We start from the raw sequence: 245,589 nt of genomic DNA, 5'->3' as shown, positions 1-245,589 counted from the left end.
ATGGACTGCGGAAGGCAGAATACGGTGTAGGCGTAACCGAGGGGGTCGGGGTCGTCAAAGGGCCAGTTTCGGACTATGGCAGTGGAGTCGGCCCTCTCAGTGACGGTAGCGTGCATCCCAGCAGCGCGGGGAATCCACATAGAGACGTTCAGGTCTCGAGTCGACATGGGGATGTCGACGTTCAGCTTTACGGGCACACGGACCAGCAACGGGGTGGGGTGACTAGTAGGGAAGATCATACCGATGTACGACCTCATCGGACCCCTGCGCGACGGTCAGCACTGCCATGGTAGCGCGAACGTCGCCAACCTTGTGAAGTCTTTCGACAGAGCGATTCACGTCGCCCACAGTTTTGCGAGTAAACAGCGGGATCACAGTTTCGTTAGCCATGTAAGGCGAGCTTCAACGACTAAAGATCTCCCTTCGCCCTTCCGCAATAAATAGGCGAAAGGGAGAAAGGGGGCGATTGCAAGAAAGGTGTGACAAAGCTAGGATGACTAACTGAAAGGAAGCCGATCAACGCGCACTCGTCATCGCTCAGCATTTACAGCTGACTACCACGTCCTGAGACTGTTAACTTCCACCAAAGACCTCAACACCCGCTGTCGGACGACCCTCTAGGGTTACACACGGCTTCCTAAGCCATCACTATAGTCGTCAATCTCGATGAACTCTATTTGCTTTATCAGCCACGAAACACTGTCTGTGGAAGGATACCGACTTCAGGAGGAACTTCTTTGGTACGTGGAACCACCAGTTTTACGGTATGAGCGTGGATTGAATAAGTCTGAAAGAGGTCAAGGATGGTTCAGGTTCCGCCGCGCGCAACGCACCCCTTTCAACGCTGATAGTCCCCGATCCCGAAAGCGGTGCCTCTGAGCACCGCAGCTCACATTCCAAGACCACCGTATCACCGTTTGCGAAGGGCACTCTGTAATTTTCTCCGTGCCCGATGAAGGTATAGTAAGTCCAGTCGTTCAGAGGAACGGAGAACTCGGGATTTGAATTCGCCCCCCCTAGGTTCACCATGATACAATTGTTGGTAGCCCAGCTTACGAATGCCATATTCTGTAACACATCCACGCCGGTCAGCGAGTGCTATTTTCGTTCCAGCTGTGCGCCTACCAAAGCGCGGTGACCCAACGCGTCGTCGTGCTCGAAGTTTCAGCACCTTCTTCAAAGTGAGCAGTTGTGATTGCCAAAGATCATCGAACTCCCCGAGCTCCCAACCATGGCGTTTCCACACCGGCTTCAATAAAACGAATTGGACACCCTTGTCGATGGAGACTTCTGCACCCAGACCATCGACTTCTCCGACGACAGCGCAAGTAAAGACGTCTAGCGTCGCCGGTCCTCCCTTGGTGGAAGTGAAGGCTTTCGGGACTCGGTCGGGTTGTTCCGGTGGATGAAAGTCCCCGGCATACTGCGCTTGCCCAAGAAAATTTCCGCTGTGGCCGTGCATTGCAGATATGAGATGAACCGGTTTGAGGGAATAATCGGGAGTAAGGGTACGGCCGAGCCCCGCCTGGCGTCGACGCTCTTCGACGCCCATCAGGGAGCACAGGAATAACACGGAATCGAGCGAGGTGTGCATTGTGGATCCCCGTCAACTAAGAGACCTTCCTTCCTTTTTAACTCGACGCCCTCGTCAACTTGCAATACCTCCGCCCCGTTCTTTTCTATTTCCCGTCGGCACTCAGCTCATCATTATCTCATCCATTTCGCTCCGATCTCCGGGAGATGGAAGCAGCCCTTCGCACGCACACTCTGGCGCAAGCTGCTCGTCTTCTGAGCGACATATGTCAAGTCCCTTACAGTGCTAAACGAACGTGAAAATCTTTGCTGAGTTATTTGGAGAAACTGGACCCGTCCATCCGAGAAGAAATACACGCAAAAAGCCACAACCACCACCGGGAGAAAACGGAAAAGTAGCCACGTGACTGGGTCCGGCGCGCGTGCTGGCAAACGAGTCCGCCACAATGAGGTACCTAACGAAGTATGGCGTGACGTACAGAGCAAGGAGCAAAGTACAGAGGAGTTGATCGCAGGCCGCTTCTTGGCAGTGCAGACCGACACAGTTGTCGAGAAGTGCATTTCCAGGTTTAAACAACTCAAATCACGCGAACTGTTGAGGACTCATACTTTACATAGATTTATCGACGGGACGAGTAATGCTGCTCTCTCCAAGAAGATCTGTGTAGTGTGCGCGCGCCGGATGTTCGCCGATCTCTTTCAGACGATGGGGTTCCACGACATCCCGAACGCGCAAGTCCTCAAGCCTACGCACCCCCACTCTCAGCATCGTCTGGTTGACGGCTCGCTTTTCCACTCCAATGTTCAACCGAATGGTCTCAACGATGTCTGTAATGCCTGTCTACGACAACTCAACAAGTGCAGCCAGCCGAAATTATCACTAGCAAACAACATGTGGCTAGGCGAAATACCGTTTCAACTAGCGATACTCACACTCCCGGAGCAGCTCCTCGTTGCGTTGTACTTCCCTGCGGCGTACATTTTCAAGGTCTATCCAAAGAATGTTAGGCCTCCGGTGGATGCGAACGTCGCTGAAGAAACAATACCCATCACCAACGAAAAACTGAAAGGCAACGTTTCGACTTTCAGTCTTCCAATCTCTAGCATCGCACACATGGCAGCGGGAAATATCGTTCCGCGGCCCTCCCTGTTGCTGGCCGCCGTCATCGGAGTCACTTTTGTAGGAGTGGATCGCACCGCTTTGAAGTTTATGCGAGGAACACTGCGCGTACGACGGCAACGTGTATTCGAGGCCATTCTGTGGTTGAAGGCGAATAACAGATTATACGCGAATGTTAATATCTCAGAAGAGAACTTACGGTCGCTTCCGGAAGACGGGATACCGGACGAGATTTCACTCAACGTAACGTTGTCTGACGACATAAACGCTGTGGGCAGGGAGCACGCTGGGTACGTCCCAGAAACTCACGAACCAGACGACGAGCCAGAAAGTGACGACGAAACGCAACGAATCTCGCTCTGAAATAGAAAACTCAGACGAAGAAGACTCGGACGGGGACGGTGAGGAACCGACGGGCTTAGCAGGCTCAGGCATACCAGGTAAGTAGAGTTATTGGTGTTCACCATATTGAGCTGAACAATACAAAGAAAAATCGCGGGACTCTGACCGTGAGTGTAATTATGGTTTCCTAATGCAAAAAAGCTGACTGTATCCCTTTCAAACCCAGCCGTTTTTCCGCTACAATCTCACGGCGTTCTTGACGTTGGGGGGGCCAACATTCCCGACTCTACGCTGTTCAGTCACGCAGCAGAGAACGTAGTCCCTAGCTTCTATGCGCAAGACTATGGGGTACAAAAGGGACATGCGTTTGTCAACGAATATGCTCGTGTAGATGAGAACAATGAACGTTTCGACGGGGGTGCTGCAGACCCAAACCACCTGCTAGGAGCATTTCCTGCCTTGTTCCCGTATGGACTGGGCGGGTTCGAGGTGGATCGCAGAGACAAAGTCACATACGAGGAGCATGTTCGATGGGCTTTACAGTACGCAGACGGACGATTCCGAAAACACACGCGGTTTGCTTTCCAGGTTTTCGGTGTGCTGCTCAAGCGGCAGGTATGCCGGTCGGCCAGTTTCCAGATCGATCACAATCACTATCTCGCCAACCAGACGGCCTTTAAGCTTCTCAAACCAAGAGATTTCATCAAAGCAAGTGAAGAAGAGATGAGTGGGCGGGCCATATCGAACGCCACTATTCGGTTGTTACGCCGACATATAACGACGGTACGGGCTCGAGTCCAGGGGACCGACGAGAGCCGGGTAGCCATCCGCGCACAAATTTGGGGCATGACCTTGAAGTACAACCCACCCACGCTGTGGGCCACTATCAACCTGTCCGATTCCAATGACCCCATCGCTCAAGTGCTTGCAGGTCAATCGATAGATATGGACAACTTTGTCGCGCGCACTGGGATGAACGCCACAACCAGGGCACAAATTATCGGTGCAGACCCATTTGCCGCCGCAGAATACTTTCATCTTGTCATCCGACTTTTGCTTAGAGAGCTGATTGGTGTCGTTAGCAGTCCAAGAGGTTCGATCACTCGTCAAGAAGGTATCTTCGGCCTTGTAAACGGGTACATCGGTACCGTGGAGGCGCAGGCTCGTGGATCTCTGCACTTGCACGTGTTATTTTGGGTGCGCGACGCTCCGACAAGTTCCGCTATGCAAAAAGCGCTCCAAAGCGAGGAGTTCAGGCATAAAGTCAAGACTTTCATTCGACATAACATTCGAGCAGATGTCTCTGGTCCCCCCCCCCCCTGTACGGAAACGCGATCGCAAGAGTGTTTCGTATTCCAGACCTGTTGATCCGCGCAAAACCCGATTACGCCAACAAAGCTCGTCTAGCGGAAGACCGCTGCGCGGCCGCTCTGCAGACTCACGAGTGTACCCCTTTCTATTGCTTGAAAACTATCAAGGGCCGGTTGGTCTGTAAGCGCGGTTATCCCTGGCCTACCTACTCAGACGATTGGGTGGACGCGGAAGGAAATTGGGGACCGAAAAGGAGATATCCATTCTTTAACACATGGAACCCCCCCATCTCGCAGGTCATCCGCTCGAACATGGATATCAAGCTCCTAACGAACGCATGCGAAACGAAGGACATTGCCTTCTACATCACACTGTACATTGCCAAAAAACAAGTACAGGCAGCTAACGCGTCTGCCGTGCTTGCGAAAAGTCACGCATTCGAAAAGCAACCTGCGGAACGGACCGGCCCCGATAGCGGTTCCAACAACAAATCTTCTGACATACGCAAAGTGAACAAACGCCTACTAGAGCAATGCGCAAATACGCTCAGCAGGCAATATGAGTTGAGCGGTCCCGAGGTCATGAGCTATCTGATGGGGTGGGGCGACCGCTATATTTCTCACACATTTGTCAAGATTTATTGGGATTTGATGGTGTCGGCGCTTCATCGACATTACCCTTTACTCAAAACCACGTAAGTAATCTGTCCCTTTCACTGTTTCATGGGTTTTCAATCCGACTCAAGACATACTGAGAAAGGCAAATCGTTTGCGCCAAGCGCTACCTCAGAGGTGCTCAATCTTTCACTTAGTGCGTAAACACTATTGACATGTCCGCAGCATACGCCGGTCGTGATGGAAAACGGTCAATTTATTCTTCAAGATCAACTTGGGCAGTACGCCGACAGGGGGGAGTACCTCGTCAACATGAGTCTATATGACTTTTTCCTCAGAACTTACCACGTTTCCGCCGATACCCCCCCCCCCCCCTCTGAAGAGCAGGAAGACCATGACATGAAACCTCGGCGTGGTCGTCCCCTCAAACAACGAATACCTTATATGAACGACCGCGAAGGGGCCAGAGTGATTCGTGGCGATAATCAGGAGACGGCGTTGCATCTCATAGGACGGTGGCTCCCACGCGACGATGATTCCAACGTCGAAAACTATGCCGCACAAATCCTGCTTCTCCTTAAGCCTTGGAGAACCCTCGATGATTTGAAGGGTGCTTGCGAGAATTTCGCTAGCGCAAAGAATGCTTTCCTAGCGTCCAGTGGTCCAGACGTCCTACGAACGGTTGAGAATATTCAGTACTATCACGACAGTTCTGCGCAAGCAAGACGCCGGCGCGCTCCTATGGAAGACACGGAAGACACAGAGGGTGCGGTCCCCGAGTCGGAAAGCAACTTACTGGAGCACATGCGAACAGCATACCTCGGACCTGAGAGCATCGAGCAAGCCAGAGAAGAACAAGTTTCAGCAGCGGAACGCAAATACGGCGAAGAAGGGCTAGCTGTAGCCGAACGTGCGCATATATTCGCGACAGACGCTGCACTAGGCGTAGCTCCAACGATGCCGCTCGCCCAAAGGGCCACGGACGAAGAAATATCAATTTTCAAGCAGTGGGAATCAAAAGTCATTGCTATCACACGTTCTCAACGCGGCCCTGTTCTGCGGCTTCCTTTATTCGACAACCCAGACGCTGTCTTCAACATGAACGACACCGTTTTTCAACGCGCTGAAGGGAACGTTATTCTTCTCAAAGGGGATGGGGACCGAACACGAACGGAAGTCCAACAGAAAGCAGTGGATATTCTCAACCGTGAGCAACGTCGGGCGCACGATATCATAGAGCGACATTTGCGCAACACTATAAGCGGCGTTAGGCAAGACCAGCTCTTGATGATCGTTCAAGGCGAAGGAGGGACAGGGAAGACGGTGCTCCTGAAAGCGGTCAGTCACACATTCGATTATATGGACTCGACGGTGCTCTTGGCCAAAACAGGCACTACGGGCATATCTGCGAGCTTGATTGAGGGCCAAACCCTTCATCAGTGGGCCGGGATCCCGATAACTAGCCCGAAAAAAGAGGACTGGGTCGCGGGTAAGTTTCACGCCCCGGTCATTCATATCCACATAACACGACCCACAACAGGTGCCAGTAAGAAGATACAGGAACGTCGTAAAACCAATATCCTTCCCGTCCTATACTTGGTGATAGACGAAGTTCTCGATGTTAACAAAGAGAACTTTAGCCCAACTATCGGAAATTCTTGGCCACGTCAAAGCCACGACGGGCGAAGCCCCGCCCTCCAGACCTTTTGGAAACGTGAACGTTATACTCTTCGGGGATCCTCATCAATTCCCTCCAGTCGGAAACCCACGAGGCGCATTATTCGACACGAGGACCGACTCTACATTACTCTCGCAACTTGGCCTGGCTTTTTATCGACAATTTGACGTCGTCGTAACACTAACTGAGCAAAAACGTGTGCAGGACCCCATATGGAATTCGTTTCTGAAGCGACTCCGACATGGCTTGTGTACGGAAGAGGATATTCGCATGCTGAGGGAGTTACTGGTCACCGACTGCAAGGTACCCACCGATTGGCTCAACGCTCCTTGGAGAGACGCAGTATTAGTTACTCCTCGGCATTCTTGTCGGGTGCTCTGGAATTCTGCGGCACTCCGGCGTCACAAAACAATGTCGGGGAATCACGTATACTTGTCGACAGCAGAAGACACCGTTGGACGCCTGCGACGCCCTCTTACTCTAGCGCAACGCGTGTTAGTCGCCGGTCTCAACGAAGAAGAAAACGGGAAAGCTTCACGAGCGTGTTGAGATCGCAGTTGGGATGCGGGCTATGGTTCTTTGGAACATAGCGACGGAGGCTGATCTAGCTAACGGTACCAGAGGAGTCATAGTAGACCTCAAATTGGACCCACGAGAGAAGCCGACCCTCGTCCAAGACAAGCAAGGCCGTATCATTCTCGACTTTCCCCCCACCGTAGTCTTTATTAAGATCGACCACTTCTCCTTCCCCCCTTTCGAAGGCCTAGAACCCGGCGTACTACCCATCAGCCCCACCGCATCGTCCTTCACGGTCACGACCCATTCGAAGGAAGTTTTGTCATGTCGACGACTTCAATACGCGCTGACGCCGGGTTACGCGTTCACTGACTACAAGTCACAAGGCCAAACAATTCCTTACGTCGTGGTTGACCTCGAAAAACCTCCGCGAGGAGGATTAACCCCCTTCAACGCGTACGTCGCCCTATCGCGGAGCCGGGGCAGGCAATCTATCAGAATCTTGAGGGGCTTCGATCCTAAACTTTTCACCACACATCCATCCGAGGCACTCAGGGAAGAAGACCGGCGTCTAGATCATCTAGCACGACAGACTCGTGAGAGATTTCCGCACCACCAGGGCGATGTCACCGGAGGAAGCGGGGAGACGACGAATGAAAGCTAACAATAGATATGAAATGCGGTGTACGCTCAACTGTAGTTACAGGAAGACTGGCTTAGACGCTTAAATACATAAAGCATCGCCATTGACTAAACCCACAACTGGCATCTAGATGTCGGCCCCGGCCCCTTCGCCTCTTTCTGCGGCCCTGTATACGCGTTGTCACCATTGCGGCAAACTTCGTCCTGCTCGTGTCTGCTCGGCTTGCAAGATCGTACGGTACTGCGGCACCGACTGCCAGAGCAACGACTGGAACGACCATCGAACGGCATGCGCGAAGCTACAATCATCGGGACCGCTTTCAAGCGATCCCAAAGTGGCCAGCATCCTCCAGTTCTTTCTTAAATACGTCGAAGAGTGGCGTGATCCTCTCGCCCAGTGGGCCCTCTTTGCGGTAAACTTCGCTAATCGATCTCCTGATTTCTTGGAGAAACACTTGTGAGTGTTCGGTTAGGAACTCCTGATGAAAAGGGGGAAGACCATACCACAGTTTTGCCGCTGCGTTGACCACGCGCCCTGGTCATGAGGAAGAAAACAACCCTACGCGCCTGTCTGCGTTCAAGGTGCGCCAAAAAAAAAAAGGCCGCGTACGATCCAATAGTTTGCAGATCGACAAAACCGGAATATTCTCAGATGAGGCAGTGCAGGCGGTGCTACTCAACGAGGTACTGCCAGGCCAAACCCAGGCAGAACAAGAAGCGTTTCGAAATGAGTTCGATGCACTTGAAAAAGGGCCACGCATCATTCGCATTGTCGTGTCCACCCAAGTGGTCTGTACCATGTTCACCGTGCCTCTCGATGGCATCCTTCCCGAGAGTATGGCGAGCTGGTTGGGGGAGACAGGTATCTGCGCTTTTTTTAGTCTCGTTTACGAGAAAGAGTTTCAAACAGCTCTGAGCACGGGAAACGGTACGCAACCCCGCAGGTAGCATTGTCTTAACTCGTTCCTCTGACCTCAATACAGTTAAATTGGCGCAAATCCGAGCGACCGAACTTTACATTTTCATGACGACGGGTAGAGTGGTAGACCTGCCTTCGGTGGAAGTAGCGTGAAAGTGTCAAGGAGGCTCGAAATAAGAGAGAGAACGAAAGAAACCGGAGCATGACGTAAAGCGTGACTTGTAACTTTGATACTGAATCATGAGAACTCACATTACGACTATAGACATCTCATTCCTAGGTTCGCACCCAATCGCCCGCGAACAACATAGTCTCTGACCGACACTCTCACTACTCCTCTCGAAAGCACCTGCATCTCACTAGAAGCGCCTCCAGTGCAGTAATTCAAAGTTTACTGCCCTGGGCCATACCACCTTAAAGTTGATGCTCTCCGTCAGTTACACACGAAACAACCACGACCCCAACGAAAGCCTCAATCCTCCAAAGTGCGAATCACAAAATTATGAATGGATTCGTGTTCTTTTTCCCCTAGCCTGCTTGCAAGGGGGCGAAATAGGGCTAAAAGTCGACGACCAGATATGGTTTGCGTTGCCGTTAGTAATAGATGGCACTACTCCCTGCTCGTCCCACTATTCCATCTGCCTCGCCAATTACACACTCCATCAAATTCCTCTGGACGGTGTAACCTACGTGCATCTGCGTCACCCTCCCCCGGAGGAACTCATTGCATGGGAGAAGATTGACGAAAGTTGCATCGCCGACCTCACCTGCTCGACTAATATCCCAATGCTTGTAGCGGGAAATAGAGTCACCATCGCGGGTGGCAAACGAGTCAACGGCTTTGTGACGAGTGCTGACTGTCTAGGAGTGTGTCGGGTCCGCGTCGCAGTCAACGGCCATTCGATAAATTCATTATCTCCTACATTAATAACGGATATCATGTCCCCCATTCGAATACCCGATGATGAAGTCTTGGTCGACAGGGAGTTCCTGCGACCTCACTACATCACAGGGTCTGTCGCAATTCTCACTGGGCACCGGGTTATCATCTTAGAGGGGCCACATCAACTCAAATTTGGGTATGTGGACCGGATACAACAGACGGAACAAATCGCCATTTTAACCATAATGTCGAACGACATTATCATCAACAACATTGCGCTTTGCAATGTAACCCCGCTGTTCCTTCCGGGAGACGCCGTGAAGGTTACCCACGGCTTCTATGCGGGACAAGAAGGGGTTATACTTCGCAACTTCGTTCTCAAACCTTTGCGAAGCCGCACCCTCCAATTTCCCCCCGGCGGCATTCAAATCCTAATGGTAATTAAACCTCCCCGACAGTTCAGCTAACTCAAGACCATCGCCAGGATAAACTGAATTCCCAGGTAACGGACTGAACCTATCTTAAAGTTCCAACCTGAAGAACGTTAGGTGCTCCTGCCAACGCAATTCATAACTTTCGCGGGAGATCCCCGCCACATTCAAACTGGTCCCCGACCGGCGCAAGCAACTGGCAGACATTGGCTTACTCGAGCAAATCTGGCGGGCAAACGGGTGGACGTTCGCGTGAAACGAATGGAACAAGGAAGAATATCCCAAGTGTTACATGCCGCCATCGGAGAGGAAGGTTTCATCGAGCCCGCCATGGCCCTCACAGAAGAAGATTTGCGGTACCACATAACGGTGCAACTAGACAACTCTGGTAGCAAGGTCCGGATACTTCCCAGATGGCTGGAACCCGTGCACGACATCCACCCTGCGCCACTTAACGTAGGCCAAGAGGAGCGCAAGTACGGGGAGAGTCGCGTGGTGTAATTATCGACGCAGACGTGACCGGCCACCTAGACTACTTGGGATACTATGGTTTTGTGCGCGACACGCAGACATCTCAAGTGGTAGACGTCCACCGTGGTTACGCGAGAAGGCTGCCGTCTACTCTCTGCGCGCTTCGACAGGAGAAGTCTCTGCCGGTCTACGAACGCCAGAGGCCTGACTACGTCAGCTACGAAGCCTCAATTTCGCCTAACGGCCTCCACCAGCGTTGGGCAACACGAGAATTTGGACCATCTCAAAGTGTGACCCGAGACGCTACAAAGTACGTAGCCTGTAACTTCTTGCAAAACTCTGGAGAGTACAGAATAGACAGTCTATCGAGGGGGGGGGGTGGTCATAGAACACCATCAGCGGGCTTTAAATAACTCGAACCATCACCCACAACGGGCAACAACAGCCCAAACGGATGGACATCAATTAAGAAAGAAACATCCCGAGACGACTTAAAAGACTGGGAGTCAGGACCCACCCACTCTCACCTGAACCGCTCACTCAGCTCCAATGTCCAACAGAGTAAGTCCCCGCTTCGCACTTCAGCAAACGGTATATGTGGTCGCTTAGATGGCATTTCAGGGAGGAAGTCGTATTGCGCAAGTGAAATGCAGTCTCTGTCCACCAGACAAACCTGCAATGCGCCAGACGGACCTTGACGCGGTAAGCTAAACGTCCACAGCAAGACATGCTCCGCACGAGAACACTGACAAACCACCAGCATTTACTCACCTCGCACTTCACCTGCACCGTATGCAAACCCCGTCAGTTCTTCAACTCCAAATCTTCCCTGGAGGACCATTATCGCGGAAAAGCCATCCATCCTAATTGCGCAAAATGTAATAAAGGATTTCTCAATCAGATAGCGGTCAATGAGGTTTGCCCGTCTCTTAGTGACAAACTTGATTTCACTAACCCTCCCCCCCCTTTCCCCCCCCCAAAAAAAAAGCACTTTGCGGGGACGCACACGCCGATCATCTGTACTTGCGGGCTACATACATACGAAGAAGATATGTCCGAGCACCTACACGCTTCACCTCTACATCCGAGCTGTCAAGGTTGTGAAAAAGGTTTCGCGAACGACGAGGAGCACGCGACCGTATGGCATTTAATATCTAACTAGACGCAACGTACTTAACTTTTGCAGCATTGCTCAGCAACCCACGCGGAGTTCTTTTGTCTTAAGTGCCGATTCCAAACGTTCTCTGCAGAGGACCTTCAAGCTCATTGGAACACCTCCGTGCTCCACCCATCTTGTCAACAATGCGACAAAGGGTTCTCTGACATCACAGTCTTCAATTCTGTACGCGCAAAGACCTTATAATGTCGGGAAACATTAACAGAAAACGACAGCATATTAACACGGAGCATTCGCCTTGGAAACATGACACCCAGGCCGAAACTCGTGGGCACAACCTGTTGCCCACAACGGACCCAACAGGCACGAAACCAGTTGACGAAACTTTGAAAGAGAAATGGCACACTACACCAGTGAGTGAAGGCCAAAGTATACGAGGACACTATATCCATTAGCAGAACGCAACGACAAATCAGCGCTCCAATGCAAAACAAGGGGGCATGTTACCGATCGGAAAACTCATGGTATGTTTTTAGCCGCCTGCATGAAAGGGGACTGACCCTATGCAGCCTTTTGTGCTTTCTACCGACTACGGCAGCACCGCTCCGACCACGTTATACTCCTCTAAGTGCTGGACTCCGCACAATGAAGCCGTCCCGCGGCCCCTTTCGACACAACATCCTCAGAAAGCAACACTCACACCCCCCCAAGATTTGAACGGAAGATCTACTGAACGGTTTTCGACAGGAAATGGCCTTCGTTGGGACCGTCCACATCCTTACCAACGAACTAGCTCACAAGGAGGACGGGAAACGCGAAATACCTCTGCGCCTCAAACGCATTTTGGCACCTCCCCAGTGCCCGCTACTTATCCTCGCAACCGGGCAGACATGAACCCGCACTTTTCCGGCGTCCAACCAACCCAGGCGCAAACGACGCGAGGGACAAATCACACCACCGCTGAGCATGGCAGGTGAGTCAGGCGCGAGCACCACTCAGCAACACGAAACAAATTAACAGGTTCGACCGCCAACAATTTTTTTGCCCGCATTGTAATGCCGCCCTGGTCACTTTAAAGGTACCGACGGAGGGGAAATGAAGAACGAACAGCACAAGGAAGTTGATCGAGGTGATGAAGTGAGACACAAGTGATGTATATCCATGCCTTCCATACTCCTACTCTCTACACAGAAATTATTGCACAACGTAAGCCGCGAGGCAGAGAAGCGAAGGACGACAACAACACAGAAGAAAGTCGAACGGAAGAAAACGTTCACCCCAATAGACCTAACAATCGCTCGTTGAAGTCCTGTAAGGAATGAAAGAAATAATTTACGGCGCAAAAAAAAAGAAGGGGGTGGGGGAGGATATGTGCTTAACGTGGCGAAGCGCCGCACTGGAACTCGGCGACAGCAAGAAGTAATTTACTTCACGTCAGCAGTGTGACATGATGATTAATACGATCACATCACTGTTTATACATATTTGCAAATCACAGAATCAAAAAACATTTTCAGTCTCAGGACCTTGTCTAAAGCAAGGTGATAATCTTTGGGTATGTACATCTGTCTGCCAACAATCATCCTTAATCCAAATCTTAATTGAACGTTCTGGTTCATGTACATACCCATGAGCAAAGCTTTGGCACTTCACTGGCGCTCTCCTCTCCCCATCACAGACACTCATTGACTCACTGGTCGGATGTCCCCCCCAGTACCGTCAGATGTTAAACCGTCTAAGTCCCAATTCACACGCCGGTGGGCTCGAAATCACGACGGTCCTTGCCAGTGCGCGCCAAATCTTATCCCTGAGTATACCACACAACGGGTTGCATCATATCTGGATGAACTTTTGGGTCGTCCTATCCTCAACGACGAAGTCGATTGGCCTGAACATGACTTCGCCAAGCCAGCCGCCCGGGCCGACGATTCCCTCCGAGTTGGACGTTATGTCATACAAGATTCGGGGAAATCCTCAGACCAGACGGTGCGGACCTGGTCGGCAATGAATCTCACGCCTTTTATTCATTCCAGGACTCGTTTTCTCGGACGCCAGCGCCAGCGCCAGACAAGGGCAACCTTCACTGCCGCGGCCGGCAAAAGCCAGGAAAACCAGGATTGATTTCGGCTTATAATTTGTTCGTGCGGCATGTTGCTTGTCAAGACGCTGTCCAAAGACGAAGGGTGTGGGATTCCAAAGGACTGGATGGGCCGGTCCCACAGGGTACGCGGATCATTCATCCCATGACATTTCGGGCCACTTAGAATCTCCCAAATGGTAGCCCCAAAGTCCGACCCTGCACAGCGGGCGCATCGCACCGCCAAACTTTGGCGTAATCTTACTCCAGAAGAGCGGGAGGTAGGAGCCAAATACAGGCTATAGTCCGACCTTGACATATTTAACCAGCCGTTCCAATTGGAAGCCACTCGACAACGCGAGACATACTTCCAGCAGCTGCAAAGCAGACGGGTTCAAGTTTAGTCAGGAAATGTTAGCCATTAGGTAGCCAAAAATTGATATGCACGCATCTACCAGTGGGGAGCAAGGGCGATAAGTTGGGCCGGCCAGTGCGCTGAACCCATGACTGGAAACCAGGACGTTTTCGCGGCCGTATCTGCGTCGGGTAGCGTAATTACTTGGTTGAAGAAGCCGTCAGCGTGCTTGAAACTTGGGAGACATTGCGATATGGAGGGTTGGAGTCAAGTGGAGGAGATATGTATTAGTCGGAACGATACAACTCGAATTGCAGTCGCTCATTATGCTAGGCGACCCTTCACAAATTCCTTTCCTGCTCTGCGTAAGAGGGCGCGTCTGCCCACTCCCCGTAGATCTATATAGACTAAAGCAATGTTCCGCGCTGTCCCCGTCATTAAAACGGAGCTTTCTGCTGCCTCTGTGCCATATCTAGACAAATGAATTAGCGTCTAGGAATTTGTTGTCAGAGGAAGGCCTTACTTGTGGCCCACCACGGTGCCAACATTCTGGGTGCCTGCATCTAATATTCGCTTGACAGAGTGGTCCATCGTCGCAAGAATCAGGTCGGCAGAGAGAAGGATTCGTGTCTTCTTGGTCAATTTTACTGCAGCTTGTTCACTGCCGATGCGAGGCGGGAGAGCTGGCGGTATCGGTGATGGTGAAGGGCTTCGTCTTGGTGGGAGAGGTGGTTTCTCTAACGACGATGCTGAATAAGGCGGCGGCGGCGGGGCCCCATAAGGTCCGAGAGTGGAACCAGAAGGATTTGGAGAGGGAATGAGTCGTACTCTGTCTTTCTTGGTGTTTCCCATAGCACGTTTGATCATCCCATCAATAGCTTCAACGGTTTTTGCACTAAGTTTCACAGCTTGCCCGCTCACAGAGTGAACAGCCGCAAGCCCTTTGCGGGTACGTGCGGAAGATAGGAATGTGACTGCCCGGGGTGGGAGAGGAGGAGGACCAGATGACGAGGCGAGTGGTTGGGAAGCTGGTTTGGAATGACTGGTATAATATGAAGTACCCGCCGATATTGTTGACAGTAGGAGTGTCGTCGAGCCTGATATTACACGACTGAACATCGTCAGAAGACGAAACCACACGTGACACACAGACAACAGACCTCACAAGAGTGGCCCCCTTGGTTATCCAATCCTGTTGGTCTGGGGGAATCGCCCTTGCGAAAAGCTCCATTGCATTCGCATCGGGGTCCCCATTGTCTAGCAGCTCTATCACAACTGGGTCATTCTCCCTCCCTTTCTTACCGAGGTCGGGATCCTCCTTGACAGTGAACTGCTGGTCGAATTCCCCGATTACCTGACCATTGTCTTGATCAACGAGAACCAAATGGCCACGGAGCTCGTCTGCATCGGCCTTGTCGTTTATGTTTGGTAATACTGCCGGTGTTGCTTGTTCAAATGCGCCTTGAAGGTCCGCATATTGGGCAATGATACTCTCGAAGATCTCTATCTCTTCTAGGAAGCTTGAATCGGGGTAGTTTGGGAGCGCGATGGACAGTGCTAGCTCGAGCGGATCTGCCTCCGTTGGGAGGAAAAGGTATTTCCTTGAGCCGGTTTCAGAGTAGACTGTCCGGACCACTCGGTGCGGGGCAACGGGAATCTCCGTGTCGTTTATGCGGAGAACAAGATAAACTTGCTGCTCGCTGACCCCTGGTAGGACCACGGAAGCGCATTCTAGCGAAACAGTGCCAGACTGTTGGATCGTATTGGTAACGAGTGTGCAGTTAGCAAGGTTGAGCAAGAGGAAAGCCTCTGCGTTCATGATGGTGGATTCGCTCCTGAGTCCGATTTCGGAGGCCAGTTGGAAGGCTATGGACCTCAATGATTGATTTGGAGATGGTCGTTCCCAAAGAGAAGAAATAGATTGACGTCACACAAGATACTCCTCCAACTCCCTTCTTTTCTTCTTTGTTGCTTTAACCCCGCTTCCCACATGCTCTGACCACTGGTCTCCTTGTTTGCACCGGGGCGTCTGTCCCCTAGTCGGCTCTACCTCAACAACATCTTTCTCGAGTGTGTAGAAAGCTATAGCGATCTTCGTTACGGTAATTGTAGCAATAAGATCGCCTATTATCACGTTGCAGTCGTATTAATCGTACTGGGAAAGTTGTGTCTTTATTGAAATCCTGGCAAGATCCTAGTACGATGAGAACATCTATTCCCGGAGTTGCCCTGCAGTGAGAAAGCCCAAATGTTGTCACTTCTCACGTACTCACAGTGACAAGTTGGAGATCACCTCTCATTTCCCTTGTATCAAGACGATTTTGGTTGGACAACTCCAAGTCCGGGTCGATTCAAGAGTCAAGACGGTGGATTGTCGATACTGGCCGTTCTCGTAAGACTACTTACGCTTTGGCTCCAAAACCGCATTGAAGAAGCACATGTTTCGCTCAGGATTCGCGTGGCTCAGCTGACCCCTTCTGATCTCCGTCGCGTCCAACAACGACCCAAAAAGCAGTCGTACGACTTTTTTTATCGACTTGCCAGCTTCCCTTTCCCCCGCCTTCCATGGCCTGGCTGGCTTTGCTCGTGTTGCTCGTCGAGCTCGTCAACGCCCAGAACCCCTCTTGTGTAAATGGAGGGGTGCAAAATGGGTCTAGCTGCTCGTGTCCCACGGGTTTTGGCGGTCCAACTTGCGCGATGCCAGCTTGCGGTGGAAATATATTCCAAGGCTCGACTCGTGCCCTAGGAACGACCCCCTCTGGAGCTTCTTTTGCCAACATATCGAGTTGTGCATGCGAGTCAGGGTGGGGAGGTGAGGGCTGCAATGTCTGTTCAGCTCCCGCGGCTTGTCAAAGCGCATTTACTGCCTCCGGTCGAGCACCGACGACCAACCAAACCGTCGCCAACAGCGTTTCTGGCCAGAATGAAACTCTCACTTGCAACTCGAAGCCGCGAGTCTACGCCTCCAGTCAAATGAGCTGCCGAGTTGAGGTGCGTCGTTTTCTTTCCTGCCTCTGATGTTCGCTCAACTTGCGGTTAGAACCCAACTCTGCAAGGCATCTTCCCCCTCAAATCCTATCTCAATATAATGCGTACATTGCACCCTGAATTATCGCCTATTCCGGGTTCGACTTCATTTGGCGCGAATGGCACGGTTTACGCCCAGCTTTTCTACGAAAACGTAGAGCAGTTCTATTGCAGCGCAGATTCTTGTGTGCAAACGCTCAACGGCGACGCATCCAACTGGATCTGCCAGAACCTCGCTTGCTCTTGCTTCAAAGGTTCGACGTTTTGTGGCTCAGGACCCACCGACATCAGCTGTAAGATGGTCTATTCTGATATTTTGTTACTTTTCTCTAAAAGCTTCGTAGTCGCTATTAATGGCCTGAAAGGACAACTTTCCATCGAGTGCTCCAACGCGACTACCTGCGCGTTCAAGCAACAAGACTTGAACAATGTTTTCGGCTCTGGTGGTCTCGGCATGAATGGTTGTAGCTTTGGGGAGTGTGTTGCTCAGCGTGTCATCGACACGACGTCTGACGGCAATTCGACTGACACCACGAATGGGAGCCACAAAGAGCTAAGTGGTGGCGTTATTGGTGGTCTTGCCGCAGTTGGTGCCTTAGTTCTTATCGCCCTCCTCGCTCTCTGCTTCGGATTTGTCAAGCAACGTTCAGCACGCAAAGCCAAAATTGAGGTTGCGGAAGGCAACCGCATTACGGTCGAGTGGTCTGATGTCTCCTACTCCGTCTTGGGCACCAACGGAGGGTCCCTTTTTCGACGTGCGACCAACGACAAGGTCGTTCTCGACTCTGTCAGTGGTGCTGTCTTACCTGGACAAATGATGGCCGTCCTCGGGCCGAGTGGTGCCGGCAAAACTACGCTCGTGGAACTACTTGCCGGCAAAGCCAAGTCTGGGACAACATCAGGTCGTGTTTCATTCCCTTCAGGGAGCAACTCAACCGCCATTCCGCGCATCGGATTCGTCCCTCAACAAGATGTTTTGCCGCCTATGCTCACTGTCTACGAAGCTCTCCTCTTCGCTGCTCGCCTGCGACTACCAGAGAACGTTTCCGATGTAGACAAGCGGACGCGAGTTGAAGGCATAATGGAGACACTTGGTATCGCTGCCCTGCGTGATGTAAGGATTGGTTGGGGAGGCGATGTTGGTGGTGGAAAGGCTAGGGGAATCAGTGGAGGCGAAATGCGCAGGGTTAGTATCGGCCTTGAGCTTATCGCCAGCCCCGATGTGCTTATTTTGGATGAGCCAACTTCGGGTATGTTATGCCTCCCCCCCTGACCTTTCCAACTAATGATTGCCAAGGACTGGACTCCGTTTCTGCCTCTCGGGTGGCCAGCGTCCTGCACAGTATCGCTCATGATCCCGAAAATCCCATTCCAGTCATTGCTTCAATACATCAACCCTCGTAAGCCCTTTTCGTTGCTTGTCACATCCACTCATTATCAATAGATCGCAACTATATCAACAGTTCGACTCCATCTTGTTGATGTCTCACGGTCGTGCTTTGTACTGCGGTCCCGGTGGTTTTGCGCCCTCCGAATACTTTGCGCGCGAGGCTTCTGGCATTGCGCCTGCCTATCAGCAAGGTTACAATGTTGCCGACTATCTTTTGGAAGTCGCTAGTGACCCACCTGTCGCGCTCTTTAAGATTCCTACGGCCAACTCGTCTTCGGATACTGGCAATGATTTCAAGAAGGGATCTGCACCAACAGCCAGCGACGATGCTACGCTCAACGAAAAGGGCGGCAAACCAGCCGCTCGTGGTCAGACTTCTGCGAGACCCGCCAGTTACGCGACGACCTTCTTGACGCAAATTCAGTACCTTTCTGGTCGCGAATGGAAAATCCTGCGCAGGTTGGTGGCTCTCATCCCAGTTCTTGACTTTCGTTTGACCTCCTTCATAGAGACAAGTCTCTGTTCATCACCCATTTTGCTGTTGCTGCTGTTCTGGGAGTATTCTGTGGTGGACTATATTTCCAAACTGGGGTTTCTATTGCTGGCTTCCAGTCTCGTGTTGGCTGTCTCTTCTTCTTGGTTTGTCATTCCGCCACTTCGTTCTCATTCTTATCCCATTCAGGGTGCCTTGATTGCATTCTCGTCTCTCAGCGCTCTATATAACATTGTCCTAAATCGACCACTGTTCTTGCGCGAGAGATCGGGAGCGTATTATAGCCCGACAGCCTGGCTACTCTCTCGAGTTATCTTCGATGTTATACCTTTGCGGATTGTCCCGACAATTGTTGTTGCAACGATGTGAGGCACTTGCATCCGGTCTCCACTCGTGCTCATCTGGTTGACAGCACCTATTGGATGGCGGGTCTGGCTCACGACGCCGCCCATTACTTCAAGTTCCTGTTCATCCTTGTACTCTTCACACTTGCGATGACTCTTTACGTATGTGCCTTGGTTGCTCTGATTAATGATCCTTACTCTGTTCTAGAATTTCCTGCTCGGAACGTTCTTCCACAACGGTGGCATCGCTATCCTCCTCTCCGCGCTTTCAGCGCTCTACCAGATGACATTTGCCGGCTTTTTCGTGCATCTCGAGTCGATACCTCCTGTCTTAAGATGGCTGCAGTGGCTCTGCCCACTGAAGTTCACTTTAGAAGCCCTGGCCGTGAATGAAGTTGGCTCAGGACTGATGATAGAAGATACGCTCTCGGGAGTACCAGTGAACGTCAGTGCCTCACTGATCATGAATCTGCTCGTAAGTCTCCTAGCTGCAAGATTGATCGGTTCTAATTTGCTCAAATAGTTCGGCTTTGGCTCCAACAACTACTACCGAGATGTGTTGGTGTTGTTTGCGTTCATCGCCGGGTTCGCAGTCGCAGTCATCGGGACTGTATGGTGGAAAGTGCGGGAGAGGCGGTGAGGTAAAATGCTTGATGATCTCACGTAGACAGCGACGACAAACATAAAACTTATAACCTAGTACTAGCATCGACATCGTGTATCTGCATGTGTACGACATTACAATTTCTTTTTTTTCTTGGAGGTATAGCGTCAGACAGGAATCGGTTGTTTGGAAGAGCGGAGCGGAAGTGAAAGCTACTAAACCTGACAAGCAAGGAAAACCAAGTTCAGATGTACATTGTTGACGTTGTTCAACAGAGCAGTGACTAGACCCGCAGCCTAGTTGCTGGGGCGAGAGTGGGGGGCCAGACCAGGTGATTGTCACAGCCATAACAGGTGGATGAAAGTTTCCTGTTCGGGAAACGGTCCAGACCAATAATTGTCACGGCCGCGTGATTGAAAATTTCCTTATCGGGAGACGGTCCAGACCGTCGTTCTCGACCGTTGTCGGGCCCAAGAGGAGGCCACAACAGTTATGCGTGGTCTAGACCCCCGAAAACCTCCACAGAAACTCGACCTTTCTCGAGCTGGTGGGTGAGCTACAAGACGCCAAATCACCGGGGGATGGTGGGGAAGAGTCGAAATAGCCTGCTTGCAATATTTCCGCGCAAGTCCGAGAGCGATTGTCCATAAAGTGCCTGTAAATACCTAAACCGAACAGCATGTTTGAGATCATGCGTTTGCTTATAAGAACGCAGAGGGCTGGGCCTTGGGGTACCTTTCGCGCCTATGGACGAACGATATCGAACCCAGCAGCCATTATTGCCTCTGCTTTCCATTGCCGCCTCCCGAGCCCAATACTCCCCAACACAACAGTGGGCAAGCACAAGTGTAAGTGTCATTTGATTTTGCGACGCGTCTCCGGCTTGCTTTACGCGTCCATGTTCTTTCGTTGATGCCCCTTCCTACAGCAAACCCAACTCCCGGTCAAGCGCGAAAACGGCTCTCCTGAACAGATGGAGCGCAAAGAAAGCCATGAGGACTCCATGTCCTCAACCAGCGACTTCGTCAAGAAGCTCTACAAGTCGGTGTCTCAGTTTCTCAGACTTCGCCTTCTTATCTGCTGCAGGATGCTAGAAGACCAAGCATTTTCCAGTGTCGTTTCCTGGGGGCCTCAGGGAGATTGTTTTGTGGTCAAGGTGCGTTGTAAAAGATTTCAAGCAAGACTGTCCAATTGACAAGATGTAGGACATGAACGAATTCACCAAATCAATACTGCCGCGTATGTTCAAGCACTCCAACTTCGCTAGCTTCGTTCGGCAGCTGAACAAATACGATTTCCACAAAGTCAAGAACACGGACGATAACCAGTTCGGGGAGCATGTGCGTCGCGCTGACTTCCTCCTAATTGTTGTTGCTGACACGCTCGTTGAAGAGCTGGACATTCCGTCATCCTGATTTTCGTGCGGATCGTCGCGATGCACTCGAAAACATCAAACGCAAAGTCCCTGCTCAGCGCAAATCCACCAGCTCTGCTGCCTCTTCAATACCTATGCCGTCTACTTCTTCATATCAACCCACACCTGGCTACCCACAACCTGGCCCTTCCAGCTCGTTTGGGGCCAATCCTTACGAACAGAATGCCAAGGTTGATGCGGTTCAGTCTCAAGTAGCCTCGTTACAAGCACAACTGTCTTCGCTCAGTGCCGCCCACGAAGAAGTCCTTTCACATGTGCGCAACCTCGAGCGGAGTTACCAAGAAGTGCTTGTTGAGATGGTCGGTTTTCAACGAGGGATGGCACAGCAGGACGGACTGATGCAGAACCTGATACAATACTTCCTACGAGAGAACAACGGGAATGGCGCCGGTGAGTAACAGGCTCGCCTTGCTGCTCTCCGTAGTCGGACTCCGCGTCTAATTAATGTCATTTTGTTTTCTTTTTGGTGTTCAAGGCAAAATGAAGCAACTCGATACTGGTCTCGACGGCTTGGACGGACTCGGTAACCCGTTTTTGTTCATGCAAACGCCAGAAGCGCAACGAATGCTCGACAAAAGCTATCCGGAAAGCGACGTGGCCCGCGCATCGCTCATGCAAATGAGCGAAATATCAAGACGGGCAGAGGCGGTGGGGATGTCGTTTGGTGGTCAGAGTAGTGTGCCATCAAGCAGCAGTTCGCGGTTAGGGAGTGGTGTCGGTGCGAGTGGGATTGGCGCTGCCATGAGCCGAATGGACATGCTGGCGAGGATAGAAGAATTGCAAGCCCAACGCGGAAAACGAATCAACACGCCCCTGCCAAACTTCAACTCAACGAACAATCCGCCAGAACTGGGAGGAAGCCAAACTGACTCACCAGAATCCGAGGACTTCGAAGAGGAAGTCGTGCAACCAACACCAACGAATCCGCCAAATTTGGACATGTCAATAACGCCGCCCAGTCCGCCAGATCCCTGGGCACTCAGCGCGGGCGACCAACATGCCGGGCTCGAAGTATATACTGTTGGTCACCTGATGCCACGAGGGAGTACTGGCTTTCCTGGGCTGCAGGGCAATTGGGGGTTCGATACAAGTCCGTCAACACCAGAATTAGTCGGGAAACAAGAATCGCAGGCGGGTCCGAGCAACTTCTCAAACTCGGGAAGTGGAAGCCCACCATCACAGAAGCAAACTCTGCGTGTCCGACGGTCTACTTTCGTTCCTGGTTGGGCTGTTCCTCCCCGGGTTCTGCTGGTGGACGACGATGCTGTGAGCCGAAAACTCAGCAGCAAGTTCCTCCAAGTGTTTGGATGCGCTATCGATGTTGCAGTTGATGGTGTTGGGGCGGTAAACAAGATGAATCTGGAGAAATATGACCTGGTTCTAATGGTATTTAACCTCTTTATTTGATTTGACTCCATTCGCTGACTTCGCGCAAGGATATCATTATGCCTAAGCTCGACGGTGTTTCGGCAACGTCTATGATTCGCAAATTCGACCCACAAACGCCCATCATCTCCATGACGAGCAATTCAAGACCGAACGAGATCATGACCTACTACTCGTCAGGCATGAACGATATATTACCCAAACCATTCACGAAAGAGGGTTTGTTCGAGATGCTTGAAGTGAGACTCTATTCGCTTTCTTTCTTAACCATTTACTAACATACTACCGCAGAAACATCTCGTTCACCTCACCGTCATAAAAGAAAAAATGTCCACCTCGGTGAGGATACCTCGACAACCGAGTGGGATTCCTCCTCTCAACGATGCCGGTTTCGAGGGTGCCCTCCAAGCTGGCGCCGCTTCAATGTCCTCGTCGTCCTCTTCGCCCTCCCTGACCAACTATAACTTTGGATTAAGCAGTCCTGAGCTCAACGATGGTCGGATAAACGTGCTCGCCGGGATGGGTCTCTCTGACGAACAGTACAACATTATGCTGGCGGGTATTGTCAACGGAGATGGCATCACCTTCGGGAGCTCAGAAAAGCGCAGTCTCGAGTTGGGTGATGGCGATCCAGACGGGCCGGAAGGCAAACGCAGTCGTTTCGAGGTCGTTGAGTAGGACGCTCGGTTCACTATACTATTCAGCATCTATTTTTTGTTTGGAAGTCTCTCTACATCCATTTTCTTATTCTCTGCAGATTTGTATCAACCACAATGTACCCCAAGTGCTTCACAGTTTCACTCTCAATTCAAAATTGAATCAATACCGGCTATTATACGCCTTGTTGATCGACTAGCTCTAAGCCTCTAACCGCCTAACTCAGACTGCTAATAAGCGGCGTCGTTTGCGTCGCATGTCGTCTTGGCGAATCACCACGGTATAAGAAGGCAAACTAACTCGAGCCAGGCTCCCTCGTCTTCCTCCTACACACGATGAAATTTGTCTCTGCTCTCGTCCTCTTTTTCGTGGTCGCAGTGGCGAGCTTGCAAGCCGAGGTAAACGCTTCAGATTGCCCATCTATCCTCCCATCTATCCTCTCAGCTTCAGAGCTCTGATTCACCTCAATGTAGCGCCAGGATCAAGAAACCAACCCATGCCCGCCTGCGAACTGGTGTGAGCCGGGAAATCAAAACTGAGCAAGGGAATTGGTGCAACCAGAGAATGTAAGGATATGCCCAAGACAGGCCATCGCGGTCCTGATTCGCCGTAGGATTTGCGGAACACACAGCAGATGCGGTCACGTTTTAGCACCATCAGATGATTTTTTCACGCGTCTGGAATTGTTTGGAAATTTATGATTTGAGCCCAAAATATCTCGTCGCGTGGAGCCGTGGATCTACACGCTCGGAAACAAATCGCTCGTGGGGGTGGGGTACTTGCCGGTGTTTTGAGGAAACACATTTTTCAGCGTGCCTCCAAGTTACCTGCCAGCACTCAATGGACCCAGCTGGCAGTGATGGACGGCTCTGTCTACTAATTCTAAGCGGCGTCGCTCACAACATATATAAGAGGGCAGGAAAGTCGAGTGCCTGACTGAGTTCGCCCCACACCATGAAATTTGTCGCTGCCATTCTTCTCCTCTGCATCGTCGCAGTCACGGGCTCGCAACTTGAAACCAAGGTACGCGTGCAGGAATTTATTATTAGAACGCATGCTGATCCGTCGTGATGCGCGACAGGAAGTTCACGATCAGACCACCAATCCATGCCCACCCGCAAAGTGGTGCACACCCGGAAATTGAAGCGCCGCATGAGCGGTCGACTGTCGTGCCTAGCGTCGGACGTTGGCTGGAACCCGATTCATGAGGGACATGTGGCATGGACTTGAAAGATGCGGTCACGTTTTGTCAACCTGCTATCAATTGTAAATTTCCTATGTGAGCGCATGGAGAGTGGATCGTGTATCAGACCAGGCGTCGACTGCCTACTCGGAACTGCCAGTGGTTCAAAGGGAGATCATGTACCTGACCCGAAAGCCTTAAATACGGCTTCAGTCGACGCTGGTAAGATAACAAACTTCCCCCAGCCATGAAGTTCACCAGCATAATCCTCGCTTTGGTCTCCGCAGGTGTCGCATTCGCTCTGCCCCCCGTTCAACGAGAGGCCAACCCAGTGGAGGTTTGTAATGACCCTGACTCGCCAGAATAACCATGTTGATTCCAAACAGGCACGCATCATCGACCCTTGCCCCCCGCATTTGGTTTGTGGTGCGTGACCCAAGTCCTTGGTCGAGCGAGCATTCTCTTAAGCTACCTTCTGGCAGCAGCCCAAGACTAGGAACACAGATTCTGGAAATGAGATGAGATTACTATAAGCGTCGCACGATACACTAGCGTCGAGTTGTCCAAATATCATTATCTATGCAGGCTCCTGCCGGCGTTTTTCCGCTTCTGGCGGAACCCGTGGGGCGGTTTTGACAATCTTGAGGTCGTTGATGAGCAGCGCAGCAAACAACCCCAAGCCAGCAATGGGTACCCCGATTAGAAAGACGGTTTGCAGCGCCTTCGCATAACTCTTTACGACGCCAGCAATCATCTCTGGTGGAATAGCGGTGTAAATCGCGGTGGGACTTTGCTTGACAATAAACACAGGAGCGTCTGGCGCGTATTTGCGCAAGTTCTTCGCCAGTCGTGTTGCAAACACCGGCTCGGCAATACCCAGTCCCAGAGTCGAGCCAAGGAACTGGCCAAATGTCGCCACGGACGTCGCCTGCCCGACAAACTTGGCTGCCTTGTTGTCCCTGAACTCGACCTGCATCGCAAGAAGCGAGTTTTGCAAGGCCATACCCGTGCCGATACCAGCGATGATCTGGAATCCGATGATGTTGGCGCTGGAGGTTGAGACATCGATGGTGTAGAGCAACCCCATGCCAACGGCGAGGAAAACCGGAGAGATGAGCAAGAGAAAGCGGTAGCGGCCGAAGCGTCCGACGATTTGGCCTGCAATGATGAGCGTGAGAACGGTCCCAAACATGAAGGGGAGCAGGTCAATGCCGGAGTGGGTCGGCGTGTGGTGGCGGACAGCCTGGTAGTAGATCGGGATATAATATAGGACGATGAGTTGGGTGAATCGCAAGAGGAAGCAGTAGGCTATGATGGCGTAGATTGAGAGAGACTTGAAAATGGTGGTTGGGACCATAGCGCGTTCGACGCCAATCCAAATCTCCCAAGCCCCCGTTGCAATCGCCAAAACACCCCCCAAAACGAAGCAGATGATGACACTTTTGTCGTCCCACGGTTTCGTGTTGCCGCCCCATTGCAAGGCTATCAACAAGCAGGTCAATGCACCGGAAACTAGCGTTGCCCCAACATAGTCAAGTCGAAAGACTTGATGCCGGAGAGTGCGCCATGTGCGGTCAGTATCACTCGAACCAAGCGGTGGCGATGCTTTGAGGAACACGGCCACAACAACAATCGAGAGGCCGCCCAGAGGAATATTGATGAAGAAACACCACTACAAAGGTCTTATGGATGCGTAGATTTGAAAGATGAGACCATACCCTCCATGTAACCTATGTTATCTTATGAGTGAATTTTTTATGGAGAATGGAAATCGCACGTGATCCGTGAAGGCACTGCCAATTAATGGTCCGATAACACTGGAAAGGCCAAAAATAACGCCAAACAATCCCAAAAGACGAGGCCGGTCTTCGAGTCGGGTTGCTTGAGCTAGTATCTGGATCATAGAGACGTCTATATCTGGACTGAGTCCGACAAAGTCATGCATCACATAGAGACGCACAAATTCCAGCAGCGCCGACACCCGAAACCGCCCTTCCGGCAATGAGTTGGTTGACATTGCTGGCAGCGCCGCAGACAATGCTTCCAGCCTCGAATATTGTTATGGCTGCAATGAGTGTCCACTTCGCGGAGAAAATGCGCAGTAGCTGTCCATAGAAGAGGAGGAAGACGGTCTGGGTCAAGATGAACGAGGTTGCAACCCATCCTTGGAGGTTGAATGCACTGAAATCCGAGGCAATGCGAGGTAGCGCGGTTGATAAAATAGTTTGGTCTAGTGCGATTAGAAAAAGAGCCAGCAGCCTGTGTGGTTTAATGAGACTCCATGATAAAAGAAATGTCCAGGGAGACAAACATAGCACCAAAGACTACAGCGAGGCGCATTCCACTGAGAATAGTATCCTTGTTGGGAACATAATCGACAAGGCTGTTTTCATCGTGTTTCATGTCGTTGTTGAGAGGGATCTCTCTAGACTGGCGAGGAGAGGGCGTCGACATTGTCTGTGAGCCCATATTCGGGACGGGAGCTTGTTTAAGTAGCAATGAGTTCTCGGAGACGCCGCGGTCTATATGCAATTGACCATTCCGAAAAACGTCATCCTGTCAACAGATTCAGCTATAGACATGAAGTCTTTTGTTATATCCAACCATCGGATTGTGAGGCGGAAGCCTGTAGCACGGTGCATAAGTTTGAAAAAACCCTGGTTTCAGCATTAACATTGGAAGTAGGAACTCGACGTTCAACCCGACATTCGGAAAAGAGCCGCACTAAGCGGCGCACGCTTCCGTGGGGGGGCGCCTTTCCGGATGATGTAAGTGAGCTGACGCTGATGATCAGATAAGATATTGCAGTACGCCAAGGTCTTCGGCCAGAGCAGTGCGCATCAGTAGGCTTGAAAGAAGGAACACCATGCACAGCGTGAGGGATTGAATCATAGTGGAACTGGGATCTGTCAGTCTCCCAGTTTTAGCTATCTTGTCGACACAATTCATTTAGGCATCAGAGCAATGATAAATAGTTCTATTCCAGACATTCAGGCCATGCAGGCCATGGCAAAGGAAGGTCGAACGCAAGCACCTGGGTACTGACACCAGGTATCGGCGCACCATTCGCGAAGCGGATTTGCTGAAGCGGCACGTGACCGGCCCGGTCTTGGACCATGTGGTGGAGATCTTCTTCGACGCTTTTGCCAGTGAAGAGGGCGAAGTCCGAAAGCAGGGGCCAGATATATCGGTCGGGGACCCCATCTATGGTCTGCGGGTGCCCCAGACGGAGAAGCAGAGAGCGCGGCCAGCGGTCTAGAACGACGAGGTTGGTGACGGAGGGGAAGATGCTACAGAGCCTGAGGTATGCATCGCCAGCTTTGAAATTGGGGAAACAGATAGCAAGGGTTGTGACAGAGTCGAAAAGCGGCGCGGGGACATGCTCGAAAACGCTAACCAGGTCAGCGTCAACCATGTCATACAGCGTTAACGACTGCACGGATGGGGCCACAATACTGAGAAGAAGGTCTGAAGCTCGATCCCCCAAGAGCCCAGTTCCACGTATTCGGAGCGAGCGTAGATATGGCAGTCTGATTTCAAAGTCGTCGGGTGTTCTTCCGCGAACAACATCTCCATAGACAGAAAGATTCAAAAGCACCACTGGGGAGGTCAAAAGCTCGCTAAGTTGATCCCAGTTTGGACGGGCAGAGCGTCTGAATTTGTGGAGATGGAGAGTAGTCAAGCCGGTTAAGGGAGGCCAATTCGCATAAAGGTATGTCCCTTCGAGCTCCATACTCGTCAAAAGTGGCGCGCCAGCCAAAAAACAATCCTCAGAGTTACGGAAGCCTTGCGATATCATGGGGCTGTTGTCGTAGGTAGCTCGAATGCGAATTTCCTCCAGCAATGGTGCATGGAGGGGCTCCAGATGCGCTAGCGTGTTGTATAGGACCGCGTCGTTGAGGTCAACGGAGATTGTCAAAGAGCGCCATCGGTCGACTGCGGAGATTAACACGTCCCATACTTGCTGCTCAGGCATCCAGATATCTTTCCCGAAACTGAATTTAATTTCAAGTGGACAAGCCTTGGGATTGTTAGCCACATTCAAGTAATTCAAACGACATACTTTGGCACGGGCCATATAAGCCGCCAGCCAAGGCGAAGTAGACTGCTTCGCACTTGAAACGATGAGGATGTTCCACAACGACGGCGTTTCAATAGCCACAACCCTCCAACGCGCAATTACTTGGCTGACGACAATCTCAAACGGAACATCGCCTGGAGCGTTAAGATTCCTTCCAAACTCGAATATCTTGGCCAGAATTTCGTTGGGTAAGATGGACGATATTAGCGCTGTGCGATTCTTCTCGGCGGAATACTCTGCTCGTGCCCGCGAAAGGGAGAGGTTGACTTGGGCCAGACTTGCCACGAGTTCATCCCGGTCTCGCTGGAGAGACACTATCGTGCGTTGCAGTTCGTCGAGTGTGGCCGACGAAGACATGAGTTGTGGTCGCAGTCATCATGACATTGGTGTGACGACCTGTGACGAGAATTGATCTCACGTGTGGTTTGCCTTCCTCAAACCGCACCTAAGCCCAGACAATGGCAGACAGGACAAACAACGTCTGCCAACCCTAGTTACAGCCACCCGACCTTGAACCTGTATCAACCACGTTTAATTCCAATGCTACGCGACTCGTGGCGACGACGAAATTACAGGAAATTACTCAACTAGGACTTCGACTTGAAAATCTTCTCGACTCTGTCAATGGCGTGAGTGCGTTCTGCAAACCTGGCGCTACATCTCTCCAAGCAGCACGCTTGTCGATTGTTGCACAAAACCTCTATATCTATGTGATAATGTGCCACGGCGAAGGTAAGTAATTGAACAATTTGAACATTGAGGCTCGCCTACCAGTGCGCATTGCGCAACATGTACAGCCACCCGACTTGGACCCTACATCTCGCTTAAGCGAGTGCCTTCTCTGAATCATCGACATTGGGAAGGGTGTAACTTTCTTGCTTTGCACCATGCGACCAGGACGGTAATTGGTGGCCACCATGCCACAACTGCGGTTAGTAGCCGGCGCCGTTCCAGCTCGAGAATATATTCACCCCGTCGATACCCTTTCTGGGACGCGAGGCACCCACGGGGTTGCTTCGATCTGCCCGCTGCCCGGTCTCGGGCCGATTATACTTCTCCCGGTAGGCGGGCCCGCCGCCAATCCGGCGACTTGAAGAAAATGAACGGCGACCTAAAGCATGGGTGGCTGTCGGCGGACAAAAGAAGCACAAAAGTTGAATTGCAGTGGTAAAAGTACATTGCGATTTGGTATCCACTAAAAGCGAAGGATATAGAGTAGGATCAATAACATTTGTTATACTTTATAGCGCTAGATTAGTCCGCGCATGAGCAGCCTCTTGCTCTACTTTCATCGCATGGTCGCCTGGGAGAAGCGTGATGAGAGAACGGACAGAGAAGCGAATGATCAATGTACCTGATAACGGGAAAAAGGCGCTCAGTGTCTTCATGGCGTTGAGAATGACCTCAAGCTCCTGTTCTATGACGGAGAGGGAGTACATGACCACCGATTCTATCTGGTGGCCCGCGATTTTCATCATTTGGATGTACGCGCGAGCAGTGGTTGACCAGCATGACTGAACATTGCTCAGTTAACTGTCCGAAAAGGAAGATGGAAACGCACGCTGAGAATTGGATCAAGATACTCGTAGTCCCCGTCATTGAGCTGTCTGATGTAAGACAGGACCAGGTTTCCTGCCTGGAACGTTTCAGGACCGGGGGAGTCCTTATATAGATGCAAAGTTGCCACATGCATCATCGTATGAACCGCAAACAAGTCGACATCGATTAATGGAGCAGTCGTTCGCCACGCTTCGTAGCCGACAAACGCGGGGAGGTTCATCGAGAATCGCTGCAACGCCAGTTCGGCCGAGTGGTGGTCAGCCCAATAGACGTCAGACTTCTTCGAGGCTGCGGCACATTTCAGCTCCCGACCACCAGAACACACACAGGAACGCACCTGAGGCCAGTCGATAGGTCCGTTCATAGAAGGCAGCAGCTTTGGCGCGTAGAGTGGGCATATGTAATGCATCCGACTCCAGCGATATCACCGGCTGATGCTCGAAAAGCTCGCTAACCGTGTTGGCGGCGGCTCCGAAAAGGGTAGTAGGGGGGACTGGGTCGAACGAAGATGATGGCCACGGAGTAGTTATCCGTACTTGCGGGCAGTCGCCATCTGGAAGGGCCACTGGGAGTCCACTCGCGACGCTCCAACACCGGTCCACCATAAATACCTGCCAGAACGCTGATATCCTATCGGCAACTTCGGCCCGGTCACGCGGCGGGGGAATCGGGATTGGCGTGATATCTTCTACGGCTGCTCCGTTCATGTCGTCGAGCGGTAAGAAACGTTTGATTTGGTGCATTCCCAGACCGACGGCGAGTCGGGCAGCGGAGAAGGAATGACAGTAGCCCTCCAACGAGCGGCAGTTGATGTAAAGGTAGACAGCCAATAGACACGACGCCTGAACAACATCGACCAAGCGATCTGAGTTATCGAGGGCGACTGTTATTTCGTGTAGTGTGCGTGAGAAGAACACGGGTTCGATTTCCGTGCAGTATGGCGATCGCGCGAAATGGCAGGCGAGCAAATACACGGCATTCATGAGAGACGGATGTGGTTCAAAGCCGAACTGATGTGCGGTGTTGGAAAGGGAGAAGCGCTCGACAGAGCCGTCGAACCAACATTGGTGGCGGTGGGCCAGAAATATATCCAATCTAGAGCCGGGTAAGTTTTATCTGACATTGGCGGGAAGCACTAACGACGCACAGAATCTTCTTGCTCTCATAGGGTAGTGGTTCCTGAGGGTTCCATCTCGGCATGTAGGGGAATTCAGAGGTTGAGGCAAGGCTGGAGAAAGGTGACATCTCGAGAAATGGGGGAATGGCTTGGTCGGAGTCATCGTCTAACAGTAGAGTGCTCGGGTCGAGCTCCATATTACCAGGCGTACCATAGCCCGAATTATTGCCATATAATGACGATCCGGACGAGCTGGACCAAGCATTATCGAAGAGGTTATCGAAGTTTCCCCCAAGTAAATCTGAGTCGAGGACCGGAAACATGGTCGGCGACAGAGACAAGGCTGCGGGGATTTCTGGCGACGAATTTTGGGTCAGGGGAAGACCCAGCAGCGAGTTGGAGTCTGAGCCCGAGTCAGGCGACATTGCGCCACCATTCTCTGCCTCCAGTTCTCGGAGTCGTTGTTCCAGCATAGAGAGTTTCTCTTTAAGCTTCTGGGTCCGCGATTTCTGTTTCTTATCGTCGTATTCGCACTCGCGAGTCATTTTGGTGCATTGCGTACAGATTGGCCGTGTCCCATCGCATTTTAGTTTGCGGCGACTGAAATGAGATCAAGGACAAGTTAGAGTGGGTCACAATCAGTGTTAACCACACGCACCGACAACTAAGGCACGCTGAGCCGCGCTGGAGAGGAACAGCACTCGTCGGTTTTCTCGACGGCATAATAAGAGACAGAAGAGGATAGGCGCGCTGTGACAGGTTCATTGCTATTTAACGGAGAAACCTTCTCAACGAAGATCTGGCGAAGATCTCGTTTGAGACACTGTTCTCACAAGTTTACATCATCGGCTACCATAATCAGGACGCTAGGAAACAGCTAGGAAACTTCGTTGTGAACTGTACAGCTACACAATTAAAATCTATGGTTTCCCGACGAAAATCTTGCGAAGATTGTCCCAAACAACAGTCGGGGACTGTGCCGCATCAATCCCGTGCCAAATACCCTTTGCCTTATAATAGTCGACGACGGGTCCAGTCTGGGAGTGGAACGTGCCCAACCGCTTTGTCAAGGTGTCTACATTATCGTCCGACCGCTGAACAAGAGGTTCGCCGGTGACATCGTCCGTCATAGGCTTCTTTGGCGGGCTATATTCCATCAGCCAGAGAAAACTACTGGAAGACCGCACGATACTCACTGGAATTCGCGGTGGTACGTTCTCCCACTGGCAGGGTGGATCAGACGACCAGTAATACGCGAAATGAGCAGCTTGTCGTCTATTTGCAACTGGACAACCGAGTTGAGCTTTTCTTTCCGCGCTTCGAGCATGCCGTCGAGCTTCTGGGCCTGAGGAACAGTGCGGGGGAAGCCGTCCAATACAAAGCTGGGAGACATTTAGCTGCGGTCGACGTTTTATATGACGCCAGCAAACTGACCCGTTCTTGCAGTCCTTGTTGTTTTCCAGTTGGTCCTTGATCATGCCGACCATAATCTCGTCGGAAACGAGGCCACCGGCGTCCATGATCTTCTTTGCCGCGAGTCCGAGGGGAGTCTTCTGGGCCACTTGCTCACGAAGCATGTCTCCTGTGGCCAGATGGCAAACACAGAATTCGTCGCGTATCCGGGGAGCCTGAGTACCCTTGCCTGCGCAGCTTTAGCGAAGGAAATATGAACTGGGTATTAAGAATAACGTACCAGCACCAGGGGGACCAACAAGGATAGTGCGGAGTTGCTCAGAGGGGGTGCGGGTGGACGGTGCCTTCGTGGCAGCCTCTATTTGCTTTATTTTGTCTGTCAGCTGAGAGACCAGCGACTTGAGATGTTCTAGCTCTTCAGCAACGCCCATGGTAGCGAGTACGGCCTAGCGCTGGCCCAGCGGAAGATTTTGCGTGGCGGCAGGAAACGGGATTTGTTGCACGTGCTTTATTCGGAGCAGCCGGAAAATGCCCGATCCGGTTCTCCCCGCATCCTCCGTCTCAAACTCCACCGACCACAATAGTTGTCGCTGTCCCCGCTGTCCTGCTCTTAACTCCACCCAACGTTTCTCACTTACCGCCACAACTGTAATGCATATATCGTAATCTTACCCTCTCAAGATGTCCCTGAACACGCCAGATAGCAAGTTGTTCTAACTTGAAGAATCGTCCACGACTGAAGCGGTCGTTCCGTCTCTTCCTTTTGACTTACTTACGGGTCGACCTTCTCAATACGGCAAATCGTTCGGGCTCACTCGCGATCATACTCTTATGGGGACGACAGAGTACATAACGCCGTCAATGAAGACCAACCACGTTCAAGTTGGCTTCTCTGCCGCCGCGGCATTTTCCATTAATATTTCCGTCCTTTGTGGGTCGATGCACGTCGCAAGGCACCATATTTCGCCGAGGGTTCACAGCCAAGCCTTGCTGTCGCCGGCGGTCGATACTAAACGCCGCGATGGCGCATGAGGCGCATTGCTTATCTCCCTCGTCTTGAACGACAGGTGGTCCAACTCTTCGCTTTCCCCTTCTCTCTTTACCCACAAGCCTCGTGCGGACGGAAGGACGGAATGAAACAATCACTTTTCACGTTTCAGTTGCCGAGTGCGGCGAGCACCCACTATTCAAAAGCAGACTTGCTTTACTGCAACAGGCTACATTGTCCCTCATCTTTGGCACCTTAGAAGCCACCCGCAAGGCTGGACTGTACGACACCGTGATCCCCGCCCGATATCTGTTGCCCTTGGGCATCAGAGAACAAACCAACAAAATGCAACTGGCTGTGGTCTTCGATATCAACATTCGGACTCATCGGACGACAATGCATACCAGCCGCCACTCGTTTCTTCTGACAACTGCATATCCCCATCACATGAAACATGGCTCACAGGTTGCCGAGTACCCGGAAGTTAGCGCTGTAGAGCTACACTGCCCTCCGTCTTCTATTGATGAAAGTCCGGTCAATCCACAGCGAAAATCTTCCGCATCCTCGAGGGACAATCTTTGTCGGCATCCGGACACAGCTATCTGACAAACCCCCAAACACACTGGAACGGAAGGATCCAAGGGGTTTATCGTGACGCGACGACTACTACTCCAAGAAAGCACTTGTTACGATGATCATTCTAAGGGAAGTTGTTGTGTCGATACGATAATGGTGCAAAATATACTAAATGCACACCACATTACATCATGGCATACAACACAAACGCAGGACGACTAAACTAAGTAGCCGATGCCTCGGTCGGACTAACTAATCGCTTGAACGAAATTGGCGAGGCAAGGGATCAATCCTACCATTCGTGGCGAGTCTACGAATGGACGAAATTCTACACATGAGCCTCTGTTGTGGAGGATTTTGAGGTGGCTTTGGACGGTTTCGTCAGGATAAGGGTCGCCTTGCCGCTGTCTCGTCCTGAATAGATGTATTCAAATTGTTGCAAGGCCGAGGATGTCCCATGCGCTTCTGTTCACTTGTTGGATATATGTGTGACTGGGAGTAAAGAGACACAATGTCGTTGATCCAATGGTTTATGGTGACTTGTTGGAATCGAAAACATGCATGTGCAGTCGAGGCGAAGGGAATCGGAGGTTCGGAAAAGCCGTCCCAAGTCAGAGAGCTGGTTGAACTGGCGGGCTTCCAATCCAATCTAGCCGGCGCCAAGGTATCAGAGAGAATCCAATACAATAATGCTCTCCCAGACGTTCGTCGGATGATTCACTGAAAGGAAAAAAGTCACGAAAAAGTTTAGAGTGTAGCCACAGTTACATAGGAAATCAATGGCTGCCAGTGTCCCTGAGAATAGTTGCTTCCTCCAAAACGAAAAGGCACACATGCGAGGATTTCACGACATCTCGTCAGAGCCCGGACCGTTTCGTCGAGAAGATACTTGGTTTCTAGAACGGTATCCCACGTGTATTCAAACCGACGGAGGCTTGTCGCCGGCCAATCATCTGCCGTTCGCGCAAACAGAAGAGAGATGATGTTCATGAGCGATGCCTCCTTCGGTGATGTTTGGGAGTGCAAGACAATTGCATGCAGTCGCGGCAGTGGGGTCCCGGTGTCTGAAGTCTGGATTAGCGGCACGATATTGGAGTCCTCATGAAACCAGAATATTTCGAGGTGCTCTAGTAGAGGGAAGAGAGAGTAGTGCAGCATGATCCTATCCCATTCGCTGACGGACGTGTTGGCGGAGATGAGGAGGTGGGTGAGTGAGCATGAAGACCTCGAGAGGAAACGTCGGAAGGCGGGCCACACGATATCGCCTGGGGCATTTTGCGTCTTTGATCCCAAAGCCAATTTTCTGAGGGTGGGGACAGTGAGTAACGACATTACTGGTGCGCATGTGTGCAATGGAAACGAGTCGAGGCGAAGAACTTGAAGTGATGGAGCAACCACATACTCATACGAGTTCCCTTCAATGATATCGTCGAATTCGCATTCGGTAAGGCGCGTGGCCTGGAGCAAAACGAACAAACACTCGTCAGTAGCGAACGGTCGACCGCGGAAGACCGTCAACTGGGCCCAAGGAAGACTAATTCCCTGGACATTAACTGTTTGGTCGGCGTCCAGCGTTATATCGACAGCCCTCAGCTGAGGAGCCGTCATGAAGGTCGTGACTCTGTGGTCCGGAACGTACTGTTCACCTTCATCACGTCCCATCTTGAGCCGTTCTAGCATCACCAGTGCCCCACGATGTTGAATAGGGAGGCGCCAAAGGATCGTGAATGGTATGTTGAGAGTCACATCCTGCCATCGATGGGCGTGTCGGCACAGTTCCTCGTAGAATGCCCATCGTTGCAGGTCAGGCTCGGAGACACTGGAATCTTCAACGTATATCGACAAAGGAAGGTTTTGCGATCGCGAGAGCCACAAGTTCGCATTGTTAGGCGATAAAATCTTCTTGTCGGATACCAACTCGATGGAGAAGGCCGCCCACAGCACTGGGGTAGCAAAGGCAAGATCGCGCCAGAGTCGGCAGACACGCGTCAGAAGCAGCGGCGAGTCATGGATGCTGGCGTTTGAATGTGTTTCTGGCATAGAATGCACGAAAATCTCGGACAGCAGCTCAACTGGCAGACTGGCCATGGTCGTTGTCGTCATGTTGGTTCACGGTCATGTGATACATTTCGTCAGCATTGGCCTGCATTGGGCTCATTTTATTTTTGAGTGTTTGTCGTCTAGCTATAGCAGTAATGTTTCGGTCGATAGGTGCTGAAGCTGCTTTGGCTGTGGACTGCCCCTTGGATAGGACGTGTCTCTGCTCATTGAGTTAATCCCATGAAACGGGGTCGAGCGGGAATTTGCCTGAACAAACATGTGATGTCACGCCGTGACAATCCTCGATCACAGGTATATTTTCATCCGTCATGTCCTCCTCCTCCGCAGCCTCTTCATCCTCGCGCGCGTCATCTGAGGACCTCCCAGAACACCTGCCACTCGCCAAAGGCAACAAGTCTAAAGCTGCACAGAAAGCCAAGCAGGCAGACGCGGGCAGAAACGAAGGCGTCGATGAAAACTGGGCATACAAGCCTCCGCCCGGCGCCGTTTTACTGGACACGTCTGCTGACCTCGGCGAATTTGACTGGGACGCGCTGAATGCGGACGAGGACAACGAGCTGTGGCTGATCCGGATTCCAGACGGGGTGCGTTTTTTGTTCTCTTCTTTGTTTTTCTGACGGGGATCTCAGGTGAAGCCGAAATACTTAGAGAGCGCGGAGCTTCACGTGCCGAAGGAGGCGGGCAAGACGGCGAAGATTGGGACAATACCGCGGAAGCGGATGGCGTACGATGTGTGGACATTGGGCGAGTCGGACGAGACTGAGCTGCCGGTGTGTGGGGAGGAAATCAAGGGTGTCTCGTGTCTGCTGCCGCGAAGGAGCAAGAAGGGGCGGCTGTATGCCGGTGAGTTTTGGCATCAAGCCATCTATCACGCCGAGTTAATTTTCTTCCAGCCCCCAAAGCCATAGCCCGTACCCTTGTGATCGCTGCGCAAGAGGCGACACCGACAGGGAGTATGCCCGTCTACCAGAACCCGCCACGGGAGATGCACCCAAAGGAGTTGCTAAAACACTCATTTGTACCGTATGGTGCGGGCTTTGGCAAGAGGAAGACTGGTGAACAGGAGGAAGTGGAGCAACCAAAAGTAGTGGAGAAGATCAGGTCGAAAAAGCGCAAGGGCGATGAGGGTACTGAAACTCCCAAGAAAAAGAAAAAAACCAAGGCTTCATGACCAGCCACTTCCATAATAATATTCATTCACTGAAGTGATACTTAGACAACAGCTCGATACGCCTCCATTGAACCGATGAAAATGCGCACTCCTTGGTCACGAAGCACAGCGACACGAGCCCAGACCGTTTCGTCGATTGCAACGAGATATTCAGTGTCTAAAGTGATGTCCCACTTGTACTCAAACCGACTCAGTCTTGTCGCTGGCCAGTCCTCCGCCGTTCGCGCAAACAAAAGAGAGATGATGTTCATGAGCGATGCGTCCTTTGGTGACGTCTGGGAGTGTAAGACAACCGTATGCAGTCGCGGCAGTGGGGCCCCGGCGTCCGAAGTTTGGATTAGTGGCGCGAGGTTGGAGTCGTCATGAAACCAGAATATTTCGAGGTGCTCTAGTAGAGGGAAGAGAGAGTGGCGCGACACGAGCTGGTCCCATTCGCTGAACGACGTGTTGGCGGAGATGTGGAGGTGGGTGAGGGCACATGAGGACCGCGAGAGGAAACGACGGAAGACGGGCCACGTGATGTGGTCCGGGGTGGTTTGTGTCTTTGACCCCAAGGCAAATTTCCTGAGGTTGGGGACCGTCACCCACGACATTAAACGCGTGCACTTGTGCAGCCCAGACGCGTCTAACCGAAGTACTTGGAGTGACGGGGCGACTACCCCGTCGCCTGGGACATACCCGCCAACAACATCATTGAATTCGCATTCCGCAAGACACGTGGCCTGCGCCAAAACGTATAGACACTCGTTCCAGTTGAACAGCCGGCCACGGAAGACAGACAACTGGGCCCACGGGAGCGCGAGTCCCTGGGCAGTCATTACCTCGTCTACATCCAGAACGATATCCGCAACGCGCAGTCGAGGAGCTGTCATGAAAGCGGTGATTTGGCGGTCGGAGACTGACTGACCCTCCTCATCGCGCCCCATTTTGAGGCGCTCCAGCATTTCCAAAGGCTGTTGAATAGGAAGACGCCAAAGAAGGGTAAAAGGGATGTTGAGGGTCACATCCTGCCATCGCTGCGCATGGCGACACAACTGCTCATAGAATGCCCAGAGGTGTGGGTCCGGGTCGGTGGACTCGTAGTCGATAGAATCGTCAACGTAGATCGACAGCGGGAGATTTTGCGATCGCGACAGCCACCGTTCTACGATTTCGAGCGGTAAAATGTTCTTGCTGGACGCAAACGTGGTCGAGAAGGTCGCCCACAGCACTGGAGTGGCAAGTGCAACATCGTGCCAGAGCCGACTGACACGTGTCAAGAGCAGCGGAGAGTTGTGTATTCTGGGACTCGAGTGTAGTTCTGGCAAGGAATGCGCGAATATCTCAGCCAGCAGCTCGGCTGGCAGACTGGAGATGGTGGTTGAGGTCATGTTGTCATGTGATACAAAGGTCGCATTTTCAAAATATATCATAATATTTCTTTGAAGAAACAGAGCATCAACTAACAAACAGCCTCCCTACTACCAGTTCGGCGTCTGCCCAGCGGGCGTAAGGAAGGGCGCCGATATCGTCATCCGACGCTGACTCCCCTCGCCCTCCGACGGTGTAGCAGCACGTGACGGAATGCGGAATGCATCCTCCTCTTCTTCCTGCTCCTCCTCCTGCTCCTCTTCCTCTGGCTCGTCATGGTAGTACTTGGAGATGTCTTCCCGCGGCTCCTGCTGATACTCCCCCGCTCAGACTCCGTCATCTCCTGTTCATCCTCCTCCTCTTCTTCTTCCTCGGGATATTCCTCCTCTGAATCTTCCTCTTCCTCTTCCTCCTCCTCTTCCTCCTCCAACTCTCCCAACGGCTCTTCGTGCTGACCAAGCACAATGTCATCCTCATCACTCGGCGGCCGCGGCATACGGATCTCCTCGTCATACGCCGACTCACCATCCGCCTCCTCCTCCTCGTAGTCCGAAGAGTCCGAGTCCGAGTGCCGAACAACCCCCTTCTCCATGTCGTCCAGCTCGTTGTTGAGGTTGCGGCTGACGTCAGACGACGAGTCAAGATTCGCCTTGCTCGCGTTGCGGAACAGCGCCATCCGTTTGCGCGTAAGGCGGAACGCGTCAGAGTCTTCCATCACCGTGGCACTTGGAATAGTCTGTAGAGCTTTTAGATGATTATACAAGCTGCGATGGCACTTACGCGCGTGAACGGACGCGTGAACGGCGTCTGCGACATGATGGGCTCCGGAGCGGGTTCGGGCCGCATGCAGAGGATATGCAGCATAGTGCACGCGTAGACTGGCGCCAGAAGCATGCCGCAGGGGATCCATACTGCTATCGTTAAGTTTCCTAGTCATAATATTAAAACAAACTGACCTCGCCACTCCGAGACAGGGCCGAACGCTGTCGCGAAACCAACAACGACCAGGACAAGCATGAGCGCCCCGGTTTCGATTAGGCCCCGCACAAATCGTTTGGGCCAGCTACAATTCATGTTAACTCGAGCCACACCAAAACAAGGAAACCTACATTGATTGCGGAGACAAGTAGTCGCTCCCTTCTCGTTTGCGATGGATGAACATCAGAAGCGTCGTCAAGAAGGTCTCCAGCGTCGTCCCCACCAGCGCCCCGCCGAAGAAGATGACCGTCAAGTCGTTCGTCTCGAAGTCGGGAAGAATGATAAGCAGGATGCCCGTGGCGATGATGCCCGCGACCGACGCAAGGTAGATGACGAATATGAAGCAGAACACCGAGTAGTGTCTCGTTCTAGGGCATGGGTAAGCTCAGATGAGAGCAAGCAGCGCCATACTCACAAACACAAGTATCGGACAATCATGAACAGCTGCGAGATCGCAACGACCACGCCGGTGGCAAACACCACCACGAAAACGGGCCATTTCCTTTGGGCAAGCTTGTCCTCGTTCCCCTGACCATCTCAGTCTGAGAAGCAAATGGGAAGATGCACGCACCCAATAGGAGACGGTATACAGATATGTCGCCGCACAAGAAGCGGCGGTCCCCGCCAGGTTCGCAAGCAAGTCGATGATGAGGCCGAACTTGAGCAACCAGTGGTCGGACTTCCCGTTCTTCGACGAGAAGTATTTTCCGAGCAGGAAAACCTGCGCGGTGAGAAAGAGGACAGCGAGCCAACTCCCAACAATGAGGGGTCTGTGGAGGAGTCGTTAACCGGAGACTAAACGGGCTATAGACATTAAGTCCTACGTGAGATGGTTTGAGGTGAGGAACGGTGTGTCCATGGTCACGGTCGAATTGGAGCTCATGATGAATGTGCGAAGACAAACGACGAATCAAGCGGTGACGTTAGCCCCCGCTTTATAGCGGCTGGCGGTCTGAAACAGCCCTCTCTTTTCCGCCTGACTTCCGCGAGTCTTGATTCTGAGTTGCATCCGCGGGGTCTTACAACATAGCATTCACCGAAGAGTGTCAGTACAGTGTACAACGAGAAAAAACATACGTTCAACTCCCTCCCCCGCCACAACCGCCTCCTCCACAACCTCCACCTCCGCAACCACCACCTGAAAGAAGCATTAGTCGAACGATATGAGGTTGAGCGGATATGGAAACATACCACAGCCAGCCCCTCCACAACCTCCAGCTATGAAACGTGGCTTCAGCTTGCCAGATCACTCAAAAACGAGGAAATTCACCTGAACCGCAAGCGGCATTACCAGAACTACAAGCTCCCACTCCCTATCGGACCATCAGGGCGAAAGAAAGACTGACAAAAAAAAGGGTACCGCAGCACAAGCTCCCACCCCAATACCTCCATTCACGACACTCCCTCCAAAAGCAGCGCAACCAGCGACACCAGCCCCATAGTAAAGGGGCACTGGGACGAGGAAGGCCGGGTCATGGACGACGTCACGCTTCTTTGTCCCATTCGCCTCATCTCGCTGGGCTCGCTTGGCGATCTTCTCCCGACGCCGCCGTTGTGCCGCTTCGCTTTGCGCCTTGTGATGAAACGCAAATACCGCATTGTGGTCAGAAGGGTGGGTGGCAGCTAGAATATCGTCCCGATTGGGAGGAACAAGATATGATGGATTGGAACCATGTCCAACGAGGCGGGAGAGACGCTGACCAAGCGTCTCTCCGGGAAGTGGACATCCACAATGATGGTAAGAAACGCCGAAACGATTCTTCCAAGCACGGCAGGTAACATCGAAAGATGTTGCTAGGAGTGACTCCTCGACATTGCCGCTGCTACAAGCCAACAAGTGAGCACCTCAAGAATACGATGCGGGATTTCCTTACTGGTCAATAAAGCGACCGACATATTTAGTAGTGTCCTCGGCATACTACATGGTAAACGTCAGTATCTTCACGAGAAAATAGAACAACAAGTCATACAATCCGGGGTTGCAATTGATGAGTATGCCAGGCGAGATCGATGTCGAGAGTTGGGACGAAGAAGGAGGCAGGCGAGGAGGACATGAGGTCAATGAACCTAAGAACCAGATTAGATGACAGGGAAAAAAGGCGGTCATAAAACATACGCATGATATCGAGCAATAGTATGCTGCAACGCGATTTCATCCTCCGCGCTGTCAAAAAAGCCCGGTTGGGTCCACTGGAGATCATACATCTTGCCCACAAAGGAGCCTTGTCGAAGAACGGAGCCAACAAGCTCAACGGAGAAGATCTTATCATCTGAGTAAGCGCTTGAGATTCTGCCAATCCTAAGATTCGTCAGTTTCTAGGGCTTCAATCAAGTAGTAAGAAATTACTTACAGTCGACCACCTTGACCTTTCATCTGCATCGCACACAGAGACTTCAGCCGACTAAGCTGCCAATTGGCCTTTTCCATCAGGAAAAGAGCATATTGCTCGTCCGACATAGGTTCCTTGGTTCCCGTCTTTGTCGGACGCCTCATGCTGTATGCTTGCAACATGGTGGCTTTGACAATGTGTCCTCGACTGAGATCCTTGACATTAGTCGCAGTATGGACAGTCCCGCTGTTAAGCTTTCAATATTCAGTCAGTAGATTGGACAAAACGACTCACGCCATCATACTAGGTGCTTTACCAGTGTCTGGTTTTGCCAAATCGTTGGCAAACTTGCGGAGAGCGAGAGTATCACGTGTTATTTCGCAGGTGCAATTATCTCGAGAACACGCGATACTGAAGCCCTCCTGCAGATACCCGGTTCCCTCTTCCGTCATATACGCTGAAATCAAGGTCAAATAAAGGCTTGGAGACAGACGCTCAACAAACATACGAGCATAAACAACGGCGCGGCATCTTGGGCAAGCAACTTCCTTGGTAACCATTTGGCTAGACGCCTCCAATGGGTCGTAAGGGGTAAGTGTGGCCTTGAGCCAGTGGTCCAGGCGCTGTTGCAGCGGCTCAGTAGAAAGGATTTCGCTCAGTTGACCATCCTAAAAATTGGAATTAATTTTTTTTGGCTCGCAGTTGTGCAATTCAAACTTACCAAAGAAGCGCCAAAAGCAATGCTCGCATTAGCTAGCCCCTTGAGTGCATCATGTCGGAGGACATCCTCATCAAACCAACTGTTGACTAGTTCAAGATATGAAAGAAAGTTAAAATAGCGCCACAAGCCTGGGATTGAGTAGATACGAGTGCCAGACCTACACAGATAAGCAACGGTCAGTAGAAGGAAGCTAGAAGGGTACCATGATAACGTCGACCGGGGGCAGGAGCGTCGCGAGGCCTTTCTCATACTCAGCAGGTTCCAAGGTTTTGCACCATTTCTCGAATCTAGGAAACACCGTAAGCGACAAGAGGGCGGCAAACCCAACGGTGAACGCGAACCTCTCCACAGCCAACCCAACGAAATACGCCCATCGCCTATCTTTATCTGTAGGAAGACGCTGCACCGTTGCCTCTTGGGCGGAAAGACCTTCAACCTTGAGTTTGAGCTCCGCAAATTCGTGCATAAGGGCCAGATGGCCCTTCAGTTGAGAAACATTGACGAATGGCCGCTTTGTTTGCTTGCCGCCGACATTGAATGTGTCTGGAGCAGAATACGCAGGCGGTGCTTCGGAAACGCCTGAAGGAGCATCAGCGCTAGTGCGCTCAGCAGTGTAGACTGGAGGAGCTTGCATGGTCCACGACGTGGAAGAAGAGCGGAAGCCCCCTGGCGCGTTTAAATGTGGTCCCTGGAGGTAGAGCTGTCACGTGTGACCATCCATCAAATACAGCTTTCCACCTGTTGACCGTGGTCCTCAAACTACACATTGCTGCGGCCTTCCCGCTTGTCAGATTTAGCACGCTTTCCCTGATCAATGCCCTGCTCTACGACACACCTGCAAGTATACCCAACTCACACCGACTGTCCAGTAGCACGTCTTGACTAGTCGGCAGCGCCACTACTCATATGTCACATTCGGAAACAGCACTCCTTCAATGTAAACTGAAGGTCAAGCAAGCAACTACCTGTGAGCCGGTGTGACGCCCATATCCAGACGACTCACGAGACTCTGCAGCCTGAGTGGGATTTCCGCTCATGATACGGGTTCTGAGGGAGACCTGTGCGCATTTGAATCCATTCACACTTCCCCATCCAATACGACTCGGCACAAAACCTGCGGCTTCCAAGTGCCGTGTTCTAAAAATGGTACATATCATCAAAACAGCAACCTCCGGGTATCTGCGTGGCGAGTGCTTGAATACTGAGAATCGAATTGCCAATGGGCAGTCCGGCCCATGCTAGCTTTTTGGCCTTCCAAGTTTCCGCAACGAAAAAGCAAATCTAGGTTACGGCTCCTAGTCAATACGCTTTCCGACAGTCATCACGTCCTTCGTCACCGCTCATTCTTGTCATTTGGCAGTGGCTGATTTTTAGCACCAGAACGACTCGAGGTCAATTAGACTCAGAAATACTAGTACCTTCGAGTGGCCTTGCGGTATTAATATTGATGCTGCTTTTTTCTAGGTTCTATTTTAGCCGAAAGTTGAACATGTGGTTCAACTTGGCATTTCATGTTCACAATTTCATTCCAAGATTACGCAAACAAGAAGCAAAGCAACCGGGAACAAACCACAACAACCTTCGCTATTGCTGCATCAATCCTCAAACTCCTGCGCGAGGATGGATTTGAGCCTTTCATAGCGTTCCTACCGTGAACGGTTGTCATCCGAAGAGTATCTAGCCTTCGCGAAAACTTACTTCTCTTTTGTGCAGTGCCCTTCTTTCGCGCTCAAGCTTCACTTTATTAGCCTGAAGACGGATCAGCACATCGGCATAATTTTCTGAGCACTGGCACCTTGATCGTCCGTCGGAATCGCTCTCGTAGAGCGTGTTCCTCGTCCCTTTTAATCCTTTTGGTCTGTCATTGATGAGCATTAGACACGAATCAAACTCGAGAGCCCATCTACTGTTTCAATTTCTTCCAGTTGGCCTTTGAGCAGTGTCTATCGAGCATTGGATCAAAGCGAGGGTCGAGTTGCCACGATACTCACATGCTCTTTGATTAGCTCACCCCCAGAGTCCGAGTCAGACTCCTCGTCCTTGGATTGACTCCGCTTGCGCTTTAACTTTGAACTTGAACTGCCGCTGGTGTTGGGAGGTGTTTCTACGCAGACGGAGTTTGCCCAAGCCTGCTAGCTCTGTGAGTATCACACTCGAATGTATAACGGTTTCGTCACCTCGATTGGTGCACTGGGACGGGAACTTGAAGTCACTAAAATCAAAGCTCAAAATCGGTTGGCACCTATCACTGAGAGCCCACCCCGAGATAAATTTTCGTCGCCTCGGGACTCGACTATATTGCCGTCTAATTCAATAGAGTCCAGTTCCGTGAGCTCCGACTCGCTATTGACGTCGATTTCCTCTCTGCTTGAAGTGTCGGGCTCTAAATTAAAGCGGAAGATGAGCGCCGTGTCACCATTCAGTCTCAATCTTGGGAGTCCTGCACGACAATGCTGTTGGACTTCAAGATTGGTGATCTCTTCTTGCGTTGGCGGTTGCACGAGGCTCCAGAGCCTCAATTCGACTTTATCTATCGCCATCGTGAGTGTCAGTGTCCGGATGACAGACAGGATTTGGCGCGACATACCTGAGCTTCCCCGCTTTCGCAGCCAGATATCTATGTCCTTACGCGGGGGCCAGCGCACTCTACCTTTGGTGGAACACTTGATTTGGGTTGAAGGCACGTTTTCGCTCATGAAGCACGCGGCTGTTACTGGCCACGGCTGTTGGGGGTGCTTTCTTACGGGCCGGACCACCTCGCAGAATGTGTTTACGGATGTCAATTTGGCGCCGAACTCCTTATTCTTCCAGTAGACGTGGTACGACTTAATGGCCATGTCGTATGAGGCTGAGCAACGCGACATAGTAATACGGGCTTACCTGTGTCGCAGGAAGCCTCACCGTGCCCGAAACCTGACGTCGGGAGTCGATCGATGGCGACCAGATCTGCAATGGATTTCCGTGATCGTCCTCCAGCCATACTTTGAAACCATCGTATGAAAGGGCGGTGGTTATCACTGTGCTCATCTTCAGCAAGTGAGTCGTCGTGGTCAAGAACAGAGATATTTGGGTGACATGGGAACATCGTCTTCAAACGATCGCGATGATTAAACCGTGAGAACTTGCTGACTTGCTGTTGTTGAACGAGACATGCATGAATCGAAGCCCATTGGATCTGAGACAGATTTGGCCCGGGGCACCTTTACAAGCTATAAGCATCCACAAGTCAGTGATATTTAGTTGAATGGAAAAGATTCAAAAGAACAAAGATCCAGCGCAGATAATCTTGATTCAAGTAGCGTAAAACAGCCAGATCTAGAATTCCAAGTTTGGAGTCGACATTATAGCGTCTTCATTATACACACACACATGCATTCATTGCTTTAGGTGTTGAACCATCATCATCGAGCTTGAGTTGCTCCCTCCGAGTCATTTCCTCTTTCCTCTAAAGAATGGATCTTAATTTCTTGTTCCGTTCCTGTGTTAAGTTTTCAAGTTAGCAAATGATCCTCACGCAGCAAAGAGACTCGGAACCTCTAGTTTTATGACCAACTGTACGTCTTTCTTGAGCTTTTCTTTTTTGCTCTGAAGGAATGTTAGCATGTTGGTGAAGCGCACAGTGCCTGCTCATTCACATCGATCTTCTCCTGGATGCGCTTCCTAAGAGCATGCCCCTCGGCACGCTGTGAAATTTTTCTCTGTTATCTCGACATTGAGTTTCTGTCCAGCACAGTCGAATCTCAACTGGACGCACTTCTCTCATCCTATTCAGTTCTTTGTCGAGTCGAGTCTACACAAATGTAGGTTTCGAGTTGTGTGCTGTTGGTGACTTACATGCTCATTGATAAGTTCAGTGCCCGAGTCTGATTCAGAATCTTCCTGGTTTCTGGTGGAAGCGCGGGTGTTGTGCCGCTTGTGCTTTGCTCTCAAATTCCGAGCATATGCGGAGACAGTCTAAGTAGCAAGCTATTATGTTATGAGTTGGCGAGGGGGAAATGGCGAGGAGAGTCACCGGTACACTCTTTTCAGAATCAGAATCTGAGACAATATTCGTCCGCGTTTCCAAGTCCTGACCTACGAATTTCCCATATGAGCGCTAGACAGCTCCTTGCCGAAACCTACTTGCTTCATTTGAACTCGATGGTTCGGCAGACCTTCCAGAACTATTTTCGGCATAACCTTCCAAGTTGAAGTGGAAAACGACATCTGGCGGGGAACGCTGGCAAGGGTGGGCACTATTGCTCTGGCCATCATGATGCGATGTCTCTACAGCCTGCATTTCGTCATATGTCGGTGGTTGTTCAAGGCGCCATATTCGCAGCTGGATTTGATCACGTTCTACTACGAATGAGGTATATCGGACTGGAGTCTTCGCTGACGTACCGTCATTGTTGTCTCTGCGCAGTTTGATTCCCATTCTCGGTCTTACTGGCCACCGCACTCGATCTTGCGAGGAGCTCATTTGCGACGACGACATGCCATGAGAGCGCGCAAAGCTTGCGGCCAGCGTCATCCACTCCGAGCGTTCCAGGCCACGGCTTGCAGCGGCGGTTATTGACCGAGAAACCTCGCCGAGCGAATACAAACAATTTTCAGAATCATTGGTATAGCTCCAATAGATGTTGAAAGACTGGAGAATGAGATCAGCCCTAAATATGAGTAAGGGGACATACCTGAGAGTCGGAGAGTCGGATGGTACCGAACATGGTGTTGGTGAGACGGTCAATTGAAGGAGACCATATCTGCAACCGGCTCCCGTCGCGCTGGTCGACCAACCACGCATCACAGTCTCTGTATGAAAGGGCGGTACTTCCTAGCGTGGCCATTTCGTGGCCTAGCGTGTGGTCGTCAGAAGCAAGAGCGGCGAAAACCTGAATCCAACCGCAGTTGAGCTTATTTGCCCAATTGTATTGAAACGGTGACCGAAGTTGGTGAATTTTGCTCGACTTGAAGTCATCTCCAAGCTTTTGTGGTAGCATGGCGTTCTGGAAGGTCTACTCATTATGAGGGCGTTCAAGTTGAACAGTGTTTCTGAACATTTGTTCATGCCAACTTCATGGTAATCATATGACACAGATACGGGCAAGAACCGGTCGCCAGAAGGCCGGCGTATATATACGAACAGGAAAGACATGTGGCAGTGGGTGTTGGAGGGATAAAAAACTGGAAGGAAGGAAGGTAGTTGATCTTGATTTCGAGTTGGAAGGAACGATCGAAGTCACGGTCTGACTCATCAAATAGTGCCTTTTATAAGGACGACGAGGTCGCTGGTCGAGCAACTGCCCCCAATCCACGCCAATCCGCCGGCGGGTGAACGAACCTCCCTTCGAACGTTAATAATAGATAGACGGATTCTTTTTTGGACTCACACGTATGCCCATCATATCGCTTGGTTGATGTCGAGGACCGCCTGACTGTGTGGTTTGCTGCAGAGCTCCGACCTTGACTGGCGCACTGGCGCTCAGTGTCATTGCTGACGTTGTCACGGCCATGGAGTTCTGTTCACCTCCCTCTACTTCATCGTCTGTCTCTTCTTCACCCCGGCTGTCTTCACTAAGCAGCACTTCGACATCGACATCGCTTGGCTCCGCTTTTTCGAGCTCGGAAATATCATCACTACCATCTCCTTCCCTTTCACCACCCCCCCCGCGACACTTTCCCCGAGTTCTCCAGCCCTGGAGCAAAAACTCACGCGTTTTTCGCCTCTCCATTCGCACCTCGCCCTCCCTCACCACTGTCCCACACCCATAATGCCAGTACAAGCACAATCACGACCTCTGAGCCGACGAAGCAACGCCACGACTCGCTCTGGTTAGATCTGAAACCAGACAGCATCCATGACCTCGCCGATGTTCCGACCCCAGCCTCTATCCAAACTCCCGATGAAAGCACACCAAAGTTGCCTGGACTTGCCCCAACTCCACAACTCCTAGTTCAGGAGGAGCTCACTGTTGGGGCCATTATCCGTGCAACGACATCTCCGCGTTCTAGAACAGTCTCTACTCATGACTCGGGTATCTTAACCAACCTGCCATTGCCAGTCTCTGGCCTCCCGGAAACTATCAACTCGCATTCCGTGTCCTTTCCCGGCCTTCCACCTGAGGCTCTCGATAGCCGACTCCCAATACTGACAGTCGAGCCTCCCAAACCATCCGGTACAACGTTACGGCTGGTGGAGCCCTTGGGTACCGGCGCTTTTTCGAGTGTCTGGTTGGCGGAGGATTTATCGGATGACCCGCTCGTTTTGCGTAGTCGACGCAGTTTGCGGAACTTGCGTCGAGAAGGGTCTCTTTCCTTATCGCGGAACAACTCGCTTTCCAGAAATAATTCTCTACGCAAGGTCCGCGTACCTGGGGTCCGCCCAGTTGGAGCTGCTGGCAAGCAGATTCTGACATATCACGACCGTAACGGGACGTTGTCTGTGGGGGTAACCGTTGCCGCCACTCGTCTCGTGGCACTCAAGATGACTGCACGTTCGATGTTTATTGCCTGTTCAGGACGAGAACAGGAGTTACAGCGAGACCGGACCCGTGTGAGTTTTGTTCGCGAGGTCGAAGTTCTCCGACATATCTCCCACCCAAACATCACCAAACTCCTCACCCATCTCACTACTCCTTCCTATCATATCCTGGTTCTACCCTATCTCCCCGGTGGTGACCTTTTGGGTGTTGTCAACAGTGACGCTGCCCATGAACAGCTCGGCGAGTCATTAGTCCGACGGATATGGACTGAGCTGTGCAAAGCTGTTGGCTGGATGCACGGAGTTGGCCTTGTTCATCGTGACGTGAAGCTTGAGAGTGCGGAATTTTTCCTTTCCCATTGCTGATTCTTGTTATTGATATCGATTTCAGATGTCCTCCTTACATCCCCATTTCCATTTACCGCTGCTCCTCCATCCGGCCCGCTAATCAAGCTGACTGACTTTGGACTATCGCGTTTCATCGATACCGACGCTCCACTTCTCAGCACTCGTTGCGGGAGCGAGGCATATGCGGCACCCGAGCTTGTTATCAGCGGTGGGAAATATGACGCTAGGGAGACTGACGCGTGGGCTTGTGGGGTGGTACTCTATGCGATTTGTCTTCGGCATCTACCATTTGGCGAAGGAGCGGCGACGCCCGGCGTTGGTGGTCGAATAGGCCGTGAAGGCGGCGAAAGAGCTGCTCATGCTGCTCGCAGACGGTGGCTGATGCAAATAGCCAAAGGAGAGTGGGAATGGCCTGATTCCCCAGAACAACCTGCGACTATAGATGGACTGCTTGTGAATGAAGCACCCGGAGAACTTATGGGTGCCAAATTGGTGGAAAGTGTTGGGGCACGAAGAGTCGTCGGGAAGTTACTGGTGCGGGAGCGAAGCCGCCGAGCAAAAATCAGCGATCTATGGGACGACCCATTCATGAGGGGAAGTTTCGGGACAAGCATCGAGAATCCTACAACAACAAAATCCGAACTAATCAGCGCCGAGTACGAGACTCAGAGCCCGACCAAAGACACATTCGACTTTTCGAGCAACAGCTCAGATGCGGATAGCGTTAAAAGCTATGACGTGGAGGGATTCGACGACGAGGACCTGGAGGAGGAAGATGACGACCTCGACGACGATGGGCTGTTGCTGGACCAGGATACAATCGACAACATCGCACGCCAAGAGGTTCAATAACACCGGCTTTCTTTTTTTTTATAATGGTGCCGTTAAATTTTATTGGTCCTGGTCCTGTACTTATTAAGTATTCCCTGCCCCACCTTCCATACAGTAAAAATAGAGTCTGGTCGTCTCTGTAGCTGTCTGTACTTACAGTAATTGTAGTCCAAGTTGTGCTTGAGAAGTTTCATTGCTTAGTCACGCCAAAGTGAACTTAAGCTTGTTCTTCAACCATCGACTACTAGAAACTTTCTAGCACATACCATCTATGCCCGACACCGTCACTCATCGCGGCTTCTGTGTATGGCTACGCGACGATAAGGGGAAACACTTGAACCTGGGACGACCACAATTTGTGAACGCAGCGCGAGACGAAGTCGTTTCAACTGTTGAACTGCAAAAGAAAACGGTGAGTCTGATCTTGCTCTTTGGCAACAGGTATATCTCGGTTGTTTTACCATGAATCGAGTTGTATGCCATCGACTGGTGTAAGGTTGAAGGCGCACCCCGAATCAATGCGCGTTGCGACATTTTCAGACCCGACAAGGAAGGAAAGCCTTTTAGGATTGGGAACCATTCTATGTCGGCAGAGGAGCCGGAATCCCAAAAGCGAACATCATTTGGGAGACTCGAAGAACCTTTGCGGAAAGACTCGTGGCTGTCGTCCCATCATGGTGCAGGTGCCTCAGATGTTTTCGTCCAACCACTTTCAGCCCGACGCCTTTTGCCAGGTTGTGTCTCGCTGGCAATCCGTCGACTGCGTTCTCCTCCAGAAGAAACGATCAGCCCCCTCACCTCGAAGACTGATAACTATGAAATGATTCTGGACTATCTGGACTCCGATGACCCGGAAATGATAGACGAAGTGACGGGCCAGCCAATGCGGCCCTATGTGAGTTTTGTGTTCAAATTTAAAATGCTGAAGGAGCATGGAGCAGGTGGGTTCATCTTCTTCAGGTGGAATAAAAATACAACGTCTTTTTTTTCCAGTACCACTGTCGATTACGAATTCAGAGGCGGATACCATTGTCATTGAGACTCCTGGTCGCAACTCTACGCAAGAAATAGATTCACCAACACCTCCGAGTCTTTCGGGAAGCGTAAGTTCAGTGCTGCTCTTGGGGGAGAAACTGAAGGCATTTTGTAGATTCCAAGTCCGAGAAAGCGACCACCACGGGACCATCTGTACGACTCGGAGGTCGAAACTTTACTGGAGAGAAGGGTCAGTGGATCGTGTCATGTTCTCAAGGCGACGGTTGTTCAATGCAGTAAGTATAGAAACGAACCAAAACCCGAATGGATCAAGTCCAACAGGTCAGTTCAACGCGGAACAGTAATAGTCTTGAGGCTGCTCACCCTGTGGCGCAAGGAAAATTTGCAACGACGCGAAGAAATACGGCAGCTCTTGGAAGGCCTGCGACAAACCGTAAAGGTCGGCTGACTCTTCTTCTGCCCATACTGGATGAGATCAACTCTGTTAGTCGGAGGAAACGGCACTGGTTCGCGCGGAACAGGAGTCCCAGGATCTCAAAGTAAGCGTTAGGCTATCTGCGACAGGCATTTATGGGCTGGTTTAGAGCCAGCTCCAAAAACTTCAGACCAGTATTCAAGGTTATTGAGATCCGAGTCGATCGGCTTTGAACTTTAGCTTGAAGTTGACTGTAGAGGTGGAGCGAGGCGCATTTTGAAACGCGAGGAAATGACTGCTTTGTGCTACCACACTGGCAGATTGTAGCATAAAATTGATGTTCGGCAGGTCTGCACATGCCCCCAACAACCATCATAAAGTATCGATATTCAACACACATATATTCCTCTGTCAGTGGCCTTCCTTACTTAAACGGCAAATGCATGCGAGACAACAAGATCCTCGTGCTGCTCGACTTTTGGGACGTGCAGATCGTAACTTGACTGCTTCTCCCGTTCGAGTTCCAGGACACTCAGCGATTCCGATGTCGTCGTGGCTGCAGACGTGTTGTCGCGGGGGCCAGCAAACCGAATGATTGTGGTGTTTTCCACCACCGGTCGTGATGTGCTGCTCCCATGGCTTGAGGAATGGGAGTGTTGTGTTCCTGGATAAGTGACCCGGGCTCGGGAGTTGAAGATCTACAACCAGCAATCAGCATTGAACGGTACCATTAGGAGAAAATGCACCAGTAATATGCTGTTGGAGTAGAATTTGGACAGCTCGAAGCATGTCGCGAGATGCAAGTTGGTTTTCTTGTACGCGAGAAAGAGGTATAGGTCAACTACCACGACAATTGTACATATCATTCCTGTCTCCACGGTGAGCTAGAAAAGCTCAGTCAGGCCACCACCAAACGGAATATAAGATTGATGAATCACCAGAAGGACTTTGGAGATCGTGGAATTGATGCGATTGAACTCGCGCTGCCGCGATTTGAGGAGATTGTAGACCATGCCAAACATGATAAGCAAGTCGCAAATCAAGGTAGACGACAGCCAAAGCTATAACGGAGGTTAATAAAACACAGATGGACGAAGACTCAGAGAAAACTGAACAGCTGTCGGAACCAAGATGTCGTGCTCTTGTAATGCGGAGAATCGACCCGCCTTGCACATATTGACAGCACCCCATACACCCGCCCCCAGTTGTAACATTGAGGTCTAAAATGGATGAACTAAGCGCTAGCAAGGGGGTTGGGCTCACCAGGTATACCAAGATGGGAAGATAGACACTCTGCCCGATGAGATAGATCCTGTACGCAAAGAAGCCCTGTCCAATCGATGAAACTGAGAGGCGTTTAGCTTATGTGACTTGATGTGAACTGGAGGGGAGAAGACTCACTAAATGGCCCAAGCACCGGAGTGCTAAACCATGCCCAGCCCACTCTGTCCAGCGCCTCCATATCCCCCCAGCCAAGACCGAATATTTCGATCATGTCATGAAAATTGGAAAATGTTTCCAGAAGTTCAGCGAACAGAACAATCGCAACACCGCGTTTGGCCCAGTTTGGATCTTGGGGAAATGCAGCATAATATATGTCTGTTTGAATGGAAAATGAACCCGGAATAGCAGAAATCGCAGAACAAACATATTTGCACCAGAAGAATTCCAAGAAGGAGCCAGTTTACGACGATGCCGATGAACTACCAAAAGGATGATTTCTTGGTTCCGGGCCAGTCAAGTGGGAAGGCCTAACCATAGGCAGAGTTCTGCGGCCGGTCTGATGAGGACGAAATATTCCATGACCACAAAACACTCACAATAGAGCAACCGTGACGGCCATGGCTTCAGGGAGACTCACAGAGACGCGAGGAAGATGAGGACGTCCTTTAAGCCGGGAGACGAATGCTGTCGAAAATAGCCACCAAGGTGATGATGTTGATAGTTTACCGTGAACCTGAGTTACCTGCAGATTGTCAGTTGGCACGGAGCCGTTCATTGGTGGAGAAAACCATCGCACGCATGCAAAGCACATCTCGAGGAGGGCTTGATGTGATATGAGCTTTATTCCAGCTCACCTCCACGAATTATATGCCTGGTAAGGTAATGTTCGGGATAGCATGGTGGTCGTCAAGAAGCAGAAGAAGTATCGAGAAATTATTAATACTCGGCTCAGGCGCTCAAGCTGGGCGCAAGCTTCAGCTGAGGGGTTTCATTTGTGTGTTTAGGCATGCTGATGTTAGAGGAGTGTCTCGACGGTTCAGGTCTGCCGTCGCAGTCGACGTAGAGAGAGAAAGAAACACAGACTCACAGTGTCAATGATGTCATCATGATGATGATAGTGTTGGACACTCACTCAATGAGCTGAAGTTCCAAAGGGCAGGCAGTCTTCTTTCCCTCCGAGTCAGCCAAAGCAACGTCACCACCTATTGACTGAAACGCCACGGTCATGGCCTGACGACGAAGCGGAGTTACAGTTACAAGCTACAAGCAGCTAAAAAGCGGAAGCCCTCGGTGTCCCAATGTGAATATCGACTCCACGTTCGCGAAGAACTTCGACTTGATGCTTTATCACTCCGTCAGGATGAGTGGTTCCCGAAACGATTCCCCAGGTGTATCTAAATCGCCGCAAACATATTCGATCTGTCGAAGCCCACTCTTGTGAGGTCCGCAAAAACAGAAGAGTGATGAGGTTCATGATTGACGAGTTTTTCGGCAACGTGCCGGAGTGCAAGGAGCCGCCACCCTTCTCATGACGGTACAAGAGATGGCAATTGCCAGCGCAGCCTTAACTAAATTGCTGGCACTTGCCAGCCGCTGGCAAGGTCAGCATTCCCTTATTGGGAGGTCTGTTTGAATTTCGTCAGCACCTTGACGAAGCTGCAGCGATCCAAAAAGGGTTGGAGGGGGGGGGTCTGTGTCGAGAACATTTGATCTGGATCAATGGGTGTCTCCCCATCATTTGGTGTAGAAAATGAGAAATTAGAATGGGGATGCATTGTAGCTTAGTCACCTCGCGATATTCATCCACGGGGATATCCGGCAGCTGGCTGCGGGTGGTCGGCTGGCCCCTTGTTGGGCTCCAGCTGCGGCAGCCTTGCAGCCATGCTTTCACTTTGTACAAAGCAAGTAACCATAGTATCTTTATACGCAATCAAATGATTGAAAGTGGATTTGTGGGTGGGACATCACAGCAAGCCGGCTCGGCTTGATCACCTGCCGCCGCATCCGATATAGATCTATGCTCGGCTTGGTGTCCCCAAGCACGGTCGGGTCGTCAATCATTTGACGGCATCATGCCTTGATTCTGCGGCACCCGTAGAATTGATGATATCATTGGATCCTGTTCGATACTTCCATCATCATACCCTAAGTGCGCTTTCCTCGACTTTACGACCACACGTTTCTGCGTGTCGGTGCAGGAATTCGCCTTGGATTCACCTGGCCGCCCTCTGCCGGTTGAACAGCCTTTCAAATCACTATTGGGCACTGGCAGCGCGATAAAAGCCAACCCTTGCCCTTGCTCATGGCTTTGGCAGCGTAGCCGACGTCCTTAGAACTTAACCCTTGCCCTCGCACCGCTCATGGCTTCCCCCGACACCGACACCTGCTGCCTCCCACCTCTGTTCTTCAGCCCCAACTACCAAAGTATACCCCAGCACGACGCTTCAGACAAGCTGTACTGGGTGGTCCCAGATCTAGGAATCTTCACGCTATAGTGAGTCCACCGACTCATACAGCTTTCGACGACTCATATCGCATGATAGCAGCGCTGCAGCAAAGGCAGCAAAACAGAAACGGGTCTCTATCACCGCGGCCACGGGTCACCAGACTTGGACTGGAGCTCGACTCCAGTGGGACTTACGCTGCGCTCTCGACCACGATGATCCAACTGGTCGTCATCTTCCTCTCCATGCCATTCCCAAGAAAAAAAATGCCTCACTGTCCCCCAAGCGCTCGATACTTGTTATCTGCTGCTCACGCTTCCGACAAGCTCGTAACACCCATCTCCCAGGTGCAAACAACACATGGGGACTCGATATCCACCGTGGCCATCAGTCGCCAACCTCCAGTCAGCGCGTCACCATCCTCTACATCATCCAGCCCAGGCCCACCGCCAACGTCTCGTTCATCCTCTACATCATCCAGCCCAGGCCCACCGCCAACGTCTCGTTCATCCTCTGTGTCTGCCTTGACTACTTCCCCTTCTGCCATGGCCACCACGGCCCCTGACCGACGCGAAACTATCTTCGCGTTTAACGAAGAAACCAGTACTATCTATCGAGACGCGTAAGTGGCTCTTAGATACAGCGACAAATCACTAACCGCAGTCCCAGCAACGCGGCACTGAACCATTTGAGTGTCACTGGCCGTATCCAAATGCTCAGCCGCTCAGAGCTGCGAGCGAGAATGTTTACTAGTCGGTTGGGCAGTGACTGAACTCCGTATCAACCTGTCCATAGTCGATGTCTCAATATCACTGCAAACGTTCATTTAAAACTTCAAACTTGTATGATTCACAGCAGCACATTTGATTCAGATTCAGAGCATGGCGACAAACAAGCAAAGCAGAGCAACACAAAGTACTAAGTATTGAGTCGGTTTCTTTTCGATGTGAAAGTCCATTTTAGCAAACAGAACGCAAGCCAGCCCACAGACCACCAATAACCGTCCGCACAGTCGACATTCCCTGCTGACGCCCTTGCTCCATAGAGTTCAAATTGTCCGAACTTGACGAGGACGACCAGAAAGGCGGGGGACCATTATCCTCTTCCTTCTTCACAACCCGCGTTTCCAACAGCATGGTCTCTTCCTCTTCCGCCTTCACAACTTGTTTAGGCCCAGCCGTCATTGTGGTTGAGACGTTGCCATCGGGCGTCGTCGGGCGCGGGGGCCGGAATCAATCGGAGACGGTCGTTCATCTGCCACTGCCATCTCGACTTATCCACGCTCACGTGAATTTCACGAGTTCTGACTTTTCAGGTCTCTATGTAGCTACACGATGATATGTATGTGAGTTAACTATTTTCGCCTTTTAAACTCTTCGTAGTGTGTCGCCATACCTTCCAACATCCAACCAACGTCTGCTAAAACCGCCTGCCATTCTTCCTGCTCCACCCCCTTCTTCTTGATTGAAATTCCCCACATGTAAAGTGCACAGACAATGCCAACGACTCCGCCCGGTCCCCATGAATATAGCCGTCCCCAATCCCTCCCTGTTCCTCCATATGACCCCGAGATGCTCCAGTCTCCCGTCATCTCCCGCTTACGCCATCGGGGTTGGAGACTGTCCCACCATGTTCGGAACTCTCCCTTGAGGACGGCCAATTGGGCTTGCGTGAGCTTTTCCGTGTCTTTTGCGCTCGATTGCAACCAGGGCTTGACAAGTGCAGGAGAATGAAGGGCCGGCAAAATGTCGATCTCAGATATCACGAAATCGGACGCAGTTTCCATCCTCAACCACGAGTTGAAGATTCCATCGAATTGAGGACCGAGCTCACGTCGAGAGAGACGATGGTGGAAGAATATGAACCACTCTGGCGCTTCAACCGGACAGGGTCTACGTTGTAGGGCTACGTCTGCCTCGGCTTTTCGAGAGCTGCGACGTGGCGCTGCTGGGTTGACCGCGTTGACCTGCTTCACTGTCTTTGGCTTGGGCTTAACCTGAGAGCCACGCGGAGTTGGAGCAGGGGTCTTGCCCGCTGCGAAGGTGTTTGGCGGCTGCAGAGGTGGTGGGCGAAGTGGAGCCGTTGGTGAAGTCGAAAGAAGTTGTGAGCTTGGTGAAGGTGGACGAGGGGGAATAGAAGGCTCGGTCGCGGATATGGCAAGCGAGAAAGGCGTAGTCGACGAGCTTGCTGAAGAGAGCCGGGGAAAAACGGAAAGCTCAGTTGCGGAATTCGCAAACGAGAAAGGGGAAAGGCGTAGTCGATGAGCTTGGTGCAGATGGGCCGGGGAAAATAGAATGCTCGGTGGCAGATGTCGAAGTCGAAAGAAGTTGTGAGCTTGGTGAAGGTGGACGAGGGGGAATAGAAGGCTCGGTCGCGGATATGGCAAGCGAGAAAGGCGTAGTCGACGAGCTTGCTGAAGAGAGCTGGGGAAAAACGGAAAGCTCAGTTGCGGAATTCGCAAACGAGAAAGGGAAAGGCGTAGTCGATGAGCTTGGTGCAGATGGGCTGGGGAAAATAGAATGCTCGGTGGCAGATGTCGCAAGTGAGAAAGGCGAAGTCGATGAAGTCGAAGAGGGTAAGCTGGGGGAAGGCCGAAATACTAGGGCTGGCCCAGGGAAAAGGGTTGTCGAGGATGACGAGACTGAAGCTTGAGAAGGGCTTGGCATCATCTGCGGAGCCGACACTGTAGGGTGAGGGGAAATGGCGAATGGCCTTTCCACGTTCCCAGTCATAGTGGTGGAGAATGGCGCAGAGCTGACAGACGAGCTGCTGAAGGGGATCTTGCGAGACTCCGACTGGTCCACCGCCATCTCGCTGTGAGCGTCGTTGAAAGAATACATTCCGTCAAAGTTGTATGGCAACTTGGGTGAAGGCGGAGGTTGTGGGTTAACGCTGAAAGCCGAGTGTGACGTAGATGGGATAGCAGATGCGGCGGGATTTGGGCGACTAGTGGTGGCGGCATTTTGTCGAGCCGCTACTTTTCTCTTCTTTTTTGGCGCCTCGTCTCCATCTTTGCGAGACTCCGACTGGTCCACCGCCCTCTCGCTGTGATCGTCGTCGAAAGAATACATTCCGTCAAAGTTGTAAGACAACTTGGGTGAAGGCGGAGGTTGTGGGTTAACGCTGAAAACCGAGTGTGACGTAGATGGGATAGCAGATGCGGCGGGATCTGGGCGACTAGTGGTGGCGGCATTTTGTCGAGCCGCTACTTTTCTCTTCTTTTTTGGCGCCTCGTCTTCATCTTCTGTCTCGGTTTCCGGGTCAGGCCCGAGAGGAATCTCTGTCGACATCCACGCTGGTGGTACGGCAGTGCCAACCGCTCGAGGGGGGGGATTTTGAGGGTCATACGGAAAGTTGGTTTCGCTGGTTTCAAGGGCAGAGCTGGCACACTGTTCGGCAGCTGAACAAAGTCAGGAAGTGTTGAAGAGAATAAGAGAGGTGAATGACGCACTATAAGCAGTTTGGAGGTATTCGACGAAAAATTCCAATATTTTTTTGAAACGGGCAGGATCCCATTGAGCCCAGTGAGGTCCTGCAGCTGTAAGGTTTCGTCCAAAGGAAAAGCTGTGGGTATGTTAGCGGTTACTGCTAGAATAAGAGCGCGTCGACCTACTACTGAACACTGATATCGCCATTGAGTTCGGGTTGGGGCCCACCCACGAAGAGGGTAGAGTGGCAACCTGTAACGTTGAACAGTTCTTGGAGTACCGGGCCAATGAAGGCCGCCAGCCCGACGCAATGCGCTGCAAGTTGTTCAGAAAAAAGTTGTTTGTAAGATTGAGATGACCCACTTGTGTCGAGCCTCTGGCGATGTATCTGGCGGCGCTCTCGCCATCTCGTCGAATTGAGCCTTGAGTTCATCCGCCTCAGCCTTGGCTCGGGCCTGATAATCGTCCTGTTGCTCCTTCGGTAATGTCTTGAAGATTCGTCTGACGACCGAGGCCCGAAAGTCCGCGTCAATGCACTTTTTTTTGAAGCCAGGAGCCTGCTTCGCCTGAAGCCATTCGCGTTGGATAATCGGAGTGAGGAAGGGACGTTGCTCCTTCATGAACTGTTGGAAGGGTTGGCGGCGTTTCTTGGCTTTCGAGATGCCCGACAGCTCTAGAAGGAAGAGCGCATATGGATCATTGGCCGCGTTGCGCGTCCCACGTCCGTCGATGGCGATTCTTCTCCTTGACTCGAGTGAAGAGCCAACGACGGATGCTCTGGAGAAGGTGAGCACGTGACAAATCCCTTTTGAATCAACAACTCACTGGTGTCAAGGCCTCGATAATGCGATCTTTCTGAGCTTGCAACTCTGGAGACAAGTTCTCCATGGGCAATGGCGCATTGGGGTCGTAACCGCGATCTTCAGGCTCCATGACCGACGGGGGAGTTGTCCAGTGAATACGAGCAAAATACTCGCGCAAAGACTCGACGCATAACTGATTGTTCTGCATCTTTGCTGCGGTCCAGGGCTGCTGAATACTCGGGAATATACTGCGCCAATATGCGCGCGCGTAACCCATTGGCCCATCCACGTTTATGCTGAACAACAACAGGTGCTTCTTTGACGACAACCATAGAAACTTCAGAATTTTAGTGAACGGCGCTGGCTAGCAAGTGCGCATAAGTACCTCGTTGGAGACAACTGGGTTTGCGAGCAGAAGGGTCGATTGCGGGCGGAAGTCAAGAGCAGAAGGCCCCAGAATGAAGTCGCGAAGGAAGGGTTGAATGTTAAGGGCAATAAACCTGGGTTATTTCCCCCCCGGCTAACCTCTTCATTCCCCTTTTGTGCGCGCCGAAAAACTTGGGAATGCCGCCTCCCGGCGATCAACAAGCATCAAACATCACTCTGAGCACTATAAAAGCTCTTCGGTACTCGTCAATTGGCATAAACCTTTCTTTCCTCTTCTCCACAATGACCGGTCGCAACTTCATCGGTGAACACCAAGGTATTGCCTTAGCCTTGACCCTGCCTCGATTCCTCTGACGGCTTCCCTCCAGATCAAGCAATCGGGGCCCTTCAGCATCTCCTTGTCGAGCTCCGCAACGCCAACAAAAGCTACCCAGGCTCGTCACTCATCTTTGGCTACCGTCGCTCTCGACTAACTCCTCACCAGACACCACCGTCTCAGCGTTGGTTTCTTCATGCAACCTGGATGGTATGTCGCAGTCGCCTTCCCTGGTTGACAATATGCTGACGCTTAGGATCCCAGACACGTCAATCTTTACGCTCCAAGTGCTCGTTGGCGCGCTCAACATAATCAGTGGGTTCATTGACTATATACTTCATTCTAATTAACATGTTACTCTAGACGACCAGGCAGCTAGCGCTGTCGCCTCCTTGTTGTCCCAAGGGGCTGTCACTCGCGGGTCGGGCTTTCTCTCAGCCTCCGCCCTCGGCTTCATCCGCCCCCGTCCTCGCGCCTATCGTTGCTTCGGCCCCCGTCATTTCAGCTCCTACCCCGGCTCAAGGCTCCACCCTTGCTCACGATAGTCTTCCCCCAGCTGTCCCAGCTGTTACTTTCTCGGACGGCGCGCCATGGGTCGTTGGGCACCTTTACACCCAACGTCCGACAGAGCTACTCGGCGCCGCTTCTACCGCCAATCTCAACCCCCATACACGTTGGTACTCCGTCACGATTGGGCGTCATGTAGGGATCACCACCATCAACAACTACGCAAGCCAGGCAATTAAGGGGGTCACCGGTGGCCGCATGCTCGTCTTCGCGTCCCAGGAACTCGCCCTCCAGGATTTCCATATCAGTCAGCGCGCTGGAGTTGTTGTGGTTGTTCCTGGCGCGGCCCCCTTGCCTGATGACCACTAGACGGACGCGTGTGCCTTAGAAAAATTTACTTAGCCCCAAACGTAGTACAAACCCCCACTCTTTCGTCTGCAATAAAATTTGTCGCCCCGCTCGCGTGAGCATTTAAATGTTTGAACGGTCAAAACTCTTTAGCGAGGAGGAAACACGCAGTTTTTTGTCTTGCGACTCCGCTTCACGACAGATAGGCCCGGGCTGCAGGTCAAATGAATGATGATAACATGGAAATTTGCTTCCAGAATGTCGTAAGAAAAACTAGACGGAACTCTAGCGAAAGCTTCCCTCTCATCAATGTCCAGTTGACGTCGATCTGGGCACGTTCCACTTGGATCCGGAGTCGATCCGTTCATCCGGACTTGATTTTGCCGACGGCATAAAAAGTTTCCGCGGAGGCAAGTGGCAGACCCAAGCGGCCAAGCCTGGCAACAAATTCGACCGAATTTGGAAGCTTCTCACGCTGGAGTCTGGACTGGACCGACTGGTGAGGCGAAACACGCGATGATATTCAGTAGTTGTGAGCGAAATGACATTGGAATAGCTTATGCAAAGACACTCCCCCATGGTGGCATTCGATAGTGACCTCCCCAATGCTTAATCCAGACAGCTGTGCCCCGACATACACACGCGCGCAGCCGGGGCAGGAAGCTTCCCGGCAGGTCTTGAAGGAGCACGGCCCGTCCTCTGGGGGCGCTTGGGAGTAGTCCCACTTCCGCTTATTGAAGTCGCTGTGCTTGTCGACCCAGCCGCCCTGGTTGTCGGCATTAGAAAGTGTTGGTGTTGAGTGGGTTTGGGTGAGCTGTCGTCGCGCAACATCTAGCTGCGACAGTAACGATGGCCCCTTCAACTTCGCCTTGGCCTTGACCAGGCTCGCCTTCGCCTTCGCCTTCGAGTACGGGTGGCCCTGGGGAGGTGGTTTACGACGAGCAGCCGTTAATTGTTCGATAAGTGGGGGTCGATGAAGAGCAAGTAATGGACTTGTGATGTGGTTCTGTGGAGACCGATAAGAGCCCCGAGATCCAGATAGATCGGGATATCTCCCCAGCGTGCTCGACGAGGTCGTGGCCTGTTTTCGAGTCGGTGTCGCTGGAGAATACGAGTAGTTGGCAGCGTCTGTAAGTCGTTTTTTTTGAACAGGCAATGCAGAAGCTTTTTGTTGAATGCGCTCGGGGGTTCTGGGGGTCCGGGGGAAGTGAGGCTGGTGGAGAGTGAATGCGCTGGACTGGTTGTGAAGGTTGTCGTTTCTCGGGCACATTCCTATAATCCAAGTTAGCATGTCAATGAGTTCGGGATGAATCCCGACCTTGAAGCTATCGTTTTCTTAGATTTTTCGCTGGCAGGGTGACTGGCAAGTGCTAGAGATGAATCTGGAGCACAGTAAAAGTATACTGAGTTACTCACGTTTCCCTATAAATCCGCGACGCTCTTCTTTCTCGTTGTCGATAGTGTTCCCGTGCTTCCAAAGGACCATTCCTGATTGCTTCCCGTTGCCTTCGCATCCAGTCTTTCTTACTCTGAAGCCGTTTGGACCGATGCCTTTGTGGGTCAACAGTCAGTTGCAAAAGTATGATGTCGGCGAGGAGACTGACTTCTGGTCTGATAACCGCCGCGACTCTCTGCGGCGTTGAAGGCGCTCATCCGCTGGAAGCGGTTTCCGTCCCATGGGCAGAGGAAATGAGACCCAGCAACGACTTGAGGAGCGAGTGGGTGACAGTCAAGAAGAGGTTAAATAACGCGGGTCACAAATCTAAGTCCAAACTGTAGTGCCTCTACGCCCTAGCAAATGACTAGCAATGACGAATAGAATTTGGTTGGAGGGCAAGGGAAGGGAAGGGAAAGCAGTGGTGGTATAGTAAGGAGTATATGTTGCGATGAGCACACATTCTAGTAAGTGGTCAAAGCTTTGCAGTAGTAGATATCGGTTCGCGATTGAGAACACAGTGTTGTCATATCAGTGGACGACACTTATTTCACACTTTCGACGTTTTTTTGCACCTCTCGAGTGCTTGAAAGCGTTGAATAAATTCTGAGTGATAGATTGAGGTCTACTTTAGTTGTTCTGCCACTTCTGAGTGCAGGGAGGGACTGGATATTTTATTATTAATTTTTCTCGCTGAAAAATACAAAGTTTTCCTGTGTATTGCAACGACTCTGGAGAAGAATCTGGCACATTTTGGGAGAGCGAGCTGCACTATACATCTCGAAAATGTTCTTCTTACATCAGTGGACGACACTTACATCAGTGGACGACAGAAAAAGTCAGTGAACGACACTTAATCGCCTCAGTGGACGACACTAATTGCCTCAGTGGACGACAGAAAACATCAATAGAGGACACTAATTGCCCAAATTCTCAAAGAGCGACACAAAAACACCCAAAGCGAGTTCCATTCAACCAAGAATTCATGTTACAGTAGCCTCCATGTCCGCAATACTATCTAAAGTTATGATTTCTCTAAGGGCTCTACTCTCCCCAACTGCCCACTTGATTCTGAAATGCATCATAATCTGCTCATTCTGCGAGGCTCGTCGTAAAGCATACGAGCGCAAACCCGCAGCGATACTCGAATCATCGAGCCCAGCCCGCGATACTTGTGCTCTCCACCATTTGGCCTCCCAGGTCAAGAACCTCAGAACGCGCCGCATTTCCTCCTCGACCAGCAGCACTTCTTCAGTCCATCGGCGTTTCCGTGCCAAAGCTCGCGACCATTCGACACGCATGGCTAGAAAGAGATGTGATGTAAGTGTACTGGATCAGTCAGAAAGATTTAAGTCGTACTCTCGTGCAGAGATCTCTCTTCGTCAGCGAAAGCGCCAGGCGCAGTCCAAATCCATGACAAGACTTGTCTCGACCTGCTTGGCATGGTGCGAGGCAGTCGGGCCCCGCGTATAAGCCCTGTTGATGCGAGTTTTCGACTGGCGTCCATGTCCGCGACATCGATATCGTTCTCGAGTCGGACATCTTGTTGTCTCAATTCACGAAGTTGCGGGTACTTGTCCAACACATTCAAGCCCGATAAAGCAGTATACCCTCGCCAGTACCGCCGGTAGAGACCAGTGGCGCGATCTCCGACAGACTGGATCAACTTCGCGGACTTGGTAGTCTGGCGTTGGCCAGTAACATGAGCATTGCGATAAGCAATAAGCCATCGCTTGCCGTGGAGGGTGAACCGGAGTTGACTGAGAGTGTTTTCGCACTGGGAGACGCGTAGCCTCTCCTCGAGGGCGACCAGACCCGGAAGGCATCCATTTACTCCGTCAGGCGTCCGCGGCATCTGGCTCGGCATCCAGAGCTTAACCTCCTCAGCAGGTAGCGCAGGTACATTGCTGTCGCGTTCGATCTCCGCAGCTGCCATCAGAGGGGCAACGCCCGGCATATACACCACTTGTAGTTGGCGGAAACGATTGATTTTGCGAAGGAGAGCATCGCGCTTCTCGTCGATCTTGATTTTACGCTCCGAGCTGAGCAGAGCAGCTTCTTTGAGTTCTACTTTGAGTCGTTCTCTGGAGCTGGGTTAACTGAGGTGTAGATAGAGAGACGGATGATCACTAACTGCGAGTCCTCAATTTGAATGCCGGGCGGAAAGGAATGCGGTCGCACTGCTACCTGCGATTTGTGCTCGACCATCGGTGTTTTGCTGTCGTTCTTCTTGCTGCAGTTGGTGACGAATGTCAGCTTCAGTGGGCAAACCTAAAAAGAGAGTCAAGTCGGATTTGAAGATAGTTGATAGCAACACACCGTTGGTCGGGAGAACATATGGGTTTGGACAGTTGTTGTCGGCTTCCCAATTATGTATCATCATTTTCCACTCTTTCTGCAAGTCCGGCTCAATTGCCTCGCAGACTGATTGGAAAGCCTCGATTTGCGTTTTTTGTTCGTTGCGGGCAATAAGAAGGCGACGCTGTAAAGTGGTACCTAAGGAAGGGCGATGAGGATCTGGAAAGATATGATTCCATTAGCTCACCAAGCATCATGTTTTTGAGAAAGTTGTGGTTATCCACACGATCGTCGAGTGTGTCGGCTCGATTTCCGAGACCCATTTCCTTGGTAGCAAGAGCAGCAGGATTCAGTACCGACCAAACCCGTTCGATAGCTTCACCGTCTGTTTTGGCTACGCCGGGTTTGTAGTCCAATTTGTTGGTATCGCGACAAGATTTCGTATGTGATTCCGCATGCCATATGGGAAGACCAAATTGGACCTTGGTTGCGTCGGGATCGAGTGTCATATTTGAGGGCAGGCGCATCATTCGCTGGTTCAGGTGAACTTTCCATTGACACGCGATATCGTACGAGATAGTGATCCATAGTAAGGTGAGAGCCATAATCGCAGAGAACAATATCCAATCCATGTTGCAGTACCTATGAAACGTGTTAAGGCAATCAAATGGATGCAGACGCTACTGACCGTTCTCCCTTCTGCAGGTCCCCAAGCCCATTTGGCCGAACAATTTCGTGCCGCGCGCACACGCATCCGCCGACGCCTGAGACACGAAGGCCCGTAGTCATTCGGGTATCTTTCTGGAGAAGAGCCGCAAAGGCAATACATGAGCTCATCTATCGAGGAATCAGTGAAATCATAGAGAAAAAAATTTGTGCTGACATCTGATTCGCTCACGTATTTTTTCACGTGTTCTTGGTAGCCGTTCGGTTCGACCCAATACGCCCAGCCGGGTCCTAATGGTGGGTCATCAATCTCGTTGTTCCGAATGCGATTCTTCAGTCGGAAATTGGCGTCCATCGCGAGAACCATCATATAAAGGAATCTACCAAGTCGGTCAGTATTGATAAAGAGGACAAAAGGAAACTGACTGCATTTCGAGGGGGGCAGCGCGCCAGTTCGGAGGCAAGTTCTTGTTTTCCTGAGGACAGGCCCAACAAAGAACGGCGCATGCACCAAGTGGGGTCGCGTCGATTGCCACTGGAACTTGTGTACGACCGGAGCGTTTGAGTCTGGATAAGTGCGCCCATTGGCGAGACATTCTATGGAATTGACGAGTCGGTTGCTGAAACTTTGCGTCAGAGAACTAAGACAAAAACAGGGAAGGAAACACAAACCGGGACGGCCTCGACACCACTCACAGCCATGGCACTGGACATGCGTTCCAAAGCGGTGATAAAATCGGTGACATTGAGGTTACCGACTACGTTGAATAGTCGAAAGGCTTTGAGTGTTCGGAATGTCGTGCAAGTAGCGGGTTCTAGAACGGTTGCTGGGTACCATGCGTTGCGTAGGATTTGTTGCACGTTATTAGCGTTGCGAGAGTGGGGACAATTGCAATAGCGAAGGTCAATCTTGTGGATGAAGGGTAAGTCGATAACTATCATTTCATGAGTGCGAAGATCTGGGAATGGGCAGCGAAAGCCGCCGTGTCCAAGCTGATACACGAGGCCGATTTGTTGGAGCGTCTTCTTCACCCAAAAAGTTCCCATTCCACATCTGAAAGGCATAAGCAAGGAGGTCGTAAGAGCTAGATGGAAAATAACAGTACCTGGAGGGAGTGTAGTGGGAACCGCTCATGCCACGATAAGCAACATTGCTGACACTGAAGATGTTGGCCACAGTCTTCGCATTGGAAATACGACGGAGCGTCTTCTGACGCCAGGTTACGATGACAGTGTGCACATTGAGGGGCTTCCAAATTATTTCCAAGACTCTCATGTCGAAGTATTTCATCCAGAAACAGGGATCTGAGAGTTCGCCATTGAGCCATGGGATTTCCCTGTAGAAGGTTGAGAGTTTGGTTTGCACATGAAAAGTGGCACACACCGAGGGAGAGCTAGCGGCTGGAATGGTGCTTTCAACTGGGGGTGGCTCGTTCCGCTCTATAGTACCAACAGCGTCCAGCATAGGTCGCCAACCAGCCAGTGGATCTCCTTCTTGAGTAATAGTCGCGACCCGCTGTCGTTTGACTGTGACAGCCGCACGCCGCCCTCGTTGTATATGGCCTTCGTTGGATATGAAGATGCCTTGTGCGTGAGCGGAGCCATGGATGGTATGTCGACCAATATCGAGGTCCACAGCGACACGACGTTTTCGTTTATTCATCTCGGGTGGCTGGGAAGGGGGCGAAGACTCGGAAAAGCCACCATGAGGGCTTAGGGCTCAGGGCGTTGACGGTTGACAAACGCCCTGAGCCCAATGGTTGCTTGTGCTGCTAGGGGAAGTGCACGTGCTCGATGGCGCACGTGCTCGATGGGATGGGATCATTGATGCGCTGCAATCATGATCCAATCAATCGTAAACTTTGGCAAGAATTCGAAGAAAGGACACAAAACGGCTCATCATATGTAGCATTTGAGACTTTAAATTACTGCATCCGTTGTAGGGAATACCAAGCCATGCCAGGAGTAGTCTACGGTACTCGAATCTGCATGAACGGCGACATATTCGTCCGCCAGCCATGACTCCAAATAGGCATTGCGAGCAGGTGGATTGCGAAGGACATCCTTGCAGATGGGGCATTTCCAGCTACGCTGAAGCCAAAGTCGAAGACAAATAAAACAGTGCGTATGTCCGCATGCCGAACTATCAATGGGTGAGTGCAATGCGACAAGGCCGTTGAGACGCGTACGTGACGGGATGGCGCTTTACACCATGGCATATGGAGCACCTATGGTTTTCAGAGCGAGGCTTGATAAATGCTGGCAGCACTCCAGATTCGACAACATGCGTCAGCGGAATCGTAGGGCCTCTATAAAGTCGCCATCCAGTGTGAATTTGACCGCGTGAGGGTCGTTGAAGAGAAAGGCGGAGATGCTGGGGCCTGCGGACAATTAAAATTTTCGAGCGACCCTGTGGACCGGTGCCCAGAGTACAAAAAGGTCGGGCATCGACGCGCTTGGGGGGGGTAGGACTTTTTTGAAGCTCTGCGATTCGGGCCATGAGGGTGGCAAGGTCAGACATCGCATTTGGGCCTGTTTTAATATGGTGAATACACGTCGTGAGGGTAGAACAAATTATCACGGCTGCCGTCCTTTGCATGGTCTTCGGAATGGTGCTCGCGAAATGGATCGGTATTGAGTGGAGCTTCAGATATGTGAGGGCAAAGAGACGGCAACGGAGCGAAGAAAGACTTACGCTCGTCGGCCATGCTGAGGCGTGGAAAGAATGAGTTATGTGCTGGAAGTTGGTCGAAAAGCGTTGACGGGTCACGGATTCCGGAAAGTCACAAAGAATTTATTGAACTGATGAAAGACAAGTCCCGAGCAAGGGGCAAGCACTGGGTCGACGGCGCCTCCAAACTACTAATCCCCTATTTGCATCATTAGTGCTGAGCAGGCAAAAAAATAACTGAGACACACCCAAATCAATCGCGACCACCTGACTAATAGTATTCTGGTCCGCGTTGGTGTCCGTCCTGTATCATAATCTGAGCATTTCGTTCTATTCCATTGTTCTGGAAACACACAAAGCGAAAAACCACGCCCGCTCAATCTCCTCTCCTGTACAGGGATAGACGGCGGGTTGGCGATGAGAGACTTGCTGGGTATCTTCTGGGATCATGTAATTTCGCAGCCTTCTTACTGCGCGAGTGAGGAGATTCCGAAGGAGGCGGTACATGGCGCTGGCGGGGAAGAGAAGTCAGAATTCCGGACCGTTGCGAACCGCTCTGTTGTCGCGAGCCTGAGCTTGAGGGTAAACCCTTGCCCTCCTCAATAGTGGAGCAAGTTCGCCCGTGCCCTGGTCATGATCAGTCTAACCCTCGACAACGCAACCCTCGACAGTTCTAACCCTCGACAGTTCTAACCCTCAACATTTCCAACCCTCGACAGTTCAAACCACCGACCTGAATCGGGTTTCGTGAATCTTATTTCTTGAAGAGTCTCGCTCGCTCGCATCCTGTTTGTTTCGCTGCCCAGCATGTCAACTCCTCACACTTCACCAATCAAGAAAACCCATATGCTCACTCGCTCTGCTGGCGGGATTTTCTACTTCCAACGCGACCCGCCTGTCTCCCCGATCCAACCCAAATCGCACTTGTCCCTGCGCGGCGAGTTGGATATGTCCCATAGAATCACCCAGTATATGGAGGACAATGACCGGGTCTATCGAGGAGAGGCAAGTTCCAAGCTCTGCATTCTGGTGGATTTTAATAGCAAACGCAGTCACCCTGCCCGCCGGACTACGCACCTTTGACCACCGAGGGAACGGAAGAAATTATTGCCCAGTTGCCGGAAGACAATGGCTTGACCGTCTTGTCGGGGTCCGCAGCCGACTTTGCCGACTTTTTCGAAGAACCACTTCCCGTCCCCGTCCCAGCTCAGACATACGCTGGTCAACGATCGACTTTGACAGCGACAGCAAGCACAAGTGGCGAGGGGACTGCTTCAGCTTCCGTCATGTCGCTCAATGGCCAGAGCGCTTCCGCGACAGCAAGTTCGGTCACAGGGGCAAATGCGACAGCGACGGTATCGGTGTATGAGGAATCCCCTCGTCGTTCAACTCGTCTGGGCAACTCCGACGCGAAGGAACCTGCGCAACGCAGTGTTGTTCCCGTTCTTCGTCGCAAGTATCAAGTTCTGAACGCTTATCCAAACGCGTACGTGCTATTTTCACGCAGAACGTGTCGATGTGACTAAGCGCTGGTGTTGTTGCAGAGTGCTTCCGACTCCATTCGTCGACTCCGAAGACTTGGTTGTTTCCGTAATGCTGCGTGGTCCGTCTCGCAAAAAGCCCAAATGGACTTCAGCATGTGCCGAACTAGCGCATGTGTTAGATGTCATCGCTCCGCGGGCCTTTGGCCTCAGTGGAGGAAGGGCACGTTGGGGGGTCACTTTTGCCTTCGATGACCAAAAGTACAAAAAGGTGTGTCCTCGTCGTCACCCATCCTATTCATGCTCATAAGATATAGAGTATCCTTACACTCAAGCAACAAGCTCTCACCTATCGTTCTCGCGACTTGACCACGGACGCAACATTGGAATGGATTGCGGCCTATCAGAATCGTGAGTATGAACCAAGCCAAAAGTATGCAACTCACCCCTTGAATATAGACGCATTGGAACAGTTTTATCCAAACGTTAAGAGTGCTATGTTGGTGCTCGTAGACGAGCTCAAGGCACATGGGTTCTCGACTCCATTTCCCGGCTCGGCGTTCTCTACCTGCGAATTTCGCGACCTAACCCGTGCGCCTATGACCACGCCACAAAAGCAGTGGCAAGTCCGCTTTTGCGACATCCAGGCACTGACAGTGTTGGGTCATTGGAATGGGGAGATGGGCGGCCATCTGATATTGCATGGGGAGGGGAGGATCGTGAAGGTGAAACCGGGAGACACATTTTTGCTCCCGGCTGGCGCTCAGGCATACACTTTTGTTCCAGTGCGAGCTCAGGTTGGCGAGCGACAGTATGTTTTTTCCCAGTTCTTCCACGCTTCTGTGGCGCGGTGGGTTGAGAAAGGGGGGAAAACGGACAAGGAGCTCGAGGTTAAAGCCAGACACTTGCGAGATAAGGCCGCATTGTCTCGTTTGCACCAATGGTCGCGGGCACGGGAGTCGAGGGCCGATCGGACCAAGAAGCAGTTTTTGAAGATGGACGACGTTAGTATTGCGATGTAATCATACACTGTGGGGCAGAAAGCCCGCGAATAAGAGAAAGTCTTCTCCAGTTTTTGTCGAGGGTTGAGGAAAACATGAACTGCGTGTGAACTTTTCAAGGAGTACAAATTGTCATTGTGCTGTTTTTGTGGGTCATGATCCAAGAGCAAACTAGTGATAACAATGTGATAGCGCGACGAGTACAGTTGAGTAAAATGCTACGAGGATTGAAGACGAGTTGTGTGATATATACGATGGAGTAGCGCATTGTTCCAACGCGTAGTAGAGTCACCTGGACTGCCAGCTTCAGTTTGAGGTCGAACAAATAGTGGCATGCTTAATTCAGGAAGCGGTGGAAGGGTAGGAGGAGCAGGCTCGTTTTTGTGCCAACGTTCTCGTCGCTCAACATACTTCTGATATTGAGCAACACCATACCGCTGACAGTATATCTCCGCTCGTCGTATCGCTTCGCCCAGTTGTATAGCTTCACGATGTCTGCGCAGTGTATGTGTAAGTCAACAGGCATGAGGCGAAACGAAATTGCGCACCGGAATCGATAACGGGCCTGGTAAATACGCGCTCGCTCCCCAAAGGCCTTTTTCTCCTCCAAAGTGGCCTGTTTCAGGGCTTCTCGTCTTCTGTGAAGGCTTGTATGAGAGAGAATCTCTACTACATAGGCGGCTTATTCACTTGGCTTGATGCTTCCTGGCCTTTTCGTTCCGCTTCTGGCGCTGAGCCATGCTGAGGGACCAAGGCATTAGTATAGTGCTGAATGGTCTACGGTTTGAAATACGCACGCTATTTCATAATCCAAGGGTCGCAAGTGGCGCGGTAAGACACGGGGAGCAGATTCAGGTGGGTTGGGAGCAGGTTCGAGTTGCGGTGTCGGCTGAATCAGCTCTGCATTGGTGGGCATAGTGGTTGAGGAATGAGGAGGAATATGATCACGAGACGATGATCAAAAAGTGGCAACACAGAAGATGCATGAATTTGGAAATACGACCGAGTACAAGACGACCCAAAACTAGATGCTACTTCAAATGTGCGTGATTTTACAGTACATTAAAGTATAATCGAGGGGAGGATGCGGATTGGTGTGGAAATCAAGGCAGTGCGTGCACATAGAAGTATGGACCGTTTGAGAGCAGAAAAAAGTACAAGGGAGATCAGAGTATGCAGAGCCGTCCATCGCCTTGACTTCGATACGACGCTTGCGACCGCCGCTGGCAATCAACTGAGTTCGAAGGTAGTGGAATTCGATGGCATGGGTCAGGATGTCGTGGCAGGGGAGTCGAATAACTTGGATCAACGGCAAAGTTGTGCAGCGGAGGGCAAAACGGCCAAAGGACTCCCAATCGCAAGCACCGTAACCAACGTGAACTCCAGTGAAATCGAGGACCTGAACCCGGGTCATCAGTCGCAAAGACAAGACGGCGCCAAAATGCATCCAATGACCGCCAAGTTGAAGCTCCTGTGCAACACGAAGCTTGTCCCCGTTCACCCCAATGAAATGCTCCGCGCCATCGCCATGAGCGATAAAGACCGCCAAGGATTCGAGCAGCGGGGTTTCGAGATGTGAAATCACCCCACCGCAGCGATGACTGCATCGCACATCGGTCCAGGTGCAGGAATAGTTCAGAGACCGAAGGTTGAGGAGCTTCACATGGTGTAAATCGTGGTCACGGGCAGAGTCCACGTCAGAGAGGCGGAGGCAAGTAAGCTGGGGGCACTCCTCAAGTGCGTGGAGAATGATTTGACCAACACTCCGCGGGTTGCCCATACTTCTCCCTATCGCGAGTTCTGCCGATCCGGTTAACGCCAGGGACGTGAGTTGTGAAGAAAGCGAAGTAAGGGCATAAAGATGTGTGATTGCCCTGAAAGAGACTTCGCGGAGAGCTGGGGTATATTCCGGATCTGCGAAAGACAGGATTCCAGGAGAGTCGATCCGACCGCGACTGCGGGAAGCTCGAACGGAGAGAGAGATGAGGGAAGGAAATGCGATGGGTCCGATGCGGTCAACAAGAGCATTCCAGTCGATGGAGTTGTCGATAGTCACGGAGATACGACGGATCGTTTTTGCATGTGTCCGAATTGCCGTCGCAAGAGCAAGAGTGAAGAATGGATGACGGTATGGCACATCGTTTGCGTGAAGATTTGTGGCCAAAGTGAAGACGACCGTTTTTTGGGTGTCGCGAGCGTTTTCGAATACCCGCGCAACGTAGCGGGGTCCCATACAGACAGCAAGGTGGATATGGCTCCAGAGAGTGGGATTGTGGTCCACGGTTAATTGCCACCCACGGGAGACCAAGCGAGACACCCGTTTCATGTAGGCGACACCGCGCCAGCCCTTGTTCACGCTGAACAAAAACATCAGGATGCGAATCAAGACGTCATGGCCAGCGGAGAGGCATCGTTCACGAGCAGTGGGTTCTGTGAAACGGTTAAGGAGCGGAAAAGGGTAAATATCGGAGGTCTTACCTGTTGTTAGAACTACTTGTGAGCGGAGTCGACGACGGACAGCGAGAGCTGGCATGATGGCGGCGAGGCAAGAGACACAGAGAGAAATTCGAGTAAAGTAGCGAGAAGGCAAAGACTGGCGACGCGTTGGACCGGAAAGCTGAAATTGGGCAGCATTTATAGCTCCCAGCCCGAGTAGGGCAAAGTTTCCTGTTTGATTTGAGCGACAGTTAGGGCATAAGACCAGGGCAGCTTCAAGTACCACGCGAGGGTCGAGGGTTGTCAGCGGTCACAGGGAATTTCTGCACCGTAACGCATAATTTGCAGTTGATCCCAGTGTTCGCCAGTCCTTTGCCGACCATAAAAAAACGATGGGGCCCCTTGTTGACCTATTTGGGACTCTGGCTAGAGAACAGTCAGAGTGCGTTCGTCAAGAGAGAGGTTGATGGGTCACGTGTGCATCCAAATGGGGACAATATTTTCATTTTGAGTCGTGCCATTCACCAGCTCTGGCAATTGACGGTACAATAGGATCAAGGTAAGGTGGCAACTGCCAGAAACTAAAGATACGGCCTAGAGCCACGGGTGGTGCAAGACAAGTGTCTGCAGTCGCGGCAGGAGTGCGTCGGATGTTTGGAGTAGTGGGGAGAGGTCGGAGTGTTGGTCAAAGCAGAATATCTCAAGATGCTCCAGCGATGGAAAGAGGGGGAGACAAAGCATCAGTTTACCCCACTCACTGGTCGACGTATTCACGGAAATGTGGAGGTGGGTGAGGGAGCAAGAAGACCGCGAAAAGAAGTCACGGAAGGCTGCCCATCCTATAGGGTCCTCGTGCATTTGCGATCCCAAAGTGAAATGACTGAGGTGAGGCACAGTCAGCCACGCTAGTGTTCGGGTACAGTTTTCTATGTTGGACGCCGCATCCAATCGAAGAACTTGGAGAGACGGGGGGACCACATTTTCGCCTGAAAAAGTCCCCCCAATAATATCGTTGAACTCGCATTCGATAAGGTTGGCAGCCTGGGTCAAAACGAAGCAACACTCGTCGGTGGCGAACAGTTCACCGCGAAACACCGTCAACTGGGTCCACGGGAGACAAATTCCTTGGACTTTTAGCACCTCGTCTGATTCCAGCACGATATGGACAGCCCTCAACCGCCTTGCCGTGGTGAAAGTGGTGACTCGGCGGTCTGGGACGGACTGCCCTTCGTCTTCACGCCCCATTTTTAGCCGCTCTAGCATGTCAAGCGGCTGTTGAATAGGAAGGCGCCAAAGAACGGTGAATGGTACTTCGAGAGTTACATTCTGCCACCGATGGGCATGTCGACAAAGTTCCTCGTAAAATGCCCAGCGTTGCGGTTCAGGTTCCCCGCCAACAGCCTGACGGTCGTCAACGTAGATAGTCAAAGGAAGTTTTTGCGATCGCGAGAACCACAGTTTCATCACTTCTGGCGGTAAAACGTCCTTGTTTAAGATGAATTGCGCGGAAAATGTCGCCCACAATCTTGGTGTAGCAAGCACGACATCATGCCAGAGTCGACAGACGCGCATCGGGAGTAGCGGAGACTGATTTATTCTGGGATTCCTGTGAGCTTTTGGTAGAGAATGGACGAAAATCTCGGCCAGCAGCTCGATAGGCAGACTAGACATGGTTGTTGCGGTCATCTTCCACGATCATGTGATACACAGCACTGGGAAGTCCTCATGAGAAATACTAAAGTACAGTACTGACTTTTGAATGCATTTATGAGCTCGGAAGCTTATGATATGACAATACACAAGTGTGAATTGTGAGACTTTGAATGCAGAGTGTTGTTGTAACGTTTTTCTCTGGCGTAAGCGTTGTTTTCAAACAACAAAGGCATCCTCGCGTTTGCCAATTTGCGCATCCTCTTCATGGTGCTCCACTAGCACCTTGGGGTCGCGGAAATCATATTGCTTCCCCGCCTCAAGCACACCCATTTCGCTGGATTCCGTCGTCGTCACCGCAAACGCGCTATCACGGCCAGCAAACCGAATTGTGGTCGTATTTCCAGGCCCCGGGCGTGACAATCTGCTCCCAGAATTGAGATGTGGGGTCGAGTAGCGCGAGTTCTGCGTGCCGGGGTAGGTAACCCGCGCACGGGAATTGAATATCTACAGAAAATAGTCAGTCTCAGCGATACCTGAGTGGAGAAACGCACCAGTAGTATGCTGTTGGAGTATATTTTGGACAGGGGGTCGCACATGGCGAGATGCAAGTTGGTTCCCTTGTGTGACACAAAGAGGTACAGATCGACGAGTACAAAGATGGTGCAAATCATTCCCGTCTCCACAGTGACCTAGAAAGCAGGTAAGTCGTCACTGGTAGCAAGGAAGGGTGATAATCACCAAAAGGACCTTGGAGATCGCAGGATTCAGGCGGCTAAACTCGCGCTGACGCGATTTCAGGAGATGGTAAACCATTCCGGCCATGATGAGCAAGTCACAGACTGAGGTGGACGCCAGCCAGAGCTGAAATGGACGTTAAGCGGCGCAGAGTGACGAACAGGAGATTTTACAGTCGTGGCTACTGTGTTGTCTTCTTGTAATAATGAGAACCGACCGGCCTTGGCTATATTGACGCCAGTCCATATTCCCGCCCCCAGTTGCAATGTGGAGGTCTGGAATGCGCGTGAAGTAGGCACCGGTAGGCGTGTTGGGACTCACCAGGCATACTAAGATGGGGAGGTAGATGCTCTGCCCGATAAGATATATCCTATAGGCAAAAAAGGCTTGCCCAATCGATGAAACTGGATTTAGGAGTCAGTTGAGTAAGATAGAGGTTGAAATACGCACTCAGTGGCCCGAGTACGGGGACGCTGAACCACGCCCAGCCCACTCTATCTAACGCCTCAAGATCTCCCCAGCCAGAACCGAATACGCCTATTACATCGTGAAGATTGCCAAATGTTTCGACAAGTTCGACGATGAGAACAAGGGCAACACCCCGTTTAGCCCATCGTGGATCCTGCGGAAATGCTGCATAATATATGTCTATCGAACAACAATTCAGCGCGGACTGGTCGCGACGAAAATGAGACCAACATATTTGCACCAAAAGTGTTCCAAAGAGAAGCCAGTTGACGAGGGTGCCGATGAACTACCAAAAATATGACTTTTTGGCGTTGGTAAAGTTGGAAGGCCTAACCATAGGCAGGGTTCTGTGGGAAATTTTATGAGAAGGGCGCATCCGATGACGACAAAACACCTACAATAGAGCAATCGGGACCGCCATAGCCGTGGGTTGAAGTTCACAGGGACGCGCAGAAGCAAAGAGCGACCCCTTCCCATGCTTTTAAGTCCACAGGCCAATACTGCCGATCCAGAGGGAGGAAATCGCCACAAAGGTGATGATGATGTTTGTTGACGGGACGATATCTGCTGATTGTCAGTTCGCACGAAGCCGTTCATTGGTTGAGAAGCCATCCGCACACAGCCTAGGCGTGTCTCAAGGGGCGCTTGCCCTCATATGAGCTCCAGTACTGCTCCACAGAACTTCCAGCGGAAACTACCTGGTCGCTTTCGGGTCAACTGTGGTGCTTGAGCAACAGCAGTCCTTTCGGTTCTGTCTTCGAATGTACGACCACCGCACGTAGTAATGCCGGTGGCGCAAGCGCTCAAGCCCGACAGAGTCAGACAGACGACCAAACATGGATCGGTTGTAGTCGTGATCTTGGCTTGATTGGATGGAGGAGAGGAGGATGGTACATAGCTGTACTTGAATGTGGATGAAGATAGTGAGCTTCTTCAGCTGTATCTCGGTTCATGACGGTCCACCCTCCGAAGCGGGGAAAGAAAGGCTGTAGAGAAAAACCTGGAGTCACATTGATGCGGGGCGTGACAGCTAAAAGGAAGCAACCTCAACCCACGACCATGAGTACTGTTGGCGAGTTAATGAGCCCTGGTTGTATCTGTGCTGTGTCTGCGAACGCTTACCGGTGCACCAATGTTTGGATAGTTGCTGGGGTTTGATGCTAGCGTCAAAGTCACATGATTGGACATGAATCGAACGACCATGTCACCCAGGTGGTCTAGTCTACCAGTTGAGCTGCTCACTGAAATATTCCCCCACGCTCTTCCGGAAAGTAATTCGCAACGGCATTTATCTCCCTCTGCAGCTCTGCTTGTCCTCATGCGTGTTTGCCGATTGTGGTACAATATTACACTTGCTACACCAGCACTGTGGGCAACATTCGCGGTTAAGTTCGGGGCGGTAGAAGATATGATGCCGCTATCCGGTGTTAGGTTATGGCTCTCTCGCTCCCAAAGCCTTCCATCAACAATTTGCGTGGACTCTGTTGACTAGATTATCCATCTTCGCTCTTGACTGAACTTGAATTTCTCCTTGTTCTCTTCTAGCTATAGGCAAAAGTCCGATCAAAAGAAAAGAAAAGTCACACCCGCACTGCATTGTAAGCTGTCTGCCATCTCGCCTCCACGACAACACTGACCTACAATTCAAGTACTTTGCCACCCGAGGTGCTTCTTTGATTCTGACGCGAACGCACTACAGCCCGTACAATGAGTACTATCAAGTATTTCAATCCCGAGTACTGCAAGACTAAAATACGACATGATGCATTTATTTCTCGCCAGCGCACTCTTGCCTCTGCTCTCCATTGTCTTCAGCCGTGTACTGACTCTTGGGTCTGTTCTTTCGCTGTGGGCAAGGCTGGCAGAGCAATAACATAGTGATTTCAGGGCTCAACTGCAATCCTAGTCTATGCTGGATACTATCACTTCCTCCGAGCCGAGCGCTACTCCAACAGCTACGAGCCCTAAGCCACCGTCAACAAGCCTGACGGGAACAGTCGCAGGTTGTGCCTTGGGTGTTGTCGTTCTTCTTTGCGCTGTCTTGGCCTTCCTCGTTCGAATACGCGTCCTCGGCGCAAATCGCAGGCATCAGACCAAGACGAAGAAGGGAAAACGCGCCAAAAGACAGAACACCGTTCGTTTAGAGCAACTGCCGACGACCATGGGTATTGGGTCATCCCACTGGCAGCCAATAAGCGTTGAGTTCCGGAGGACGTCAACGGGGAGCAGCACTATTCTTATCCCTCATAACGACCAGGGAGCCGCAAGAGATGAAGAGGAGCGGATCGGAGACACAGGACCATCGCCCTGCCCACTAGCAGCGCCACCAGTAATTCCTCCTGCTCACTTTTCTCTGTTCGACACTGCACTGCCGGCAACCCGGCTTCCGCCGATATACTTTCCGGCGGATGATCCGCTTTCTACTGCTCGGCCAGTGACGCTTCAGCATGTGCGGTTTGCCCTTCCATCACGTGCTACTCAGGCCATGAAAAGTCCCTAGTGTCGACAATTGCTGAAATAAGTAGACGTCAGGAAAGTAGACTGTATTTAAAACTTGAAATTGTACAATAGAACGGGAAACTCGGTTTTCCAGATAGACAAGCTTTGGCATCATTTCAACTTGCAAGGCTCGTTCAGAATGTCTGAAGGCTACTTTTTCAGCTGCTGATAATCTCTAAAAGACGCTAGTAGAATACTGTTACAACAACATGAGAAATACATACAGCACAAAATTATCCTCTGTTTGACCTCCGACTTGCCCTAGATCGTCCTCTCGGTTCATCTTCTTCCTCGTCACTACTTGCGCTGCCAGTCGATCTCCTATCGTCTTCATCAGTCACACTCTCGACTGTTGCCCGCTGCGATCTTCTCCTGGCGGCGCGATCCCGCTCTCTCGCCGCATCCAAATTACGCTGCAAAGCTTCCTGCGCTCTGACCTCCTCGGCAGTCATCAAGTATCGTTTGACACACACAAGCTCGAAGCTGCAAGGAAGCAGCTCCCCGCCGCATCTGACACGAGCCAGACGGTCGTTTTCCCTCACGCCGCCAAACATGGTGTCCTGCCCAAGCCAGTCGAGACGGAGCATGCCGGGATTGAGCCCCCCGCCTGGCACGCCGTTGGCACGTGAGCGATTGTGGCGGTAGGCCTCGGCAACGAGGCTCTTTTGGCCAGAAGGGAGCATTCGGAACTCGTCCTCTCCGGTAAGGCCATACATACTCTGGCTAACGGCATCAATGACGTCCCCACAGGACACACCGAGATCACGATTTCGCGCAGACACGTTAATCGGCCACGGAAATGTAGTGGAGACAAGGCGGAGGAAAGTTACGCGAGGGAATGTCGCTGGCTCGCCGCGACCCTTGGACCACGAGATATGGGGCGGGTCATCAGAGCGGGTGCACTGATTGGCCGCGAAGAGCATGTTCCATTTGAGATACGGCAAGGTGGTGGAGGACGTGTCGGCGGGAGCGAGAAGGGGGTTAAGTCTCACGTGAGCGTGGACTGCTTTCACGAGGAATGGCTCCAACACCGGGCCGTAATGCGGGCCTTCCATAAATTCACCGACTCTGTCTCCGCCTTGTCCCATTGCGCGGGCGGGAGGCTCTGCAATCGATGGCTGCATTGGGATGCCATAGCCAAATCCAAGGCCCTGTCCAAAACCACCGGGCATGCCTCCCATTCCCATTCCCATTCCCATTCCCATTCCCATGTTATGCATTTGTTGCTGAGCCCAAGGAGGAGGGGCTGCTGGGGCTGCCCATGGATCATGACCCATCGGAGCGGCAGGCGTAAATGGCGCGCCGGCTCCAGCCCCGCCAAAAGCCATTGGGCGGGCAAATGGCCCACCCATTGTTGGAGGAGGCATCGCAGCTGCTCCAGCGGGTGGGTAGGGTGATGCATAAGGATTACCATGGGCCCAGGGTGTACCAGGGGCTCCCCAAGGCGTCATATTTGGTGGTGGTACGAAAGGTGATTGATGTTGCATCATTGGCGGCATGAAAGGCGGGTACTCGGGAGGTAACGGTCGGGCAACTCCAGGCGGCCCAGTTGTGGGAAAATATTGCGCAGCACCTTGTGCAGCAGGCGTATTGATGACAGAAGCGGGAATAAAGGGTGTACCCTGTGCGGCACTGTAGGGAGTGTTGGGATAGATTATAGGTTGTTGAGGTGCGCCGAAAACAGGATAGTTGCCAGCAGACTGGGGATGAGCTGCCCACGGCGGATAAGCGGGGTTTGGCCCTGTAGGCGCTGGTGGAACTTGGGGGGGCTGGGGAGCACTGGCAGGGCCAGGACTGGGAGTTCCGAGTGGGGGTATAAACGGGGTAACGGGAGGGCTGGCCATGGCTTTATAATCGAGAACGCGTCAGACGCGCTCAACAGCCTGAGTCACTGAGCGATCGGGAAAGGAAGGTGCGTATACTCACAGATCGTTAGTAGTCGTGAAAAAGAGAGATAGCTGACCCAAACAACACGTGCAAATCGCGTGCGGACCTTATTCCCGATTTGCGATGACCCTGTCGTAATCAGAGTACGCGTCTTGTGGGCGCTTCCGATTGCGATCTTCCCGCTCCAAGTCGACGGTCGTGGTTTTGAATGAGGTCGTGATATGTGCGTGACTGAAGTGTTACAGACATGTCCTCAACCACCATGTCCACCGCTCCTGCGCTCAGAATCCTCGCCATCAACACGGTACCTGGCCTCGAAGAGTTCCTTCAAGTTACCAAAGAGACAGGAACTCAGTCCCTCAAAGTCAAGGCATGTTTTGACTCTGTCGTCTCAGACGACATTTTCTCATAAAATATCCACAGGACCCACTCAGCGTTGTGGAGATGGCTCTTGAAGTCGAAGTCGAGCGCTCACGCGCAACTGAAGCTCTCGCCGCTCGTGATGCCGCCATTCATCGACTCCACGAAGCCTGCGCCTCGATTCGTCAAAAGATGATTCTGATTGAGCAGCTGCAGCAAAACTTGCCATCCGGTTCTCTCATCTCAAGCCCCAATCCCCTCAACGAGCAAGTAGTCATGCTGGAAGCTACTATCAAGGCCCTCCGTGAAGAAATTGTTGCGTTGCGCAGTGCCAAGGCCGTCCAGCCACCACCATATGATGAAGTGCGTCTCACTTGTTAATTTCTCAAGCGACCTTATCAACGTCTCATAGAATGGAATCGAACACCCTGCTCTTGCCAAAGCCCCGCTAATTCGCCCTGCAAGCTCGGCTGCTCCCTTGCGTCTCCCTCCGACTCGTGACCTTGTGCCTCGTCCAGCAACTGCATCTTCCATCCAAGAAAACATTGTCAATTCAACCTTCGCACAAGACAACAACGAAGAGGTACCAACTCTACAAGCTTACAAAACATACGTGTCGACTTTTTTCTAGTCATCCAAACCTCTTGAACCCGAAGATATCATCAAAGCTCGACATGCGCTTCTCGCAAAGATCCCACTGCCCCTCGAGCCGCCAGATGACACTCTCAAGCCAATCATTCTTCCACCACCATTCACGCTGCATGAATTCCTTGCTAATGCTTCTGGAGTATCTGACATCTCCTTTTGTAATGCCTCCGACTGATTTGTATCGTTTTTCTAGTCCCTTCGCGTTGTGTAAGCTCCCATTTCCTGCTTCATAGTCCCCGTATTCTCATTGCTCCATCGTAGTCTGTCTAATTATCGTGTCCTGCAAGAACTCACGACCTCTTGGTGTCCTGAGCGCGAAGAACATGGATATATGCTTACGCCCGTCTTCAAATGCAGTACAAACCCGCGCGTAGCTACTGCTCATCGTTGGAATATGGTTGATGTCATGGCACGGATGGCCAAACCGACTGGTGAACAGGCTTAATCGTTCAAGATGCCCACTTTTCTGATCCCAAGATAGAATGTTTCTATAACAAGGATGGGAACTGGTTCGGCTCCTTCTCTGTCATTTGCCCTTGTGGCTGATTGCCTTTTCGTTTGGTCAGGTACTACGCTGGCGTCTACCAAGGTTTCAGACTGGCGGATCTGACGGCCAAAGAATGGGAGGCACTTTCCAGCGAGGTTCGTTGCAGCTTCGTGTTTTACCCTTTAGACAACGCTAACATGCTTTTAGACGACCCAAGCGCTTGTCAAAGAAACCATTTCAGCCCGCAAAAATATATCGCCACAAAATGTTTACGAAACCTCGCAGCTCTACACCGCCGGCGCGCTGAAGGTCGCGTGTATCGGCCTTCAATGCGTGGGGTTCAACAAGGCGGTATACCACGCGGTTCTGGAGCAGGCTGCAAGGCTGGCCGCGGCGACGGCGACCACCACTACGACGAAATGGACGGCGCAGAATGGAACGAAAGTTGGGTTGGGCAATGGCGGCGGGGTATGGAATGTTAGTGCTGCGGTGGCTGGTGAGGGCGGGCTGGTTGAAGGGATCGGAGGAATGAGACTGGGTGTCAATGGTGAGGAGAACTTGAATGGTGCACACACAGCGTTGTTGAAGACGTTGATTTGAATGGATATCGTGAACAACGGTAGATTATTGAACTACATTCCTAATGATTACTTAGTTGGGAAATACATGTTTTTACAGACCCAATATGGCTCCGGTTCAGCACGTGACAACGAGACTCCAACCACAACCGGCATCGACCTGGAGCAGCCAATCGAGCCATGTAACATCTTCATTCACTCTTTCCCCTATACAAGAATTTCGGCGTCTAAAGAAGGCATGTTGACAAAAAGAAGCCCTGCTTAGCCTTTTTCTCTTTTCAGTCAACACTTGACCACACACCTCATGGCGACCCAGTTCCCCTTCACCCACTCAGTCTCTGCTTTGCCTGGCGCTGAGACCCTCACCATCGTGCCTCCCGGGCCTGCCTGCCCACCCAATGCGAACACACTGAACTTTAATGTCATCGGCAGCTGCGACAAGTTCTTCATCGACGATACCCACACCGTAATCTTCCTCTCCATTGCCCCGCGCATCATCCTCGTGTTCGAAATCGAGCTAGTTGATGGTCTCTGGGCAATTAACAGCGCCAGACCACTCGATGTCGCGCTTTTCGTCCGCGGACGCAACACAATGCCTAGCTCCACGCCTCATTGGCAGAAGTATCCCCAGCGCGCACAGAACATCCACCTGGTCTCGGCACTTACTCCCCAAGTCATCACGTCGATAAAGACCATATTGGGCGGCCCCCCTTCTCCGAACTCGCCAGAGACACGCGGTATCCGATTCACCGGTGAGCCCAAAGGAATACCTTCGGTTATCCTGCTCGATATGGACACATGGGAGATGGTGCCTGCGCGCTACAGCCGCTTAGGCAGCTGGGACCGTGACGGAGGCGGCCTTGTCGAGTCTAAAACGATCCAAGGGGGCCCACAAATCGAGACACGGATGTACTTCCATTGAAGGCATGCCCTGCGTGATTAGTTGGTCTTTTTGAGCTGATATAGACTTCATAGGGCTGCACAAGAACGTCAAGCGATGGACGGTATGTAAACCGAATCAAGTAAATTCTGTTGTACAGTCTTCAATTTTGACCACTCGCCATCAGCGTGAAAGTCGAATCACGCTTGACTTTAGAGTAAATGAGTAGTACTTGATAATTTTCCGCGGGTATAAGTAGCAGGCTTTATAAGACTGTTGCAGAAGAAAGATATCATTCAAGCCATGAACTTGTTGAGTGAATGCGCCGCATGATTCAAACGATTCGAATCGCCGTTGTCTGAACGACTCCCAATGGGCATCCAAGAAATAAGTAAATTCAAGTTTGCTAGACAATAGTATCATGAATTTTTTTGGTCTCGTCGTGCGATTGCGACGAATCCAGCTCGCCGTGATCAGTCGCACTGGTCGTGCCACTGGCAGTCGCTAGGCTTGGACGCGCGAATCGAATTGACGTCACCGTCTTGTCAACCGCGACCGAGATATTCACGTCCTCAGGCTGGATGACGCGATAGCTGATCGTTGCGCGGGAGTTGAATATCTGGAAGAAGTCAGATATGTGGCAGACACTGGAGGAGGAAACAGACAAGTAGTATACTGTTCGAGTAAATCTTGGAGAGCTCGATGCATAACGAGAGATGCAGGTTGGTGCCTTTGAAGGCGAGGAAGAGGTACAAGTCGACAAGGACGACGATGGTGCATAGTGCCCCGGTTTCGACGGTAAGCTGGTCATCATCAGAAAGGAGAAGAACGGTAGGATTGCATACGAATAAGATCCGCGAGATAGCCGAGTTCATGCGGGTGAACTCGCGTTGACGGGCCTTGGAGAGATAGTAGACCATCCCGGCGAGGATCAGCACGTCGCAGAGGGAGGTCGACGCAAGCCAGAGGGACGTGGCGGGGACATTCGTGTTTTGCAATAAGGAGAATCGGCCGGCCTTCGCGATGTTCACCCCTGTCCATACTCCAGCGCCGAGCTGAACTACTGAGGTCTAAGTTGGAGTTAACTATCTGGGTGTCTTTGTGCAAGTAACGCTCACAAAGCAAATCAGAATAGGAAGGTATATTGTTTGTCCGATGAGGTGTATTCTCCAGCCGAATACGAATTGCCCGATGGACGCAACTGAGTAGACTGTCAGTATCCATGAAAGCAGCCACCGAATGCAACGCACTGACTGGCCCCAAGACGGGCACCGCAAACCAAGACATTCCAATTTCGTCGAGCGCTTCGAGGTCGCCCCACCGTAAGCCGAACGTGTTAACCATTTCACGCAAGTCTGCCACCGTTTCGAGGATTTCGAGGAGTATGACGGCGGCGACACCGAGCTTGGCCCATCGTGGGTCGTGGGGGAATGCTGCGTAGTATATATCTAAAGCACCCGTGAGTTGCGAGGAGTGCGTTGACAATGTTGTGACGGACAGACTTGCACCAAGAGAACTCCAAACAAGAGCCAGTTTACAATCGTGCCGATAAACTGAAAAAGGCGATGTTATCCACTGGTCCATGTCTGGGAGTTGTATTAACCAAAGGGAGTGTTCTGGAATGGTTGAGGAGGAATGCGGCGGTGCGTATATCGAACTTACAATTGAACAACTTGAATCTGAACTGTCATACTAGTAAGAGGGTGAAAAGAAAGCGAGGACGCCAAACACGCCAATCCCTTATAAACGGTGTCGATATTTATGGAACCAAATATACTGGGTGGGAGCGCCACCACGCTGCAGAGCATCTCTTGATTGAGGCAGACCTGTGCCGAAGTTTTATCTGGGAGAAGAAGCCTCCCGCAGTGACAGAAGCCATGGTTTCAAGCAGCTGGATCTTAATAGAGCAGGAGGGCGAATGAAAAGAGGCCCCAGTATAGGTTCGCAAGGGAGCTGTTGTCTGCTGTTGTACATGGAAGCAACGCCAGTGCCGTTGTGACAGTCTGTGACATAATATTCACGTGAATGACGAAGAATGTGACCTAACGTACTGGAATGAACGTTAATCCTTATTGGAGTCGCCTTCATGCAACTCTCGATGATGTCGAGTCCAATACCTCCTACTTCCTGTACCGCCGTGATCCCAGAAGCCTCTATATCCCTGGCGACATCGTTATGACCCAAGTGAATACCAAGCTGGCATTCATCTTTCTCGAATACCTTCGCTCGCACAACATTCGATTCAACAGGCAGGAACGCGCTATAGAGAAGACGATGGGAGGCGCTGGGTCCGAAGTCGAGCGCCCTTGCCTCATTCTTGACTACGACGCTCACGATCCGGCCTCACGCGTTGTTTGCTTTCTTGCAACGGTCAGGTCCTCGGATTCTGATGAGCTTTTGCCTCTCTTTCATCACCTGTAAGTTCGGACTCTCCTCCTTCCCTCAATTTATGCTTCCCAGTGGGATCCCTTTTGGAAATTCTACAGAGGGTGGAATTACCTTGTCCCCCCCGCTATCGTCACGCTTGCTCTTTGGGCTCCCTGTACTGCGCAGTACCAGCAACATGAGGCCATATTGGATGCCCGTGGAAAAGCGCTTGCCTCAGGACCGACACATATGGGTAAGCAACCAGCTGGCTTACGGCGAGCTCGAGCGCACCAGACAGGCCGTTGCAGAGAAGACACAGGTATGTCAGCGGTCGGTGTGCAAAGCATGTCTGATAAAGAAATCTAGTCTCTTCCCACACTTCTTCCGACCATTCGTAGCGAGAGCGCTGCATGGTACCGGGAGCAGGCCCGCATTGGCATGCGCTCAAGGCGTCGCGCAATTCTCCCCCTCTGGCAAACAATAAGACAGCAGGCATGGCACACAGGCCAACCGCGGTTTCGCGATCTTACACACCCATGCCCCCACCTGTCACCTCCTCGGTCCCTGCCTCCCATGGACAACAACATTGCTTCAATCGTAAACGATCCCAAACTGGATGCAGCCTCGGCATATCTAAGCCAAGCTCTGCCGCTTCCCCGTCCACCATTCCATCTTCCACAACCCGTAAACATAGTTTTACAACGGACAGCGAGTACTCTCACCCGCGGCATGATCCGATGAGCCCATTTTTATACCCAGAGAACTCATTGTAGCATTAATGTAGATGACCACTCATACGTGTAACACACTTGGTCGGGTATAAAACACTGTTCCTTCTCGCGCTTTCAGCCACAAGTGTTGCAATTGTTGAAGCGATACGGGTTTCCCTTCCACGCTGCGCCGGCCCGAATGTCCTTGTGCTTTCCCGAACCTCCAATCGAACCCATCTGCGAAGCCCCCCGCGGTCGTTCGCCGGGGCTAAGCACCCAAACTATGCCTGCAAACACGCCAAGCGTCGCGACAACTTTGTAGAGATAGACCTGGGTCTGGAGGTAGTACTGCTTTGTCGTCAAAAGCGCGGAGGCCAGCGTTTCGGTCGCCGGGTGAGATGCGAGCAGTTGTAGTGTGGGTGGGGAGAATAGCGCGACAGTTGAGGCAAGGAGAAGGATGGGGAGGATGTAGGACGCCAACGGCCGTCCAAAGAGAACGTATTGAGTCATTTCGAGGCCGCAGTGAGTTTAGGCGCCCGTTGGAGGTTGTGGTGAGAAGAAACGAATGGAATCAGCGGGGTCACGCGGGTCACATCGTGTTCGTTCAGGTTATCTCCATACTGAGTCCAGCTAAACTAAGCTCTCATCTACAGCGCTGGCGCTTAAATCGCAAAATCCGCAGACTCGGAGCAACAAGAATGACGAGTCCCGAGTTTCTTGTCGAGCTAATTAATACCATCCTCCACCCCGTCCCCAACGAGCCCTGTTAGCTCGTTCATAAGCTTCCTGGTTATAATCGTCCCAGGTCGCCTGAATTCGAGTTGGGGGACCCACCCACTGACCCTCAAACGCAAGATCTGGGCCGCAAGCAGGCACGGAATTCAGTTTACCCTTCAGTTTAGGACCCGTAAACTTGATGAAGCCAGTCCTCCCGTTGGTCGGACAACAAACTGGGCCCTCCTCTTCTTTGCCAGCCCACTCAAGGGTAACATACGCGCCGTCAGCCCGAGGCTCGACACGATTACTGCGCATCAAGCCGTGGATGATGCCTAACTCAAACTCGCACTCGAAGGTCGTTCCGCGACTGACAATGTTAAACGAGAAATCTTCGTGGTCCCATTCTTGCGTGATGTAGGGGCAGGTAATCGTCCAATAGCCCGAAGTTGCATCAGTCTGTCTCGGCATGCCTTGAGAAGACGATGCGGCGTTAACTCCAACAGGTCGTTTTGGAGCGGCACGTCCAGTGCTTTTCCTGGCAGTCTGGACAGTGCGTCTGACAGGCTCACCAGCTCCAAAGGGGTTGAAGGTATGGGGCATATCTTGACGAGCTGACGGTCCAGTCTTCTTTGCAGTTTGTTTGACTGGTTTTGCGTCCTCAAAATCGACATCCATGGGAGTGGGAGCTGGCGTTGGTGTCGCCTTCTTTGCACGCGGTTTCTTAGGCGCGTCTAAAGTCGTAGTCGCTTTTACGCGTTGTTTCTTCTGGGGCGAGCCTTCAACAGCAGATGTCTTTCCCTTCGCTTCTGTATGCTTTCTTTTCCCACCCCCAGCCCCACTGGTTTTCTCGCGAACCTGCGCATTCAACTCCCGAAACTCCTGGTTCGATTGATACTCCATATCCAGCAGCTCTTGCGTCACGGCCAACTTATTCGACCGCAGTGCGTCTTCAAGCTGGCCCCGAATCTGTTGGATCGACATCGACTTGGTGTGTTTGAGCCCATAGAAAACGGCCTGCGCGCTCCACCACGCCTTGGGCCTGGAGTGACCTCAACCAGAAGATTAAAATGAATAGACTGCCGACGCACCTTTCTCGATCCGTTATCCCATTTCTCGCGCCACTGGGAAGTAGCAAAGTGCGGAGAACGTCTGGGGCAACGCGTTCTTGGTTGTCATAGCGCAAACCCGTGCCAGCACAGGTAAACTTTTCGATAACGATTGGCGGGATAACGATGGGCTCGAGAGTTGCTGCCATGACTCGAGAGGATAGGAGGTGAGATCACATGTGACCGTGACCTTGTCCAGATTTCCTTTGAACGCGAATGCAGCGACTAAACGAAGCTATGATATGAAAGAGATGAAAGGAAAACAATAAGACCCAAAAGAAGGTGTAACTAAAATGTGCGTGCAGTGTGGGGTTGTGATTAGTAGAGGTAAGATACTTGTTTTTCACTCCTTATGCCGACTGATTTTCTCCACGCCAGCGCTCAGCGCTGTTGCCCGTCGTTGCTCGATCTCCTCCTCTAGATCGCTCTCTGTGTCGCTTTCCGCTGGATTGTCCTTCACATCGTCATCGTCGTCTCCCGAGTCAGAGTCAGAGTCGGAATCTGAGCTAGTGTGATGAGATGGCTTGGCGGAAACAGCATTGTCGTCCGCCGCCGGGCTACCGCTGCCAAGAGGATTTGAGCTTGAGCGATGGTGATGGTGGTGCCCACGGAAACCCGCTGGCAGTGTTACAGCACGGAGTACATGCTGCTCTTCGTCCAGCGTTGTTGAAGAAGCGGAATCCAAAGCAGGCGTCGAATCTGTTGCGGTAGGTGTTGTTGACTCTTCTGGCGTGTTCTCTTCAGCCTCCTTTGCCTCCCTCTCTGCCCGTTCTTTTGCTTCTCGTTCCCTTGCCTCTCTCCTCTTGCGAACCCAGCCCATTCCGCTCCCATCATCTCCATCTTCATCTCCATCACCCACCACACCCATTCCAATATGAACATCGCCGCTGTTGGCCGCTGTCCCGCTCGTTCTTGGCGCGCCACCAGCCTGCACCCTATTCCATGCCGAGTTCCCAGCGCCGTTACGCACCGAGCCCATCCCACCATATCCCCACTCAACGAATTCAGGTTCTTCATCTCGCGCATTACCGAAGGGGTTATGGGTGCCTAGATGATTGAGAAAACACGCCGTAAGCTTTTTACAGGAACACACGTACCGTCAGCATTTCGCGAGCCATAGACGCGTCCATTCAACATTCGAGTTCCGCGTTTGGTCGCAAGCGAATTGGCAAACGGGTTCCGCGGAGTGGCCTTCCCCTTGTCGTTGCCGTTGCCGATGCTGAACAGCGAGCGGGTTCGCTTTGTGCTGCTTGCATTGCTTGTCTGGCTTTGAGTTCGCGCCAGAGGGGATCCAAGACTGCTTCCCGAGGACCAGCGCTGCAGGGAGGCGCCCCAACTGGCATCTGGGGCACTGTCGAGAGAGCGGCTCGAAGTGAGACCAACTGCATTTCCCTTTCGCAAAGCGCGTAAAAGACTCTTCGGCTTGCCCCAACTTGGCGATGCAGAAGGCGAGGGGGAAGAGGGGCGAGCCGGGCAAAATGCAGGAGAAGCGGGTCGGTTAGGCAATGGGCTTGGCGGTGGCGGCATGTCTTCAGACTCTTCGGCAATGTCGACTGGTTCATCTCGGCGGGGGTCGGGAAGGGGTGCGAAACGTATTTTCCTTTGCTGGTCTTTGTTCATCGCAGTAGGGGTGCTAGCATAGCTAGCGGATGTGTGTGACGACGAACTCGAAGCGCCTAACGAGGAGACCGAGGAACTACTGGCGGCAGGTTAGTCGAGGATGGGCTGGGTAGAAGAATTGATTGTGGTCGTGGCTGTGAGGAGGAGGGGCAAGGACATGGCAGAAGAAAGGGCGGAGTGAGGCGACAAAAATTGTAAGTAGTCACAATACATCAACTTTTATTATCGTTTACGTTGGCCATCTAGTATACATTTGTATCTACGCCGGCACGTCGCACGCATCGGCGGCTCCACACCGCATGCCGTCCCTCGGCTCGTCCTCCTCCTCCTCGTCTTCCGCACGCACGCCGTCCACGCACGGCTTCTCGGCTCCCCTGCCAAACGCGGTCACGTGACGCTAAATTCACCAAGTTCACCCTTAGCATTCCTTCGTTAGATTCTTATTTTGGCGCTAGAAAATGGTCAGTGTCCGGTTCGTGGCTTAAACGCGTTAATTAAGGCATTCCAACGCGTGTCCTGGGTAGGCATTCCCATTCTGCACTTTCTTCAACCTCCGTGCATGGTCTCCCCTCCCGAAGGTAGCGCAGCAAGGGCAACAAAAAAAAAAGACAAGACAAGACTCACCGACTGCGACCTGCAGCGCGTACGAGACTTGAGCTTGGTCATGCCATCTTCAACACAGCGCGGCTGACGGGTTAGATGACTCCGCGTGAGGGCGCGCTTCGAGACTTGGGCTTGGCGGGCAAAACATCGTGATGTCGAGCAAGGAGGGGAGGGGATGGCACCAGTCGCATCAGGTGGAGGCAGGGAAGCTTGCACCACTTCTGCAAAGCAATCAGCAAGGACACAATCATAATGTAAACTCGGGTCTTACATACCTCAATTCAAGTGCCGTCGAGCAGCTGGATTTCCAGGAAAGAGATTCCTCGCTGGGACGCCGAAATGCAGGCCGGGGTGGAGATGGCGACAGGCCGGGCCGGGTAAGCACGAATTGGCAAAATGGCCATCGTGGAAACCGTTCACCACAGCCCGCGCCGAGTAGTTTGTGAATGGTCGATGACCGCGGAGAATGGGTCAGAGGCGTGAATTTGACTTGGACGGAGCTGGTGTTGCGGCTGAGGTTCAGCATCGCCAACGCACGCTTGTCGGATTCATCGTGATGGCAATGTGTCCGCCTGGCATTGACGCGGTGGTAGAAAACCTCGGGTCGACAGTCCGAGGGGATGGTTGTGGCAGCGAATGATGGAGCCAGAGACAGGCCCGAGCTGAGCGAATTGGCGTAATGCCCAAGGCTGGCCAGCGAGGGCACGGCTTTGTCATCGTGGACAGGTCTCTCGAGGGATATAACTTGGCGAATGGATTGTGGTTGAGACGTGAAAATAGAATTGGGCCTTGGCGGTAGCGGAGACGGCGCCGCGCTATCGAGAGCTGTACGGCTTGGTTGCTGACGACGGGGGAGTTGGCGAAGGCATGCGGTTGTCGCTAGATGGAGGACTATGACGGCGGCGGGGAGTCAAGGGCGCGAGCCGAAGACCATGCCGCGTGAATGGCAGCTCGACGCCATGCCAAATCTAATCTTGTGAGTGCTTGTTTAGACTCTGAAACATGCTACTTACGACCAGAGCGACATGCGAGCGAACGGAGCGCCAAGACTTGAACGACTGCAGCGAACGTAAACGCGCCGGAGGGCACTGTGAACGCGCAGTTGTCGCCAACGAGGCCTGTTGGAGCCGCATTTCGAGCGGGCGGGGTGATGGCGGGATTAGAAGCGCAGCAAGTCGTGTGGGCTGCCGTCAAAATACCACAAGTCGCTGTGTTCGAGGGACAGCGTGTCGAGGCACTTGGTGGAGGGTAACTGGATCCGGACGCGTCGCGCCAGGGCCGTTGCAGAGACAAACCCACAAAGTGAGCGACCAGTCGCTGTGGTCATAAGTGCTGCAAAGACGATGAGCCAGTGCCAGTGCTGAAAGGGCAGAAAATAAACTCACCTGTGGATGGAACACGGATTGCAAGTGGTGGTAGAGAAAGAAAAAGAGGCGATAGTGTGACCTGATGTTACGCCGCGCGTAAGTCTGGCGTAAGTTATAAGCGACATCGTTGACCGAGTTCAGCGGAAAGCAATAGCCACACAGCGCCGCTGAACTTTTGCTGTCCTGCAGCCTGCTCGTTCAAGCCAGAGTTTTGTCGTCAAAGGGCTAGGAAAACTGGCCACTAGAGCAAGCAGAGTTGCTAGTGCGCTTGAAGAGCTTGCCAAGGCTTGTCGTACAGTTGCGTAAAGGCGGGCGGTGAGCTCGACCATGTCGTCAACATGACCGCGAAACGCAAGCGTGTCACACATCAGTTCCGATCACGTCTTGACACAATATTTTGGAGAGGATAGAGAGGCTGAAAACAACAGAGACCTCCAATGGTCAATAAACAAACCAGTCCTAGGTTCGCTGCTTCTGGAGTTTCCCTAAGCTCCGACGCACGAAATCATCAATTTTGATGTCGGCAAGCAAATGCCGTGGTGATAACTAACTATGAGCGGAGATCCGACTCCGGCGGGCAGTGTACGTTTGAGCGCTGCCAATGAGAATGGTCTGCGGCAAGCCAAGCCCGCGCAGAGATGCAAATTCGGAGCGGCGAACTTGAAGCAACGGAACACTGGAGTAGTGGTTATGCTGCAGTCCTGCCACGCTGCTGTTTTCCTCGTTCCATTTACCTTTTGTTCATACCTCCCCCTTAGAAAAGAAATTTTGCTAGTGTGACAATTTGTAAGGGTTTTTGCTCCATTTTCCGGCACTAAACATGTGGTCACGTGATCGCCCACCACAGGACTAAAAAGGAAATTCCTTGAATCTCTGGCCTTGAAAATGCTCTAATTTGGAGAAAATGTGTTGACAAGTTGACTAGGGACATGTAATATGTAACCCAAAAATGTGTATATTTTCGGCACCATAAATTTGCACCTTTTTGCCATTTGTGTATGCAATCCTCCTCTAATTAGCTCAAATTTACACAGGAATGTTCATTACGTAAAGATCAAAGTTTCCCAAATGACAAATCATGAGAAACTCAAAAATTTATTATATAGTTGTCAAAGAATTAATAAATACCAACTTCCCTTCTATACATTGTTTCCAGGTCAGATCTCATCAGGCAACTGTCCGATGATAAAGTATAGGAACTGCTTTTTTCTCATTCTATTTCCTTAGACAGGCCTCTCACCCTCAGTTAGAATGGCTGGACAAATGTTTTGAATGATGTATTTTGAATATATTTCTAATTCCTAGATATTCTCTCTGATGCCTTGGTCACACAACTCCTATACTGTTGTCAAACATGGCCTCAAATTTTCATAACTGTATCCACAGGCAATGGTGCTCTATCCTCAGCACAAGCTTTGACATATCTTATCAAATTGTCTGCGATCTGACATTGGTGGCTATGCTAATGTCAGTTCTCACGTTAATTCCTAGTATATCTGCTCTCCTGCAGTAGACTGTTTCTCAAGGTATCACTTCGGACAGTTGGGAAACTGTGCAGGCATTTATATCCAAGAAGAATCTAGATGCCATATACATCAATACCCTTTGTTTATTTGAACAGTCTTCAAAACTACCAAATTTACAACCTTTGTCAAGAAAGTAATAGAAAGTACTATACAAATATGTTCCTGGATATCTTTTCCACATAACAGTTCAGTAAAATGCCTGAGAATATGCCTAGTAGGGTTTTTATAAAAAAAAAACAACTGTAATAGAAAAAGGTTGAAATAAAGCTCCAGCTGGCTATCATGTGATCCGAGGCCAAAAATGGAAATCTTGGATTTGTGTGAGTCTTGAATCCATTCAACATTCACAAATTCTGTGCATTTTTATGACACTCAGGCTATATTTCACGCTCAGGTCACATCTTACACTGAAAAAATTAAGTTCAAGTCTCAAAACTGAGCTCCGGCGGGCGGTCACGTGACCTTATCGCAGGCTACCGCTGACGACCAAAAATGGAAATTTTGGATGTGGCCCGCGTTCTATGGCTAGAAGTGCTCCGATTTGGCTGAAATTTGAAGATCACGTGCTTACGTAAGCTCTCTGGCGAAACATACTTTCCCCCTTGCCCCCAAAGAACAGGAAATATATGATATTCTGCAGGTATGTGGTCGGCCTGATTCCTGGAATTCTGTGTCCGGGAGTCGGCCGATTGCCATCGGCTTTAGATCAGTGCACGTGGTAGCAAATACCAGCGAGCTAGTGCGCTCCGATCCTCCACAGAGCGGTCTAGTCCGCCTTAATTTCATTCATCCTGCAGAATTCCCCCGTTCTCAACGGCGGAACTCGCGGGATTCCACCATGAAACGCCCAGGAGTGACGGCACCATCATCCCTTCTGTCACTCGCTTGCACCTTGGGCGCTCCGTCGTCTTGGTATGTCGTATTTCCCTTGCAACCTCCAAATCTACTTTCTTATACTTTGGTCTCTGAGAGCATGGAACCTTATGCTAAAACATGTCTGAACACACAAAAACAAAACATCATATTGAATATTTATATACATGCTATCTGCTCACTACTCGACTGCAATGCTCTCCAAACCAGATTCCACGCTGTAACGGCAGTGGCAAGATTGCTAGGTCCACCTGTCAGCGGTGCGTCTTTCCGGAGAGCAATCCCCTAACATATCGTAAGCTGCTTTCGCCGAGCGCCGACGGGTACTGGGTATAAAACCCAGACCCAATTCGTCTCTCCCATCATCCCCCCTTCCTCTCTCCCCCTTCTCTGCGTACTCCGCCTGCTCGTCGCCGATGTTGGAAACGTGGTAGCTTGAGGGTCACCGTCGTTGTCGTCTATGGCCTTGAGCCGTCGTGGTTGTTGTGGACGCAGGCAATCTTGCGGTTGACGGCTGCACTGGCTGGACTTGTGCTTGTCGGCAGGTGAGTGTCCGCTTCGGGTTACTCAAGCCAATCACTGACCAGTTCTAGCCCGGCCTCTCAGCGACATTGTTGCGTCAGACTAGGTGAGTCGGCATCCTTGTTCCTCTCCTCCTCTTGCTGATTGAATCAGAAGCCTCTTTTGCGCCGAGACCGTCGATATTACTGACTTGTCCAGTTTGCGCCGAGTTGCCAGGGGAGAAGGGTTCGGGATCTAGAAGCCGAGTCGGGACTGTGTTTCGCGAGGAGTTATCGGTGAGTGCTGATGTTGCCGTTCTTATCTCTGCGCTGAATTCCCCAGTTTGCGCTTGCTGAAGCCAAGGAAGCAGCCTGTCGAGACTGGACATCCGTTGGAAGGTGACCACCATTCTTCATCGTCTCCACCATCGATCCACCACTCGCCCGTTCCCAACACGTCCGTCGTCATTGTCAAGATCGGGGCCATTTCGATTGAGGTCGTTGTCAGCCCTAACGAGCTCGTCGCTGTGTCAGACTGAAGGCCTTGACTTGGGCAGTATGTCTTGCGGTTATTCGCCGAGCTTTCTTGTGCTAACTTGATTGTAGCGGACATTAGTGGTGGTCGTGAGACGACGACGGGGGATGCAGAGTCGATGGTGCCATAGTTGTTGCCAACGATGTTGACGTCGTTGTCCCCGACCTTCACAACTGGTGAGTGGTTTGTTATCCACATTGACAGCTGGACTGACCTTGCTCGCAAGTTCTCCACACAATGGATTGTGGCAGGCGTTGGTGGGGTAGTCGTTTGGGAGTCGTCGTATTCTTCTCATCGCCGACAACAGCATGTGGTACTCGTCGTTGTTGGCGGTGATAATGGTTGACGTGGTCATTGGGTTTGGCGGAGAGCGGGTGAAGTTGTTCTCAGGTGAGTTGTGGGTCGTACTGCATTCTTGAGCTCATGTTCGAGAAGACCGTCGTCGTCGTCAGAGTCAACGCCCGCGCAGACAGTGGTTGGAGTTGGTTGGGCGTCGGCGTTTCTTTTCTGCTCCCACTTGCATGTGACTCTGCAATTGCGGGCCGAGTAGCGTATTGACCCGCTTAACTCGCCTTTTTCCAGCCTCTTGTTGTAGCCGTAGATCGCGAGACAAGGCGCTTAGTGCCGCTGCATGGTGCCGGGACTTGAGGAGATTGCAAAGGGCTGTTGGAGCAGGGGATAAGTAAGTGGATTAGTCCGCTGAGCTAGTATAACTCACCTGTTTGAAGCCTTCGTTGAGGTGGTCTTGATGTCGTTGTAGCCGTAGACTTCGTGAGACAAGGCCCGAGAGCGCCGGAGCAAGCTTGAGAGAGAGCGCCCGAGTGCTTGTTCGTTTGCTGAATGCAGCTTGAGGCGGGAGACTGAGAGTGCCGACAAGGATGAAGTCAAGATTATCGCGTGCCGTCACACGGATCGTCACTTGTCTTTCGACCACCACGGTCAGTCTTCTGGCCCCGCATGTCAAACGCTTGCTTACCATATTGCAGCTCGGCCCACATACTTTACCTGCGTCAAGTTAAATGCCCGCGTCGGGCTCGGCCGCGACAAGAGGGAGTGTTATCAGGTGTGTAACTCGTTTGCGCTGCCAACAAGCCTACATATCTAACCGCCAACGCCAGAATACCGAGCGACCGGGGCTTAACACCCGCGACGAGGTCAAGCGAAAGGTGGTTGTTAGGGTCGTTCAGCTGGGAGATCTCGACAAAAGGTGCGTGCCTTGTTGACACTGTACCCACACATCTTCAACAAGTCTGTACTCTTCTCATTTCCTCCCAGCCGGCCCGCCCCGCCCTACACACATACAACGACATGTTTTGGAAGCATTCCGAGATGCCAAATTCGGTCTTCGGCCTGACTTCGCCCCACCTCTGGCCCAATTTCCGCGAAGACTAGACGGGATTTTGCTTGTATAGCTGTGCTTACGTAAGCATTTTGGCGCGTTTTTTTTGCCTTTCAAGACTCACTTTTTCGCAGGATTTTGCCGCCGGAGGCGTGAATAACGCCCTGGACTTGAACTTGGCGGACTTACAGCAAGACCTCTCGCCGCCGTTGTTTGCGAACGCGAGGAAAGCGCCGTTAGGCGCTTCGAGTTTGTAGGTCAGCCTTGGTGGCCACCGCTGAGCGTGAGGGCATGCGCCGGCAGGCGCATCAGAGAATGGCACTGAAGAAAACGTGCGTGAGTTTGCTCAGACTTCACTTACCGCTCGTTGACTTCTCTCTTTAGATACCTCCCTTAATCATAACCAGGTGGTCGTCGTGGAGAACGCGGGGAGGCGAGCACAATGCATGGCGCATCGATAAAACGTGTGTTTTCTGCTCATTTAATTCATTTACCATCTGCTGAATTGCCTTCAGACATGCAGGTGGTTATCGCATCGAGCGTGACGGATCCGCACAAGACCCATAGGTTCTGTTTGGCCACGACGACATGGTGAGTTTATGGTACATTTTGGCTCTTGATTAACTAGCTCTAGGATTCAAGATTGTCATCGTTACTTGGACGATCAAGGGCAAGTCACGACGTTTGCACGTTCGCTGTCGGTGAGTTGTTATGTTTTCACAACTTGTAGCGCCGTCGTTCAACGGTGCTTGACTTTTCTTGTTGTGTTGTCTACTTACTTCAACTTATTCTTAGTATCTTCGTTCACGCGCGACCCGTAGCGCGTCTCTTCAGACTTGACTCGTTGTCCGCCAACCAGTTAAATGCCCGTGTAGGGGCTTTTATAAGGCATGTTACGAATGCGCTTAGACGCGGCGAGTTTATGTGGGCTCGCCTTGGTGGCGAGCACAAAGTATGCGCCGCCAGGCGCATCAAGAAAACGTGAGTTGTCTGCTCATCCTACTGATTTCCCGTTTACTGATTTCTCTTCAGACATGCAAGAACCGACGCGCGCGAAGGATACGCGCAAAGTCCACGGGTTTTGGAACGTAGTTTTAACTCGGTCGCTGACGGACGTGAAGCATGCGCCGTTAGGCGCATCAATAAAAACGTGGGTTTTATGCTTGTTTCTAATTCATATGCCGTTCGCTGACTTCTCTTCAGACAATACTCCGGTGGTCGTCGCGGCGAGCGTGACGAGAAAAGTAGCCAGATCTTTTAGTTACGCTGTACAATAGTACCACATGAACGACTTTTCCAAACAAAGCCTGGTTTGATTTATATTACATATCTTATTCGACCCTGCGCGCAGGCCTGGAGTAACCTTCAACCAGAAGATAACGTCTGGAGCAACGCGTTCTTGGTTGTCATAGCGCAAACCCGTGCCAGCACAGGTAAACGATTGGCGGGATAACGATGGGCTCGAGAGTTGTCGAGAGGATAGGGGGTGACCGTGACCTTGGATGTTTCGACTAAACAAAGCTATGATATGAAAGAGATAAAAGCAAAACAATAAGACCCAAAAGAAGGTGTAACTAAAATGTGCGTGCTGTGATTAGTAGAGGTAAGATACTTGTTTTTCACTCCTTATGCCGACTGATTTTCTCCACGCCAGCGCTCAGCGCTGTTGCCCGTCGTTGCTCGATCTCCTCCTCCTCTAGATCGCTCTCTGTGTCGCTTTCCGCTGGATTGTCCTTCACATCGTCATCGTCGTCTCCCGAGTCAGAGTCAGAATCTGAGCTAGTGTGATGAGACGGCTTGGCATCGTCGTCCGCCGCCGGGCTACCGCTGCCAAGAGGATTTGAGCTCGAGCGATGGTGATGGTGGTGCCCACGGAAACCCGCTGGCAGTGTTACAGCACGGAGTACATGCTGCTCTTCGTCCAGCGTTGTTGAATCCAAAGCAGGCATCGAATCTGTTGCGGTAGGTGTTGTTGGCGTGTTCTCTTCAGCCTCCTTTGCCTCCCTCTCTGCCCGTTCTTTTGCTTCTCGTTCCCTTGCCTCTCTCCTCTTGCGAACCCAGCCCATTCCGCTCCCATCATCTCCATCTTCATCTCCATCACCCACCACACCCATTCCAATATGAACATCGCCGCTGTTGGCCGCTGTCCCGCTCGTTCTTGGCGCGCCACCAGCCTGCACCCTATTCCATGCCGAGTTCCCAGCGCCGTTACGCACCGAGCCCATCCCACCATATCCCCACTCAACGAATTCAGGTTCTTCATCTCGCGCATTACCGAAGGGGTTATGGGTGCCTAGATGATTGAGAAAACACGCCGTAAGCTGTTTACAGGAACACACGTACCGTCAGCATTTCGCGAGCCATAGACGCGTCCATTCAACATTCGAGTTCCGCGTTTGGTCGCAAGCGAATTGGCAAACGGGTTCCGCGGAGTGGCCTTCCCCTTGTCGTTGCCGTTGCCGATGCTGAACAGCGAGCGGGTTCGCTTTGTGCTGCTTGCATTGCTTGTCTGGCTTTGAGTTCGCGCCAGAGGGGATCCAAGACTGCTTCCCGAGGACCAGCGCTGCAGGGAGGCGCCCCAACTGGCATCTGGGGCACTGTCGAGAGAGCGGCTCGAAGTGAGACCAACTGCATTTCCCTTTCGCAAAGCGCGTAAAAGACTCTTCGGCTTGCCCCAACTTGGCGATGCAGAAGGCGAGGGGGAAGAGGGGCGAGCCGGGCAAAATGCAGGAGAAGCGGGTCGGTTAGGCAATGGGCTTGGCGGTGGCGGCATGTCTTCAGACTCTTCGGCAATGTCGACTGGTTCATCTCGGCGGGGGTCGGGAAGGGGTGCGAAACGTATTTTCCTTTGCTGGTCTTTGTTCATCGCAGTAGGGGTGCTAGCATAGCTAGCGGATGTGTGTGACGACGAACTCGAAGCGCCTAACGAGGAGACCGAGGAACTACTGGCGGCAGAAGACAAGCTGTTACTCGAGGATGGGCTGGGTAGAAGAATCGATTGTGGTCGTGGCTGTGAAGAGAGGAGGGGCAGGGACATGGCAGAAGAAAGGGCGGAGTGAGGAACATGACGGCTACAAAAATTGTAAGTAGTCTCAAGATTTGATGGGAAAAAACACATCAACTTTTCTTATCGTTTACGTTGGCCATCTAGTCCGCTCCACTCCGTGTCGAGCACGACATTCCCGCAAAGGCGCACGTTCTGCCTCGATATACTTCCGTGATGGACACTTTGCCTTGAACTTTTCTCTTTCATGGCTTATCGTCATACCGCATCGCTGATTTTGGCTGGCCGTGGCTACCGGTCTATCTTCGTACTCTTCTGCTCGCTTTTTCCAGGCAACGTGTCCTCTGGAAGATAAACAACAGCCTCCCACCGGTTTTAGCATCTCAGGGAATGCCGGCAACTGACGCGTATACTTAGTCCTTCACTTCTAACTCCGTCCGCACGTTCGCTGTTTGTGGGTCCACGGTGCGAGCCCACAAAGTTAATCCTAGCTCTCTCCTTTACACGTCTCTGCGACCAGTAAGGAGGCAGCACATTCCTGCATCCAACTTGGTTGTTCTTGTGCCCCTCGACGTTGGCTTGAAGTTGACTGCCCCTCAATGCAATTCTTCGGAGCCGAATCCTCTCACAAATGAACCTTGGCGACAACGACAAGCCAACGACGGTCTCGGGTAGATCCGAGATTGACGCGCCCTGAGTGCGCCAAGATGATCTCCAAGCGGTGCATGTCATTTTGTCGACTTCTTCCAGTCTTCTTCTTGCTTTCTGTTCCGCCTTGGGGTTGCTATCGGTCCAAAGATACATCTACAGCATTAGCTCTTATCCTGGCCACAAGCCATCCCCCAAAATAAGCTTTCAAGGAAAGTTAGATGCTCCTTATCGACGACAACAGATCGAGAAAATCTTTCCGTGGTCCGCGTCGGCCAACTCTCTGTCTCGTGACAACATACGAAAACGGATGCGACGCCACCCATGAATGAAACAACCATTCATCCAATACAAGTCGCTGTTGTCGATAAGACTTAGTATGAGGTATCCTATCCACAATTGAACGGAACTTGCAAGTTTCCACTCCGCTGTTCGAATCTGAATATGATTTTGCTGCTCATTTTCAGCGTCTACAACTAGTGTCTAGATTGTGGATCAAACCGCCTACAATTAGGTGCTAGGTCCGGTAGTTCTCCGATGGAGGCATGTACCGTATTACAAACAAACAAACAAAACCTGGGCAATACCACCACGCCGCACTGCCTATACAGATGGTGAACAGTTCAAGAAGTGACTGTGAGCTGACTCAGGCTGGTGCTCAATCCACTCGTAGAGTCTAGACATGCTAGTGTCGTTGGATCAACGCACCTTCAGGTTGGTCTTCTCCGCGATAGCCAGTTTGATCCACTCCCCGTCATGGCTCCTCTTGTGCATGGTTTTCGCTTGAATGGCTGTTGAGTGGTATCTAACAAAAGCAATTGAAGGCGTGAGCTGAAAGGTGCACGATGTGTGATGGGTGAAACATTCCTCTCAAGTTGAGCGTCACGGAGGCTCGACTCGGACGGCGGTTCATCAATAAGTAAACGTTGGATTGTACAGCGCAAGTTACTTTGTTGGTGTCATGTTATTCTCAGCTCTATGAAGTCTGTATAAGCCCAGGAAAACTAGTTAATCGCGCGTACTTGTGCTAGTACCATGAGGAGGCCGGCAATCCCAGCGCGAAACCACTCGATGCTGCGCTCTTGACCATGGACAACACAATGCGTGTCCTCGCGGCTCATTAGCAGGAGTAATGATAGCGCGCACTCCAGCTGTGTGAGTGATTACTCCCAGAGATCGTCAATCAGCTCAATTTTGAACACGAAGATGATACGCGGCGCAATGGATTGGATTGGATTAATACACGGCACGGTCCGACTGACGAACGCCGGGTTCAGAGGAAGATTACGGTGTGTGTAGGGTCGATGAAGAACTTGTCGGGCGCGCAGCTGCCGATGGCACTGACATTGAAGTTCAGCCTGTGTGTTCACATTGAAGGTAGAGCAGAAACAGAATAGGTGAAGGGGAGGTGCGGCCAAGTGTTGACTGAAAGAGAAAAAGACTGGGACAAGTTCAAGTTGTTTTTGCCAACATAAGTATATTATTTAGCCACCTAAACCCCAGTTGCTCTTGCAGAAGCAAAGGAAAAGGGCCATCAAGCAGCAAGCTAGAAAAACCGCAGACTCAATTCGCTGCTCGAGACTGATTCCAGGCGGTTGTTGGAGACGGTTGGAAAGTACTGTCACGGTTTGTGTCACACACGGCGTCTTGCTTCAAGTTCGAACACCGATGTTTTCAACAGCACTTATCAGTGAATTTTGGCACCGCATGAATCCAACAAGCTTTTCCGTCTCCGAGAGGCAATCAAAGGCAGTCAGTACCTAGAGATTTTTCACGGGCCTTTAAATTTTGTGGGCGAGGATCCGGAAGTTCCTCTATACTTTGACTTCTTTCTCACAAGACCCACATGCGAATTTCCACTGGCTGCACCCTTCCACAGGCTCCAGCCCACGTCTCCTCACGTCCGCATAAACCCATTGGGTCGCATACTCATCCCTCTGGCGCCGTTCCACCACCTTTGCGAGCTCTTGCTGGAGTAAATCGACATCAAGTGTCGCTTGGTGGGCAGCTTTTGATTGCTGCTCACTCAGTGCCTCGCCCGGGGCCCTGTCGACCTGCATCTGAAGCAGAGCAATATACAGAATCGTCTCGTGGATACGGAGCTCTGCTGCGGCTTGCTCATATATACGCAGTCTCCGATGCGCCTGGAGGAAATGGAGGAGGAGTCGCGCCTGGGCCGCATCATCAGGGGGAGCCAACACTGCCCAGTCCGGTATCAACTAGGCAATAGTTAATCGTTGAATCGACCGCGAGGTGAAAACTCGCGATTATGTCATCCAGCCGCCTTGGTAGAGACTTTCTGGCTGCACCCGTCGTTCCACCCTTATATTGGTCGCTAGATTCGTCTGAGTCTGACATGCCGCCGCCTGAGTATTGAGTTCAACTGTGAGTTGTGAACAAAATGATTGTGGATGATCGTGTCACAGTGAACGGCGCCGTCCAAGGACAAATCTGGATATCATCTATGCAAGCAATCGGCAACTTAGCATACCACTTGAAATCGATATGAAGGAGCGTTCACAACACTCGTAACTTGAAAGTTGAGCTCAACGATTCCGAGAAATCAGGTGATGAATTGAAGAGTTAAGAATGCAGATCGTTGGCTCTGATACATGAGGTACTCGATTACCAGTTCCGGATTCCCTTGGGCAGTACCCAGATTCAACCAAGCGAGCAGTTGATCTAGATTCCTTCCAGTTACTTATCGAGTTGATGTTGTGACATGGTGACATCTACAATTCCACATCTATGACAAAGTCCTCCACCAAGTTCAATTGCAAAGCGCCTCACACTTGTATGGACTGCGATTTTCCTTCTGGCGATCGTCTTTCAAGTTACCCGTCGTGGGATTTGTCCGGCCACCGGCGTCATCTTATCGTCAAGGAAACTGAAATAGCATAAGACCGCTTCTTTCTCTCTTGCCTTATGCCACCACCACCTCCAGACGCGGATTCGAGCTCAGGCTTCCAGTATGAACCTCTGCGGGCGTCTGTCATTGACGTCTTCGAGCAACTAGGCGCTTTTGACGAAGACAGCGGGCTTGTGGAATGGATGTTCCCGGAGATTCACGAGGAGAAGCAGCTGCGGGCGAGGACGCGTGTGAAACTCACAGAGGTGTTTGACGAGCCACAGGAGCAGCCAGAAACGCCACGGAAATCAAGACTCGCCTCCCGCTTCTTCGGTATACGGACTAGAGCGCGGTCTAAATCCCAGGCACGATCCAAAAAGGAGAAGGAGACCATTACGCCATCGACCCCAAAGCAGAAAACGAGGTCGTCACCTAATTTGCGCAAAGCGGCCGACTTACCTTCCACTGACGGTCCCGAACTCGAGTCTCCGCCCTTGAATTCGGCTGCAACGACACCCGAGCATACCAAATCGCGTCGAATGTCAATTTTTCCTCGAAGACCGCCTCCACCACCTCTAATAGAGGGCCCACGACCGTCTTTATCTGACGAGGAATGGCAACAAATAACTATGACGGGTTCCATTGCGGATTACAATGTCACCAATCCATTCATTGGCCATCAAGACCCCCGTGCACCAGCGACGAGCAGCAGCAGTAGCAGCAGGAAGAGCAACGATGTGTGTTTTCTTCCATTGACCCTCTTCTCCAAGCTTATTTTGTCCATCAGACGACCTCGACTCCGAAACGCAATGGCCCATTCTCGCGCTTCACACACACGTTTTCACGGTCGACCCCGACTTCGCCCACACGCGAAGCCTCATCATCTCAGCCTCCGTTACCGACAAGCGATCCTGCAACACCCACCCGGAGCTCTCCACAGGTTGACCCCAGCCGAAAATCTGACTCAGAAATTGCATCGAGACATTCCAATGCTTCGACTGACACGCTCCAGGCAGTGCCCGCTGGAGACGGCGACGGTGACAGCCTTCCACAAGTGCGAATCCATGCGGACGACGAGCGATTGGAGACGACTTCGCAGATCGACCATGTGCGTATGAGTCTTTCTGACATTTCCGAAGGCGAAGTATCTGAAACGTCGACCATTTCGATGAAGCAGGAGCCGGAAAATGAGGACGCTGAGGAGGAAGAGCAGTACCTGGGCTCTGGCTCGGAATCGGAGGACGACTATGGAGTGCTGCTGAATAAGGATTCAGACCAGGTGGTGGATAGTGCACTCGCTCCAGCACCGCAAGAGGAAGAGGCGCCTGAGCGTCATACTTGATATGATTCTTGGATAGTTCAGTCATTTTCACATATAGAACAGTCTTCATTGTAATACTTCGTAGATTATTCATAATGTACCACTTGCAAGAAGTTCAAAGGATAAGATAGCGCTCAGAGTCAATCAGTCATCATTCAACATAGCGCTGATTGATCACTCTGTTCCAATTACACTCTTGGCGCACTGGCAGCTACAGCTAACCGTGGCACAAGACAAAACTCGTGTCATTGCTATCAAGCTTTTCAAGTCCAAACCTGCCTCTCTCCCCCACTTTGTGTTCGAGGTGATTCGCATTGCCTAGCGTCTGCCTTACTTAAGCAGCCGCACACATGGGACCGGTGGGTCCGAACGTATGAGTTTGTTGCTGCGGGACCTCATCGAGGTGGTGGGGGCGTGGGGCTTTTTCGTGACGCATCGTTCCAATTTTTTTTTACTTGGGGAAAATCAGAAATTTAGCGCTGAAAGTCACTGGCATCAAAAATCACTGATCGGGCGCTGATTGCTTGTCCCCTCACTTCAATCGTTGCTAAACTGCGTGTTGAGAGCTCGCAACTCAGCGCAGGCAGCCCCAGCACAAGCGAAGACTCATGTCATGACTACCGGGTTTTCTCTTCTGCAAATGCCTCGCTCCCCCATTTCGTGTTCGAGGTGATTCGCATACTTAGCGTTTACCTAAAGCGACCGTATCATGCAGGACCGCACGTTCTAGCCATTATAGTAAGAGTTTGCCGTGGTGCTGTGCGGGACCTCACAGAGGTGTGGGGGGCGCGGGGCCTTTTTTGCCAAATTGTTATTCCATTTTTTTAAAACTGGCTCGTTCCAATGCTTAATAGCGCATGTATCGCGAAGAGCGATGTCTTCCCACCGGCTGACCCGAGAGTCCAGCACAGTTCATAATTCAGTGCATTACTTCAGAACATTCCTATCTGTGATTGCCCCGCCCCCGATTTTGTGTAAAGAGGTGATTCGCATTCGTAGCGTCTGCCCTTCGCAACCGTGTCGTGCGGCTCGTACTGTAGCCACACAAATGGCTGCATGAGCTTAGTTACTATATCCGGGACCTTGCCAAAGGTATGGGGGGCGAGGCCTATCATTTTGTTTTCTATTCCGAACCCTTCAAAGCGATTGATATGCGATCATCTTGGCTACTCGAAGTCGATTACTGTCGTCTGGTGGTCCTTGACATACGCCCAAGAGCCACAATATGGGGCCATGTAGTTGAAGCCACCTCCGTCACACCCAACCTCCGACAAAGTTGTTTCACCCTCGCCGCCGTACGAATCTGTTATTCGGATTCTCCCAAGTGAACGAGGTCGTATCTGCACTTGCGCGTGCCCTGAGAAGCCCATGCTGTTGGCGTAGAGGAAGTCGGGACGTGATATTCTATGCGGCTCGGCAGAGTTGGAGTGGGTTAATGTTGGCAGTAATCGCTGACCATTATGTGCAGTATATGTGAGGGAGAGTTGGTGCAGTAAAGCGGCTGTTCCGAGATTGAGGTCAGGGGGTTGCTGGTACACACAAGCCCATAGGCGAAAACTGCCTTCTTCTAGAGGATCGGGGAAGATGTATAGCGCATATGGCACCTCAAACCGATTTGCCAAGTCTCTGGCGAACTGGTGGGTCAGAAGTGGAACGACCGTAGAAAGTGGTATGTGGTCTATCAGTCTATTGTTGCCAATGGGAACAAGTTCAAAGGCGTTTGTGTCGAATATTTTGAGCTGAACAGGATCTTCGCGGCGACTCTCTTCGTAACTGCCCATGATCGCGATGATGTCCCCATGTGGTGTGAGGACCCAATCCAACTGCTCCAATCCGCCTGGGTCGAGAGCGATAGCGGATTTTTCACGCCAGTTCACAAGAAGATAGCCTGGTATTCCTATGTTTAGTAGTACCAAGTCTTCGCATAAGCTCATAACGGGCACACTAGCCCGAACGGGTCCAAACGTCACATTCGTAAGGTTTATCTCGAGGTGGAGATGACTCGTTTCGGTTGTCTGTGGCTCACGATAGACCATAAGCTCGGCCATCTCCAAGTTGAACGTGCTGCATCAGTTGAACGCAAAGCATTGTGGTCGACGTTGACTTACAAGTTATCAGAATCTACGTATGTCATCGCAACGACCACAACTCCAGACGATTTGCGCTCGAACCCAGATTGTACGAGCGTGATATTCGGTATTTGTGGGGCCCGAAACCAGACCTTTTGACCGTGTTCAACATCCCAAAGTTCCGTCGTACCATGGTTATTTCGGAGGAGGTGACCACCAGGCACAAAGCGGACCACAGAGTAGCCAGTCGGATGGTCACATGGCGTATGAAGAGTAATGCAGCTTGATATTCGAGGGGAAATGGTTGTTTGACCTTGAGCTGACTGCCATGAGTCTGGACCATGGACAAGACGCTTCACAAGCTTGCTGAGTTCTGCTGTCGATAACTGGGACGGTTCGCGGGCGAATCTTTCGTCAATGAAGCCGTGTGATTTGAGCCGTTTGATTACGGAGACCCAGACCGCCTTTGAGGTGACAAGTGTGTGGAGAGGTTTGCAAGTCTAATGGGAGGAGATCATTGGCTGTCGATGCATGTTTCCTCCCAGATACCTGACTGATACAGTTCAAGCTTCTTATATCGCAATGTTGAGTGAGAATCTCATAAATCAGCTCTGTGGGCAAGCTGGAAAAGTTAATCATGCGGTGGGGGAACAACAGTGCACGTACGCGTGACGAACGTGACAACAAATCCTTTGGCTTTTGCCTCCACACTCTCTTTTACCATGCGCCAGACCGGCACCACGCTCATTTCGTTAGCTATCAAACTACTCGTCTGTCGCTTCAGTCTCGCACATTCTACCCCCCTCCCTTTACGCCCTTTTGCCCAACCTCGAGGCTTGGACCCCTTAACATTCAGCGATGCAAGCCAGTTCTTCGACCTGGCAACTCTCGGTCAAGATTCTGTCCCAGATGCAGCCACGCCGATGCCAGACACCCTAATCTCCAACTTAGTCACCGACACAGAGGTACTCTTTGAGCCGCCAACAACGGTCACCGTCCCCGCCACAACTTTCACCGATGTCATCACACTTTTACTCTCCAGTGCAGCGCCGTCTCCGACCTCACCCTTTTTTGCAACTCAAACAAGCCCACCCACGAGAGCAACATGGGCTGCGCCTGCTCAGATGTCTGACATGTCTTCATTCAACATTTCGTCTTTTGCCGCTGGACATCAAAACTTTCGTCTCGTCAACGGTATCCCGGCCAATGCAACTGGTTCTCCCTCCCCATCGCCGACTCCAAGCTCTGATGGTGGCCTTATTGGCCTTCTTGATGGAATTGGAGCGCTGCTTGAATCTGTTGCGACCCCGAAGAGCCCTCCTGCTGACAAAAGATACACGGCTTGGAGCAATGATACGACCGCCATGGAACTACTCTACCCTGCTGGCTCAGCGAACCCTTCGGCTCGTCCTCAAGGTGGTGCTGAATTCTACGCCTCGCCCTTGCCAATCACTGAAGCACAAACTGTCACTATGGCCTACAGCGTGTTTTTCCCAAATGGCTTCGACTGGGTTCGTGGCGGCAAACTTCCGGGACTGTATGGTGGTCGAAGAGGGTGTTCGGGTGGCGACTCAGCCTTGGATTGCTTCAGTACGAGATTGATGTGGCGGAAACGAGGGGAAGGAGAACTTTATTTGGTGTGTCTTTATGTTTGGGTGTCCTCCTCTTCATTGACGATTTTGCGCTAGTATGCCATGAAGGACAAGCAGACTAAGGCACTATGCGACGACCCTCAGTCTGAATGCAACGCTCAGTATGGTTTCTCCATCGGACGTGGTTCATTTCGCTTTGCAACGGGAATGTGGACACATGTGGAGCAGATTGTAACGCTTAATACCCCCGGCAAACAAGATGGCATCTTCACGCTCTTTGTCAATGGCATTCAAGTCATCCATCGCGAAGACATCTTCTACCGTGACGCGCCTGCTGGATCTCCTCAAACTTCGGCTCCTCCTTCAAAAACAACCCAAGACAGTGGTGGTGGGATTGGAGGACTCATACCAACCTTGGGACTAGGACCCATTCTCGGTGGTCTCGTCGGAATTGCTCGGCGCTCTGTTTTGCTTGCGGATCCGGTGCCAGTCTCAATCGCAGAACCGACAACGCCAATTGAGGAACTTCATCTTCTTGCAAGTCCTGGAGGTGTCATTCTTTCGCCCTATTTATCGCCTCCTCCGCTCGAGTTTCCTTCAGATCAACGTTCAAGTGATTCCACTTCCGCCGATCGAACAACATCGCCGTCTAGCGAGCAAGCTTCAAAATCGACATCTAAGCCAGTTGGGTTCGTTGGCATCTTTTTTAGGTTAGGCTTTTGTGATGAACTCATCGATACTGGCTAATATCTGCGTAGTACATTCTTCGGGGGACACGGCCCTACGTATACTACCCCCGTCGACCAATATGTGTGGTTTAGAGCCTTCAGCCTCACCTCTGATGCCTAATGAAATACTACAACGCTACAGCTTGATTTGTTCATTTCCCTGTCGTAAGGTAATAAGCAAGCCATCCTTACGAAAATCACGCAAGTCTTGGATTGTATCTTGCTCCAACGTCTCCCTACGGCCACAGAAGTCGAAAGTTATGGACGCTATGCGCGTTACTGCGATACCATACAATTCTGTGGCCCACCCTTGCCATCTTGATGTAATGATGTCCAGAAGAATGCCTTCGTCAAAGTTCAGGGAAGTTCGCAGCGTCAAATGCTCGAGAGCAGGTAACACGCAGTCTGAATCAGGATAAAGAATGAAGCGTCTGAGAAGCTTGTCTGTTATTACACGATTTTGGAGCTGCCGAGTGGTTCCGATGTCAGCGTCAAGGACCAGATTCTGGACGAGAGGAAGCGCTTCGAGGATCTGGATAATGTTGTCGTCCTTCATATATCCGGTGCCAAGCGAGAGGTGAGTGAGTTGCTGGTTGAGTTCGTTGCGTGAGAGGAAGTCGGTGAAGTCTTCGGGTGACCATTGCCCGATAAGCTGGAGCGATTTGAGCTGGGGGACGACGAGACGCTGGAAGAAAGACCGCGTGACAGTTTGGGGGTTCCTGACAACGGTGTTGGAAGAGTAGTTGATTCCCAAACGGAGCGACTCAAGATGACGAAGGGGAATGGCGGAGGATTCGGTGGAATCGAAGGATCCAGCGAACCGGAGTTGTTCCATGGCGCAATACTTGAGATTAGGGCATTTTTGTAACAACAACAAGCCATCGGGTGCGACCGCAGTGTCATATTGAATGTCTGTGATCTGGCTCCACGGGAGCTCCCAATGGGCCATTTTATCCTTCAAAATGACCCGTCGCAGTCTGGGAACGTGTCCCACTGGCAGGGGTATAGGCTTCACTGGAATGCCCGCCACTGGTGTGATTTCCTCTCCGATTTCCAGTGTTTCGAGCAGCGGAAACACAAGTGTGCTAAGCGCAATGGACAAATAAAAAGTGTATTTCGTGGAAATCAGGTTGAGTTTCCTCCAACGTTGTGTATGTTCAACGAGTGTTGAGATGAGGGCGTCAGAAACCGGTTGCCGAAGCGAGATTGACAGTGGTAGGTTAGACGACCGTTCGAGAAAGAGGGCAGCAAGGTCTTGATACTTTTCATGGGCCATAAACCGCGTTCTCCCCACCGATATATTCGACCACAACTCGGGAGTCGAAATGGTGATCTTTCTCCAGTGTTGACATATCTGGCCGGTGATTGGGATGACGTTTGGTTTGTGGTCAAGGCAAGCAAGGAATATTGCCTGCAAAATTTCTGGCGGTAGCTTGCGAATGGGAGCTAGAACACTACTGCAACATGCCTTGAATCTTATTAGCTCTTCTCTGCGTGTGAGAAGCGCCTCAAGCATGGCTCGAACTCGGGCAGCCTCAGACGTGTAACGCGCCAAATGATTGTCTATAGTCGACATTGTTTCAACAATCAGCTTGCTTTCCAGGAGCTCAGGAGAGTAGTTGCTTCGCAGAGCTGTGTTCACGGGGTTTGGATCGTAGATGGTGTGTTGGAACTGGTGGTTACATTGGCTGCAAAGGGTACTTGGCGACTCATAAGAGGTAATCTCCACTAGAAGGGCTAGTTATCAGTGTTGCGAGCATGAGGAAAAGCAGGATACAGACTTCAGCGTCGAGGTTACTGGTCAAGATTGGGATTCAACTGTGCCGCGGCGGTTGCCAGTGCTCAGCAAGTGCTCAGCATGATGTAATGACATGTGACTCTGACTAATATAGCACTGCCACCGGACTCTCTTCACAATGAACCTCTCCAGCTTATAGTGTGGAACGAGTCGGATTCTTCCACTATCGCCGCGCCGCCGATCTTTCCAGCTCTCTCCGAGGAACGAAATGTCATACTGGTGGCCACGCGACGAAGCGCCCTTCAAAACACAGAGATAACAAATATCCATCTCGTCCGTGTTTTCAAGACTCAATCGAGCAGATTGCTGTCACAATGGTCGTCGTCCCCAGGCTGAATTGTCGTTAGTAGCTTTTGGTCTTCGCGGCTTCTATCTTTAAAAGCAGTTGTTCTACTCGACATGGTTCACACCGACACTCCCAGAAGGTCGCACAAGAAACCTCCGATCGCGTAAATCCCACCTCTTCTCCCATGTCAATAGATGTTATGTCGCTTGACCTCCTGCCCAATGCATTGGATCCACCATAATCGACAGCTTCCGTCTGGTCTTATATAAACACGCAACCAAGTGTCGTTTTTTTGCCGCAACTGGATTCGCCTGGCCGCCATGCCTGTGGCTATCGTCAAACTGTAGGCTCTTTGCTCTGGGCTCATATAGCATACTTACAATTGCTAGAACGTTGCCTTTAGTAACGCTTTCTCCCTGCTAGCTCGCAATGAGCTTACAAAAAAAAACAGTTCATCGGCACCATCTTAAACTGGCTTTTATTGGGAGTTTTCTTGGTGCAGATATGCAAGTCTTTTCTTACGTTTCTGCTACTTGAAACTGTCATTGAACTCTACTTCCTAGATATCTACTACGCTGCATTTCCGCATGACTCTAGACGAGCCAAAATTGGTGTCGCAGCCGTTCTCGTCCTTGAACTCCTCGAAACTTTCTCCAACGTGAACGAACAGGCTCGCACCTTCGGCGCAGGTTGGGGAGACATGAAAGCTCTTGACACAGTAGGCATTGCGTGGCTGTCAGTTCCTCTAATTGGACCATTAGGCATGCTCTGAACCAATTCTGAAAAAAAAAACTAATCACATCCGACAGTGGCCTCGATTGGCCAGTGGTTCTTTGCGATGAGAATATATATCATTGGGCGAAGCATTTATCTGCCCATTGTGATTTGTTTGGTGTGCCTAGTTCCGTTCGCCCCTATCTTGTTCTTATGATTCATTTGCCTAGCTTTCGGTTTTGCAGCTTGCTGCTGGCACATGGACGGCCGTAAACATTGCCAAGGCTGGTAGATTTTCTTTACTTCAAGAGCGTAATGCCATCCCCACTCCCGTGTGTGATCTTCTCTCCCTTGGTCTTTTTTAAACGCTTCTCTTCAGATTTGGCTCGTTTCCGCTGCGCTCTGTGATGTACTTATCGTGGCCGGGATGGTTTACTACCTTATGAAGTCTCGTGTCCGCGAGTACAGCCGCATAAAATCTGCGATTTCCCGGATCCTGCTAGTGAGTTTCCGTGAGCTTTTAGTGTCATGGAAAGTGTTTTTTGATGCCCTTGCCTTAGCTTACGGTCGAGACGGGCGCCATTTGCGCGGTCTTGGTGCTTGTCGACCTGTACTTGTTCATCGCCTACAAAGGCACCAACATGCATCTTTCGCTTTGCATTGAGCTATCCAAAGTTTACTCTAACAGCATATTACTCGTGCGTCTCCTTTCGCTACGCCTTTCGACCACTCTCATTCTTCGTGAAAAGATATTCAACTCGCGTGCCCGAATAACTTACCAAAACAGCCAAGACTCTCATATTTCGATTCATGTGTCTGGTCTCACTCGTAATACTCGAGACCCGGCATATAGAGCGCCGTCCGGCCCGGGGGAAACAACAACTATACGCTTCGCTCATGCTAGTAGATTCACGACGACGACGACACAGAGCGAATCCGGAGCGGGCATGCTTCCTGACCCAGAAAAGGCCGTGGACGCTGGAGACGGACAACCAGCGAAAAACTCGGACACGTGTGCTGTATGACTAGTATTTCTCCAAGACTTTGTCGTAGACTTATCGCTACTGTACATATCATCTGTACTACCTTAAACATTACTTCGCATTGCCAAACCCTATGTGACCGTGTGACATGATATATGTGACTCGTGCAACTGGTTGTCTTGTTTTCTTCTGCCTCACCAGCAACATTGAACGCAACCCCTTCGAGGGTCCAAATTTTCGTACCATACCAGAACGCCATAGCAAGGCTTTTCTGCTAACGCCGCGAACTCCACAACCGTCGCCTATTGGCCACTTCTGAATCCAAGATGCAGCCGCCGCCCAGATGTCCAATCACCGACTCAATTCAACGAGCTAAATATTCCTGTAACAACTATTCAACAAATAGACGCTGCGTAGCACCCGCAACGCATTCAAACTCGGTTAAGCGCCACGTCAAGGAACGACGCAGAAGCTGATCTGGTTGCAGACGACCTGCCACCTCAGGCTATCCTTGCTGCTTTCTGTTGGACACAGTTGGAGGGAGGCCAACCACATCTTTTGTTGACGCGTTAACCTCGAAGAAGAAGCTAATTCTGCATTGAAACCGTCTGCCACCAAGAGCATCAGATTTGCTTCGACCTGCTTAAATGCAGGCTTGCTCTGCTAGTGGCAGTATTAAAAGTAACCTCCCGATAACGGCCGTCTTCTTACCACTGGCAAAGGCTTCCAATGTCTCAGGGTACTTCTTCTGTATGCTCAGAGCTGTAGATTACTGAGCATTCGCCAGGAAACCTAATCCCCAGTAACCGAACGATTGACGACAATTTTGGCGACCTTGTGACCGGCTTGCAACCGATCTACACCCCCGATGGATATTGGAGCTTCGTAGGTCCCAGGCCAATGCCAAGTATTTGCAATAACTGACACATCCAGGATTCGACTTGTTCAAGTTGTGTTTTCCGACCCGACCCCAAGCTTGCGTTCAATGGTAGCTGGCATGATAGCTCTCAGTTTGTCAATACAGCGCCAGTGTCTGTAACGCTGTCCTTCTCTGGTCAGTGTAACTGCTTTCTTTATTTCTCCAGAGTCTAGCTTACGAATATGGTTAGGAACCGCCATCTACGTGTTTTGCATCGTTCCGCCTATCATCCAGGGCACTATATCTCGGTATCGGTTGAACTACACCCTCGAAACCATCGCCGCGACCAGCAAAACGAGCACGATGACAGGAAACTTTTCGCTTGACCCAAGGAGCACAACGGACTACCAGTACAACGTACCTGTGGTTTCGATATCAGGATTGGACAACACCGCCCATACATTGCGCGTCTCCACCAATGATGCTTCGGTGTTTCTATTCGACTATGCAGTGTATACGTGCGCTTGTCATTTGATTGACTCCCTCAGCGCTAATTACTATATAGGACCCTAGAAGCGGCTTCTACTAGCAAGTCACATCATAAAAACAAGGGTGCAGTGGCTGCTGGGACTGTTGTGGGACTGCTGCTTGTTATTCTTATTGCCATCGGGTTTTACCTGGTCGTGCGGCAACGCAGGAAACGCGCTACAAGAGCTAGGACTTTCTCAATCGACGTCGATGGACTAGTAGTGCCACAGACAAGCGAGCGGCCCCACGTTCAAGGCCGACTGATATCTTTGGTACCCCAGAGATTTCTTGATGTCAATGGTCGAATGAGCCGCTCTGGAAGTGGTCCAGAGACACCACCACCGGTTTATGCTCCTACTAACAGTGCGACCATGTAAATAGTTTTGTCATTCTCCTCTATGCTACTAGATGAACGCGACGCGTCATGATGAGTTAGTAAGGTCACATGAACGCGCTGAACTTGGCGTTAAACCACGACTCGGAAACATGCCTCCCAAGGGCGGGAACGCAAAGAAGGAAAGTGGGCGGGCGAAGAAGGCGGAGAATGAGGCGAAGAAGAAGGACGCTGCAGAGGCTGAAAAGGTGCGCTCGCAGTAAATACACAGAGCTCTTGTTGACCTCACCAGGAACGTAAAGAAGCGGCTGCCTGGGCGGATGGGACCAAGGGGAAGGGAGCGAAAGAGGACAAAGAAGCGAAACGGCAGGCAGATCTGGCACGCAAAGCAGAAAATGCGCGATTGTTGGCGGAGGAGGAGAAGAGTGGGCCTGCCAAAGTCAAGGCTGCCCCCAAGGCTGGTGCCGCAAAGAAAGCGCAACAGCCTAAACCGGCCGGGCCAGGGGCGATTGCGGCTGGTGGTGGATTAGGTGATGCTGCACCAATCGACAAGGGGGAAACCCGGGAAGATGAAGAGCTTGTGGAATCCTTTGCGGCAACGGGAATCGATAATGCGCTTGACCTCCTCGAGGTCGTTAATGCGAAGACGGATAAAGCTAGTGTTGGCCAGCAGGCAGCGGGAATCGAGCGACATCCAGAGGTCCGTTACTCACGAGGCGTACTAGGCTACTTACTCATTCGGACATATAGCGACGGTTCAAGGTGCGGACATGCGCTTTTCGCGTTTATCTTTTACTCATCTCCTTTCCAGGCCGCCTTTGAGGCGTACCAAGACCGCGAATTACCCAATATTCGCGAAGAGGTGTGTTTGCCTTTGGTCCGACTGACTCATCTCATATCGACATTTACAGCACCCTGGACTAAGGCTACAGCAGTACAAGGCGCGTGTTGTAGGTGTGCCCCAGACTCCCGATCTGACTATTTGGTGCAGGATCTATTGTTCAAGGCTTTCCAAAAGTCACCCGAAAATCCGTGCGTGTTGCGGCATTATGTCTCGAGCTTATGGTTATCTGCATAGATTCAACCAAACTACGGTGGCTTATGACGCGACAAAGGAGGAGAAGGTGGATGCGCTGAAGCAGAAGAAGGCACAGGTCGAGCAGCGGTTGAGGGAGAAGTCAGCTTAGAATCATATCTCTTGATCTTATCAACGCCATCAATCCATCAATCACGCTTTGGCACGAGAACAACGCTTGCCCTTCTCGTCTACTTTCTACTTGTACCTTCACGAACTCCGTTACGCGTCTCCCTCTCTCTTCTTTCCTCTCCCCTCCCCCGCCCACACCTTTCGTTTCTGGTGACCGTCGTGTCTAATCTCTCACCATCGCATCGATTGCCTGTAAACGCTAACTATGGCCGACCAAATCAATAAGTGGTCTGCCGGGGCCCACTGTGCGCTATACCTCACACCAAGATAACTAACTCACCTTCGGGACACAGATGGCCCAGTGCTCTCTCAGACGGACCTCTACCTGCTCAACACCGACCTAGAGTTACATCCAATTATGGCTGGAAAAGACGGTGGATTCCATCTTGTGTTCAACGTGGTAACAGGTCTGTTGCACATGTTCCCCGACATGAACAGGCAGTCTGACCGCTGAGCAGGTCAAACATCGGGCTTCAACCCAGACGCGCGCGATCGTGATTTGCAGTTCACCGCGAAAGACCAGCCCGCGACGCTCCCACGTGTTTCCTCGCTCATCATCATAACTGAGGCCAGTCCGTGGTGCACAGTTGTCCAAAACGAGCGGGGAGTCACGATGGACGACATTTGCATCAAGTTGTATCGAGAGTGCGTCCAAAGCTCGCTGTTTCTGTTTACTCATGAAAAAACAGCTACTCAGAACATAACGTCACAGACGCCGAGTTTGCTGCACTCGCGCCGAGACTACAGGAGCAAGTGAAACGAATGGCTGCCCACAATGCGGCAGCGGGGGCTGGGCCTGGTGGAGCTTGGGGCAATTATTATGGGACCCCTGCGGCGCCTCCCGCTAGATTCAAGAGATCTGGTCATACACCTTATTTTTCTTTCGACCCTAATGCTGATTTTCTCGTAGACTGGCTTCGCGAACGGACATTTTTTGAAGGCTTGCGTAAGAATGACGGCTACGCAGTAAGTCGACTGGGCTTCAAGGCTCCGAATATATTCGTCATGGATCTGGTTGCATGATTTTTGTTTCTTTTTCAACTCCCTACCGTGTTGTATCGTGTACTTAACCCACAGAGCTTCATCTAATCACTGCACATGACCGAGCTCTTCTTGCCCAGTAATCGCATCACCCGTCGCATCTCAGTATTCTACCGAACCGCTTCTCCGCCAAACTGTCCTGCTCCTTCACGGCTCGTCTCACCAATACCGACATCTTATCCCTCCGTTACACGGGTGTCGTGCCCGGATTCGGCTTCACCTCCGTCCCTCCCTCCCGCAAATATGAATATACTTTTGCCAACCTTACCAAAACGACCGAATGTGTCCTCGAGGCACTGAACATATCTTCATTTGCGGTCTACGACTTCGACTACGTTCTCTTCAGGCTTGCGCTGCTTGACGAAGGGCGGCGATCAAGGCCATTATTTCCCAGAACGGAAACGCATATGAGGAAGGCTTGGGCCCAGCATGGGTCCCAATCAAGGCCTTCTGGGCAGCAGGCAAGCACGATGAGGTTGCGCGACACCGTGCTCACATCCGAGACGACCAAGTACAAATATACCTACGGGTCGCGATTCCCCGAGAAAAATCGAGCCAGAGTCGTATACCCTCGATTCGGCGCTGATGACACCGGGAAATATGGAAGAAGTGCAGTTGCCGCTGTTCAAAGACTATGAGAACAACGTGCTGCTATACCCCGACTTCCAGGAGTACTGCATGACCGGTCGTTTACACCTGACGGCGCTCGCGCATTCTTGAGAGATCTGCCTGACGCGAAAGTTGTCCTGCTCGACGCGGGGCATTTTGCGGGAGAAACTGACAATGACGTTATTGTGAGTCAGATGCTGGCTTGTACAGTGGTGACTTGTTGAATAAAAATAATGGATCATCTACACGACCGCTGCCAGATCGGTGCTATATTCTTTTTTCTCGTGGGCCACCGCGTCTTCACTGGATTGAGTTATAGTGCTGGATGTGCTCGAGTCGGCACGTGGCATTTCGGTTGGGTGGCCGGGTAGCGAAAGCGTCTTTAATTCCGGAATGTGGAGTGAGATATGCGCGTCTTGGGCGTCTCTATGCGTTATTCGTGCGCGTGAGTTGAATATCTGAGAAGAAAAGAGTTGAGTAGTTCGAGGCTGTTAAGATACGGCGTACAAGAAGAATACTATTCGAGTAGATCTTGGATAACTCGATGCAGAGCGCAAGATGCAGGTTAGTGCCCTTGAATGCAAGGAAGAGGTACAGGTCAGCGAGCACCACTGCCGTGCATATGGCGCCCGTCTCGACTGTAAGCTTTCTCGGATGTCAGCAAGGATCAGAAAGAGAAAAGGGAGGGAGTTACGAATAGGATGCGGGAGATGGCAGAGCTGATTCGGCTGAACTCGCGCTCTCGCGTTCTGATGAGATAGTAGACCATCCCGAACATAATGAGGAGGTCGCATAGGGAGGTGGAGGCGAGCCAAAGAGAAGTGGGGATGACGTTTCTGTCTTGGAGTAGAGAGAATCGGCCAGCCTTGGAGATGTTGATTCCAGTCCAGAATCCAGCTGCCAGCTGCACCGCCGAGGTCTGAGGTAGTCGGTCAAAAGTCCGGATGATGTGGGACTCGGATAACTTACCAGAGAAATTAGGACCGGGAGGTAGATGCTCTGGCTGATGAGGTATATCCTCCAGGCAAACACTCCTTGCCCAATGGATGCTACTAGACCAGTTTGTCAGCCTTTGGACAGCACAGAAGAATATGACGCACTCAAAGGCCCTATTATCGGAACCCCAAACCACGCCATACCAACTATATCCAACTCCTCCATGTCCCCCCATCGCAGGCCGAATGTGTTGACCATTTCGCGAGAATCAGTGATGGTCTCGAGTAGTTCGAGCAAGATAATGGCCGCTACGCCGAGTTTGGCCCACCGCGGGTCTTTAGGGAACGCAACGTAGTATATATCTAGGAAAGTCTTCAATGAGAACAATGAGTATTTGCAAGCCAACGCACATATTTGAACAAGAAGCACCCCAAATAGAAGCCAGTTCATAATGGTTCCAACAAACTGCGGGGGGTATTCAGTGCTGGAGCGCGCGGGGGGCGGAACGCTTGACCAAAGGTAATGTTCTGCAACGGTGTAAGCGACGGAAGGTAGATGGAAGCAGGAGCTGACATTTGAGCGAGAGGGACATGTTGAGCCATGGAAGCAACAAGTCTAGGTAAAAGCAAAGAGAAGAAGAAGAAGAAAAAACGAAAGCAAAAGGAAGAATAGAAGACGAAAAGAGCTCGAGGCACTTGATACTGTCGCCGATCTTGATAGGTCGATATCTACACCACGACATCTATTGATTGTCAGTTCTATCGTCCAATGGTCCGTGAGCGGGAAGCCAGATCGCAAGGAGTTGTATCAAGGAGTGCAAAAACTAGTTTGAGCTCTTCGACCCACGCCTGGTGAGAGCCATACCAAAAATGGATGGTCGCGGACCCTGTCATGACCCTCGGCGTGCATGAGTACTTAGAAGTGGCCTTGGATTTGTTTTCACGCGTTTTTGAGCTCGTTTACGTCTTTGGGCTTCGTCGTTGCTTCGTCGCCGTTGCCAGCATTTCGCTGTCACAGCCTGTGACAGCGAAATGCGTGTTCCGACTTCCCTCGACTTCCTTCCTCTTGCAACTCATAGGATTTTCGTTTTCTCAAAGAAACAAGAAATATTTCGACTAGGCTTGCCTTACTCGCCTTACCTCGCTTTCACTCATCCTTCAAGTGACGCAGCATCGGCGACTTGGCAAGCTGTAACTTTTTTTGCTCTTATTTCAAGTTAAATCCTGTTTCCCTCGTCGTATCTTGTCGTGACCCATCCATCTTCTCTCCAATGACTCACAGGATGAGTTCTACAAGTCATCGGCTGGTGCTCTTGGGGACTTCCGAACCGCTGGAATGATCACTTTGGTTGTAAGCTTTTCACGCAAGTGGTGTGCCTGGTCGCTTGACAACGATTCGAAACCATTCACCCTGCCCATACTGGAAGCTCTTTCTCTCAGGCTCAGCCAAATCCAGTCCAACGACTGTCTTCTGCCGATCATGTAATCAAGAAATCCGACTTATCTTTATCCATGTGGCGTTAGTGGTGGGATGCTTACAAGGAACGACGTCTAGTTCAGTGCTAGTGGTATATAAGGAGGTCCGTTCCACTCAGGGTACTGTGGAGAAGCTTGAATCCGTAGCTTTACACTCCCTTCCGCTCCTTCGAAGTGTCCCATGGCTTTTCCAATCGTGCAATTGTAAGTTCATCCGTTTCAAGTCATCGCCCACGCCCATACATACTCCATAGGACGTTGCCTCTTGTCAATGGCTCTTCCGATGTTCCCAATCAATATTGAATATCCAACAGTTCATTGGCGCAATGATCAACTGGTTCTTATTTGGGGCGCTTTTTGTGCAAATATGTATGTCCCGCGACCCAAAGTTGTGACTCTCTGAAACCTATCGGTCTAGACATATACTATACCGCATTCCCCAAAGACCCGCGATGGGCCAAGATTGGTGTTGCGGCCGTGCTCTTCCTCGAACTCGTCGAGACGCTTTCAGACGTTCATGACCTCGGGCGTACCTTTGGCTGGGGTTGGGGGGACATGGAATCCCTTGATGTTGTTGGCTGGGCGTGGTTCTCGGTACCTGTTCTCTCCCCAATCAGTATGTCAAGTTCTGCCTTGGAAAGTAGACTCACAAGACGAAATAGTCGCCTCAATCGGCCAAAGTTTCTTCAGTTACAGAATCTATCTCATCGGCCAGACCATCTGCATCCCCATCCTTATTTGCTTGGTGGGTCGAAAATGTGTTGGCATATATTCCTTATTGACCCCTCAGACATCGTTACTTCAACTTGGTGCCGGGCTTTGGAGTGCTGTCAATATCTGTTTAGCGGGCCGCTTTTCTCTTCTCCAGTCGCGCAACGACATGCTTGCAACAACCGTGTGTTTTTCCTACGTTTGCGCTGCTCAAATCTGACTCTCATCAGCTCTGGCTCGCGTCGACCTCGCTTTGCGACCTGATCATCGTATTTGGGATGGTATACTATCTCTCGAAATCACGACAACGCGAATTCGGTCGAATGAACTCGACAATTTCTCGAATCATCTATGTGCGTCAAAGATGCACCTCCTTTAAAGCTTCAGCTCAAACATTACAGCTCACTGTTGAAACCGGAGCTGTGTGCACAATTGTTGTTCTTGTCGACCTCTACCTCGTCATCGCCTTCAAGAGCACCAATATCCACCTCGCCTTGTGTATGGAGCTATCCAAAATCTACTCCAACAGTATATTGCTCGTACGTGCCTCTTTCCTCGCTGTTGTCCGCTCCTTCATCGGATGACAGATATTTAACTCACGCGCGACTATCAGCCACCAAGCCGCTCCCGACACTAATCTCTCGATCCACGTGTCGGGAATGGAGGCCAGGTCTACAAACACTGCGACTCTCCAATTCGCATTGAGAACAAATACGCGCTCTAGCACGACTAGTGACTTGGATTTGAACTTGTCGGGAGGACTTGATGGGGTCAAGGAATCCAAAAGAAATAGCTTGGTTGTCTAGGACTGAATCGTGTTATTGGCTATTGACCTCGCTTTGTGTGCTCCAAAATTATTTTTGTCTCATTGTCAACCTCCCTCTTCTAAAAATGACTCGAGAGTTGAAACTCGAATATCTCTGTACTGTACTGTTGCCAAGAAAAAAAAAAAACAATACATCACATGACCGTGTACCAACATGACCACCACATCGACCATGTCCAGTTTGCCAGTAGAACTGTTGATCGAGATATTCACCCATTCTTTACCGGAAACTCCCTCCAATCCCAGCATACACGACTCTCCTCTACTTCTGACACGGGTTTGTCGACTCTGGCACGATGTTGCGCTTGCTACACCATTATTATGGACAAGTTTCTCCGTCAATTTCGCGTTATACGAGGACACTTTACCGTTTCAAATTGCGAAGCTGTGGCTCTCGAGATCGCAAAATCTGCCTTTGTCTATCTATGTCGATGATTCTCTCGACGGCGATGACGATCCCGAGCCACAACGCTGGGCATTCTATGAGGAACTGTGTCGCCATGCTCATCGATGGCAGAATGCGGCTCTCAACCTGCCGTTCACTATTCTTTGGCGCCTTCCTATTCAGCAGCCGCTGGGGATGCTGGAGTCGCTTAAGATGGGGCGTGACGACTCTGGTCAGTCGGTCCCCAACAGAAAAGTATCAACCTTTATGACAGCCCCACGATTGAAATCTGTCGAGATCTGGCTGGACAACGACGAGGCAATGAACATCCAGGGAATCGGTCTTCCTTGGGCCCAGTTGACGGTCTTCCGTGGCCGACTGTTCACAAACGACGAGTGCTTATTCGTTTTGCTGCAGGCCCCCCAGCTCGTCGAATGTGATTTCAACGATATTGTGGACGGGTATGTTCCAGATGCAAACGTTGTCACCCCATTTCTTCGAGTGCTCCAGCTGGACGAGGCCAGTGGGCACAGCTGTGCGTGCATACTGTCGTTTCTCACTGCCCCGAACCTTAACAAATTTATTTGTGGAGCAAGAAAGCAAGACGACACTGACGACAACAGCCTATGGCCGCTCCGCGAATTCTTATCGCGGTCTTGCAGCTCCCTCACCCAGCTCCACATTTCCATGAATCAGTCGACCCGCGAGTGGGATAAACTCATGCTTTGCCTCCCTTTCATGTCGCTGCTGGAACACCTCGAGATATTCTGGTTCCACGAGGACTTCGACCTCACCCCACTCTCCGACGCCCTCCTGCCGCGATTGCGCACCCTCGTCTTCAACTCCCACACGGTGCCGGGAAACGTGACGGTCATGAACCTCTTGTCTCTTCTGTTAGTGCGGACCTCAGAAGAGTGGGTCGTGACAAATGGAGTGTGTTTGGGGCGATTTAAATTCACATGGCCCTTCATTTTTGTAGACCTTCATCCTGACGAAGATCCAGAGATCCAAAGCCGTGTTCGGTTGCTTCGGAAACGAGGGGTACATATCCACATGGGGGGAATGGAATGGGGATTTCACTTCTTTGATTGCTAATTAGGAGTGGGTTGCAACTTGACTCAGAGCTCAGAATGCATATGGTGGAAGCCATTAGGTAGATATCAAGTTTTGATAGGATAGAATAATGGATATGTACAGTAGTCTACCAACACTTGGTACAAAATAAGTTTGGCATCATATTGTCTCCGACTTCTATGTTTTTTTGCCTTTTCCTTTCAAACTCCGTTTTTGTTCGTCTTTCAATCGTTCAGCCAACGGCTTGGGCTTTTCCGATACCAAAGTCTCCTCCTCTGAAGTGTCTGGCTCGTGATAATTGACGGGTTTTTTTGCGCGAGTCGGCCGTTGAGAAGTTTGCGAAACTGATGTTGACGGGCGCTTGCTCGGTGACTCGTCCACTAGCTCTGGCGTGTCAGGCTTTTTGCGCTTGAATCCGTTGGAGGGTATGTCGTTTGGCGCAAAGTCGGGAGTAAGAGTCTCGCGGGCTGGTCGGAGGTAGGGACCGGTGGCCCCCTCGCGTTCCAAATCCGCAATAGCTTGCTCGATAGGACTAAGGAACTGAGCATATTGAATCTCTGCTTGTTCAACACTATAGTTTGGAAGGGGAGTTGGTTCAAGCATTTCCCTGGTCTCCATGACAGCATTGATCCTAGTCCGTAAGAACCGGTGCAAAGTATGCATGACCGGATACAAGATTTTGGTTTCATTTGGGAAGCGCGTTGGGAAGCGTCCGATGGCTCCCAACAGGAAAAAACCTTTCAATTCCGCCATACTGTCGTTGTCCGCGCTCGCAAGCCATCTTCGAAAAACAGAAGATTGGTGTGCTGCATCTAGGCCGCCAGCGTCGAAGTCAAAGAGCGCCTGGAACATAACGTAGTATATGGATTCAAGGTCGTCGATGGGTTGTATGTGCGAAAGACGCTGGTCGTCTCCGAAAAGAACGCGGACGGACTGGTATATTTGCGTGCCCTAGGATATTTCAGTTGCGTATTTTAGGTCGTCGCAAAGCCAACATACCGTTCTGAAGTCCAAAGCTTCCCCTGTTCCAGCAATCAAGCGGGCCATTCGCTTCGCGAGGTCCCAGTCGATGATAACACCACATTCGTCAGGCTTATCGTAAGCAAGCCGCAAATTCAGCAAGCTGATGTCGCTCTGGAGGACTCGTTTCTCCTCGGCTAAACGAAGGGTTGCTGCGCGATGACCTGTAATTTTCTTGTCAGTACGAAGACGCAATGAAGGAGCCAAAGCTCACCTTTGACGATGTCGCGGACCGCACACAGAAATTGGTGGGCGGAAACAGCCGTCTCTAGGGTTCCACCATATTCGACAACCACAATGCGCATTAAGAATCGGTTGGTCACTGTGGCAGGACCATCAGAGGAGGGGATCCCGTCGTGCTTCATTGCCTCTCCGTCCGAAAAACCTCGAAGGCCCGTCACTGAGAAACGATCATTCTCGTAGCAGAGCATTTGACCAATTCCAGTAATGCCAACGAGGTCTTGGAGGATTTCCGACTCGTAAACTCGCCCATCACCGCGCCAGTAGTCTTTGATGACATACGAAACACCTTCATATGTTGCGCGCCAACAGACGGTCGCTCGAGATCGGATCGTTCGACGAGCAAAGATTGGCTTGGGCTCAACGTCGAAGATATAGGGGACTTTGGCCTCGTTTTTGCGCCATTTTCGTGCCTCTTTGTCGTAGATTTGGGGAGGAATGACCTTCATGCGACGGATGTTGTTCTCCCAATAGATGGAGGTGTCGAATCCGATCAGAGCCTCGTCGAATGCGCTTCCCAGAAGCACTAGTTTGACGAAGAACACTGCGCCTTCTTGGGTGTGGTAGTTGATAGGCTGTGAGTAGTAGCAGCCGCCCCGGTCGAAGTGTAAGACGCGAATGAATTTTGGGGTGATAATGTTGACGCGGACGAAGATCCGATGGGGCTGCTGGACGAAAATTTCGCGAGCATAAACAGCCATTTGAGCCCGCTCTGCTTTGCCAAATGTAGGGTTGAGTTTATTGTCGTAGATGTCGCCGATATCGGAGTATAAAATACTCAACGGGAAGTCGGCAGAAGGGGTCGCGCATCCTCCAGTCAGGAGAATAGAGATGTCGGGCTGGCTGTGGAGAGCCTTCTCCTTTGCATCTTCAGTGTTGTGTGAAATACAGATGCGGTGAGTGTCCCTGGCCAAACGCCGTTTAATGACGATGCCACCTTCTTCCTGCTCGGACTGGTGGAATTCCGAGATGATATCGTTGAGCAACGAGACTGTCGGTGAGTAAAGCTCATTTTCGATGCTCGGCCGGGGAGGAATCTCCTTCCAATTTTCGTGTTCGAAGTCGTAATTTGCGTAGGAGCGAAGCCAAGTTCGGATCTTCTTGTCAGATGGGAGTTGAGCCGACTTGTAGAGGCTTTCGAGGTGTCTCTGAAGTGGCAAAGCATCTTTGTCTTCTGCTACCCATGCGTGAGCCAGCTCCTCTGTGACGCGGTTCTGAAGATGCTCAACAAGCTGATACTTGTAACCCCCGTCATTGGACGAGACGCGATGGGGAGTGGGGGGTGTAGCGGACCTGGTGTTTCCATTCGTAGCTTCGATGTTGCCAGTGTTAGAGGCCGACTTGCCACTCGTTGCTAGGAGGTCTTTCATCCGCTGGTAGCCAGAGTTTGTCGACTCAACAGCGCTTTCACGCGCACTATTCTCGAGGGCAGTCTTGCGTAGGGTTGTGGGTTTGGAAACAACCGGCCCAACGAACTCTGGGTCGGTGACGTCGAATCGGAATACAGCAGGGGAGAGCGCTGGTTGTGCCATGGTGTAAGAATGGGAAGGGGTTGTAAGGAAAGGAACAATGGGACACACCTTATATATACACCCCGAGTTGTCAAAGCGTAGTGGTTGAATCTGGGTGGCACGGCCGTGACCAACGCGTGACGTTTGATCATGTGACCGTCGCGCGCCATCAACCCCTTTAAGTGGCTACTTTTTTTTGGAGGAGCGTTTGCCGTAGTCGTCAGTCATTCAGGTATTAATGTGAGTGGATGCTTGTCAAGGCTTGGATCCCGCCCATGTCCAACAAAAAATCGTTCATGGATATAAGTAGTAGGTATAGTTTTACGACTGGAATATGTACTAGTAATTACTCGACGAAAACAAAGCTTGTGCGATTCTGCAGATCATCGTTCCGCGTGACGAGCTTAAGGTTGCGACCGCCATCGACTCGCTGGAAAACAGCAACACCGCCGACTGTGTTGGCCCCAGCAATGAGGAACTCATCTCCCCCGTCATCAACACGCCCAAGCGCCATACTGCGGATTTGCTGCAGGCCCGTCGGGATCTGGGCAACGAGAACAAGTTTTCCTGCGACGTTTTCCTCCGCGTCTTCAGCCTTGGGTTGGTCGGCATTGTTGTTGTTGGCTCCGTTGTTTGTGTTGTTGGCTCCGTTGTTGCCGCCCTTATTTCCATTGGCATTGCCGCCGTTGATGATAATGGGTCTGGGGAAGCCAGGCCACCCAACTCTCCCGCCTGGGCGGAAACGGCCTGCACGACGGACCATGCGGCGGTTATTTCCTGGTGTACCCTTGACAAACTCAAAGATGGCAATGGTGTCGCCCTTGGGGTCCGTAACGTTGGGGCTGATGTTGCGGTTGCTCACGTAGATAAGCTGGTTGGGGAACTTCTTCGAGACGGGTGAGAGGATGATCTCCGCGGCAGCAAACTGCGAGCCAGGGAGCGCGTCGGCGGGGACAATGCTGACGTTGGCGATTAATGGGTTGGTCGTTCCGTTAGGGCCGGCAGGGATGACTTGGGCGGTCAGCGCAGAGGTCTTCTCGTGTATAGTGAAGAGGATGTTGTCCTGGACCGCAATGTGCCGGGGCCCGGCGCCTTTGTCGATGTTGATCTGGCCTTGCACCTTGAAGTTGCCTGGCTTTCCGTTCCGCCCAATTCGCCAAATTTTGTCTGCACCGAGATCGGGCACCAGAATCTCGTTGCCGACCTCCAGCGACATGTGGGGGTTGGACGGTCCGCCGGCGGGGACAGGGAATGAGATTGCAGGCGAGTCGCGCAAGAATTTGAGCGGATTTTGCGGGTCAGTCGCAACAAACGAGCAGTCTGTTAAACAGTCAATCAACCTGATCCCCGTCTCGAAACAACGTTGTTACTCGGCGATCCGAAGTTCATGGCAGTAACCTCGCCACTCGAAAGCTGTACAGCAAATGTCGGGCTACAGCATGTTAGCTTGTCCACAGAGAGAGAGAGAGAAAAGTACCACTCACCCATTGCCGCCCGTGGTGACATTATCGATGTTCTGGAGTCCACCATCCGCATCAACTTTAAAACTCTGCAGGAACCCGCCTGGATTGAGTTCATTTACAGCGCTATTGGGATCGTTATTGCAAACGCGGTGGAACTAGTTATAACGCACTAGAGGATGCTCAGGTCTTTTGAGTTGGATGCAATCCAAGACGGATTCGTGCCAGTTTCAGATTGTTTCGTGAGGGTAAGGGTCCCAGCATCAGAGTCGAAAACATACTGTTTCACGTCAGGCGTCGGAGCGGGGTCCCTAGTTTTGCCACGCACCGTAGCAATGAAGGACGCAAAGCCTCCTGCTAATATCTGAGGCACTCTTTAGATATACTCTGGATAGACACACGGCGGGCAGCGCACCTTGAATAAAACCATGACTAGACTGTGTGTCGAAAAAAAAGAGAAAAGAGAGAGTGGAAGAAGGAGAAAAAGAGCGCAGCTCAGGCAATCCTAGCGAAAGAGACAATGGCCAGAATACAAGGGCAGAAATGGCGGCGCTGGTCCTATATATGCAAACGCCGATCGTGATGGTCGTCTTTGCCAAGATCTAGAGCACTGCTCGTTGCCAATGTCAACTCCAAGCCGACTCCCATCCATTTCCTGGGACCGGATCAAGCTATTGTTGAGGAAGAAAAAGCTCAAGAGGTGTCAGAAGCTTGAACATTGGTAAGAACGAAATCAAATACATAGAAACAGTGAGTGCACTGAAGCAACACTGAAGGGATAAACACTACCTCATGTCGACAGCAAAACATTGGCAGTGGGGCCTTTGATTGCAATACCGTCTGACTACAGACGGAATCGTTCGCCTTCTATGGTAGTACAATGTTAGTAACACTACAGGCTCGTCAATAAGGTAGTATTCATGTTTGGGGCAACGCGGCGGTCAAAAGAAATCGAGCCTGCGTGCGAGGGTAGCGCGGGGAGGGGGTAGCGCGTCGTAATGAAATGAGCATAGGTAGGCGTGGATAATGCGTGAGTGGATGCGTGAAAAAAGATGATGAGGTCCGTAGATGAGATGATATGCGTAAGGTGAGACGGGACGCTACCCCGTCTGGTCGTTGATGGACCCTGAAATCTGCGATGGGTCGGCCAGGATGGCCCGCCAGAAATAAATCGACATGGTCACCGAGATCATGGCCGGATAGTCGCGTCAGTGGCTTCCTGTGCATGTCCGGCTGTGGGAGGTGATTCGGATTCATCGGAAAACTCCTGGGCAGTCGCGAAGGTTTGCCCACTAGCACGGGAAGAGACCGTTGTAAAGAGTTCTAGTTGCTGACTGGACTCCAGCACTTCACCAGCTTCAGAAACAACTGTTGATGGTTCAGGAAGAAGCGTTGACGGACCAGCAACTTCCTCCCAACGAGGTGGCTCGGACTCATCGTCCTCGAGTCCAAGACCAACACGACTAGCGTTTGCACTAGCTTGGGCATACGCCACAGCGACATCACCAAAAGGTACCCCAAATCTGTTCAATCCTCCATCCTTGTTCCCAGAGATCATCTTGAACTGCTCTGGCGTCAGCCCTGCCTTGGGCAGTGACGTGAACTCGGTCTTGACGAGGGTGTGCGGGAGCGGAGAAGAGATTGATGATAAGGAGATGAGTGATGGGGAAGTAAGGTTGTTCGCTGATAGCGACTGGCTCGACTTCTTCCGTCTGAGCGAGAATAGTGTCGATGTCGATGTTGATGGGCGATGGCGTGAGCTGGAAGGAAGCGGTGTGGAAGGAGAAGCAGGAGAATGAGTACTATGAGTCGTTGACCTTGTACGGGTATGAGTAAGTGACAAATTGGCTGAACTCTCGCCAGGAGTGGGAAGGGAAACGGCCGTTGGCGCTGGCCTAAACATGGAGAAGAAGCCAGAACGTCGCTGGGGCACGACAGCAGGCTCGGGTTCTGACACTTCGGGGGGAGTATCGGTGGCCGAAATGCCCGGTGGGGGATAATGGTCATTGTCAACAACCTCGAAGTATGCAGGTGCCTCTCCACGTGGGTCAGGGCCGAGCAAGGGAGTGTCATGAGGAGACTGAGGCATGGGCGAATATCGTGAGTTATCCACAGTTGACTGTCGTCTTTGACTGGCGGCAGTTTCTTCTTCTTCTTCTCCACCCTCCTGCTCATCATGACCAACGGTACTGGGTGGCGGTATCGTGACATCTTCTTCGTCTGGCCCTCTTGTAACGACAAGCTCGAGTTCGCCTGGCTCTTTCATATAAGCAGGCAACGAGACCGTGCTAATCTGGGACGGTGTTCGGCGTGGTCGGCGTGTCCGCCTTGGCGGAGCAGTTGGGTTGGCGTTTATAGTTCCAGCAAGTTGCTCGGCCGTCAATTCCCGAGTTCCTGTTGCGGTGGTAGTCGAGGCGGCATTGGCAGAGTTGGCTAGGCCAGGAATCCGACTTCGCAGCCGCCGCGAGCACACAACTGTGCTCAGAACGAGCAAGACGCCAATGACGACCGCGACGGGTACCTGATAACGAACTTGTGAGACTAGCTCGCTTCGCATTTTTGGCCTGGTTAACTCACCCATGTCGAAGGAGCCAAGTTTGGGCTGTTATTGTTGCCAGTACCGAGCGCGCGAGGTAAAATGTACATGACGGAGGTGAACAGAAAAATAAAACCAAAAAGAAAAAGGCGAAGGGTCTGGGCAAGGAGGAAGAGACCAAAAGCCTCCTGAGGCTGTGCCAACTGTCAGAATGATCACCAAATTAGGTCGCTTACTCGCCGAAGAACGACAAATCCTCTTCAAATACAGATAGTAACCCGATGCGCAGTCTGAGTGTTCCGCATAAGACTTAGTTCTCTTCCAGGAGAATGTAAAAGATGTATCCAACAAAGCCAAGTATAAAGTGAAGAACAGCTCAAGGTACCACCTTGAAGCCACTCCGTTAGGTCCCCCCATATGATCATCCAGTCCTGCGAGAGGAAAATATGTTTCATAGAAACCGAAGCGCGGCATCACCGGCTGACCCTATTTCGCAATATCTGCTGCGAAGGTGCTAGACATTTCCCCAAGTTTGAAGGTAATGGCCAATGATTCCCTGTGGTGGTAGGTCATCCGCTGCGAAGGCACGGAATCGATTCTTCCCCCATCAGCTAGCAAAATAGGCTCACACTTGACGATGGCGCTTGCTTTTGGGAATCCTCGACTTGAACTCACTCATCAGTTGCACTAAAATTAAGAAGCGGTTTGTGTACCTCAAAAGAGTACTCAATCTGCAAGGATTCGTCCGGGTCTTCGTTTTCGTCTGACCGAGACCGCTTCGCCGCCTGCCGCGACATTACCTTCAACTTTTTCTCCAACACAGAAATCTACTCCCTAGTCAGGCCCGCACCCATACCAAGAGAATGTGAGGGCTAACGCACGCGATTATTTCGTCTCTCGATCTTAGCACGAAGTTGCTCTGCTTCGTTCTCCTTCTCGGCTACCACTTCATCCTGTTCTGCAATAACGCAAGACAACCGGCTATTTTCATCCTTCTCGGAGGCAACCGCGGCTTTCCGCCGTTCCGCTGACGCAGCCGCTTTCTTGTATTTCTGGTCTATCTCAGTAAGCGACCTCTTGAGTTGTTTGATTTCATGTCTCTGTCTTTCAACAGCAAGTAGTTGCTCTCGCAAGTCTTGCACCTCTTCAAGCAGAGTCGTATTGGCGTCTTTCAATTCCGTAAACAAGGGGGATATGCGTTCTTCCAGGTTCTTTGCCGCTTCCAACAGTTCTTGCTACAGCACAAGGTAAGCTGAAGAAAGACCAGCCACTCTGAACTCACCGCCACAGCGTCGCTAGCCCCTAGCCCTTTTGCCGCTTGCCTAATCTTCGCACCAGCCTTCTGCAAACTAGCAGGCGCGGTGTCACCATTGATCTTGCCCAAGTTCTCCGTTACCGACGTAGCCCGTTCCAGTGGACTTGCCGGGTCGACAAGAGTGAGATATATCTGAATCGGTTCTTTCCCGCGCTTTGGATTCCGGCAAATCACGCAGTTTGGGTTCGCGTGTGTCTTCGCGGTGCAGTCGATACAAAGACCGTGGCCTGCTCATGGTTGGTTGGCGATAAGTCAGAACAAATGCACTTGCCACAAGTGGTCAGGACGCGAAACATGTCGATATTAAACCGTTCCATGCACACATCACACTTGACTTTGGAGCGAGGCATCCGCGTTGTGAAAGGAGGGAGAAAGAACGAGGAAGGGTCACGCGATAGTCACATGACCAACAACCACAAGACACACGGAGTTCAACCGCGTTGTTCTGTCAAGCTGAGCAAACAGGTTCAAATCTATCAAACAAAAGAAAGCAAGGACAACGTGGCCACTAAGGACATACAAATTAGCCTACGTCCATAAGGTCCCAGCTTGCTCGCTCCTTGCCTTTGCCTTTGTCCACAACGTCACCAGAATCAACATCCATCGAATGCCTACCCAAAAGCATCGCGTTGACCGCCTCCTCCATTCCTTCGTATATACTCCTTTGAGGGAAACCCCAAAGTAGTCCTGGCCGCTCTGCCTGCATTTCATTCATCGTATCCTCCACCATATCAACGAACTGCCTGCGCATCTCAACGAAGTGCTTGAGTTGCTCAGATACAATCAAACGATTGTCGTCGTCTGGCCCAAGTCCCGATGCGGCTGGACATGGCGGTGGGAGTGGAGGAACGGAGTCTCCCGCGCCAGGTACTGGTGTTCCACTTGCGCTGGCATCGCCAAACTTCTTCTTCTTCTTGGGTACCTTGGGCTCGCTCTTCTTCTGCAGCTTGGTATACGTATTTGAGATATTGCGGTCTATTAGGTCCCGGTTCTCAAGGTATTCCTGGTAACCCAGCCGGCTCCTGGCAATTTCGACAAGCTTCGCTTTACGAAATTTGTTCCGCGCAACAACTTGTCTGAGCTCCCGTTGTGCGAACCGTAAAGCAGAAGCTATTGGATCGTCGACCTTCTCTGAATAGTCAGGCTATTGGATCTGGTTAGAACGAAACACAACAACATCCACAAACATGCATACCACTGTCTCCAAAAGCCCGTGATACCTCATCGTATCTCGTATTCGATTCTCAAGTTCCGTGACATTCAGCCTTTCTTTCCGAGCAGCAGCAGCTCCGCTCCCTCCAGGTCTGCCCTCCATAGCGTCTTCAGCAGCTTTGACACCCTTCCAAGCACTACCGTCACCCACAGGCAGCAATGCACTTAGAACACGCTCCGTCAATAAGCCATGACCATGTCCTTCTGTCACCAGATCAGCCTCATTCAGCGTTGATGGATCCCATTTCGGGGCCGGTGGTGCAAATATGTCAGCAGGCGCCTCGCCGAGCTGCCCAGCACCAGCTGGTAAGGATAGCCCATTCGCCAGAGCGTCTTGCTCGGCCCAGACATCGAGGTAATGGCGTCCCAATCGCGGCATGATAAATGGCTCAACTTCGTCGTTGGTATGCTCAAGATAGCCAATGTCCTCCTCTGTTATGGGGCGCAGAAATGGCTCAACCGAAGTATAGAATGTCGACACCGGCGTTTGCGTGGGTTGCTTGGCCATGCTAAAATCTTCCATGACGTCTGTCGGCTTACTCGGCCCGGGCTTGGGCCGCTCGTTGGGAATAGGGCGGGTTGGGAGGAGAGAAATAGGAGGAGGGATAGAAAAGTCGCCAACGCCATTGATCTGTGGAGTTGGCGTCGGTTTACGAGATGAACGGGTTGCAACTGGCATGCTGACCTTAGGAAGAGTAACAGACGATGGGGTCGACTTTTGAGCTTTCGGAGGATGGGTATGCGGTGCTGGGGGCGTGGATTTACGAGGTCTTTGCGCATCTAAAAGCCTATAAGCAGAGAAAGGCAACAAACAATGACCCATGCCTGGTTCCTGATCGCTTTCGTCCTCTCTTTTGCGCTTTTTCTTGTGCTTTTTCTTTAGTTCGTCACTGGAGAATATCAATGAACGCGGGTCGGTAACAAAGGAGAACACTAACGACAATGGTTGGGACGATAGACGAGGCTTAATGAGCTCTGGGTCCGGCGTGTCTTAAATAGAGGTTAAATAGATTCACATGATCGCGAAAACATGGAAAACTCACAGTCGCGCTCACGTTTGACCTTTTCCAACTGCTTGGCCTTTCCCTTCTCGCGTTCCTTTATCCTACGCATCGAGTCTTCAATTGTCTTCAAATCCTCGCCTGCCTTCTTGGCACGCTCCAACGTTCGCGTCTTCAACTGCCTCAGCTCCTCCTGCAATGACTCCAGCTCCTCAACACTGGGAACTACATCGGGTGGGGACTTGAATATTGCAGAGCGAATGGGAGATGTTGGACGACTGAATGGCAACAGCTTCGGTGTCGACGACGACATCTTCGGAAAAGTAGGTGAACCAGCGGATTAACCGCAGTGGCAAATGTAGAGCACGACCCAGTGCTTGCACGCAAGCTAACTGCAGCTATCCAGCCTTGAACAGAAAGCTGTGTGGTCGGAGAAGATGTGGAGTTGACTTTCGGGTTTGGCGTTGTTAGGGACCGGGTGTTCGCAGTCGGAAATGGGTGTGACTCCGCCCAGAGACGAGGTTGGGGGGAGCAAGATGATTGGAGACCGTGTAGAGCGTGGAGGACGGCAGCGAGACCACCAACGGCGTCTCAGGCGTGAGCCAATCAAGTGGAAAGGTCTCAAGGCTGATCAAATTGTTACGTAAAGTGTGATGATGCAGGGCCTCAATTTCGATTTCTGCTCGCACCGACAAAACTTTCTGCGTGGCTCCAGAAAGTACCACTCGCGACTGAAGACAGGTTTAATAGGTCGATGAAAAGCTATTATGAGCTACAATGCCGAGAACATCAAGCTCAACCCTATCCAGCCCAGTCCAGTGAAGCCAGCGTTCAGTCGCCAAAACGGCAATGGCTCAAAACATGTTGCCTACGAGCCCTCGGTCAATGAAGACGATGAAGACGAAGAAGAGGATGATTTGGTTATGGAAGATGTCAGTCGTGCTCTCCTCACGCCAGCAACTCCGCGCTTCGCTCAAAACAGGGAGGCACCGGCCTCACTATGGCTTCAAATACGGGGAATTGTAATCGAAGTGCGTATGTCCTCCATCTAATAATCCACCCACTCAAACCAGTCAAGAGTGCTCCAACACTTCTGTTCACCACAGCTGGCCTGCTATTCACCGGAGAGCTGCTAGACCATGTTTCTCGTTGGCGACCAATGCGTCAAGTCGACCAACTCATCATGATTGTGCCAGTCGTGCTCAATCTCAAAGGAAATCTCGAGATGAATCTTTCGGCACGACTTGGAACAGCAGCGAATGTTGGGGAACTAGACGACAAGAAAGCGAGGCAGGCCATCATCATTGGTAACCTCACACTCTTACAAGTCCAAGCCACTGTGGTGTCGTTTGTCGCTGCTGGGGTTTCTCTTCTCCTTGGACGCATACTACCACGGGCAATGGTGGAATCTGTTGTCACCAGAGCCGTCCGACCCTTGCCTCCAGCACATCCTCCAACTGCTGATGAGCCACGCAAATCTGGGTTTCCAACGTAAGCTCCAAATAATGTCACAGTCCTTTCTGACTTCCTAAAGCTTTTTGTTCGTTGCATCGTCTGCAATGACTGCGGCTTGTGCATCTAGTCTTCTCCTGGGCTCATTCATGTGTGCCCTTGTCGTTGCCTGCCGACGGTTTGGACTAGATCCTGGTTAGTATAGTTTACCATTCTTTTCACCCCCTTTTGACTTGAAGCCTAGATAATATCGCACCTCCGATTGCCTCCTGCTTGGGAGACCTGGTAACCCTGGTCCTCCTGTCACTTTTTGCATCAGCTCTTTTTCCAACCCTCCACACGCCTATTCCCTCCGTTATCCTTATTCTTATAATACTGTCCGCTATCTCTTGCGCGCTATATACACGTCGCAATCGTCTCGTCGCTCCTCTGCTTACTCAAGGCTGGGCCCCACTCTTTGGCGCCATGGTCATCTCATCTGGCACAGGAATCGTGCTCGACCTCTTTGTCAGCCGCTACTCCGGCTTTGCTCTCCTTGCGGTCGTAATAAGTGGGCTTCCCGGTGGTGTCGGCGCCATCTTTGCCTCTAGACTGTCGACGGCTCTTCACGCAGCAAAGCGTGAAGCAGACGGCGAACATCCCGTGACTCCCCAACCCAAACCCCCCTCCGACCGCGTCGTCATCCTTACCCTTCTCGCCGTCACTCTCCCCGTCGAAATAATATTCCTCGGAGTTCTCAAAGCTCTTGGCTGGCTACAACTCCCTATCCTCTTCGCTATCTTCTCAATCATATTCTTCTGCGTAGCGGCCACATCCTCACTCTTGATTGCCAAAGCCCTCGTTCGCTCCCTGTGGGCCAGAGGGTACGACCCCGATATGTATGCCCTGCCGATCCATTCGGCGTTGATGGACCTTATTGGTCAACTTCTGCTTGTGGCATGTTTCGAGATTGTGTCAGCATTGGGAGGCGATCTGAAGGTGCGACCGCCAGAGCCTGTTGAGGTATCCGAAGGGTTGATACGCGCATTGCATGGACTGAGGACGGTATAATGTATCTATAGAAGTATCTTAGAGTGGAAGGGTCATGATAATATGCTGGAGGAATGTTATTTGATGAGCTAACCCAGCTATAGCTCAGCAAACTGATGAACAAGGACTTCATTAAGAGGCCTCTTCAGAACACACGCAGAACCAAGTATATTTTTGATGTAGCCTGTTAGGCACACTACGACGATGTACTGAGTGAATTGAACGTGTCAAACCGCAACACGACGTACGCGTTTATTCAGAGGCTGAGAACTTGAACGGATGCTTTTACCAATATGCCAGTTGTAATTATTCCCATTGACAGTCCAACCTAGTTTCACTTGAGGGAGGGTGCAATGAATTCCAAATCCATAACTTACCACTGTTATTCCCATCGACAGTCCATCCCACGTTCTCACAATCGACAAGAGCCTGAGGTAGATCGTCACCCAAAAGCTAATTGGTGAATATCGGATAACTTACGCCGCCAGACCCCTTGCAAGACCCAGGAGATTTAGATTCCAGTGTGATGGAAGAGAAAAGGGTCTCACAATGTCGATGGCTTTGGCAGCCGCTATTTCTGGGTTGACTTCGCGGACGACTCGCATCTAGTATGGTGGGTAAGGATGACGCAGACGCAACGTGCATTCGCGCGTAATCACCTTGCTCGAGTCTATAACGGGTGCTGCCAGACTACTAGTAGTAATTGCCAGTGCAGCGAGCAGCATCCCAATGGTCTTCATTATTTCGGTGAGATCGCCAAAAGGATAGTGCTCGAAGGAGAAGGTTCAGGTTTATATATCAAGGGCAGGTCGAGCATGTATTGTCAGCAGCAGCAGACGCAGATGTCTACTTACTACACAGTAGTTTTGTGCCAGGTCAACGTTGGATGTGATCCAATTGTCGTCAAGTTGATGTTATTTGAATGGCTTGGATGGGCTTTCAGAAGGATAACGGTCAATGGCTGGGTATGAAGTTGAATAAACGAGTCCGAGCTCGAGATTCAACAATTGGTTCAGGCACACTAGAGAATTGACAGATACTAGAAAGACCGACACATATATACTGTCTGACAGACAAAGATTGAAGCAAGATTGGAATCTGCAGTCAGACGATAATCAAGAGCACATGAGTGGAAGAGGCAAGGAAGAGCGATCAAAGTGATGGGTCGAACGATCGGATCATGATCCAAGCGATCAACTTCCGAGGTGTCACGTGCGTTTAAAACTCCAACTCTACTTTGACGAATGAACTTTAACTATAGCGGAAGAAGGCCAGCGACGGATCTCAAGACCGTGCTCAAGACTGAAATTAAGTGTGGACAGTCCATTAACCTCCTTTATCTGGTTTCCTCACCCTGTTCCCCAGAGAGTGGCATTTCCGTGCGGTGTTTCTTCATCCTCCCTAACGGTCACTGAGTCGAACACTAGACATCTACTTCCATCAAACCAACGCCGAGGAGCGACAGTATGCACTGGAGCTCCGGGACGCAATTCTTTGCTTGCGTCGCGATGGCGCGTTTGTTGCTGTCCCACTCTTCCGTGTGAACGAAGTTCCCATGGGTCCACATCCAGTTGGTGAGTCTTCGCGTTGCTATCGCGCAATCGAATCAGTAACGAGGAATTTAGGGTCGTATGAAGTCTGGGTACCCTCAGAAACCTTTGCCTCTGTGTACTCGTATCTTTGTATGAACCGAGGTCCTCTCAGGTATTTGATGCGCTCCGCTCCGTTTGCAGCTACGTAACCATCGTCAACAGCATATTGGTCCACCCCATCACTCGAGAAGAGGTAGGTCTCTTTGTCCCATCTCGAAAGCATTGACATTTTTTGACAAAATATTGTAGCGAGCGTATGAAAGTTCTCTTCTGTCTGATGCCTGCTGATGTTGTCAGCGATCACGACTCCCGCAGCTCTTGGATCGGGCCCCCCTTCCCGCTCGATCTGACCAAACTTCCTATACTGACCGTTACCGTCCCTCTTCAATACCCGAGTCTAAGTACAACAAGAGTTGATCCAGTTCTGTCACCAACATTGAACATTTCTCTAGAGGTCGGGTATTCTTCCAACAATCCGTACATGAGCCTGGAAGATCGTGCTGCCCTTGGAGCCAACGTTGAGAAGATGCTTTTGAAGGAAAAGGACGCTGCGAGGGCTCCAATGGCTTCGTAAGCGGGCATTTTATTAGCATCAAGACATTAGTTGCCCGATACCAGGTGTGTGGAACATTCAAATAAATACTGCATAAATATAACCTGAACATAGTATAGATTTCCCTTCAACTCAGTTCCCACAAAGTTGTGTCAGTTGAAACTCTGTCAAACGATTTGATTAACGGCACATCCCATAACACAGCCATGCCACTCACGCATGAATGCACTGTCTTTCGAAAAGTGAGAGACTGACAACACAATCTCATCGTAGCCATTTCGTAAGTCAGCGACAACTGCAGCTGCCCCTGGGACTGTCTGGATGCGCGTAATCTCTTCGAACAACATGCCCGCTGTGGTCGACCAGATTGATCCAATAATAGGATCAATATGTGCCATGCTCTTCCAGTCGGCAGAGTGAATCGTCCACACGATCGATTTGCAGCTAGCGAGTGCCAACTCTCGGCATTGAGCATTAGCCATGAAGATGCGGTTAAGCTGGAGGGTGGCCACATGAGCGACGCTATGCGCCAAGATCACGCGCGGTTTGAACGCCGGTGGGTAACCAGCCAATGTGTTGGGCGAGTTGACGCGAAACGTTCTAATCCGTTCGTTCAGCTCGGAAAACCGTTGGAAGTATGCTGCAGAATCTCTCGACGACATGTCTGGTTCAAAAGTGTCAGTCGTCACGTTCTACATATCGTATTCAAGTCCTGCTTACTTGGCTGCCATTCTCGACTGATGCAGTCGGCCTTCTGCAGCAAAATGGCTGCCTTGGCGAGTACGCTGAGGCGCGACGGCTCTTTCTCGTTGGGAACATTTTCCATAAAAGCTCGAACAGTGTTCATTGGCGGAAAAATCGGGGGATTCTAATTGGTCGTCAACTGAGGAACATGAAGAAAGAATAATCCGCGCACTCGCTCGTATGTATCCATTTCCAACGGCCACGGTGTGTCGGCATTCAAAATCGACTCCGATCCAAAATGCGATGGGAAGTTGAGCATCGACGACCAGATGCCATCCAGCGCCACAACAGTCCAATACCCGATTATATACTCGCCTCGTTCAATAGAGTCACGGAAGGTAAATTGTGACCCCGTGCTTCCGATATGCGCCAACTTCCCAACGACAGCAAAGGAAACAGCTATGCTGAGATGATACTGGGCTTCGACCAGGCGGCCTTTGTGGAGGAAGTATTGACACAGGAGGATCTCGGTCTGGATACCGTAAAGGATTTTCAAACGATGCGACGATGCCGAGATGGTGGTCGAAGCTTGCACTGCTCGGGCTAAAAACTTGTTTTCCGGTTTCCTAAGCGACTCGGAGGGAGAAATGACGGCTGCCCAGAGACATATGCTATCCGTCAAGGCGGAAGGAGGTCGTTCGCGACTCCCGGCTGTTCCAAAGCACAAACTCCGGAATTTTGGAAGGTGAAGAAAGAACCCGATTTCCTCAGCCCGTGCGACAATGGTCTCCAACCTATGATTCCGGATGAGTGATCGCATCAACGTGATTAGAGAATCAGTTTCACGCGATCTGCAGAACTTGAGTTTGGGTTGAGTTTGTTTGAACACCGTTCCGTCCTGAATGGCTCAAAAACTTGGCAACGTAAATCAAGGTGCCCTACCTGAATGGTCCCTCCGTAGTGTTTGAAGCGGAAGACTCGAGTGTATCTGGAGGTCCATGATGCGATGTTCAACAAGCGCAATGTCGTTTTCGATACGTTGCATTCTCGAGGGTGTTTTGCTGTTCAATGTGCTGCCAAACTCGCAGTCCTCGTAGCGTTGCGCGCGATAGCAGGGTCCGCATATTGGACGAACACCATCGCATTTCTCATTTGACCAAAACTCAGACCAAAGCCCACATAATGATAGATAACCTACTATTTTTCGCCTCCTGAGAAAAGCCGATGTGAATAGCGTGTTCAAGTCAGTAGTGAGAGCACACACCTGCAGTCAAGACATGCTTGTCCCTTGGCTAATGAAGATGGAGCTAGTGTCATCGAGGAAGATTAAAAACAGGGAAGTGGACGCCGAGGGCATTTTATGTGTGCTTTGGCTGCACTGGACAATTGTTGGAAGGGATGTATTACAGTCACCGGCATATGCTGGGGAGGATGTGATATGTGCCCTGCCTTGAAAATAAAAGTATTGTGTGTTCATCGTAGCGTTTCAATAGCAGGCAGTACAGGTTAGAGTCCAGGCGTGTTGGTCTCTCGCACGCTCGCCAGACAACAGAGAGAAATGATAGGGGTCCCGTCAGCACAAGCAACGATTCCAGCTCGCTGTCGTCCGAGTCGTAGTCGGATGACATACTCTGACGAGCTGAGGCTGAAGCGAAACCAGGCGCGGAGTTGTCGGAGAGTAGGCCTGTCAAGCTGGTATGGCGTTGCGCTATCGACAAATTCACGGTAAGACGGCATCTATTTTCGGAACAGAACGAGAGAGAACGCACATTGACAGATTTAGGGGGCGAATCCAAGAGTTGAAAGTTTTGCGTGCATTGCCCGCCGATTAGGGCTTGGGTACGAGAAAGGAAATGGATCCGACTCAGAATAAGTTGGTTTCATGTCACAATAAGGACTTTGAACTACCAGGATGGCTGCCTAGTGGCCTCACGAATATGACTGCGAGGCGGTATCTCATCTTGTCGTGACAATCGACCACAGCCCCAGTTCATCAGCAAGAAAGCTTCGTCGCCATAGTGCGTGGGTGAGTAGCCTCTGGTACCCAGAAACACCAGAGCAAGTATCATTTGTCCGCATCCACATCTTGAATGGACGTCAACCATTTTGAGCTCAGGCTATGATGGCGATTCGGACTCCGACATCAAGCAGGCCAATTTTGATACGCCAAATGAGTTCTAAACGTCGCGACGGCAAGAATCATGGACCCACTTTCTGAATGACAAGTCGCCTGCAGTCTCTCACTGTAACTAAAGTTAGCCTGTTTGACCGGCCTGTCATTGTTGAGACCTCACCTCGCGTTTACAAAGCATCTTCGTTAGACAATGAGATGGGGGATCGATTCCCGCTGCGTGTGGAGAAACTTCAGAGTTCTGAGGGAAAGATGGCGGAATGCATTCAAACGATAATTAAAGGCCAATTGAGCTTTTTGCCCGGATACCAATGTTCCGCGGTAGTTGTTTCAGTCCCGTGTGTTGAAGGCAGTAAGGCGTTCAAGATTTTCAGTCTCTATTGAAGGTGAAGAAGCCGATGGTCAAGGAGTCGGAGAAGATAAACCCAGGTCAGCTGATGTCAGCAAATGTGACTGAGAGGACCCCTGATAATTGGGACCAATGTCGGATCCCAAGTTCGGACAAATTTAGGCTGAACTCGGTGTCAGGTAGGTGCCAAAATCGGACACAGCAGAGCCGAAATGTAGACAGGTTCTGGGCAATTTCGGACATTGCAATTCAGGATTGGGTGGAAGAGGGCGTCAAGTTCGGACACGGTCATAGCCCTAAATGCAATTTAGGCTTAATTGTCGGCTGCAGACAGCTCCTGGATGATTTTAGTCATTTTAGAAGCGCCGCAAATTGAGCAAAATCTTGTACTTCTTATGGCGAATTTTTTTATGATTTTTTGACACGTCGGAGGCAGTAGGAGGCAGTTTCGGACATTCTTGGAGATCGGAGGGGTACCAGAGCCGTTTTCGGACAGATTTTTGGCAGGGGGTCCGAAAAAAAGTTCGGACAAAGGTCAAATTTGGCTGATTTTGGGATTCGACATTGGTCCCAATTATCAAGGACACTGCCAACGCTAAAAGAAAGCAACCTTTTAGCCATATTTTTCTTTCCAGTCATTCTGAGCCAACCTCAAACATTTTGCAGTGCAGAGTGTATTGGAGACACGTGAGGAGAGTTTATAAAATTATTGGAGGTCTTTCTCCTTAGCGCTTTCGCCAGGTCGTACAATGCCCTCAATTTTTCTCGACGCCCCGATAGCCAAAACCTCGGCCTCCTCATCATCCATCTCATGGAACACTATCGCAAGCAGGTAAGTGGGGAACAACCAGTCGAAAAAACGACGCACATATCCAGATGAGCACGGCAGCAACAACACAAACCGCGCCAAGACCGACGAAGGGCCAGATGAGGTTGGGGTCAACAAACGAGGGCGAGATGATAAGCGTGAGCGCCGACGACAAAGCACTCATGAAGAGCACGATGGCGAAAATGACGCCTTTCATGCGCTGAGGCGCACGCGTATAAGCAATTTCGTAGCTCGTCACGTTTACGAAAAGCTGCGCAAAATATTAGATTCTCAATAATAATGAGGAGCAGAAAGTACCTCGCCGATTGCAGGCAGGGAGTAGAGGGGAATCTGGACCCAGACTGAAAACATATCAGTTTGCTGACTGATCCTTGAGCAGAAGACAGCGACCTGAGATGGGCGACACCCCGGTTCCGATGGAGCAGTCCGAAGCATAATAACCACAAGGAGAGGTTTCGTAGATGCGCCATTGAATGATCGCGCCAGTGGCCATGGCCAGTGCGGCGACGAGGAAGCCCGCAACGATACGTCGGATAGGGGAGAAATTAATGCCTATTTTTCGGAGCCAGGGATAGACGACAAAGTTGAGCAAGGGAGTCGCGAAAATGATGGTCAGGGCGTTGAAATTTCCCAAAAGGTCGTTCGGCGCCCCGTCAGTGCGAAGTGAAGCACCCTGGTTGTTTTGGATCGTTCCGAGACCGTCATCGGCACTGAAATTGTTAGTGCCAGCTCTAAAGATTTGAAAGTTGCGACATACAGACTGAAAATAGGCAGGAAAAGGAACAATTTGCAGGCAACAATTGTCCGTTTAAGTTCGTCGACGAATTCTAGGATTTCTCCCTAAGCACCCACAAGAACAGTGAATTGAGATGGAGCTGACCGTCGTCCCACGTTATCCAACCAGCCTTCTTGGTCTTCAGTCCACCAGCCGCCTCGATATTTGAAGGTTTAGCAACGTTCCAGTTATCTCCACCCTTCATCATGCCTTTAAAACCCGCACGCTCATGGAGAGTCCTTGAAAAAATTCAATTGCTTGGTATCAAGACGTAGTCCGATTGCTTACTTGAAAACTTTGAATGAATCGAGCACCACGGAGCCCTGCGGCGGGAGTCGAACAAGCTTGGAATAAACAACGACAAGAGTTATCGGCATGAGGATGTAGAGGATTCCTGGAAGGAGGTAGGCAAGCCAGAAGCCGATTCGTTTCTCGGAGTAGCTACAGAAAGATCAGTTTACAGCAGGAATGGTGATACATAGCAAGCATACCTGGTTGCAACCGAAAAGAAAGCGCCGACATTGACGGACCAGTAGTAAACCTTACAGGAATTTGAGTAATTGGCATGGAGATGTATTAGGAGGACACACCATCAGCATGCTTTGAATGGTCTTCATACCGACAAGATATTAGTTTCGGTTATGTGGGCGGTATGGGACGTACTGCTCCGGGGTCGATAATGACTTTCTCGCCTGTTGGGAGAGTCTTGACAGATTGAACGTGGACAACGGATTGATCAGCGATGATGGGTGCGATGCAGGCCTGGAGAATGAAGCATGAATATACTGGCTGGTCCGCGAATCGTCATGCAAACCTTGATAAACCCGGTTCCGAGAGCCAACAGAAGAACAGAGAGAATGAAGGGTCCCAGGGCATGTCCTCCTTGTATTACGGAAGGAATAGCCGCTGAAGGAAAGCTAAGTTGTAGTGACCAAGATCCAGATGTTGGTGAAACATACAGATGACCATGACGATGTGCGCCACCGCTCCAATAGCTGTACCGATAGCAATAGTCTTAAATCGGCCCCATTTGGTGTCGGCCATTATACCGCCTAGAATGGGGAGCGTATATGCTAGGAAAGAAAATGTCTTGGTGATTCCAGTTGCCGCAACAAGACCCATTCCCAAAGCTCCTGCGACGACCGTGAAAAAAGATCGACTAAGCAGGAAAGTCCAAACCTGCTGTCGCTTGTGTGCCTCGGGGAGGTGCTCCAGCTCCGTTACCATTCAAAGGTAAGGGTCGCTGGATAAAGTTCGCGAAAACGCCAGTGCATCCATAGTAGGATGCCCTCTGAGGAAGTTCAGTAAGACGAACGTATAGAGAGGGATGTTCCAAACGGACCTCCGCAAACTCGACCAGGCAGATGAGGTATGCCGCCCAGGGGATGGGGCCAGAAACAAGCCGTAGAGTCGCTGACAAGTCGTGCAATAAGAGTCGTGTGCACCGAAAGCATATATGGACTTACCTCGTTCCTCCTCCGTGGGTAGCCGTCCTTCTCCATGCTCAAGCTCTGCAACCACGTCCGAGCCATCGAGCGAAGACTTCTTATCCTCGTTCGGAGCCAGGACGCCCTTGACGTCGGGTCCACCAGTCTCGTAGTCGGTGACTACTGTTTGTGAGGCTGCTCAAACATGAGCTACAAACAAAGTTCCGGAGGGAAAACTTGCCCATGGGAGGAGTGGGTGGGAGGGCGAGATCGTACCTCAAAGAAGCTGTCGCTTAAAGAAGTTCAGGAAGAGCTTATCGCCATCGTGGTTCCGAATTTGCTGTGGCATCCCTGGGAGTTTGCGAGGCTGGAGCTGAAAAGAACAGAATACAAACCAGCAAGCGGGCCGGGAAGCTGATCCATCTGATCAGCGAGACGTGGAGATAATCATACGAAGCTGCCCATGAGACAGCTAGTTAGGCCCAACGGGCAAATCGGGTAGCAGCTGGGTAGATTTTAAGATCAATATACGGCACTTTTGGTTTGCTTTCGTTGCAGATGGTAGGCAAAACGAAGAGAGTCACGCGGTTATGACTCAGCGTCACACTACGAGTTCTTCGACTCTTCGACTGCGCAAATTTTTTCGTGGTCTTGGCAAATATTGTCTCTCACAGTTGGCCATACTCGGCTGTCTCGAGGCTGTCTCCACACGGTGGTTCTTTGCCGTCAAGGAACAGGTGCCTTCAACGACATGGACATGAAACCCCTCAAGTCAACGTCGACCACGTTAACGGGCGGCTATAGCGCCATTATGGCGACCTGCAGCGACATGTTGCCTACTTACCTTCATTAACATCTGGACTCGAAGTACCTTCCCCACACAGCAATCACCGCTTGGAGCCTCTGAATCCATTGACGACATGACAGTGAAATGCCATATGATGCAAATGAATCTCAGTATCATCCACACCGAGACCATCGCGGCATGCCCCGAGTCTAGCAACGTCTAGTCTGAGCCTCCGCGCTCACCACACAGTGGTATCGAATGAAATTCGGAGAGCCCTGATGCTTCGGTCTTCGAATTCAAAACGCTAAACCCGTTCCAGGAGCCATCGGCGCTGCTCCTCCACCCGCTTGGATCGGGAGAGGCCACATTTCACCACGTGGGGACAATCTTCGAATATCACCGATCCGCAAATCCACGTTTCTTTACATAAAGGACTATATCTTGACCAGCCCGTGTAGCCGCGTCCATTAGCATCCGTTACTGTCAATGCACCAAATGCACATGTGCACGCAACTTATCATTTTGTTCCATTTCGTTCCCTGGGCATTCTCCAAACCAATTCAAAGCAACGTAGCGGGCCCTTCCTATTCAGTGCAGCGTGCAGCTACTTCTAGGTGAGAGGATGAGATTTAAGGTGGGCTGGGGGTCGGGACCGGGACCGGGTTCTCCAACTCGAAACTGCTGATAGTTTCCCGTGGGTTACCTCCAAGTGACCTAGAAAGCGGGAAGTGGGACCACCCACGAGCTGCAGAGGGAAAAGGTGGGTGGGAAAAGAGCAGCTGTGGGAAGCGAAGCGCGTCGTTGCCCAGTCACGCATTAGGATTGAATCAGACAGTCAACAAGGTCCAACCATCCACAACCTCTTCCTCCAATACTTGGTCCGGTCGGTATAAACAATGGGAAGAACACAATAACAAGCTATGTACATAGACATAGTGTCAGGACACAAAATAAGCGACCAAGTTGGTATTATTTGTCAATGTAAGATTCTTGGATTTGGCGTTCGCAAGTCGGACCGTGCCGTGTAAAAATCCAATCCAATCCAATCCAGCTCCCGCTGAAACTCGGTTGAATCAGAAGGTCGGAATAATCATTGATCGCGGGCGTGGATGGTTTACCGCGGCCTAGCTGTACTCTCCCTCATCCATATCGTCCAAGAACCAATTCGCAGCAACATTATCTCGGAGTTCGCCCATGGGAAGCGCCATCAACACCTTCAGCTTCAACAGCTTTGCCATGGACTTAGCCGTCTTGTGGTAGTCACTTGGAACCCACGTCTCCCCCTGGAACCCGATTAGGCTTTGTATGTCCCGAACGTTCTGGTCTACCAAACGTAGCTCCTGACTCAACGCCTTCGTCACATGCACATCGTCCGCACTGAACTCGACGGGACATATACCTGGCGCCAACTTTCCCCAGTGCTCAGCCGTCTCAACCAATAGAGCCTTAAGATTGTGAGTCTCGCCCTCCCAAGGTGCAGTAGCTTCAGAGAAGAGGCGACGGATCATGATGGAGGCCGGGTCCCAAAGGGAGGCATGGTGGAGATTGTTCAGCTCTTTCGTCCCTTAGAAGTAGTGGTGATGGACGAGGCGAGCATGATGGAGTATCAATACTTCCAACAGCTCGGATTCTTTCAGCATATGCACATCTGGCGGAAATACCGGCGGGATGTGCGGGAGGTCCCGCGACTCTGGGTCACTGTAGTTCTGAAATTGTCTTGGTATACCGGCGATGAGAAAGCGGGGTAGGATGGACGCGTGTTGCCAGTCAAGCAGGCCTATAATATTCAGCGGGCCAGAGTTTGACACCATAATATTGCTTGGTCGGAGGTCATGATGACGGAGAGAGAAAGCCTGAAGGGAACGGTTGTCGGGAATAAGTGACGGGGCCATCGCAAGATAGAGCTGGAGATTCTTGATATGGTCCAAAGGTGACTGCTTCGCGAAATTGTACGCCTCCCTTCGCGCGCGCCGGAACGGAAGTAGCGGCCGCCCGAAACGTTCCAAGTATGCAAGTTCCTTGTGTGCGCCTGCGGCAAGTGCTGCCTCTGCGTTTTTATCTATGGGCAATGTCAATCGATTCCAAAAGGTTTAAGGAGACAGTACCCACATGGGCTACGGTCGACATCGAGCTGCGCTCTCCTCCCATACCACATTTCTTGCTTGACATCTGGGCCAATACAGAAGTGCTCGCCCTTGAGGGAAATCGGGATGCCCAGCTTCTCCCCTCCTACCTTCTCCAAATCGTCGACGTAATAAAGGCTCCCACCAGCCACGAAGGGAATGGACATTATCTGTGACTCGAGCTCAACGAGCTGACGCATGACGGAAGCGAGTTCCGCTTCATCCAACCGCCTCCACACATCGCTGAGCAGTGTGCCCTTGACGAACTCCATGAAAATGTACTCTGTCTTCGCAGCGTTGTCTGGTGTAGGAGAGTACCCATAGACCTTGGGCACAGGCAGGCCATGGACACGGAGAAAAGCCATAGTAGCGACCTCGCTGGCAACGGCATAGAATTTGGGTTCTATGACAGGGTATGGGATGCGCGCGAGGAGCTGGAACCCGTCTTTCATTGTAACGAGAAAGACACGGTTGAAGTCTCCTTCGTCAAGCTTCTCCATAGTGTTGACATCCTGAGATGTCCGACCGGTAGATTGTGCTGCAAGTCGACAGAGCTCATCATCGTTAAAGTCTTGTTTGCGTTCTGCAAGCCGAAGATCGTTGTTGACACTGTAGCTTCATTGAGCAACAACAGGTACAGAATATACTTCCAGCTTACAGCCATGATCCCGACGTATATTCGTGTGGAGAACGAAGCAGAGAAGTCTGAGTGGAGAACGATAAACGGGCTAATCGCAAGGGACACCGAAGAAGGAGTCTCGCACGCGTTAGGGGAAACTGCATATCACGTTTCATCAAGGGTATCACACTGAGTCACTGCTCTTGAGCAAGCCATGTCCATGTCTTGAATCTCGGTGTCGGGGTGCTGAAGGCTCGAGAGAAAGCGAGTCGGAAACAGGTTCAACTTCTTTGCTGACGTCGTGACCGCGCCGGTGGCTGCCGGTGGCGGTGACAAATTAATAATCATCACCAACTTTGCCGCTCTGGTCATGGGCGAGACTCCGGACTCAAAGCTACCACCAGGAATGGTCATAGGGCCGGACGGAAAGCCTTGTAAAGCGTGTACCAGTGGAGCCGCTTTTAAGGCTTGGCGGCCAACAGCAAAAGCAGCAGCAATTGGAAGCGGGACAGCCCTTGCAAGCACATCGACTGCAAAATCTTGTCCTCCCGATAAAGACCAGCTTGGCCACGCGACATGGACTTTCCTGCACACAACGGCTGCCTACTATCCGGCCAACCCGACCCCCAACCAACGCGCACAAATGCTTGCACTAATTGGCTCGCTGCCGGCATTATATCCGTGTTCCCATTGCGCAGAGGACTTTGGGGAAAGCGTGCAGCGGAATCCTCCGGATGTCAGTGGCAGGGCCGGGCTGAGTCGGTGGTTCTGTGAACGACACAATGAGGTCAACGAAAAGTTGGGCAAGGCCACTTTTGATTGCGCGAAAACGGACGAACGGTGGAAGGACGGGCCGGCGAATGGTTCTTGCGACTGAGAAGTACACCTCGCGTGGGATTGTGCATAGAGGCACTTTAACCTTGACCCAAATAACATATAGATTTATTATAGAATTCACTTGTTGCCTCTATCAACGCCATAATCAACGACCTCTCCGAAACTCGGAGTCATTGTGCTGCATCTGGTGTCTCTCGATGGTTTAAGACAGTCGTATCCTGTTGTACTTCTCCCTGAATCTCACGCTGCGGGAGGGCAACGCCCTGCTACTAGTAAGCCCGGCCTCAAGTGACCATAAGTAAGTATTGCCGTGCACAGTACTAGTAAGCACTACTGGTTTGGAGTATTATTACCCGCAATAAGTAATACTTTGTCGTCGGGCTTGCAACCAATGGACACTGCGCATGCAGTTTTTTTTCTTGAAAGGTCTGGTCTCGATCACATGCCATATCAACAGGTCACGCGTTGGTCACGGCCGTGCCACCCAGATTCAACCACTACGCTTTGACAACTCGGGGTGTATATATAAGGTGTGTCCCATTGTTCCTTGCCTTACAACCCCTTCCCATTCTTACACCATGGCAAAACCAGCGCTCTCCCCTGCTGTATTCCGATTCGACGTCACCGACCCAGAGTTCGTTGGGCCGGTTGTTTCCAAACCCACAACCCTACGCAAGACTGCCCTCGAGAATAGTGCGCGTGAAAGCGCTGTTGAATCGACAAACTCTGGCTACCAGGGGATGAAAGACCTCCTAGCAACGAGTGGCAAGTCGGCCTCTAACACTGGCAACATCGAAGCTACGAATGGAAACACCAGGTCCGCTACACCCCCCCACTCCCCATCGCGTCTCCTCCAATGATGGGGGCTACAAATATCAGCTCGTTGAGCATCTTCAGACCCGCGTCACAGAGGAGCTGGCTCACGCATGGGTAGAAGAAGACAAAGATGCTTTGCCACTTCAGAGACGCCTCGAAAGCCTCTACGAGTCGGCCCAGCTCCCATCCGAGGAGACAATCACCGCTTGGCTTCGCTCCTACGCAAATTACGACTTCGAACACGAAAATTGGAAGGAGATTCCTCCCCGGCCGAGCATCGAAAATGAGCTTTACTCACCGACGGTCTCGTTGCTCAACGATATCATCTCGGAATTCCACCAGTCCGAGCAGGAAGAAGGTGGCATCGTCCTTAAACGGCGTCTGGCCAGGGACACTCACCGCACCTGTGTTCCTCACAACGCCGAAGATGCAAAGGAGAAGACTCTCCACAGCCAGCCGGACATCTCTATTCTCCTTACTGGCGGATGCGCTACCCCTTCTGCCGACTTCCCGCTGAGTATTTTATACTCTGATATTGGGGAGGTCTACGACAACAAACTCAACCCCACCTTCGGCAAAGCAGAGCGGGCCCAAATGGCTGTTTATGCTCGCGAAATCTTCGTCCAACAGCCCCATCGGATCTTCGTCCGCGTCAATATTATCACCCCAAATTTCATTCGCGTCTTACATTTCGACCGCGGCGGTTGCTACTATTCACAGCCTATTGACTACCACACCAAGGAAGGCGCAGTGTTCTTCGTCAAACTGGTGCTTCTGGGAAGCGCATTCGACGAGGCTCTTATCGGATTCGACACCTCCATTTATTGGGAGAACAACATCCGTCGAATGAAGGTCATTCCTCCCCAAATCTACGACAAAGAGGCACGAAAATGGCGCAAAAACGAGGCCAACGTCCCATACATCTTCGACGTTGAGCCCAAGCCAATTTTTGCTCGTCGAACGATCCGATCTCGAGCGACCGTCTGTTGGCGCGCAACATACGAAGGCGTTTCGTATGTCATCAAGGACTACTGGCGCGGTGATGGGCGAGTTTACGAGTCGGAAATCCTCCAAGACCTCGTTGGCATTGCTGGAATTGGTCAAATGCTCTTCTACGAGAACGATCGCTTCTCGGTGACGGGACTCCGAGGTTTTTCGGACGGAGAGGCAATGAAGCACGACGGGATCCCCTCCTCTGATGGTCCTGCCACGGTGACCAACCGATTCTTAATGCGTATCGTGGTTGTCGAATATGGTGGGACGCTAGAGACTGCTGTTTGTCCTCACCAATTTCTGTGTGCGGTTCGCGACATCGTCAAAGGTGAGCTTTGGCTCCTTCATTGCGTCTTCGTACTGACAAGAAAATTACAGGTCATCGCGCAGCAACCCTTCGTTTAGCCGAGGAGAAAAGAGTGCTGCAAAGCGACATCAGCCTGCTGAATTTGCGCCTTGCATACGATAAACCTGACGAATGTGGTGTTATCATCGACTGGGACCTCGCGAAACGAATGGCGCGTTTGATTGCGGGGACAGGCGAAGCTTTGGACTTCAGAACGGTATGTTTGCTTTATGACAACCTAAAATACGCAACTGAAACTCTCCAGGGCACACAAATATACCAGTCCGTCCGAGTTCTTCGCGGAGACGACCAGCGTCTTTTGCACATCGAGCCCATTGACGACCTCGAATCTATCTACTACGTCATGTGTCAGGTTCTCCTTGAATATGGCGAGGACGGTAAAGCATTGGCCAGCCCTTCACTGTTTCAAGCATGGCTTAAGAGCCCGGATAATGAAAACCTGGCAAAGCTCAAGGATCTGTTTCTGAAGGACGACCTGAACCTTTCGGTTACCCGTTTCCCACAGGACGCCAACCTACTATTCTCGGCCATGTGGGGACTTCATGAATTCCTTCGTGAACGAATCTTTGCCATTACGAAGGCAACACACTTCCTACGACCAGTGCCCCTCCCAACGTATCATCCCGATCGGGCGGAGACGGAGTACGATAGATTCCTCTCTCCGATTGAGCAAGCTATCGCAGATTTGGAACAACAGGGCGCCGCTGGGCCCTACTCCCGACCATCTCGCGCAAACATCACTCTTGACTTTGCACCCAACGACATACCCTCTAACCGTTACAAGCGCAAACAGCCAGACTTCCCAGTGGACGAGTCACCGAGCAAGCGCCAGTCAACCTCAGCTTCGCACACTTCTCAACGGCCGACCCGCACAAAAAAAACCGTCAATTATCACGAGCCAGACACTTCAGAGGAGGAGACTTTGGTATCGGAAAAGCCCAAGCCCTTGGCTGAACGATTGAAATACGAACAGAAACGGAGTTTGAAGGGAAAAGGCAAACAAGCATAATAATAATAAGCCCTTATTACTGTACCATTGGACCACTGTATTTTTATACGACGATGTTTCTCGACACACATGTCAGATGCTCTTCCCTCATTGATCTCTCTGCGAGTCGAGGATGGCAATGACTAATCACGACGATCCTAGCGTCAGCGCCCATGTCCGAATGAGAAAATAACAGGTGCCGGCTGCGGGTGCACCATTCTTCCCTCAAGAACAGACTCAAATGTCCTATTCTAATTCTCCTGGGTCGCTATATTTCTCTCCGTAGGTCGCCAAACTCGTCACAACATCATTTTCTCGTCAATCCAACCGTCTTCTGCTGGTATCCACAATGGGCGTATGAAGAAGACAGCTCACCTTGAGGCCATCGGCAGAGTAATGGAGAGTTGCTCAAATGCTGCTCGGCTTGCAAAAAGCAGAAGGGCCGCCCATATCCGCAAACCGTCATGAGGAAATTCGGGCCTATTTTCAATATAAAAGGCACAGAGGCGGGCTCGTTGAGGTAGCAGTTGGGCTTCAGCTATTCTGACCGTCAGTCTCACTCGTTTCTCTATGAAAAGCCCATAAAATTGATGTTTTTGTAGGCGACAATGCTCACTTTCCGTTTCCTCAGTATCGCCGTTCTGGTCGTGTCTTCTCTGGCTGCTCCCTCCACGCCCTCCGGTCTTGTACACACTCCTCATGGCTTACGTGATGCGTCTGTCGTCCACGAAGTTCCCGGCGGCAGCAAAATACGACAGATCGATAGCAAGACTTTCCATGTCATCAGCAAGGAGGGCTCTGTCCTCAAGACCGTGAAAGTCAACCCAGAAGCGGATGCTCGAGCCCCATCGCCGACCACTGGTGACGCCCCAGTTCCCCTTCAAACCGGATGGGTTGCACTCGCACATTACTTTAATCGCGATGTACCAATTGGGTCCTTCGCGAGCACCTGGAGTGTCCCCCCGAATCCTGCAGCCAACCATGGTCAAGTTTTGTTCCTTTTCAATTGCATCGAGTAGGTTGTCTCATGGTGACGAATTCGCTGGACAATGACGAATGAAAAGGCCAGGTTCTGGTAACGCAATTCTGCAGCCTGTTCTCCAGGTTTGTGCTATTCAGTTCATATGGAACGCTGCTAAGTGTTCAACAGTGGGGCAGAAGTGCGGCAGGCGGTATGTACTTGTTGCAAGGATAAACTCCTAGCTAACGGAAGCGAGTCAGGCGGCGCATATTGGGCGATCGCAACCTGGTATCTGAGTCCTGCAGGGACCTTCCACACTCCGCTCATCAACGTGAACGTCGGACAAGTGCTTTCGGGCGGAATCGGACTTATCGGAGTTTCGAGCGCCGGTTTCAGCTATTTCGCCGCCTTCACCAATATCGGAGACAGCACCAGACTCGATGCGATCAACGGCGATGAGCTCAAGTGGGCCACTGTGACCCTCGAGTCGTATAATATCCAGAGTAAGGACGACTACCCCACGGGCTCGACGGTGTTTTCCCGCACCAACTTGCAGCTTACCAATGGAGGGTTCCCGAACATAAACTGGGCGACTGTGAGCGACACTGCGGATAACATCATTACTACGATACAGACACAGGGCTCGACGGCTGCAGTCATAACGATCACGTATTGAGAATTCATCATATCTTTCAACTTTTTTGTAGTAAAAAAGAAATCGGAAAAGTAAATGAGTGTTTCTTTCAAAGAGTCTACATAACTTGTCCTGATAACTGGCACGATCTGACTGACTGACAAGCACCAGCTTGTGAGTCGCTCAGTGCACGTGATACACATTTGTCACATGTGTCACAGTCACTTTCCTGCTCTCAACTCCTCCCGCCCATGACCGCCCTTCCTTCCACGCCGGTCATTCGAAGGCGACCCGCTCCTCTCCTTTCATCGCGTTCATATACGCGCTATAATACCGACTTCCGTGTCTCTCATGCAATCGTTCGTTCTGACGCGAAAGGTCCACTGAACAACTTGAATCCGTTTTCGCACTCAGAATATCGCCCTACGAAGCAACAGCCCCCTTTACACTTACTCTCCACCACAACTCCCACATTCCACATTATCAAAGGGCTCGACTCACACGCGTATGCTGATGCCTCCCAAGAGAAGAATCCCAAACCTCCAGCCCTTGAAGAACACGAGGAGAAAGAGAACCAAGGCTATCTGTCGCGCCGTACCGACAGCTGCTCTCCTTCTACACCATCTTCCAGTCTTGGAGTGATCGAAGAAGACGAACTTGAAGATGATACAAGCCCACCTCCCGCATCTTCTGACCCACTGTTTCCCGACATATCAAGCTCCTCTCCATATACGTCCGACTTACACTCACCTGTCGACAAACCTCAAGACCGCCTCCGCAAAGAACAAATCCCCAATTATCATCAGTTTGCCTCGGAGCTCAACGCGAGACTCCTCACGCTCGATAGACAACAGCAACACCCTCTTTCTGAGTCGCAGCTCCTCAAAAACAACACGTATAGCTCTACGCCTGACTACCCTTGCGAAGGATCTCCTCACCACAACTCGTTCGGGCCAATATCGCAACGCTCCAACCCGAAGGAGACATACGCCTCATTTTCGCCGCAACCTTCATCTACCGCAGGATATGAGGCAGATTCTGAGGTTTCTTTCACGTCAAGCTGGTACTATATGTCTGTTACAACCTTATTCAACTGCTACTCATAGATCTTCCAGTTCGTCAAGCCATGATACTCCAACTCAAACCTCTATGCACTCGTCGACCAAACGATTTTTTTCCTCGTTAGCCCACCACTCAAATGACTTGAATTGTGCCAAAAAGCCCAAACTCACGCCCTCGCGCTCTTCTTCTCGACCAACCGGCTCTACCAAGACTACATATCTCCCCACAGTCCCTGCTAGTATCCGCAAATCGTTGTCATTGCGCTCTGAAACCACCAATTCTGACTCTGAGGTTGGTTTCATATCTTCGAATGACGAGTTCGTTGAATGCTTACAGGCTGCTGAACTTGTACCCACTCAACTGAACTCCGCAACCTCGACGCCATCTGCAAATAAACCCAAGCTAGAGCCCTTCCATGTTCCTATTATTGCTCCTCCCATAGAGCACATCGCTCGGCTGCCAATTACCCAAGAAGTCGCAGCAAAAACTCGAATCAATAATTTCATCTTGCGTGAAGAACGGTGCAGAATTTCAGACGGAATGGAGGAAGTGCAACCATCAACAATAACGAACTTAGACAAGACTAACTGGGAGGGGAAACTCGGTATTGGTGCTGCACGTCGGCAGGTTGTGAAGTGGTTCCTCGAAGTGTGTTTCCAACCACTTTTTGTCCCAACTCAAGATCAAACAGGTGATGCCCTCTCGGTCAATGTACTCTAATTCCGGCGCTTCTTCCCGGTCGAATTCCTTCGCAAGTCAGGCCAGCGACAATGACATTCCCGGTCTCGTTGATCAACTCCAAATCTCGCCTGAGACACGGTTCTGCGGAGCTTATCTTTACTTGCGGTATTTCCACCTTCTCACGGGAAATCGAGAGGAGATTCGGCGTATCGAATCCTGGAAAGCTGCTGCCGTGCTTGAAGACTGCGATGAAGATGATGATCTCGAGGGCGAAGGCTGGCGTCTGGTAGTATGGGACACCGCCGTTGCCTGTCTCGCGATATCTGTGAAGGTACTCATTTCACCACTTGATAACATCACCCCGCATGAAGGTTAACAGTTGCATCGTGACTTCTTGGAGCCGTTGTGTCCCGTCATGTCTTGGGAGTTTGAGGAGCTGGCCCCGCATGACATTTTATTCGAGGACCTTGAGGCACGCATTTTGCTATTGTGCATATATTTATTAACCGTATGCCAGACCGCGCAACGCGACATCCTTGCCGGTCTCCAATATCGTCTCGGACATTCGCCCCAACTTCTGCTCGATGACTTGTGGTTGGCGCTTCCTTCATTGCGAGAGCTGCTGCATTTCCAAGGCGGCTGGAATTTTGTGCAGAAGGAAACTTGGTCGAGGCTTTACAAAGCTGTTCTAGGTGACATCGCACCTATGCTTGGCCTACTTGGTTCTGACCAATGCGTAGAGCCGGATGTCTTGAAGTTTTCTCTATCTGAACTAACGGCAGCTGCATTGATTATTAGCCTTATCTATGCGGTTAGTGTGCGAATAGACTTTCAGCAGCCACTGCGAGGACCCATGCGTGGGATGCGCGATCAAGACAAGATCACGACTAAAGCTGAACGAGAAGCAGCGGGCGTTGTTCAGGACATCCAGGCACTAACGGGTTTGTCTGATGTAAGGCATCATTTTGGTGGTCTAGCTATCTGTTAACGACGCAATAGGCAAGTTTACGCGTAGTTAGAGAATGGATCGCTCAATGTCGTTAACACGTGATCGCGACTTGCTAATGACGTCACTTATTCTACTTGCTTTAAACCACCATGACTCCACGACTGCCCCCACATATGCAAGAGGAAGAAGCCCCTGCGACTTCAAATCTCGTTGATATTGGCACAATACTGACCAATCCTGGAACCAGTACGCCTTGAGCAGTGCGTTGGAAGTGAAAGATGGAGTCAACGTGTTGCAGCATTCGCGCAATACACGGCTTCTGGAAAGGGCCTAGCATCATCCGCACGAGTGTTGCCCGATGGAAGGATCGTCGTTTCGCTCGACTTGAAGAAGAAACTACCAGATTTCCCAAAGGAGCACGTCCAAGAGGTGCAAGAGTTTGCTATCGACTCTAAAGAGTACAAATGTTGTCCGCCAATGAATATCGTGGTGATGATTGTCGGGAGTCGAGGTGGGTTCTTGTTTGGGGGCGGTTTGGACGCCTGCTGAAGCTAGCTAGGTGATGTCCAGCCATATGTCGCTCTTGGCAAGCTGCTGGCGAGCGATGGTCATCGTGTCCGCATTGCGACACACGAAACATTCCGGGATTTTGTCTCTGATGCCGGCCTTGAGTTCTTTAGTATCGGTGGCGACCCACAGCAGCTGATGAGCTACATGGTCAAAAGTAAGCAGTCTTTTCAGTCGTGTGTCGGCTCAACGGTCTATGTAGATCCGGGGCTGATACCAGGCATCACGTCGTTGACCAATGGCGACATTGGCCGGAAACGCAAGATGTTGAACGAGGTACTCGTGCCGCTATGAGTTCATCTGTCGACCAACCATGGTTAGATGATCTCGGGCTGCTGGTTATCTTGTCACTCGCCTTGTCAAACAACGGGCCGGACTTTCGCGGCGGACGCGCTTATCTCCAACCCTCCAGCGTTTGCACATGTCCACTGTGCCGAGGCGCTGGGGATACCCCTCTTGATGAGTTTCAGTGAATCACGGTTTATTTTCCTTCCTTGTCATCATCTTGATGGAGTAATAGCGATGCCTTGGAGCCCGACCACAGACTTCTCGCACCCACTCGTCAATATCAGCGCCACGAATGCCGAGAAGGGGCTATCTAACTACCTTACTTATGCACTGGCGGACATTCTAACATGGCAAGGGTCTGTCGCGCCCGTTTCACAGACGTTTGCCAGTGAACTGAACCAAAAAAAAATAGTGTCGGTGATCTCATCAACAATTTCCGAAAACAATCTCTTGGGCTGGAAACACTTTCGCTTCGATCAGGCCCCAGTTTGCTTGATCGAGTAAAGATTCCGTGGACATACTGTATGAGCCCTGCGCTGGTGCCAAAGCCAGATGACTGGAAGAACCATATTGACGTTGTTGGTTTCTATTTCCTGGATCTTGCCACAACCTTCAGGCCGCCGCATGACCTGGCTGCATTTTTAGCTGCTGGAGACCCCCCAGTCTATATCGGGTGAGTCGAAGCCAGTGTTTCACACGTATGTCGGCTTATTCGACAACGCCAGATTTGGCTCCGTCGTTGTCGACGATCCGAAAGCGATGACTAGTTGAGTACTTCGTAATTCAACTGGCTCATCTGACTGTCACCAGAAATCATATTCGAAGCCACAAAACAGGCTGGCGTCCGCGCACTCGTCTCGGCTGGATGGGTGTGTTTGTCTTATCTTATCAGCATCTAATCTAATCGTGATGACAGGGAGGATTGGGCGATGTCGATATTCCTTCACACATCTTCATCCTCGGAAACGTACCCCATGATTGGCTATTCGATGACGAGCGCGTCTCGGCGGTGGTGCACCACGGCGGCGCGGGAACTACTGCTATTGGGCTCGCGAAAGGGCGACCAACGGTGGTCGTCCCGTTCTTTGGCGACCAGGCATTCTGGGGTCGGTGTCTTTTGAAGTTGTCATCGCAACTTTAACGATTTTCAAAGGCCAAATGATTCATAAATCCGGAGCAGGACCAGAACCAATTCCGCACAAGGACTTGGGTATCGACAATCTCCGTGATGCACTCAAATTTGTAACCAGTCCCCATGCCAGAGCGGCTGCGAAACAACTTGCTGAGAAAATACGGTCTGAGGCAAGTGTTGACCATAATCCTTGGCTGGAGTATGAATACTGTGTGTAGGACGGCACCCGACGAGGGGTTGACAGCTTCTACCGACATTTACCGCTCCTCAATATGCGCTGTGATGTTGATTCGCAGCGTCTGGCCGTTTGGTGGTCAACCGAACTTGTGCGTGTGCCTTGACGAGGCTTGTTTCCACCTCAGGCGGTATGACAGTGCTTGAAATTAAGCGGCTTCGCGGCTCAGGTATTAGCAGACGAGCGAATGTTGGACATGAACTCGCTCGATCTGCACCGTGAGAGTTCACTCTTTCTGCTTTCTGATGACTTTTAACGCTCCGTTTACAGGGGCAAAGGAATACGAAACGCGAAAAGAAATATCGAATCCCGTTACAGGCGGAGCGAGCGCGATTTTCTGGACCGTGACGCATTACTACGCAGGCATTGCCCAGATTTTCTAGTAGGGACTCTCGGTTTTCAGTCGGAGTCAGATTCAATGATCAGAACAGCTCCCCCGTAAAAGGTGTAATCAAGACAACAACAGCGATTCCGCGCGGCGTGTTCAGCATTGTCGCATCGATACACGAGGGCATCTACAACATGCCGCGACTGTACGGCTCCAAGGTCCGCAAAGCGGGTAAGGTCACTGATTTTGCGAGTGGAATCAAGGAAGGCGGGAAGGTTGGTGGCTTTATTTTTTACAGCTTGCATAGTGCTCAAAGTGGGTGTCAGGGTCTGTTTTATGGGTATTACGACGGGATTACCGGACTGGTGCGCGAGCCATACGAGGGAGGAAAGAAGGAGGTAAGTCGATCTCTAACCAGTGAAGCTAAATAAAGCGTTCGCCAGGGGTTCGCCGGGGCGATCAAAGGCTCGCTTCGCAGCTGTGCGTGATCCGACCTGCGTCTACTGAGCGTCTGACGAATTCACGACAGTTGCAAACGCGACGATTCGCCCTGCAGGAGGCATCGCGGGAGCCATCGCACATCCCATCAACGGATTATGGAAAAGCGTGCAACCGCCGGCGACAGTTAAACGAGAAAACAACCTGAGGGAAGTGCGAATATCGGATGGAATTGATGCGGTGCGAAAAAGCACCCTTTCGGAGAAGAGGGAAATTGTTCGAGTGTTTAACGAGTTGAAAGCAGAGAAAGCAATTGCAGAGCGACAGAAGAAGTACACAGAGATGGCCGAGGCCGTTCTACGGGAGGCGCAAGAGGAGGAGGCCCGACGAAGGTCAAACGATAAACCTCAGGCTGGTGCTACCGTGGAGGAGGCTAACCGGTTGTCTTTGGACCAGGACGATGACGATCCCGAGTTTTCCCGCAACCTCGAGAGGGCCAAGCAACTCTCGCTCGTCGAGCAATAAGACAAGAAGTAGCACTTTTCGGAGTAAAATTTATGTGTTGGCGGCCTTGTCAACGATAGGCAGCGGTTGTGCTTCCACGGCTGGGGTTTGATCTGTAGTTTGTGATTCTGCATCGTCGAATTGCGATGGCTCTGGTGTCCCCTTGTTTGTCTCTTTACTTGGTGGCTTGCCTCTACTCGCACGTCCCTTGGCACGTGATCTCCGTTTGCGCGTAACAGACTCCTCGTCCTCTTCTTCTTCATCATCTTCACCGTCATCGTCTTCACGATATGATGCAGAGGGTCGCCCCCGGCCTCGCCCTGATCGACGTGGTCTACCAGCACGAGCCCGACGCGCAACTGGAACGATCCCACGACCTCGTGACGCACCTGAGAGTGGCGGTGTCGGCACATCGTCTTGGTCGTTGTCCTCGTCGCCCTCATAGTAGCTGTTGCGCGCAGTCACGCGATCGCTTCGTCTCTCCCCTGCCAATGCGGTGCTGACCTCCTCCATCCGTTCCTCGACTGAGCGCTCTTCGTCTTGCAAGAAGCCCTGGATGTCGGGTGGTATTTCCTGCATTTCCACACTCGGCGCGCCTTGCAAGTAGCGTAACTTATTCCGGATGCTGAGAGTTATACGCTGCAGGGACGCTGGGGAGTTCTGGTTGTCCACCTTGCCCGTGAGCGGTGGGTGTAACTTCCACTGCGAGTCTTTGAAGAATGCATCGTAGACGGTGGCCGGTAGCTCATTTGGTATTGACGCGCCGACTAGGACCGCGGTCTCGTAAGTCCAGCATCGGCTGACGTTTTTGATGGTATAGCCCCCACCTCCAACGACCAGAAGAGGCAAATTGTACTTTCGCACGAAGTTGACGCATTCACCGTGTGCTGCGATCGAAAGATTGAACGCGCCGAGTCGGTCACAGCCTAGAGAGTCGGCCCCGCATTGGAGGACAATAGCGGAGGGTCGGAAAGCTTGGACAGTGTCTTCGATCACTGTTTTGAAGACACTGAGATACATGTCATCGTCGATGCCGTCTTGCAGAGGAACGTTGAGAGAGAAATATTTCCCCAGGCCGTAGCCGTTGTCGTCGAGCTTGCCGGTCCCAGGAAAGAATTCGCCTGTGTACTTGTGGAAAGAGACCGTCATCACTCGGTTGGACTGGTAAAACGCTAGCTCAACCCCGTCGCCGTGGTGAATGTCGATGTCGATGTAGAGCACCCGCGGATGTACTCTGCAGTATCCTTTCAGTACAATGTGAGAAGAGAGCGGAATAAATACCGAAGGAGTTCCAGAATAGCTAGGACGATGTCGTTGATATAGCAAAAACCGCTTGCTTCACCGCGTTTAGCGTGATGTAAGCCCCCCGACCAATTGATGGCGATGTCCGTTGTCCCTGCACACAGTTTTCGCGCTCCAGCAAGAGACCCGCCAGCATACATTCGACAAAAGTCATAGAGGTCAGCAAAAATCGGACAGTCTTCCACGCAGTTGAACTGGTCGATCATCTGACGCATTTGAGACTGATTTTGGGGCGTGACTCTGTCCAAAAAAAGTTGAACAACACGGATTGATCTGGCTGAGAGACGCACTTGGACAAGAAATCAATATAGTCATGGTCGTGGTACATCTCGAGCTCGGCCTGGGTGGCAGCACGAACGTCGTATATGTGGTGTATCTGCTTATCAAGCCCATAGCCCATCACCAACGCGTTGGTCAGCGTTAACCGGTGAGGTTTCATTGGATGCCGTTCCTGCATCGAGGGTCAGCAGCTGTGGCAAGAGGTCTGGAAGCTGAACTGACGCCATAGTGATGCGCCCCGACTCCCTTGGGAAAATAATAAGATACAATGGGTCGGGAGTGTGCCTAAGTAGGGCTAAGTAGAATTTATGGAGACTATAGCCTCATACCGCAACACGCTCAGTTATTGGCTGGGCTGTTCCATGGTTTCCTCTGTCGAAGAAATAGGGTGAAGCAGAGAATGTTGTCGCCTGGCTTGAGCGGACCATCCAAGTTGAACTAAGGGGACCAAAATTCGTAAATGTCGTAGATGCAGTCCAGTTATGTGAAGCCACCGAAATGCGATGCGTGATTCCGCTCTGGAATATATAGACACAGTTCGGTTGAAGAAGAAGGTGGAGGTTGAGAGAAATCGGTGTTTGCCGGTGACAGCCGCTTGTCACGCTGAACATGAAGCCACAACTCATCCTCCTTGCCTTCGCTGGCGTCGTGTGTGCTTCTTCTGGCGACCGTTCTTACGAATTCAAGAATTGCCTAACAAAATGTCTGGATTCCCGGTGCTCACCGTCGAATACGGTCACTCTCTCTTTCCCCCTCCGTGTCACCCGATGGACTTGTGAAGACAACTGCAAATATACCTGCATGCACGACATCACCACGCGAGACAAACGACTTGGAGATAGAGTCCATCAATACTATGGAAAATGGCCGTTTTGGAGGTTGGCGGGAATGCAAGAGCCCGCGTCAGTCGCGTTTTCGCTTCTCAACTTTTGGGCACATTGGCGGGGGCTCGCGAGAGTGCGGAGGGATGTTCCAAATGGACACCCAATGAAGAGCTATTATGTTTTGTGGGCTTTCACCGGGCTGAATGCCTGGATCTGGTCTGCAGTATTTCACACGCGAGGTGTGTGATCTTGACGCTATGCTGCAAACTGTCTAATTCACTCCAGACTGGCCGATAACTGAAAAGTTGGACTACTTTTCTGCCGCTCTGACTATATTCTATGCGTTATATTACACCGTCATTCGACTCTTCCATCTGTACCCGACGGCAAGACGGAATAGACTCACTTTATCGACATTCAACTCTTCGGGAGACGAAGGTTCAGCACTGAAAGCCTGGTCAATCCTTTGCATCCTGGTCTATATCGCCCACGTTTCGTATCTGTTGTTCCTACCGCGATTCAACTATTTGTACAACATCCTCTTCAACGCCGTTGTTGGGCTCACTCATAACGCATTATGGGGCCTCTACGCTTTCCCCTCATCCATCCCGGTCTTCAAGCGATTCCCCAGCAGGCCGAAATCATATAGACCCCCTTTTTGTGACGGGTGCGGGAGTGTTAGTTGTATTCATGACGTTGGCAAGCGTCTTGGAATTGTTTGATTTCGCGCCATTCCTGCGCGTCATCGATGCCCATTCTTTGTGGCACCTTGCAACGGCTCCAATAGCAGCTGGGTGGTACACCTTCCTGATTCAGGACGCCAGGGAGGACAGTTGGAGGTCGCACATCAACTAGAAGTAGATCTAGAGTAGTAAATCTTGTAACTCGGGCACGTGAACCTACCTTCTTGCTCCCTGCCTCCTACATGATAGGCCAGAGCCTTCCCGAGTATTGGTTCATACTCGTGTCGATTTCTGGCCTTCGTCTGGTCGCTCCCGCCAGCATTGCCCTGATTACTGCTTACGCAGTCGGTTTCATCTCAGCCCCACAATGGCTGGTCGCCTACGCTGCTTGTGAAACCGTCTTTTTGGGGGTCTACACTTATCGACGATGGGAATTCAACAAGCCCCCACCACCCATCCCTCCACGACTCACACGTGCTCAACGACGAGCTTTATTCGAGAAATGTGCTTCACATCTAACGACTGACTATCCTACGGGCTGGTTCCTTCCTCATGACGCCATACTCAAACGCGACAACGTCCAGGACTGGATTCTTTGGGCATTGTTTGCCTCCACACCACAAGAGGCATCGCCGGAATGGATTGACGAAATTAACGAATATATATCGGTTGTGGAGGAGACGCTTGGACGCAAGTTGGAGCACGGACGAGACTTCGGGGCAGAGAGCCTCCGACTGTCGTTTGACCCCGTAAAGATGGTTCATAGACCGCTGATTTGGTATCTTGTGCGTGGATCGTTACCTTTTTCCATTATTTTGCTCATCTTGGCCGAAGACCGTTGCTTTAGTCGATATGACAACATCTATATTCCTAATCTCCCTTGGTTTCAAGCATTACGCGCCTCGAGCCTATTTCTCTGCTTTCCCACCACGGTTATTCACATCGCTATTCTCTCGACGCGCCGCAAACGAGCATTTCCCTTATTGGTATCGACCTCCCCGTGGAGATGCTCCGAGCAAACCGACACTGCTTTTTTTACATGGGATTGGGGTGTGTGTCCATCTTGTTGAGGCAGCAACTGACTGAGCTCAATAGATCGGTTTACACCCTTACGTCCCTCTATTCCGCGAATTACTACGATCAGACCCAACACAGTCGATTCTGCTCATGGAGTTTCTCCCCGTGAGCATGCGAATGACTCCTCCCATGCCTTCCTGTCGCATAACCCTCGAGTCGATCAATGCTGTTCTTGAAGACCTATCCGTTGACCAAGTTACCCTCGCAGCACACTCATATGGGACATTTATTAGCGCCTACATAATTCGCGCCTCTTCACCGTCCACCATCCCGGAAGACGAGCTCGATCCAGCCTTGATTCTTAACGAAAAGGTCGTCAAAATCGTGCTGGTCGACCCAATCCCATTCTTGCTCCATCTCCCATCGGTCGCATACAACTTCCTCTACCGCCCGCCCGGCAAGAATCGCGCCAACGAGTGGCAGCTGTGGTACTTCGCCTCCCGAGACGCGGATGTCGCGCGGGTGCTCAGTCGCGGGTTTTTCTGGGAGGAAGGGTGCTTGTGGCGAGAGGACTTGGACCATTTTAGTGCGCGCGGAAGACGGAAAGTGACAGTGGTGCTGGCTGGGAAGGACCAAATAGTGCCCGCGGCGCAGGTCAGAGAGTACCTGACCTGCGCCGAGCCGGGCGAGTGGTTTGTGCACGCTGGCGGGGGCTGTGAGCGCTGGGTTGCCAAATCGGGGCTGTTGGAGGTGGTCTGGTTTCCCAGACTCGACCATGCGACGGTATTTGAGAAGAAGGAACGGAGGAAGATGCTTATTCGTGCTGTTGGCTCGGCGGAGGAGCCAGTTTCTTATGGGGCGACCAACTGACGCTGTTGCAGTGTGTATACTTCACTTTCCTGTACAAACTTTGGATCGACCTACTTACGTCTCTGTAGCTATGTGATAAAACTCCGTTAATCACAAATACTTGAATAGTCGGAGTTCACAAGGTACCCCTATTACTGTACAGCCACCCGCTGTCAGTCTCAGAGGTCTGAGACTTTTTACTGCAGTCCGACCACAAACTACCATGTTACCAACTACCCTAATTAGAATGAGGTTATGGATTGTGTCCCGCCGGCCCAACCCAGCGCCGCCTCGTGGACACAGGGCATCCGCCCAAGTCAATCTCAAAACTGAGGTGATCCGTTAATGGCTGTTAATCTGCTTCAAGTTGTCCAAAAAGGTATGCTATTTTGTGTATACGATAGACTCACCAAGTTCCTATGTAGACCCTCTCATGGGAAAATATTAACAGTGCCTGAACCAATACTGAGGCGCCTTCAGTTCATCCCACTCTATCGCAAAAGCGAATACTTATCGGCAGGCGCCTGTAACAACAAGCTCTGTGGCTAGTACCGATGACAAAGGGAACGCAGCTTTCGCCTCGTCAATGATCAGAGTCTTGCGTTCAACTTGTTGATACTGCTTTTCAATTGTCTTCAAGTACTCAGTTTATAGTACAAACTGCTTGAAGCTGTCAGACCAAAAAAATAAAGATATATTCGCTACACATAATACACAATTGTGACCTTGCCGGTTGCGTACTCGAGGTAAGTTAAAGCACCGGAGTACAACGCGACAGTGGGCGTTACTGCTCTAGGAAGATGGACCAGTTCCATCTGACCCTGCACGTGATGTCGGTCAACCACCGATGCTGCCGCCGCCGCGTCTACGCGCGCGCTTCTCTGGGCAGCCACGGAATGTCCGGAGAAGCTAATTTGTGCGGCATGTCCAGAGGACACCACGCTCGGCGCGGACTGAGTTGAGTATAAGACTGGCGGTGTGGACGGGCTCTGGGGAGGGTAGACGAGCGACAGTCGGTGTAAATAAGACACTTTGGGACTGCGGCCATTAGTTGCAGATTGCACCAGCCAGATGCGGTAGGTGCCGTGTGCCAACGGGTTTGGATAGACGTAAATTGCCAGTTCCAGGCTGAGCCCGCCAGTAGACAGTTCTGTGCTGCTCGTTGGTTCGGCCACAGGTGACTGCAGCCTATGCTTGAGGAAGGGACGGAGCTCCTCCAGAAAGACGATTCGTGCGCTGTCAAGTAATGCGTCAGGGTCGACGACGGACAAGTGCGACCGAAGCGAAGCAGTGTCGAAGAAGCGTAGGCGGGTCTCAGAAAGCATCGCCATGAACGTTGCCCCGAGTGCGAGCTTAAAGGTGCGGTGGTGTGCCTTGAGAAATCCCGCGGTTCCGGTGCGCCAGTCGATGAGCAGAAATCCACCGACGATGGAGTGAAAAAGAACAAGGTCACCGGAGACGGCGAGAACTGTGAGGTCCAAAACATCGAAACCGCCGGGATACAGCTGGTGTTGGGTGTGAATGATGTTATCCAAGTTGCGCAGGTCGAGTTCGGAGACATCGACGTATACCCGCGGGGCACGGGAGGCACTACAGTACCAAAGAATAAGTGAGGGGAGAGGAGAACCAGGTAAGCTTACTTCGCGAACATCCCAGCTTGCAAGCAAGTTGCAGCGATCATTACGACTCCGAGTTCATTCTGCTCCAAGGCAAAGCTGAGTATTTCAAGCCCACTTTTGCTGAGCGGGCTCTGCCAAACCCGTTGGTTTCGCTCAACCTCCCAACACTCCAGTGTCCCGTCGTTGTTCAGCAGAAAATGGCGACCGTCGGGTAGAAGTCGGCAATAGGCCGGCCGAGCAGTGCAAGGCCCAAGGGAAACATATCGGAGAACTTCTGGAGTCAATTCTATGGCGCCAGGAAGTGGTCGCCACGACTTGGGGCCATGCAACACGCGCTGTGCGAGCCCTACCAACTCAGACAGAGAAAGTTGAGTTGGTTGAGGCACCAGTCGTCCATCGATGACCCCACGCAGTTTGAGGTCGATGATGAGGGAGATCCAGACCGATTTGGAGCAGGATATTTCATGTAGATGCTTGCAGGTCTCTTTCAAAATCAGCTTTTAATTGTCGGCTTGCAAAATCAAGTGAAGCATACCTCGCCTATGTTTATGACGCCGAATACATCACAGCAGAGCAGAATTTCGACTATGACCTCTGTCGGAAGTTCGGACAAGATCATAGTATAAGCCTGTGACCAATTCGGATCATAATGTGACGGCAAACGGACGCGTCGATTGCTGCTTAGTCGAATCCACCATCTTACTTACAACGAAAGACAATTCACACCCAGTCTTGTCGACATTGGTCAAAAATACGATGCCGTCCCCGATGGGTACTTACCATTTGGGAATGACCAGACGGAGCAAAAGACAACCAGGACCTCACCTCGAAAATGAGGGAGAAATGCAACCCAGTTAGCACCTGTGCGTTGTTCTTTTGAATCTGTTTCACCTACAACAGGTCAAGCCGTTGGCCCACTACCGCTGGAGAAGCCCTCAAAATAGAACAACTGTGAACCCGATGATCTGCTCCTGACTAGGTTAATCCAAGCTTCCTTGCCAGGTGTCTCGTGCTGGACTCGATGTCCAACTTGCAGGCACATAGGGATCCATCACGAACAATAGCGCACTCAAAGGAGTTCATATATATCTTCAATAACCTGGACCATGTACCTTGTACCTTGACCACACGCTCTCGACGTTCGTTACCCGCTCGCTCATTACGAAGGACATGGCGCCCTTTCTCTCGCTCATTTCACTCTACCTTGCGTCTGCAGCTGCAGCATCACACCTCGAACCTCACCATCGAGCACCTCCAGCGCAGTGTAGCAAGGGCCGTACCGCCAAAAATAGTCAATGTTGTGTGTGGTACGACGTGCTCGATGACATCCAGACAAATCTGTAAGTAAGCTTTCAATGTTCATGCACGGGATTTTGATAGTGCCTAGTTTCGAGGGTGGTAAATGCGGTATGGTGTTCCGCGAAACTACGGTCATCCAGCTGAACGCATGATAGACGATGAGGCTCACGATGCGCTCCGTGTCTGTCTGAACGGTCAATGCTCGCGATGTTACTGACTCGGAAGCTTAGCTCTCTTTCCACGATGCCATTGGTTATTCACCCTTGCTGAGATCGCAAGGAAAATTTCCTGGAGGCGGAGCTGATGGCTCTATCATCATGTTTGCTGATAAGGAGCTGCTTTATGGCGCGAACGTAAGTAGAGCAAATAATCTCTGATCGTGACTCACTATTTACAGGACGCTCTCGACGAAATTGTCGACGCTGAACGTAAGCTTGCAGACAGATACCACGTTTCTTATGGCGATATGTGCGGTCCACGAAATATCGTTAACAGCTCTCTGACACTTTTGATAGCATCCAGTTTATCGCTGTTGTCTCCGTCCGAAATTGTCCTGGCGGTCCCCTTATTCCGTTTTTTGCGGGTCGTCCCAATGCTACGAAATGGGCACCAGACGGGTTAGTTCCGGAAGCGTTTGATTCGGTGGGCAATTCTCTCCAAGGCCATATGAGTGCAACTAACTTGGCATCACCCTCAGGTAACCAAGATTCTGAACCGTGTCCACGATGCAGGTCTGACTGCTGATGACCTCGTGGACCTACTCGCGAGCCATAGCATTGGAAAGCAAGAGACTATTGACCCAGTGGGTATACTTAATGACTACGCGTGTGTGTCAATGACCGGCTCATCTTCCCAGAGCATTCCCGGTACCCCATTTGACACAACGCCTTCAATTCTCGACACCAACTTTTTCCTCGACACTCTCCTTCGCGGCATGGTCTGGCCCGGCAAAGGCTTCCACAAAGGCCAAGTACCCTCTCCATTCGGGGGAGAATTTCGCCTCCAATCAGACTTTGCAATCGCACGCGACCAACGCACTTCGTGCAGATGGCAAGGTTACATTAGTATGTTCCTGCCTATTCTTTCGCGACCCCCCTGCTAATATCACAATCTTTAGACCAACAGGCCGACATGTCGACTAACTTTGGAAAAGCGATGGCGAAGATGGCACTCCTCGGGCAAAACCCTGCTCGCCTCACTGACTGCTCCGACGTCATCCCCCCGCCAACCGGAAGCGCACCGCAAACCGCCAAGCTTCCTCGGGGCAAGACCGTTTTGGATTTGGAGCTCACCGTGCGTTTATGTTTACCTTTGGGAATTGCAGTTGAATCGTTCTCAGTGCCACAACGGTCAATTTGGCCTTCCTACCCTGGCAAATATAGGCGACCTTCGGAAACTCACCGGTTCGTGTTTTGCGATGCCACACTCTGTTTTGTTGCTCATAAGTGCTAGGATACATCTCTAAGCTACTTCACCTTTAATTTATGTTTCATTATTTGGGCTTTGGGCTCTGTATAGTCATGGTAGTATCTCTTTATGTATCTAGGGTTGGACTTCTATAATTATGCTTGGACAGAGATCACTGATGTAAGCATGCACGTGACCGCGGCTTCCGGCCCATCTTCCTGCCATGATCTTCTTCAGATTCTCTGTCGCCACACGCCGTTTAACCGGCTGCACAAGCCAAGTTTAAACTGTCTTATCACCGCCGGGACGCATAGATAACAGCTGGAGGATGAACCGCAGGTTACATTGGTCGGTTGGTCCAACTTGAACTCGAGTTGAACGCCAAACGTTGAGCCGTTGGCTCGAAAGGTTCAGGCTTTCTCTTGCAGTGAGTCTGGCACTCACCATGAATCCCTCCTCACCTTTATTGTCCAGGCTAAGACCCTGAATACATCGCATCGAATGACCATCTTTAGAAGACTGAGACGTGAGTACCAATCGTCATAATCTCCAGAAGATCGCCTCGGCGACTCGCACACCAAGTCTCCTTCTACCGATCTTGTTCCTGTCAGGCGCTGATAACTCGGACAACTAACTCAATGAACGATTCACGCGACACATCAGCAATCCAGCCTTCAAGAGTCAGCTTTGCGGAGAATCATCCGTCCCAGCAATAGAACAGCTTTGTGGCGAATCCCACCGGATGGATAACGCCGGCCAATCATCGCGCTAGATCCACCGCCTTAAAAATCATCCAGAACCTTTCACGGCATACTTTCTGGCTCTTCTCTCAGACTGCCCTTTCATGAGTGGAACTACTGGTGCTATAGATGTTGGAAAACTGTACGATTCACATTCCCCTCTCCACTCAGAGCTAATCTAATGCAGGACAATACCTTTGGTTCGTAGTTACATCAACGCCTTTCTTGCGCCAATGTCATGGACTCTCTAGTTTGTTGGCACTGTTATCAACTGGTTTCTACTTGGTGCATTGGTCGTGCAAGTTTACTTCTACTTCCTTGCGTTCCCAAGGGACCAAAGACTCAACAAACTCGTTGTCGGCTTTGCCTTCGTCGCGGAAATATTCCAGACATTTGGTGACACCCGCAATACCATTCGGTCTTTCGGCGCAGGATGGGGCAACTTTCATTCGCTGGATGAGGTCGGCTGGGCATGGTTTTCGGTGCCGGTTTTGGGAAGCTTGAGTACGCCATCATTCCTTCTCGGACACGAATACTCATCATCGTGACTAGTTGGATGCATTGGGCAGCTTTTCTTCGGGTGGAGAATACACGTTATTGGGAACGGTGCTCTTGTCGTCCCCATCCTCATTGGCGTGGTGCGTTCTACAGTGATCGAGAACGTCTTGTTTTTCTGAGAGCTTTTATCAGCTCGCGCTGCTGGAATTCGGTGCTGGTCTTTGGACCGGGGTCCTCATCAGTCGCGCGGGCAGGTTCTCGCGACTGACTTATGACGCCATGAAACCGCCTGTGGTTAGTTAGTACACTCCTCAATATTCAATAAAACTAACTCTTGTAGGCTTGGCTTAGTGCTACGGCAGCCGTCGACCTCATCATTGTCGCCGCAACAGTATACTATCTTCTGAAAGCGCGCCAACCTGGCTTTCGCGGCGCCACATACAATGCTGTCAACCGAATAATCAGGGTATAGTTCTTTATATTGGCAGCTTTCGTGGCTAACTTTGTTATTCAGGTCACCGTCGAGACGGGGGTGCCTTGCGCTATCTTTGCCATCATCGACCTGGCGTTGTTTGTGGCATTCAATGGCAACAATTACCATCTGGGAACATGCATCTGTACGAGCAATCCATTACTCCTTGTTTTACCTGCTGACTCGCTCGCAGGGCTCTCGAAGGTCTATTCCATCAGTATCCTTGTGGTAAGTTCCTCCTGCTCCGAGTCGCTTCTTGGCCTCGATTGAATGTGCATGACGTAGATCCTCAACTCTAGAATGACCATTCGACATGACTCAGGGACGTTTGAAGCCTCCGTCAACTTCTCCGATATGCGTTTCCAGAGTCGCCACTCTGCAGTCGCAGTCCCTCCCAGAGTCAATCTCCAACTTGAACGAAACCCGAGCAGATCGGAGTACTCGGACGGACTGACGGATACGTTGAACCAACCCAAAGTCGAAGCAGGACTTTCGTTGGCAACAAAAAGCGACGCTGTGCATGAGTGGGCTCAAGCGGTCTAGTACCCAAAAGCAAATGCCTAGATATTTATATGTAGTTTACTCGCGCTTTGCTGTATCACTAGCCACCACGTTATTCCTTGTTCAGTAGGTTGAAGCCAACACCATCTCCAGCCGCCCACGACTTGCGAGTAACCTCCGCGTCCACAAATTCGGTTACGCTCGCCAGCTTTCCATCTGGGCTGGAACGGAAAATGAAGATGTATTCGCAACCGAATACTTCATCAGTTGTGCCGTGTTGGAGCTGAATGTGGAGGTGCAACACGGCGGAGTCGCCGGCATCGACAGTATCCAGCACTTTCTGGGGGCGTGTAAGATTATGTAACGAGTATGGAACGGTCCTATACGTACGGTGGCCTTCAGTGACTTGTACAAGTTGCTGAGATTCCCAATGATGAGAAGGTAATCGTCTTTGTTGCGCGGCAACGCGCCAAGAGACTCTGGGAAGATTTTCCAGGTGAAGCTCTCTGAGAGAAGAGGCTCCAAGGCGGTTGGTCCTCCGCCAGTACTGAGGATATCGAGGAAGTGCTGGCCAAGTGAGAGGGCAGTCTTCGTGGTGGCTTCAGCTTGTGCCATGGCGGTATGGTGATTCAAAAGTGTTGAAGCTTCTTGTATTTATAGGCTGGAGCCATTCACCTGGCGGCTCATATCGCTCTCAAACGGGATCTTGCTCGGGTTACGTCGAGGGCAAGCACTGGCAGGATAGCCTGGATAGGCAATGTTTAACCTGAGAAGAGCTCAGAGAATGCTCGCCGAGTATCTTTGGGGCAAGATTTATGTTAGTGTAGCTGTATCCTGAACCGGGCAAAGTACGCATAGTCCGACAGTCAAACACGCTGGCGAGAGTTTGGGAAAGGTCCTAAGTTTGATCTTATCAATTGCTCAACTGATGGATTAGCTGGTCACGTTTTCGACTCGGAGCCGAATCGGCCACTTTTCGTCTTGGCGATTACTACATACTTTGTCCTCTCCCAACTCACAGCCGTTCCCTGTTCATGGTCCTGAAATGTTTCCTGAACCTTCCAACCTGTGTCGATGCCCCTATGCAGTCTCGTAGCATCCAGCTAGTCTAGCCGCCACCTTGATAGACCCGTGCTTCCATCTGCCGTAGACCTAAGAAGGAGCACACAATTTCCTGCGAAGTCAACGAGCACTACGATAAGGTAGACTCTTCCGAGTTCACTGAACGCCACCACATCACCATGATGCAACTCAGGTCCTCGATTTCGCCCTATATATCCGGCCCTGAGCAAACGGACCTCCATTGTTGTTTTGTCGATGTCTCTCTTCTCCCGACCCCTCGCACGTTGGCATGCTGGCAGTGGCAGGAGGAGAATTTTGCTGTGGTCCAGCCACTTACTTCATGCGCGGTTTTCGCCACAGGAGGACCATTCGCAACTGACAGCCGATTCAGACCGTTTTGTTTCTCCCTGGCAATCTGAATATTGCACGTGCTATATACAAACGATTGGACGGCAAAAAATCCGCACCCAGTCTAAACGGAGATCGAATAACTGACAAGAAAAGCAACCTTCTTTCGAACCTCTTGACCTTTTCCTCCATCTTGCTTCATGGACTCGGAATTGGCTGCGTCGGCGCCGCCGCCCGTACATGGCGAGGACGACAATGTTGTCTCGCGAGCAGTCGCTTTTCACGAAGAGCAGGAAACAGAGGAGAAGATTCGGCCCAAGGGTGCGTCGTTTGTTAACCCTAATCTCGCCCGGTGTTTAATGTCGTGTTAGGCGTCGAGCTCAAACACACATTGACGCAAGAGGACAAAGAGCTCGCCGCAGCCGGTTACGACCATCTTGAACAGAAGAAGAAGGCCGAAGAGGAGAGGGCCAGTGTTGACATCAGCGAGCACAATATTCCCCTTAGCGAACTCGGCGAGAAACTTTCCACTTCCATCAACGTCAAGGAACCCGGTACATCTCAAGGACTTTCCCCCGATGAGGCCGCTTCCCGCTTGAAGCGCGATGGTCCCAATGTTCTCACCCCACCCAAAAAGCGCTCGCCGCTACGCCAGGCGCGTGTTCACTACAACAGGGTCATCTTCCTCTGACTGAACATCCTTTAGTACATTGATCGTCTTTTGACTATGGTTTATCAAGGCCAACTATTTTCGGACACTATGCTGACGTGTCTTGCAGTTCAACGTCCTTCTTATCATTGCTGGCATTCTGGAATACATTTTGCTGGGTATCGATTTCCATGCCAACTTCGCGAACACATACCTGGGAGGCATCCTCATTGCTGTCGCCTTCCTCAATGCCTTCATTGACTGTAAGTTTCCGTTGAACGCTTTTTTTTTTCAAAAGATTTTACGCCTCTAGGGTACCAAACGCAAAAGTCTGAAGCGATTCTGGCCTCATTTTTGGCCATGATCCCCCCTTCTTGTCGTGTTGTCCGAGACGGTTCCATCATCTCTATCCCTGCGGCGGACCTGGTCAAAGGCGATGTTGTTCTTCTGCGCTCTGGCGACAAAACACCCGCCGATTTGGTTATATTCGCAGCCACGGACTTGAAGGTTGACAACAGTAGCTTGACCGGAGAATCAGAACCTCAGGAGCGTTTCCCAGTCGCAAGCGGAAGCACTGCCCGTGCCGTCGAAGCTCAAAACCTGGTATGTGGGATGTTGATCCCCAAAAAAAACTCTATGTTAATGGTTTCTCAAGGCGTTCAACTCAACCCTGGTCGTCAATGGTGAAGCTTGGGGAAGTACGTGACTGTTTTGTTGGGTCTTGGGTTGTGTTTGCTGATTTCTTCCAGTTGTCGTTCGCACGGGTGACCACACGTTCATCGGACAAATTGCGTCGTTGACGGGTGGCGAATCCGGTAACGAGAGTCCTCTCGCAGTCGAAATGTGCGTTCATTCTTAACTGGTTATGTTGCAAGGCAGTTAATGGCCTCGATAGCGCTCAATTTGTCATCAAAATCTCATGCATTGCCATTGTCTTCGCCGTCGTTTTCTTCGTTGTTGGGATTACAACGGCGTATAAAGGCAAAAGCGTCGCAGACCGTTACATTTGCTGTGTCTATTCTGGTCGCCTTTGTTCCGGAAGGTAACATTTTCTTCATTTACGAGTTGGTTCAATGTTTTGAGAAATTTATAGGCTTGCCGTCGGTAGTAACTTTACTTCTTTCCATTGCCGCGAAGCGTATGGCCGCGCAGAATGTGCTGGTGAAGGACCTCCAGGGTGTCGAAACTCTAGGATCGGTGCGTGACAGAACATTTTGCTGCCTTCTACTAGAAACTGAAAATGTCTGGTAGTTGACCCTGTTGGCCACGGACAAAACGGGAACTTTGACACGTAACCAAATGACCGTCACGAATCTCTGGAGCGGGGAGAAGATGTATTCGGCCTTCCAGTCCAACAATGACGAAGACACGACGGCGGCTTTCTCCTTGCAAGCTTCGGGGATGTCGGAGCTCGTCGATATCGCCGCACTCAACTCTCGTGTCAAGTTCGACAAGACCGATGTTCCGTTCGACCAGAGGCAGATCTTGGGAGATGCGACTGAGACGGGATTAACGCGTTTCGCCGGGAGGTATCTCAGTGGGGGATATGATGAACACCAGAAGAAATTCCCCAAGGTGTTTGAAGTGCCATTTAATTCGACTAACAAGTGGGCTTTGGTCATTGTAGGTCTTTCCCCGCTTCGAGCAATCTATCCGTCTGAATCCATCATTTAGCTGAATAAACCCCATGCGGATGGCAACCTCACCGCTTACATCAAAGGCGCTCCCGAACGTGTACTGGCCAAATGCTCAACATACCTCAAAGACGGCGCGCTTTTCCCCATCACTGATGACTTCCGAAAGTCTTACGACGATGCATATAACGTGGGATCAATATTAACCGAACCATGCTGTGTTGCTGATGTCCATACTTACTTAGTATATGGCCTCTCGCGGTCACCGTGTGATTGCCTGTGCACAGACACTTCTTCCGGGTTCCAAGTTTCCTGTAGACCATGAATTCACGAGAACGGAATTCCCGGAAACGGAGTACTGTTTTGTTGGGCTTGTGTCTTTGGAAGATCCACCGAAACACGGCGTGCGAGAAGCTATCGGGACGCTGCGGTTGGCGGGAATCAAGGTCATGATGGTTACCGGTTCGTTCAACCCATTGAGCGAAATTTTGGTCCGGAACTGAACCAGTATATTTCAGGTGACCACCCGAAGACGGCTGAGGCCATTGCGCGCAAGATCAACTTGATCATCGGCGACACACGGGAGACACTGGCAGCTCGCACAAATCGTTCCATCGACGAAATTTATGAGGACGAAGTTAATGCGGTGGTCATTCACGGCGACGACATCGACGGACTCCAAGGCTGGCAATGGGATCAGAGTACGTGCGAAGTCTTGGAGTCTGCATTGGTTAGCTTACCCTCCCTTCCAGTCTTTAGTAAAGAAGAGATCGTGTTTGCGCGAACATCGCCCAAGCACAAACTCGAGATCGGTGAGTATGCAGCTCTATTTGGCTTTGGTAGCTAATTGAACATATAGTTAAACGCGCCCAGGCGTTGGGGCATATCGTCGGAGTGTGCGTAACGTTCTCGACCATCATCTGAACGCTAAGCGACTTTTAGTACTGGTGATGGTGTCAACGACTCGCCTGCTCTCAAAAAGGCTGATCTGGGAATTGCGATGAATATATCCGGTGCGAAGCAGCATCCATTCATGCTAGTTGCTTTCCCTGACGCGAAATAGGCTCGGATGTCTCGAAAGAAGCCGCCAATATGATCTTGTTGGACGACAACTTTGCTTCGACAGTCAGTGCGTGCTGTTAGCCTTGTCCATGACCGTTCTTGTCTTAATGACTTGCAGAGGGTGTTGCTGAGGGCCGTCAAATATTCGTCAACCTCAAACGTTCAATTCAGTAGGTCTTTTGTTCGTGTCTGTGATCGGAAACTCATCTTGAAAAGATACACACTGTCACATAGTACCCCAGAGGTCATCCCGCAACTTCTATGTAAGTCGCCGCACTGGTTTCATCTTGGTAGACTAACTTAGGTAATTTCAGACGTTGTGGTCCCAATTCCCTTGCCGATCTCTGCCATCCTTATCTTGGTTATTGGTACGTTATCACTTTTTTTACTAGAGCGTAGAGCCGATTCGTTTCAAGATCTTGGTTTCGAGCTGTTCATCGCGGTAAGTTTCTGCCACCAAGTTCAGTTTCAAACATTTAACCTTTCATAGCTCTCGTTCGCGTGGGACAAGCCAGAAACGGTTGACGGACTGATGAGGATGGAGCCTCGTAAACCAGGTCCGTTATTTTCTTAGCATTATCACATCGCATTCTGACTCTGCTTTGTTAGTCAACGACCGATCAATCCTCTCGCTCAAACGGAAAGCTTTGCGCCGCACTAAGACACTTCGACGTGACCCCGAGACGCAGGACATAATAAAACCCAGTAAATTCTCCGTGCTGCTCGCTCAACTTCGGACGCCATTCACGCGAGAATACTGGGAAGACGCTATGGAAACCAAAGATGGGGAAACTCTCGTCGACTCCAAGCTGCTTTCATACGCATATCTCGAGGCTGGGATGATTGAAATGTTGGCTTGTTTGGTGGCGTATTTCGTCGTGTTTTTTAAGGCCGGGTTTTCCCCCAGCGACTTGCAGAAGGCGCAGAAGGCTGGATGTATGGCATTCATCTTGATAAACGTATTAGCCGACTGACGGACGACAGCATTTTTCCTCAAGTCAAGTCCCGACTTCATCAACTACAAGGGACAAGTGCTCTCCGCGTCGCAACAAGTGGAGGCCTTTGCGAGGGCGCAATCGATCAGTATGAGCTTTTTCTTTCTTTGTGCAACAGACAGCCTGTTTAACGTTCCCTTAGCTTACCTTTCGGTTTTCATCGTCCAATGCTTCAACGTAAATCTAATCAGATTCTTTGGAGCACTGATCAACGCCATTTTCAGGTCTTCGCTGTTAAAGCCAAATTCACGTTCCCCTTTGGCCGCAACGCAATTGGCAACAAGCTCAACTTCGCGGGTATCCTCGCGGGTGCTTGCCTGGGAATGTTTATTATCTACACGCCGCCGTTGCATGTCGTCTTTGGAGGGACCAAGGGCCTGTCTCCGCTATACTGGTTAATACCGGTGGCGTTTGGAGTGGTGTTGCTGGCGTGGGCATCATTGAGGGTTATCCTGTTGAGGAAGAGTATCGAGGAGGCCAGGGTAAAAGACATCAAGGGACTGATGATGTGTGCGTATTGTCCTGTCTTTTCCTCTTCTTGGTTCTGACTGTCTTGCAGTCCCGACCATGAGGACGATGAGTATGCGCTCTAAGCAACAGTGATGAACAAAAATGAAACGAGTTATTATGACCTTAGACTGGGGAGACGAGTAATGATGAGTTGACTAGAATGGGAAACTACGTCCCACCATATCCGTAGTTTGTACAACAACAGATACATTTGGACTGTTCGGTTTACATCGTAGTGGTACAGACAGCAATATGTACAAGCACGTTCACTTAGTGACGTGAGCAGCCGTGGGGGGCTATCAAGGAATGAGTTCAACGAAGATGTTGCTCTGAAAGGTCTCACAGCGTTGGCGATGCCCAAGACGCTTGCAAGGGCGTTGAACTCGGCGGTGGTGGGACGCGATTTGGCGGTGCAGACTGTTGTCGTGGATGAGCAGACGCTAAATGAGGAGAAGAGGAGGCAGCATACGGTCGATAACATGCTGCTCGCTTGTGCCAATTCTTCCGGCGATATCGCTATAGGACAGGCCTATTCTCGGTTTAGGGTATAGTGAGCCCGAGATGGGGGTTGCAGCTGACCGGATTTGTCCTTGGCAGCGGCGAGGGCAGTGCAGAGGGGATCGGGAGCCATTGTAGAGTGCGAAGGGAAGGACGAAGGCTATCGCGGGTCTTTATATAGTGGTTAGCGTGTAAGTTAGCTCGGCAGCTGTAATCGATGGGCGAAGAAGGAAGGTACCGGTGGGAGGCTCGATTCGGCTTTAGCTTTAAGCGGATAAGATAATGCGGAAGAACGGTGGTCATGTGATCGCGGTTCAGCTTTGGAGTTGGACGAAGGCTAAGATTGTGCTTGGCCCTTTTGTCGCCGGTTGCAAGGACGTATGCTGTTACATCGCCACATGAGGCCGTACTCCACGTTTTTTGCTGAATGCGCAGGTACTTGAAGTTTCGGATCAATTGCATGATTTCCGCATACCAAAAGGAGACAGTGATTGCTTGGTTGCACTTCGAGATTGGCATGAGGTCACTCCCTTGCCGTGGACGCAAACCAAATCGTTGCAGCTCGTCAAATTGTTGACATGGGCACAAGCCACGGGCGGATTTGCGCCGCTGTACGGAGTGCAAAACGAATAAAGGTGTGACCCACTGAGGCTACAGACCTTCCTTGCACTCCGATTACTCCCCCAGCGCTGCCAAGTCGAAATGGCTACTTTCACTGCTCATCCAAACGAGCCAGTCGTTCTTCCCAGCATCCACGAAATTCTCCCTCCACATCTCCTCCCCCCGCCGTCTGAGGCTGGCCACCCCTGCTGCTCTTGCTTTGCCCCTCACCTACCCAGCGCCTGAGTTACCATTTTCGAGTGATCCGGAGCCCATGACCTTGCCGCCGATCGCGTCGACCTCCAACTGGAGGCGATCTCCCGCTTTCGGCACCCCTTCACCGCCCCCGCCAACCCTCCATCCGCCCAATCTGCCGTCGGAACCCTCGCTCTCGCCTGCCCAGTCACACTCCGAGTTGTCCGGGTCGTCATCACATGATTCAGATGGCGACACCGAGATGAACGAGGCTAGCGAAGGGGAGGGTGATGCGGAGACAGCACCACGGCAAGGCAAGGGGAAGGGGAAGGGCGAGCCAAAGAAGCATGTGTGCATGATCTGCAGTCGACGCTTCAACCGTCCAAGTAGCCTGCGCATTCACGGCAACACCCATTCTGGCGCGATGCGTGAGTTGGGCTGTTGAGCTGTTGTTTTGTGTGTTGCTCACGTGCCCCAGCTTTCTCTTGTCCGCATCCTGGCTGTGGGCGGGCATTTAACGTGAAGTCAAATATGCGCCGGCATCTGAGAAACCACACCTCTGAGCCAGAGGATGCATCGGGGACGATGCTCCTTTTCCACAACACCTACCACTCCTCGTCTGGGCTGTCTACCTCGCTGCCTACCCCACTGGCGGGGACCGCAACGGTGGGCGTTACACCCTACGTCGATGCGGCATTTTCCGCTCAAGCCGCGTTGAGCGCCAAACGCCTTGCAAATCGCTCCCAGCCCCAATTTTTGCCAGCTAGCCCTTCGCCCCCCGTAGCAGTCGAAGCGGAGCGAGTAACTAGGGCACGGAGCGCACGTCGGATAGCCTAAGATAACAAGTTTGGCATATTATCATGTGATCGCGTCCTCTGTAAAATATTAATAATCATGGATCGACACATACTTGGGAATGGATTTCACTCGCCAGTTCTGTCTGGATCTGGTGGTTCATTTTTAACCTGGGGACTGTGCTGGATGGATGTGTGAGTCCTGCTCTGCCGCCATTCGATGGAGCAGGAGTTTTGCCTCAGAGTTGACTTCTGTGCTCATTTTGAACAAGAGCATCACTAAGAATCTTACAACCGCTGGCAGCGGTTGTTACCGAACGCACTCTAAACGTCGCCTCGAATTACTTGTCATCGTCATCTCTTCGGTGTTTTGGAAGTCGGCAGTCCAGTCGCTCCTATTGGCTCGGCGAGTGGCGAGCTTTACTGTAAGTACCTTACCAGTCACTCCATATGCATACCAGATTGACTTCAGTGTTGTGGCTTTATGTACTTCTTGAGCTCCAGAGGCTTATTTGAAGAGAAGGGGAATGAATTTGGATGGTGTCGACGCGGAAGACGGCGACCGAGCATCAAATGAAAAGACAGCTGGTTACGCTGCGTTGCTGAGTAAAAAAAACGCGAAGCCGCCCAGTTTGCGGCGGCGTTGCGCTATTGGATGATTCGTATCGCCGTCTAGCTGGGTAGTTTTGCTGATAGACCAATAATAGACGAGCATTGGGATCTAGATTCTACTGTGCAGTCCGTTGTGTCCAATGAGAGCAAGGTTCGAGAAGGTTCTGGGCGTTCGAAACTTGCGGTGAGCCCGTAACGCGGTAACAAGAGAGTGCAAGCGATGTCGCAAGGTTGTCAAGATTCTCGGCAATCCAAACCAGATAAGGGAGATTATTGACGGACATCGGCGTTTAGCCGTTAGCGCGCATCGCCACAGAAAATGGAATGGAGAGCAGAGATAAATGGTCTTGGTGGTACAGTACTTATGATGAGCAGAAGGGTAGGAGGGTGGACATAGGGGGGAGATTTGGAAGGGTACACGCGGTAAAAATGGCCTCTGCCGATGGGTAGATGAATGAGGAATTTATGACAAAGGCGGTTGCATCATGGGTGACGCGCTCTCTGAACGGTTTCGACGCTTCTTTCTGAAGCTTTTTTGACCCTAGCGTATTCTTGGAGACTGAGGGCGCAAGTGGGGTACATAGAAGTGAGTAGGCAGCGAGAACCTGGCCCCTCCAACGACTTTCGGTCCAGACTGGCGAAAAGAGGTACGACAAATTCTAAAAATTGCCGACCGATCAAATAGTCGGCATACCAAATGCGGACAATTTATAAAACACTGCTCTTGCTTTTCTTCCCTTGGCCTCGTTATCCCCCGCTCTCCCCCACCCGCCTGTGGACTCCCCGGCCTCTCCTCCCGCTTTTCTTTCGCGGTTGTCGTTGGCGTCACCTGTCCCGTGTCGTCGCCTGTCTTTTTGCTCGCACTCCTTAGTCAAACAACGCAGCGCTATTAAGCCTGCAATCACCGTCGCTCGTCAAGACACCAGACGAGCTTTCTCGCCGCGTCTCCCACGTATATAGGGACCCTTTGGTCTCTTTCTTCTCTTTCTCTGCCAGTCGAGGGAAGATTACCACTAGTGCGATCTTCCGCTGTTATTTTTTTTACTATTCCTCACATCCTTCTAGCCAATCTCTCATGATTGCAACTCTCGCCATGGCCTCGTCCATTAATTCAAACTCGGCTGGCGGTCCTCTACCAATCCTACCCCGGCGTGCACCTTTGGTCGCTCGGTCTTCATCATATCCCTCCTCAAGACCAACCCCGCCCCCAATAAAACTCGTAGTCCAGCACGCTACCCCTCCCTCAGACGACGAGTCTTCTACTTCAACTTCAGACGACCAATCCGTTATTACAATCCACTCAAAACGCAGTCGTGGTGTCCGTCCTCCTGAAGAGAGCACCCCTTTACCATTTCCCGCTCGTCGGCCTCCTTCACCGCCAGATGAGGTTACTCCCCGTCCTTCTGCGATGGCTCGGCCTCTCGTCTATTCACCAGGAGCAGGCAGTATCTCTGGTTTACGGGCTCTCTCCACACCCACTCTCCCTTCCCTAGCTCCTCGAACTTCAAAATCGACACAGGACGATACCACTCCGCGTGTCATCCGCAAAAAGTCTGGCGAACCCCTCAAGTCGTCACTCAAATCCTCCACCCCTCGTGTTCGAGGATCTTTGGAAGTGGTCATCAACGGTGGTTCCGCTGTGGGTAGTAAAAGCGCGCCAACCACGCCAACCAGTGGAGCACGTGCACGAGTCCACTTCAACTCGCAGCTCGAGCAGGTCAAATTGTTCCTCGCCGAGCAAAAGCCTCTGGCTGTGAGCCGAGACGGATCGCCAACCGACGATACGAGCGGAACAGAAGATTTCCCTGACTACATCTTTGGGCGAGATGCTCAAACAGATGACGAAGGGGCATTGGAGATGACTGTTGAGGTGCCGCCGCCAGGAGGAGAGCTGGATGTCAAGTTGCAAACACTTGTGTTGACAGAGGACAAAACCGGTGTCGCCGGGACTGTTGCAGTGCGCAATCTGGCGTTCGACAAGTGGGTAGCTGTCCGTTTTACGCTGGACGAATGGCAAACCACAAGCGAGGTTACGGCTCGATACTCACATTCACTTCCTGGTGGGATGGTCGACGTATTCGCATTCACCATCCGTCTAAACGACATTTTGGCGCGCATCGATGGTAAACAGATGGCGTTAGCGGTGCGTTTCAATGCGGCGGGTCGGGAAATGTGGGATAATAATCGCGGGAGGAATTATATGGCGGTGTTCAAACGGGTACGCGGGGGTTGTGAACAGTCGAAAAGGAGGAGTGGCGAGGTTGCTGCTGATTTGCGCACTCGATTGGAGCGCGTCGTCAAGATGCAGGAACAACAAGAAACACCGACAGTTCTTCGCGGGAACCAGAAGGTCGTCGAGCCCCCTGCAGCTGTTGGGTTTCGCAATGGTGACTCTTTAGCTGCCCGTTACGACTTCAATTCCTCTTCTCGTGACCCGTGGCGTCCTCATCAACGAGCTCAGTCGCATCCAAACTTGGACTCACCATCTCCGCCGCATACTTCCACTTGGCCGCGTTCACCCGCCATTGTCCTTCAAAAGCCTCGTTCCAACTTGGGGTCACCACGCGATGTATCTGACGATATAAACTTTCGACCGTCGCTCTATATCACTTCTCCTGAAGACCATCCATTCGCTGTGCCCAAGCCGAGTCGCCAACATCAACGCGGTTACTTCGACGTGCCATTACGAGATCCCGCATCGCTGCGACGGACACCTCCAGGCACGCCACGGTTTCGTGATTTGACGCCCATCGGGAATCCCGGACGCTATAACTCTTTCCCGCCCCTTGATGCTCGTGGTGTTGGTCTAGGTCTGGATGTGGCGGGGATGTCCATGTCACGGGAAGGCAATACGAGTGAGGACAGTACCCCCAGTTTCATTAGCAGCGACGGGTCAACGAGTGGGACTACATCTCCCATAAGCCCGCCGGACTTGGTGACCTTGGAGTCGAGACTAGCGATGACCTCTGAGCCAGAGTCGTCATCTACGTATCACAACTTTTTGGATAAGTGAGGTTACTTCTCCTTTTCTTGCAGTTCTCGTTACTGAACCAGTTATTTCAGATTCTGCTTCTACACTGGCGCCACAAGCGTTGAACCCATTCAACGCACCCACTCTGCCTCCAGCGTCGAAGAATTGTTGTCAACCAGTTCACCCCGTTCGCATGGTTTCGCGTCGACAAGCTCACCACTGCTGCGATTCGATGACAGCAGTAGCGGTTCATCGACACCAACTACAGCTCGCAGCATATCTTCTCCCACTCCCGTTGTTGCTTGACCTTTGTCGAGTTGGGTTTTTGCATCTATCTTTATCGCCTCTTCTCCCTTCATTCACCGACACACGGATATAGACTTGACTTGTAATGTACCATCAACTACACGACACACTCGACGGACAGCTCGCCTCGCGCATAATCTCATTCATCCATCAACCATCATCCCAGCATCATTCTGTTTTGTTACCTTCCCCATCCCGATCCTTGGCTGGCACATTCATTGCTGGATGTATTCGTAAACTCCCCCCCCGTTTCACCACACCAGTATCTTCGCACTTCTCCTCACTGTACTTTTAGCTGCCCCCTTCATATTTTTTTTTCGTTTTACGGCGCGCATGACCAGCTACGTCCTTATCATTATCGACTACTCCTAGCTTTACGATAAACGAAAACAGACTACGAATTTGCGATGCAGTTTTGAGTGTGTTGGTTCTGTGAGCTTGCCTCAAATAGGTTGGTGACGTGGAATGAGTCCAAGTTTAAGCTTGCTGCTTTTGAAGCTTACTTGGATTATAGAGCTCAACGCCCTTGCAATGAAGGATTCGAACAAACCTTGAAGAAACCTCAGACTCGGAATCTTTAATCGGGTTCTTTTGCTCATCAATTTGATCCTAAGCTATCGGATCACATCGTCAATCAAGGCACGCCGCCGGATCGCCTTACATAATGCCAATATGAAGAATTTGATGCGCCGGAGTGTGACATTTGGCACTTGATCTGCGCCTTCCATGTCGGAAGAGGAAACACTTTTCCCTCTTTTTGAAGATCATGGAGGCATCAACGGATGTGAGGATGCTTAAACTCAGAGCGGGGTGGTGATCCCTTTGGAAGATCAATCGCCACTAGGCTTACTCCTGACCTCGACAAATTACGATGGGCCAACGAAACATCGCGATGGCTTGCTGAGGCCAAGTGATAACCAACGATGGACCCATTTGGCAGTCATCCGCTCCAAAATGCCGTCCCCCCTTACGTTGCGCGTGGCGCAGATCCTTGGCCGACAAGGTTCCCGCTACCTGACACTGAACTTGCGTCTGACTCATGTGGAGGTGGTCCTCAGGTTTGTTTCGACTGTTTTTTGTTTTGAGCCGATGCACCATTTGCAGAATGGGGATATCAAATCAGAGATGTTCTATTCTTGCAGCTCCGGTCAGATGGCCAAGATAGGCGCGGCCAAGATGATTACGAGTAGGTACTACTCTTCTCTCTCCAACTTCTTCAATTGCGCCAGTATAGTGGGTAAGCCAGCGTCCAATTATATCATGAAGCACGGGATATTTATTTCTGGGTATATTCCGGGAACTCAGTGTTTTCGTTCACCCGGCCCTTCAATGATCTTGTCCCGGAAAGCGAATCAGGCAATGTGCGTACGGAATCACTGGAACTGTGTTACCCTCCTCGGTAGGTTTCACACGTCTCTTAGGGCTTTCATCAGACTTCGACTATGTTCTAGACGACCGTCCCCTCGGCCTCTGATCTGCAGCTGTTCAACACATGGAACCTCAGGCTACTTTAGCAACTTTTCACGGACGGGCGGCGATTTCCGAGCTTCTATCACTTTGTGGCCTCCACGGAATGACCGCTCGTATGAAGTCTAAGCCGTGATTTCTGTTATTGCTGTCCTCACTCAGGTCCAAAGGAAACTAGATCCCACAGTCATAACTTGAATATCAATCACTGACACTTCGAGTCTTCAAGCTTCAAGCTGACCAACCATATCTGCCATTGAACATGTGCAGCCACACTTACTCATATTGATTCCATCGACAACCTTGTTGGAGATCGCTGTCTCCGGCTACTTCAAGAAGCAGAATGGCGATATGCGGGTGCGATATCGATTTCCGACTGGGTCAGACATTTAAACAAGGACCGAAATTACTTGATCCTAACTACTAGTAAGCTCTGTGGACCCCAAGGTCTTATTTCCGACCCTCATATCCCGCGATGCTCTTCCACTTCCACTCTCACACGACTATATATGTAGCTTCGCTGTTCTCACTGGCGTTGTTCCGAGTCAAAATAGGTCGATGTCGTGTTTGGATTGCCTTCCTTATTCATCGTTTTGCTCAGTGCGATCCGATCTCTATCAACATCGCCATTGTTGCCTTCGCTGTACTTACTCTAGATCTGATTATAATAGCCCATAGTCAAGTTTGGCATTGGCAGGCCCAACTGAATTCATGATCAAGTCCTAAATCCGCGCTACATCCTCATCAATCTGACCGGTTGTTATATGCTAACCTGTAGGATTTCCCTAGTCTGATCGAGTGCCGCCGCCGTAAACCCGTCTAAGTAGTGTTGGGTTCTCTTGTGTTCAACTTGTGTTGTCCGAAGCCAAGAGTGACGAGATCCCACCGCAACGTTCGAACGAATCAAATTTGAATGAAGGAATGATAGCCAGTCAAATAGAACGTTACATTGACGAGGAGAGCTCTGCGTGGTTACTGTATCATCATTTATCGAAGTCGTTTTCGCAGTGAGCAGGTCGAGAAATGTGTCGACGGTTTGGCGGGTTACTCTTTTAGGTTACCAGGCAGATGCCATGCCGCAAACTTCCTCTGCCCCATTTGGATTACTGACTTGCCGTTACACATCATCATGTTTCTGAGATCTCGGAGCCAGATGGGCTGCTTACCTCCATTTTCTACCCGTGTTTCCTCCCATGGCTTTCCCCGCCATATATTAAGTCAAAAAGCACTCGTCACGACTCTTTTTGATCCCCCAAACTAACCCTCAAAGGCCTATCGAGCTGGATGAGTTCTTCTCAACCTTCGACACGTTCTGTGTCAACAAGCAAGGTTAGGCACCAGTGTATGCGAGCAGTTAGGCTGCTGACCCATTGTAGCCCCAAACTTCGCCAGCTCTTTCTGCGTCTTCGCCTTCTCCCACCCTTCCAGCTGGTTGGATCAAGCAATACGACCCTGCATCACAACGGCATTTCTATGTGTGTACTCTGGTGAAAAAATCCCGACTCCTTTTTAATAGGTATTTTCTTGCGTTTTAGGTCGATACAACCGTCCCTCGTTCAACGTGGTCTCATCCATACGAAGACGAGCAATATATTCGCGAGCATGGCCACTCACACGCAAAGCAGCATAATAGCATCCGCCGCCACAGCTCAGCCAGTCAGGGAATCGCGTCACCAGTCATTGTTGCTCACCAGCAACAACAAAAGCCGCAACACCACCATCACCACCACCGTCGCGATTGCCCTCCAGATGAACCGCAAGAGCCTGCCCGCAAGAAAGCTAGGTTGAGTATTCACTCGCCCGAGAATTTCCAGTCGCCTGGCACCCCGAGAGAGGATCTCACGGCATGTTACTCCATCTTCTTCCTCAATAGAGATTTCATTTTCGATTGCAGCGCGAGTTCGAAGGCTTATTACGACGCGACTTTTCCTTCGCCGGTCAATACTGCCATGCGGCCACAATGACTTCGGCTGCGAACCCCGGGCTCAGTATCAAGGGTATTGGTGTGGTGGGGCTTCCGCTCAGCGACCGTGACGCGGACCTTGTTCGTCAAGTCATATCTCCATCATCGACCCCAGACCAGACTGTCGGAAATGCCTGGGAGTTGGGAGCGCAATTGATTGAATGTATGAATCCTGCCTGGTCTGCGTACCTGGAGGAGGTGGTTTTGAAGGACATATGGCGGAAACTGACGCCACATGCGAGTGGTTTGCGGCTCAAGCTTCAGAGTTTGATTTTATGGGAGCAATCGCACAAGTGAGTGGCTACTCTGGCACGAAACAAGTCAAATTCCTAATGTAAAACAGTCCTATGTTATACGAGTGGTAAGCACATTATCAGGGGTAGCTTCGTTCACTCATCAGTGATAGTACTCAATCTCAACAATCAGACTCGACCGAATTTGCCAGCGTTCATGTCATTCTCCCATCCACGTACACTGGAGGACACGTACAGCTCTCTTTCGCCAGTTCTTCCGAGCATTATGATTTGTCGCCAACATCAAGGTGAGTCTATCTTTGCCTCATTGTCCCACCACTTCTAAGCGTTGTCAGTTTCTCGACTTCTTTCGTGGCATGGTATCACGGTGTCGAATGCCAAATCAAGCCCATCGAATCAGGTCGCCGATTGGCCCTGTCTTACCGTTTGGTGGTCTCAGAGGGGCCGCGGCCAACGCTTCCCGTGATGACCGACAAGCTACAAGATCTCCGTCGTTTTCTTCGCAAATGGTCGAATTTCCAAGAGTACGAGCCGGATAGCGTTCCTACCATTATCGCCTATACGCTTGCCTACGAATATCATGACGACGATCTTCGTGGTGACACTCTCAAACTTGAAGATCGACACAAAATTATCCATCTCAAGTCGCTTTGTGATGAGCTTGGCTTCCAGCTTGGGCTCGCTACCCTCGATGACCACTTGATTGGCACCGCAGACGAATCAGCAAGTCGGGATGCCCAAGGGCGACCGAAGCGAATGCTGCGCGTTAACAATCGACGTCTTAACATCAAGGAGGTATACGACTTTGACGGTTTGCCCATCCAGGGCATGGCAAAGCTCGAACTGGAGGAGGGAGATTTGGTGCCGCCCCCAGAGTCTGCGCCTGACTTGGTCGTGTATGACGCGAAAAACCCGCATGTCATCGAATTTCGTATGTTGCAGCGCTAATTTGGTTTTCCGTGCTCTAACTGGCGGTCTAGACCACTCTCGCACGGTGATCGTGATATTCGAGAAACGACGGACGGTGGAAATGCTACTTCACACTCGAAAGACGCCTTACGCGCTGGAGAGGCTGCACAATGTCGACCGTCGCAACTCTTCACTCATCGAGCGAAAAATCGTGTCCTACGTTTTGTCCTCCCTCTATCACCAACAGCCATACAACTTCGATGCCCAGGCCAGGCTGGCGGAGATCTCTCTTGGCTGGCACGACGCCAAGTTGTGGAACGAGACTGCTCGTAGTTCAGTGGCGCATGGGCCGATGCTGGCTTCTCTTGACCAAATTCGATGGCTCGATGCTTGGAAGCAGTTCACTTTCTCACGGATCCGTGAGAGCATCGAGCAGATCTGGGAAAAGAAGGGGGCACACAAAGGACTCGAGTTCTACCTCGTTGCCGACCCGGACATATATGCCCGGGTGGCCGACAACAGCAATGCGCTGGAGGAGATCCGGCATTGGTCAGGTGATCAACTTCAGCGCTGTTTGGATGGCCTGCAGAACCTGGAGCGCGAGCATGTCCCGCTTTTCATCAGCGCCATACGCAAAAAGGGCATCATGTTCTTCTGGGAAATGTGAGTTGTCTGTTTTGTAGCAATTCCTGTCACTGACTTTTGGTGGCAGAATTATGCGAGCAATAATCCGTGTACCCAACGCGTACGAGTTCTGGCTCGACTTTCTTGGCTCGCTCTACACTCTGCGCCTTGAAATGCTGCCGAAAGAACACGACTCGAAGAAGTTTAACGAAATCACTGACGAAGGACTCGATTCGATACTCAGCGACTTTGGCATGGTGGTCAGGTCGGGCAACATTCCCTTGCGCGGGCAACGGCTTTCGGAGATCATCGGGCTTTGCCTCTCGATTCGACGACTCGATATGTGCCGACGAGTGCTGTTCATGACCGTCCCGCGCGACCAGAGCGAGGAATGGATCCCCGTGGTGACCAGTCCTGGTTATGTGCCCCAATTGCGGCGGACTTTGCATGAACACGGGATGGAAGTGTACCACAAGCCATTCTGCGACTTCTTCAGCGCGGCCATCGGGTGTTTCCTCCACTTTGTTGTCGGGGCCTACAGCAATTCAACCCGCAAAATATGCGGCTCCTGCACTGTTTGCTCGGCGCTCGATGACTTCCTGGTCTCTCCGAATCTTACCCAGGCTCATTTTGTTGGGACCAAGTCGCAGGCGGAGCACCTCGAGGCGCATTTGGTGCCGAACCCCGATGTGGCCAGCTTCCACTCTTACACCGACACGAATGCTGGCACGATCACCGTTGTCAGCAAGCTGCGCAACCCGGCCACGGACCCGCACTGGCTCAAGCGGAAGAATGCGGCCCTGGAGTTCTTGGCCACGGTGGGGGACATGAAGATCATTGACCGCATCATGGGGAGACGGTACAACGACGCGATGCTCGCTATAGAGGGCAAGGGATTGTTTGTCCACCTCGAGGACGGCTCCCGCGCGGGTAGCCACAATTCGTCGAGGGGCATTGCCATTCATCATCAGGTCCAGGGTCGGTGGGCAGCGACAAGTGTGACGGATGAGCCTATGCAGAATGGCCGGTGATTCATATGTACCAAGCTATGTTTGTGTGTGTGTTGCTTTGGGCTATGCGCCATGTATTTTTCTTAATTGTAGCATTAGCAGCTTTCCCAGTAACATTTCCTACCCAAACATTTTTGCATTATGGCTGTGCTTTAGCCAGCTTGAAGCATTGTTATAAACATGTTTGATTTGGTGACAATAAATGGAACAAAGTCGGTTGGGTTCCACCCGGGTTCAGAAGGACCTAGTTAAACCTAGATATATTCTTTGTGTATCTACATTTGAACGGTTCCTGTTTGACCTGACAAGCTCTGGACAACGACGATTTACGTGGGGAAGCTGAGAACGGCTTTCCGACTCCTCTTCGCATTACGAAGAGGTTGGCGTTGCATGTCCTTGTCGTGGGAGGCACTTCACATGACGACCGGGGTGAAGAGTGACTGATCACAATGGTGGAGACTATATACACACGTAGCATACTACAAGACACGTGTAAGTATGTAGTACCCGCTACGCTTTCTGATTCGGGACCACTGCGGTAATCATATCCTATCGACAAGATGAATTAATTTGGCTACCACATCTTGAATCGGAAAGGTCTGCATTAGGCCTGTTGCTAGGATTTGGAGACTGAGCAAGACAGCCCTGAGCCCTCAGCTCGAACCGTGATGCTGCGGGTGTTGACCTAGTGAAGCGACAGCCTCGACCGGTTCGGCCGGTGTAATGATAATCGTAGACGCAGATTGGCGTGTCTTGATATGCCTGTGCTGCTGCTGCTATAGCGTGCTGCTATAGCAAAGGCAATCCCTAGACACTTCCCGGGCAATATCAGTCCTATGAGCGGTTGTAGTCGTGTTGTGTCCGACACACGGCAACGCCTCGTCTGCATCGGTGGAACAAGTCAAGCACACCTCTACATATGTATAGCAACGGGTCCGGAACGGAATAGAGTCACAGTAATCGGCGCTGAGCCTTAGCTGTCGGTCTGGTTTCCAAAGAGAACGTGAAACTGTGGGGTGTTTTTCCATCCGAGGGACGGCGCAGTGCTGGTTCAGGGGCTCTGGCATCGTGTTCCGTCACTCTACAGCATTTCTCTCGGAGACATGGTGGTTTCCTGACTGCGGAGTGCTAAGCTTCTCGGTGCATAGGCCGGGGATCGGCCTGAGAGGGCGGTGTGTAAATCCAAGAATGTCGAGTGGACAGCTGCCCTGCCTGGCCAGCAGCACGAGAGTACTGAGACGAGAGTGGATTTTGAGACTTGACTTCATCTTGCATGAGGTCGAGGCGCCAAGTGTTCTGGCTGTTGATAATAACATCTTAGCCACAAGTACTTGGTTTCGCATTGCTATGGTCATGCACAGGTCAAGCAGTTCCAGCGCAGTTGACAGGTTCAACTTGAAGTGGGAATGTCGGCAGAAAGCTGTGTCGTCACGTGTGACCGTGACATGAACTTCTTAAACGCAGAAAATTTTGTTGGTCTGACGCAGTGGCCCCACTCTCGCTCATGACGATGCCTTTCTTTATCTCTCTGCCCTCGACGTCGCCCGCCTCCCCCACTGGTCTCCAGGCTACCAATACGCTCGCAATAACCTCAATTCCTAAACACTTTTTCGAGCCAACGTTGCTCCGGGTTTTGCGGGACCACTTTGCGACGTATGGGGACATCAACCGCTGGGTTCCGCTTCCCAACTTCTCGCGTATCATCGTCATCTATGCCTCGAACGAGTCAGCGGAGATGGCGAAGATATATAGCGACCCCATTGTGCTGGAGCAGACTAGCGATCGGTAGGTTCTTGCGCGTTACTAGTTGGACTGGGTCTTATTGCACGCTAGATCGCGGATAACCCTCAGGGTATACAGAGCCGACCCAAATCCTCTGCTGCCTCCAGGCGAAGCCATCGATGTGCCAGCAGCCAACTACCTCCAGCCACCCAAAGTCGACAAGAACTTCCTCATCAGCCCACCAGGGTCCCCCCCAATTGGCTGGGAGCAAGTCAGAGAAGACCCGCCGAACGCTGCCCCGCTGGCCGATGACCTCATCGCGGCATTGCGCAGACTCCAAGTGCACGACCGGGAGAAATCAGGGGGCTTGGAGGTTCTGATCGACCCAGAGGACGGTGATGCTGGCGTTGGGATCTATGTCGAGGACTGTGGGAGTGACGATGACGAGTCAGAGAACGAAGACGACTGGGTTTATGGACAACCTCCGCCTTTCAGAACGCGCTGGGCAGCGACCGCATTGCCTCCGGCTATAGACAACACCGCATAATTCGTGAGTGCGCATCTCCGGTTCCGCCTTTCTGGATGATACCCATTCAGACCTGTTCCGACGTTCTGATTGAGGACACCTCTTATATTGCCTTTTATATCTGATCCTTTTTCTTTTTCTGATCTTTGTGCGCTCAGTGGCTGATTCTTTTGTCCCAGTGTATCGATAAAACCTCTTGTATCACAAATGGTGAGTTGTTCATTCCTTTCAATTCAGGACGAAAATCCATCAGACCTGTTCTGACTTCTCTGGAGACAACCATTATTGCCTTTTTTTTCTGATTCTTCTCTTGCCTTTTCTTGGAGATGGTGCTGATCATTTTCTACAGACTTTTACGGACCACATTAGTGTACTTATGTATCAAGTATCTTTTACTCACTGAGGAAGGGACATTCAAATGTAACATGGACTTGCATTATTGATGACAATCCCACTCTCAATCCCAAGCCAACTCGTTACTCAATCTTCCGCCGACCCTCGCTCGAAATTGTTGCTTGTCCATCTGTAGCACGTTCCCAAGCAAAAAACAAGGCTATATGGGGTCGTCAGACGGGGGCATAGAGCGCCAAGAAACACGCACCGTCTCGAATCGACCGGCGATATGAATGGAGACAAGTAAGGCTGTCAAAGTGATGAGTCTTCGCCACGAGCGCCATTTCGACCCACGCGATGGAAGACAACCGAGCGAGCCATCTTTGCTGGCGGATCGAACCTGACAGCCAACCCAACGCGTGAGCGAGAAACGCCGAATCCAATGCGTTTCATGGCCTGAAAAACAATGAATGCAAGGCCATTGGGGAAGAGAGCCACAAACCTTCTCGAAGTCCGACCAGCGCACATCAGGGGCTGGCTCATCCGAGGCGGCCGCGCTGCCAGATTTCAAAGGGAGAATGCGTTGGAATACCTAGCCATGCTGTTGGAAGCGCGACCGCAGAAATCAAGCGCCCGACCTTGAAATTCTTTTTGCCGATGGTGAACTTTTTGGGTAAGTAGTCTGGGAGCGACTCCCCCCAGTCCATTAGGTCCGAGTCCACATTGATTTCGATGCCAGTTTTCCCGCCAAAGAACTCCTCTTCGACCTCGTCAGCCCACGACATGGCCTGCGAGTTCTCGGCGAACAAATCCTTTTCGGTGACCTCTTCCACCTTCGTCTCCTCTGTGTCGTTTCCCGTACCTGGCATCGTCCACAAGTCGTTAATGGGATCCAGGTCAGGATCGAGGTCGAAGTCGAACTTGAGATCAACCGTTTCTATCCAGTCAGAGTGGGCGCGCGGCTGGCCCCAGAATGGAGGAAACGGTCTTCCTTCTGCCTTATATTTCGCCACACCGTCCTTGTAATGCGACGAAAATACCATCTTGATGGGGCTGATCCGGACCGGGCTTTCCGGGTCGTAAAGGCGCAACGCATCCGGCGCGCCACCCTCAACTCTATGCACCTTCTCCAGCCCTCGACCGACGTTCCACAACACCCCCTCGATTTGCTTCCATGCTGCATCGAACAACAAGAGGCCCGCAACTCCTTTGGCGTCCCCTTTGAAGCCGACCTCTGCGTAGTCTGCTCGAAGGCGTTCCCCTTCCTTGAGGGCCGCGGCCAGCTCGGGCGACTCCGCGTCATGCCTGATTTTGTCCATCAGGGCCAGCCAATATCTTATCGGCGTCTTTCCAGTCGCCTTTTGACGCCACGTGTTCCCGATGGACCGGACAACAGTGTAGGCATGCGACCAATCCGTAGTCTTGTTCCGGGGGACCCGCTTCAGCCTTTTGGCATCCATAAACGTGGTGTTGTGGACAAATTCCGGGTCTTGAAAAGTGCTGTCTTGCGATATTGCGTATTTGACGAGTTTTTGACCGAATGGTGTCTCGACTAGCTGACTTTTGCATTCGACCACTGAGTAGCGAAGTATCAGACAAGAACAAACAGTGCGGAAGGGCATACCGGGTTCGACATTGCTCAGTTCCCTGTACGCATCTTCGCTGAACTTGCTCACTTCCGAAGGATTCTCGCTCTAAAATGCTCAGACTGATGTTGTGTCGGGCGTACGAGTATTGCGAACCAGAAATTTCGCCAGACGATCCATAAACCACACGTCCTGCGAGAAATCACTCTCCGTGAACTGCACGACCAGGCGGTCGAGCTCGCTCGAGTATCCGTGCTCTTGAACATATTTTTGGTTGACCTTGATGCGTGGTTCCCCGGTAGCAGTCTAGCGTGGTCAGTAAACGTGCCATGAACTATAGTGACACTAACTCGGTAACGCGTGAAAAACGGGCGGAAGTATGGACTATAACTGATCATCTCTGCCAGTCTGTGCCAGCGCTCGTTGCAGAGGTAGGACACAAAGCAGAGGCACGAGACGAGACGCCACAAGATAGAGCGATCGTTCTTATATGCGTCCTCGATGGCAGCGGTACTGGAAAGCTTCTTTTCCATTAGCTTGTTCAATGTCACTGCGACGGAGAACCACGTCATGTTGGATATCTAGAATTATTAGACTTCACATCGAGAGAGAGCCCCAGGTAACGCACTGTCAGGATGAACATCTGTGACTGAAATGCAAGCTCTCTCTGATAGAGCATCCCGTTGTCTTCATTTGAGTCTTTGTTGTCCAAGATGATTGACGGGGAATACAGCGCAAGCATGTCCACGAAGGCTTTGTGATCGAAGCGCAACTCGTCAGCAGTATCCGCACCGAGTTGCTATGGGCGCTATCTCAGTCAGCGTCGCAGCACAGCAAATTACTTACCATCTCGGACGAGGCAATCGCTCGAATGACGCGCCAATCGATGTCGGGAACATTGCTCCCACTCATAACGGCTGCATCACGACGCTATACGTGAGCCATTATTAACCAACGCACCAATTGAAAATGGGTGGGAGCGTACCGTGATCCAGTCAGCCAAAGATTCACCGCGATGGCGCTTCGGTGCGGGCGCAACTCGAGGAGGTGAGCATAAATTCAACCGGAAAGCAAATTGAAAGTATTCGCGCATCGCTTTTTCAGACACACCTGGTCCTCATAAGCTTTGATGTTTGAAAGAAGAGGGTACCAACCCAAGTCCAGCTGAGAACAGGCTTAACATTAGCGTGTTCCATGTCCGTGAGATAGACGCACCGCCGCCAGATAGAAGTGTGCTTCTTTGCTGGCTGGTAAAGGTTTTAAGTTCCTCGCCTCTGCTGGGCTAGCCAACTCGGTAAACTTCTCTTGCGCTCGCTCACGGCCGTATTCGTTAGTTATCCTGGTGGAGAGTTGAGGAAGCTTAGGGCACGCTTTATTGGACGTACCATTCTTGAAAAGCCTTCTTCCCTTCGAGGGACGACCGGCAATAAACGACCATATTGCTGAGCCACTCCGCAAGGAACGGTGTCGTTCCCCACCTCTTGGCGCGTTGTATGTGGAGGGAGGACATCTTAGTCTATGATGAAGCCGTCAAGCGAGACCCTGGTCGACCCTGAGTCCGTCGCTTAAACGCTCAAATAAACTTTGTGCATCGATAATCCATTCTGATGTGTTCGGTTTTGACTGGAAATCCCGTAGGAATCTGTGATGTTGAAAGTCGGTGTGAGCCCTGTATGAAGTTATCTACTTTGCCTTACAAACAAACCTTGTGGAGTTTGAACGACCCTTGTATGTTCTACTACTGTACCTGCGTATGGCGCGTCATCTGGGTGAACACTTCGAGTCACGGGACTGTGACAGTCACGCTTATCGTCAACAGAGGTCAACAGAACTGAAAGACGGTTCACTGAGTTCAGAACTTGAACAGCCCCCTACTCTATCACAACATGGCAAATTTCAGTGGCATGAGCCCATAAACTTGGACACACAAACCTCTCGTCACCTACTGCAAGCTTAAACGCCTTCGACCTCCATTCGTCCGACGTCCACAGGAACTGCTGCTGGCATCCGCCTGTTCTCATGCTCGACTTCGCTCAACGACCGTCAGAAGCGGGTTAGCCCTAAAGTGCGCCGCCTATACCCCTTTGCGATTTATCCACCTTGAACTGGGCTCCAGGTTCATGTCGTCAATGGACTCCGAACTAGAATCCTCCGCTCAGTCGTTATTGCTCAGTTGCACAATCGCTACATCCGTCGTAGGAGTAGAAAAGGACTATATTGCTGCATTTGGCGCCTTGCAGTCGGAATACGGCTTCCCAGGAAATTTTGCTGTCAGCTCTCCATCCAATCCCACATTCCAAGACGCTTGCCAAGACCCATTGGGCCTCGTTCCCTGGAAGCCATTTATCCAACTGCTCAAGCGGATGTCTACGACAGTTATCCGGTTAGCAGCAAAGGCACTGAACGACGGAGCAACTTTGGGTCTGCTCTCGTTTCGTTCATCTTAGCCTTGATGATGCTGACCCTTTCAACAGAAAAAGAACTACTCGAGGATTGACAGAGTTTCGTAGCAATAATACAATTTGATTTCACCCGCTCCGTGCTTTTGCGTCTGCTATCAGACTATCAGCCGCCTTCTCTGACATCTACGATGGACAAATCAGCTCTCTTCACCACAATATGGACTCGATACCAACCATATACATCGGCGTCGTCACAAAGTACCCCGGCACATTCGCCCACGAGCTCAGATCGACCACGCGCAAGCGACTTGTCTTCCTAACCTGGAAGTCGCCGTCCAGTACCGCCTGAGGGTCTATCGAAAGTGATTCAGCGCCGGAAACAAAAATCTGAAACTCCCGTCCGACCTCCATCTGCCCCCATCGCATTCGTGCAACATGCGTGATGTCCGAAAATGTGGTCCAAGACGTGTTGAGTCAAATTTGCTCCGGCGGGAGGGAACGCCTGCTCTTCCACGAATGTAGCAATGCCAGGCGAGTCATTGACTAACGCCTGCATTCGCTGGAGGCCCAGGACCAACGCTTGTAGGTCACGTGTCCCAGCATCATCAGGGGCTTCGAAATGTCGTTTGGCGATGTCGAGCGCGTCCTGAGGATGGGATCCAGTGAGCTTGACGGAGCCTCTTGAAGACGGATGTGTGAGGAGAACAATCGCCGAGAATCCATTTGGGTTGTCAATGACTTTTTGAGTCATGCCTGTTTTTTCTCTGGGGGTTAGCGGGCCTTGGAAACCGGGAGGGCTAACCGTGAACAATTCCCTCGAAATATGCGGGCGCGATGTACGTAAATATATCAGGCGCCGTCGCAGACGCGTCGCGGTTCGACTTGTCGACGATGGCGTTCAAAACTGGGTTGAATGAATAGATGTTGTGGTGGTCTGACGTGATCCAGTCCTCCAAGCACGGGTCAAGGGTCGGGTCAGAAAGAAACTTGCAGCCCTCGAGAAGGACAAAGTCGTTCTTCATCTTCCAGGCAATAGCGATCTCGTCGTGGTCTAGGGCGGAAATATTCATTTGTCATCGCGTTTGGCAGCGCGCTTTACCTTGCAGATTGGACCCTACTCCGGGTGCATCAACCACTGTGTCAATACCAAATTGGGCGAGTTGCGCTGGATCGCCGATTCCCGATAGCTATATAGACCATTGGTTCTGTGCATTTCACCCGATTGTAGAATACCATGAGCTGATATGTTCGTTAGCGAAGACGGTGAGATTCTAGGAGAGCCACGCACAATCTGGGGACTTTGGAATACGCCCGCAGAAAGGATGACTTCGTGTCTTGCCATCACCTGTCGGACTGCGAGGTTTTGCTTGCCCTGAAAATGTCCAGACACAGCAAGCGCCGCACCCGGCGCAATTTCGACGCCATAGGCTGTGGGAAGGCTGTCCGAGCCATTGCACAAGAGGACCTTCGTCACGAGGGTGTCGAGGGTGATGTTTAGATTGCTCCGGGCCGCCTTTGCGGCGTTCAGTCGATTATAAACGGATGAACGGATGTGGTTGGTGTCGATGGTGAAGCTTGGGGAGGTGATGCCGGCTGTACCGTCCGAAGCGAGGTCGTTCAGGTCTGATATCGTCGGGTGACCGGAGAGTAGAGTGAGCGTTGCGAAGATTGAGAGTAACTGTGGATCCAACACGTCTTCGACGGGTTCAGAACAAAGGAAGAGTAAAGAAAGAAAACACACACCTAGATTGTGCAACAGGTTTAGATCGGGCAGCAAGGTCGTCTCCATCCACCCATTAAACCCATGGTTGGCGACATCCAAGAGCGCATACTCATTTTTCTCGATCTTTTTGAAATAGTTCTGCATGTTGTCTCTGGACCAAGACGGGTCGCTGAACATGCTCGCGAGAGCGTCAAAGTCCCCACGCGTTCCGGCAATTATGTTGATCATGGCATTGTGGATCTTGAGCAATAAACTTGATCTGCATTTGGGCGGGAAATGGGAAAGACATACTGTTGAGCCTCCAAGGGCAGCTGCACGCGGGTACCAAGATACTTGTGACCCTGGAGTGCTATACTCCGTGACATTGTACCCCAACGACGTTGCCAAATCTATCAACGTTAGCTCAATAACAAGACCAGAAACAACACACCTTCAGTCGCTCTCGGCCAATACGCAGGTAGAGTCGAGTTAAACCCAGTCACATTGTTTCCGGCGTCGACAAGGAAGACTATGATTGTCTTGAGTTTCAAAGTCGATCCGCTGCGCTGCAGCTCACCAGAATACCCGTTTTCTGCCAGCCGCGCAGCAAGAGGGCCACCACCCGCTCCCGCACCAACGACCACAAAGTCGAATACATCGCTCTGCGAGGAAGGGTCCGGGCATGGTTGGAGAGACGGACTCGGAGCCGCGTTGCCGCCGATTCCGAGCCAGAGCAGGATGGCCAGTGCCAGTGCAAAGTCTTGCCAGTGGACACCCATTCGTGAGGTGAGGACGAGTTTACCTCATGTCAGCGTCTAGTTATAGCGAGTCGCGGCGCTGTCCGGCTGAGACCAACTTGCAAGCGACCTGCCATTGGAACGGAAGAATTTACAAGACTTGCATGGATTACCAGTAGTATTTCACTTCGAGTTGTTGAGCAGATCTTCACTCTAGATGAGCAGGTATGCGAATAGGCAGCAGGCCGAGTTGATTTAAATTCACTACTGAGCACTTGGAATTTCCTATAGCTAGCCGCTGCGAACATCGAAGTTGAGCTACTATTAGGACTCAGGTTCCAAGTTGCTCCACTATTCACACACTTAGACGCCGGCTTTTATTGACGTTTCCAAAAGTTGTCGCACCATTATTGGCCCTCTTGAGCGAAGGCAAGATGTGGTTGGTGACTAATTATAAGAACATCTGATTGGGAAGGGTAGTTTCTTTACTTCGTGTATGTTGCGAATTCAAGGGAAATTGTTGTGCGTGTGAACTAGTTGAGGTCGCGAAGAGTCAGATGAGCGGGTAGAGTTCAGAATGGAAGTAAGAGCCAAGTGTTGTGACGGCAGATGTGCCTGTGAACGGCAAGGTAGTAAGAACACAGAAGGTACTTGTACGAAATGGTGCTCACTATCAGGATCCTGTTGATTTTCACTCTTGTTTCACTCAGAAAGGTACGAGGAGTAGCCCGTGCTACGCACGGGCGCGTTGCAAAAGTTATGTCCCAAATTAGGAAATCCTAACTGAGCCTTCCCATTGGCTCATCAGAGCTGTCACATATACTCTATGTATAGTAAGTTTTGGGAGACATTGGGGTAGATGGAGCAAAAAGGAAACAATAAGATAAACCCAGAACGAGCTGAGGAAGCGAGAAATCAGTGAAAGCAGCATTGTTGGGCATCAACACGGATCCCTCTAGTAAAAGGCGAGAGGGATGTCATGATTGCAGATGCCCAAGCCACTGGAGGAGAATTACAAACGCTGGCATGCGCTGAACTAAGTCATGTACTGTGTTCGGTGCAGCGGTGGATGATGCGATCATCATGCACTATACCAAAAGCCCGAGTTGCGGAAGGAATCGGATCAAGCAGCAGATGTGTAATAATTGACCGGTGCCTGTCACCACGTCAAATAATTACTATCCGAGGTCGCTAGTGTGGGTCTGTCGGATCAGGGTACAAGTACTGTGCCAGAGAGTGTACAATATCGCCAGGTCAGCAGTATAGATGCCCAGAAAACTCAGTCGATCAATGGTCGAATAAACATGCATGGGGGGAATAGGGTCAAGCTGAAAGCACTTATAACGTGACAGGTCCGGCGCCGGCGTGTGAACTTGAATGTGACACAGATCCTCTAACTTTCAAGGTCTTTCAGCGCTTCAATCACCCAGGTCCATTACCCTCCCTAAAGTCCAGACCATCCAGTGCTCTTGACTCGGCGTTTACCTCGAGTCATCAGCGGAAACTGACCATCCCAGATTCCCAGCCTGACGATCATCTCCACTTCGATTGTCAAGAAGCTAAAGAAAGAGGGCAACATACATGCACTGTCTAACACCATGCTGGTGCTCAGCGTGCCGGGGCTGGGTATGTCCGTCTCCACTACTGCATGCGTGACCGTCTCAACACGAAAAGCGGCGCTCAAGTCAACCATGCCATGGTTTATACTGAAACTTGACTTTCTGACGGTCAAAACTTCGAGTTTGGGTTGGACTCAGTTGCTATTCTTAGCATCACCCTCAATCAGCTATGACGCAAGTTCAACTCATGACCTCTCTCTCTTCCATCACCATCTGCTCGCTGGATTCGCTGTCGTCCTGCCGAGGCTCACGCTTATCTCACTCCGTACCCAAGTAACCTCAAGTAGGCAGCTCAACGCTTGTTCGATGATCCAAATTTGTTCCGAATCCGCACTCGACCATGCTTAGATTCTCGTTATGAAACCCTGGACTGCTCTGTTGGGCTCTATTCGAGGCCCATTCTAAATACACCGCCCGTAGACTGGTCCCCGGTGCGGCACCGACACTGAATAAACTACGCTTTTGATTACATTCGTATCGACAACGCCGCATCACGGGGGGATGTAACCCAGTGATACTCCGGCGCGTAGGAAGCCAACTATGACGGCAAGAGGTCCTCCTGGTCTGCTTTAAAAGCAGAATGACTAGTCCTACTACTGCAGCCGCCTGGTCCTCAACAGCCTCTCAACGTCTGTCCATCTCTCCCCCCCTACCCAAGTGACCCAACCCACTGATAATCCGTGCAGTGCTCCACAATGTTCGCTCTCCGTTTCTTCAGCATCGCCATTCTAGCCATTTCCTCTTTTGCGGCTCCCTCTACCCCGCCTGGCCAAGTTGTCACACCAAAAGGTCTCCGTGACGCATCCACCGTCCATGAAATACCTTCAGGAGGAAAAGTTAAGCATGTCGGCAACTCGACGGTCCACATCATCAGCAACACGGGGTCGGTCCTCAAAGTGGTCAAGCTCAAACCCGAGCTCGAGGCAGCAGTTCCAACCCCTACTTCCGATGCCCCAATTCCATTGCAGACCGGTTGGGTAGCATATGCCCACTACTTCAACAACGATGTCCCAATCGGCTCGTTCAAGACTACCTGGACTGTTCCGCCCACGCCGGCTGCAAACCATGGCCAAACTCTGTTCCTTTTCAACAGCATTGAGTATGTAACCCGCTTTCAATCACGGTCCCGAATTCTCATCTTTCATTCTAGACCAGGCAGCTTTGACGGAATCATGCAACCCGTTTTACAGGTCTGTACATCTTCTCTGTCTGCCCTTCATAAGTTGATCGTGTCCTAGTGGGGACCTAGCGCAGCTGGAGGTGCGATTTCATCCACCCCCACAAAAATGAACAGGAATATGTACTGACTAAATTGATTGTAGGTGGCGCACAATGGATGCTTGCTTCCTGGTATCTTTACCCTGGAGGGACATTCTTCACACCCCTCGTTGGCGTTTCTGTTGGCCAGACGCTTCAAGGTGAAGTCCAGCTTGTTGGCGCATCTGGCGGAACCTTCAACTACCTCTCCTCCTTCACCAATGTCGGGGGCACAGCACTCGAGGTCGATGGTGGTGAGGAGTTGAAATGGGCTACACTTACCCTTGAGGCGTACGGCGTTACCACTCGTAACGACTACCCGGCAGGCTCGACCGTCTTCTCCGCGACCAACCTCGAGCTGACGAATGGTGGGTTCCCTAACATCAACTGGGCCACTGTGAGCGACACCGCGGATGGTATTATCACGACGGTGAACACCGAGGGCTCGACAGCGGCCGTTGTCACGATTACTTACTGAGGATTGTGTATTACTAGTGTGTAGGGCAATAGGCTGTAACTCTTCAACAAGTACTAATCATCTCTCTGGCCATATCCTCCCCCACGCAAATAAGCTTTCGGAATCTTCTGGACTGTCTGTGTCTTTATCAACTCCAGTCGGGAATCTCTAAAACAGGAAATGTCGGCAGGGAAAGCGGTCGCTCCTCCTTGAGCTGGAACTTCTCCATGAACCGCCTATACTGGTCCTCCGTCGCTACCCCTCTCAACCGCTGTCTCGCCTTCTCAAGCCTGGCCTTGTGCATCTTGAGCGCTGCCGCATAGCCCGCATTGAACTCGTGATCGCGTTTCTTCATCATCTTGAGCATCGCCAGCTTAGACGCGCTCTTTCGATGCATTTCGTTGACGCTGGTAATGATGACATCGCGTTCGCGCAAGAGAGGAGTGAGTTTGGGCTGCAGTTTCGCTGCCTTTGCGTGGAGCTTGCGCAGTTGCTTCTTGTCGGCAGAGGCGGGTGGCGAGGGCATGCCGGTGATACCACGGTTGGCCGGGTGGGGAGCAGAGAGTGGTTGGAGTGTGGGCGAAAGAGCTGCCGCCAGCGCGAGAGAAAGAGACGGGAGTCGAGGTTCAACGGTAAAGGCAGATTGGCGACGGAAAGAAGGCTTGGAGTTCAATGCTGTCGAGCTCCTTGTTGGCGAGGATTGCTCGATATCTGTGGTGGTAGAAAAAGAACGAGTGGCAGTTTGGTTGGACCGAGGCAGAACGAGTGGAGATATGATGCAGCCATGGGGCAGCATGAAGGATGGGTCGTCGTCTTGCTTGGTGAGTTGCAAAAACTTCTTCATGGTCGTTCAGAAGAAAGAGGAAGATGAGTGACATCACGTTGATGATTCACAAGCTAGCGACAAAAGACAGACTATTTCCATTACACCCCTCTAGTCACGACGAGGACGCAGAACACGAGTCGCTATAGTGAATGTTATCGGCACTGTGATAAAACGATAAACAGGAACGAACAGTTGGTTTGGCTATTGTACTTTGGCTTTTTCATCGCTGGTTCGCCCTCGCCTACCGCTACACACAGCTGTTGTGAACATTTTGACGAGCGAGTTTTTGTACCCACCATTCACAATGTCGCGGAAGGGCCGTTTCGCTGGCGAGGCTGGATTGCGGATCTTGAGCTTGTCTACTTCCAGTATCTCCGCGTACGCTGGATTTGGGTTCAGTATGAGACGAGGGCGTGGTTAGGACTCACCCAACATGCCGTCCGTGACCAAAGCGAGTTCCTTGAGAGTGGCGTGCCGCGCAGAGGTGACGGGCAGCGAGGCGAGCCAGTCTGGGTCAGACGCTTCTTCGAGATATTCCTTTTCGCAAAGTTCGATTTTCCCCGTCATATATTCAACGTAGAGATCGGTGTTGTACAAGTCTTGCTGAGGCTCCATAGTACTGGGTGAACGGCGGGTATAGTTGGAAGGAAGGGCGACGACAAGACTCGAAATACCTCTGTGACATTGTGACAGGTATTATGATAGTTTACAGATCTAGAGGTCGTCAACGCTCGAAAAAAGTCCGGCCCCTGGGTTCGGATTCTTCCTTTTCTTGTTCCACCTCCTCCGTCTCTGTGACGGCGTCTGCAAGCCCCGCCGTCGACCTCTCAAAGCTGCGAGTTATTGGTGGCCAATCATGAGCCACCGATTGCTGTCCAGGGGATGTAACACTGTTTGGCCACCACTCGGGCGTAACTGGGCGGGTGGACGTGTCGTTTTGTGCCGGTGGGTCATCGATAGAAGTCAAATCAATGATTGGCACCGGTGTCGCAGCAAGAGCAGTTGCACGCTCAATTGTGTCGTCTGCCCAAGCTTCAAAGGGCCCTTCGTCGAGAACTGGGTCACTGGGTAGTGGTGGAGGTGAAGTGCGATTTGTCCAAGTGAAGAATCTGGATAGGGGGATGCTCCGTCGAGGAGGGTCCTCAGTGATTGCTTCCGACTGAACCCGTCTTCGGGCTCTACGCAGCTCTGCCAAGTCCTGTATGCGACGCGGGGGGTAGCCAAACTGAATGTCGTCAGAAGGGGTTCTGATTCGACGAGTAGTCGGTTGAGGCAGTGGTGGCGACACAGCTGTGTGAATGAAAACATAGTGCGCGCGTGAGAGGCTGGAAAAATGCGACAGAAACGCAGTATGCCGCTCGCAAGGCTTGAAGAAAGCACCAACCGGGTTTCCACTATGATGTTGGTGAGATGCAGGACACGAGGCATGTCTGGACTCACCAAACAGTGCAACCAACTCCAGTTCTTGTGCATCCGCAGCTTTCTTTCCCTAATCTCAGCTGCCGTCTGGCATCCGGAGTAAAATACCCATCATCTAAGTGGGAAAGGCATCCAACGCCTTCTGGTAGACCAGTCCAGCGTTCGTCAGGGTGTGCCTCAGTGTGAATGCGTGTTCCACAGCCAGTTGACCGACGCTGGCGCTTTCGAGGGGGGGCTGTATTTTGCTCATCAGGCACAACCTGAGGCCTCCAAGGCCGATGCTGGTCCGCCAATTCCACCGAAATGTCTGCTCCACAAAACAAGGCCACGGGTGGTCTGGCTTTCGTGGGATCATAGCGATCTAATCTTCGACGACGACGTCTACGAGAGTCTTCTGCAGAGCGAAGAATGTCGATTAATTCTATTGAATCGTCGGAAGCAAACGCAAATGGACTGGGAGGTGAGGAGGAGGACATGACGGGAGATGTCAACAAGTGTTCCGGCTAACTCCGGTGACCTCTGCCTTCAACCACATTCTCCTCACTCCTTCGGTCCAGACAACGCCCACCAATCTATCTTCCGTCTTGGTTCTTGAAAATGAGATCGCCTTGCATTTGATCGTCGAATTCTGCCATGTCATTATAAGACTGCACCCCTTGACCCCTACTCTATCGTTGCTCTTCGACATATCTCTCCCCCCCGCGCCTGGGGCTAATACGCAACATGACTGCTTTCAATGCAGTTCCTATGTGCGGTTTTGCTTGCATTTTCTTCTGAAGCTAATATGTGATCAGTACGCTCCCTTTGGTACATATCTCTAACTCAGTCATTCATGACCCTTACTTCATCGAGGACAGTTGATGGGTACAATCTTAAACTGGGCTCTTCTCGGTGCTCTCGTCGTTCAGATAGGTATGCGCTATGAATCCAAAACAAAACCTTGCTCATTTTGCGCAGCCATCTACTTCATCGCTTTCCCAAAGGATGCTCTGCATTCCAAACTGCTGGTCGGACTTATTGTCGCCGCCGAATCTCTGCAGACTATGACCGGCACTCGGAATATCATTCGCTGGTGTGGAGTCGGTTGGGGCCGCCCTGAAATCTTGGATGAAGTTGGATTTGCCTGGTTTGATACGCCAGTCCTTGGCAGTATCAGTGCGTTGTCAACGATTGCCTTGACGTTGACTTATGCGCGTTTTTCCTAGTTTCATGCGCTGGCCAACTCTATTTTGGGTGGCGCATCTACATCATCAGCCGTAAGCTATTCGTGCCAATGGCCATCGCCGTTGTACGCGCCATGCAGCTCTTTGATGACTCCCTAAAGTCCCAACAGATCACCGTCTTTCAAATGTCCATGGGGATCTGGACCGGTGTTGAGATCAACCGCGCTGGGCATTTCTCCATGCTCCACTTCCGCAAGATACCTGCAGTTCGTTTTTCTGCCGTATTGTTCGATGAATAACTCAGTCTTCCAGATGTGGCTCGCTAGCACTGCTGCTTGTGACCTGCTTATCGTCGCTAGCACTTGTTTCTACTTGCTTGTAGTTCGCACTCGTGGCCTCAACCCCACGACTGACCACGTTATATCACGCATCGTCAGGATTACCGCCGAAACAGGCTTGCTGTGTGCCATCGCTGCGATTGCTGACCTGATCATATTCGCGACCTTCCCACATCGTAACTTCCACCTTGCCATTTGTCTCTGGTTGTCCAAAGTGTACTCCAACAGCATCTTACTCGTTCGTTTTTTTTTGTTTCAGAACATCTGCGGTATCTGACATGATCCAGATACTGAATTCTCGCGCCAGCATCTCGCATGGCTCGGTATGCCAGCACGACACTGTGCATTTGGGCAGGAGTCCAAGTGGAATATCGAGTGGACTAGTCTTCGCTGGTAGCTATAATCTTTCCGGCGCAAGCACTCCTACTGTTCGTAGTGAATATGCTGTAGAGAAGAATGAGGCTTAGGCCCACTTTAATCCAACCCAATTTAATCCACCTTGTCGTTTCCGGGAGAACAGTCAAGACCCAACGGGATATCCGCCGGATCAACCTTCGGTCAAAATAGTTATAGCTCTGTTGGCATCACACGAACCTTCCCTTCGAACGACAACGACCTCCCGCGTCATGTTCAGCACCACGACCAAGAAGACGCTCGTCTCCATTGCGGGCACTCTCGGGGCCTATGTCCTCTTCAAGCTGTTTCAGTTGCTCCATCGCGAGTTCCACTCGCCTTTGCGGCTTCTCCCAGGCCCGAAGTCGACCAATTGGATATTTGGCAACCTTCGTGATATCTTCAAGGCGGTAGGGGCATATAAAACCTCGTCCATTTTGTTGACTTTCCCAGGAAAATTCAGTGCTGCATGAGCAATGGGTGAAAGAGTATGGCTCTACAATCCAGTACAAGATCTTCTTTGGAGTGGGTACTCGAGGCTCGTGCGAAGCCCTCTGCTACATGTTGACGGTTTGCTATAGGCACGGAGACTATATACTGTCGATCCCAAGGCGCTCAACCATTTCCTCACCAACAGCTACATATACCAGAAGCCAGAGCCGCAGCGCTTTGGCTTATCGCGGCTCCTCGGACGGGGTATGGCTCCAAACAACTTTGTGATGGTGACTTCGCTGACTTGACTAAGGTATCATTGTTGCAGAAGGTGACGATCATAAGAAACAGGCAAACCTCTCAAGTTGTTCACTGTAAAGAGTGCTGATGTCATTGCAGCGGAGAGTTATGGTTTGTTCTCATTGAGGCAAAAGTCGTGACTCGGAAGACTCAACAACCACAGAACCCCGCATTCGGCTATCCTCAAGTTCGTGAATTGACCCCGATATTCATCGACAAGTCCAACGAGGTCAGTGGTGCCATGAACTTCGGTCTGTTAACAGACTCCTCAGCTGCGGGATGTATGGGCTGCGGAAATCCGCAAATCTGAGAATGGTGTGGCGCGCATCAACGTTCTGTCGTGGTTAGGCAAGGCGACTCTGGACATCATTGGGCTCGCAGGTTTGGCTATCCAGTCTTAACATGGAGCTGATACCGACCATGACAAGGTTTCAACTACCACTTCAATTCACTGGCCTCCGAGGAGGAGAGCGAGCTCGGCAAGGCGTTGAACGTTATCTTCAGCAGCACAGGTCACTTCAACGTGCTTGCGCTTCTGCAGATCCTGGTTCCTGCCTTCCGAGTTGTGGTGCGTTAACGCATTTAGGAGTGAAATCAAACACTGATTGTGCATTTTAGCCAACAAAAGTCGATAGCACGATGGACGGCGCGCAACAAACGATGATGCGTATCGCACGGGAGCTGCTGCAGGGCAGCAAACAGGAAATGGCCGACAGTGGGACGTTTGAGAAGGGCTCTGGGCCACGCTCAAGAGATTTGTTGTCCTTGCTGGTCCGTGCCAACACTGCGAAGGATATTCCGCCTAGTCAGCAGCTATCTGACACAGAGGTTATGGCTCGTCAGTGCTCATAATTGTGCAGCGGCTTGTTTTGCTGACAAGAAGCAGAAATTCCGACGTTCTTTTTGGCGGGGCACGAAACGACTAGGTAGGGCTCACGTTTCATGAACGGGCGTTGATCAATATATAGCACGGCAACGACATGGGCTCTATTCGCGCTGACCCAGAACAAAGCGGCACAGACGAGACTGCGGGAGGAACTCCTCGCTGTCCCATCAGAGTCGCCCACAATGGACGAAATCAATGCATTGCCGTATCTCGACTGCGTTGTTCGAGAGACATTGCGCATTCATGCCCCATTGCCATCCACAGGTGCGTTGCGTTTGCGCCAAACGATGCTTCATATTGGAGAGCAAGCATAGTCCGTGAGGCCACCCAAGACGATGTGGTCCCACTCGAAACTCCGTTCACGGACAAAAACGGCGTTGTGCACGACACTATTCGTGTTACTAAAGGACAGACAATGTCAGTCGTTACTCCCAAGTCCGCAGAATACTCATTGTTCTTGGCAGCATGATCCCAATTCTTGTGATGAACCGCGACGAGCGGGTTTGGGGCCCAGATGCTCGAGAATTCATGTCGGTGTTTATTTTTTGGACCAAAGATGGCCGGTTGACGATAGATGTAGCCCCGAGCGATGGGAAAGGGAAACCATATCCAATTCCATCCCCGGCGTCTGGGGACACATGCTCACATTCTTAGGGGGTCCACGAGCATGCATCGTGAGTGTTTTGCTTTTGCTTTTGCGTATCTTGACTATTCAGGGCTACCGTTTTTCCATTGTCGAGTATGTGATCAATTCCCCCTCTGTTACATGCTGATCAGGTTCCAGGACCAAATGCTTACTTTTTGCTCTCGTGCGCGCATTCGAGTTTGACTTGGCTGTTCCTCTTGAAGATGTTGCAAAGAAAACGAGTGTTACGCAGCGGCCGTATCTGAGGAGCGAGCCAAACGCAGGTGGCCAGCTGCCACTGCTCATTCGCCCCTACGTAGCCCAATAAGCACCGTAGCGTAGCGATTAGTAATTTATACCACCTGACGTGCTTCTTGCGCCTTTCGCTATGGCTACGAGCACGCTCGACCATATTGTGCATCTTACCCCGCCTGGCACAGTCCAGCAAACGGCAGAGCAGTGGCGCAAACTTGGGTTCAAGTAACCCTCCTTTACCGTGTTCTACTGGATCATGACATCATGGGATCTAGCGTAATCGACGGGGGCGTGCATACTGTGGTTCCCGCTGATTGGGTAATTTCCCATTGACTGGGTAATCGCAAAGTCCTAGCATAGTTTTTTGCATAGTGCTTCCGGTATCATCCGGGATGGGTTTCGTAGCCTATTAAGTATATCCTTACAAAAAATTAGAGGTATCCGTGAGGAGATGGTGTGCCGGCGCAGTGGCCGATCATGCGACTCGTGTAATATTTGGGTCCAAACTTCGTATTTGAGCTCTCCTGAGTGTGTACTGGGAAATAAATATGCCACAAAGGTATAAGCGGCCTTATATGCCACCCTGAAGTCTAAATTTTGACCCCAAGACATTTCTTCTTCGTTATCTTGAGCCATTGCTAGATTTGATGGGCCCGTGACAGGGTGTCACATTTGTCTCAATTTCAACGCTACGGAGCGACTGGTGCATAGAAATAGGTATCAACACACTCAATGTGACTTATTAGGCATATAGAGGTTGCCCAGGTGTTCCAGATAATAACCTCCCCCTTCAACAACAGAAAATGGGTATCTGGACCCAAATATTACACAAGTCGCATGATCGGCCACTGCGCCGGCACACCATCTCCTCACGGATACCTCTAATTTTTTGTAAGGATATACTTAATAGGCTACGAAACCCATCCCGGATGATACCGGAAGCACTATGCAAAAAACTATGCTAGGACTTTGCGATTACCCAGTCAATGGGAAATTACCCAATCAGCGGGAACCACAGTACCGATGGGTTCACAGCAAATGCGCTGGTTGTAAGCGTTGGGGGACAGTAATAAAGGAGGACATGGATGACATGGTTTCTAGATCATTGACGACCATACATATCTTGAGCTCCTCTCGTTCACCCACCCAGCAGACTCTTACCCACCTTCGTCGCCGCGGCACCAGCACAAATGGGCAGCCCGTGCTCCGGGTTGGATCGACTATGCTTTCCTGGGGAATGGTATTCTTGATGAAGGCCCGCAACGAATTTCGGATGTGATCAACGGCCGGTGGAGGCGGGAGACAAAGTTGTACAACGAAGAAGTTGGTGGCGGGCGCACAAGGGAAGATGGGGTGAAGCTTGAGTGGGTTATCAGCGCGCCGGCGGAAAACCACGGTCTTTTGCCCTTCTTTTGCGGGGATGTGACGGATCGGCAGTTGCGGGTGAAGCGGGGTTGAACGAATCGTCGTCGAGCTGAACGAGCATTTTAGGTTCCAACAAGGCCAGATTCGAATACCACGCACCCTTCTGGTGCCCGAGGAGTTGCACACATTCGTATTCTCGTCAAGAGTGACGAGTTTCAACTTGTTGCTGACCAGTTGAGCGCGGTTATCGACGCGAAGCCGTTTGAACGGCTGGAAGGGACAGCCAAGTGGCATCTGTCCACACTTAATGGGCTGCGTTCGCCGACGTTGGTCGTCAGCATACCAGAAAGTGGAGAGGAGGAGGACTTTTTGAGAGAGAATACAGAGCCGAACATTTACGAGGTTGCATTCTGGGTCGGAGAGAAGGGGAAGTTGGGGAGCGTCTTGTCGCCGTTTGGCAGGATTGTTTGGGTAAAGTAGTCTGCTCAACACAAAAACCACGAATTTTAGCTCGGTGGATATTAACTTCTAAGCACGAACTTGAGCTCGAATGCACTGGCTATTGGCTTCTCGTCTTGATTATTTTGAATCCTGAACAAGATGCTTTCTCTGGGTCGATTTTCGGAGAGTGTCAATGATTGGTAGCACAACGTGTAGAGTGCGTGGGGGGCATTTGAGAGAAAGGTGACCGATCAAAAAAAATTCCAACTCCGTTGTCTCCTTTTCTCCTACCAATCTCGTCAAAATACCAGGCTGCAAGAACTACTCGTCACCAAGCACTACATAATCCAGCGCTGCGGTTATTGGAAGCCACTTGCGTCGACATCGCCAGTATCGATTGAAACGGCGCCCGAGAATACAAGAAGTTCAGCAGTAGTATTTCCGTCTTTTTGGGGAACGGGAACGACTGTCTTCCCGTGGGCAATTGGAACCTAAGCAACTTGAGGATGATCTAGTGAGTGGCTATCTCGCCGTTGAGTGTGTAGACTGTTCTGACCTATCTTGCAAGTCTTTTCCATTCACACCAGCCTGCTCGGCGAAGGCACGCGTCCCACCTGTGCGGTGCGAAGCTTAAATAGTGATGCGGAGGGGATGGCTGATTACGCGCTATCGTCGTGGTGTTCAATCCTGGCCCCATTTTGCGCGTCGTCAAAACCTTAACTGGTTCACACAAATAAACCAGCGCGTTCTTTAACCCAGAAGGTCATCTAACGCTAATCCAGGAAACTTGGCCTCTGGCGGTTCGATAACTATGTCGTTTTCTATGTCGCGTTTACCGAGAACATCGTTGCTGATGGGCATTCAGCCTGAGCATTCATGGGTTCGAAGAGCTCGCTGTGTTGCAAGGCATTCTCCATCTCTTTCCAAAGTAAGTGTTGGCGTAAACTGGAGTCGATCTGACCCACGCGGTAGAAGCTTCTCCCTCCTGTCGTTCCTGGAATACTTTGACTCCCAGACTCTTGCTCCAATCTATGCTCGTTCACAACGCAAAATATTCTGCTGGCGCTGATGGTTCTTCTTCTTCTCGTTGGCATTCGGCGATCCTTCGCTACCTACCTATGTGTTGTGGGTTTAACGACTGTCTTGCCGTGGAAGATATGCCTCGCGAAGATATGATTCTACGAAAAACTGATCGGTAAGTCTCGCATTTCGGTTCATTTGACCTACGTGGATAGAAGATTCTGTTGCAGTCGTTTCCAACTCTGGGCATAGTCTTGTGTAGTCCCTTGGTATGCAATCTACCTTCGAGAGATCCGTCCGACGATATGATACCGCAAATGAAGCTCATTTCTCTGCCTGCAATGGAATGACTAAGACTCGAGTTTGGTACCTGTTGTCCCGTAAGACACAACGCACATGTGGTCCACCTACCTGTTCCTTTGGCTTCATTTCATCTCCTCCAGTTTCAAGTTGTTCTGATTCGTTTAGGCACATGAAAATCCACAAGCCAGTTGCACGTCTTGATTGCCGATGAAGACAGACGAAAACTCAAATGCTGGAGCAATCGTTATAGCGGAGGGCAAGCGGAGGGGTTCGGTACGATAGATGATGGGTGCAGAGAGTGTTTTGTGCGTACTATACGCAACGCGCCGACCTTTTACCAACTAATAAACCGTGAGACACTCAATTTTCGTGTGAGAGGATGATGCGCCAGATGACACGTCCAGAAATGAGTCGAATGGGAGCCATCAAGTCAAGTCACTTCGCGGTCAACTTGTCTGAAAGCGGGAACTCTGCGCTGCAAATGCAACTGTCCAGTCACTACACCCACACAGCTTCGGATTTCACTCTTACCTCCGATTTTTTTGCTCGTTCCCCTAACTGACGATCGAGGACAAGAAAACAATTAAAGTATGGATCAGCGGGATCATAAACATCGACATGCGGAAATGTCAGATCGCCGACGGAGGTCTGTACCAAATCCACCGAACAATGATGGCAATCGAGGCGGCCATCAAAGAGGTAAGACACGTTATCGTGACCTGCCTCACGGAGAACGGCCATCATGGACACCAAGCTAGCCAAACCAATCTCCACTTGTGCTCGGTGTCGGGCCAAAAAGATCGTGAGTTGTGGGATTTTCCCCATTGTTCGATGCTTCACTGACTGTTTGGTGGCTTGAAGAAGTGTGACGGAGAGCAGCCGTGTGGGCCCTGTTCTCGAGCAAGAATCGAGGTTGATTGCAACTATACCGTTGTGCCGAATCTATCCCATGGACCAGAACTGCGCAAAGGAGCTGCTTGTACTGCTTGCAGGTACGATATCACTCGTCATCTGGGGTTAAGCGCTCATAGAGTTTGTATTAGACGGAAAAAGAAGGTTTGTTGCAATTCCTTCCGAAAGCTTACCTCATGTCTCCCAGAAATGCAGTGGGGACTGGCCATGTAGGACGTGTGTTGCGTCGAAGAAGGAGGATGAATGTAAATTCAACGACAACAGCCAGATGAGCTTCACTCGTGCCTTGATTGAACGGACACTCGAGCTTGAGCAACTACTTGCTCAGGCCAAGACAGCACCACAGCCTGAATCAACCTACCCCCAGGGGACCTCAGTCCAACTAGACGAGATGTTTGCAGCACATTCTCCGCCTCCCCCAACTTCACGGATGTATTTCGATGCCCGTAACATTTCCACGCCCAGCGCAGTTGGACCACCACCCGTCTACATGGCAGACGACTCAGAGCTTGACTATTCATACCAAGCGATTTCCCCCTCCACATCCCTCCCACCAGCTTCGGAAACCCTCGAAGAGAAGATGCTGCGTTTGTAAGTGTCTACGGCACCGATTAATTGCGTCGACCCTGATCCTATTTCTAATATTAGACGAAAAAAATTCCTGGCCAAGCGACTTCAGTTCGGCTTTGTGCTCCCAGCCCATAAGTTCCAGGCAATCGTTCATGGAGACTTGTCTGGAACCGTTGTTCACCCAGTGCTTGTGCATCTTTGTCATCTTTGGGGTGCAATGCTCGACTACTGTGAAACTCATCAAACATGGACGTATGCTACTGACAGAAATGGTGACGAAGTCATGCATATGCGACTGGTGCTCGGTGGTATCGAGGGCATGTTGGGGCCACCTCCGGACCTATCGACGCGTGTTCTGGTCCATCTCAGCCTATCACTTTACTTCTTTCACAAGCAAGATTTCCAGCGCGGACAAGAATTCCTCAGCATCGCAGGGCAGGCAGCGTTGGAAAACGACATGGACCTCGCAGTGCTAAACAGTACTCCCATCAACGATGGAAATAGTGGGTCGGGCATGTACTCGTTGCTCCCGATTACAGAGGCGGACGAGCTTAGATCGGTGTTTTCGAAGCTCATTTGGGTCGGTTTGAGCTCAAAGATAGTGATCGGAACCCCCTACGACATTGACCAGCGACTAGTATCGTCGTTTGAGCGTCTACTGGTGTGTCTTCAGCCTTTAATAGATGCCAACCACTCAATATATCTGTAGCCCTCGAAACTACCCAACAATGCTGACATCAATTTTCAACGGGCGAAGAGCAATCTCCTTCTGAGAAGAACGAGGCAGTTAACGACGAGTTGGAGTAATTGTACGTTCATTTCACTGTTTGCGACCTTTCTTGTCGGCTAACACAGGCAAGCCCAAGCAACGCCTACCGCGTGGTTTGATGAATACTGGCGACTCATCGAACAACTACACGGCTATCTGGGTTTCCTGAACCCAGTTCAGATTCGGGTGTCGTTCATGCCCGAGTCGCATACGACGGACATTGTTCTCAAGCTTTGCTTGACAATGGCTCTGACGAGCCTGGCGGACCTTTATGGCGTTTTCGCGCCAAATCATCCGGAGTCCTCCTCGAGGTACCGCGATGCTGTGTTGGAGATTGTAAGCATCAGCAGTACCTTCACACTGGAGGACTGCTATCACCTCGATCCCATTCTTCCAGTATGTGTCTGCTTGAGTAGGTTTTCGTTGTTCATATTTCGTAGGTTTGCTGGGCTGTCGCAACGAAGCGGATTCTAGATAACACCGTCGTTTATGAGAACCAGCAATCCTTGATCGAGGCGATCCGGAGTTGCAACCAGAATCTAGTCCGATATGTTCCATTAGTGGCAGATTTTGAGGCAAACTTACATATTCGTTGATTTTCTGTATATGTCTTCAAGCTCTGTATCATCTGCGAATGACTGACATCACTCTCATTCGAACGACCACCAAGTAATCGGTTCTTACCCTACTGGGCGTGGCTTTCTCCTTTTTCTGCCGAGTCGAACGTTACCTGAGTTTCTCGATCGTTGCAATGCTCATTTCGGCGAAAATCAAGCCAAGATTCAAGAGTGTTCTCATCGTCAACTTGCAAGCAGGGATAACTGAAGCGTTACTCGATGCTCACCTCGGATGTTAAAACTATCATTCAATCTGGTCGGTGCGCGGGCAGTACTTCGTCAACGAGGCCTGGCTTCCCTTTTAGTCCCTTGATTCGATTGACTTTGGGCGATTGATTTGCGGGCATCGCCATCGTCGTTGGTTGCATGCAAGTACTATAGCGCTCAGCGGAAGGCGATAAGTAAGAACAAGATGACTTGTGGTTGACGTTGTTCTTTAATACCACCCTCCACCCTTCACGGAGATGAGCTTGCCGACCTCGAGACCAAGTGATCGACAAAACAGAGGGGGCGGTATGAAAAGTCTCCGTTCTATTTAAATTCTCACTCTATCAGTCTTCAGGCAGACGTGTTTGTTGTGTTCGATTGAATTTGTTGGAGAGGTTAAGGTGGATGAAGACTGGCATAGGGAATGGAACGACAGCGGTTAACTCAAGATACGCGCGGACTCCGGTCTGACGTTGTCTCCTTATCTTCAAACGTTGGCCCCACACGGCGATAGTGGGGTTTTTGATGGATTTGTGGGGTGCATCAGCGTTCCCCGCAACAGGTGATGGAGGCAGACGTTGTTTCAAGCAGCCCTGAGCTCCTGTAGTCATCTCATAACAGGGTGGCGAATTACATTTTGGTTGGATAGTGACAAAACATGCGGCGTGATCGCTTCGGCAATGTGGCCACGGCTAGAGACTACGATTAGAAAGGGCTCGAGTTGGCTGCGCACCACGACGTTGAGTCAAGCAAGCCGCGACCGAACCCAGTCAGAAAATCGGCTCAAGGGCCCCAGAGGCATCTCGGCATCGTCCAAGTGGGGCTGTGTGTCACAGTGTGACCGTGACGAAAAACTGACCTAATATAGCCGAGCTTGGCGGTGTGCTTTCTTCCCTTTCCCTTTCTCCCCCTTAGAGGTTTGTCGCCGGCTGTGGCTCCACTGCTTGCTGACGCGCCTTAGGCCTTTGAGCCACCTAGATACTGCCTATAGAGCGTTCCCTGTCCTTGTTGGCCCTCGTATAGACTTATCTCCTAGAGTTTTCCACCATACCACCTCTAAAGGTGTGTTTGTACGCATTTTGTGGAGCATACTTGCTGACTGGCTACGATGTAGACATCTGAAATGCCCGCTGCCACTCCCGCCCCCGTTTCCCTCAAGGAATTTGACGTCGCCAGCCTTTTCGTCGCCGACAAAGCCACTCGCGAGTCCACTGCCACCAGCCTCGTTGCCCTTGCCCAGAAGGGTCCCTCCGCCATCACTGGTGTCACTGATGCCATCGTCAAGGCCCTCGCCGACAAAAAGTCACCCGCCGCCCGTGAGGGTGCTGCTGACGCCATCACAACGCTTTCCAAACAAGGCGGTGTAAAAGCCATCGAGCCTACCTTCATCAGCTCCGGCATTTATGCCGCTCTCCTTGAGGGCTTCGCTGACAAAATGCCTGCAGCCCGAAATGCTGCTGTTTCCGCTGTGCGCGAGTTCGTTGCAGCTATGAACCCCTGGGCTACTGCCCTTATTCTCCCGCCCCTTCTTCAACAAATCAAAACTGCCGGCAAATGGCAGATCAAGACTGGCTCCCTCGAGGTTCTCAACCAACTCGTTGTCAGTGCGCCAACCCAGACTGCCCGTCTCATGCCCGAGATCGTACCTGTTCTCTCCGAAGTTATTTGGGACACCAAAGCCGACGTGAAGAAGGCGGCCCGTGATTCGCTTACGAAGGCCACCGCTCTCGTCTCCAACAAGGACATCGAACGTTTTATCCCGGCTCTTATCAAAGCCTTAATTAATCCCGTAGAAGAGGTCCCGAACACCATCGCCCTCCTCTCGGCCACCACATTCGTTTCTGAAGTAGACTCCCCAACCCTCTCCCTCATGGTTCCCCTCCTGGCCCGTGGTCTGAACGAGAAGCTCACTGCTACTAAGCGTAAGGTCGCGGTGTGAGTGTTTTTGATCAACTTGTTATCTGCATCATGATTTGTCTGATCTTGTTCTGCAGTATTGTTGACAACATGTCTAAGCTTGTCGACTCGCCGATCACCGTCCGCCCCTTCCTGCCCAAGCTTCTCCCAGGTCTTATCAAGGTCGAGACGACCATCGGTGACCCCGAAGCTCGTGGTGTTATCGGCAAGGCCATCGCCACTCTTCGCCAGGTTGGAGAAGTCCCGACCGGTGACGCTTCCGATCTCCCGCCCCTCAAGCTTGCCGAACCAAGCAGCTTGATCTCAACCCTTTCCGCCATTTACAAGAAACTTGGCGGTGAAGTTCCTACCTCTGACGCCACTGTCGTCTACACCGCCTCACTCGCGGCCAACCTTGTCAACCTCAAGAACTTTGACGTTCCCGAGTGGGATGGCCTTGCGCCATACCTCGCATTTGTTGCTCCTTCTCCTGAGCCCGTCTCTGTTACCCGCGAGTGGGTCGTTCGCTCCGCGGTTGAAGACGATGACACTGCTGAGGTGCCTGAGGATGAGGAGGAAGGCGAAGATCTATGCAACTGCCAGTTCTCACTAGCCTATGGTGCCAAAATCCTGCTCAACACCGCTACTCTCCGTCTCAAGCGTGGCCACCGCTACGGTCTGTGCGGCAAGAACGGTACCGGCAAGTCCACCCTCATGCGTGCTATTTGCAATGGGTTCGTAGTTCGCTGTATTTTCCCGTTATCACCAGTTAACATTTGTTTAGACAAGTCGAGGGCTTCCCGTCGCCTGACGAAGTCCGTACCTTCTATGTTGAGCATGACATTGATGGCAGCGAGGAGGATACCTCTGTTCTCGAGTTCATCCTCAGCGACAAGCGCATTCTCGCCACCAAGGACGAGGTCATCACCACCCTCGCCTCCGTCGGCTTCAATGACGAGCGTCAAGGCAATGCCATCGGTAGCTTGTCCGGTGGTTGGAAGATGAAGCTTGCTTTGGCTCGTGCAATGCTTTTCCGCGCTGACATCCTGCTTTTGGATGAGCCCACTAACCATCTCGATGTCGTCAACATCGCCTGGCTCGAGAACTACCTTACCGGTCTCAAGACTTGCACCTCCAGTACGTCTATTGTTCTTGGCTAATGTTTTATTTGCTGACCACTCGCTTAGTCATCGTGTCTCACGACTCGAGCTTCCTCAACAACACCATCACCGACGTCCTCCACCTAAACCGCTTCAAACTTCGCCGCTACCGTGGCAACCTCGAGAAGTTCGTCCAGGCCGTGCCCGAGGCCAAATCCTACTATACTCTCGAGGCTGCTGAGGACTACAAGTTCAAGCTGCCCGACCCCCCTCTCCTCGAAGGTGTCAAGACCAAGGAGAAGGCCCTTCTTAAGATGCGTAAAGTTGGGTTCCAATACCCCACCCAGGTCAACCAGCAGCTCTATGACATTACGCTGCAAGTTTCGCTCAAGTCCCGTGTCGCCGTTCTCGGTCCCAACGGTTCCGGCAAGAGTACCCTTGTCAAACTGCTCATCGGCGACATGGAGCCCAACAAGGGTGGTGAAATCTGGAAGCACCCCAACTTGGTCATCGGTTACGTTGCCCAACACGCGTTCCACCATATCGACCACCACCTCGACAAGACGCCCCTCGAGTACATGCTGTGGCGTTACCAGACTGGTGAAGATTTGGAGGAGATGACCAAGGCCAACCGTATCATCAGCGAGGAGGAGGCCAAGCGCATGAAGGATGGTGCTGTTATCGTCATTGAGGGCCAGAAGCGCCTCATCGATGAGATTCTCGCCCGCAAGAAGCTCAAGCAGTCTTACGAGTACGAGGTTTCGCTCAAGGGCCTCAGCTCGTCTGAAAACATCTGGCTGCCGCGTGACGACCTTGTCAAGCGTGGTTTCGAGAAGGTTGGTGCACTCAGGTTAATTTTTGTCCTCTCTCTCTAATGCCTCATACAGAAAGTCCTTGAAGTCGACACTCGTGAGGCCCAGCGTCTTGGTCTCCTGCGCCCTCTCGTCCGACGTGAAATCGAGAAGCACTTTGCCGATTTCGGTCTCGAGCCAGAGTTTGTCAGCCACAACACCATGCGTGGTCTCTCTGGAGGACAAAAGGTCAAGATTGTCCTTGGTGCTGCTACCTGGCGCCGCCCCCACGTTGTCTGCCTTGACGAGCCGACCAGTAAGTCGATTCATCTCTCAGTCGACATCAGTTAATCAATTCTTCCCAGACTACCTCGATCGTGAATCGCTTGCCGCTCTCATCGAAGCACTCAAGGTCTTCGAGGGTGGTGTGCTTGTCATCACGCACAACCGTGACTTCTCCGAGTCCCTTTGCGAGGAGTACGTATCAAATGTGGTTTATCTTTGCTTTTTTGCTTAACCACTTTGCAGAGTCTGGGCCATGAGGGATGGACGTCTGGAGGCTTCCGGCCATAACTGGGTTGAGGGCCAAGGCTCGGGTCCTCGCATTGACAAGAAGGATGGGGAAGACGACGACCAGTACGATGCGATGGGCAACAAGATCGACACGAAAAAGACCAAGAAACTGACTGCTGGCGAGGCGCGCAAGGCCAAGAAGGAGCGCATGGCCCGCAAGAAGCGCGGCGAGGAGGTCACCGACGACGAGCTGTAAATTGTTCCGGATGGCTTGTTGTATTGTGGTGTACTCTCTCTTGCTCTGTTGTCAGTGTCTCTTTTTTTACCTTGTCTGCCCTACTACTACATATCGTATCATTTCCTATTCTATACTGGCTGTATCCTCTATCCTCGAGTGCGGAAAATTCTATTTGTCTATGCTCTATTCTTCCGAGTGGACCTTCATATGCATGCTTTATGTGTTAGGTCATGTGCCATGATTCCTTGTCCGCTTTCAAGTTTTCGACGTCACAAGGTGTCGCATAAGACAGCGAAGGAGCGCTGGCCACGGCGGTTCGGCACCCTGGGGCCGATGTGGATAATAAAAGGCAACGGAAGGATACTTCGTGGAGCCGCCGACCTCTTCTGAGTCAGGAATGGGGGGCCTACAAGCTGCAAATGCCGCCCGACGCGCTGAACTTGCTGGTCCGGCTGGGATTCGAGGGTTAATGCAGAACCCTCGCTTGTTTAGGCTGGCTATTATCACCACGTACGTCGAGCTAAATTTTCCATTCTTATTTCCTGACCAACGATTAGACTTGGTGCATTGTGTTATGGCTATGAGCAGGGTGCCTACTCCCAGGTTCTTGTCATGGATGCATTTGTCAACGACAGGAGATTCGCTCGCATTGCGAACGACTCCTCATTCAAGGGTTGGAGTGTTTCGTGGGCTTTTTCTGTTCTCGTTATACGCTTGTAGTTAATACTCGGCAAGGACACTCGGTCTTGGTGGTTGGGCAGGAGCTTTATCGAATGTAACCCACTCTCAAAGAGACAGTCAGCAAGGCTAATTTATATCTAGGGATACTTATGCGACATTATATCTCGACGGTGGACACTTTTTGTGGGGGCTATGATTTGCCTGTTGGGGACGGCTTTGACGACCGGAGCACAAAATGCGGCTTGGATGGTTTGCCCTTCATATAATGTCTCGCCGAATCTCATTTTAGTACCATCAGTTCGTGGGGAGATTCTTTATCGGCTGGGCAGTGGGAAGTCTTTCTGCAGCCGTTCCATTGTGGGCTGCTTGTGATCTGACCGAAACCCCCTTCTGACTTGCTTGCTAGGTACAATTCGGAGATTTCACCACCAGAGCTACGTGGCACTGTTGTCTCCATCCAGCAATTAGCGATTGTGACTGGCATCTGCATATCATTCTGGTGAGCCTGCGGCCGCTACTTTCGCCTACTGCTAACTGCCTAAACCAGGGTCGGATTTGGCACCAACTTCATCTCAGAGACGAACTCCGCCTCGTGGCGCGTCTGTCTCGCCGGTCAGGGAGTCCCCTCGTTGGCGTTGGCGCTGCTTAGCTTCACGCTTCCCTACACGCCACGATGGCTCATTCGGAGAGGGCGCAATGAAGAGGCGTTGAGCACGTTAGCATGGTTAAGGAAGATGCCAGAGGACTCTGAGATAGTCCAATTGGAGTATACCGAGATTCAAGCAGAGGCGCTGTTTGGTGGGTTTTGATTTCCTTTCATGTCATAGCCAAGTACTGATTACGCGAAAGAGGCGGAGACCACAGCTGAACGATTCCCTGGTCTCACGAGCAAAGACGCATGGACACAGTTCAAGCTCCAGATCGCGCAATTTGGGGAGTTATTCACGACCATTCATATGTTCCGACGAACAGCAGGTGTGTTGAACTGTTGCTAATCGATCGAATAATCACGCTGTGTAGTCGCGTGTCTCACGCAGTTCTTCCAACAAATGTAAGAACACTTTTCTGCGGAAGGAACATATTTCTCATAGCTTGCAGGTCTGGCATTGATGCCATTGTCTACTATGCTCCATCAATCTTCTCCTCGCTCGGTTTACCGGGGAAAACAGTTTCTCTACTCGCAGCAGGTGTCATTGGTGGTACGCCGCTCCCATTTGCTAAAGAATCAAAACCTCAAGGACTGCTCCCAGTTGTATTCATCATATCCACACTCCCGGCAATCGCTACCATCGACCGAGTGGGTCGCCGTCCGCTGCTTATCATCGGAGGTAGCGGAATGGCCCTCATGTTGATTCTGGTTGCGGCATTAACGGCCACGTACCAACCGGATTGGAACAACTCCGCTGCGGGGTGGACGACAGCGACGTTTATATGGATTTATGTCGCGTTCTTTGGCACTTCATGGGGTAAGTCAAAGACAAGCCTTCTCAGTGTGGTAGCAGATTGACGCTGGTTCAGGTCCGGTTTCATGGACGGTATGACTGGTTTAGTGAGGCTGAACCAAACTCAATTGAGAATAGGTCATCTCAGAAGTCTTCCCTTTGTCGACTCGGGCTCACGGAGTTGCGCTGGGTGCTTCTGCGAATTGGATGACCAACGTAAGTTGTTTCTGGCTTTGTTTCCGGTTTTGAACTACTCTATAGTTTGTGGTCGGAATAGTTGTTCCCGATATGCTCAAGGCCATTACCTATGGCACCTATCTGTGCGTGTCCAACGGCTTTATATTCGCCAACTGAATATCTGAATAGATTCTTCCTCATGTTCATGTTGATGGGGATTGCCTTTGCTTATTGGGTACTTCCAGAGACGTTCGGAAAGTCACTCGAAGAGATGGTCTGTCTCGCTCGTGCCTGATTGGTCTTTGTGGTTGACTTCGAGTTCCATAGGACCTCGCATTCGGCTCTGGCGAAGGACAAGAAGACATGGCTCGCATGGAGCGCATTCTGCTGGCGTTGAGTAACAAGGAGAAAAAGCATCCGCGGGAGTCCGATGATGTGGGAAGCTCAAAAGCCGAGGCCTAAGTATGTAGTGGGTCCTGGTGGGTCCCTTGGGGGCAGCAGGCATGATTGTTTGCCAAGTTGTATTTCAACCTATCTCATTCAGTTCCTGTCTGGGGCTGCCCACGTCTGCTGCCAATGGTTGAGAGTTTCAAATTGAATTCGACTGACAACAGTCGTATTGAGATATGTGGGGAGTAACAACTGCTTGCCTACCATCAGCATTTCCCCCGCATTTTCAGACATTTTTAGACAAGGCCGCGGAGGCAAGCCGGGTTCTAAATCGACGGCGTTTAATCTTCGAGCAAGAGTAGAAGTACAGAAGCTTCGATGCCCTCCCATTCCACGCTTGTTGCAAGGCAAACAGGAACAAGCACTGAGTTCATGAGGGCTTTAGGAGAGTACGCCGAAAATACGCGTGCTTTGATCGGCCAGTAAAAGAGCGACCGGCTTGATCGCCTTTATGAAACAGTCTGCCATGTGGGTGGCACTGGTGCTGAGAAAAGACGCGTCGGACCATGAACTCGACAGTTGTGGGTCCAGATAACACTTTCCGGGCCCAAATCCTGCGCTAATTTGCTGCTTTTTGCACGAAATACGACTCGATCGTCAAGATGCAATTATGTAACGCGGAAGTCACATGCTCATTCGTATTTATCCAGCGCGTCCATCTTGACCTTATTTTTCTTTCGCCCGTCCGCTTCCGCTGCCCTATATGGGCGACAGCCTCCAATGGGCCTACCTCGAAGACCTCCCTGCTGGCACCCGGCTTACTCCTGACGATGGTCCGTGGCCGCGAGCCTATTACCTCCTTGAAGATGAAGAGATTTGGGAAGAATTCGAGCGCGTCGCTGACCCCTCAACTGTCCTTTTTTCACGCGACAAGGGCTGGCGGGCGGACGGAGTCAACTTCCAACCTGCACCGACAACAAACACTCAAGACCGATATGTCTTGAAGCAACTGAATATTCACGGGCGGCGCTGGACCTTGACGGGTGTTTTCGATGGTGGGCCACACAGCGAACGGTCGAGCGGAGGTTGAAACTGCCTCACAGGTCATCTCGGTGATGAAACCGTTGAACATGTCGCGCACCATCTGCCTATTATTGTCGAGGAGTTTTTGTCGGAACACCTCAAGCAGCCACAAATTTCCCCCGCGTTCATCTCCAATCTATTCTCCCGCTCAATTGTCGCGTTTGACGACGCAATAGCTGGCGACATCCTGGACTTATTCGGAGGGTCAGACAGGCTGGACGAATACTCGGACCATGAAATCAGCGAGATTATTAACGACCAACACAAGGGGGGTGACAACTACAGAAAAGCCCGGCTGTGCATGTACGGGACGACCGCTCTTGTCGCTCTAACTGACCCCGACCACGAGAATTTGTGGGTGGCTAACCTCGGAGATTGCCAGGCTGGTGGGGACTCTGCTATTCCGATCAAATTTGCAGTCAAATTGATACATCTACAGTTCTCGTGTCACCGAAAGCCACTGAAGGCTGGGACGTAGAGTTTATTACTGCCGAACATAACGGCGCCAACGACGCGGAAATCGCACGTGTCCACAGAGAGCATCCTGGTGAGCCGGAATGCGTCGTAGATCGGCGAGTCCTCGGCGCGTTGGCACCCACTCGAGGTAAGTTGTTCTGTCTTTGAATGGCAAATATAAAAAACTATTTTCAGGACTGGGTGATGTCCCATTCAAACAGCCACCCGCATTCACTCGCCGTATACTGTACAACTTGGCCCCGGGTTTCAGCGATACCGCGGCTTGGGAACGCTGTCTCGAGCGGAACATAACTCCGCCATATATCTCAGCTGCTCCAGAAGTCACACACCGTCGCCTCCCGCGACGGAATTCCCGCTCATCCCCACGGCCCCGATATCTCATTCTCGCGACTGATGGATTTGCCGAGCTGTGCCGCGGCCATGATGCTGGCGAAGAAAGCGTGTTGGTCGAGTGGGCGATGCGGGAAGACAAGGACCAAATCAAGAGCCTCCCCGATTTGGAAACGCAGGACAATCTCGCCTGCAGATTACTGCGCCAAGCCCTCGGTGGCGAGGATCGGGCAGCTGTCTCCGCGATGCTTACTTTGGACGTCGAGGACAGTGCCTGGGTGGACGACACCGCTGTTGTGGTGCAAACACTGTGATATTTGCTTTCGTTTTTGGTATATTCTTCGGGTATAATAATCTGGGTAACAAGTAATTGCATACATATATTCATGTAATTTCTCAATATAACATGACCATTTCTGGAAGTTGGTACCTTCCTCAGACTGCTCTTCCCCAGACCCTCTTGAACTCTTTGCAACACTATTAGGCACATCAGTGCTGATACACAGTAACCCCCCTAGACAGTCAGTCCTGGCCTATCCTCTTGGGTTGCTGGTGCTGGGCTATGAGGGCCCTGAACATGTCATGGATAACACCCAGCCTGTTCTCTTGGGTGCTACTTACTCCTAGACTCCTCCCTATTCCCATATTACCCCCAGTTGGGCTTGGTGTCACTTCCTACATGTTTGTTCCCTCTTTCTAACATGCATGCTCCCTGTCATCACATGCTGTGTGTCTTAGGCCCTTGGTGGCCTGACACTAGCGCCGGAGAGGCTTGGAGAGGATAGGCTGAGTCTTATCTATAACACAGTGCCTGGACCACACAGATCTGATTGCCTCCCCTATAGCTACATAGTGATGAGGAGAGGAAATATACTAGTAGGGTGCAGTTTTTAACTATGTTGAGATTCAAAAAAATAGTTTATAATGCCAAGAGCCCCAAAATGATGTTTATAAACAGGTTTGTAAACCAGCCTATCAAACACAGGATTTTCATATCTTTTCTTTTAGTGGTACTTAACAGATCTAATTGTTAGCGATAGCGGGAATCACGGGCGCGCGGTGATGCACAGATCTCGCATGTGATTGCGGGACTGGCCGGAGCTCAGGTTAGGGCTGTGCTGGAGGATCACTTAAGTAGCGGTGTCTGTCAGGGGAAACCCTGATGCCGTCACTTGATCCCATCAAGCGCCACGTCTCCGCTCGCGTCTCCGCACCCTGACGCTCTCCCTCCACTGCCTGCACCACATCCCACATCCAGTGATCCCTAGTCTTCGACTTCCCTGGCCACTCCCCTCCGGAAGTCCCTCCGGAATCAGCATCAGGGATCACTAATGCCATCGGAGACCTCTCCGGATGTGAACACACCACTTCCCTCTGAGACCTTAAGCCTATGGCCTTCTAGCCTCTCTGGGCTGTTACTTATCAAGGTCTCCCTACGATCTCTATCCGCTGGACCTTTTGGGTGTCCCCAACCTATGTCAGCGTTCGGGCTTACGTTCGGATGGCTGAGCTTTGCCATGGCTCCGCTCTCCACTCCGCCACCACGGCCCCCGTCATCGGGTCTTTCCCTGGGTGAGGCCTACTGCCGTTAAGGCTCGTGCCCACTGCAGCGCCCCAGGCTGCACGCCCTCACACCTCCACCTCTCTGGAGACGTCCGGGGACGTCTCCGAGTGACCCCCTGTCGCTACCCTCCGGTGGTCATGGCTGGCCGCCATTCCCATTGGTCCTCTTCGACACTCCCTGGCCCTTGGGCTAGACCAGACTCCTTCCCTTTCCACTCCACGCCTTCCCTCTCCGTTTCTGGCCGTCACGTTGATAAGCCGCATTTTGGAACACACATAGAAAACCACTGTTTTCGTTCGTTTCATGGGTACAGCACACGTCTAGGAACTGGCATAAGTCCCAAATGGCCAGTTAGGGAGATATCTGCGAGGAGGCGTTTTCGACTTCGACCGTTGTTGACAGCAACTGGCCGTTCAGAACGACTCTTACAACAACCAAAAACCACAGCAGAGCCCAACCAACATAGAGGATCCATCCAATCCTTTATATATACCAAAAGGGAGTGTAAACTAAAAGGCATATTCGGTCTGGCACACGTTGGGACTCGAACTCAGAACGCTCCGATGAAGGTTCAACCAGGCTTCGAACAGATCAGTCCCTGACAGTATTGGAACGCGGTTTCGGAACTTACGCAAGGACAAGGACATGTGGAGGTGCGGTTAAACGGGAAATATGACTCAGTGGAAACGAGGGCTTGGCTGCAGATCGCGGCGACCTTAACCTGTAACCGTCCAACTGAACAACTCAACAATAGATTGCAATTATCTCGTTAGAAGAGTTGCCTAACGGTGTCTGGCGGTTAGCCTCAAGTTATGGGTATCGATGGAAAGCTAGGAAGTGGAGCAACATGACGATAACAACAACGGTTAGCGGACCGTTCACAAAAACGCATAGACGGTTGCAATAAAGGAGGATTTACAAAGGTCATTGACACCAAACACGCGCTACCGGTCATCTAGACCTGGATTTTCGACTCTGGGCCTTATGGCGAAACGATACCTTACAAATTATGCACATGGACCATCATTCTGTTGTGGCAATTTACCTGATCTTATCATTTTCTGTTTTAGTATTTATATCTCTGTCCTGTATTTGAGCAATTCACGGATTGCCCCGTTACTATTAGGTGCATCTGGGGATCTAGCTTGTCAATATCATCCTGCTAGCTCTTTCATTCAAGTAAAAAGGCGTTGTGATCGAAGGGTTGAGGGTTCCGGTTGCCGTATAAAAGAGTTTCGGTTGGCATACACTTGGTTTCGGTTGGCGGTCGAGAGTTTAAGGCAGTTAGTTCCTGACTTGAGACGACTACTTGGGTTTAAGGCAGTTAGTTCCTGATCCAAACGAGTATAAACGGTTCTGGGCATCGTATTGACGCTTTCCTATTGCGGGTTTTCGTCGATAGTACGCTTAAGGACAACCACAAAACGAATCTTTAATAAGATTTCATTCGATCTACCCTACAACCTTGCACACCCGTGTACAGGCTCTGTTCCCAGGGTTCTGCACTCATATTAGGAGACAGTTATTGGTGGTTGTTGGACGTTTGGAACGGTGTTATACGGTTATCGCTCAGACAGAACGACTATTTGTTGTTTTGTTGTTGGGTTTTAGTTGTGTAGAGTCCGTCTCTCATCTCCGGTCTCCCCACCCGTCATCCACCCTCATCAACGTCATGGTCACACACCCAGAGTCGATTCCGATTTCAATTCCGATTCCGGTTGTCACGTCACGGTCACAAGCAGAGACGCCCAGAGGTAGCCTGGACCTCCCGAAGCCCTTCTTGGGCCTTCTAGGGATGCCTGGGTCCCTTGGCATCACGGTCCCAAACCTGCCTCTCCGGAGCTTCGAGGGCTACTCGACACTCACCTAGGGTCCATTAGCGACACCTGACTTCTCCAACCCGTCATCCGTCGCTACGCAGTCACTCTATCATTACTCCGGTCACTAGTATATAGTAGTGCACCTGGGCAGAGGGCTCCTTGGCTTGTTCTCTAAGGATTCCCCCTCTGCTCAGCTGAGTCTGTAGTGTCCCTTCCTGTTGTAGTAGTTCACTAAGGATTCCCCCTCTGCTCAGGACTCTGATTTCAAGCCTTGCAAGGTTGCCCTTACAGTGTCCGCATGGCAGGTAGCCATGCTTTTATCTCCCCCTACATTCTCTTTGTACCCTTGGGTAGTGGTCAAGCTATTTGTCTGTTGGCACTTGATCAGGAGCGTGTGGCGTGGTCTTATAGAGCCGATTTCTGACACTGATACAGTTAACAAACTTATCCTACTATATCCACATAAAAGGCAGAGGGTTTGGACCTTCAAGGGAGGGAAAGATATGTGTGCAGCCATCTCCCAGGGAAATGTACATCTACACGCTGTCCATGACAGTGTAGGGATCTGCTCCCCCCCACTGCGAGGCAGTGTGCAGGGCCCACTAAAACCCTGGGCATTTCTAGCTCGCTCTTTTGTCATGGATAAGACCCGGCCCATCTGCTCCAGCACTGGTGTCAGGCTACTGAGGGCCCACAATACACAGCACATGACAACGGGGAATAGGTGCCCCAGTAGGAGGAACACTGGAGCTGCTGGGGCAGCGTCCATAGCCGTTACCATTTAGCTTAGTCATCATCACTGTACCTTGCCTTATTCCATTCGCTTGCCCACCTAGACCACCCCACCATCCTCAATGCACATGTGGGAAGCATGTGACTGAGAACGATGTGTCGAGCCGTCGCCAAGCCCAACTTGACACAAGGGGACTGGGAGGAGTGCTAGGAGATCAGGAGTAGCACCTGGCCCACAAGAGATGTACGATTGTCCCCTCTGTGGCCAGGAATGGGGGGCGAGTGGGAGCAGGAGAGGTCAAGGGTGTCCGATCACCCCTCAGCAGGCCCGTGTATATAAGGTGTGATAGCATATACTGTACTCTATCACTTAGATTGTCTATTGTACTGCTTCTCTCTATGCAAGGAGGCATCACCAACTCATCGGGCCCGAAACGACCTGATTCAACCCTGACCCCGACCTCGATAAGAGACCGCTTTAATAGGCCCTTTTAGTTTGATTCTACTCTGCTCGCTTCGCTTGTGGGCCCAATGATCCATCTGTTACATCCTCTCTCTCTTGCCAGATCTCTTGCTGCTTTTTGTAAGGGCAACCCTGGAGACTCCGACAAAAGCCTAGCAGGGGAGGATCCAAAGTATGAATAAAAGCTACGGAAATACACGGAGGGACTGACCTAGCAGGGGAGGATCCAAAGAGAAGAAACTCTAAGGGTCCGCCTGCTAGGGCGCCAACTATATACTGGTCGTCCGTAACTGCCGACGTAGAGTGCAGAGGGCCTGAGCGGCATCGCAGGCCTTGTCCCAAGGTGATCGTTGGGAGGGTCTTGACAGATCGGTGATTGTGCGGGCGAAGGAGGCCAAGGACGAGGGGTTGGGGTAGGTTGGAGCGTCTGAGGGGGCAGCGGTCAGATGCGCCTCAGATGCGTTCGGACAGTCCGAAGAAGGCCGAAGTGGGGGTTCCCCTGACACTTTTGCGACCACTGTCTTGTCTCCTGTGTGGAAGGTTGTCATCACTGTGTGTGTGGCGTAGTTCTGCCACCAGACATTGTAGCAGCTCACAATCTTGTACACCAATGTAGCCTTTGCTCAGGTGGTTTCTTGTTTATTCTGCTCACTAGCTCATTTGTCAGGATTTTCATATCCTATCCCAATGTACACTGAATTCTGATATTTTTTTGACTCTTTTTCCCTCTTCTAACAATTTTGATATGAAATTTAACCAATTATCTCAGATTGAAAGTATTTGTTAAAGTAACCTGCCTTTCTAACCCCCAGAAATATCTCTATCTCTAGTCTGACTACAACTCCATCCTTACCTACTCTATTGGGCACACTGCCTGGCAGTCTTCCAGACAATCTCCCTGAAACCTGGCTTGCAATAGTATACTATATAGTCAGCTACATAGCAGGCAGACCTTGGAGTTTTTTTTTGATCCTCCCCTGTGAGGTCTGCTTGTAATTGGTTTGCATTTGCTTGCTAGGTGTCTGATTCTGAGCCTTCTGAGGGTTGCCCTTATATAGTGCCCACGGGCACTTCTCAATTGCCGGATATAGGTGATGTGACACCTGAAGGCAGCTGAAACCACATTTTCCCAGGACTTGTCAAAGGTCCGAAAAGTGCATAAATCGATAGATCTCAGCGAGAGCTACCGACTGATAAAATTTCTAAGGAATCAGACAAGATTTCGATTTTCAGAGTGTCAGAAAACTGAAACATTGTGCGAAAATGGGCCTTCTAGGGCCCAGATTGATGCCTGATGACCACGGAAACATGTTTTTGGCTCAAAATCTACCTCTTGACTGGTCAAAAAATGGAAAAAAACTCCATTTTGCCATTGGCAGGCCATATCACATAGTGTAACACCGGCCACTCTCTTAGGCTTGCCGACTGTCAGATGGCCATCAGCAGCATGATTGTCACCAGAGATAAGTGTTTTAGGCTTGTTTGGGTCTAATCTTGGTCGCCAGAGGGAGAAATACCATCAAAATTTCTGCAAGAAGGGCCGAAAAAGTGAAACACCATGGGAAAAAGGCATAAATCGACATTTTTCGAGGAGCCGGATCCAAGAAAAAAATGTCATAAAATGTCAAAAATTTTCCTCGGCCTTGCCGGCCAGTGTAAGAGAAGTGCCTTGGTGCACTATAGTGATACTGGCCTATTTTAATCAATTTGTTACAGCATCAGTGGTGTGACACCCCTGACAAATTGGATGTTTCATCAGTGATGTAGCAGCTATGTGACTGACAAAATTTTGGGCTGCCCCAGCCTGGGTGCCATTACCTGGGCTAATTTGTCAGCTCTATTGGCACCCTAGGACTGGCGAATTTTTTTTATCAGTGATGGGGTGTAATATATGACTGATGAATTGATCAAAGATTCAAAATAAAACAGTACACTACTTTTTTTTCTTTTCTTTCAAGCATGTATTTAGTTCAGAATAAACTATACACATCCTAAATGAAGTATCTTTGTCTAAGGTCCTAAGTGACTCAATCCCAACATTGGAGGACAATTAGTTGTATAATTGTCTGGGGGGGTTGAAAAGTTGTAGTATATATACTATTACCATATAGAATGATATTTTGTAGAATATAGATGACAGGAGGCATAAGTAAACAGTCAGAGGTATATTGAAGCATAGGGGGGATATAAGCCAGTACTGTAATGTTTTACTTAATTTAAATGCCAGTTTTGGCATGATGTCACACATAAACATCTGATTTGTATAATTTCCTTATTTGGAAGTTCTTGGCACTGCCAGAAAAATCAGAGATAAAATTCAAGAAATCTGTGTAATATATAAAAAAAATTATAATAACATAGGTGTGACATATGACATTTGAAATAAGTAAAATACTATAGTATGTGGATATGACACAATAGATATAGTGATTAAGAGTAATGTGAAATAGATTAGACAAGAAAGAAATAGCATATATAAATCTACCTTCAATATTTTGCACTTCAAGTATATATCAACTATCTAGATAGTTGATAGTTGATAGATAGATAGATACAGTATTACATCATGTCTATATAATATTTATTACATTCCAGAGCTTGGATGATATCTTAGGGATATCTAGGAAAATGTTTCCGAAGATTTATGCAAGATATCCACTTATAATCATCCAAGACAAATCCTATAGTACTGCCAAGTTATCATAGATAAGATCCAGCCTATCCTCTCCAGTGCTGGTACTGGGCCACCAAAGGTCTGCAATACACAGCATGTGACAACAGAGAACATATACCTTAAAAGAGGGAATGCACACATAAGATACACATGACTAAGAATGACATATCAGACCCAATGTCAAGCCCAACTTGCAGCACAAGGACTGGGGAGGAGTACTAGAAGGACTAGGAGTAGCATCTATACCAGACAAGACATATAATTGTCTTCTCTACAGCCAGGGACAGGGAGGCAGGGAGGAGCAGGAGAGGTTAAGAGTATCTGATCACCCCTTAGCAGGGCCACATATATAAGGTGTGATAGTATACCCTGAACTCTATCACTACCACTTCTCTCTATATAAGGAGGTACCAACAACTCATTGGGCCCTGACAAGTCACAACCCTATCTAAACATCACACCAATAACAACAAGGAACCACTGTAATGGGCCGTTTCAGCTTGACCTTAACCCTACTCGCTTAGCTTGTAGGCCTAATGACTCATCTGTTCTGTTCCGGGCATGCTGTCAGGGGAACCCCCGCTTCGGCCTCCTTCGGACCCTCCGAACGCATCCGAGGCGCATCCGACCGGCGCCCCCTCGGACGCTCCGACCCACCCCGACCATCGTCCCACGGCCTCCTTCGCCCGCACAATCACCGATCCGTCAAGACCCTCCCAACGATCACCTTGGGACAGAGCCTGCGACGCCGCTCCAGGCCTTCTGCGCTCTACGTCGGCGTTACGGACGACCAGTATATAGTTGGCGCCCTAGCAGGCGGACCCTTAGAGTTTCTTCTCTTTGGATCCTCCCCTGCTAGGTCGGTCCCTCCGTGTATTTCCTGTAGTCTTATTCACGCTTTGGATCCTCCCCTGCTAGGCTTTCGTCGGAGTCTCCAGGGTTGCCCTTACAGCAGAAGAAACTCTCTACGGGATTAACCGGTCAAGATTGCCAGGTTTGGTGCTGACTCAGGCTCGGAGTACGAGTCCGTACCCCCCTCGTCACCGCCCCCTGCCACTTGACCCTCCTCCTCCTCTGCTCTTGTCGTCTTTACGCCCGCTATGTCTACCGGAGCTGCTCCGGACGCTGACGCGCGCATGGACGCACTTGAGGCGAAACTAGACAACCTCACCAATATCCTCACCCACCTTGCTTCCCAGGCTTCCGCTGCCGCACCACCTCCCGGCAGCTCCCGAACCGCCTTGGCATCTCCGAATGCCCCGACGCGGATGCGTTATTTGGTGACATTACTGTCGCCTCAAAACTGGTCTTACGACCAAACCCCCCGTTTGCGTTTAACGGAGATCGCAAACGCGGCCGCGCCTTTCCTATACGCGGTCAAAACCTACGCTCGGCTTGCCCCGGAGGCCTTCGTAGTTAACGGAGAGCCGAGCGAAGAAAAGGCCGTCCGCTACGCCATGTCCTATATGGCGGAGGGACCTGCTCAGCAATGGGCAGAGCGTCATGGGAGCAAAAACCCCTTCCCCTTCCCTCGGTGGGGCCAGTTCCTCTCCGAGTTTCGCCTTCGGTTCGTCGAGGAGAACGAACAGGACCTCGCGCTCGCTAAGTTGGAAGCGCGGGTTATCACATGGGAACGCGGGATGTCTACGGATATACCGACGACTTCGAGGACTTGATGGACCTCGCTGGCTTCAAGACGCGTTGGTTAAGGTAACCAAGTACCGCCACGGACTTGACCCCTTGATCAACAACGGCATCACCTCTTCGAACGACCCCCAGACCTCCGTGACTATCTGGGCTGGCGCACTCGGGCTTTCCGACAATATGAAGCCCTGGTGCGAGCGAAGCTCATTAAGGGAACGGCTACCCCTGGACCGCCGGGAGCTCCGCGGCGCCTTCCCCATCACTCGTTCGGCAACTCCGTTCCCCATCCGCCCGGTGGCCCCCCTGTGCCACCCGCGCCCGCGCCCCCGTCCCGGTACCTCCGGCTCCCGTCCCTATGGAGCTGGATCGTACTAGGGCTCGGGGTGCCCCTCGTCGAGCCTGCTTCAGATGCGGCGACCCCAACCATTTGGCTCGGGACTGTCCGCTCCCCGCCGACGTCCGCCATGTGGACATCCTCGACGAGGTAATCCAGCAACTTGGTGATGAGATGCTGGGAGAGCTGCTTGCGGCGGTTGTCCGATACTGCGGCCTTAGCGGAGGCGCATTCGGAGGCTCCGGCCAGCTGATATAGCTACTTCTATGCAAAAGATGTGGGCCACTGCCCATGGGTGTAATGCAAAAGATGTGGGCAACAGCTCTAAAGTCACAAATGTCACAAGTATTTCCATGATAATTAATTATTTTAGGGCTTTCTAGCACCTTCTAGGTGATGGGATCAATGCCTTTGATATAATGTTTTTGATGTGGAACCATTTTTGATGAAGATCAATTGATTTGCTTATTAGGCTCTGTTCCATCAATGTGACATGTGATTACATCAATTCCCTTGCCCTGTATTATAAACTGTTCCAAATTATATACCGAATCATCGGCCTGAAGAAATAGTGACTTCTATTACCATATATAGCATTAGCTTAGTCATAGCTATCAATTTGGCTCTTTAATCTAGTATTTATATTACAGGCTTGTGACCTGTGGGCAATTGCCCACATCTTTTGCATTAGACTGGTGGGCAGTGGCCCACATCTTTTGCAAAAAGACTGGGTATACAGGGTGCTCCGGCAGAGGATTTTGTCCCCCGCGACGAGTGACTGGTGTGCCCTCGTTCGCGTCCATAAATCGTTTCACTTGTTTGTATGATGAATCAACTCCCTTGCCCTACAACAAGCCCGAAACGAAAGACGCACCCTCTGCCCCCTCCGAAGCCCCCGTTCGGATTCGCCGACTTGCCTGGGAGAAAAAGCTACCTGGCAGTTATACCATCTCTGCCGCTCCTGGCGTTAACTCGCTGCACCTCCCCCTTGAACTTGAGTCCACTGCGAACGCGCGCTCAAGCTCTCCCTCTCGGGTCTGGTCGACTGCGGAGCTACTTCGGACTTTATCGACACAGAATATGTCAACCGGAATAATGTGCCAGTCCGAAATCTCTCAGTACCCATCCCGGTCTACAACGTCGACGGCACCCCCAATGATGCTGGGTCTATTCGCCAAATCGCGGACCTCGTTCTACGGTACAACGGACACTCCGAACGCGTTCAGCTGGCTGTAACCCACCTTGGGAAACAGGACCTGATACTCGGATACTCCTGGCTCAAAAAGCATAACCCCGAGATCAACTGGGAAACAAAGGAGGTGAAAATGAGTCGTTGCCCCCGCAGCTGCTCTACCTGCCGTGACGAAGAGCGGACCGAACGCGCCGAGGTTCGGCGGCTCCGACTCCTTAAATCACGACTACTTGGGGCGCCTTCCCCACTGTTTGCGCTATCGATATCGCTGGCCCAGATGATGCTGACGACGAGCTCGGAGCCGCTTCGGACCCTCCGGAGCCCTCACCAGATCTCGACGGCGACGAGCATCTTGAAGACGGCGACCGCATCTTCTACACCTCCTTTCTCCCAGTTGAGGAGATCCGCGCTGGCAGTACAGTGTCCCAACGCCTTGCAGAGGCCTTCGCCCGTAACTCGGCCCCTCCGCCTTCGGAGATCCCGGACTGGGCCAAGGAGTTCCAGGACGTCTTCGACAAGGAGTCCTTTGACACATTACCAGAACGAAGGGCTTGGGACCACGCTATCGAACTCGTCCCCGACGCGAAGCCCGCTAACTGCAAGGTGTATCCGATCTCTCCCCTCGAACAGCGCAACTTGACGAGTTCATCGAGGAAGGACTTGCCACAGGCCGTATTCGCCCTTCGAAATCTCCGATGGCCTCCCCGTCTTCTTCGTTAAGAAAAAGGACGGAGGGCTTCGGTTTGTCCAGGACTACCGCGCCCTCAACGCAATGACGATTAAGAACCGGTACCCCCTTCCGTTGATTAACGACCTTATCAACAGGCTCAAGGGCGCTCGTTACTTCACCAAACTCGACGTTCGCTGGGGTTTTAATAACGTCCGGATTAAAGAAGGAGACGAGTGGAAGGCGGCCTTTCGGACTAACCGAGGGTTGTTCGAACCTTTGGTGATGTATTTCGGCCTGACAAACTCCCCGCGACGTTCCAAACGATGATGAATGACATTTTCCAGGATCTCATTCTTTCAGGCGACGTTATGATCTACCTCGATGACATCCTTATCGCACATTCGGACCTCCGCAAGCACCGCGAGATCGTCCGGGAGGTCCTTCGGCGGCTCCGAATGCACAAGTTGTACCTTCGCAAGGGAAAAGTGCGACTTGAGAAATCGTCAATCGAGTACTTGGGGGTCATTATCTCGCACAACCATGTCGAAATGGACCCCGTTAAGGTCGCCGGAGTCTCCGCATGGCCTCCGCCCGAAAACAAGAAGGACGTTCAGCAGTTCCTGGGGTTTGCTAATTTCTACCGCAGGTTCATTCGGGATTTCTCGGCCCTAGCGCAACCTCTCTTTGCTCACCAAGAAAGACCAGAAATGGACCTGGGGAGACGCCGGCCGCCGCCTTTCAAGCCATCAAGGACGCGGTCGTATCAGAACCTGTCTTAGCGATCCCGGACGACTCTCGGCCTTTCCGACTTGAAGCAGACAGCTCAGATTATGCGACGGGGCGGTTCTTTCACAACAATCTGCCCCGGACGGGAAGTGGCACCCTGTAGCGTTCTATTCCAAAAGCTTAAATGATGTCCAGCACAACTACGAGATTCACGACAAGGAGATGCTCGCGATCATCCGCGCACTCGAGGAGTATCGGCATTTCCTCGAGGGCGCCGCGCATCCGGTTGAGATCTGGACTGACCATAAGAACTTGGAATACTTCCGAAAGGCGCAACACCTTAATCGTCGGCAAGCCCGATGGTCGTTGTACCTTTCCAGGTTTGACTTTACGCTGCACCACGTCCCAGGTCGCCAGATGGGCCGTCCCGATGCTCTCTCCCGCCGGCCTGACCACGGTATCTCCGACGACAACTCGGATGTCACCCTCTTACGCCCGAACTGTTCCACGTTCGCGCGCTTGAGGCCGTCACTGTCTCTGGGCCTGGCTCCGAACTTGTCCGCGACATCAAGGAAGCGCTATCCGGTGAGCCTGACCTAGAGGAACCCGTCGCACTTGCGGCTCGGCAACTCTTGAAGGTCCGAGGTCAAGCTCGGGGCCCCCCGCTCATCGCGTTCGGACGAGTGGGCCGTCTCAGGCGACCTCCTGTACTTCCGCGGCAAGGTCGTAGTCCCCAAAGACAAAGACCTGAGGAGGCGATTATAGAGCTCTGCCACGACACGCGTGTCGCCGGACATGCCGGGCGGTTCAAGACCCTGGAGTTGGTTTCGTGCAACTACTGGTGGCCACAGATGTCCCGCCATATCGGACGCCACGTCGCGACCTGCGACTTATGCTGTCGTCACGGCCCTCCGAAGGCTTCCGCACGGGGAGCTACATCCAACCGAAGTCCCCCCGAGCGCTGGCACACCGTCACGGTGGACTTCATCGTCGAGCTCCCCGAGGCCCATGGGTATGACGCGGTTATGGTAGTGGTTGACGCCCTCGGGAAACGCGCTCACTTCACCGAATGCCATACGACAATAGACGCGGTCGGAGCTGCCCGCTTGTACTATCGGAACGTCTGGAGACACCACGGAACCCCGAGAAGTACATTTCGACCGTGGTTCGCAGTTAATCGCTGACTTCACGCGCGAACTCTGGCGCTTAATTGGCGTCAAGCCGGCTACCTCTACGGCTTACCACCCGCAGACCGACGGACAAACCGAACGCGTTAACCAGGAGCTCGAGCAGTACATCCGAATCTTCACCAACTACCAACAAGACGACTGGGACGAGCTTATCCCTGCCGCTGAGTTCGCCTATAACAACCACGTTCACTCCTCCACTCAACAGGTACCCTTTATGACGGACACTGGCCGGCTCCCCCGAATGGGTTTCGAGCCGGGCACCCGCTCAGAGCTGGAGTCAGTGAACGAGTTTCGCGATCGGATAGCGAACGGCGTCTCCGAGGCGAAGGCCGCGCTCGTCAAAGCCAAAGACGAGTATAAACGGTACTACGATCGGAGACGATCGGACGCTCCGAATATTCAAGTTGGTGATAAGGTTTGGTTAGATGCCTCTGACATCAGAACAACTCGGCCCTCCGAGAAGTTCTCCCACAAGCGCCTCGGACCGTTCAAGGTGCTCGCAGAGGTTAGCAAAGGTGCCTACAAGCTCGACCTCCCCCCGTTACTCCAAGCTCCACCCCGTCTTCCCTGTTGTTAAACTCGAGCTCGCTCAGGACGACCCCCTTCAATGGACGACCCGGCTACGACGAACCGCCCCCGAACTAGAGGACGGAGTCCCCGAATGGGAAGTCGAGGAAATCTTGGATGCCAGGATAAGGTATAAGCGTCTTAACTACTTCGTCAGGTGGAAAGGCTACGATGCTTCGCACGACTCGTGGGTTCGGTTCGACCGTGTCTTCGCGCCAGACAAAATTGCGGACTTCTATCGGAGGTACCCAGGTAAACCACGGCACATCGCCTCAGCGACCTTCGACTCCTTGCCCTTCCGAACTATGCGTCGGGACGCCGCATTCAAAGGGGGGGGTGATGTCAGGGGAACCCCGCTTCGGCCTCCTTCGGACCCTCCGAACGCATCCGAGGCGCATCCGACCGGCGCCCCCTCGGACGCTCCGACCCACCCCGACCATCGTCCCACGGCCTCCTTCGCCCGCACAATCACCGATCCGTCAAGACCCTCCCAACGATCACCTTGGGACAGAGCCTGCGACGCCGCTCAGGCCTTCTGCGCTCTACGTCGGCAGTTACGGACGACCAGTATATAGTTGGCGCCCTAGCAGGCGGACCCTTAGAGTTTCTTCTCTTTGGATCCTCCCCTGCTAGGTCGGTCCGTCCGTGTATTTCCTGTAGTCTTATTCACGCTTTGGATCCTCCCCTGCTAGGCTTTCGTCGGAGTCTCCAGGGTTGCCCTTACACATGCATTTCCAAGGAGACCCTTGCATGGCCCAACCCAAAGCCTGACACAAGTCAAATAATACTGTACTATTTCAATCAATTAGTCACATTGACTTTTTTAGCTGAAATTTTCTGCCTGTCCCAGGTCACAGCAAGTATCTTTGGTCCTAAACCATCCCAAAATGGTAATTTCTAAATTAAAAAAAAACTTCCGCACCTATGCAGAACTTCCATATAAGGCAAAAGGTCATACCAAATCCAGGCCTTGGCTGAATTATATCCAGCTAAACATCTTATTACAGTCTATTCCTGCGGCTATTATATCAATTCAATCTGTAAACCAAAATGAATCATATAGTACAAAGTGAACTTGAGGGAGCTCGGCAAGGTCAACACAGAATATACAGTTACATGATTATTCTAATTTGAGCTTTGAACAACATCAATAGTTAAGAATGGCCTTCCATCTGAGACAATCAAACTCTGAATAATGTGGTAATTACACTAGGTAGTAGATACAGTGAGTGTTGAGATATTGTATGTAGTCATGCTCCAGTCCGTGCCGTGTGACGTGTGTGTGAAAGAATATGCGTGAATAAAGAAAGGAAATGAATGCGAAAATAGGAGGAGCGACGGCTATCGTCTAAACGGATTATTTGACAACTTGCCCGAGGTCCCTGTTACGTCTGGGCGTATCCAATAAGCGCCATGGGTTTCCGCCAGCGACGGGCGTACAGCCTCCGCGTAAGCCTGAGCCTCTGTGATTCGGGGGGGAGGTGCAATTACCGGCACATCAGCATCGACATCGACCAGACGGCCTTCCGGTGGCGAGGCGGGTTTCGCATACGAGCTCAATATTGAGCTCGGGTACCGTGCGAGACCGGATAACTCGGTCTTGCTCACCGGTTGACGCGGTTCAGGGCCAGCGCGCGGGACACCAGTCACGGAGGAGTAGATGGACCCCCGCGAGACACGTTGTTGGGCATCTAATTCGGGCAGGACCGACGGCTTCGACCCTCCGCTTGAATGCGACGCATAAGAATGGCGTGAGTATTCGTAAGCTCCGAACACTTGGAGTTTCTCCATTTCGCGATGATGTCTGGCCTCCTCCGCATTCCGCATCTTCATCAGCTTGATCGCCTCGCTCTCCACCTCCTCGTTCTCGTCCAAGTGGATCGCGGGAGTGGGTTGAGCGCGGCGGCTGGCGCGATGTCCAAATAGCTTCTCCCCAAATCGAACTAGCCGCCAGCGCCAGTTCGTCTTGGGATTAAGTTTCTTCGTTGCAGCCCAAGCAGCCGTTTGTTTCGCCCGTCGGTTGCGAGCTCTGCGGCGCCAACACATCAAGAACAACATGAAGATGAACGCGCATCCGAGGGCCATCAAGAGGATTTCCCACCAAGCAAGGGCCCGACCACCCGGAGTCCTTGGGGGCGGAGTCGGAGTCGGTTTCGTTGGCTCCGAAATGGTGCCATTGTTCGTGGTTGTCGACAAAACATGAACAAGATCCGATAAACAGACTCCGAGACCAGGAATAACGCTAGTAGAGTTATTGCAGCTGGCCGCAACACATGTCCCTCCACGCAGCACTTGATTGGCACTCGAGCAGGCAAGACACCGGCCAGGACCCGAGCCAGAACAGCTGGAGCAGCTGGCATCACATGACTGACAGGAGCTTGAAGTCGTGTCAAAGAATTGGTTTTTGCTGCAGGTTGGGAGACAGCGGCCACCACTCAGAACAGGTCGATTTGGAGGGCAACTGGCGCATTGGGAGAAAGATCCACCGGTGCAAGTTGCGCAATCAGGGTGACAGGACAGACAAGCGCCGGAGGAGGAAAAGGTGTTGGAAGGGCAAGTGGAAACACATTTGCCGTTAGAGGCAACTTGGTTGTTTGGACATGTAAGGCAGGAGGTGGAAGAGCCGCTACATGTACTGCAGCTTGGATCGCACGCTGATGATGAGCGTTAGATAAGACGAATAAGAGTGAAAGAAGACCGACGAACTGGTACAGGTCATATTATCCTTCGGAGAAAGGAAGCTCCCGGATGGACAGCTCTCGATGCATTGTCCGTTGGAAAGGACGCTACCTTTGATACAACCAGTGCACTTGAGTTGATTGACTGTCGAAGCAACATTGAAGCTAGCAATCGAGCAAGACGTGCATTTTGCACCACACGCTATCAATGCACATTAAGATTAGAGCTATAAGGAATTAGATTGACGTACTATCGCATTTGCCTTTATTGTTGTCAGCAATGAGATTAGAGCCTTCGCATACGCCAGTGCTGCTAGCCGAAACGCAGCTTCCATTGTTGGTTAAGAAACGAGAGGTTGGGCAGGAAGTGCAATCATTCGAGGTTGGGCCGGAACAGGTGCTACACGAACCAGAGCACGGCGTGCAATTAGTTCCATCGCTGAAGCTTCCATCGGGACACGTGACTCCATTGGCTGATGAAGGAAGGGGGGTGCATTTCGTAGCGTCGTTCTGATCTTGCGTGAAGCGGGTGGCACAAGTAAGGCAGTTTCCTGTGAGATCGGCGCAACTAGCACATCCAAGCTTGCAGACTAGAAAGGGTCTCAGACTTGGACACAAATAACTGAAGTGAATACTACATTACCTTTGCAGTCTCCCGTAGACGTCGAGAAAAATCCGCTCGCACATTTGGCACAAGAAGTGCCATTATCAGCAGTGGTCCATCCCGAATTACAAGCACATGACCCGTCTGGATTACAGTTACCGTTCAAGCAGTTGCAAGCAGTAAGTGGGCTGGGAACGGGCGGGGTAAGGCAACGACCAGTACCAGAGATGCCTTCATCACACGAAGCACAGCCAGCAGGGCATGGCTGACATTTCGGGCCAAAGAAACCTGCTGCACAAGTCTCGCATGACGTTCCATTAAAGCCTGGCGCGCAGGTGCATGTTCCAGTGGAAGAACATGTGCCAGAGCTCGAGCAAGGGGAGGAGCAAGTGGCGGATTGCATATCCAACAATGTCATTGAGCCCGTGTTGCTGGAAGGCAGTTGGGAGGTGTCGGGAACGGAGTCCCAAATAATCACTCGGCCATTGGAGCCAACCGAAACGGCGGCCCATATGTTGGAGGCAAGAGCCATGGATTGTGCATTGAGAGGAGTGGAGGAGTTGGCCACGGGCCCGGACGGGAGGCCACTGAATGCAGATTTGCCCGAGTAGAGGGATTGAGAGTAGATTGCGAGACCGGGTGACACTGCGACATTGAGTGGCAAAGACGGTGTAGAGTTAGAGCCAAAGCCCGGTGTTGGGTTGAGGGTGGCATGAGGAGACGTAAGCAGGTCGTGCACTAGTTGTGGGTTCGTTGTCGTCGTGTATTGACCAGGGAGAAGGAGTACGCTGCCGTTGCGAACATCCGACGCGGTAAGCGAAACTCCAACTGTTCTATGGTAAGCTCGACAACCAAAAGAGAGCGATGGAAACGCACGAGTGGTGTTAGAATCTCCCTGCAGACATTGACCGGCAATACAGACGATGGCATTCGAAGCAGAGGCGACTTGGGCGCCAAAAGCCGCAACCTGAGTGGCGGCAAGAAGGAATGAGAACATGAGAGTGGAAAAAGAGGGGGTGAGAGTGTGAATAAAAGAGACGGAAGGGAGCTCATTGTACTTCGCTTATGCTTGTTCGGGGTAAGGTGTGACAGCATGTCACACTTATTGTTCTTGCCATCAACAATTGATTGCAATGGTGAGCCCTCGCTGAGCCTCTACATCTAGACGTACATGAATGGAATGCTAACGCTCAGAGGAAACGACAAGACGCAATTTGCAAGGGACTGCAAAAGTCAAGAACAATACTTACAAATCAGGGCATTGGTAAGAAAATACAAGGGCATGACATAATAACGAAGCTCAAGAAATTAAGACACGCTCGGAAGAGATACTTATTAAAGCTCCATGAGAAGAACAAGGCTCGCGCCCAACTAGCCCGAAGATCGTTTTTCAGTTTCTCGACTTTGTGTTAGGGTTCCCAATTAAATCGAAGATTAGATTCCAAGTAGAAGTTTAAGAGTCGTCTTCCAGCTCGAGAACGAACTCAGACCCCGACACTGCCCCAACTTCTTGCATAGTCTGATGCCGCTCGCACTTTAGCCTCGCAGGCTCTTCTTCTTCCCAGCCATCCTCGTCTGTGACCTCCACAAGAAGGTACAACACCAATTTCCCCCTGTTACAGTCATTAGCAAAATCAGGAGAAGGCGGAGCACGACCGACCCGTTTGGTTCAATCCCCAGATTCTTAGCGCCGACAGACAAGATCTTCTCCACGGTATGCGAGCCACGGGTCTTGAATTCTTTCCCCTTGCCAGTCTCGCCAGAGATCAGAGTGATTTTGAAGCGGTCCGCCTCGCTGGTGGATTGTTCGGATGCCGTAGTGTCTGACCCTATCGCAAAGGTCATGAAATGCGGAATATCAGGATATGGAGAAACATACGATTCAGATTAGCCACTCGTGATTTTGAAGGACCGGCGACAGGCGAGGCTGAACGTTGTCGTTGCTTCTTAACTCGAACTTTAGGTGTAGATATTGAGACATCGTCGTCGTTCCTCGACTGAGCCTTCTTAGGACTTCGTTGTTGTAACCGTAGAGGCTTCGTGTCCCGCTCCTCCTGCTTTACGGGGCTTTTCTCCTCAGGAAACAGATCTTCTGCCACTCGACGTGCTTCGTCATCACCCTCTGAATCCCCTCCAAACCGGCTTCCCGTAAAGACCTCCTCATCGTCCGATTCTTGTTTAACGTTGCGTAGGATCGCTGCAACGTGAGCTGATTCGTTGTCCTGACCCGGCCCTTCGTCTTCTTCGTGGACTGTTTCATCTCCGGTGACCTCATTCTGGGGCTCTGATTCGGTTATGGGCGGGGTTGCAGCAGGCGTTCGCAGACCCTTCTTCTCCGCTCCTACAAGATAATGAGCAAAAACCAACCTCCGGCGGATATAGAACACACCTTCAACCGTTACCGAGATGATATCAAGCGCGGGGACCAGGAGTGGGTACACATCCTCCGTCAGCTCGACATCGTTTCCTGCACAGACATCGAGGGTAGATATGTGTAGGATTAACTTTGTTTGATCCTGGAGCCCAAATTTGGAAAGAATCAGACGGTGAAGTTGCTGCAAATTGCCGCAATAGTGAGCATGATGATCGACCAACTTGAGTGGCACGATACCTTGTAAGACGATGGTCGGGGGACAAACTTGCGTTTGCCGTCCAGCGCTATTACCAACACGGCAATATCATCATCCAGACAAGTCAGTGGATTGATGGTCGAGGATACACGCATAGGGCAATTGGGTTGAGCACTGTAAGTACAGGAGTCGAGGACAAGGGTGTTTGGAATGTGACAAGTCCACGTGCTGATGTGACCTTGACGCTGGTTGAACGACTTTGAGCTAACAGTGGAAAAACTGTTTATGCATTATGATCTTGACCGGGCTTCGACGCTCTTCACTTGCTTTTCAAGCCGCTGGTGAACCCAAGTTACACTTTCTGATCATGAGCACACCAGCAGACCCACTCAGCTTGGCCCAGTGCCTATCGTTTATCTCCACTTGGACAGTCAAGAATTGGTCAACCAAGAGCGCACGCAGCCTTTGAAGTTGTGCCAGAGTATACCTGCGTGGACCGGCTCCCCGCTCTGGCAAGCATCTCAACAGGGAAAGCGGCGCAGCAACAGTTGCTTCACGAACCGGTAAGCACTAAAACTTTTGAAAAACTTGTAGTCGAACTTGAACATTTGAACACAGTTGACAGTTTCCTTATTCTTAGAAGTTGGGACACATATGACGCAGATGCACCCCGTGACCTCTACCTATCTATCTTGCTCTTGTCACCGTCCTTCATCACCACCTGCTCTCTGCGTCTCGAGACTATCTCAATCTGAACCCAAGACACCTCAAGCAGGCGGTACAACCCTTGTTCTGAACTTGTTCCGTCTCCGGCGTCGAGCATGCGTAGATTCTCGTCATGAAACTGTTAACTTTCCGGGTAGCTCGATTGAGCCGACTTCAAGGCCATCGAGCGCCGTCCTAATTTCATCCTAAGTATACGCGCCGCCCATAGCAGCCTGGAACTGGTGTCCGATGCGGCATTGACACCAAATAAGCTATGTATGACACTGCAGATCACATTGGACTTCGACAACGCGACATCACGCGAGGACGCAACCAGTGATATGACCTTCGATCTATGACGGAAAGAAGTTCTTTTCTTTGGCTTTAAAAGCGGAATGATTCGTCCCCCCACCGCAGCCGTTTGGTCCTCAATCGCCTCTCGACGTATGCTCACTGTTCCCTCCCCATTGTCACCACCCGCTGACGATGCATTCAGTGGAACATAATGTTCACTCTCCGTCTCCTCAGTGTTGCCATTCTGGCCATTTCCTCTTTGGCCGCTCCGTCTATCCCCCCTGGCCAAGTCGTGACGCCCAAAGGACTCCGGGACGCGTCGACCGTCCACGAGATACCTGCAGGATCAAAAGTGGTACACGTAGGCAACTCGACGGTCCACGTACTAGGAAAAACTGGCTCCGTCCTCAAAGTCGTCAAGCTCAAACCCGAGCTCGAGGCGAGAGCGCCGACCCCTGCTTCCGATGCCCCAGTCCCAATGCAAACCGGTTGGGTAGCATATGCGCACTACTTCAACAACGATGTCCCGATCGGCTCATTCAAGACTACCTGGACTGTCCCACCCGCACCAGCTGCAAACCACGGTCAAACGATCTTCCTGTTCAACAGCATTGAGTGCGTAACTTGGTTCACTGCCGTTCTGAAATCCTCATCTCTCACTGTAGACCGGGAAGCTTTGACGGCATCATGCAACCCGTTTTACAGGTGCGCATTTCCTCTCTGTCTGCCTTCTAAATCAACCTCTGTGTGTCTCAGTGGGGACGGAGCGCAGCTGGCGGTGCGATTTCTTTTTGCACTGTAAAACAAAGTACTTAGCAATTCGCTCAAGGTGGCCCGCAATGGATGCTTGCATCATGGTACCTCTACCCCGGCGGGACATTCTTTTCGCCTCTGGTCGGTGTTTCTGTCGGGCAAAGACTGCAGGGTGAAGTCCGGCTCGTTGGCGCGTCTGGCGGGACCTTCAACTACCTCTCCTCCTTCACCAATGTTGGCGGCACGGGACTCGAGGTCGATGGTGGCCCAGAGCTGAAATGGGCTACGCTCACCCTCGAGTCGTATGGCGTCACCACCCGCGACGACTACCCGGCGGGCTCGACGGTGTTCTCGGCCACCAACCTGCAGCTGACTAACGGCGGATTCCCGAATATCAACTGGGCCACTGTCAGCGACACCGCTGATGGTATTACCACCACGGTACAAACCCAGGGCTCGACGGCGGCTGTTGTTACAATTACTTACTAGAGGGATGGTTTAGAAGTAAAAGAATGATTTTTAAGATGGTAACAGGAGAGAAAATTCGATTTATCAGGTGCTAGCTGCTTTTCTTCCCTCGAGCGAGAAACAAATCCACCGTCTGGCCATGAAACCTGGCCGATGAAAGCTGCTCGAAGTCAACTTCTATCAACCCAGCCCCCTCAAAAGCGGCGCAAATCTGGTCCTTCGAGAAGCCAAACCTATTAGGGACGTCTTCGGGAATCACCTTATCACTGGTCGTGAAATCCACGACGAGCAAATAGCCACCAGGTTTGAGGAAGAATGCCAGCACGCCCGTGGTCGCTTCTATCGACTCCAGATGGTGGTATGCTGCAGAGCACTAAAGAAGTGAACAGCACGAATAAGGTCTAGCATAGACAGACAACCACAACATCAAACTTGTCGCCATCCAATTCGGAGTCGTGGC

At 51.4% G+C, this 245,589-nt stretch overlaps 79 protein-coding genes across 79 annotated transcripts; 39 read left to right on the top strand and 40 right to left on the bottom strand.

The window, feature by feature from the left end:
* Window positions 1-2,239: 2,239 nt before the first annotated feature.
* MIND_01001000 (ATP-dependent DNA helicase) lies at window positions 2,240-6,022 on the top strand (the record flags this gene model as incomplete). Its single annotated transcript, XM_037366612.1, has 10 exons — window positions 2,240-2,923; window positions 2,970-3,093; window positions 3,142-3,162; window positions 3,222-3,610; window positions 3,665-4,301; window positions 4,355-5,000; window positions 5,052-5,097; window positions 5,146-5,201; window positions 5,259-5,940; window positions 6,005-6,022. 10 exons carry the CDS (start codon window positions 2,240-2,242, stop codon window positions 6,020-6,022), a joined length of 3,303 nt encoding a protein of 1,100 aa, XP_037216006.1.
* Window positions 6,023-16,574: 10,552 nt separating this feature from the next.
* MIND_01000800 (ABC transporter protein) lies at window positions 16,575-19,903 on the top strand (the record flags this gene model as incomplete). Its single annotated transcript, XM_037366611.1, has 10 exons — window positions 16,575-17,000; window positions 17,050-17,329; window positions 17,381-18,286; window positions 18,334-18,436; window positions 18,481-18,885; window positions 18,936-19,065; window positions 19,109-19,284; window positions 19,332-19,425; window positions 19,472-19,738; window positions 19,787-19,903. 10 exons carry the CDS (start codon window positions 16,575-16,577, stop codon window positions 19,901-19,903), a joined length of 2,904 nt encoding a protein of 967 aa, XP_037216005.1.
* A 710-nt stretch (window positions 19,904-20,613) lies between these two features.
* Window positions 20,614-23,366, top strand: MIND_01000700 (Response regulatory domain-containing protein; the record flags this gene model as incomplete). Its single annotated transcript, XM_037366610.1, has 8 exons — window positions 20,614-20,715; window positions 20,796-20,908; window positions 20,954-21,023; window positions 21,073-21,207; window positions 21,260-21,692; window positions 21,778-22,688; window positions 22,739-22,927; window positions 22,980-23,366. The coding sequence occupies 8 exons, from the start codon at window positions 20,614-20,616 to the stop codon at window positions 23,364-23,366; spliced, it is 2,340 nt and encodes a 779-aa protein (XP_037216004.1).
* Window positions 23,367-25,105: 1,739 nt separating this feature from the next.
* MIND_01000600 (Major facilitator transporter-like protein) lies at window positions 25,106-27,135 on the bottom strand (the record flags this gene model as incomplete). The annotated part of the gene is made up of 6 exons (XM_037366609.1): window positions 25,106-26,200; window positions 26,247-26,258; window positions 26,306-26,439; window positions 26,489-26,787; window positions 26,840-27,084; window positions 27,133-27,135. The coding sequence occupies 6 exons, from the start codon at window positions 27,133-27,135 to the stop codon at window positions 25,106-25,108; spliced, it is 1,788 nt and encodes a 595-aa protein (XP_037216003.1).
* Window positions 27,136-29,850: 2,715 nt separating this feature from the next.
* On the bottom strand, window positions 29,851-32,009 carry MIND_01000500 (adenylate kinase; the record flags this gene model as incomplete). The annotated part of the gene is made up of 6 exons (XM_037366608.1): window positions 29,851-29,912; window positions 29,964-30,123; window positions 30,171-30,457; window positions 30,507-31,264; window positions 31,317-31,886; window positions 31,945-32,009. The coding sequence occupies 6 exons, from the start codon at window positions 32,007-32,009 to the stop codon at window positions 29,851-29,853; spliced, it is 1,902 nt and encodes a 633-aa protein (XP_037216002.1).
* A 197-nt stretch (window positions 32,010-32,206) lies between these two features.
* MIND_01000400 (adenylate kinase) lies at window positions 32,207-33,130 on the bottom strand (the record flags this gene model as incomplete). Its single annotated transcript, XM_037366607.1, has 4 exons — window positions 32,207-32,432; window positions 32,483-32,668; window positions 32,721-32,928; window positions 32,980-33,130. The coding sequence occupies 4 exons, from the start codon at window positions 33,128-33,130 to the stop codon at window positions 32,207-32,209; spliced, it is 771 nt and encodes a 256-aa protein (XP_037216001.1).
* Window positions 33,131-35,010: 1,880 nt separating this feature from the next.
* Window positions 35,011-36,351, bottom strand: MIND_01000300 (F-box domain-containing protein; the record flags this gene model as incomplete). The annotated part of the gene is made up of 1 exon (XM_037366606.1): window positions 35,011-36,351. The coding sequence occupies one exon, from the start codon at window positions 36,349-36,351 to the stop codon at window positions 35,011-35,013; it is 1,341 nt and encodes a 446-aa protein (XP_037216000.1).
* Window positions 36,352-36,632: 281 nt separating this feature from the next.
* MIND_01000200 (uncharacterized protein) lies at window positions 36,633-37,495 on the top strand (the record flags this gene model as incomplete). Its single annotated transcript, XM_037366605.1, has 3 exons — window positions 36,633-36,908; window positions 36,954-37,167; window positions 37,218-37,495. The coding sequence occupies 3 exons, from the start codon at window positions 36,633-36,635 to the stop codon at window positions 37,493-37,495; spliced, it is 768 nt and encodes a 255-aa protein (XP_037215999.1).
* A 41-nt stretch (window positions 37,496-37,536) lies between these two features.
* MIND_01000100 (uncharacterized protein) lies at window positions 37,537-38,865 on the bottom strand (the record flags this gene model as incomplete). The annotated part of the gene is made up of 1 exon (XM_037366604.1): window positions 37,537-38,865. One exon carries the CDS (start codon window positions 38,863-38,865, stop codon window positions 37,537-37,539), a length of 1,329 nt encoding a protein of 442 aa, XP_037215998.1.
* Window positions 38,866-40,973: 2,108 nt separating this feature from the next.
* MIND_01000000 (uncharacterized protein) lies at window positions 40,974-43,508 on the bottom strand (the record flags this gene model as incomplete). The annotated part of the gene is made up of 13 exons (XM_037366603.1): window positions 40,974-41,041; window positions 41,094-41,136; window positions 41,184-41,646; window positions 41,698-41,741; window positions 41,794-41,890; window positions 41,940-42,122; window positions 42,175-42,399; window positions 42,448-42,610; window positions 42,662-42,821; window positions 42,875-42,953; window positions 43,003-43,031; window positions 43,077-43,161; window positions 43,216-43,508. 13 exons carry the CDS (start codon window positions 43,506-43,508, stop codon window positions 40,974-40,976), a joined length of 1,932 nt encoding a protein of 643 aa, XP_037215997.1.
* Window positions 43,509-44,469: 961 nt separating this feature from the next.
* On the bottom strand, window positions 44,470-45,901 carry MIND_00999900 (uncharacterized protein; the record flags this gene model as incomplete). The annotated part of the gene is made up of 9 exons (XM_037366602.1): window positions 44,470-44,520; window positions 44,573-44,623; window positions 44,670-44,732; window positions 44,782-44,817; window positions 44,866-45,003; window positions 45,052-45,086; window positions 45,135-45,404; window positions 45,462-45,699; window positions 45,755-45,901. The coding sequence occupies 9 exons, from the start codon at window positions 45,899-45,901 to the stop codon at window positions 44,470-44,472; spliced, it is 1,029 nt and encodes a 342-aa protein (XP_037215996.1).
* A 927-nt stretch (window positions 45,902-46,828) lies between these two features.
* MIND_00999800 (uncharacterized protein) lies at window positions 46,829-47,853 on the bottom strand (the record flags this gene model as incomplete). The annotated part of the gene is made up of 5 exons (XM_037366601.1): window positions 46,829-46,840; window positions 46,893-46,948; window positions 46,997-47,212; window positions 47,258-47,504; window positions 47,548-47,853. 5 exons carry the CDS (start codon window positions 47,851-47,853, stop codon window positions 46,829-46,831), a joined length of 837 nt encoding a protein of 278 aa, XP_037215995.1.
* A 511-nt stretch (window positions 47,854-48,364) lies between these two features.
* On the top strand, window positions 48,365-50,534 carry MIND_00999700 (uncharacterized protein; the record flags this gene model as incomplete). The annotated part of the gene is made up of 3 exons (XM_037366600.1): window positions 48,365-48,610; window positions 48,666-49,671; window positions 49,726-50,534. 3 exons carry the CDS (start codon window positions 48,365-48,367, stop codon window positions 50,532-50,534), a joined length of 2,061 nt encoding a protein of 686 aa, XP_037215994.1.
* Window positions 50,535-51,096: 562 nt separating this feature from the next.
* Window positions 51,097-52,093, top strand: MIND_00999600 (Mg transporter; the record flags this gene model as incomplete). Its single annotated transcript, XM_037366599.1, has 7 exons — window positions 51,097-51,196; window positions 51,248-51,454; window positions 51,507-51,616; window positions 51,664-51,738; window positions 51,795-51,830; window positions 51,886-51,948; window positions 51,998-52,093. The coding sequence occupies 7 exons, from the start codon at window positions 51,097-51,099 to the stop codon at window positions 52,091-52,093; spliced, it is 687 nt and encodes a 228-aa protein (XP_037215993.1).
* A 259-nt stretch (window positions 52,094-52,352) lies between these two features.
* MIND_00999500 (uncharacterized protein) lies at window positions 52,353-53,959 on the bottom strand (the record flags this gene model as incomplete). The annotated part of the gene is made up of 10 exons (XM_037366598.1): window positions 52,353-52,622; window positions 52,671-52,808; window positions 52,863-52,985; window positions 53,040-53,144; window positions 53,188-53,270; window positions 53,326-53,523; window positions 53,573-53,627; window positions 53,681-53,693; window positions 53,745-53,890; window positions 53,945-53,959. The coding sequence occupies 10 exons, from the start codon at window positions 53,957-53,959 to the stop codon at window positions 52,353-52,355; spliced, it is 1,146 nt and encodes a 381-aa protein (XP_037215992.1).
* A 3,849-nt stretch (window positions 53,960-57,808) lies between these two features.
* On the bottom strand, window positions 57,809-60,031 carry MIND_00999400 (uncharacterized protein; the record flags this gene model as incomplete). The annotated part of the gene is made up of 6 exons (XM_037366597.1): window positions 57,809-58,992; window positions 59,044-59,156; window positions 59,206-59,214; window positions 59,273-59,335; window positions 59,384-59,795; window positions 59,842-60,031. 6 exons carry the CDS (start codon window positions 60,029-60,031, stop codon window positions 57,809-57,811), a joined length of 1,971 nt encoding a protein of 656 aa, XP_037215991.1.
* A 3,768-nt stretch (window positions 60,032-63,799) lies between these two features.
* Window positions 63,800-67,385, bottom strand: MIND_00999300 (CxC2 domain-containing protein; the record flags this gene model as incomplete). The annotated part of the gene is made up of 12 exons (XM_037366596.1): window positions 63,800-64,119; window positions 64,176-64,898; window positions 65,004-65,087; window positions 65,136-65,312; window positions 65,362-65,756; window positions 65,803-65,951; window positions 66,013-66,160; window positions 66,207-66,400; window positions 66,453-66,834; window positions 66,887-67,117; window positions 67,165-67,199; window positions 67,257-67,385. The coding sequence occupies 12 exons, from the start codon at window positions 67,383-67,385 to the stop codon at window positions 63,800-63,802; spliced, it is 2,967 nt and encodes a 988-aa protein (XP_037215990.1).
* Window positions 67,386-69,258: 1,873 nt separating this feature from the next.
* Window positions 69,259-70,954, top strand: MIND_00999200 (uncharacterized protein; the record flags this gene model as incomplete). The annotated part of the gene is made up of 5 exons (XM_037366595.1): window positions 69,259-69,441; window positions 69,504-69,937; window positions 69,996-70,203; window positions 70,250-70,343; window positions 70,392-70,954. The coding sequence occupies 5 exons, from the start codon at window positions 69,259-69,261 to the stop codon at window positions 70,952-70,954; spliced, it is 1,482 nt and encodes a 493-aa protein (XP_037215989.1).
* Window positions 70,955-71,151: 197 nt separating this feature from the next.
* MIND_00999100 (uncharacterized protein) lies at window positions 71,152-71,858 on the bottom strand (the record flags this gene model as incomplete). The annotated part of the gene is made up of 4 exons (XM_037366594.1): window positions 71,731-71,858; window positions 71,624-71,674; window positions 71,482-71,571; window positions 71,152-71,428 (listed from the first exon to the last, which is right to left on the bottom strand). The coding sequence occupies exons 1-4, from the start codon at window positions 71,847-71,849 to the stop codon at window positions 71,152-71,154; spliced, it is 537 nt and encodes a 178-aa protein (XP_037215988.1). The 5' UTR covers window positions 71,850-71,858.
* A 111-nt stretch (window positions 71,859-71,969) lies between these two features.
* Window positions 71,970-73,752, bottom strand: MIND_00999000 (uncharacterized protein; the record flags this gene model as incomplete). Its single annotated transcript, XM_037366593.1, has 3 exons — window positions 71,970-73,363; window positions 73,412-73,600; window positions 73,653-73,752. 3 exons carry the CDS (start codon window positions 73,750-73,752, stop codon window positions 71,970-71,972), a joined length of 1,683 nt encoding a protein of 560 aa, XP_037215987.1.
* A 1,486-nt stretch (window positions 73,753-75,238) lies between these two features.
* On the bottom strand, window positions 75,239-76,646 carry MIND_00998900 (uncharacterized protein; the record flags this gene model as incomplete). Its single annotated transcript, XM_037366592.1, has 9 exons — window positions 75,239-75,526; window positions 75,574-75,711; window positions 75,761-75,883; window positions 75,931-76,032; window positions 76,079-76,161; window positions 76,208-76,405; window positions 76,457-76,511; window positions 76,560-76,572; window positions 76,624-76,646. 9 exons carry the CDS (start codon window positions 76,644-76,646, stop codon window positions 75,239-75,241), a joined length of 1,023 nt encoding a protein of 340 aa, XP_037215986.1.
* Window positions 76,647-78,957: 2,311 nt separating this feature from the next.
* MIND_00998800 (uncharacterized protein) lies at window positions 78,958-80,568 on the bottom strand (the record flags this gene model as incomplete). Its single annotated transcript, XM_037366591.1, has 1 exon — window positions 78,958-80,568. The coding sequence occupies one exon, from the start codon at window positions 80,566-80,568 to the stop codon at window positions 78,958-78,960; it is 1,611 nt and encodes a 536-aa protein (XP_037215985.1).
* A 305-nt stretch (window positions 80,569-80,873) lies between these two features.
* On the top strand, window positions 80,874-82,706 carry MIND_00998700 (uncharacterized protein; the record flags this gene model as incomplete). Its single annotated transcript, XM_037366590.1, has 9 exons — window positions 80,874-80,981; window positions 81,035-81,334; window positions 81,384-81,554; window positions 81,603-81,758; window positions 81,813-81,826; window positions 81,881-82,050; window positions 82,101-82,128; window positions 82,186-82,261; window positions 82,314-82,706. 9 exons carry the CDS (start codon window positions 80,874-80,876, stop codon window positions 82,704-82,706), a joined length of 1,416 nt encoding a protein of 471 aa, XP_037215984.1.
* Window positions 82,707-82,988: 282 nt separating this feature from the next.
* On the top strand, window positions 82,989-83,606 carry MIND_00998600 (uncharacterized protein; the record flags this gene model as incomplete). Its single annotated transcript, XM_037366589.1, has 1 exon — window positions 82,989-83,606. The coding sequence occupies one exon, from the start codon at window positions 82,989-82,991 to the stop codon at window positions 83,604-83,606; it is 618 nt and encodes a 205-aa protein (XP_037215983.1).
* A 364-nt stretch (window positions 83,607-83,970) lies between these two features.
* Window positions 83,971-85,264, bottom strand: MIND_00998500 (uncharacterized protein; the record flags this gene model as incomplete). The annotated part of the gene is made up of 8 exons (XM_037366588.1): window positions 85,227-85,264; window positions 85,168-85,180; window positions 85,063-85,117; window positions 84,815-85,012; window positions 84,683-84,765; window positions 84,410-84,634; window positions 84,230-84,367; window positions 83,971-84,183 (listed from the first exon to the last, which is right to left on the bottom strand). The coding sequence occupies exons 1-8, from the start codon at window positions 85,253-85,255 to the stop codon at window positions 83,971-83,973; spliced, it is 954 nt and encodes a 317-aa protein (XP_037215982.1). The 5' UTR covers window positions 85,256-85,264.
* A 355-nt stretch (window positions 85,265-85,619) lies between these two features.
* MIND_00998400 (uncharacterized protein) lies at window positions 85,620-86,672 on the top strand (the record flags this gene model as incomplete). Its single annotated transcript, XM_037366587.1, has 3 exons — window positions 85,620-85,981; window positions 86,025-86,250; window positions 86,298-86,672. The coding sequence occupies 3 exons, from the start codon at window positions 85,620-85,622 to the stop codon at window positions 86,670-86,672; spliced, it is 963 nt and encodes a 320-aa protein (XP_037215981.1).
* A 104-nt stretch (window positions 86,673-86,776) lies between these two features.
* Window positions 86,777-87,151, bottom strand: MIND_00998300 (uncharacterized protein; the record flags this gene model as incomplete). The annotated part of the gene is made up of 1 exon (XM_037366586.1): window positions 86,777-87,151. The coding sequence occupies one exon, from the start codon at window positions 87,149-87,151 to the stop codon at window positions 86,777-86,779; it is 375 nt and encodes a 124-aa protein (XP_037215980.1).
* A 219-nt stretch (window positions 87,152-87,370) lies between these two features.
* On the bottom strand, window positions 87,371-88,628 carry MIND_00998200 (uncharacterized protein; the record flags this gene model as incomplete). Its single annotated transcript, XM_037366585.1, has 2 exons — window positions 88,447-88,628; window positions 87,371-88,397 (listed from the first exon to the last, which is right to left on the bottom strand). The coding sequence occupies exons 1-2, from the start codon at window positions 88,611-88,613 to the stop codon at window positions 87,371-87,373; spliced, it is 1,194 nt and encodes a 397-aa protein (XP_037215979.1). The 5' UTR covers window positions 88,614-88,628.
* Window positions 88,629-88,807: 179 nt separating this feature from the next.
* MIND_00998100 (uncharacterized protein) lies at window positions 88,808-90,159 on the bottom strand (the record flags this gene model as incomplete). Its single annotated transcript, XM_037366584.1, has 2 exons — window positions 89,562-90,159; window positions 88,808-89,511 (listed from the first exon to the last, which is right to left on the bottom strand). Exons 1-2 carry the CDS (start codon window positions 90,082-90,084, stop codon window positions 88,808-88,810), a joined length of 1,227 nt encoding a protein of 408 aa, XP_037215978.1. The 5' UTR covers window positions 90,085-90,159.
* Window positions 90,160-98,446: 8,287 nt separating this feature from the next.
* Window positions 98,447-99,864, bottom strand: MIND_00998000 (uncharacterized protein; the record flags this gene model as incomplete). The annotated part of the gene is made up of 2 exons (XM_037366583.1): window positions 98,447-99,120; window positions 99,171-99,864. The coding sequence occupies 2 exons, from the start codon at window positions 99,862-99,864 to the stop codon at window positions 98,447-98,449; spliced, it is 1,368 nt and encodes a 455-aa protein (XP_037215977.1).
* A 3,540-nt stretch (window positions 99,865-103,404) lies between these two features.
* MIND_00997900 (uncharacterized protein) lies at window positions 103,405-104,669 on the top strand (the record flags this gene model as incomplete). Its single annotated transcript, XM_037366582.1, has 3 exons — window positions 103,405-104,064; window positions 104,115-104,435; window positions 104,502-104,669. The coding sequence occupies 3 exons, from the start codon at window positions 103,405-103,407 to the stop codon at window positions 104,667-104,669; spliced, it is 1,149 nt and encodes a 382-aa protein (XP_037215976.1).
* A 1,145-nt stretch (window positions 104,670-105,814) lies between these two features.
* On the bottom strand, window positions 105,815-107,368 carry MIND_00997800 (uncharacterized protein; the record flags this gene model as incomplete). The annotated part of the gene is made up of 3 exons (XM_037366581.1): window positions 107,267-107,368; window positions 106,757-107,217; window positions 105,815-106,712 (listed from the first exon to the last, which is right to left on the bottom strand). Exons 1-3 carry the CDS (start codon window positions 107,354-107,356, stop codon window positions 105,815-105,817), a joined length of 1,449 nt encoding a protein of 482 aa, XP_037215975.1. The 5' UTR covers window positions 107,357-107,368.
* Window positions 107,369-107,439: 71 nt separating this feature from the next.
* MIND_00997700 (uncharacterized protein) lies at window positions 107,440-109,158 on the top strand (the record flags this gene model as incomplete). The annotated part of the gene is made up of 3 exons (XM_037366580.1): window positions 108,082-108,354; window positions 108,406-109,019; window positions 109,068-109,158. The coding sequence occupies 3 exons, from the start codon at window positions 108,082-108,084 to the stop codon at window positions 109,156-109,158; spliced, it is 978 nt and encodes a 325-aa protein (XP_037215974.1).
* A 15-nt stretch (window positions 109,159-109,173) lies between these two features.
* Window positions 109,174-110,819, bottom strand: MIND_00997600 (F-box domain-containing protein; the record flags this gene model as incomplete). Its single annotated transcript, XM_037366579.1, has 2 exons — window positions 109,174-110,765; window position 110,819. Coding segments are annotated over 2 exons (1,593 nt in total).
* Window positions 110,820-111,441: 622 nt separating this feature from the next.
* MIND_00997500 (uncharacterized protein) lies at window positions 111,442-112,860 on the top strand (the record flags this gene model as incomplete). The annotated part of the gene is made up of 9 exons (XM_037366578.1): window positions 111,442-111,464; window positions 111,511-111,523; window positions 111,573-111,627; window positions 111,685-111,882; window positions 111,931-112,013; window positions 112,066-112,167; window positions 112,215-112,337; window positions 112,396-112,533; window positions 112,585-112,860. 9 exons carry the CDS (start codon window positions 111,442-111,444, stop codon window positions 112,858-112,860), a joined length of 1,011 nt encoding a protein of 336 aa, XP_037215972.1.
* A 687-nt stretch (window positions 112,861-113,547) lies between these two features.
* MIND_00997400 (uncharacterized protein) lies at window positions 113,548-115,726 on the top strand (the record flags this gene model as incomplete). The annotated part of the gene is made up of 12 exons (XM_037366577.1): window positions 113,548-113,557; window positions 113,606-113,703; window positions 113,752-113,872; window positions 113,928-114,195; window positions 114,243-114,568; window positions 114,642-114,787; window positions 114,832-115,239; window positions 115,290-115,301; window positions 115,351-115,401; window positions 115,451-115,489; window positions 115,531-115,571; window positions 115,618-115,726. 12 exons carry the CDS (start codon window positions 113,548-113,550, stop codon window positions 115,724-115,726), a joined length of 1,629 nt encoding a protein of 542 aa, XP_037215971.1.
* Window positions 115,727-115,951: 225 nt separating this feature from the next.
* MIND_00997300 (uncharacterized protein) lies at window positions 115,952-116,769 on the top strand (the record flags this gene model as incomplete). Its single annotated transcript, XM_037366576.1, has 5 exons — window positions 115,952-115,991; window positions 116,040-116,153; window positions 116,205-116,391; window positions 116,436-116,608; window positions 116,657-116,769. 5 exons carry the CDS (start codon window positions 115,952-115,954, stop codon window positions 116,767-116,769), a joined length of 627 nt encoding a protein of 208 aa, XP_037215970.1.
* Window positions 116,770-117,638: 869 nt separating this feature from the next.
* On the bottom strand, window positions 117,639-118,934 carry MIND_00997200 (uncharacterized protein; the record flags this gene model as incomplete). Its single annotated transcript, XM_037366575.1, has 8 exons — window positions 117,639-117,854; window positions 117,904-118,041; window positions 118,091-118,315; window positions 118,366-118,448; window positions 118,497-118,694; window positions 118,743-118,797; window positions 118,847-118,859; window positions 118,906-118,934. The coding sequence occupies 8 exons, from the start codon at window positions 118,932-118,934 to the stop codon at window positions 117,639-117,641; spliced, it is 957 nt and encodes a 318-aa protein (XP_037215969.1).
* Window positions 118,935-119,667: 733 nt separating this feature from the next.
* MIND_00997100 (uncharacterized protein) lies at window positions 119,668-121,324 on the top strand (the record flags this gene model as incomplete). Its single annotated transcript, XM_037366574.1, has 10 exons — window positions 119,668-119,682; window positions 119,759-119,911; window positions 119,955-120,011; window positions 120,122-120,176; window positions 120,226-120,423; window positions 120,470-120,552; window positions 120,598-120,702; window positions 120,749-120,871; window positions 120,920-121,057; window positions 121,106-121,324. The coding sequence occupies 10 exons, from the start codon at window positions 119,668-119,670 to the stop codon at window positions 121,322-121,324; spliced, it is 1,146 nt and encodes a 381-aa protein (XP_037215968.1).
* Window positions 121,325-121,501: 177 nt separating this feature from the next.
* On the top strand, window positions 121,502-122,824 carry MIND_00997000 (uncharacterized protein; the record flags this gene model as incomplete). The annotated part of the gene is made up of 1 exon (XM_037366573.1): window positions 121,502-122,824. Exon 1 carries the CDS (start codon window positions 121,517-121,519, stop codon window positions 122,822-122,824), a length of 1,308 nt encoding a protein of 435 aa, XP_037215967.1. The 5' UTR covers window positions 121,502-121,516.
* A 156-nt stretch (window positions 122,825-122,980) lies between these two features.
* On the bottom strand, window positions 122,981-125,595 carry MIND_00996900 (uncharacterized protein; the record flags this gene model as incomplete). Its single annotated transcript, XM_037366572.1, has 3 exons — window positions 122,981-123,754; window positions 123,803-123,987; window positions 124,038-125,595. 3 exons carry the CDS (start codon window positions 125,593-125,595, stop codon window positions 122,981-122,983), a joined length of 2,517 nt encoding a protein of 838 aa, XP_037215966.1.
* Window positions 125,596-125,920: 325 nt separating this feature from the next.
* MIND_00996800 (putative isomerase YbhE) lies at window positions 125,921-127,464 on the bottom strand (the record flags this gene model as incomplete). The annotated part of the gene is made up of 6 exons (XM_037366571.1): window positions 125,921-126,894; window positions 126,945-127,006; window positions 127,059-127,160; window positions 127,208-127,314; window positions 127,363-127,398; window positions 127,450-127,464. The coding sequence occupies 6 exons, from the start codon at window positions 127,462-127,464 to the stop codon at window positions 125,921-125,923; spliced, it is 1,296 nt and encodes a 431-aa protein (XP_037215965.1).
* A 759-nt stretch (window positions 127,465-128,223) lies between these two features.
* MIND_00996700 (Proteophosphoglycan ppg4) lies at window positions 128,224-129,680 on the bottom strand (the record flags this gene model as incomplete). The annotated part of the gene is made up of 2 exons (XM_037366570.1): window positions 128,224-129,555; window positions 129,612-129,680. The coding sequence occupies 2 exons, from the start codon at window positions 129,678-129,680 to the stop codon at window positions 128,224-128,226; spliced, it is 1,401 nt and encodes a 466-aa protein (XP_037215964.1).
* Window positions 129,681-130,241: 561 nt separating this feature from the next.
* On the bottom strand, window positions 130,242-133,411 carry MIND_00996600 (uncharacterized protein; the record flags this gene model as incomplete). Its single annotated transcript, XM_037366569.1, has 8 exons — window positions 130,242-130,397; window positions 130,452-130,805; window positions 130,853-131,017; window positions 131,418-132,029; window positions 132,081-132,877; window positions 132,917-132,987; window positions 133,036-133,087; window positions 133,141-133,411. The coding sequence occupies 8 exons, from the start codon at window positions 133,409-133,411 to the stop codon at window positions 130,242-130,244; spliced, it is 2,478 nt and encodes an 825-aa protein (XP_037215963.1).
* A 454-nt stretch (window positions 133,412-133,865) lies between these two features.
* Window positions 133,866-135,600, top strand: MIND_00996500 (Mg transporter; the record flags this gene model as incomplete). The annotated part of the gene is made up of 4 exons (XM_037366568.1): window positions 133,866-134,129; window positions 134,177-134,589; window positions 134,633-134,745; window positions 134,795-135,600. The coding sequence occupies 4 exons, from the start codon at window positions 133,866-133,868 to the stop codon at window positions 135,598-135,600; spliced, it is 1,596 nt and encodes a 531-aa protein (XP_037215962.1).
* Window positions 135,601-136,823: 1,223 nt separating this feature from the next.
* Window positions 136,824-137,745, top strand: MIND_00996400 (DOPA 4,5-dioxygenase; the record flags this gene model as incomplete). The annotated part of the gene is made up of 6 exons (XM_037366567.1): window positions 136,824-136,891; window positions 136,945-136,958; window positions 137,007-137,153; window positions 137,205-137,283; window positions 137,334-137,364; window positions 137,425-137,745. The coding sequence occupies 6 exons, from the start codon at window positions 136,824-136,826 to the stop codon at window positions 137,743-137,745; spliced, it is 660 nt and encodes a 219-aa protein (XP_037215961.1).
* A 111-nt stretch (window positions 137,746-137,856) lies between these two features.
* On the bottom strand, window positions 137,857-139,725 carry MIND_00996300 (uncharacterized protein; the record flags this gene model as incomplete). Its single annotated transcript, XM_037366566.1, has 8 exons — window positions 137,857-137,888; window positions 137,942-138,388; window positions 138,445-138,592; window positions 138,641-139,202; window positions 139,255-139,306; window positions 139,351-139,555; window positions 139,607-139,619; window positions 139,673-139,725. The coding sequence occupies 8 exons, from the start codon at window positions 139,723-139,725 to the stop codon at window positions 137,857-137,859; spliced, it is 1,512 nt and encodes a 503-aa protein (XP_037215960.1).
* A 1,869-nt stretch (window positions 139,726-141,594) lies between these two features.
* On the bottom strand, window positions 141,595-144,164 carry MIND_00996200 (PTR2-domain-containing protein; the record flags this gene model as incomplete). Its single annotated transcript, XM_037366565.1, has 16 exons — window positions 141,595-141,707; window positions 141,757-141,967; window positions 142,015-142,058; window positions 142,108-142,427; window positions 142,475-142,544; window positions 142,598-142,731; window positions 142,781-142,933; window positions 142,984-143,033; window positions 143,083-143,103; window positions 143,156-143,254; window positions 143,307-143,398; window positions 143,452-143,625; window positions 143,672-143,783; window positions 143,835-143,905; window positions 143,959-144,114; window positions 144,161-144,164. 16 exons carry the CDS (start codon window positions 144,162-144,164, stop codon window positions 141,595-141,597), a joined length of 1,824 nt encoding a protein of 607 aa, XP_037215959.1.
* Window positions 144,165-145,830: 1,666 nt separating this feature from the next.
* Window positions 145,831-146,214, bottom strand: MIND_00996100 (Altered inheritance of mitochondria protein 9, mitochondrial; the record flags this gene model as incomplete). Its single annotated transcript, XM_037366564.1, has 1 exon — window positions 145,831-146,214. One exon carries the CDS (start codon window positions 146,212-146,214, stop codon window positions 145,831-145,833), a length of 384 nt encoding a protein of 127 aa, XP_037215958.1.
* Window positions 146,215-147,770: 1,556 nt separating this feature from the next.
* Window positions 147,771-148,325, top strand: MIND_00995900 (Sulfhydryl oxidase; the record flags this gene model as incomplete). Its single annotated transcript, XM_037366563.1, has 1 exon — window positions 147,771-148,325. The coding sequence occupies exon 1, from the start codon at window positions 147,819-147,821 to the stop codon at window positions 148,323-148,325; it is 507 nt and encodes a 168-aa protein (XP_037215957.1). The 5' UTR covers window positions 147,771-147,818.
* A 764-nt stretch (window positions 148,326-149,089) lies between these two features.
* MIND_00995800 (uncharacterized protein) lies at window positions 149,090-151,470 on the top strand (the record flags this gene model as incomplete). The annotated part of the gene is made up of 3 exons (XM_037366562.1): window positions 149,090-150,422; window positions 150,473-150,657; window positions 150,706-151,470. 3 exons carry the CDS (start codon window positions 149,090-149,092, stop codon window positions 151,468-151,470), a joined length of 2,283 nt encoding a protein of 760 aa, XP_037215956.1.
* Window positions 151,471-152,057: 587 nt separating this feature from the next.
* MIND_00995700 (uncharacterized protein) lies at window positions 152,058-153,086 on the top strand (the record flags this gene model as incomplete). The annotated part of the gene is made up of 4 exons (XM_037366561.1): window positions 152,058-152,464; window positions 152,514-152,553; window positions 152,600-152,621; window positions 152,671-153,086. The coding sequence occupies 4 exons, from the start codon at window positions 152,058-152,060 to the stop codon at window positions 153,084-153,086; spliced, it is 885 nt and encodes a 294-aa protein (XP_037215955.1).
* A 209-nt stretch (window positions 153,087-153,295) lies between these two features.
* On the top strand, window positions 153,296-155,806 carry MIND_00995600 (uncharacterized protein; the record flags this gene model as incomplete). The annotated part of the gene is made up of 6 exons (XM_037366560.1): window positions 153,296-154,116; window positions 154,160-154,754; window positions 154,798-155,118; window positions 155,167-155,479; window positions 155,528-155,728; window positions 155,787-155,806. 6 exons carry the CDS (start codon window positions 153,296-153,298, stop codon window positions 155,804-155,806), a joined length of 2,271 nt encoding a protein of 756 aa, XP_037215954.1.
* A 79-nt stretch (window positions 155,807-155,885) lies between these two features.
* Window positions 155,886-159,249, top strand: MIND_00995500 (Glycosyltransferase family 1 protein; the record flags this gene model as incomplete). The annotated part of the gene is made up of 17 exons (XM_037366559.1): window positions 155,886-155,982; window positions 156,035-156,247; window positions 156,296-156,460; window positions 156,506-156,579; window positions 156,625-156,947; window positions 157,004-157,264; window positions 157,317-157,357; window positions 157,402-157,460; window positions 157,508-157,697; window positions 157,745-157,899; window positions 157,942-158,049; window positions 158,098-158,176; window positions 158,229-158,340; window positions 158,390-158,561; window positions 158,613-158,684; window positions 158,730-158,766; window positions 158,816-159,249. 17 exons carry the CDS (start codon window positions 155,886-155,888, stop codon window positions 159,247-159,249), a joined length of 2,592 nt encoding a protein of 863 aa, XP_037215953.1.
* Window positions 159,250-159,279: 30 nt separating this feature from the next.
* MIND_00995400 (Hist-deacetyl domain-containing protein) lies at window positions 159,280-161,380 on the bottom strand (the record flags this gene model as incomplete). The annotated part of the gene is made up of 5 exons (XM_037366558.1): window positions 161,139-161,380; window positions 161,032-161,094; window positions 160,821-160,981; window positions 160,510-160,770; window positions 159,280-160,462 (listed from the first exon to the last, which is right to left on the bottom strand). Exons 1-5 carry the CDS (start codon window positions 161,235-161,237, stop codon window positions 159,280-159,282), a joined length of 1,767 nt encoding a protein of 588 aa, XP_037215952.1. The 5' UTR covers window positions 161,238-161,380.
* Window positions 161,381-161,418: 38 nt separating this feature from the next.
* Window positions 161,419-162,488, top strand: MIND_00995300 (Post-GPI attachment to proteins factor 3; the record flags this gene model as incomplete). Its single annotated transcript, XM_037366557.1, has 3 exons — window positions 161,419-161,872; window positions 161,919-162,300; window positions 162,338-162,488. 3 exons carry the CDS (start codon window positions 161,419-161,421, stop codon window positions 162,486-162,488), a joined length of 987 nt encoding a protein of 328 aa, XP_037215951.1.
* Window positions 162,489-162,558: 70 nt separating this feature from the next.
* MIND_00995200 (uncharacterized protein) lies at window positions 162,559-164,203 on the top strand (the record flags this gene model as incomplete). Its single annotated transcript, XM_037366556.1, has 3 exons — window positions 162,559-163,101; window positions 163,151-163,366; window positions 163,412-164,203. The coding sequence occupies 3 exons, from the start codon at window positions 162,559-162,561 to the stop codon at window positions 164,201-164,203; spliced, it is 1,551 nt and encodes a 516-aa protein (XP_037215950.1).
* Window positions 164,204-164,883: 680 nt separating this feature from the next.
* Window positions 164,884-166,432, bottom strand: MIND_00995100 (uncharacterized protein; the record flags this gene model as incomplete). Its single annotated transcript, XM_037366555.1, has 3 exons — window positions 166,337-166,432; window positions 165,823-166,283; window positions 164,884-165,772 (listed from the first exon to the last, which is right to left on the bottom strand). Exons 1-3 carry the CDS (start codon window positions 166,418-166,420, stop codon window positions 164,884-164,886), a joined length of 1,434 nt encoding a protein of 477 aa, XP_037215949.1. The 5' UTR covers window positions 166,421-166,432.
* Window positions 166,433-166,971: 539 nt separating this feature from the next.
* On the top strand, window positions 166,972-168,581 carry MIND_00995000 (Peroxidase; the record flags this gene model as incomplete). The annotated part of the gene is made up of 11 exons (XM_037366554.1): window positions 166,972-167,141; window positions 167,189-167,208; window positions 167,256-167,281; window positions 167,331-167,453; window positions 167,498-167,568; window positions 167,616-167,742; window positions 167,798-167,902; window positions 167,957-168,164; window positions 168,218-168,393; window positions 168,440-168,503; window positions 168,553-168,581. 11 exons carry the CDS (start codon window positions 166,972-166,974, stop codon window positions 168,579-168,581), a joined length of 1,119 nt encoding a protein of 372 aa, XP_037215948.1.
* A 2,249-nt stretch (window positions 168,582-170,830) lies between these two features.
* On the bottom strand, window positions 170,831-171,333 carry MIND_00994900 (uncharacterized protein; the record flags this gene model as incomplete). Its single annotated transcript, XM_037366553.1, has 2 exons — window positions 170,831-171,058; window positions 171,109-171,333. The coding sequence occupies 2 exons, from the start codon at window positions 171,331-171,333 to the stop codon at window positions 170,831-170,833; spliced, it is 453 nt and encodes a 150-aa protein (XP_037215947.1).
* Window positions 171,334-172,328: 995 nt separating this feature from the next.
* On the top strand, window positions 172,329-177,071 carry MIND_00994800 (Cation-ATPase-N domain-containing protein; the record flags this gene model as incomplete). Its single annotated transcript, XM_037366552.1, has 27 exons — window positions 172,329-172,449; window positions 172,500-172,789; window positions 172,835-172,858; window positions 172,908-173,040; window positions 173,091-173,380; window positions 173,433-173,475; window positions 173,527-173,620; window positions 173,653-173,819; window positions 173,871-173,974; window positions 174,029-174,400; window positions 174,452-174,601; window positions 174,657-174,873; window positions 174,930-175,112; window positions 175,164-175,223; window positions 175,271-175,307; window positions 175,354-175,424; window positions 175,475-175,540; window positions 175,592-175,643; window positions 175,690-175,736; window positions 175,788-175,841; window positions 175,890-175,915; window positions 175,964-176,030; window positions 176,083-176,409; window positions 176,458-176,556; window positions 176,611-176,645; window positions 176,693-176,978; window positions 177,028-177,071. The coding sequence occupies 27 exons, from the start codon at window positions 172,329-172,331 to the stop codon at window positions 177,069-177,071; spliced, it is 3,459 nt and encodes a 1,152-aa protein (XP_037215946.1).
* A 1,279-nt stretch (window positions 177,072-178,350) lies between these two features.
* MIND_00994700 (CBM21 domain-containing protein) lies at window positions 178,351-182,954 on the top strand (the record flags this gene model as incomplete). Its single annotated transcript, XM_037366551.1, has 5 exons — window positions 178,351-178,699; window positions 178,750-179,072; window positions 180,674-180,693; window positions 180,743-182,686; window positions 182,741-182,954. The coding sequence occupies 5 exons, from the start codon at window positions 178,351-178,353 to the stop codon at window positions 182,952-182,954; spliced, it is 2,850 nt and encodes a 949-aa protein (XP_037215945.1).
* A 2,751-nt stretch (window positions 182,955-185,705) lies between these two features.
* MIND_00994600 (WW domain-containing protein) lies at window positions 185,706-189,202 on the top strand (the record flags this gene model as incomplete). The annotated part of the gene is made up of 9 exons (XM_037366550.1): window positions 185,706-185,750; window positions 185,798-185,896; window positions 185,957-186,265; window positions 186,316-186,677; window positions 186,728-186,745; window positions 186,791-186,925; window positions 186,974-187,569; window positions 187,619-188,210; window positions 188,260-189,202. The coding sequence occupies 9 exons, from the start codon at window positions 185,706-185,708 to the stop codon at window positions 189,200-189,202; spliced, it is 3,099 nt and encodes a 1,032-aa protein (XP_037215944.1).
* Window positions 189,203-190,685: 1,483 nt separating this feature from the next.
* Window positions 190,686-191,450, top strand: MIND_00994500 (uncharacterized protein; the record flags this gene model as incomplete). Its single annotated transcript, XM_037366549.1, has 2 exons — window positions 190,686-190,966; window positions 191,015-191,450. The coding sequence occupies 2 exons, from the start codon at window positions 190,686-190,688 to the stop codon at window positions 191,448-191,450; spliced, it is 717 nt and encodes a 238-aa protein (XP_037215943.1).
* Window positions 191,451-191,909: 459 nt separating this feature from the next.
* Window positions 191,910-194,858, bottom strand: MIND_00994400 (uncharacterized protein; the record flags this gene model as incomplete). The annotated part of the gene is made up of 14 exons (XM_037366548.1): window positions 191,910-191,982; window positions 192,031-192,071; window positions 192,117-192,218; window positions 192,265-192,354; window positions 192,401-193,338; window positions 193,387-193,456; window positions 193,505-193,654; window positions 193,699-193,929; window positions 193,977-194,147; window positions 194,195-194,278; window positions 194,334-194,458; window positions 194,503-194,512; window positions 194,564-194,687; window positions 194,734-194,858. 14 exons carry the CDS (start codon window positions 194,856-194,858, stop codon window positions 191,910-191,912), a joined length of 2,334 nt encoding a protein of 777 aa, XP_037215942.1.
* Window positions 194,859-195,468: 610 nt separating this feature from the next.
* On the top strand, window positions 195,469-195,845 carry MIND_00994300 (uncharacterized protein; the record flags this gene model as incomplete). Its single annotated transcript, XM_037366547.1, has 2 exons — window positions 195,469-195,769; window positions 195,823-195,845. The coding sequence occupies 2 exons, from the start codon at window positions 195,469-195,471 to the stop codon at window positions 195,843-195,845; spliced, it is 324 nt and encodes a 107-aa protein (XP_037215941.1).
* A 31-nt stretch (window positions 195,846-195,876) lies between these two features.
* MIND_00994200 (Choline dehydrogenase) lies at window positions 195,877-198,231 on the bottom strand (the record flags this gene model as incomplete). Its single annotated transcript, XM_037366546.1, has 10 exons — window positions 195,877-195,933; window positions 195,985-196,103; window positions 196,156-196,503; window positions 196,553-196,801; window positions 196,850-196,915; window positions 196,969-197,445; window positions 197,494-197,713; window positions 197,765-197,862; window positions 197,904-197,981; window positions 198,030-198,231. The coding sequence occupies 10 exons, from the start codon at window positions 198,229-198,231 to the stop codon at window positions 195,877-195,879; spliced, it is 1,914 nt and encodes a 637-aa protein (XP_037215940.1).
* A 2,272-nt stretch (window positions 198,232-200,503) lies between these two features.
* Window positions 200,504-201,543, top strand: MIND_00994100 (uncharacterized protein; the record flags this gene model as incomplete). The annotated part of the gene is made up of 4 exons (XM_037366545.1): window positions 200,504-200,907; window positions 200,959-200,998; window positions 201,047-201,068; window positions 201,131-201,543. 4 exons carry the CDS (start codon window positions 200,504-200,506, stop codon window positions 201,541-201,543), a joined length of 879 nt encoding a protein of 292 aa, XP_037215939.1.
* Window positions 201,544-201,670: 127 nt separating this feature from the next.
* Window positions 201,671-202,366, bottom strand: MIND_00994000 (uncharacterized protein; the record flags this gene model as incomplete). The annotated part of the gene is made up of 1 exon (XM_037366544.1): window positions 201,671-202,366. The coding sequence occupies one exon, from the start codon at window positions 202,364-202,366 to the stop codon at window positions 201,671-201,673; it is 696 nt and encodes a 231-aa protein (XP_037215938.1).
* Window positions 202,367-203,072: 706 nt separating this feature from the next.
* On the bottom strand, window positions 203,073-204,252 carry MIND_00993900 (uncharacterized protein; the record flags this gene model as incomplete). The annotated part of the gene is made up of 2 exons (XM_037366543.1): window positions 203,789-204,252; window positions 203,073-203,742 (listed from the first exon to the last, which is right to left on the bottom strand). The coding sequence occupies exons 1-2, from the start codon at window positions 204,241-204,243 to the stop codon at window positions 203,073-203,075; spliced, it is 1,125 nt and encodes a 374-aa protein (XP_037215937.1). The 5' UTR covers window positions 204,244-204,252.
* An 18-nt stretch (window positions 204,253-204,270) lies between these two features.
* Window positions 204,271-208,232, top strand: MIND_00993800 (uncharacterized protein; the record flags this gene model as incomplete). Its single annotated transcript, XM_037366542.1, has 23 exons — window positions 204,271-204,516; window positions 204,562-204,574; window positions 204,625-204,679; window positions 204,725-204,922; window positions 204,973-205,196; window positions 205,243-205,506; window positions 205,556-205,696; window positions 205,736-206,071; window positions 206,115-206,186; window positions 206,243-206,357; window positions 206,407-206,424; window positions 206,476-206,504; window positions 206,557-206,622; window positions 206,666-206,774; window positions 206,822-206,961; window positions 207,012-207,231; window positions 207,280-207,319; window positions 207,362-207,543; window positions 207,594-207,696; window positions 207,744-207,809; window positions 207,860-207,953; window positions 207,996-208,018; window positions 208,064-208,232. The coding sequence occupies exons 1-23, from the start codon at window positions 204,491-204,493 to the stop codon at window positions 208,230-208,232; spliced, it is 2,703 nt and encodes a 900-aa protein (XP_037215936.1). The 5' UTR covers window positions 204,271-204,490.
* Window positions 208,233-209,145: 913 nt separating this feature from the next.
* MIND_00993600 (Zn(2)-C6 fungal-type domain-containing protein) lies at window positions 209,146-210,004 on the top strand (the record flags this gene model as incomplete). The annotated part of the gene is made up of 3 exons (XM_037366540.1): window positions 209,146-209,208; window positions 209,261-209,602; window positions 209,651-210,004. 3 exons carry the CDS (start codon window positions 209,146-209,148, stop codon window positions 210,002-210,004), a joined length of 759 nt encoding a protein of 252 aa, XP_037215934.1.
* On the bottom strand, window positions 209,189-209,933 carry MIND_00993700 (uncharacterized protein; the record flags this gene model as incomplete). Its single annotated transcript, XM_037366541.1, has 3 exons — window positions 209,189-209,633; window positions 209,684-209,818; window positions 209,868-209,933. The coding sequence occupies 3 exons, from the start codon at window positions 209,931-209,933 to the stop codon at window positions 209,532-209,534; spliced, it is 303 nt and encodes a 100-aa protein (XP_037215935.1). The 3' UTR covers window positions 209,189-209,531.
* Window positions 210,005-212,015: 2,011 nt separating the features above from the next.
* On the top strand, window positions 212,016-214,135 carry MIND_00993500 (uncharacterized protein; the record flags this gene model as incomplete). Its single annotated transcript, XM_037366539.1, has 8 exons — window positions 212,016-212,090; window positions 212,150-212,280; window positions 212,332-212,344; window positions 212,388-212,791; window positions 212,849-213,431; window positions 213,480-213,579; window positions 213,631-213,935; window positions 213,980-214,135. The coding sequence occupies exons 1-8, from the start codon at window positions 212,031-212,033 to the stop codon at window positions 214,133-214,135; spliced, it is 1,752 nt and encodes a 583-aa protein (XP_037215933.1). The 5' UTR covers window positions 212,016-212,030.
* A 1,351-nt stretch (window positions 214,136-215,486) lies between these two features.
* Window positions 215,487-218,919, top strand: MIND_00993400 (uncharacterized protein; the record flags this gene model as incomplete). The annotated part of the gene is made up of 7 exons (XM_037366538.1): window positions 215,487-216,298; window positions 216,358-216,993; window positions 217,044-217,396; window positions 217,447-218,195; window positions 218,247-218,466; window positions 218,516-218,627; window positions 218,679-218,919. 7 exons carry the CDS (start codon window positions 215,487-215,489, stop codon window positions 218,917-218,919), a joined length of 3,123 nt encoding a protein of 1,040 aa, XP_037215932.1.
* Window positions 218,920-219,298: 379 nt separating this feature from the next.
* On the top strand, window positions 219,299-221,663 carry MIND_00993300 (Hexose transport-related protein; the record flags this gene model as incomplete). Its single annotated transcript, XM_037366537.1, has 16 exons — window positions 219,299-219,411; window positions 219,459-219,587; window positions 219,637-219,676; window positions 219,724-219,831; window positions 219,881-219,939; window positions 219,989-220,081; window positions 220,130-220,380; window positions 220,432-220,557; window positions 220,603-220,633; window positions 220,681-220,781; window positions 220,833-221,048; window positions 221,101-221,117; window positions 221,163-221,240; window positions 221,286-221,344; window positions 221,391-221,475; window positions 221,529-221,663. The coding sequence occupies 16 exons, from the start codon at window positions 219,299-219,301 to the stop codon at window positions 221,661-221,663; spliced, it is 1,641 nt and encodes a 546-aa protein (XP_037215931.1).
* Window positions 221,664-222,354: 691 nt separating this feature from the next.
* MIND_00993200 (Mitochondrial type 2c protein) lies at window positions 222,355-223,795 on the top strand (the record flags this gene model as incomplete). The annotated part of the gene is made up of 4 exons (XM_037366536.1): window positions 222,355-222,646; window positions 222,695-223,060; window positions 223,114-223,278; window positions 223,326-223,795. The coding sequence occupies 4 exons, from the start codon at window positions 222,355-222,357 to the stop codon at window positions 223,793-223,795; spliced, it is 1,293 nt and encodes a 430-aa protein (XP_037215930.1).
* A 14,603-nt stretch (window positions 223,796-238,398) lies between these two features.
* On the bottom strand, window positions 238,399-241,336 carry MIND_00993100 (Extracellular matrix protein FRAS1; the record flags this gene model as incomplete). The annotated part of the gene is made up of 5 exons (XM_037366535.1): window positions 238,399-239,711; window positions 239,764-239,937; window positions 239,987-240,325; window positions 240,379-241,167; window positions 241,216-241,336. 5 exons carry the CDS (start codon window positions 241,334-241,336, stop codon window positions 238,399-238,401), a joined length of 2,736 nt encoding a protein of 911 aa, XP_037215929.1.
* Window positions 241,337-241,792: 456 nt separating this feature from the next.
* MIND_00993000 (Zn(2)-C6 fungal-type domain-containing protein) lies at window positions 241,793-243,103 on the bottom strand (the record flags this gene model as incomplete). Its single annotated transcript, XM_037366534.1, has 5 exons — window positions 242,951-243,103; window positions 242,729-242,894; window positions 242,219-242,680; window positions 242,000-242,168; window positions 241,793-241,952 (listed from the first exon to the last, which is right to left on the bottom strand). The coding sequence occupies exons 1-5, from the start codon at window positions 243,062-243,064 to the stop codon at window positions 241,793-241,795; spliced, it is 1,071 nt and encodes a 356-aa protein (XP_037215928.1). The 5' UTR covers window positions 243,065-243,103.
* Window positions 243,104-245,589: the final 2,486 nt, after the last annotated feature.

The sequence above is a fragment of the Mycena indigotica genome (genome assembly GCF_014461135.1).
Source record: "Mycena indigotica strain 171206Taipei chromosome Unknown Mind.scaff0009, whole genome shotgun sequence".
NCBI classification, from domain to species: domain Eukaryota; kingdom Fungi; phylum Basidiomycota; class Agaricomycetes; order Agaricales; family Mycenaceae; genus Mycena; species Mycena indigotica.
The sequence above is the reverse complement of the archived record's forward strand: the minus strand, read 5'-3'. Positions and strand labels throughout refer to the sequence as shown.